Source organism: Gobius niger (assembly GCF_951799975.1).
Source record: "Gobius niger genome assembly, chromosome: 8".
NCBI classification, from domain to species: domain Eukaryota; kingdom Metazoa; phylum Chordata; class Actinopteri; order Gobiiformes; family Gobiidae; genus Gobius; species Gobius niger.
Window position 1 is genome coordinate 19869208 of NC_136859.1, and position 226071 is coordinate 20095278.

General features: G+C 40.8%; 13 protein-coding genes across 15 annotated transcripts; 6 read left to right on the top strand and 7 right to left on the bottom strand.

Moving 5' to 3' along the window:
- Positions 1-1045: 1045 nt before the first annotated feature.
- LOC306966477 (kelch-like protein 38) lies at positions 1046-3413 on the top strand (the record flags this gene model as incomplete). The annotated part of the gene is made up of 4 exons (XM_079561245.1): positions 1046-2259; positions 2328-2469; positions 2577-2682; positions 3050-3413. The coding sequence occupies 4 exons, from the start codon at positions 1046-1048 to the stop codon at positions 3325-3327; spliced, it is 1740 nt and encodes a 579-aa protein (XP_079417371.1). The 3' UTR covers positions 3328-3413.
- Positions 3414-8433: 5020 nt separating this feature from the next.
- Positions 8434-14019, top strand: fbxo32 (F-box protein 32). The gene is made up of 9 exons (XM_079561456.1): positions 8434-8678; positions 9214-9335; positions 9617-9666; positions 9789-9881; positions 11670-11763; positions 12243-12427; positions 12505-12687; positions 12862-13005; positions 13080-14019. Exons 1-9 carry the CDS (start codon positions 8566-8568, stop codon positions 13167-13169), a joined length of 1074 nt encoding a protein of 357 aa, XP_079417582.1. The 5' UTR covers positions 8434-8565; the 3' UTR covers positions 13170-14019.
- Positions 14020-14987: 968 nt separating this feature from the next.
- Positions 14988-17996, bottom strand: prelid3a (PRELI domain containing 3A). The gene is made up of 7 exons (XM_079561455.1): positions 17654-17996; positions 17367-17535; positions 15855-15944; positions 15707-15777; positions 15517-15619; positions 15268-15344; positions 14988-15116 (listed from the first exon to the last, which is right to left on the bottom strand). The coding sequence occupies exons 1-6, from the start codon at positions 17683-17685 to the stop codon at positions 15273-15275; spliced, it is 537 nt and encodes a 178-aa protein (XP_079417581.1). The 5' UTR covers positions 17686-17996; the 3' UTR covers positions 14988-15116; positions 15268-15272.
- Positions 17997-18780: 784 nt separating this feature from the next.
- On the top strand, positions 18781-24209 carry elovl4a (ELOVL fatty acid elongase 4a). Of its 2 annotated transcripts, XM_079562135.1 has the most exons (8): positions 18781-18889; positions 19708-19789; positions 20315-20502; positions 20595-20675; positions 21230-21401; positions 22486-22613; positions 22696-23024; positions 23102-24209. In XM_079562135.1, exons 2-7 carry the CDS (start codon positions 19723-19725, stop codon positions 23014-23016), a joined length of 957 nt encoding a protein of 318 aa, XP_079418261.1. In that variant the 5' UTR covers positions 18781-18889; positions 19708-19722; the 3' UTR covers positions 23017-23024; positions 23102-24209. The 2 variants fall into 2 exon arrangements, with proteins under 2 accessions (XP_079418261.1, XP_079418260.1); XM_079562134.1 differs by having other exon boundaries at positions 22696-24209.
- Positions 24210-27742: 3533 nt separating this feature from the next.
- LOC306966037 (uncharacterized protein) lies at positions 27743-47641 on the top strand. Its single transcript, XM_079560671.1, has 18 exons — positions 27743-28024; positions 28800-29396; positions 29867-30091; positions 30300-30458; positions 30916-30987; positions 31287-31606; positions 31904-32063; positions 32179-32245; positions 32370-32916; positions 33781-33910; positions 34008-34085; positions 35885-36313; positions 36441-36608; positions 40511-40810; positions 42248-42751; positions 42925-43004; positions 43093-44761; positions 46381-47641. Exons 2-18 carry the CDS (start codon positions 28845-28847, stop codon positions 46603-46605), a joined length of 5685 nt encoding a protein of 1894 aa, XP_079416797.1. The 5' UTR covers positions 27743-28024; positions 28800-28844; the 3' UTR covers positions 46606-47641.
- Positions 47642-51378: 3737 nt separating this feature from the next.
- On the top strand, positions 51379-54013 carry echdc1 (enoyl CoA hydratase domain containing 1). The gene is made up of 7 exons (XM_079560907.1): positions 51379-51470; positions 51638-51709; positions 51902-52077; positions 52131-52273; positions 52348-52400; positions 52470-52550; positions 53554-54013. Exons 2-7 carry the CDS (start codon positions 51645-51647, stop codon positions 53960-53962), a joined length of 927 nt encoding a protein of 308 aa, XP_079417033.1. The 5' UTR covers positions 51379-51470; positions 51638-51644; the 3' UTR covers positions 53963-54013.
- An 878-nt stretch (positions 54014-54891) lies between these two features.
- LOC306966157 (E3 ubiquitin-protein ligase rnf146-like) lies at positions 54892-57961 on the bottom strand. Its single transcript, XM_079560813.1, has 3 exons — positions 57824-57961; positions 57165-57224; positions 54892-57074 (listed from the first exon to the last, which is right to left on the bottom strand). The coding sequence occupies exon 3, from the start codon at positions 57060-57062 to the stop codon at positions 55968-55970; it is 1095 nt and encodes a 364-aa protein (XP_079416939.1). The 5' UTR covers positions 57063-57074; positions 57165-57224; positions 57824-57961; the 3' UTR covers positions 54892-55967.
- A 40-nt stretch (positions 57962-58001) lies between these two features.
- On the top strand, positions 58002-59490 carry mdh2 (malate dehydrogenase 2, NAD (mitochondrial)). Its single transcript, XM_079560814.1, has one exon. The coding sequence runs from the start codon at positions 58119-58121 to the stop codon at positions 59130-59132; it is 1014 nt and encodes a 337-aa protein (XP_079416940.1). The 5' UTR covers positions 58002-58118; the 3' UTR covers positions 59133-59490.
- Positions 59491-59815: 325 nt separating this feature from the next.
- rspo3 (R-spondin 3) lies at positions 59816-71220 on the bottom strand. The gene is made up of 6 exons (XM_079562157.1): positions 70437-71220; positions 65923-66117; positions 65130-65273; positions 64865-65011; positions 64223-64408; positions 59816-60592 (listed from the first exon to the last, which is right to left on the bottom strand). The coding sequence occupies exons 1-6, from the start codon at positions 70531-70533 to the stop codon at positions 60390-60392; spliced, it is 972 nt and encodes a 323-aa protein (XP_079418283.1). The 5' UTR covers positions 70534-71220; the 3' UTR covers positions 59816-60389.
- Positions 61254-155387, bottom strand: trmt11 (tRNA methyltransferase 11 homolog). The gene is made up of 14 exons (XM_079562158.1): positions 155304-155387; positions 155032-155097; positions 154879-154952; positions 154687-154768; positions 154522-154614; positions 154318-154452; positions 154058-154214; positions 153906-153986; positions 153155-153319; positions 153016-153085; positions 152786-152920; positions 150828-150948; positions 147877-148084; positions 61254-61263 (listed from the first exon to the last, which is right to left on the bottom strand). Exons 1-13 carry the CDS (start codon positions 155379-155381, stop codon positions 147944-147946), a joined length of 1398 nt encoding a protein of 465 aa, XP_079418284.1. The 5' UTR covers positions 155382-155387; the 3' UTR covers positions 61254-61263; positions 147877-147943.
- Positions 155388-156299: 912 nt separating this feature from the next.
- Positions 156300-158314, bottom strand: hint3 (histidine triad nucleotide binding protein 3). Its single transcript, XM_079561175.1, has 5 exons — positions 158146-158314; positions 157791-157908; positions 157634-157703; positions 157421-157547; positions 156300-156618 (listed from the first exon to the last, which is right to left on the bottom strand). The coding sequence occupies exons 1-5, from the start codon at positions 158272-158274 to the stop codon at positions 156571-156573; spliced, it is 492 nt and encodes a 163-aa protein (XP_079417301.1). The 5' UTR covers positions 158275-158314; the 3' UTR covers positions 156300-156570.
- A 1930-nt stretch (positions 158315-160244) lies between these two features.
- Positions 160245-164346, bottom strand: ncoa7a (nuclear receptor coactivator 7a). Of its 2 annotated transcripts, XM_079562098.1 has the most exons (7): positions 164250-164346; positions 163630-163804; positions 161793-161924; positions 161435-161587; positions 161262-161357; positions 161111-161184; positions 160245-160710 (listed from the first exon to the last, which is right to left on the bottom strand). In XM_079562098.1, the coding sequence occupies exons 1-7, from the start codon at positions 164273-164275 to the stop codon at positions 160572-160574; spliced, it is 795 nt and encodes a 264-aa protein (XP_079418224.1). In that variant the 5' UTR covers positions 164276-164346; the 3' UTR covers positions 160245-160571. The 2 variants fall into 2 exon arrangements, with proteins under 2 accessions (XP_079418224.1, XP_079418225.1); XM_079562099.1 differs by lacking the exons at positions 163630-163804; positions 164250-164346 and adding an exon at positions 162210-162338 and having other exon boundaries at positions 160247-160710.
- A 9980-nt stretch (positions 164347-174326) lies between these two features.
- Positions 174327-223861, bottom strand: cmtm8b (CKLF-like MARVEL transmembrane domain containing 8b). Its single transcript, XM_079561209.1, has 6 exons — positions 223804-223861; positions 175724-175930; positions 175110-175283; positions 174807-174926; positions 174625-174702; positions 174327-174483 (listed from the first exon to the last, which is right to left on the bottom strand). The coding sequence occupies exons 2-6, from the start codon at positions 175853-175855 to the stop codon at positions 174469-174471; spliced, it is 519 nt and encodes a 172-aa protein (XP_079417335.1). The 5' UTR covers positions 175856-175930; positions 223804-223861; the 3' UTR covers positions 174327-174468.
- Positions 223862-226071: the final 2210 nt, after the last annotated feature.

A 226071-nucleotide genomic window follows, 5' to 3' on the forward strand; every position in this document is an offset into this window, starting at 1 on the left:
ATCTATGAGGTAAAACGGTAAATAAAAAAATAGCTATGAATTGGTAAGAAATAAGGTGGACAGGTTGGGTACACTGTAATGGTCATGTGACGCTTTCGCAGAAGAAAGGAGATTTTATTAACAAATGCTTTCATAATTTCAACACATTATCACCCCAATGACATTTCTGTTTATGTTGCGCCTGCAGTAACTAAATCCTTCGTACCAACATGTCCGAGTCCGACCAGGCAATAAACAGCACAGTTGGTCAACTACTGAGTCAGTATTGCTGCAATCATGTGGCAGACTGAGACAGCAATGATGAGTCAAAGGTAATAGAAACATCAGACACAGTGTGATGAGGAAAATAAGGTGATGGAGTCGGATATCAAGTCACATGTGAGAGTCTAGAACACGGTTGCCAAAGAGCATGTCTATTTTTAGGGGAGGAATGTACGCAGGGCCTCGTGGTACGGGACCATAACAACAAACGTCAATAAATAGCTACAAAGAGACGGATCGTCCAAAACACACAGTGACCGCGCTTCTGCACGAGAGCAACAAGTATGAAAGGACGGAATATGTCAAGCCGACAGGTTTTCTGCTGAAGTCTTTCATCAAATCCAAAGAGGCAACAAAGATTAGACAGACAGACAGACAGGGCTGACAGGTAAGAGACAAGCCGCATGAATTGATCATTCATCAATTATTATTGAACATAGTCTATCATGCAGCCTTCACGTTTTTGAGAAAACACATTTGAAAATGTATATTCTAAATTGGAAGTAGTTAACCTTGAAGCTAAGAAGACTCTTTTTAATGGGACAGTGCACCTTTGGCATTCTCACATTATACAGTAAAATGAATTGATCATTTATCAATTATTATTTAATATAATCTATCATGCAACCTTCTTGTTACTGCTGTAATTTTAGTCAAAGCTTCAAGTGAAATATTAATAGTATTAATTAAATACTAATTGCATTAATCAAGCAATTAAAAAATGAAATATAAGGAACGCCCTAACTTGAATAATGTTTGCAGTGACCTGGTTTTCACCCTCAGCATGGCCCTCCAGCCTGTGGAGATGTACCATTACAAAGACGCAGAGCAGCCGTGCAGTCTGCTGCTGCAGCTGAACAGACTGAGACAAGAGCGCATCTTCACTGACGTGTGGCTGTGTTCAGACAACACTGAGATCCCCTGTCATAGAAATGTCCTTGTCTGTAGCAGCCCTTACTTCAGAGCCATGTTCTGCAACAGCTTCGTGGAGAGGCAGCAGTCTAAGATTGTGTTAAAGAACATCTCACCTTCCATTATAAGTGTTATCATAGACTATATCTACACTGGAACAGCTTGCATCCACATGGACAATGTGCTGCCCCTGATGCAAGCAGCAGCCATGCTTCAATATGGCCGACTTTTTGAGGGCTGTTCAAGTTTTCTTCAAATGCAGTTGAGCCCAGACAACTGTCTGAGCATGATACGCCTGTCTGAAATCATGAACTGTAGGAGTCTAAATGTCAAAGCGAAGGAGATGGCCATGAACAGTTTCTCAGACGTATCAGCCTCTGAGGAGCTGTGTGAACTGTCTCTCCCTGAGCTAATGGGATACCTAGAAGATGACAGCCTGTGTGCAGAGGAGGAGCAGGTCTTTGAGACCCTTGTGGCCTGGATCCACCATGACCCTCTTTCCCGGAGGGGCACCATAAGTGACTTGTTCAAAAAGGTGCGTCTGCGCTACATCCACCCCACATACCTCTTCCAGTTCATAGCCAACGATCCCCTGATCCAATCGTCCACCCTCTGCACTGAACTCATTGAGTCTGTGAGGCGGCTCATGTTCTCTGTAGGCATGAAATGCATCAACAACACAGAGTTCAGAAACCTGTGGGTTGTTCAGCGGCGGTACACCTGCCAGGACAGATTGGTGGTGATGGGGGGAAGGAAAAACAATGAACAGACCTCCAGAGAGGTCCTGGTCTTTGAGGAGAAGACACAGACATGGCAAAAACTAGCCAAGCTGCCAATCCGCCTCTACAAAGCCTCGTACGTGGCCCTTCACAGTGTGCTGTATGTGATTGGAGGTCTGAGCACTAATGCCAAGTACAGTCAGGTCACCTCCACCGTCTACACCCTCTCTCTCAAAAGCAACCAGTGGAGACTTACTGAGCCCATGTTAGAGCCACGCTTTGCCCACCGGAGCCTCTCTTACCTGCACTTTATCTTTGTCCTGGGAGGGCTTGGGCTGGACAGACGAGTAACAGCATCTGTGGAAAGGTAACAAAGCACAAATCACTAACAATACATGGCGTTTCAATTAATCATTAACACTGTCATACATATAGATTTAACAGTATGTTCAATCAATGGGAGTCCATGGCCCCAATGCCTGAGGCCGTGCTGCACCCGGCTGTAGCGGCTGCCAACCAGAGGATATACATGTTTGGAGGAGAGGACGCGATGCAGTGCCCAGTGCGGCTGATCCAGGTGAGTGCGTATGTGTGGAGACCATGTGGTTTCATCCATCTTTATTTCTGCTCCCATTTCCTCACTTCATCGATTACACTTCACCAAACCTCATCTCTATTCTGCAGGTCTATCACATCGCCAGGAACATGTGGTCAAAGATGGAGAATAGGACAGTGAAGAATGTGTCTGCTCCTGCTGCCGTTATAGACGACAAAATATACATCATTGGAGGTACATAGTTGCAATATAAATTCAGCACTTCATGAAATACAATACAATTTAAATGAAAAAGTATATACTTTATGTATTATTATCCAAATGTGATTTTTCTGACAAGTATCACAGTAAACATGTCTATGACTATTAACATTTGAGAAATAACTGACATATGAACTGTTCATAAAAGAAACACATTTTTGTAGAGGTCTGAACTAGCAGGTTTCATGCATGAGAGAGAATATTTCAGTCTTTACAAAAGGCTTCACTGCCTAAATAATTTGCCTTTGACATTAGCTAATTGAAACCATTCAAAATGCAATTAAGTATGTAGCTCAATTACAATTAGAGTAATAACAAAATTACTGGCAATCTTTTCCAGGTTACACCAGGAGAATGATCGCCTATGACACCAAATCCAACCATTTTCGAAAATGTGCCAACCTGAAGGAGAGGAGGATGCATCACTCTGCCACAGTCCTCAATAACCAACTGTATGTCACCGGGGGGCGCTATATCAATGGTCATGACGTCATTCGAGACTCAGACACATTTGAATCTTATGATCCAAAGACAGACTCCTGGACCTCTAAAGGCTCTCTGCCACACAACCTGTTTGACCACGGCTCAATTACTCTAACCAGCGTCCAACAAACCTGAGAAATATCCAAATAATGTGTTTTTTTGGGTCATATTTAGTTGATTTCTTATAAGAAAGCATTGTATCATGTGCACTACCTCGAGCTGGATCGCCATAACCTGTGTGCCAACCCTGGGGCTCTCTGACTGGACAATTTGCATCATATTAATATTGGATTTTCATATATTAACTTCATATCTAGGGACACAGAAGTCATGTTCATAAAAAAAAAATCTTTTCTATTCTGCCTTCAATTTGTATATTTTTAACAGTGTTGTAACTGTGATTACAAAGGGCATCCAAGGTAAAATACTGTATATACAAATTACTAACAAAATAGTGACTTTTTAATGTTGTTTCAATATATACCTCTTTGTTAACCTCATTTTTTTCTGAAGTATGCTTATTAACTTTTCTGTGTGTTTTTGTTGTCCCCAAACCATTCGAAAGCCCCTTCTTACCCTGTCTGACTTCACAATAGCAGTAGGTGCTATTTTTAATGCAGTGTAAACCCTTAGATTTCACTTGTCGCTTTCAAATCCTGGGCCCGAGCGTTGTTTTGGTGAAGTTCAAAGATCTTCACAGCTGTTTGGACAACTTGAAATTAGGTCAGAAGCTTATTATCCAAAATTCCAATGCAAAATGTGAACTTTTTTTTACATGAAATAACTTTGCACATGGACTTTTAATTATTTGAAATGTTTTTGTACTGTGATGATGTTTTGTACAATTCAGAGTGAGATTTTAACAATTTAAATATGTACACAATAAACTCACACGTGACTTTGAGTCTGCTTTGCTTGGTCAGTCGACACCAAGTGCAATTCGAGCACACGCATCTCTTCATCTGTCTACGCTGGAGCCAACAACATGTCCAGACAGGATCCTAGGGTGAAGAAACATATAAGCATCGTAAGTGCTGAATAGGTGAATTTTATGCATACAAATAAACAAACAAGCAAACTCACTCGAAATAAACCAAACCAAAACATTATCTTTAAAGGAATAGTTCACCGTTCTTCCATACTGAGATATGTTCTTACCTGAGCTTGGACGAGTTGATACGTACCTGTCTGGTCTGTGTGCGTGCCCGTGGAGGAGCGTGGTAGCTTCCAACTTCACCCCCGTTTGGAGCTATAGGAATACACTGGGAGAGGCCAAATGCTAACAACATCTTTGGTCGTTTTGCGTGACTGAGGGCACACACAATGACTAGACAGGTACGCAACAACTCGTCTAAGCTCAGGTAAGAACATATCTCAGTAAAAATGGTGGCCTGTTCCTTTAATAAACATGGATGTTATCTGACTTTTTGAAGCTAGTGGAAAGGGTATGGGCTGTAAGCTTTAGCTCACACAATTGTTTAAACAAATAATTATATGAAAAAATAATAATAATAAACAATATTGTGTGATTATATGATATAAGAAGACCTTAATTAGATTGTTGCAACAGCCAGTACAGCTTCAAGTAGGAAAAAAGACAAAGATAAATAAGTACAGTATAGCAAAAGTATAGGCTCATTAGATTAAAAAAAAAGGAATTTGCAATTAATCTTCAACTAATTAATACCTATATCATTAATCTTCAATTCATAAATAATTCATTAGTTGAACAGGATTTTTTGTAACCTTGAAGAAGCCTAAGTAACCACAAATGCTCTACATTTTCCATCAACTGTCATGCATTGCTATGGTGTCTATACGTTACAATAGACATTTCGTCAGAAGAGGGACAAAAGTCATTTAAAAAGGAAAAACTGGACATAGGGATGACACTTTTGGATTTGATCATTAGTGCACATCATGCAAATGTGAAGTGACATGAATGAGAATGAATATTCACATATTTACAAAACAGCCTTGATCAATGACTCTCAGAAACAGGTGTCCGTTTTGTAAACATAATGTGACCACATGGAATCCCAAGCAGTGTCTTTCTTTGAATTCAGAACTCACTGGGTCATGGTGAATGGCATAGAGGAGAGAGAGAGAGAGAGGGAGTAGTGAAAAACTATAGGTGGTGTTATTTTGAGATACAAACAAGAAGGCAAATGGTGCACCACGTGAGGCGAGGTCCGTTGCCGTGCAAGCTGGCAGATGTTCGAGTCACATCGAGAGGGAGAGAGAGTCGTGAAGAGAGAGCTAGAGACTGAGAATGTCAGCGAGTGATGAAATCGTAGCGGAGGAGCAGCAACAGGTGTGTGTTTGTACATATGTGTTTATGCTTTTGTAGGACACACCAAGCAGCTGTCTTTGCAAATCACAACATCACAACAAAACATGGTGGATGTGGTGAAAAGAGACTATTAGAGACTACTATACTATTATGTTTGAGATTCCATGGATGCTCTATCTATCAGTATATGCCATGGATAAGTTTGGGCAGGTTAAGTTACAGAAAACACCCTTTTTACTAAATTTACCTCAAAGCAGTGAGTCAGACATTCTTCCTCAGATACCTAACCGACTGACCCAGCACTTGTTGGGACTTTCCTAGTGTTAACATGATCCTAATTATCCAAGGAGGTATGCGTTCATGTCTACTTTTACTTTATATTCACACTTTGGGAAATATAACAAGGAGCTCTTCATTTGATGCTGCCAAGATATACATTTACAGTGAACTAAACCTATTTCCGCTCCATTCTGACGTCAACAAAACATTACATTGTAGATGTACTGCATCATATAAATAGAGATTGTGACCTTTTGCATACATTTTGGTGACGCATCAAAACACAGACCTGACCGATGCACCTGTTACAACAGCTTTTGCAATTGTAGATCTCAAAATAGCAGGAAGGGTGCTAGATTCATTCTACGTCACTATTTCCAACTGCTACAATGGACGAGAGAAAACACTGCTCAGATATATGAAATAACACATTGAGGAGCAAATAATGTAAGTGGAATGGTTGGGCCAGCTACAGTCTCAGATAAAGAAGGAGAAAAATGATGAGATTAAGTCTAAGAAGTCGTCTGTCCCTATTGTTGTTAGTTACTGGGCATAGCTTTTTTCTATGGCACATTTTTTTGGACACTCAAAGAAAATATTACACTGTCATTTATTCACTCCACACTCAGCAGTCCTCATTTACACACCATATTCACACAGGCAACTGAGGTGAAGTGTCTTGCCCAAGGACGCAATGATAGTCTGTACCTGTAGTAGCTGGGATTCGAGCCCCTATCAAGACGACCCGCTCAACCATTTGAGATACTGTCACCACAAATGCTATGAGTGGGATACATCTTCAGAGAAAAGGTTGAGCTCAGACTTAAATTGATCAGCTTCATTAGGAAAAAAAATACATTTGCATATAAGTACTCTACTGTCAAAATAGAAGATAAAAAAGTAACACTCATCACTGTCATGTCACAGTAGGTTCATGTAACTCTCAAATGTATTCTGATCCTTTTGTTAGATGCTTCAAGTGCATTATAAAGGGAAGCAAAAAGAAGAAATATTAATAATATCTATGCCCAAAAATATACAAACCTTTCCAATTCCCTTTTTCTTCACAGCAGTTTCTCTAAAACACTCCTGCTGACAATAACCTATTATTTCTGAAGAAACACTGTGAAACCGGGGGAGCATAAACTAATCAACAGACCCAAAAGCTGGGTTGCATTCAAAGCTGGATGCAACATGCCGAGAAGAGTCTGAAAACCATCAACACTTTATCAGTAAGCCAGACCACGCAGCACTAAACATCTCAGCAGCACAACCACGTGAAACTCAGTGTGAAAGTAATTTATCAAAAAGTTTCTGTAATTTATTGTAAGCAACTTAATCTGTAACTACTTTTGCCTGAACACTTTATCTAAAGGTTCTCCATGAAAACAATATGTTGTTGTCTTAGCCAGAGTATGAATCAGTTTCAACTTGCCATCATTTATTTTTGTATTAACAGCGCATGTAATTTGGTATTCTGCTCTAGTTATAGAATCCCTTTAACTTAAGTACACATTGATCACACTCTCTCTCACTTATGCTGACTTTCTTAGAAAAGTAGCAGCCATGTGCAGTGTTCACTATGGCCGGCATGTTTTGAAGTTTGTATGTGTCATAAATTCTGAGGCACGTGACCCACGAGACAGACAGCTTGAACATTGACACCTGAAGCAACATAGTACCATTTTACCAAGAAGCCATGACTGCTCCCCCTGATCGATTGCACAAGTTACTTCCTCTTCACATACTTTGTGCATAGGGCAGATCAATACACAAGCAATGTGACTTGAATGTGATTTCCTCATTTGACAAGCTTGTGTTCTTAAGCTGATAAGAGGTGACCCAGTGGCCTGCAAACACTCAGTCACACATTAATAGCACAGTGTAAACAATGAGATCTTAACAGGTTTGCAATTGCATGAATTCGTCAGTTTTGTTTGAGGTACATTAGAATACAAAGCATTTCGACCGAGAACTAATTAGGCAACTTGAAAGAGTTCAATGTATACAATGTCACATTGTTTTGACGATGATGTGTGAGTGTCTGTAGTGAGCTGAAACTACAGAACAGAAACAAGAGCACACAATGCAACAGAATATGTGTGGGGAATCCAAAGGACAACTATTTATAATCTGAGCGACTAAGGATTAAGAGAATTCACAGCTAGCATGTCTACTTTTCCCCAGATCCCTCAGTGCAACAATGCTTCAAACTGTAGGCTATAAAGGGTTAGCATTTCGGTTTGATAAACCCACCCACCTTACAATATTGTTGCCTGTGTTTTTTTCTGGCAGAGAAGCTCAAATAACTTGTGGTTTCTATCCCCTCACATGCTCCGAGAGAACGTATGTATACTGTACATGTGTGTATAATGAAACCCCTCCTCCTTCGCTGCACCGTGGGCTATTGCGTAATAAGTCTTAAATTCCAAACACGCATAGAAAGCCCTTTTTAAACGACATATGTGAACAACAACTATCAGAGAGGACTTTCACAGTGTGCTTAGAATATAGCCCGATGTTTTCTGACGTTATGTTCCCTCTACTCGCCTGTCCAAGTGGTTTTGCAATGCTCGGGCTTCATAAACAAAGACACGTGCTGCAGCGAAGTTTCCAAAGTGGGCGGAGTCTACGTATTTCCGGGTTCAGTTTCTGGGGATATAAGCAGCTGCGCAATGACAACACAACAGTACAAAGACAAGAGATACGCCCAATAAAACTACTTCTCTACATCGCCGGACTTTTTTAGAAAAATACCTTTAAAGTTTTGAGGACTTTTTGTTTAACCCTACAAAGTGAGGATGCCTTTTCTCGGACAGGACTGGAGGTCACCGGGCCAGAGCTGGGTGAAAACCGAAGAGGGATGGAAAAAGACCACTTCAGACGATAAAAACAACAATGTTTCTGTGCAGAGGTTGGTGGCGCGTTACATTCATGAACTGAGACTAAAACTCGACAGTAGATTATTATTACATTAACACACATGACACAAATCGGATGTTACAAGTACGTCGCTTTAGTTGATCACAGTTCCTGTTTTAAGTTATTGTTAAAAAGTGATCGTGAATTCAGGGATGGTTTCCAATTACAGGCGTTTCATGGCACTGCCTCTGTATTGTTTGTTGATGTTTTTCTTATCCAGGCTAATCAGTGAGTGAGCTATTAATACGCACACACAACTAGAGAGTGGATTAAGTTAAGTCGCAGTTGCACGGAAAGCCTTCCTTTGAGTTGCCCAAAAACACAACAGGAAACCCATGACTTACTAATGTATTTTTTTTAATGTTACGACATGAAAGCGTTCGACTTGGAAATAAAAGTGAAAACAAGGTTATGTTCATTGTGTTGTTCAGACATAGGAGAGATAAGGCGAGTTTCCTTGAAGTGAGACCCTTCTAGTCCTTGTAGCCAAAGACCTTCTAGTGAGGTGAATTATGTTTTTTTTCCAGCTTCTGCAAAGCACAGGAGGAGGAGTGTTTCAACAAGGAGAACCTGCTCATCTCTCTAAACTATGATGTCTCCGCCAAGAAGAGGAAAAAGGATCTGATGAACAACAACACCAAAGTCCCCTGTGAGTCACACTCAGAAGGCCACGCTGTCTGTGCTATTATATAATGATGCCCATAGACATCTTTCAAACTTAATAATCACACCCCCAATGATTATTCTGTAATAAAGCTCATAAGCTCATTCTTTCTATGTTATGCAACTTCTTAATCAAATTTGTATTATTGGCAATGAAGAAAGTGTATCAGCAAAATTCAGTGTACTGTCTTGTATTCTTGGGCTTTACCTATAGGCAGTATAACATGAAGACATTAGTGCTAACATGCATCAATGTGTTTTCTACAGATTTCCACATGGAGAAGTGGATTTACGTCCATAAGGGAAGCACCAAAGAGGTAAGAGAAAAAACAAAGCAATCCTTTAGCTTTAAATCATCTTTTTATTTCATTAATGCAAGTGTAAACACTGAGATAACTATTCTTCATTGACGATGGCAATCTAATACCACATTTTCCAGCGCCACGGATATTGCACACTGGGTGAAGCCTTCAACCGCCTGGATTTCTGCAGCGCTATCAAAGACACCCGGAGATTTAATTATATCGTGAGAGTAAGTCTTCATCTTCCACTTTTTACTCATCTATTTAGATACAGATGTTTGTTTTTTGCCAAAAACATGCGGGGCGTGTGATTGAAGCTTATCAACGCTATGCAGCCGAGGATGTCTCATTTGTCCTGATACTGCACCAGTGAGTGTGTGTGTTTCACTATGATCTCAGTCTCTCAAATGGTTTCCTTCCCCTAAGTTTTTTTTGTTTACTTTATTAACCTAAAATATGTACAAAAAAACAACAACAAAAACAACAACAATTAACTGAAATGATTGATAAAACAATATAACTCTGCCATTGTGCCTCTTGTCAGAATGTTCAAACCTGTAACATCAAAGGCTCTGTGTTGGGTGACTCCTCCACATGTGCTCCCATGTGAGTCTTCATGTGGTCGGGTTGTCCTGCGCCAGAGGGGGTGAGGTAGGGGGTACAGCGGGCGGAGGGGTTATAGCAGCTGTGCACCGAGGTGCAACGAGAAAGACAGAGGCTTATGAAACAGGACCCTGTGGTTGTCAAGTCAGGCCCTAAACAATGACTGTACCTCTTCAAAGGACAGTATATCAGCCTCTCAACAAATGATCTGGGTTTAGTGTTGACATAGTGCACTGTAAGATAAAGTGGTAAATGATACTTTTTAATTTGTTTTACTTTTATTTCTATTCAACCAGAGTGATTTGTTTATCTAGTATGAGCAACTTTAACAATCTGCTCTCTTTTCTGGAAACCTTTTACATATGGCTCACTTACAAGTGCAGTTTATTGTACAAAGTCTCCTGAACAAAAGGCCAGTGTAACCCTAGTGGACAGTCTGGACTCCGTGTCCTTGACCATTACTCCTCACTGGTTTGTGTCATGGCATTTAAGGTCTCATTGGACTGTACTCGATTTCACTGATTATGTAGCCATCAATTTGATCTTTTTCTTTACCTAACTTATTTACCAAAGTACTGTAGAACATGAATATTAATTGATGCTATGAATTGCAAACACTGTGGTTTTAGGTCAGAGGTGAGTGTAGGTGAATGTAGGAAAGAATGAACCACGCGCTAAACCCTGAAGTGCAGTTTAGCCACGGCAGGGGCTAAAAGTAGATACGGAAATGCAGATTGTTCTGCCTAGCTGCTCTACGAAGAGAGGAACACACGATGAGGTGCTTAAAGAAGGAGGCCACGGGATTAGGTCTTAGATCCCGATTGGAAAATATGAAGATTTAGGAGAGAGTGATTCTTTAAATGGCCAAAAGTAATATTATATATAGAAGATAGCAGACATACTTTACCTATGTGGTTTCTGTTTTGCCTTTACACGATAAACAGTTTATCCAATCATTGTTATTCAGTTACAGTGTTGTGACACAGGTCAAATACCAGGAGTTAAGCAAGGTGGAACATGAGTTTCTCCATGATGTCAAAGCAACTGCAACCAACCAGACATGCCACACAATCTATTCTGCTGGTTATCTGCAGTCCAGTGGCATCATCACTTTATGAGTGGTACACGTAATTATCTGCGCTTCTTAACAGGCTGAAGAGTCTAATGAGGGAAAGTGTGGTTGAGAAGGTGACGGCTGATGGAGCAGGCAGTTTTCTAGTAGCTTCTCTAAAACCTCATAACATGAGCCATTCTTGGTCTGAAGGAAGAGCTAGGCAAAACTCGACTCTTAATGTTAGGACTACAGTGGCTTCAGTGGAATGCAGCACACAATCAACATAAAGTAATGAGGAACAGAGTGTCTTTACAACAGACAGCTGAAATTTATGTGTCTTTCTTTTCTGTCTCCCCTCCAGCTTCTGGAGCTTATCGCCAAGTCCCAGCTCCCCTCGCTCAGTGGAGTTGCTCAGAAAAACTACATGAATATTTTGGAGAGAGTGGTGCAGAAAGGTGAGCTCTGCACCTCTTCAAAGTCTCAAGTAGTGGCCTCTCGGTTTCTTTGTCATGTGTCACTGGGTTTTATATTTCTGGCAACACCTTGGTGCATCCAACTGCACAAGCGCCAGTTTCTTTTGTGAAATGTCTAACAAATGCCACAGTGTTTTTGTCCTTCATGACTTCAAAAGAACATACTTTTATGCTTCAGTGGTAGATTGAAGAAAAAGCCTGACAGTCACCAGACCACTGCTCAAGCCAAAGTGTAAACTAAATGTTCCCTCAGTTAAACAAAGTTTTAGGTGTTGAGGTGCAGCTATGAAACCTGTAGTGGCAAATATTATGAGTCAGTTGACAAGAAAGTCATCCCTCCCAAACATTTGGTTTAATACTGAGTTTATCAACATAAATATTTAACTAAAGGCCTGTGCTTACTGCAGGCCATGATTACAATGGGTAATTTTGTCTATTAAAGATCTGATTTCTTTTTTCAGTGCTAGATGACCAGCAGAATGTGCGTCCCATTAAAGAGCTGCTGCAGACCCTGTACCTCTCCCTGTGCAGTCTGGTGCAGGGCACAGGGAAGTCTGTCCTGGTGGGTAACATCAACATCTGGGTGCACCGCATGGAAAACATTCTGCAGTGGCAGCAACAGCTGGACAACATCCAAATCAACAGAGTAAGCATCATCTCTATAAAGCAAAACAAAAAGTATCTAAACAGAAAACCATCTTAGCGCTGACTCTCTGCCTCCAGCCGTCATCCGGTGGTATGACCCTCACTGACCTGCCTGACAGCCTACAGCTCAGAATCATGGACAGTCTATCAGATGGCAGGGACCTAGTCTGTTTGGGACAGGTGTGTCCAGAGCTGGGAGAGCTCACTGAGGACCGGCTGCTCTGGAAGAAACTCTGCCAGTACCACTTCACAGACAGACAGGTATGCAGCAAATTCATATGCTTACGGTTCAAATGAGTCATGGTCTAAGATTTTTCTTAGCTCAGATATAATATTGATATTATCACTGAATACACGAGGGTATTACTACTTCAGTTGTTTTTAATGACATTTATCTGAACTTATAAATAGAAATAAAACCATCTTGTTTTTCAGATTCGTAAGCGTCTGATCCTCTCAGACAAAGGTCATTTGGAATGGAAGAAGATGTACTTCAAGCTGAGCCGCTGCTATCCGCGCAGAGAGCAGTACTGTGATACCTTGCACCTCTGCACACACTGCCACATCCTTTTCTGGAAGGTAAGATATTTGAAAACATTTCCTACAATTTTAAGTGTATTTAATCATAAACATGGGCTATTTCAATGTTTCAGGACACAAACCACCCCTGCACAGCCAATAACCCAGAGGGCTGCACTGTGTCACTCTTCCCACAGGACTTTATCAACTTTTTCAACTTCTGATGCCACAAATACTGATGTGTGTTGTTGTACATAATGTACATACCTGTACACTTTTTGTTACGCAGTGTTATCGAGTTTGTATATTTTGACAAAGTGAAGTTGTTGTGAAGTGGGACAAAAATTGCAATTTAGTTTCTTTTGAAACTTTGGATTTAGGTTGACTATGGGAAACATGAGTGTACAATTGTTTAAAGGTACATCCAATTCACTTTGATGTAATTCAGTTTTACATGTACCAACTTCATCCCCTAATATGGGGATGAACAAGGTTTTGGATTCTTCACACCAAAGAAAATATTATGTGGATTTGTTTCGGTCCTGATCAGGTAAAATGAGGTGACATATTTGATGCTATGCACAGTGTTATTCTTGTTGGCTCTGGGACGTTATGGTAGAGACGTTTAAAGTGAGACAGTGAATGTGAGAAGTTTGTAAAGCTATTATGTTAATACTGCAGTATTTTTTGTAATTATCTTTTTCACTTTTATATTTTTTTCTATGACCTGTCTGTTTATCTTTGTAATAGATTGTGAGTGCAGACTGTAGCCCGTAGTCCTGTTGTGTGCCTTGTCATGACACTTTAAGTCGGTGAAAATTACTTTTTGTTTGTGACGTATGCAGATCCTAATGCTGTTTGCATTACCCTGTGCATGCCAGATTTACAGTTAAGAACGGTACATACTGGGATTTAATACCAAAGTTTGTGTTTAACATCTTGCATGTTCAGTTTTACCCAGTTACTTGTGTTTACCTTTTTATTGGGATTCTGCCAAGTTGCTCCGCTGGCACTTTGTGTTTAAAATGATGAAAATCAATGTTGACTTTTTTGACCCAGACTCGGAGAAAAGAAAATTCCACAATACATTTTACTGTTTATGTTGTATTCAATAAACAGATAAAGAATATATATCACACTTTAACTTAATTTCATGGCACTCTAATTAGTTTTAGTCAGGTTTTGTGCCGTTATATGTAGTAAAGTCAATGGCATCATACAAAGCCAAATACTCCACCTAGTGGACCAATAATGAACTGTAGTGTTTTTAGAAAAGATGAGAAATGGTGCAATATTGTATTTTCAAAAAATGTTCGGCAAAGAAAGAAGTTATTTGTACAACGTGATCTACAATAGCTAATGCCATTTGCTGCTACTCATTATAAATTAATTCACTGGTATTTTTTCCATATACAAGATTTATTTAAATATATTTCATTAACTTAACAAAAACAAGAGTACAAATGGTTGTCTTAGTGCATCTTGCATGTAGTCATTGGACATACAGTACAGGTAGGTTTTATGTAGTAAGTAGTTGGAGCATGATGATAGGCATGAGTCACAGTCAAAACAAAATCTCACAGGCAGCATTTTAAGGCCATGTTTTAAATTATTATGCTATAAAATAAAACCGCGCATTTGCTGTTGCTGGTTTTAGTCCACTGATGTAAGACTTGCACTGTGCCAGATGCGAATGTGCTGTTTTAATAACAGAAGAAGGCAATGCTAATACATTCCCATCATATTTTCTGCCTGATACAAAATGACTTGCATTTCCATCGAAAGCAGCTGCAATTTACTAAAATAGTGCGCTTCCAAACTACATCATATCCCTATGTTCTACCATGCAAACATATCATCTACAGCTTGTGCCTCTCAAAACAAAAAATAACCACCAGGTGCAACGTAGTCATCTGAACTCCACTCCAGTGTCTGACAAATCGAGGCATTTTTCAAAGTAGAGGTTAAGGAAGTTTGTTTGCATATTTTACAGTAACTTTCTATGTTGTGCATATAGCAGGAAATGTGAAATTACGCATTTTCAGTAAATTGTTATGTTCAATATATGTTACAACCATTAAATAAAATGTTTCTCTGAACTTTGGCCAACAAGTGCACAAACTACATCTTTCCGACATCCTATGAAGTCTAGTCAGGTCAGGTAGTTTCCCCTGTTCACAAACAATAAAAAATATGTATAGTTATTATGCTGAAGGCAACACATATACACCAATATGCTGAAGGTAACAATAAGGAGTATCCAGTACATTTAAGGTTGAGAAATAATCATGTTAAGAGAGAGAGGCAGAAAGGAAAAGTTACCAGAGTTAATGAAAGTCACATAGAGGTACATTTTCTCTTTCAGAGTTTTGAATAATCCACTCAATAGCATCCCAACCCTACAAATATACAGAGAAACACAAGGTTTACAGAGAAGGAGAAGAGCAGCAATCAAAAAGTGTCAAGACATGCAAAGATTATGTAAAAAATGTGCTTCAGAGAATGAACTGTGGGAAATAGATTTAATGTAAAATAAGCACAAGAACGATGACACATAGAAATGTGCATTACCTTTCTTGCGTTGGCTGTCATTCTTCGGGCCATCATACTCTCCAAATAACTACTTAAGCTGACTCCCTTCACTGTGATGATGGCCTCTTGAGTCAGGACAGTACTGAGAAGAGAGGGTCAATGCAATCTCAACATTAGATTATTATTCAGTTCTTACACATCAGTGCATGCTTAAATGATCAGTACTTACACATCTGGGTTTTCAGGGTGTGGCTGGTAGACTAGTCTTTCATCAACTGAGATGAGGTTGGTAAGAGTAATCTGGGCAACAAAATGGCAAATGTTAAACTGGAGAGTTTGGTGAAGCAATGGCAGAGTGCTCGAGGATGTCCACTTACATTTGTTGAACAAAGCTCCATCTTTTTCTCCTCTGGATCAACTATGGAATGTTCTTTAACATATGTCTGGGTGTGATTGGTGCCAAGGATCTACATATCAAATAAGACAAATGATACAGGGAACTTCATTTCAATAATCTCAATAATCTCAATAATCTCAATAATCTCAATAATCTCAATAATAATTGTGGGCTTTTTAATTGTCGTGGCAGTAACAGCACCTGGTTTGGAGTTTAGAGGAGTCAGCTTTTTGTTTTGTTCTGTCCTATTTTTTCGTTTTGTGTCAAATGGTAATGGAGTGAAAATCTATTGATTTTAAGTCGAGGTTTAAGTATAACCTCTATCTTGGCTATGTTCATATTAGTAAAAGACAATATTTATTTATTTTTAAAATATATTAATATGAGGAAGAAAAAGTGTTGTCCTAATGGAACTCACTTGTTACGGTAGGACAGTAACGCCCCGTTAATCAGAAAAGGTTCATGTAATCAGATTCAATTAGGTAACACTTTATTTTACAGTACCTTGATACATTGTACCTAACTAAATTTAGTACAATGTAATATGCTCTGTAACAAACTGTAATAACTTGTACCTATGGGCTAGATACACAATGGAATAACTTGTATTAGTACTTTGTAGGTATATAATGTAATAGAGTACGACACCCTTAGGGTTAGGGCTTATGGTTAGGGTTAAGGTTTTGTCTTCTTACATTATGTACCTACAAACCACTACTACATATTATTCCATTGTGTATTCAACCCATATGTACAAGTTATTACACATTGTTACAGAGCACATTACATTGTACTAAATTTAGTTAGGTACAATGTATCAAGGTACTGTATAATAAAGTGTTACCCATAGATCCTAAATAGGTCTATCAAATATAAAGAGTGAAAGAACAAGCACAGAAATACAGTAGGACAGGGGCTCCGGTCGTGAGGAGCCACTGAGGAGGGGGGTTATTTAAAAAAAAAAAGTTAAGTTAAAACTAATGAATTTTTAATAACATATTTTGCCATTTACACCCAATATATCTTTGTGAAATACATTTTTAAAATGATATATTGCAAAAATGTCTTTACCTTTCAAATTGTTCAATTCCAGATTTTTGGGGGTCACAACGTGCTACGCTAAGGTACCCCGGCAGTCGGCCACCAACAACTGTGAAAGGGCTTTTAACCTCTTAACCCCCACCTGAACCAAGCCCCTTATCTCCAGTTTGGCTTTTTGAAGCTTCGTGAAAAGTGTTAAGTAGCGACAAAATTGTGGCAAAAACGAGACGAAAAAGTGACACAAACGAGACGAAAATGAGATGAAAACAAGGATGAAAACACAACAAAAAAGCGGCAAAGAAGGCCTTAGCTTTCAAATGAGGTGTTACATTGGTCTTGAGACTGTAAGCTCCAGTCGAGAAGCTTTTAGATTTGGGTAAAGCCGAACTGGAGATTTGTGCTCTGTTCAAGTGGGGGGCTTGAGAGGTTGGCCCTTAAGGAGATCACTCACCGCGCGCACTATACTGGGCAGTCCCCACTCAGTGCTGAGGAGTCTATGGCTGTGAAGGCGCCCCCTGCAGTCCAAACCGCGGTCCAGCACGTCCACTCCAGTCACATTCGGGTTCATGGGGTTGGGGTACTTCCTCATTGCCGCTTTGACCACAGCTTCCCAAGGGTAACTGCGTAAGGAAAGAAACGCATCATCTGATTGGTAGAATTTATTAAGTGTCTGTTTGTGTGAGAGGAACCAGGCCATCTCTTAGTAAAATCTCAAACCTTCCATAGTGAGGGACGGACCTGAAATTATGTTCCGTGCTCCAAATCTTCATAATTGAAACATTTGTCGGTCGGAGCTGTCTTCTTAAACGACGTTCTCACGCAAAATCTCCGACTCCTTCAACCTAAACTAGCTACATCCATTTATTGCACCCCTATGGTCTCTTGTAGCACATCACGACCAGCAACTTACGGCCAGAGAAAGCGCATCGCTGTTTCATTGTCCATACTAACTGGCCTACATAGGTCCGGTCCTGCAGTGGCTCTGTCAGTGAGGTGATGCAAATTCAAAGGAAGATCACGGACATTTTAGAAAGAAAAGAAGCCGGTGCACCAACGAAGCCAACATGGACAAGTGTGAACAAAGCACTGCAGACATATCCGTGCAATGTTTCACAATAAAGTCGCCATGGTAACCGAAATTGTATCATACAAGACCATAGACCAATATCTGAACAGTAAAGCTTTGCTTGTTTGATTGCATAGATTGCACTCATCTTAAATTAAAAATGAAATAAGCAATTGAAGGCTTATTCTGAAGGTTTTACTCAGTCATTCGGTTATTAACAAAACTGCCATCTGCGCCGCTCGCATCTGCCATTGCGCATGCGCGTAGCATCTTCCTCTCATCCAAGAAGCGGCACCGCGTAAAGTTGCAAGGCAGACAGAGGGAAGCAGGAAATGTGCAGAATGCAATGTAGGATTAATGTTCAATAATATAGCCAACATGGGGAAATTAATAAGATTAGGCCAAATAAAGTGTATGCCAAACAGATTGTAGCATAAACCTGATTTCAGAGGATTAGGAGGAATCCATTCAAACGGACAGTAGCAGATGATGACAACAATAAAACAAATGCTACGGTGTCAGTAGTAGGCAAAAATGGATTCGAGCAACTTCGGAATTAATGGACAGCAGCAATTTATCTCCCCACTGTGCGCTGGAGACGTCGGTTTAAACTTTTACTTTGAAAGGCCAAATGGGAAAGACAGAGCTGCGCTGTGTTCGCTTGTCGGCGCTTCGGAGGCGGATCCGAGCGCGCAGGCTGGAGCAGACGCGCAGTGAAGGCGATGCTCCCCTAAAGAGGAACTCGCCCATCACCGTTTATTCACGGGTTCCTCTACTCATACGCGCCGCAAGCTAAGCCGTCAATTTATATAGATAGTGTGCTTTGTGCGTTTTAAGGCTAGATAGTTCAGATTCGCACACCTTTCACTGAATGCCATCTTACACGGATTTCTCTCAACAGCGATAAGGTAAGTCTACGCACGCATCCTCAGGCATTGAAAAGGAAACATTTCACTTTCACCAATGCATCAGAGGATTTCTTATTTGATGTCGCACGATGTGGTTATGGCGTATTTATATTGTTTTGCGCATACTAATGCAATCATTTCCCATTAAAGGGCAAGTGTTAATTTGTTGAAGGAGGTGTTGAAGGCCTTGAGAGTACCGCAGAAACACGGGCCATAATGTTTATAGGCTACCGAAATGCTCTTTTTCTTTCTTTCTTTTTTGGTCGCAAAAAAATGAAAACGATGATCTTCAGAATATAGACATGTCGTTGTGGGCGATGTGTTGATGTTGTTAAAGAGAGGAGTTCTTGTGGGACCATGGCAGATGCTGCAGCAGCGCTTGATCTCCTCCAGGCTGGACCAGAGAAGGGAGGGAGGAGGGGGGCATGTTTTAGGATCATTAAGTAACACACCGTTGCCTAGCCGTTCATGCGTAAACCGTGCTTTCCGTATGGGATAACCCATTTTATTCAAGTGGGCCACCAGAAAATCCCAACAGTGTAATATCTACTGACTGGTGATCGTGCTACAGTCTGAAATCTGCTGACACATGCGCTCTGGCGGCCGGGTCTCCCTGCCTTTGTGCGCAATGAAGCCTTAAGCCCGTCCATCAGGCCTCGTGGGGCCGCAGACGCCTATACTCACACGCGCCTTCTGTTGACCTGACCTGTTTCCGGTCGGGCCTCATCAACAGTTTTTAAAGGTCAAAGGATAATGTTGATAATGTTATACACTCATATTGAAGCGTATTTTAATGTACATACTATATTTCTTTCCAGGTGTTTGCCACAAACATGGAGATTGTAACACATCTGATCAATGACACTATAGAGTTCTACAAATGGACACTGACCATTGCAGGTAAGTGTTACAGTGTTGCAGGTAAGTGTTAGAGAATTAACAATGGTGTTCGAGAGGATTGATGAAGAATAGGCAGCAGTCTGGATGTCTCATACAGGAGAAATTTATTTAGCATCAGTACAGGACCTGGAGACAAGACCTCAAGACATTGCGCTAGTCCTACCATTCAAGTCTGTCTATGCTTCCACAGAAAAGGGATAAATACCCTCTCGAGCGCCATGCTGATACGCAAGCAAGTCGTTCAGTGGCTGAGAGTGGGCGCTTGAGCACCACAGTCAAGGCTATGACAGAGACAGTACGACTTTACAGCTTGACCCAGTATGATAAATAGTGATTTAATGTTGTCCTCTAACAGCAAGCATTGTATGTCTTTTTGGATATGGCAACCAACTGCACGTATCTTTCTGATGAGAAAGTAATTCATCACTCACTGCAACTCATCCTATAAAAAAATCGGTTCAGTTGGTCATTTGACCGGCTGTAAAAGAACGATTTCTCTGACTCACATGAACATCTGCTCCACAGACAAGCGCGTGGAGAAATGGCCTTTGATGGACAACCCCCTGCCCACACTGGCCATCAGCACCTCCTACCTGCTGTTCCTGTGGCTTGGGCCCAAATACATGAAGAACAGAGAGCCTTTCCAGCTTCGCAAAACCCTCATTGTCTACAATTTCAGCATGGTCTTTCTCAACTTTTTCATATTTAAAGAGGTAATTTCGACACACTGCGATCACTTAATTAGTATTAAACATGAACGATCTAACATTCAACATGGTTTTTTTATGCCTGTTTTCATTTCTAGTTGTTCATGGCAGCACGGTCAGCAGGCTACAGTTACATCTGTCAGTCAGTCAATTACTCGGAGGACCCCAATGAAGTCAGGGTGGGTTTTCTTCTGTGCATTTGTTCAATATATGACTACATTTTAGCATTTGGTAGTAATGGTAATTTCATTGTTGACAGAAAGAAAGTATATTTCATAGTGGTTTTAGAATCATGCTCTCTTGCACATTCTTTGGATCCTTGCCCTGTTATCAGAAAACAGAGGGTGGAGGGTGTACCGTTTCATTCCTTCCCACTGCTCCATGACGTATGCTAATGTTAACTAACCTTACATGTAGAGCTATCAGATTTCACTGTTAAAAGACACAACACAAAATAAAGAGGTAATAGAGGTAAAATATTATAGATGTTATACAGATTCTACTTCTATTTAAATCTAAATAGAAGTGAAATTCCAAATGAAAGGACAAATCAAACAAGAACATAAGATGGAACGTCAAATTGAGGGACAAATCAAAGAATAGCACAAGAATAACATTGCAAATATAGCCACTCAATTTTCTTTTGCAATGTTATGACATCACACGGATAAGCTCTGCAGTCGTCTAATACATTTTTCTTATTTCTCCCCCATGTCCAACACCGTTAAAACAGGTGGCAGCAGCTCTGTGGTGGTACTTTGTCTCTAAAGGCGTCGAGTACCTAGACACAGTGTTTTTTATTCTCAGAAAAAAGTTCAACCAGGTGACCTTCCTGCATGTGTACCACCACTGCTCTATGTTTACTCTGTGGTGGATTGGCATCAAATGGGTGGCAGGCGGACAGTGTGAGTATTTTATTTTACGGTGGGATTTGGTTAGTGCCCAGTTATATTAAATGGTAAATGGTCTCAACTTAAAAAGCGCTTTTCCACCTACATTAGGCTCTCGTGCTCATTGGGTAGATCTGAATGCTTTATGCCCGAGTCTGACACTCCAGGGCACTTTTGGCCACTTTGGGGCAAAGGGGCGCAGAGAGTAGAGCAAGTTGTCTTGTGACTGGAGGGTTGGCGGTTCGAATGGTGTGTCCTTGGGCATGACAATTCACCCACTTTGCCTCCAGTGTCTGACACTGGTGTATGAATGAGAGTGTGACTGGGGGAGGGGTTCCTTGATGCTGCTTTGAGTGCCGAACGTACAGAGACATCTTCAATGAAGGTCCTTGAGTCATGTACTGAGGTGGGTAGACTAGCCAAAATATTTACCCAAGTAAGAGTTACGTTACTTTGAAATAAGTAAATTATTATAATTATAATTATAATAAGTAAATATTTACTCAAGTAAAAAAGTACTTGGAGATAATGTTACTCGAGTACTGAGTAACTGTTTGAGTGAAAAAGTCTGAAGGCCATAAATTGTGTGAAACAAAAAAAATTCAGTGGAAATCATAATATTTACAAAGAAAATTCCAGAAAATGGCATGAAAATACAGAAAAACAAAACAATTCTAAAGAACAAGGTGCACAAGATGATCTACATCTATTTTATATTTCAAAATTAAGCATTTGCCGCTTAAATATTTACTTACAATGGAAAAAGTACCAATTATTTTTACTCAAGTAAGAGTACAGATTCTTAGATAAGTAGAAGTAAAAAGCATCATATGATAAAACTACTCGAAGAAGTACAATTTATTCAAAAGGTTACTCAGAGACATGTACTTGAGTAAATGTAACTGAGTAGCTACTCCCCGCCTCTGCTAATGTAGGTAGAAAAGCGCTATATGCATATATATAAAAGGACAACATAAAAGATGGATATGGCCAAGGCCTGTCTTATTTGTGTTGTAAAAAATATAGTAACAGAGCATTTTCTTTTAATGAGTCGTAATTTTGCTACATTTTCCTAATTGTCACACGCTTGCATTTTCAGCATTTTTTGGTGCACACATGAATGCCGCTATCCATGTTCTTATGTATTTGTACTATGGACTGGCCTCTTGTGGACCTAAGATCCAGAAGTATCTCTGGTGGAAGAAGTACTTGACCATCATTCAAATGGTAAAAATTGCTTTTAACGTTTAGCATATTAAAACATTTACCACACGTTATGATTTACACCGCTTTGCTTTTCTCGCTACAGATCCAATTTCACGTAACAATCGGTCACACCGCCCTGTCCCTGTATGTCAACTGCGACTTCCCTCACTGGATGCACTACTCCTTGATTTGCTACGCCATCACTTTTATCATCCTGTTTGGTAACTTCTACTACCAGACCTACCGCCGGCAGCAACCAAAACGTGACGCAGTCTCCTCCAAATCCAGCAAGGCCCTCTCCAATGGGACTCTCAATGGACTCAGCAAGGCCTCAAACGGAGCCACCGCATCAGGCAACAAGGAGGAGAAGGTTCAGGAGAACTCAGGGAGAAGAAAGAGGAAAGGAAGGGCTAAGCGTGATTAGGGAGACAGGTTGGGTTTTGTAGGTTGAAAAACAAAATTATGAGGACTATCTCCGTTGATTTGACGCCTAACGGTTATGTTTTCAGGCCGTGATCATGATTTGATAAAAAGAAGAAGAATGAGTTATGAGATAAGTTCACACTGCAAGGTTGGTCAATACTGCAATCATTTATAGTGTGATTTCCGGTGCCAAGAAAATGTACATTCAAGTCAGCAAGTCACAAGTGCAAGGAGAGGTGATATCAGACCTGCTTTAAAACCTGTAAAGTACAGTTGTTACTTACCTACGATGCTGTATTGAGATAGGAATACATAAACCGCACAAATAGTTTAGTTTGATTTTTTTCCCCCTCCATTTGTTTACTGATATATAACTGATAAAGTGTACAGCTATATTCTAGCCATCTAACAAGATGTCATTCATGCTTAAATAAAGTTTACAATGTTTTTAAGATATTCTACTAGAGAAGCTGAACGTTATAAGATGGAGAAGAATACTTGCGTAGATGGAACGTCCTTTTCAGATCCGATGTATCTGAGACATTTTCTAAGCAGAAAGTTGAAGCAGGTTTTCTATATAGCCCTTGTATGTTTGTCAAATGTGTTTGTCATGAAGTCATTGTAATCCCTCATTCGTTCAACTACAGTAGACTTGTCAATAGTGTGTCTTTTCTATGCTGGTGTCACTGTCTTAAATGCTGGTAAAATACTGTACGCAGAACAAATAAGAGACTAATATCTTATCAGTTTTGTTTATTTTCATTATCCTGAGCTGGCTTGAATGTGAGTTTATGAAATGTGAGTTTATCAAAGGATGAACTGTACAAATATCATGATTAATTTAACATGTTGATCATTAAATTCCCAGAAATCCATTGTTAAACCCTTGCTTGTTGTGACTCAATATGAGCAAATGCAGCTTCATGCCATATGTTAGATTTATGTTTCTTGTAATTTTTAAGTGATTGTATTTATTACCATAGTGTAAATATATGTTCATACAGCCTACACTGCTCTTTGTCTGTTAAATTTGGGTTTGTACATAAATGTGCTATTTTGTATACTGTGCGTTTGGGAATGTCCCCATGTTGCCATGAGTTTGGGCCTTTAATTACTTACAATGCTTCTGTCTTTTTTCAGTAAGATATCTTTAATCTTTGATTTAATTAATAAAACTGAATGCCTGTAAATACATTTCTTTTTAGTTGTGGAAAAGTTACTCTGCAACAATTTAAATCTTCCAAGTAAAAGGATGGATGTCTTCCTTTAATATCTCCTTTAATATCAATGTTCCCACAGGTTTCTGCTGAGGCTAAGGTGATCTCAAAGACAATCCATGTTTGTAATCTAATATCTATTACAAATGTTGGGGCGGAAATGCCACTTATTGCCTCCTTTCAATTATTCTCTTCGAAAACATTTTGTTTGGCTCTTCAACAAGACACTTCAGGGTCAATAAGGTTTAAGAAAAGGGAGACATCCAGCTATTTTTTAGCCAGGACTTGACCGTACCTCTCTGGCGTCATATTATGTGAATCAGCCCTGACCATTAGACTGCTGGCTGCGCTGCCTCCTGCAAATTCTGGATCACTGGTCATTTTTACATAGTTACATTTATGTGCCTAAAAGAATTGAAGAAACTGAATTTTGTTCAGCTTGGTTTTTTGACTATGTTAGAGAGTTAGACTTTGGGAGGCCACCATAGTCTCTTCTAGTACTGTAATGGAAAGCATTCATATTTATGTAGTATGTAGATATTTCCTAGAGGTAGCAGTGGTTAACGTCCTTGTTTTTTTAATGACATTTGATGGTACAAATGCTGTTGTACTAACAGAAGATGTATTTTAATTGTTGCTGCACCTACAAAGTTGATTTCTTACACTAGATGGCGTTATTGTCACTTAAAGCACTAACCAAAGAGCACCAAATGATGACACAAAACAATCCAGATGATGCTGAATCAACATTACCATGGCTAAATATGAGCTGCACTTCTCTGTTTCACCATGACTTGGGTTACGCTGTATGAATCAACATTTCTTTGCATGTGAATACTTTACTATTCACCATTATCAGTTATTAATATAATCCTAATCCCATGTGAAATCCTGTAATTTTGGAGATTATGGACAAAGGTTTCTATGGAAACAATATACAGCAGCTCTGCCTCCCCCACCCTTGCAGGCCCCACCCACTTTCTCCCGGTCACCCCCACCTCCAGCATATTCCCCTACTATAAACTATTTAAGAGGCCTTCAGTGCATGTGGTGGGTGGTTGAATGCTTGTGTAATAGTACAGACATTGAGAACACTACACTATTATAATCTATGTGTGTGCAACTCCTGCAGAGTTTACGAGTGGGCAGCCTCCAAGAAGAGGAGTGGGCTGTCACATGGCGGAGGCTTGTGTTGTTTTTCTACCGGTGAATTTCACAACAGGGCAACTGAAAACCATAAACGCTGTGAACCTGGTTTTGATAAAAGTTACAGATATATAATAGTTATGAGGGCTTTGTTTCACATCTTGGGCTTCATAACCCATAAACAAGAATATATGGCATGAATCCAATAGAACTCAAGTACACAGGAACCTAATAAGCAAATAGGCATGTAGGCTCAACAAATAGGCCAACACTCTTTGTATCAATTCACTTTTTCACCATTTCAGAGCAACATATTTGGATCCTATTAGGCAACATTACTTTTGGTGGTGGGAGGAAGAAAGACTGCCAAGAACACCCACTGCAACACACAGAGGATTTGCAGACTTCACTCACGGGTCAACACTGACCAGCTGTGGGGCAAACTCCCAAAAATATTGCTAAGACACAGGAGAATTATGCTTATAATGAAGGAGAGACAGCTAAAGAACATTTCACACTACTGGTCTAATGCACTGTATCCCCATCTGAACAGCAAAGCTAAGTAGGCCTTGTCAGAAGTATGAAGCAAGAGTCTGGCATATATACTGTTTCCAGGAGACAGGAGGTTTCTCAATCCTGAACAAATTGCTCTTTAAACATAGAATATGAGATCACTCAGTATAGGCATACATTTGGTACTGAGCTGAGTTGACAATAATCAGACATCTGCCCAAATGCTATTAATGTTGTGAAAGACACGGAGCGTATAAACTAAAAGGAAATGACTCTTTGAAATGAACAAAGGGGCTATATTTAGGTGAATGTCAATCAAGGACACTTTCGTAGTCTCACCACTGCTAGTCTGTCCTTATCCATTGAGCTTCATTGCCAAAGCAAGGGGGGATTTAATTTGATTTTTAGTTTATTTGATTTACCAAGAATCCCTCATGATCAAATATTATAAACGAGTGCAAACCTATCAGTTTTGAAACACTTTCTTGTTCGGCCGGTTATGTTTTTTGCACGGTCCATAATGGCATGTCAATAAGGCCTACATCTGCCAGCTTAATGCATGTAAATGATTGAACGGTCCTCGGGGCATAAGGAGAAGGTTTGTTGGGGGGATGTGGAGAATCTATATTAAATGTATGCAGGCTCGCAGTGCACCTCCCCAAACATCTGCTATCTCATTCAAAGCAAATGGATCATGGTTCCTGGCCAAAGCTCCATGAATGGCCTCTCAACTCCTGCTGTGCAATCTAATAGTGATTACAATATGGAAGAGGATTGATCTGAATGTATCCAGATATTTCAATATAGACATTAGGTATAAGCCAGCTGTGGGAAAAATGAAAGAAGAAAGTAAAGACCCAGCTGATCAAAGTGACAAAAAAGACAGGACTGATCCAGGTCCTTAGAAATAAAGTATGACGTGAAAGAATTGCATTTAATTTTACATACAGTATATTGTTTTTTAGTCAAATGTATCACCATCAACCTACTTTCCTGTCGAGATTAGATTCAATTCTACTTAAATTTGATCTCAGTCTTGTGCTTGGTGCAGAATCTTTTGCAAACAAGCATGTGTTCGACAATAATATTCTGCCTGCAGGTTGTATGTGCTTATCAGTCTAAGGGAGCAACTGGAAGATGGCCAAGTATTAAAAGCCCTAAACGGCTGGTTAGATCTGATGCATCCAGCGCAATAGCCTGACCCTTTTGGAAAATATTTCAAAGTCAATCTGGGCCTGGTTCCAAGACAAAAAAATAATGACTGTGATAAAATCCCCATCAGAATATGATTTGAAAAGCCATTTTTGAATATTTTTTCTTGCAAAATGTTAGTTACTTTGCGACTACACGTTCTTTAGTACAGAAAAATGGCGAGATGAGAGTAGTATCATCAATCCTAAATGTCTACATGTCTCAATATGGTGAGTGACTGGGGCCCATTGGAGCAAATACAGTATGTGCTTTAAATGCAGAATGCCGTGTAACAGTTTGAGAGCCTTCGTACATACATCCATACAGAAAACCACCATTCTGAGCATTTATTCACTATTAAAGCAGCAGAATGTTGTGATATAATTGTGGTTGGATATGTTAAACTTTGTGTTGCTTCAGTGGACATTATATTACCTCAATAACTGCAGTATTTATGATTTGTAAGTTGCAACCATTAAACTGTTCGATTGCAATAAATTGAGGCACCTAATATGGGAATTTTTGTCTCTCAACTTCATTTACAGTATATTAACCCAAACGATAATACTGACCAAGCATGGACAGACAAAGCTTTTCATTTTCGCGTGCCAAAATAGTCTAAAAATAGTCTAAAGTAAGACAGATCGCGCAAACGTCAGTCCACAACTCAAGGTCAGCTGAAATAACTGTATGTGAGGAGTTGAGGAGGTTCTGTCCAGTCACAGCTGACTGAGGAGATCGAGGGGTGTCCGCCAATGAGCGCTGCGTGATGCCAGCTCCGCTCACAAGCCCCGCCCCGCGATGAGGTAATGTCATGAATATTAAACGACTCGTCTGGTGGTTTGTCGGGAGGTGCTCGACTCAGCATCTCTTCACCATCCTCCTCCTCCTCCCTATCACCGGCTACTGTCTTCCACATCCTCCCGACGAAATCATTAAAAGGTGAGATTTGAGTTACTTTTCTTTCAATTTCCTCCACATTGTTGTAACTCACGTGTGGCGTCTGGCGGAGACAATGTAGCAGCTGAAGCCATGTATAAGACGAAGGGCACGTCTGGCAGCAGGCTGTGGTCCACACACACTGAGTTCTGTGTTGGTTTAGGCCTCGAGGCACTTTGATTTACTGTTGCTGCTTCTAGTTTTAGGAGGACGCGCGGGCTGTAAAAGATGCGCTTCTTTTGTGCTCAGCTTGATGTGGTTTTGTGCGACAGATGGAAAGGCATGTCGACGGCCGGGACAATAGGGAGAAGACGCATCTTAAAAGAGCAAATGCCACTTCTGAGGCCGGTCTCCGTCTATTTTAGTCTCTGCCTTGGATCTTGGATACTAGATAGCTAATGATGACATCAACAGGAAACGGCAAAACATCCACTGTAACCTGATTCGCCCAATAAAACAACCAATCCTCACCTTAAACTGGTTACAACTATTGGCTAATATTTGTGTTTTAACCTTACAAAGAGCCTGTGCCAAACGAACGCACTTTGAAAACAATGTAAGATTATTGTTGTGCAAAGCAATTTAGTTGCACATAGTGACATCTGCAGTTGATCTCAATCGGATGAGCGAATACGTCACGGTGGCCGCGCGCTGTCTGTGCAATTAGCCTCGTTTATGAGCGCCCCTATGTTTTAACTGCCAAATGAAATTATCTCCAGAGGCAATCTCATTCACGAGTCCCTGAAGCTGAACAATAATGTAAGCCTGTTATTTGCAGAGAAAGGGATGGCTAAGTCGGAGGGAGCCCAAAGCCTCTGACACAATGATGAACCCATCTTCTGCCGACGCGTCGCGGCAGACAGACAATAGGAGCCGGAAGCAACAGCGCTCGTCCTCTCCGGCTGGGACTAAAGACAGCGGCACCAAAGCCGCGCAGAAACCCAAAGCAGCATCCTCCAAACAGGCAGCAGGTGGGGAGGCGGGCGGGCGGAGCAGCCGGGGCCATTCTCCGGTCTCGACCAGCGGCAGCGTCGTCTCGGACCAGCCTAGCGCGTCCAAGTCCCCCAAACTGAGAAGCAAAAACCCGCGAGGTTCCGAGGCCAACAACGGTAACAAGAAGAGCTCCAAAGGCACGGTGGGCTGTGGACCGGGCTTCTGGAAGGAGGGATGCTTACAGACGGAGCTCATACAGTTCCACCTGAACAAGAGCTTAGGGAAGAAAGGGACCAAGATGCAGGCAAAGTCTGCGTCTCCGCCGGCCTCAGAGCCAGAATTATCCCCCGAACCGGACAGTCCACCGCACTCAGACCCAAAGGGCGATCCGGTGCTGCTGGACGAGATAGACAGACTGCAGGACGAGAACGAGGATCTCAAGGTAAGAATGAAAATCACTGCTCAGTTTGGGTTCCCATCAAAAGTGGCCGCACCTGTTGTATTTAAAGGCGCAAGAGCAATGGGTTGCTATTTAGAATCTAACCATATGATAGTGGGTAGTAACAATGGGCAGACATGGAGTTTATAGCTTCCGTGGTGTGAATTAGATTAGATTATTATTGATTGTCTTCTCGTGAGAGTGAGAAATAGCCCACACACATACACACACACACACACACACACACACACATGATGACCTCAGACATCACATTACCAATATGACCAACTAGACCAGTTCAGTTCATGAAGGTATAAGGCACCAAACACCAGACCAATAATAAACAAAGCATGGATGTGAACTAATAACCATATTTTACGTTTTATTGTATCCTGTCAGTGTATTTAATTTGCATATAAAAATGTGTTTGTCTGCATATTGGCAAGATCACCTTCATTGTTCATTGTCCGCAGAGTGAGATTGAAGAGATGCGAGTGGAAATGGATGAGATGCGGGACACTTTCTACGAGGAGGACGCGTGCCAGCTGCAGGACATGCGACGGGAGCTGGAGAGAGCAAACAAAAACTGCAGGATCCTTCAGTACAGGCTGAGGAAGGCCGAGAGGAAGAGGATGCGCTTTGCTGAAAGCGGTCAAGTGGACGGAGAGCTGCTGAGGAGTCTGGAGCAAGATCTGAAGGTGAGCTTTAAAGATTAGATACAGCTCAGGGAAAAAGAAAATCACAAAGAAAAGACTTTTTAGTGTTTTCTTTTTCCACTGTGTTTTTGTTTGTTGTTTTCTGGTGTAATACATTGTTCTGTAGTTTGGTGAGCTTCTTAAATGTGCTTCATAAATACTGTACATTAGATTTTACACTTACAGCTGTTATTGTTTGTCTTTATCCCAGGTGGCGAAAGACGTGTCTGTTCGTTTGCACCATGAGCTCGAGAATGTGGAAGAGAAAAGGACGAGAACAGAAGATGAGAATGAAAAGCTGAGGCAGAAGCTGATTGAGGTGGAGGTCACCAAGCAAGCTTTCCAGAATGAGCTGGAGAAAGCCAAGGAGGTGAGACTGTGTGGATGATAAAAGCTTTAATGTTAAATGTTAGTCCTTAATGTTAGGCCATTGTGCCAGACTGACGGCTTTTCACCAACAAATTAGCTCTAAATGTTCAAAACCTTTATAAAATGTATATGTTTGTTTATTATCAAATGTGTGGAAGGTTTCAGACAATCACACACTATTTGTTAGCATTCTATTTATACAATGTCGCTATATTTTGTACAGTGAAAGCCCATCTGAAAGTTAATATAGTTTGGCAACTCTTTACTTTTTGGGTTATTGTGTAAATGGCAGGCGTAGGTTGGCGGGAAAAAAAACATTGTGTTTATTTCTAAGCATGACACAGCAGCATTATCTTACAATAAGGGTTTCATTCTATGGTGACTTTGCAAAATATCACTGCTTTGATAGAAATGAGAAAGCCATTGGAGATGGTAATGTAACCACTGTCTCTCTGCAGCTCTCACTGAAAAGAAAAGGAAGTAAAGATGTGCAGAAAGTGGACAGGAAGACTCCACAGACGCCCACAGAGGTGAGTCAGCATCTCTACCTTGTAAACTACCGTCCAGTAAAGCTGATTGATGATGGGATTGGTTTCAAGCGCATATAAAATTTAATAACATGCTGAATCATCCACCGTCGAAAGCCTAAAGAAAATGCGATTGGAACTTGAAAATAGGGCTCTGCTAAGTTTAATCGTATTGTCATTAGATCATAGAAAATTATTATCTTTGGCAAAGCGCTGACAGGTCTACACAAATTAATGTCGAAATGAAATTCAAGATTGATCAACATGAGGAAAAACATTTTGCTCTGTACTTTGTGTTTTAGGAGGAAAATGACGACCTAAAATGCCAGCTCGCGCTGATCAAGGAGGAAGCCATCTTGATGAGAAAGAAGATGGCAAAGATTGACAAGGAGAAGGACAGGCTGGAGCAGGAGTTACATAAGTACCGCTCCTTCTATGGAGATGTGGACAGCCCCCTGCCGAAAGGTGAGGCAGGAGGACCCCCCACCACCAGGGAGTCAGAGCTGAAGCTGCGCCTTCGTCTGGTGGAGGAGGAGGCAAATATCTTGGGCCGGAAGATCGTGGAGCTGGAGGTGGAGAACAGGGGGCTGAAGGCAGAGCTTGATGACATGAGAGAGGACAGGTATGTGTAGTCCAAACTCTGTGAGCTTGAAACGGGTAGTGATTCTGGTAATTGATAAAGTATAGTTATAGTAGTCAGTATTCTCACACTTAAACATTCTTACATTATGGTAGCGGTTGTGAAAGTTCTTTAGCAGAAGTCATTGATACATTTTTTGTAAGGTGTTAACTGCTTTATGAGTAAAAAAGTATAGACTATAGACAAAAAAAGTACGACCACATAATCTGTTGACCCAGTACCAGTTTGGAAAGGTAAGGACATAATACTGTACTTAAACATGCTTTTATTGTGTCCCAGTCTGGCAGCCGCAGGGGTGGATAGCTCTGGCTCTGGAGGGCAGCAGTGCAGGGAGCAGGGCGAGGCGCTGTCCGAGCTGAGACAGCAGCTGCAGCTGGTGGAAGACGAGGCCGAACTTCTCCGCAGGAATTTAGCTGATGTAGAAGAAGAGAACAAAAAGGTCACTTGTTTCACCAAATCATCACATTTCTAACATTTATTTTAGAAATCAACTTGCAGTTAAAGTCTTTCCACACCAGTTTGGTATGTGAAAACACAATGTTTCTCTGTTTTAGGTGACAAGTGAGCTGAACAAACTAAAATACAAAGCAGGCTCTCATGAGGCTGGGTCAAGACATGGAGGTTTGTTTAACTCCTGTACTTTTTTTTTAGTCCAGAGATGGCACAAGCTAATTTTCATCTGTAGACCCAGTAGTCTGTCTGTCTGACTTTCTATCACGTACACTTATCATTCACTATGCCCCAGGTGGAGCTGACCCTGCCAAGATGGAAGCCATCCAGGAGGAGCTGAAAGCGGCCCGTCTGCAGATCAATGAGTTGAGCGGCAAAGTCATGCAGCTTCAGTACGAGAACCGCGTCCTACTCTCCAACATGCAGCGCTACGACTTGGCCTCCCACCTGGGCATCCGAGCCAGCCCTCGGGACAGTGATGCTGAGAGCGATGGTGGGCGGGACGACGACACACCCTCCTGTTCTGCTTCCTCACCCCGCCTCCTCCCGCCCCACCGCAAACGAGAGGGTCCCATTGGGGGTGAGAGCGACCCGGATGAAGTCAGGAACATACGCTGCCTCACGCCCACACGCGCCCTATACTCACCTGTGGACAGTCGTTTTTTATCCCGAAGCCTCAAGGATCGACAGCACATGATAGATATTCGGATCGAGGCGGAGCGTCTGGGGCGGACCATAGACAGGCTCATAGCTGACACTAGCACTATTATCGCAGAGGCACGGGTGTATGTCACCAACGGAGAGATGTTTGCACGGCTAGACGAGGATGATGAGGGTGGAGGGTAAGTTAAGCTTAAAGCCACTATCAGCAAATCCATTTGCCGGCCCGGCACTTTCGCAATCCCACATTGCATCGCTAGATGCGTCACCTTCGAAACTGAGTGCTAACTTTGTGCTGCAGAAGCAGAGACGAGCTCTGCACTTCCCAGGCCTCACAAAGCTCCCGCACACACCTCTCTCCTACACCATCGCTACACCTTGTAAACACAGACATTAGCAGGGATCGCAAAACACTTGGAAAGGTTTAAAGCAGCCGAAGAAGTTTTAAACATGCCCAGCTTTTAATAGTTTGCGCGCTAACACAGCCATGGTTTAGCTTTATGAAAAAAGTTTAGAAAAGATTGTGAACTGATAAACCATCTGACTTCTGTTACAGATAGATCCTCATGAAATGTTCCAGTCTGTTTGTTTAGCAATCCAGTATCTCCAGGGAACCGTCATTGTTGCCTCTGTATCAGCTGCTTAAACGGAGGCTTTGAGGCGTTCACGGGGTGTGGGATAGAAAACCTCAGCACTATAAATGTAGTTCTAAATTGAACTTGTATGCTCTAAAAAAAAAAAAAACTTGCATGGAAGTTTTAGTATAGCAAACAAACAGAAGTATCAAAACGGGGAAGGGGTGCAGAAGAGCCTGATAAAAAAAAGTTCATATAAATTAGCTTATACAGTAGAGGCTTTAAGGTAATATTAGCACTTCAAATCTCAATAGCAATTTCAAGATTACACTTAGCAAATACTGAAATTATGAAATATCCCAAAAAATCTGTCACAATAAGGATTTGTGAAGTTGTTGCGCAAACATGTTTTTAAAATATTGAGATAATAGGTTGCTGTAAATTCAGCAGGTTTACTCTCTACCTCCACAGAATCAGAGAGCATGAGCTGCTGTATCGCATCAACGCTCAAATGAAGGCCTTCAGGAAAGAGCTACAGACCTTTATAGACCGCCTCGATGTTCCCAAACCAGAGGGTCAACAAGCCGAGGAGCCACTGTCTGTAAGCAAATGCCACCATTAATAGATAATATACATATAACCCAGTGTAACTCTTTTGTTACTAATTCTTTTCTCTCTGTTCATTTCACAACATGAAGATGTTTCAGCCAATCATTCTGTTGATACTCATTCTTGTTTTGTTTTCGTCGTTGTCCTATGCCACTATTTTTAAATTGGTATTCCTTTTCACCCTATTTTTTGTTCTTTAAAGTTTAAAGCATTTCCACTTCTTTTTTTTCATTTGATGTTATTTTTTCCATTTGTATATATTCATTGTTTATGTTCACCACATAACACAAGAGAAGACCTCAAGATATCATTTACTCCGCTTGACCCAAGAGATACTCATCAATTCATCATTTGCCAGAGACCAGACGTGGAACTTAAGTTAATGGGTGAGTTTTGCATTTAATAAAATCAGGATAGAAAAATGCATAGCTGAAATAATGTTAAGTTAAGATGAACATTCATTTATTGCATGACTTCTACAGGCCTGATAGAAACATGCGCTCCTTTTGGTTGGGTTTTGGGCAGGGCTCACAGGATGCATTGCCCACAGACGAAAGTTTGACCCCCATATATATGCCTGCGTAAACCTGTACTGACAACATTACACCAAGTTCACGGTGTAGTCGTTATTTGGTGATTCTGCGTCAGATGGTATGTGTCATGTTTGTCTTTGTGTGCGCGAGAGAGTGTAAAGACACTCAATGCAGGGTCTGTAAAACTAGGCAAATGTGCTGATGTTGGGTCTGTTATACAGCGGACTGACCGAGCAGGGGGCGGGGCCGGTCCACTTCTTTCATCCCACCATGACGTCACATATTAGAGCCAGCTGTGGGACAGAGGCAGAGAAGAGGGGAAAGCACAGTTTTATTTCTGCTAATGACTGTATGGTTTCAGTCCAGCGTCCTGCATTTAGCTCAAGTTAGACTCTATTTTGCAGATTCAAGCTGTTGGATATAATGTAGCCTTCTTACTATTTCTGAACGAGGAGGTGTCTTCCAAGACAAAAGTAAAGGTAGGTCTAAATGACACGTGGGACATAAGGTTTATTACAGTTGTGTTAAAGTCTGATGAATGGGAAAGGCAGGGTGATGAGCTACAGCTAAAGGCTAAAGCATGTTAAATGCATAGTTCAGTGTGAATATTGCCCTAGATCTGTTAAATGAATAATGCCCCACAATTCATTGCTTGCCTCGTGACAGTCATCCCGCAGCTATTCTTAAAATCAGATCAAATGCGTTTCGAGGCGAAGACTCTAATCCATCGGCTACACACAAACTGAAAAGTACTTATTAAACTAGTTTACACATGGTCAAACGTTACCTGGCATATAGAGCAGCTTGCAAGGTTATAGCTTGTTAGCAACATCTTCTTCGCCCGTGTTGTGCTCACCCTGGATGCGTAATGGATACTGTATGACAGGTAGCTGCTGATTGCGCGTCTTGATTGGCGCACAAATGTGTTGGGTAATTTGGCGCACGAGGCCACGTCTTCCTGACGCCGATGAGCTATGCTGCTTAGAAAAATAAACTCCTGGTTACAAGAGGTAAAAATACACCAGTGTGCTCCACGATATTTTGGGACCTTCACCGTCTCCCATTCGCGTTAAAGTCGTTGCTGGGTGTCTGTCTTTGCCAGCTCTGGGCTGTCGCAATCGCAAACAGTTCAAAGACGACGCGGCGCTGCGAGTCACTGGAGTCACTTCAGAATGAGCAAAGAAAGTCAAAGTGCGACGACGATGGACATATAAAGATCACCTTTTCACTCCAAAGACATGAAGGAAACCGTGGAGTTATTCCTCGTTGACTGCGAGACCGCAGCGAGGACAGCTGCTGTGGGACAGAGGGGGGACCTGGTCGGCTTTGGATAAATTGTGAAATGGAGCTTATGTGAAAGTTTGGCTTTTTGCTTATTTATTTTTTTAAGAAATCAAAATGTGAACTTATTGGCAAGAAATTTTAAGCTATAGAGATTTCGCCTTTTGCGAGAAATGTGGAGTGCTTTTATGAATGGCTCTGGACTGCACGCAGGGGGCGGTTCGGGCGGGGGCTATGTCCCGTCTCAAGGATGGGAGTTTGTGCCCTGCTCCAGGATGGAGAGGGCAGACAGAGGCAAAGGCAAAAACCGCAATCCTCTGAGAAGGATCTCCTCGCCGCCTACTGTCTTCAGTCAGATATACGAGCAGCAGTTTCAGGCTCCAGGGGAGCAGCACGGACCCGGCACAGCGTCTGAACTCATCAGGGGCCAAATGTGGTCGGGTCCCGAGCAGCAGCAGCAAGAACAACAGCACGTCCGGCTTAAGAAGAAATTTGAGGAACTTAAGAAGCGTCATATTGAAGACAAGGAAGAATGGATGAAGGAGAAAGAGTCATTGTTGAGAGAAGTTGCAAATATACAAGTAAAGCAACTTTTTTTTCATGAATGCAAAAAAACGTCTGTCTGATCTCTAAGATGTTGGTTATGGGAAAAAAAACATTTGAGTCAAGTGATTTACACTGCTAAACCAAGGGTCTTTTTTTCTGCAGGGAGGTGAGAACAGAAGAATTTTGTTGGATCTGAAGACCGTTTTGGAGGAGGTGCAGGTGGAGGTGAAGCGAGAGGAGGAGAAGAGGAGTGAGTTACAGCTGCAGTATACCAGAGACCGGTGCAGCTGGGAGCTGGAGAAGGCTGAGCTCAAACGCAGGATTGCACAGGTAACAGACCAACTGATGTAGCCTAGTGTGTAGAGTATGGTTAGAGATGTGAGCGATGACACAGTAAGCTTACCAGAACAAGACCATCTTTTTTGGTATGAATAGTTTGTGCTTGACACTCACATCATTACGTTTAGCTTGTAATGCTCTGTGATTGTGAATGTAAAACAAAGCAACGGGCTTGAAAACATGTAGTGTTACGTACACTAAAAGGAAATAAGCAGAAATGTTTGATATTGGCTTGCATACAGTGCTAAGAGCTGACACAATTGCTTGATGTAAATCTATGCTATAACTAATCTGGTCACGCAAGTCCTTGTTTGTTTGAAGTCTGAAACAAAAGTATGCTTGTTCATTGTGGACAGAGTATGTTTACGCATGACTTAAATCAACATCTTTCTTTCTATGATGTGATGATTAGATGTTCTATGACTTTTAATCCCATAGATTTGATTTTTATCACAAGCTTTAAACCCGGCAAGAAATGGCATGCATTCAGCCCTTGCACCGTTTGTATTGCTATTCAGGATACAATTTGAAAAAGGCAGATCTCTTAGCTTCCTGTGAAATTGGCTGGGAAATGTCACAAATGACACTGTATGCCAGAGCATCGTGTCTTCCTGACTACTCATCCTTCCTTTCATAGTTTATTAAAAAGGCATTACTGCCTTGTGTTCATCACAGACAGTGAATCTGACAGTTATTACAGACAATGATCAGAACTCAAAAGCCTACATAAACAGTGCATGACCGTTGAGATACTAATGTAAACAAACCTGTTTTAATTAGCACTGGCTTTGGCGTGTAAATCAATGCTGTAGTATATATTTATAAATGACTAATTATAGAATTTGGGTCTACATGAAGTGTAAACACTACTCAAGCTGCTACATTCCTATGATAGGAAAGGAAACCTCATTGCACATATGCAGAAGTTACATGCCTGAATTGATTGCTGAAACAGACCAGGAAAATGTGAGCTGAAGTGCAGCCACAGAGGCGTGGTTTAATCCATTGTAAAGTTGTTTTGTTCTGATGCTGCGTCCGCGTGCAGTTTGTGTTTACTACAGGCTAATTTTGGGATTCTAGTTTGATTCAAAACACAGTCATGTGTCACCATTTGTAATCTTAAACTTTTCGACAGGGTTTAAATCTCTGGGGCTCACATGATCAGCAGACATGCTGTATGTAGGTGCTATTTTAATTTTAGAGGTCAAAGGTGAACAATTTTAGTGTTGGTGAGAAGCCTCACCATCATTTTCAAAATGGTTCAAACAGAAAAGACACACTCAGAGCTTAGGTCTCATAGCTAATAACTTTAGCCGTTGTCCTGAAATAATGCAACCTTTATGAACAATAGCAACTTATTATACATCTATACAGTGCCTGCTTTTTGCCAGGTTTCTTTTCTGTCATTGTAAATCACATTTCCTAAATACAAACTGATCCAACCACTGACACATTTATTTTGTTTTTCTTGAGCAATCTTTTCTCACAACCACACACTCAAATTATTACACCACTTGGACATTTCTCATGCTGTGTTTACCACCCAAATAAACTTCTTGGCTGGGTTATTTCAGTCATATTTTTATGAGTGTCAGTCATTTCCCAAAGCTGCCAGAAGCTGAGAGACGTCTCACTCTGGTCAGCTGCGACTGCCCCGTTGCCTTTACCTCGTCTCCCACCTTCCAGAGGAATGTGACTTTGTATAGGGCTGTGTGCCCACTATTTATAGCAGGTCACTGACACAGTTACCCTCATATACAGTGTGCCATATGAGGGTGGTCAGAGTGTCAGCCATTATTTTAAGTTAAAAAAAAAAGTTGCATTGTGCCCCTGCTCCTCTGATAACAACACAAAACAAAAGCCGTCTTCTTTAAACCCCATTCCTTCCAGGGCTCAACACAACAAAGCACCTGCAGGAAATTGCATGATAATAAGCTGTAAATAAATAATTCTTGACCTCCCTCTCCCCACTGTCAGTTAAATAAATAGAATATCTTACATTTTGTCTTGTGACTGGATAAGATAATGTTACATTAAGTTTCCTCCCTGGGCCATTTCATCCACAGCAGTATAGTCTTGCGGTGTCAATCAATAAAAAATTCCAACTCTTGTATTGAATTTTCCAGCCGTCTTGTTTTGTGTACTTTCTGCACTTGTTTACTTTTGGATGTTTAAATAGATTGTGGACAGCGCCCATCATCGTGCATCTGTAATTGTGGATAGTTTTAAGCGAGGCCCTGCACAGACAGAAAAGCCATGAGTTGTTTTTCTACACCATAGTTTTTTGACCCCAGGCCACAAGCAGAAATAGCACTGTGACTGAGGCTTGTAAGAAGGCTTTGGTCAATGTCTGTGTGGACTGCACACTCAAATAACACACTCGGGCATGTCCACTATGTACATGCAACTCAGACAATAGATCTTTCCAGAATTACAAGCCAATTCAACAGCACCAAAAATGCACGCTTCATTCCAGCAAATGCACTTAGAAAAACTCTTACCGTAGATGTTAAGTTTGAATGACAGTGTAATTGAGAGAAATTCCCTCTCTGCAAATCCAAGGCTTGGCTCTTTTACATCCAGAGTATTGTGTAACTGTTTGCATATATTCTCTAATTTGAAAACAGTCAGGAAAAAAAAAGTAGCCATGTGGATTTTGTACGTACGTGCATATTTTGACATGCCTGAAATCGGTTGTATCCTGAAATGTATCCGGTCTTAGTATGAGACCTTTGAGAGTCTGCAGCCCTGGACCAGTGATCTTTGCACTAAAGCTCAGGATATGGTTATGTCTATTCCTACAGTGAACCCACTCACACTCGTCCCTCTGGCACTTTATTCCCACACATCCTGCCACTCCTTCATACTCAATTCCACTTTGAACGAAACATCTTCAACTAAATGAAGTTGTGTTCCTAGACATTGACAATGGTTTCCATCTGGCAATACAGGTGAATTGGGGAAAAATACACACATGCTATTCATTCATTCATACAAACATTTAGAGATTCTTTCTCACATTTATTTTTTATCTTCATAACACCCAGCCCTTTGTGGGAATTAGACATTTTATATCTAAAAGTAAAACAAAAATAAGCATAGCATACATCTCTGGGGACAACGTTGAGGTTAAAACATGTAGGTTTAGTTTCATTTTGTTGACGTATTCGATGCAGAGATTTATTCCGACGGAATAAAAGTCCTTCAGTAAATTATCTAGGTATTACTGAAAATGTTCAATGAAAGCTCAATGAATCTAGCCAGGAATTGGCATCCGTAGGTTGAATTTAAAGCAGTACTAAGGTACATGTTTACCTTTAATAAATCCTTTCCGTAGTCCCTCTGGGGGTAATGTGGTACAAGTGTTAATGGGATGATTGGGGGGGGTCTTTCATCTCTCCCTGGTGTCTCTTATCTTATCTATCCAGAAAACCACAATTGCAACTTTGCACCAATACACACTAATGGAATCACAAAGAAGAGGCTAGCAGGCTAACGTGCAGTTAGTTTGAGTGAAAAAAAAAAATCTCCATTGTGTAATTGGATGTACAATATCCCTCTCTCCCTTTGTCTTTTCTGTCAGTGTAGTATTTACTCATTTACATTTACAATTAATGAGTAAAAAACATCTGCAGTGGCGCTTATGGCCTCGAGGGGCATGAGTTACTTAGTACTACTTTAAGTGAAGATGTGTGATAAAAATGCATTTTCAGGAAAGGACCGTTGAAAGTTGATTTAGTAAAGTAATAACACATCTTACTCTGTTTATTTAACTATCTCTTAGTGTCTGGGTGAAAAGGTGCTTGTTCATGAAGCTAACTGGCCCAAAACCTGTAAATTGAATAGAAATTGAGTGTGCCATCCCTCAATTTACACATTGTCTAATTCTGCAGTTGGAGGCTAGAGAGGGCGCTCGGCTGGTGACCGGAGGGGCCCAGACAGCAGCAGGTCTTGGTGCAGGAGGAGTGCCGCGAAGTCATCAAAAACATCCAGACGACACGCTCCGCAGGGAACGAGAGGAGCAGAGGAGGCTTTTGGTGGAATCGCACACCACAGCGATGGACCTGCGCTGCCGTTTGGAGCACAGTGAGAGGGACTGGCTGCGAGAGAAAGCGGAACTGTTGGAGAGGTTTGACGTGGAGAGAAGGGAATGGGAATGTCAGCTGAAGGATATGCAGAGGAAAATAGAAGAGGTACATTTTTAAATACAGCTGAATTGTAAAACTTTTAAGTCATAACCCTATAATACAATGTAGCTTCTGAGCTTGACCCAGATACGTTCATCATATTCATCACATACCCCTCACATCCTCGCAAACAATGTCAGTCATTGTTGCAGCTGCATGTTATGAATGGGAAGTGGGTGGGAATTGTCTCTATTGTGTTACATTAGGATGTTTTAGAGAGAGGTCTAGGGAAGCTGAACCCTGTGAAAAGTAGGTTTAAGCTGGAGTGCTTGATTTTAGGAGGTAGGAGTTTAGGAGGTAGTTGAATATACACTGTTCCCCCAGCTCATTTGTAGCTTTCAGAATACCTCCCATGCATCCTGATTGTTCTCCTTCGACATATTAACGATAGAGCACTACACGTTACTCCTCCCCATTTACATTAATAACAGAAAGTTGGAGAGAATCCATGATGGAAGAGCTGACTCCTCCTATAGAGCGGTGGTTCTCAGCTGGGACACTGTAAGGATCCACTGTAATCCTAGGGTTCCAAGCTCTGACCCAAATACAATTGATATATATCATTTAAGAAATATATATTTTCCCCACAAATTAACTTTCAATTAACATTAAATTAACCTACAAAGCTGAAATTATGAACAAAACAGGAGTATTTTTTAAAGGATTTCTTCACTTTTATAGAGGACAAATATTCATCTCTTGACCCCCACCTGAACCGAGCACATTTTCTCTAGTTTGGCTTTACCCAAATCTAAAAGCTTCTTGAAAAAAGCGTCAATACAGCAATGAAAACGAGGATGAAAGCTACAAAAACACAACACAAAAACTATCTAACTAACGCCGATTTAGACTCCGTTTCATTTAGACTAGTCCGTGTTAGCGATCAATGAAAATGTTCTATATTGAGATGCCAACAGTGAAAGCAAGCTATTTAAGGACACCATTTTCTACATTCACAGACAGTTAAGACCTATGTCTGTGTAAGCTCTCAGGCGTACATGAGTTTTCCATCTTAGGCAAAAATTCCTAAACCATCATCTGCACTTGGTAGTTTAAGTGTTGCGGACATTTAGCCTCTCGCCTAAGTTTCTAAAGTTGCTAAAATCAAGTTTCATGTTCTGGAGGTTTTTAACATGTCCAGGAACATCAACATTTGAGGGAAGATTGAAATATAAGATGCTAATCCAGTTTACAAGAATCACATACATTTGAGAACATGTTTATTAAGGTCTGGGTCCAAGGATACAGGATTTTGTTCTTGTTGCAGAGGATGTTTTACTACATAAGTGCAGTCTTTGCGATTTAGTAATTGCTACTGTTCAAATGGAAATTTTGATTTAATTGCAATTATTTGTTGTAGCCTTATATTCTGCTCATTCTTTTATTTAAAGCTCTTGTCCCTCATGAAACTAAAAACAATTTCCTTTTTGTCTTTTGTTGTAGTTGTACTGTGAGGTAAGGGCCAAAAGAGAAGGGACCAGCGTGGACATGAGAAAGCACTATGAGGGCAGCGCTGCAGACAGGCTCAGTACTGGCTCCAGCCTCCTCAGCGACAACTCGCGCTCAGAGCCCCTGAGCAGCAGCAGCCAGTCAGAGCAAAGATCAGCGCTATTTACTGGGTTTGGCAGTGACGACAAAATCAACCTGGACAGTGAAAGTCACCACTCTGCTGCTTTCCACTTAGGCACACATGATCATGTACAAACTGTTTATGAGGAGGACCTGAGATCCAGTGGGACTTGGCGGCCAGATGCAGCCTCTCAGAGGGGAGAAGTTATAGATACAGCGGAGCTGGATAGTATTTTACAGCTTCGTGGATGTGCAGAGTCCATTAAAACCACTGCCAAAGAGAATGAAAGTGTCCACCAGAATCCCAGAGAAAATCCTTCCTGGACTGAGCTGAATTATGGCAGTGAGAAAAAGAGAAACACCACCGCTCTCAATGCTGTGAGTATTCAGGAATGCTTTTCTCTTATCTCAGATTAAATCACAGAAATTCATAATCACATCACCATTTTTTATTGAATTTGAATTTTAACACAAAGATTTCATTCATCCATTTGTGATCACATGATGCCTCCTAGCGTGCAATGATTTGGATCCTGATTTTGTTCTTTCAGGCTCTTAAAGAGATTGCGCGTGTCAGTGAAGAGCTGTGTAGCTACCAGGAGGAGATCAGACAAAAGAGCGGAGACAAGAGGTAACATTATCTATTTAAACCTAAATCTGGAAAGGATTTTCATATGCATGTGGTTTATAAAAATATGTATATAATTAATATTTTTCAGAAATCCATCGGAGGATGGAGACATACTTGAACCATGCGACCTTAGCCAAATTTATGATGAATTGAGAGCTTTGGAAAGGGAGCACTGGATCACCTTGTCCCCCGAAAACACATGGAGGTCCATCTCTGGACCAGGACCACAGCTCAGTCCTGGGGCACAGTCTGAAATAGACGCCACAGCCCCACCCATCCCGCCGCGCTCCTCGTCCTGGAATCTGAGCTCTCAACAAGACACTGACCTGTACATCCCAGAGTCTCCACTGACCTCAGCCAGGAAGTGTCACAGTCCCTGTGTGGTAGTGGACAGGAAGTGCACAAGCCCCTCAATTGTGAGAAAGTTTGAAGCCATGCTCCAGGAAAATGAAGGGAAAGTTTTGATTGATGGAGTACGATCTTCATGTGCTGTACCTGCCAATCCAAACTGTAATGTCAGCTGCTGCCACAGCCGCTGGTCCTGTGATGCTAGTAAGTTAGCGAACAAAGTGTCTTCGTATGGGACCGTCCAGAAAAGCTTCTCAGAAGTCAACATTGTGACTGCTGCTAAAAACATTGGCATAGACTACAGTCCTGCTGGTGCTATTTTGAAAAACCAAGAGGTGCATCAAAAGCCTCAGACTTTGAAAGAGGCTCCTGTGCACCTCTCTGCTCCAGAGCTACCTCCTGCCAGCCCTGTCCTGCTGGGCTCCAGGAGAAACCTAACACTGGAACAGAAAACAGCAGAGTTCAACCGGTGTCTGTTTCAGGCCGAGATGGGCCGCGGGGTAGAGGAGCAGGACAATTTCTCACCTATAAACCCCTCCCCTGGACTCTGCCAACAAGGGCTTTTAACAAGTGCTGGCTCAGGTGAAGAGCTGCTTCCCAGGGAAATCCAATTCAAGCATCACTCCGAAGTCCCAACTCGCTGTTTTGGTGTTGAACCCAAAATCACACAGTCTCTCTCCATCTCAGATATCACAAAGCAAAGCCCAGAGGTTCCAGCACAAACTAGGTGTGGTTCAAGAGGTCAACCAGTGAAGAAAGAGCGAGAAACCCATCATTCACCATTAAAAGAGAAACATGCAGCAGAACAAGAGCTTGCCACAAAAGCCGCTCAAAGGTCTGAGAGCCACTCTGAGGTCAAGCTCAGTCCTTCCAGAAAAACACCAATCAAAGTGACCACAGATTTTCTCTGCTTTGAGCGCTTCCCGTCTGAAAATATGAGTCTGACCCTGGACTCCTCCAGCTCCGAGAGTGACTGTGATGAAAAACCTCAGTGCAGAGCAAGAGTGTCCCAGCCGCTCTCTGTTGAGAACAAACAGAAACCAACAAGAGGGCAACAAGTGCAGGCGAAACAAGTGCAGCCGTCTGACTCCTGCAGGCCCGGGCTCCGGATAATGAGCGAGCATCCTTGGAAACAGCTCACACTGGCAGCCTACCCACGACCCGAGGGCTCCCGCTCCAACTACGGAGCAGTGGAGAGAATACTCAAGAACTATGAGACAGCAACCAAAAACAGGAACCAACAGAGAGAGACAGCCTCAAGTCCCAACCTAAGTGTGAGGGAGACGAGTGACAGAGAGCTGAACATGCTGGACATGGACTCTACTCCTCTGTTCATAAGAGAAACACTGCCACACTCGCCAAGCACTCACAAGATCCTCGAGCTGAAAGAGATCCAACTAAGTGGGCAGGTGGGTAGTGTATGCCTTTGTATGTCCACATCGCCTTTATTCACTAATCCAATCATACACTTAATTAATGAGTGATCAGATGCCTAATATGAACGGCAAATACCTTTCATGTTTTTATTTTGGCCACATTCTTAAAAGGGGCGATATGAAAACAATGCGCCTTGAAACAGCACTTTTAACGTTAGAACCCACACTTTGTTCTCTAACTCTAGCAAACAAATGCCCATGACTGAGGACACTTCTGATTGGACTGTTGTTTATTTCTGGTGTGCAGACAAAAACAGGCCCAAACCGCCATTATAATCTGGGCATCTGGGGCATTCCACTGCTGTAAGGCTCATAATTAAAGTAATGAGTGGCTTTGGCATATTATGGTAACTGTTGCCCTTTCACAGTTTCTCCATGAACTGTGTATACAATACGGTTTTTCAGTTTATTGCATTAAATCACTGCGAAAAGCCAATTCACTAATCTGCTATGGAAGACTCAGAAAATGACCTGTGGCGATGGAGTCGTAAAAAGATTGGGTGGCCGTTTACTTTGCTTAAAGTTATTTGGGTCCAGAACTTATTTTTTAGCAAAGAACGCTGATACACTTATTAACAATATATCAACAAATATTATGATGTATGATATACAGTACAATAGATTAAGATATTTTCCAAACCAGCACCTTCAAAATCACAAGTACTTCTGACGGCTGGCCAACATTTGAAAAACAAGTGACGTGTGGTAATTATGTTTACTACCAAAAGCATTTTAGACTCATTTTTTTTTTTGTCTGGTTGCCTTCCTTTTAACCCTAAAAAACTGAAATAGGATTAAAACAATTCTTGACAATGTCTGGTCTATAATCCTGTCAAAACATAAATACTTGGCATCTCCAGCCGTGGCCAATGTTATTTTAGTACTTTTAGGTGATTCAGTCTTAGTTTCTGTCCCAGCTTTGATTAGTTGCCGGTAGCATTAGCATGCTGCCGTTAGCATTAGCATGCTGTTGCTAGTTGCAGAATTTTGCGCAGCGAGCAAACATCTTAGCTTCAAAATGACATACAACAAGTCCATATTGACTGAGATATAACCTGTATTTAACAAACTTGTAGCTAAACAATTTCATTGCAATGTTTCTCAGTTACCCTGAGGTCTAGGACTCATTTTAAAGCCCTGACTTTGCTCTTTCCAATGCAAAAAAACTGGAAGGCTCTGTCACTTTCGTTCCTGGAGATATCAGCCTTTATTGTTGCGAGATCAGCCGATAGCCGATATTGTAAAATCTCCAAATATCAGCCCAGCCGGCCGATATATTGGGTGACCTCTAGTCAAAATATGACATCAAAGACAAGACATCAGTTCAACATATTTGTTTTTTTAGTTATGAACATTTTCCATTTGTAGTCCAAGCACTGATACAAAGTTGCGCGAGTTTTAAAGAGACAATGCTGCAACTTTTTCCCAAATTGGTCCTTTAACAGTATATTGTTGAACTAAGCCTGTTGTTTCCCATAGGATCAAGATGACTACATTTGGGACACATGAAACAAAATGTAACGTATCTGTGTGGCGGGATTTTACCGAATCATGTGAAAACCCTAAGTGGTAATGAATTTGTCTCGCGACAGGCAAACCAAGAGTCTTCCACCACACCTTCTGTCGCGAAGCAGAAGAACTTTTCCAGACCTGCACGTCCAGCCAACCGCCGCTTACCGTCTCGATGGGCAGGCCGCTCTCCTTTCTCCAGGTCATCTCCATCCTCCTCCACTGTTGCACCGCCATCTTTCAGCCTCCAAAAACACTCTTCATTTACATATTCACGCGCCTTTCGTATGGAGTCTGTCATCCACTGAACCCACCCAGAAGCCTTGAGTGAACCTACAAACTGTGAACTTTGCTTTTCGTAACGTTGTACATACCAAAATACGCAAAAACTGAAGTGCATTAGTGAGGATTTTACCGACAAACAACTATAGTATGTGTTTGAGGAGCAGAGTTGACCAAAAGCAGCTTATGACAACTTTGCATCAAGAGAATGAAATAGATCTACCAGGCTTATTTCTATGGAGCAAACATATCCACCGCGCCTCAAGTTCAACCATGAAACTGTCTTTCTGAGCTCAGGTGTGGACTTAAGACTATTGTAGCCTTGCTGATACAGGACTGTACACATTCTCCTCTCCACTACACCTGTCAGATACCACAGTTTTATACACGTGGCCAAAACAAAGTCCAATATATTATGAAGTAAAGGTATTCAGTACTGTATGCATCATTACAGCTGTACTATGTGTCACTATACAACACATCATTGGCACAAGATGGCCAGCAATCAACAAATGTGTTTTTCTAGAACTATTTCATTTTTAAAGTCCTGTATTGCTTCTTTCTCTGCCTTCACACTGTTACACGCACTGCAGACTGTATTCTCCCATGACTGTAATGAATGGACATTTTTGTTAACAAATGAACACTTCAGTTTGATTTTGTTACAAAGGCTGGTTTCTTCATGTGATTTTACATAGTGTTAATAATTGCGATACAGTGACATTGCACATAATGCTGGCGTTTTCTGAATTTTGTCTTCAGCGCAGCCACAAAGGCCCCTGCGTTGGTGCGTCGCAAATGATGGAAGGCTTTTCAGAGTAGTGTTTAAAGGTCACTTACATTTTCAGGTAAAAGTTGTCAATACAATGCAGGTGTGGCCTTCGATGTTCTTTGTGTAATAAACATTCTGATGTACGGTGGTTTTTCACACTTTTGTAAAGGCTTTTAAACAGTTTGCAGCACATTCCTTCCTCAGAATATCACCACGATGTCGCAACACCCCATTCAATCAGTATCTTCATCTGGGCCTGGCATCTTGGTGACATTGTGATCTATTACTTGGATCCATGACCGGAGTTTAACTTTGCAACAGTAAATCAGTGTGTCCCGAGTTATTTATCGTACATTGACTCAACATAATATAATAATAATGTTAATAATGTCATTTTTAAAAGTTTAGCTGCAGCTATTTTATTTTATTCATTTATTTAGTATGATGCACTTGCAATTTACATCTCATCAGATTTTGGTGACTCTTAAAGACGAGCTGCTGTTTACAAACTTATCGTTGACTGTGATGGATACCTAACCCTCACAATGAAACCTGGCACCTACAGTCTGACAGATGCAACAGGTGTAATGAGGTCCTGGTGCCAGAAATCCTACCCTAGTGATGATATAAATATTATTATCCGGTAGTGATGCCGTGCGCTACACCAAGTTGGCATGTCTCACTCCATTTTCCTGTTTCAACAGTCTGGGGGGGGGGTTGTGTATTCACTGCTCCAGCTTATAGGCCTGTCGCAATAACATTTTAAGTTTGATTGCTGAGGCAGGAAAATATCGCGATAAACAATATTATTGAGGACAGTTTCACGCCACAATAATTCATTTAGAAAGAAAAAGGAAATCACAGTATGCTCTTGCACTTCATATTTCACATATAATAACACAATGACACAACACAGGAAACACAATTTACTTGGGTAATATTGAGCTAAATTTAGTGACAAAAAATATTGAGCCCAATTTGTTGTTTTTGAAGTATGTAAGATATAGTAATGATTGTGACAGGCCTAATCCATCCTGCTCGCGTGTCTGAAGACTACTGACATCCGGATACTCTTAACATTCAATCAGTATTGTGAACATTAGAAATATTTTTTGAGATGAAAGAGGCTCATTTGTGGTGTGTACTTTATGTAACATCTGTAATTTGCACCGGAGGTTAAAGGTGGTGCATTTTTGTCAGAGCCCAAATCCAGATGAACATAAAGCCAGGAAGGGTTTGTGGACTTTTTGAAGCCTGAAGATTTATGGTAAAAACAAAATGAGCTCATATTTCTACTACTAAGAGGCAGACATACAAAACCCCTTAAAGGGACTATAAGGAGTTTAAAAATGTTAAAATTAAGTATTTTCCTCCCCCTACATGTTCCGGCCATGTCCTAATGTGTAGAATGAGCTCAGACCTGTTCACCACAACTGCCTCTAAAATCCTGTACGGTCACTCAAAAATGTCTCACTTCGGCCCGAATTGCCGTCATGCACGAGCTTAATATAGAAGGTGCAGTGACACATATGGCCTGAGGTGGCAGTAGTGAGTATAAAATGGCGAACTTGCTTCCAGCCCCTTTAAACCCTCTGTGAATTCCTGGCACCTGCACTCCTCCACTTTGAACTTTCCCTCTTCTTGTTTTATCCGAGAGCAGCACTGGAGCCATGCTGACTGCGGAGCATTCCCTCACTTCCCAGACAGCTGTCTATCGATTGGCGTGTGCACTGGAGCATCAGTGCAGCGCAGCACCCTGACAATCACACCATCTCTGTTCATAGGCCGTTGGTGCACGGTCCCATTAGGAGGACTGGACGTAGTTTCAGACAATCAATGAAAGACATCCCCTCATCACCACCCACCTCTCCCTCCACATATCCAAACACATGATCACGCTCACCCCAGGCCCCCTCCATACTGTCCAGATGATCCAGGTAAGAAAACACCATCAGAGGTGCCGTCTGCACCGGGGGCAGCACATCGGGGCCCCAGGGCTCTGACAGGAGGTGAGGCCTTTCCTTCAGGCTGTTTCAGAACCAGAGCCAGAGGACTGCACCATGAATGTGTGCCCTGACCTTTGGAATGGCTAGAGGGTTTGTTTTGTAAAAGCAATTCTGAAAGAAAAGAATATAAGACCATTAAGACGTTTAAAAACTAAACCAAGCCTCAACGCAGACTCCATCAAATATCTTCAAGCCATTCACAAATGCCATTAAGGTGTAAAACGTAAATTAGTAAATGAGCCATTGCACAGATAACATTTTGTCCAGTTTTGTAGACACCAAACCTGAACTCCTGTTCTCGTTACACAACTGTAGGGTGTACAGTTTCAAAGTGGTGCAAGGAAGAAATGCTAAAGTGACTTTATGATACCTCTAAAATCAAGGGGGGGGCAAATATTTGAAATTGCAATGCATCTGTTGTGCCCCTACAGCCCTGCCTCATTACTTGTTCTACCCACTAAAGTATCATTATAGTTATTATAATGAACTAATCAAATCTGTTACAACAAATATAAACCTTTTTAGTGTCGTCAGGTGGAGTGATGGTCAGAGACAGGTTGCAGGCCACAGCTCATAAGTCGCCTGTACTGTACAGAGGGGTCTGTCATTCTGAAATAACTGCAGTCCCACTGACCTCTCTGGGTTCCTCACTTTTAAATAGACACCGGAGGCTCAGCTCGTATACGCCTGTCATCCACGGCATTGTTCCTGACACATAGCTGAAGGAACACTTCACAAAGGAATTCATAAAGGGAAGAAAGCGATCAACAAAATGCTGTTGTAGAGCAGTGGATCTCACATTTCAATTAGAGATCATTTAATTGATGCCTCAGTAATGCATTTGAATTAAGAGTTTTCTGGGGTATATATAGTTTACACTAAGTTTAGGCTATTGATTTTTATTTTATTTTACTTGACCCTTTATAGACCTGGGTTTGTCCTGAACTGCTATTGATTGAGGCCTGGTGATACTTGGAAGGTCAAACATTTTAAGAGGTGAGAAAAAGTTTGAGAACCACTTTTATATAGAACAGTGCAAAATCCTAATCTGTGAAGCAATGAAATCTAGGAACTCTGTAATTCCTGGATTGTAACATAGGTAACATAAAGATCTACCATTTATCACATGGTCCCTTCATAAATCTACTTTTTCTTTTTTAAATCCGTCTCTTCTCACCTGTCAGCTTCAAAAGAAAAGGGTTGGCTATATTGGTCTACCCATATAGGCAGTAAAGCAGTAAAATATTTTTGGTTGCTCAGTTTGTTTTCTCACAGATGTACAAGGCTGTGAATAGAGGATGTGTGGAGAGCACTGAGGGATTTATGCTCCTGCAGCCACAGTGCAGCCCACAGCACAGGAAGTGTCTCAGCCGCTCAGCTTATGGCACATTCCCATTTTATTTAGTCTAGCACTTTGCAGCCTCTGTTCTTCATTCAATGCTTTGCTGATAATGATGGATATGAAACGTAATCTCGTTTTGTGCTGTGATCTCAAGGGGCCCGTGTTATGATGATCACCTGATGATGTCACGAGGGGCACCCCCGTTGTGCTTTTAGCTTTATTTCAACTGCTTTATCATTAAGAAGACTTGGGAACTTTCCATAAAAGGCCCTCGCATCAATTTGAGTTATAAAACGTGTTATATGCATGCAGTATTTTAAGACGCCTGAATAAAGATATTGGATTCATGCTGGAATAAAATGCCAACTGTAGATTGTAGGAGAAGTGCTTAACCCCGAATATAAAGATATGAATTATAGTTGTTCTGAAAATAGTGTGGGTTGACCGTGAGCACAGAACACACATCAGGGATATAAGACAGCAAATAACAGGTGCAGATGCGGTGCTCTTGTTGTGTTCGGAGGCAAGAAGTTTCTACAGTTTTGTCAAACATCGTTATTGTGGATAAAGGTAGAAGCACAAATAATACTTCAAGTCACGCCTGTTTCTTATTTCACCTTAATAGACGACGTGAGGCATGATTAGAGGTTATGGCGCCCTCTTGTGGAGGATTCTCATACTTCACCAGCACTGCCACCACGCTCAGCTCTTCCTCTCGGTCATGTTTCTGGTGGGAACAATTTCAGAGTAACACCAACGGATTCTTCCAAGGTGAGTACTACAATTATACTTTTTTTCCCCCCAAGTTTAAGAAGATGTATCTAATATTGCAACACAGTGGCTTATAGTCACTTTACGCTCTCAAGATACAAAGTAACGCAAACCATTCCTCATTTCCGTCTTATTGCTATCTTGACTGCCCCTTGTTGTCTTTGCAGTAGCACGATGGTGCTCTGTGCAGTGAGTAGACAGTTGCTAAGGAACTGCAGTGCCCCTGGAGCCTGGAGCAGGTACAGCCTTAATCTGTATAAATGTGACAACACAGTGTGTTCTAGAGTGATTCACTTGATTAACTTCGTGCGGTCACTTTCGTTTTATGCATGCATCTGAATAAACTCATTATCAGCCGTAACTAATGGGCTACAATGAGACTTAATACATTGTTTAAGTAACTTGAAGCCTGTTCACTTGGTGTCCTGCAGAGTACTTCAAAGACAGAGCAGTGGCTGGGTGTATTCAAGCTCCCATGGCTTCAACCCAGATGAGATCAGAGAGAAGCTTCTGGCCTTTCCCGGGGGCTCCATAGATCTGAACAAACAAGACTCTGGGATCGCTTTATTAACTGTCAACAACCCTTCAAGGATGAATGCTTTCTCAGGTATGATTTGAAATGTTACCTTTTTGCAGGGTGTAAAGTAACTTTTGTCTCAGGCAGCATGATGGTGGATCTGGAGGCAAGAGTGACTGAGCTGGAGAACTGGTCAGACGGCAAGGGCCTTATAGTCCACGGAGTTGCTGACACATTTTGTTCTGGATCAGATCTAAATGCAGTCAGAGCAATTGCAAATCCGCAGGTTGAAAAGTACAGTATGTACAGTTGTTTGTTCTCGCTTTACTTTTTAATTTCTCTCAAATCTTTGTTTCTTAGGATGGGATGAAGATGTGCATGTTTATGCAGAATGCACTTACAAGGCTACACAGGTAACTTGGGGTCTCCATTGTGAAAATATTTTATTCTTTTCTTAATTCTTACATTTTCTCTCAGTGCAGATTGCCGCTGATCTCAGTTGCTCTTGTGGAGGGAAAGGCTCTGGGAGGAGGAGCAGAGCTCGTGACTGCTTGTGATTTTGTGTAAGCAATATGCACTGATCAGCGATTACATTATTATAACCTGATATTTGATAGATATATAGAGATTCTATTGAAGGAAAAGTGTTTAATTTGTCAATATAAGTTTGTTCTGAGCTGCTCCGACTCACTCAGTTGTTTCAGACATAAAAATGTTGTTATAGAGGACAGTGTAGTTTTCTAGTATCCCCTTGATAATTCTTTCAAGTTAAAGGGGAAGAGGACATTTCTTGTTCACTCTACCAGCCATTAACCCTTGTGTTCTGTTGGGGCATTTCATGCCATTTTTTGCTGTTGATTTGGCCATAAATTTGTCCATATCTGAGATATTTGAGATAGTGTCTGTTACAAAGGGTATTATGGCCAACATTTTCAAAATATGATGTACAAATTTACTACCCTTATGTTATGTTAGTGGCTTTTGGTGCCACTTTTTGAAGGCTGTAAAAACGTTTTCACATTATTATGTTATGAGGCTCATGGGGAGATGCTTATATGGGGCGTTGGGGGAGCTCTGTAGTGAGGCACTGGGGGGTGTTGGAGGGTTTGTGACTTGGGGGTCGTTGTCCATGGTAGGGGGAGTTGTTTTTATACAAACTTCTTTACAAATATGGCTCTATTCAAACAGCACCTGCCAAACACACCTACACCCCACTCCAGACGAGCATATCCCCCCACACATCTTTGAAATACCCGTGGGTGTTTTAAAATGTTAATCCAATTTCTGCCCAAACTCACTTTTCATATGGAAAATTAACAATTGAGTGTGTTGATTTTTTTTATTTTTTTTATTGGCGATACAATAGTTAAATATTTCGATATTTTTTCAAACTTTAGTTTTGTGCAGAACATAATTATGTCAAAAAAGTTTCAATCGACATAATCATCTCCAATATTTTTAAAGCAGTCAAAAAAGTGGCGCGAAATGCCACTAATGGAACATAAGGGTAGAGTTTCTTAAGGGAAGGGTTAAACACATAACTTATATGCATTTGCTCTTTTACAGCCTAATGGTCCAAGGCAGCGTTGTTCAATTTGTCCAGAAACACATGGGCCTTGTCCCAGGATGGGGCGGGGCTGCTCGACTTGTGCGCGTTGTTGGAAGTCAGAATGCTCTAAAGCTCCTCGGTGGGGCCATCAAAGTGGACCCTGAACTAGGACTACAGATTGGTCTGGCAGATGATGTACTAGAGGATGCTCCAGAACACAGGACTGTGTTACAACAGGCTGAAAACTGGCTAAATTCCTACACGAAAGGCCCTGCACCAGTGATTCGAGCTGTGAAGAAGGTAATAATATCAGGGCGCGAGCTTCCTTTAGCAGACGCGCTGAGGACTGAGAAAGACGTGTTTGGGACTGTGTGGGGAGGTCCAGCAAATCTACAGGCCTTGGCCAGCAAAATGAAACACAAATAAGATCACAAGCCATTTTAGTGTTATGAGGAGTGGTTGTGTGGACATGTAATATGCAGTGAAAAAAATTTGTGATTGCAATACCATTAGTGTTTTCATCAAATCAAATTACTCAAAGAGCTAAACACAGCAAATGCTGTTTTTGCAGTGGGTAATCAAAGCATGGATCTGGATGAGGACATAAACTTTAAAATCTCATATGTGGGTGGGTTTAGTCAACATCTCCCTGGAGATGAGCAAGAGACGTCCCGCTCCCTGTAGAGTTCCAGCCAGGTCTGATGAGAGGTGAGCCGCTCTCAGCAAAGACACATGTTTGTTGATTTTTTTTTTTAATGTATTTTCAATAATAAAAATATCTAATAAAATAAATGCTTCTTTTCTATTCTTCCTTTCCTAAAGTGTTTGGAATTGGAATTATAATAAAGCTTTCTTGGCTTATCTGCCAACCCAAAGTGCATCTTCATATATTGAGCAATAACTTTGGAGTTTCATTCACAAGAAGTTGAACAACTTTTAAATGTATTGCCTGTCATGGTCACTGATAAAGTCTGATTAAACCTAAAAAATGTCTCCTTTTATTTCTGTGTCCCGTCAGAGGAATTGAAGTAGTGTCTTGTCTTTAAATGCCATTGTGGTAAGTAATATTGTGCCATAAATAAACTGAATCAGAGAATATCAGTATACGGATATGCAGTGGTAAGATTTAACGTTACGCTGCTGTGTCACCCATTTAGTTAAGATCAAACTAAATGCCTCCAAGTGTGTGCCATTTGTGATGTTCGTCTGTACAATAAGACACCATGTTATTTACACAAGGTTGTGTGGAGGACAAATGACAAAATGTGTCCACTCTTCATTAGCCTTGAAGCAGCACAAGCAGCATAAAAACGGTCAGCATTTGAGTGGGAACAAAAACTACAACAGAACCAAGCAACGATAACGCAATTTATTAGTTTCCATTCAAAGCATGTTAAAACAAAATTACAAACATGTTTGAAGTGTCTACATGATCACAAAAACATTTGCACTGTTCTAAAAGGATCTACGTACAGGAAACAAAAAAGCATAAAAATGTTTACTTTAAAAAAAAAAAGAAAAAAAAAAATATACATTTTCCACTATCAGCCAAGCAGAAGTGTTAAACTCTCTTCAAATGGGCACATTCAAAAGTGAGAAACACAATTTAAATCAATTTCACAAAGAACAATAGGAACTTCATGAGGCCACAGATTCCCCTGTAGTGTCAATGATAAACACTGATGTTAAAAGGCAAGAGTAAAAACTTTCACAATCTGTTAGTAATTTTCTTTTTACGTTCTTAGCATTTCTGAAACTGGGGTTATTCTAATTCTTAAAACGTTGAGGCAACATTTGTGAACTTGAAATTGTAACGAGTTATCTCTAAACAACATTAGCAGTAAAACAACCACTTCTGACGGTGTTCAACCAAAAAGTACCAAACTGTTGCAGAGATGATTCCATTCGTCTGAGGTCACTGGGGACAAATTGATCAACTGTCAGATTTCTGTGCTGTGATAGCGGAAAGAGTGTGCTCCATTATAATGCTGCGGTTACAGTTATGAGAATGATACTGTTTCATTTCTAGAAGGAACATCCTCATTTATGCTGTTTCTTATGCCACCGTTCTGATCAGCAATAATCAAACTCAAGTTCAAACTGTAAAGAGGTGACAAATCTGTGTGTCTCACCTAAATAAGCCTGATACGCCTCGGAACAAATAGCTTTGCAGAATGATTGTGACTTTGCCATAATTCTGGTACAACCACTTTGTGTGATTGATAGAAATGTATAAGGTGACATCTCATTACTCCTGTATTCAGAATGTATCGACTTGTCCTAGTGTTCTGAGTACAGCAGCATCACTGATGACACAAGCTTGCGATGTCACTTTACATTTTCAAGCAATCCACTCACATGAGCTCAGTGGCAAAGTATCCACAATAAATGAAGAATAAATTAATGAACTGGAACATTTGACAATCAGTTGCTACACTTCAGTCACTGTACACTGGCCATCAGGCATCCTGGACCTGCGACTTGAGGAGGGAGAAGTGGATTCTGCTCCAGGAGGGACTCTGTCCTCTGGCTTCAGTCTTTGCCTTCTTGGCCTCTCTTCCAAGGACTCCTCTTGATCCCCACCCTCTTCCTCATCGTCTTCGTCGTCGCTCCAGTCTCCAGAGCCGGATTCTTCCACAGATGTGTGCGGCTCTGATGATCTGGAGGGTGAGGTCTCATCCTCCTCTTCTTCTTCCCCTTCTCCAGGCTCTGAGCGCTCCTGTGAGGGCATGGGTCTGGGACTGAGCTGAAGCTGTGACAGAACATCTTCCAGAGAGGGGCTTGTGTTTCCTGGCTGAGCGCCAAGTGAAGTGGGAGGTCTCACTATGAGGGGTGGAGCTGTGAGCTGCTGCTGTGCGCCTGATGATGTGTCTGCCCCATCAGCTGAACTTTCTCTCCCCACTGCTGCAGTTCCCCCAGAAACACTCTCAGTGTCCAAGCGCAGTCCAGCTACCCCCTTCTTTGGGATGTCTAAAACGTCCCTTTTCATCTTGCGTCTACGACCATGCTCGTTGCGTCGATATTGCACCATATTCTCCAAGTCAGCAACATACAAGAAGCCAGCTATGAGCATTTCAGCGGTTTTCTTGCCTTTAGAAAAAGCGTCCTCCAGCTCACGGCTGGTTCGTTCATCATACTGCCACCATCCATTCCGTCCCTCGTAGTACCAGGCATGGTCATTAGCTGCTCCACTCCTGCCTCCTGCAGAAGCTTTTAATTCTTCTGGAGAGAGCAATGTCGGCCTTTCGAGAAAGTCCTCAGGTACTTCCTGACGGCAGAGAGCACAGCGCTTGCTCTGCCATGATGCTCCCTTCACACACAGGAAGCAGAAGACATGGAGGCACGGAAGCTGGACCGGGTGTATGCAGGTCTGCAGACAAATGGCACACTCCGGTACGGGCAGAGAGGCAGATGGATTATTGGAGGCAGAGCATGGAGACTCTGCATTGTTTCCACTTCCTCCACTACTTTTTTTACTGGATGGCAGTGAACTTAAAGAGTGGTCTACCTCACTGCAACTAGCCATCCTCAAGAAGTACTGTAGAGACAAACAGTAGAGTTGGTGAATATATAATATGAAAATAAAACAGGTTATTATACCAGATGGACAAATGCAATCGGTACTTACAGGAGATGCTCTTAAAGCTGTTGTATCATTGGTGTTGCTACTGGAACAACGAACTTGACACTGTTGAGACAAAAAACAAAAACACTGTAGGGCTAAACTATAGACAGATGTGAGAAAATTGGTGGCAAATTTGCAGTATGTCTGAATTAAAACATTGGTAAAATTAGGGTTAATTTGTTAAGCTCTTCTTAGGTATTATGAGGGGGTCACTTGACTATACTGAACAAAGGGCTGCTCTGTTGAATGGGAATAATCAGTAGGAGAGGACGGATTCCGGCAGTTACATGTAACTAAAGCTGACTAGCTTTACTTTTGTAGTCTAAATATTACGTACATTATTAGCCAACGTAAACCTGCTCAAGCTGGATTCTATGGAGCACCGATTACTTAAGTAATAAATAGACAGAAATAATGGAAGTAACAAAAGTAAACAAACTAGACGTTTTCTGTAATCGAAATAAGCGCACACGGTTTGAGACTAACAAAAGCACACGTCTAAACTTAACACTAACAATACTAAAAACACTGCACCGGGTTCAGGAAATGGACGGATGAGTTTGAAACGACGCTAACATTAGCTTATTTTAGCACGATACAAACAGACAAGGGAAGCGTTTTCTCACGACACAGACAATGTAAAGTAAGAGAACATGGTGTACCTTAAGATTTCAGCGAGCTGAGGCCGTGTATTTATATAACAACGATGCGAATTGATGTGTAATAATAATCTTCTGCTGATTTTGTCTGTCTTTGTTTTCCTCCGAAAAAAGAACCAAAGGATAAAGACAGCTACGTATTTGTACGTATTGACGTAATTGTACGGGTGACGTAAATACGCCTGCGTGTTAGCGGAACTTCCTGTTCGCTCGTGGCTAAAGGACGTTGGTGTCACAGAGGAGAGCGGCTCTGCAGGTATTTCACTTCACTGAACCAAGAAACTAAGTTAGAGCCAAAATGTTTTCCCGAGCCGTAAGACCTACCGTGAGCCTCGTCCGCGGTCTGTCCACCTCCTCACAAAACAACTCCAAAGTGGCGGTGCTCGGAGCGTCAGGCGGGATAGGCCAGCCCCTGTCTTTGCTGCTGAAGAACAGCCCTCTGGTGAGCGAGCTGTCCCTGTATGATATTGCCCACACACCCGGAGTGGCTGCGGACCTCAGCCACATCGAGACCCGAGCTCATGTCACCGGGTTCATGGGTCCAGACCAGCTCGCCGCTGCGCTGCAAGGGTGCGAGGTGGTGGTGATTCCCGCAGGTGTGCCCCGTAAACCCGGTATGACTCGTGACGACCTGTTTAACACAAACGCTACCATTGTAGCCACATTGGCCGACGCTTGTGCCCGCAATTGTCCTGAAGCAATGATCTGCATTATTGCTAACCCTGTGAACTCCACCATCCCGATCACATCAGAGGTCCTGAAGAAACATGGAGTGTATAATCCTAACAGAGTGTTTGGTGTCACAACCTTGGACATTGTTAGAGCAAATACATTTGTGGCAGAGCTCAAGGGCCTGGATCCAGCCCGTGTCAACGTGCCAGTGATTGGAGGTCACGCTGGAAAGACCATCATCCCCCTCATCTCCCAGTGCACACCAAAGGTCGAGTTCCCAGCTGACCAGCTTAGCGCCCTCACCGGCAGGATCCAGGAGGCAGGTACTGAGGTGGTGAAGGCTAAGGCTGGAGCTGGATCAGCTACACTCTCCATGGCCTACGCTGGTGCCCGTTTCACCTTCTCCCTCTTGGACGCCATGAATGGAAAGGAAGGTGTGGTGGAGTGTGCCTTTGTCCGGTCTGAGGAAACTGAGTGCAAGTACTTCTCCACTCCTCTTCTCCTGAGCAAGAATGGTATTGAGAAGAACCTGGGCCTGGGCAAGCTCACTGCTTTTGAAGAGAAGCTGGTGGCTGATGCTATCGGGGAGCTCAAAGGTTCCATCAAGAAAGGCGAGGACTTTGTGGCTAACATGAAGTGAACAGCATTTAATTTGTAGAGGGTCATCTGTAGTTGATGTTTGTCTTATCTACGGCATCTGGAGACATCCCAAGCAACATCTGTTTTTCCTCTCTTTTATTAGCAGTAACCTTGATTCAACAATCCTGACCTAAAAGGATAATTCACTGTTCCTCCCTCTATGAAATGTGACTTTGCTTTGCACTTGTAATTTATTTTCGTCATCTGTATCAGCATTTGTCCATTTTGAAAGTGTAAATTTCAAAACAAAGTATATATTTTCATGTAAGCTTAATACAGGGTTTTCTCTGCTCTAATTTTGAGGAAACGCACTGAACCAGATGCATATAGATGTTACTGATGAAACAACTCACTCCAACAATAAACGGTTTAGACAAAAAAGTAATTTCTCCAAGTCATTCACATCATTACTAAGTTAGTACTCTGACATTCATGCATCATAAAATGGTAGCTGTGTGTAATAAAGTAATCGATTTAATGATGGCTAAGATGTAGATAATGCTGGTTAAAGGTGACTGTTGCATAAGGTTGCCTTAGATGACCTTTGGATTAGTCAGTGTTTACCTTAAACAAAGTGCACATGATGGTGGACAACTATTTTTTTTATATTTTATTTGACATACAGGTGCTTTTGGATTCTGGTCAGGGAGATGCACTGGTAGCAGTTTAATTTACATGAACAAAACCAAAGGCAGACATCGAAATGTCACGAATCTGAATGTCATAAAACTAGATTTGCGCAACATGTACAAAGAATATCAGATTTGATCTCTAGCTTAGATTTGTTTATGGTGCGTTCATAAAAGGTGTCAAAATGGCAAAGAGCGAGCACAATGTATTTTCTTTACAAAAAAAACAAAGTAAATAGATCTAGTGAACAGGAGCAACAACAAACAAATCTACATTCAAAAACCAGCCTGGTACTAGGGACCCATTAAATAATCATTATCAACAAGCATTATAGTACTGTATAACTTCTTAGTCCATTTGTCCGTGCACACAGATCCAGCTAGTTCTTCTTTCTCTGCAGTCCCAACAGCAGCCTCAGTAGCATCTCTTGTTTTATTTAGCAGAGACACAGTAATGGAAATGGGAGAAGTCATACTGTTCGTGGCCCAATACTTCTGGCCGTACGTTCCTCATTCTGCCTGTGCATAAAGTTAATCCAAAAACAGAAAGGTAGCAGCAACACCCCTACACAGAGGGGCTCATAGAGACAGTGCGGAGAATGGGGCTTCAATCTTTGTGTCCCGGAGCACTACTGCTGCGTTGTGTCCGCAGGTGGGACAGGTTCAGAGCGCTGGTCTCTCCGCCTCCTTTGCTCTGTTTTGTTCCTGTTGTCAGAGTTGTCCCGATCAGCAGGGTCCCTGTCCCGCTCCTTCTTCCTGTCACGCAGCACCTCCTGGCTGGTTTTGTCCCTCCTGTTGTTGCGGTTTCTTCTGTCTTTATTTTTCCCTCGACCTGGAGAGAAAAGAGATGTTGAAAGCTTTGTGTTATAACTATATCCTATGACTTCATTTTGGATTAAATTATTGAAGGCATTACACATCTGTGTTGACATGGCTGCAAGGTAAGCATGTTTACTCCACTTCAAAATTTTTGTTGCTAATATTGATTATATAAAGCCTTAAATAAACATAGGCAATATATTACATGACAATTCCGTTTATATTTAAGTTGTAATAAAACTGTTTGGCCTTTTGCTGATGCGATGGGGGGAACTTTCATTGCAATTCCTAATTAAAACCACCAGATGTCGGTGTTGCCTAACAGAGAACCACTGTTGTGCCAGCTGCTGTTTCTCCCATTGTCCAAAATAGAAAGCCTTTAAATAAATCCCTAATTTATCTGTTCTTGCAACACCATGTCATAAACAAAACCAGGAGTGCTGGTATGCTCCAGGTTTATCTCTTGTTTCAGATAGAGTTATTAATGATAATAGCAAGCTCCGCCTCCAGGGAGGTTGGAGACAGGACTGAGAGTGCACGCACAGGCCCTTCCTGTTGTGGTAGAGCGGCTGTCGGTGCGTGAGGGAGCGGAGAGGCACAGGGGGCTGATGGTTGACTGGCTACTGGGGATTGTGAAACTGCTGAAGTCGGCAGTAGGCACCAGTGCAGACAGATCTCTGTACTTTCGGCCTCCTATTCCCCCACACTGTACCCTCTCACTGCCTGTTAATCAAAGTCAGGATTTCTAGGAACGACTCCATCGAGTCTACAAGGCAAGTGTCTTTGGCAAGTTACTGTCTAATAAGGCCTGCAAACAAATAAAGCATTTATACTTTTTGTTTTGTTTTATAGACAACTACTTAGTCCAGTTTGCCAAATGTAAAAAATATTAGAATAAACTTCTCATTGGACTAATTAGTCATAGATTTGTATGATCTATAAATATAGTAATCTCTGACCATAGTCTGCACTTAGTTTTATCATCTAACACGTGTTTGATTTGAACATACCAGTGGTACAATTTTCATTAATAAATGTACCTACAGTATCGCCTCAACCTGATCTCACTGGCCTGATGGATGCAGTGATTGGTGCCTTAACTCATTCAGTTCTGCCTCGGTCCTTTATAAACACAGGAAGTCTCATTGTTTTCACTGTCCTGACTAGTTGGACCATTTTCTAAGGATTTATAAACCCATTATCCACTTTGACAAGTGATTAAAGAGGCCCATTGAGACAACTTGGTTTGGACAACTGTTCTCTGATAATAGCATAGCTATTGTTTCAATGGGAATGTAATGAATCTTCAATTTACTGAATAAGGATTTTGAGAACACTTTTCAGCTAAACTATTTGTTGCTATGAGGGATCTTTATGAGGAAAACGATTACAATTACCAATATAATTACTTGGTATAGGAACCTGTAATTTCTTTGAAGAAATATCAGTTGTGCTTAGTGTAACATACGATATTGACAACAATGTGTTACGAAGTTGTTATCTTGCAGACATGCTTCCTGGGTGTGTGTCAGGGCCACATTTATTTGTCATCATTTCTTGTATGGGACATCCCATATCCCCTAATCTCTGAATAATGAGATGGGAATGTGGTGTCTCTTCCTGTGAAAACAGTGAATATGTTTCCAGATGCCTGTATCTATAAAATAATCCAGCAGCGGGCACAGGAAATGATTGCAGCCCAGTGCATTGTCCTCTAAAGTGATGGATATTGTGTGTATGGGTGAAGGAGCACTGTGTGTTTTAATGATGCCATATCCTCTCTGGCAGGCGCTGTGTCGTCCGGGGAGCTTTTGGCGGGAGCCAGGCACGGATTAAAGGCTAAAAACTGCCCCAAGAGAGGAATGCCTGCCACATGACCACCAGGATGTGTGTGATGGACTGACACCCTTTGTGTGACTCCTCTATGATTCAATTATCTGTCTGTCGGTAGGTCGAATATATGAAGCAGTGTTGTTGTGCTGTAGGTGAACAGGTTGAGTGAAGGGCAGAGTGAGCAGCATGCACATCATTTGTTTGGCTCGACAGAAGAACTGAGCCGCTTTTGCTGGTTTGATATAAATGATTTTCAACATTAAAGTTTAGCGTATTTCAGCAAAAATGGCATTGTTATGTTGCATTGTGGTTCAAATTATCTGAGTGAAAGGGACATCACATTAGGCTTGATATTACATTGAAACAATAGACCTCTCACATGAATAAGAATGTGGTTTCTTATAAAGGGACAATTTCAAAATTACATATATAAATTACACAAATATTTTATCTTTTGACCAAAATAACTTGTATTATCTTGTATTATGTACTTGTATTATCATTATTCAACGTTTAACTGTTATTTAACTGTCCCTGACAGTTTTTGTCTGTTTTTTAAAATGATTACAGAAAAAAATAAAGATTATTAGGGACTATTCAAATTCTAGTGTCAAGTGAATTATGAGAGTGCATTGCAAGGACAGGAGTGGGATTGTAATGAAAGGAGGAAATGGTCTAATATGAAGATGTGTGTAACTGTTGTGTGGGAGTCTGTTGGGATGTGGCAGAGAGCGGAGGAGGATGTATCGGTGTCTACGGGCTGCTGTGGATTACACAGGGTTGTGAAGGTCAGACCATCGACCCTGTAGCGTGTGTGCAGATGTAAACAGCACAAAGAGGACGCCCCAAAGATACGATAATTAGCTCTTATTCAGTAGGGACTAGGGAGGTTCCAGTTCCGGGCCAACTGACATTCTGCAGCAATAGAAATAAAACTTCCATCCATCCTAGATTTATGAGAAATGGGTTGAATGCAACAAGGTGTGTACAATATTTGTCCGGTGCAGTGGCCTGTCTGGATCATTGAGCAATGAGCATGTTTCTAATGTGTGTGTTGGCAGCTGTGGAGATAAACCATCACTGATCCCCTGGTCGCCACATGCCTCCCAAGGGGAGGATGTTGATGTTGAGCTGGCTGTTCCTGCTCTTTTCTGCTGCATCACACACAGACACAGAGAGCAGAAACACACACAGTTTGTTCTGTAAGTGTGAGGCCCCAGGGGGCTGGATCTCTCTCAGCTTGTCTGCGATCTGTCATTTAACACCACAGAGCCCAGGCTCAAAAACAAGCAGCCCCGGCCCGACTGCCTCAGTAACCACACACACAGTGTACACAGAGCACCAGGGACTTTATGAAGACAGCCCGTCAGAAAACGGTTTGCACCCTATTCATTAGATATGATCACAGTATTCCCTGTTTACTAGGAGCGCAGAGAGTGACCAGTTATACTGTTTGAGATTCTCATGGGAAAACATACAACATAGACATTCCAACATCACACGTGTGTCCCCCTCAGTCCTCAGCCTGACCACAATGACAATCCTCTGAGTAAACAGACATGGTCCTGAGCGGAAGAATACCAGCTCTGATTGTACAAGCGCAAACATCTGGATTTCATACTGAGCTGAAACTGTGCCACATGTCACAAACACAATATTGGCAGGAGTGTCATTGGTCAGCGGCTGCTATAATAAACAATACAGCGTATAAGCCTTACTACAGCATTTAGACATTTGACAATTACACTTTATTGCAAGAGGTGCTGATGTCTGACATTTACTCAACCAGTACTTTCAGAATTTTACTGACCTGGACACCTTCTCCTCTTGACCAAGCACTCCTTGATCTCTGAGATGTCGGGGCAGGGGCGGCCAAACGGTGATGGATACTGCAGGACCAGCCTGGTACGTGTCTCCTGACCCCGTCTAAAGCCACAGGTTCTCCCAGAGCGAGAGCAGGGGCTCCACTCACTCCATTGGCCGACCTCACAGTGCACTGTCGGGAGGCAGCCAGAGGTCAGTGAAGTCGTACATATAAGGTTAGACACTTGATCATTAGATTATCACAATGTTTTATGTTATTAAACATGTTTGTCAGTAAATCATCATCATCATCATCAACCTTTATTGCAGACTCGAGGTCCAGTTAAAAAACAAAAACAAACACACAACAACATATAGAGCAGACCAGTATACCAGTGTCGCCACAGTTCAGACTGGTAGCGCGTGGCACTGACTTTGATGTTTGTCAAGCTCATAATAATCATATTGGCACAGTTGTTGAGCCGACAAATAAATCTGTACATTAAATTTCTCAAAACAGCATGACAAGTTCTGATGCCAGCAGAAATTATGGTCTGGTTTGACAAATGTGCCATAGGCCCCTCTCCATAGCACAGTGTCTCAAATCACCCAGCTTGATGTTGAATGAGAGTTATCTCCTGCCTCTGACCTTGGGGGGTGCACTCCATGAGCTTGTCATTGGGCTCGTAGTCCTCAGGACAGACATGGTGGCACCTCCCATGGAGCTGGTACAGCCCAGGTCTGCAGCGAGTGCACAGCTCACTGTTCACGCATGCCTCGCACTCTACAGGGCACCCTGTGGAAACAACAGACAGGATCACAAAATCATATGGAATACTTTTACTGCTGTACTACAACTGCTTTTACTATTGAATGATATTACTATCAATGTTGTTAATCAATAGTGCACTCACTGGACACACACTCCCGCTGGATGTCGCTCGGCACCAGCCCATCGGGGCAGCTCTCTAGACATTTGCCGAGGTGGAGGTAGTAGCCCGGCCGGCAACGTGTGCAGAAGTTCTTGTTAAAGCAGGAATCGCACTCAGACCTGCACTCTGACAAGGAAACACAGACCCACCACCTCCGTTTATTTATAACAGACAAGTTATGGTGTGTGTCGTGCCTGTTAAATATACAGCGTGTCTCGAGTGTCCATGTGTGCATGGGGATACAGTGGAGAGGCCACTGTGGGCAGATTGATGTCCTAGTGATGGATGAGTCGGAGTTAGACAAACATTTGATTTAATTTAAAGTCACCAGAAACATCATTCACAGATGAGCAAGCAGACATGTGTGTTTATAGAAAGCCTTGTTCTCTTTGAAATTGGCCTTGTAAAATAATTGTAAAATAATGGAAGTGCCTTATCGAAATGCTTGTGCTATGTGGTGCACGCTCAGTTTTTTTTTTCCTTTTTTAAATGTATTGTTCTTAGATGTACAGTGGGCTTATAATTTATCTGTGTAGACAGTGTGGACTACATGTCTCTAATGGCTGTCCTTTCAGAATAACTATAAAATTATGTTCACTGCATCTGGAATTTGGCTGATGTCATTTCTAATCATTATAAATGTGGGCAGATGAAAGTATGTCCAAAGCATACATGTATGCGTTTAAGTTAATGAAGAGAATACACTTCCATGGTTGGAGTGACTAATTGTAAACTGGTTTGCAATTTTTAAAGTTAAATATGCATAATTTCTTACTTGTGCAGGTGTTTCTCTCTGGCGAGCGAATATCGTAAAACCCCGGGGGACACGATGTCATGCACACCCCAATCTGTTTCATCCCAATCCTCTCCAAGTGCATGAAGAAGCGTGGCTTACACGAGAGGCAGCCATTGTAGTCGGAGCAGGTCAAACAGCCACCTTGCTGGCACCCTGAGCCCCCACTAGAAATCTCTGTTGAAAATAAGACAATAATAAATATATGCTGCATGTGTTGTGCAAGGATTTCGGTTAAGGATAAGGATTTAGGATAAGGTTTTCCATAGCAAATGATATCGCCTTTGCAGGGTTGTTGCAGCCATCATACTATTTTAACCACAAAGGCAAAAGTAGTCTGGCTGTTTGGCTTAGAAAATGGTAAAATATGTTTTACAACTGTCCAAACAAACCCAAAGTGCATAATGATGCCTGGCTTCCATGTATTTACAGTATAGAGTATGCAGCCATCGCTTTAAAACCATTTTCAGTTGGTTAGTTTTACAGGAGGTTTTCAAACATTTATTGCTTGAGGTTAAGGAAATGAGGTTAGAAAAACCATAATGCGTGACTATGGAACTGGTCTGTTTGCCTGCTTTAAGTGAGGGATGATAGCGTTAGGCATTGGTACTCTGTTGACAGTCTATATTTCAGTTTGATGAACAGTTTACTCAAATATTAAAGGTTTCATCATCCTTACGCTTCCTTAATATGTCGAACTGTCCACTCTTACAGATAAAACCTGAAGCATGGTTGCATGTTGACATCTGTTGCATATGTTCAATGCATTTACAGTCAGACCGTGATTATAAAAGTGAGGAGTGGAGCGGGGATTAAGGCAGTGGCTAATAGCTTATACATTGTTTATTGATGCTTAATATGTTTGCGGTATTACCCTTCCTTCAATTAACTAATTGACACTCTCTGCGCTCTCTGTAAAGTGACAGGTTAATATTCTGTAGCCCAGTCATTCTCAAAGTCTGTGACATTACAGCCCCTGATCCAAAAATCCCCCCCAAGGATAATAATTTCATCTATTCAAAAGGTTTTGTTATGATTTTACAGCTAAAATTGCATAACAAACAACATCTAGCAATAACTGTATAGACTAAATACTGGTTTAACTGGTACATTTGTCCAAAAAAGTTCATTTTTCCTTTTAAAAAGATTTTTTTTTTGTAGACAAGCTTTGGGCCCCCCCTAGTAGTTCCTCTGAGCCCCCCACCCCTACTTCTGTAGCCTATCTCAAGTCAACTATACACCATACATTACATTAATCAGAAAAAACATAAATCTGCATGGCATTTGTATTAATTTACAGACACACTAGAATCTAATGCTGTGTAATTAGCAACATCATTTTTAAAGACTAGATTCCAGTGTGTCTGTTATATATAACCTTTTTGCATTTTCCAAGCACCTCTAGTAAATGATTTCTGTCTTGTACTGAGAAAGCCACTATAGACCCAGGTCTAGCAACTTGCTAACGTCTCCCTGCTCTTTACCCCCTCTCACCCTGTTCTATCCTTGCCAATAAAGCCTACTGGCAAAACAAAAGAAAACCCTCCCTCACAGTTATCCATTCATGACAAACGTTTTCCAAAAGTAGTCAACTCAACTAGGTTTTTGAGTTCATTCAAGAGAAGCTTTGCACTTTGGAGCATCAGCGCAACCCTCGGCCTTCTTGCCCTGCCAGTTCACCATAGATCACAGATACTTTAGAAATTTCAGCAATCTGTACAATTGCTGTCCATTTGGCCGCATGCTTCTGCCAAGCCTCTGATTCACAGAAGACTTAAGGCACTGGAATTTGGCCTTGCCTTTGCCTCTCACTGACAAAACCTCAGTCAGGCAATGGTATCTGCAAAACATACCAACAAAGTCACCTACGAGTAAACACACTCACAGGCTCACACATCGAAACAGATGGTGGACGGGAGTTGTGCAAGATTTAAAGAGATCAAGAGCTTCTAGGTCTGTCTCAAATAGGCCAACAGTTATCTTATTGTAGTTTTCAACACATTTTGGTCTCACAATCAGAACTGTCAAGCTATTGACACTTTTTTGCAGCATCGCTGAATTCATTCATCTTTCCTTTCTCTCTTTATTAATAATGATGATAATAATGGCTTACACTTGTATTGCACTTTTCAGCCCCGTGTTACCAAGTTTCCCGCGCCACACTTTAGTCATTCATTCACACCATACTCGGTGGTGGTAAGCTACTGATGTAGCCACAGCCGCCCATTGAGATTGACTGACGGAAGTGAGGCTCCCAATCTGCGCCATCGCCCCTCCGACCACCACCAACCTCTCACACTCTCATTCATTCTGGCCTATTGTACATGTTTTCCTTGGTAGGGGAAACCTTAGTACCGGAGTACTTCCAGCTCACTTCATCAGAGATCTAATTTGCTATGTCTTGTTTCTTTGTGGGCTCTTTGTTAGGGAAATACTAAAGGAGTCCGGAGGAGATGTGGATGGAGAGACGGGACACGGTCTGGATGTCTTACATGGTAGAAGTTTATTACCGTATTACAGGCCTGGAGACTCTGAATGATCAATGCTCTGAACATTGTGTTGACTGTTCAAATGTCTCCAGGCCTGTAATACGGTAATAAACTTCTACCATGTAAGACATCCAGACCGTGTCCCGTCTCTCCATCCACATCTCCTCCGGACTCCTTTAGTATTTCCCTAACACTCTTATATGTCCAGGTATTGTCCATTATTCTATAGACTTGTAAAGTTTGCATTCACAGAGCCCTGCTTCTTCTCTGATCTGAGGAGTCCATTGTAGTGGAGACAAATTATGAAGCGGTCCCTCACTTCTGTGAAGGAGGTTTGAGGTTTTTGACAAAAAAAGCTGATATAGTCTTTTGTGCAGAGGCTGTTTTGTTTCCCTTTTATGCTGCTAACTCGCTCTTCCTTACACTGAATTGAATGCACTACATTGCTCATTATGTGACTGGTCTTGTTTTTCAGCACTATATAAGACTAATGCATTATTATTATTATTATTATTATTATTATTATTATTATTATTATTATTATTATTATTATTATTATTATCATTATTATTATTATTATTATTATCATTTCAAATATATGATTTTTGTTGTATCTCGTTATATCATTTCATGGTTTCTATAATTGTCTGCCTCATCTCTTGTGAAGCTTGCCTCTGTGACGTTGTCATGTTGACCAAGCGGCTATTGACTCTCATCTCTACCCACTCAGTCCCTCAGAAGTCTGGACTCATTCACCCCTCCTATCAGGGGAAGCCTTTTTCTGTATCGCATTGTTATATCTCTATAATGAAAGGTCTAGTGTAAAACTGTTGTGGGTCATTGTGGAGTTCACATTTTCACCAAAGAAGTTATTACACACTCATGGGGTAGCGTGCTAAGTCCTATTTTTGAGAAATGAACAAAGCAAGGGGCTTTAATTGGGTGTCTCTGCCAAGAGAGACTGCATTTTTGAAGAAGTACTGCCCAGACTTGAATTAAAGGGTATTCTTCGGTTAATCACAATCTCAAAAAACATGAGAGCATTTAGCAAGAGAGCAGGAAAAAAAATATCTGAAACTTTTTAACGATCTGCCCTTCATAGACTTTGATTATTTTGAGGTCAGATTTACATAGATTGAAAATGCTCTCAAATGTCCTTATTTTGGAAGATGCCCAGTAGAGTGTTCGCCCCAAGACCAAGACCACCAGCCACTGCACGTTTCAAGGCACAGGAGCTTGGAAGAGAAAAAATATCTCCTGAACGTCTATTATCTTAGTTCACAAACAGTTTTTGGAAAGTGGTACATGGAATATCTTGTGTCAAGACTTTGTCACAGGCTGCATTTTGGATGCACTCACAGAAATGGTGCAAATAAACAGACAAACTTGAAACTTGGTTTTAGTAATGGAAATCAGGTGGAATATATGATCGTATTTCATTATTTACTAACTATTGTGATTTACAAATAAATGGAGTAACCAGTGGTAAAAAAAAAATCACCAAATAAGGGACTACCTATAAGAAGGCTAACACATACAAGCTTGAATCTGTAAAAGTACAATACTGAGTATTTTGAATTTAAATTTGGTCACAATTATTCAATTGGCTCCAGTAAAAAGGACAAGTCCAAGCTTGTCGATCCCTCCCATATGAGTGTTGTCACTGCTCACACCACTAGAGAGCGACGGGGACCACTGACTTGAGTGAAACTGTTTGGCAGTATATCATTATGTAATTATGCCACCAGTAACATGACAATTCTGCGTTACAGGCAGGTGTAAACATATCATGGTATTTATAGCTTATAATTATAACATACCCGAAAATGTTATCATGATAGAAGATAAATAGCAAAATACATTTAGCTTTGTGGCTGTTCAACTATTTCACTATAATACAAAAGATACAATGGTAATTGCATCCTACCAATGCATTAAATTGGTTGGCTACTACGCCACAGCATTAGCGTCTATATTTGTGTGGGTGTCCATGCGTTTTATACTCACGTTTATGATGCCGGTGCCTGGAGCTACTGTGCTGACCTCTAGTGTAATCCATACAGTACAATATGATCAAAACAATGGAGATCAGTTGTAAGTGCATAGTAGCCCACAGAGATGATAGTCGTAAGCCAATGTCAATATAGAGCACAGAACTTATACGTTCTTATAAGATCCTGTTTAGTTTATCCAAACGCGCCGAAAACACTAAACACCACAGGAGCCCCTATATGATATGAGGTGTTGGTGATAGTGCACGCGGGCCCATTGATAACTGGCCCGCTCGGACTCTATCATCCTGGATGGGAATTTCATTCGTAGTAGCGCTGACTCAAGGGACCAATCTCCGTGCCGTCATGAAGAGCATCCCACTGGACAAAACCAACTCGCCAAGAAATGTCATCCGTCTTGCACAGTGGGAGCGCGAGATCAATCATTTGTGGGTAGGAAAGTGGTAAAAATAGAAAAAGAAGAAAACAAAGCCTCGTTTATTCCTCGTAAAATGTTACATCCATTTGTTTGGCTCCGAATGGATTGTGCGTCGTGCGTCCCGCGTGCGTAAAAGAGCGCTTATGTTGGCAATCTTCACTGGGATATTAAAACCTGATCATATAAACTTTTCTGCCATAAATGCTGAAAGAAGTTTGCCTGTTTAGCTTTCCAAAAGTCGTCGTGTAGTTATTAAAATTCTGATCCCGCATCTATGTCTATCAGAAGCAGCGCGCAACTGAACCCCAGTGCTTCTCCACAGCTTCAGCGCTTTCTGCTTTGCGTGCAGGACCCATTCACTCCCTCCTATCGTCCTGCTGATGACTTCAGCCCTCTGCTGTCTCTATGTCTCTCCCGCTCCCCCCACGAGCTGCAAAGTTTATTTAGAGGGCAAGCCCCCCGCGTCAGGCACCGAAACAGAAAGGGGGAACACACAGGAGTTATTTTAACGAGGCTAATGTGTTCTGTTGCCGTATACCTGACTTCATCACGTATGCTTATTTCAACACAGATTAGGGGGAGAAAGCACAATAGTAAAACAGATTCAACTTCACTGGACCGTCAGACCTCTACTTGGTTTGCTGCTGTAACTTTAACACAAGAAACTGCTGGTCAAATTTGACATATCCGCCTTTGTATTCTCAGGAAAAGTAAATAATTAATATCACTAAACTTCCACCATTCATTTTACTGTATCGAATGTGATGTGTGTCTGTACTCTAATTGTCCCAAGGCCGGACGTGGGGACTTGTCCGGCTTAGGGAGCTCAGTCCAGGCCATGTTGTAACATCCAGTGCTCCACGTGTGTTTTTGACTTACAGTTTCTATTGGCTCGTGCAGGACCCAACCCAAACTATGCTACAATGTGTTATTCCTGTCACAAAAAGCAGGATTAGCAATTGATAGGCATTCCTATCAAATAATTGCTCTTGACAGTGGAGGACAATGATGCTTATTTTTTTGTCCTCTAGAGGGAGTTAGCACCATGAAAGCTTTCGACATTATTGCACTGGTCGACTCATATGACAGTGCGTAATGCCTGTGTGGTTCATTGTGGCTGTCCAGGTCAGGTGACTGATATAAAATACGTTCAATGCCGATGTGTGAAATGCTTTCCTTGAAGAATGTATGATTTCAAAAAAAAGAAAAAAGTATTTGGTCTTCTTGAGCACAATATTGCCTTGTTTAACATCAGTCAGGAGACTATTTTTCAGCAGAACCACAGTCATTATGTCCTGGTTTGAAGGAGTCTGGTAATAAATGGTGAATGCAGATGGAGAAGTGGCTTGTATGGCCTCATTTGTCTGACTGCTGTGTTGATGTTTCAGGGTAACATGTCCACTGCTTCTCCTCGCTGCGGCTTCTGCTCCTTCATCAGTCATTGGGCTGAAGAGTGCTATGCAAACACAAGGCACACATCTTCTTTATGGCTGTACTGCCCTATTGTCCAGCACTTACTCATGACCGGAAACCGTCCATATAGTTTGAGCCATTACTCTTTCAGCTTGGCAAAAGATGTTTAGGCACATACAAACTTAAAACTGCTTTAGACACACTGATGGAAACAGTAGAATCAAAGAAGGTGTATAAGATCATGGAGAGAGGGGTTGTTTGGTTATCTACCCTATATTTAAAATTGCAGATCACATTTGTTTTTAGTTTATAGCCTTGTTTGAAAAGATGGAGCCGGTTGTTAAAATGAAATATTATTGGGCAAACTCCTGAAATCCCCTGTCTGTCTGTCCCCTCAGATAGATGTGTTTAGGAGAATAAAGGTGGCCTTTGTGCTCTAGCACTCTCCTCTAGGCGCACTATCCCATGGGGGCAGGAGAGGGGTGTGTGTTTGAATGTGTGTACGTAGGATCGGGGTGCCGAAGGTTAAGGTCACCTGGTCAGTCCCCGGGACCGTGCAGTGAGAGAATCAGTCGACACCTGTAAATGAAGTCAGGCAGGTGCATAACCCTCCCAAGGATGGACGCACACTGCTTTTTTTCTAATATGACATTTAGTTCTATTTTTGTCCCTGTTGATGTCCTAAAGTTTCTTCTCTTTGGGAAAAATGTAAAACACACATTTTTTGGCATGTTTTTGCTGATAGTCTTTGTGTAGAAACAAATACAGGAGTTGGAGTTTCACCTGTTTGAGTTTGAAACAATAAGCCTCAATAAGAGTAGTGCAATCCACTTCCCGTGACTATTGAGCATAATTGCCCTGGACTACCATTTTTAATTGATTTTACTCTGCTTTAAATACTGTGTTTCATCCTCTTTAATCATTCAATCGCTGCTGAAGTTTCAAACACACTGTCTTTCATCTAATTTACAACTGATTCAGCACCGTTCAAACCCTATAAACCAATAAAGTGATGACCCTGTCCCCTCTCGTGCCCCACACACCGCCTGTCTGTCATCTTTAAAGTACTCATTACTGGGACTACAGTATAACTCATAAAGTTCCCACATGACTTTGACAGTTTTTATCCCCTGTCCTGTCATCGGTTTATGAATTAGGCTGCCCTCGGAGTGGACACCAATTGATAGCGCGTGCCTGTCTGCACCCAAAAAAAAAAAATACAGTGGCTTATAGTGTCCCTCTAAGCAGGTTTTCTGACATGGCATGTGTTAACACTGAGAAAATCCCGGTGGCAATCCTGCACATTCCCGCAGCATGAAGCAAGCATACTGATACGTGATCACAGGCCTGGCAATTGAATCCAATAAGCCGTCCACATGTATGAAAATAGAGGAGTTCTAATATATACACTTGCACTTCCTGAAATCCTATTGAACACAGATGACCAGGATTACTCTCGTGTAAATATGGATAAAGGCTGGGGCCAGTGTGTATATATATGTAGATTTATATGTGTATTTGTTAGTAATTGACTGGATCATTTCATAGTAATTGGGATCGTGATGGAAGACAAGGACAGATCAGAGTGAACCCGAGCTGTCAGCTGTGCACACAGACATTGAGCGTCTGAAGGGAAGGTCAAAAGAGACTGAGGTTGTGACAGTATGGACTCTCTGTTGGAGCAGACTATTGGGTCATAGAGTTTATACGTGAACTGCAGAGCGCTTGTTCAAACTGTTAATCAGTGCAAGATAGATCTGCACAAGGAATTGCAACTCAATCAGCGTCGCAGTTTCAATGGCTGCAGTTAGCATACCGTATTTTGTATAAGTCGCATCAACCAAAAAAAAATGCAAAATGAAGAAGAAAAAAACAAATATGTGTTGCTCTGGAGTATAAGTTGCACCAGCCTTGGCAACTACCTGGGCACGGAGGCGCAACTGCACCATTTACAAGCCTCTCCCGGCAGCACGCTGTTCAAGCTCCCATTTTTGTTTCCTTCATTGCATTAAGAGTAACCTCCGCTTTTTTTCGCCAGTCCCTCACAAGTTTCTCGCTCACTCCAAACTTCCTTTCTTCTGCTATATTATTATCATTTTTTGAATCTCCAGTGGTACATGAGTAGCAGATACTGTTACACAAGCCTAGAGCGCCCTCTTGAGGCTGTCAATGTGAAAATAACAAACATGTGAAATGATATATTTTGATATATAAGTCGCACCTCCAGCCAAACTATGAAAAAAGTGCAACATAGTCCGGAAAATACGGTACTTTAAAAAGTTCCGTTGTTTCGGCAATACAAGATCTTCTGCCAACATCAAAATATCTATCTCTATTGGGTCTTGAGTATAAAATGTGCAAATCCTGTTGTTTAGTCCATTAAACATGAAATTTTATTTTTTTCCAGCCTTCTCTCAAATACGTATTCATGCTCCTGGACATGTTTACAAAGTTTACCATGAACTGAATCATGAATTTAAATCACAAACCAAGTCTCAATGTTTTTCAGACAAACCTCAGTTTCCAAAATTATAACATTTGAATACAAAATTATAATATTAACAGTGTTTTACTGTTCCACATGCTGATTTTTTCAAATGTCTTTTCAACAAACGTATACGTGACTAAAGAAAAAAAAAGAACAAATATTGCCAAAGATTATTTTAGTCAGTCTAATATGTTCGAAACTACTCAGACCCTTTACAATTCCATATTCATTCCTTCCTAAGCCAAGGCAGCCATGGGACTGACTGGCTGAACATGGCTACCAATCTATGACTATCTCCACTCTCAAAGCTGCGCACTCATTTTGATACATAGGCATCTTATATACAGCACATCAGATAGGGCAAAGTATAGGACTCAGTATCCCTTTAATGATGTCCTATAGGAGTCAACCATCCGCCCCCTGCAACATCCACAGAAACACAGCCCAAGTCTGCCATGTAAGTGACCCTGAGATGCATCCCCATCACAGGCCTGACTAATCTGACCATGAGCGTGGCATTAACTCCACATTCTTTCCAAAAGCAGCGCCTCCACTTCCCTTGCCTCCTCCTTTTACAAGACTGAGGAGGGTTCTACAGGCAGGCACTCGGTCTGCAGAGACAATGGCTACCCAGGAAATTTTAATCATCTTCTCTCCAGCTTTTTCCCATCAGCTGTTGCCTGGGGTAACAGGTGGGGCGGACCCAGATATGTGTGTGGTGCAGGGAATCTCCAACATCAGTCTGCGCCGGGGAACCTGTGGGTTACTTTATTAATGCAAAGTCCTTTCTTTAGCCTTAAGCCCCCTTTGGCTCTTCGCTCATGACAGGCGCCCACTTTTGTCCTGTGATCACTGAGCTCTGCAGGGACCTGTGTTGGTACGGTCCGCCAGAGGAATGTCCTGTGTAAAAGAAGAGTTGATTTATACACACATTTCAATTATGATTTTACTTTATCTTTGGTTTTAGTTTCGTTTTTACTTTTAATAAATGCTTTGGTGTATTACAAAAACTTTAAAACAGTGAAAGACGAAGTACACACAACTAGTATTTACTTATACATTTAACTTGTCCTCAAAGTTCACCTTTTTTCTGGTGATTGATTTATTCTGTTTTACCAAACACATTCAGCAGGAAAAGCCCTGAGAGAAACTCCCAAACTTCTCACTAAACTCCAAAAGTTGAAAGAAGGCAGATGGCCAGAGCTTTATTTTTCTAGCGAACAATTTCCTCTCGATCTGAGCTCTGCTAATGGAAAGAGGCTGAATTAAAACATGTGTGAAAGCGCAATTTAGCCCTTCGATTCTCACTTGGGCCGAACAACCTCGGCCAACCACACTCCAAAGAGAATTTGTCCTTTACTGAGCAAATTAATGTGGACATTTTTCCACCCAGTAAAAACAGGCTTTCCTCCCGCAGCAGCTCAGGACACATCTGGACTCTTTACAGCAGTGGCTAGTGTTTAGCAAATCCATCCAAGGATTGCTAAATAAGCCACAGTTGTTGCAGTCGTATTGATGTTGATTTCAGTTTATAATTGGCTTCTATTTCATATTTCATTTTTATGATATGATTCTTGTATCGCATTAGCCTGCATATTGAGTTGCACTTCCATCATATTCGTTCGAAACCAAGATCTCAACATTCCCGACAGAGTGTCAAAACAAATAACACATTTCATAACTCAGGTTTCATTTGCTTCTGTTGCCCTGCTGTGACATAATCTGCATTCTCTACTGGGGTGTTGTATGAATCACTTTAAAGCTGCTTTCTGGCATAGCACCAAAGTACATCTCTGGCATGTTCGTACCATATGAACCTGCTGATGCTCAGAGTCAGGACTAAACATGGTGAGTCTGTATTTCAGTTTTATAGTACATCTATAATCTGCAACAGTCTTTCTGAATCTAGTCTCAAAAGCATTCTATTGTGCAATCGACACATTGACATTGAAAGTGAAGTATTTTGTCTGCTGTCTTCGCTTTGAATTAAATTTTACACTGATTCTCAATTACATTTTCACTTGTGATTTAAGCATTATTAATTAGTCTGTAAAGCCCTGCAATCGTGCCTTACTTGCTACTCCCTGGAAAGTGCTCTATCCGGGATGAAGCTAAGGGGAGAAGTTGGTCATTTTGTACGCACAATTTTTGTTGGTACAGTTTGTCTCGACATCTGTGCTGCCTGGTTGATTCTGGGCAAAATTTCTATGACTGTGTTTGTATGATTGTGCCGTCTGCAACACAATGTCACAGTGCTTTGGTCTTAAAAATTCAATACGTCTGGTTACTCTCACACAAGCAGTCCATTTTGTGTTTGAACACCAGTCAAATAAAAATAACTTTGACCTACAAAACTGCGGGAGTTAAGCGCTGCTGTTTATAATTAAAGACAAATGCTATTGTTAAAAAAGGTCAAATAGAATAAGAAAGGCATGCCTAAATATCATTTTCACCTAAAGTAGAACATACATAAGAAATAAATGCCTTGTCTTCTGTCTGTCTTTTATAGCCACTACCTTCAATTGGAGTTCTGAATGTGCATTGTGAAAATCTTTGGTTCTTTTTTGTGTGTGCTCTCTGAAAGAGCACACATGTGGAGCACGTGGGACCACTAAAACCTGAGCCAAGCTGCAGAGAGGGGCAACCCTCTACAGTGGCTGTTTATGGCCAGTGATAATGGCCTCACAGTAAAAGCAACAGTGGCCCAATTAGACTTCACAGTTTGTGACACTCAGCAGTTAGTTAGAAATATCCCACTCTGTGTTGTTAGGTGTAGTCAGGCATATTACAACATGGTTTAGTTAGCTTTCTTTGTGTTAAAAGCTGGTTCTATTTTTTTTCTGTTAAAGATTCCTTATTAGCAACTCTATACTACACTGTAATAAAAATGTGTTTTGTGATACAGCAGAAACACTTGTTGCAATTGAACCATTGTTTCGAAGTTTTCATGTGCACAATAGGTGATGTCATCCGACCATTGTGATTCTACCAGTGTCCAAATGAAAATGCTCGTTTCCCCCGAGGTGGACAACTACTTACTGAGATTGCTGATTGCACTTTTCTCCCAAGGTCGGACTGGCTTTGAATATGTCCTTAAACTTGATAGTCCTGTCCCTCCAGAGATGAGCACTTGTGTATTTTAATCAAACAAGGAGCCAAGAGCAGCTTAAGTCCCTGATTGCACGTATATTTTTAAAAATCCTGGTGTAACAAGTAGTATTATGTTTTAGGCATGTGTGGATGTAGTGATGCTGTCCTCAGAAAACCTCTCCTCCAAAACATCTCGATAAGGACAGTTATTAGCTTTATAGTGAGCAGCACTGATGTGGTATTTTCAGACACAAGGCTTGCACGTTTAGTAATGTGTACATAGTATAATGATAATTTGTTTGTTTTAGATTAGTATTTTCTATTTTGCGTAAGGAGAATTTGCACTTTATGGATGATAAGGCCGTCTCTTTGTTAATACAGTGAGGTATTCATGCCATTTATTCCTATGTGTGTGTACTATTATTATATATTTGTATCATTGAAAAAATACTCAATAGAGTTATATATTTGTGTATCATGGGCAATGTATAGAAGTTACTACAAACCTTAACTTTTTTGAATGTTCAAAAGCACCACAACTAATTGAGACAATGGCATGGAAGTGTAGTGATTGTATAGAGAGGGACATTTTAGTAAAACTAGAATAGTCTAGTTTCTCCTTTTGTATATATACAATATGTTACTTTTTTCCTTTTTAATGTACTTAGCGTAGGATATTTACCAATAGAAAATACATGTTGATGGATTTAATGCTCTGTAATAAAAATGATATTACATTTCTAAAAACTTGACAAAACCACTGTCTCCACTACATTTGAAAGTTTCTTATTTTTCTGTATGCGCGTGCGTGTGTGTGTGTGTGTGTGTGTGTGTGTGAATGCTTGGTGCGTTACGCAATGTGTGTTTTATATAGAAAACACATTCATCATGCGCGTTCATAGCATTATCTTTTTCCCTTGTTACAGTCACAGGGAGCATCCATTTACTCCCATCATGACTCAGTCTTTCAGCTCCCCCTGCATAATCACTTCTCATCGACATCTTCCCCCTGACTATAACTACTCATGTTTTACAGCACTAGACTGTATCATTTCACCCAAACAAACTGCTGAACAAATGGCCACCAGCGGCTGCAGCTCAGGGCGGATTAGCGGATTTATATGTTTGTTATAAAGTGTTAAATCAAAGTTATTAGGCTATAATCGTTTTTTACAAGAAGTCTCCACTCAGCTCTCTGCTGCTGCTGCTGCCGTGTGAGGATGTTTGGTTTTGTGAGATAGAAACATGTTCTCCATCTGTGCGTCTGCTCAGGATTTATTGACGCATGTTGGAGTGATTCTCACAGGCGTCCACACCTGCAGTGATTGAATAATAGGGCTTGTATTTATTACACTCTCCACTGAGTGAAGAAGGATATTCATCATGATATGCTACATCTACACCATATTGTTTTATCTTAAAATGTTTTTCACTACACAGTATTGTATTATATTACACAGCATCATGACAGTACAATAAATCATGATCAAATTGAAATTGCTCTTTGGTTGTAATTAGCAAATCAAAAGCATAATATTGTGTCAACATGGTGTCTTGTGTTTAAAATATGCTAAAACTGTAGCTTAAACCTCTACCAAGACTGAAATGCATGTGTGTCTTGTTTAAGGATCTCATAAATGACTTAAAAATGTACTGGCTGCTGCACATATCAGTGTCTCTTCTTTACTCCTTTTCATCTTTTCATTTTTATCCTGTTTATTGAAGCCAACAGGCCAAACAACACTTATAAAAGTGTACATAATGACCTGAATCTTGACTTAAAACATAAATCGCAAATCATAATTGCAGACACTTAGTGGAAAATATATATTAGATGTTATTCTAATATTGTGCAGCCCTAAACCTGATTGGCAGATACAGTGAAAACCATATGTTGACATACACTTCATAATTAATTTGAATTTGTCAAATTCCAGAAGAATGAAAGATAGAATTTTCTAAGTTTACATACAGAAAGACTACTATACCTTTGCCCAGATGACGATGTCATGACCTTGGAAGCACAAGTCTGGTTCATTCTTTAGTGCAATTTCATGACACTTGAAGGTTCAGGTTCATTGGTTAAAACATGATGGAAATATCCACCCATCATACAGATCAGAAAAAAGGCGGGTTCTGTGTCCCAGTGATGAACGTGCTGTGTCTGAAATGTGAATATCAACCAAAGAACATATGCAAAAGACCTGGTGAAGATGATGAACCTGGTAAGAGTTTGTCATTATCCAGAGTGAAACAAGTCCTGTACCGACATGGGCTGAGAGAGTTGTCTGCTAGGAAGAAGCCCTTACTCCAAAAGAAGCATCAAAAAGCCAGTTTGGGTTTGCAAATAAAACATTTTGGAAACATATTCTGTGGTCTGATGAAAAACATAAAAATAAATGTTGGTCATAATGACCATCATCACATTTGGAGGAAAAAGGGGGAATCTCGCAAACCTGAGAACACCAGCCCAACTTTGAAATATGGGGGTGGCAGCATCATGCTGTGGGGTTGTTTTGCTGCGGGGGGGACTGGTGCACTTCACAAAATAGATGACATCAAGAAGAAACACTATGTGGAAATATTGGCGCAACATCTCAAGACATCAGCCAGGGATGATGTCTTGACGTGTTGTAACTTACATGGGACTCATGCATGTAAAGAAGAAGAAGAAGAAGAAGAAGAAGAAGATCTTTATTTATATAGCGCCTTTCACAGACATATAGTCACAAAGCGCTTTACATGAGACAATTGTACATTCACTCCACACTCGGTGGTGGTAAACTACGTTTGTAGCTTCAGTTTCCCCTGGGGGAGACTGTCAGAGGCGCTTTCGCGACTACACACGTCTGCGCCAACGGACCCTCTGACCACCACCATACATTCACTCACACACATTCATCCTGGCCTATTGTGCATGTTTTTAGTGGTAGGGGACACCGGAGTACCCGGAGGAAACCTACGCAGACACGGGGAGAACATGTAAACTCCACACAGAAATCTGTTGTGCAGCGCAAACTCTAACCACTGCCAAGTCATTTGTAGTGATTGTAGTGGCAAACACATAGAGCAGTAATCCGAAACAAAGGAATGCATTAATAAAGTCTACAAAATACTTAAAGTGGTATCCTTCTGCAAAATTCTGTTAATATAATAGTTTGGACCTGTTTTCTCAAAAGCTCTCGGGACCTGTAGGTTAGAAATCAGTGCTTTAAGACCTCCCCCAAGGCATTAACCATATGTAGCAATGACATAAATGATGCCTTTCAGCTCACAGCCCCTCTCCATTATGTTCTTGTACTGGGTAAGTGTTCCATCCATGTTAGGATAACTATAGAAAAGATTTAATAAACAAGAAGAAGTTATTCAAGTGTTTTAGACATCATGAAAACCCTTTAGACAACACAATAGATTAGCCAGAGCAGCTTCAGTTGTGTAATATCTACAGTATGATCAGAAAGGTCCTGGAATTTTTAACATAAACCATTTAGATCATTTAGACGTCATAAAAAGTCATTCCTCTGAGCTGATACCCCTCTGTTTACATTACTGGGCTGGGAGAAGTTCGGAGGCGCTGCAGGAATGTTCAAAACGAGTTGGCATTTCTCTAATATGCACACACTGCACGCTAGCGGAGGTTGTATTTGCTGTGCAAGTGATGACAACAGGGCACGTCACATGCAGATAACTTCCAGCGAGATTGGGAGATCCGTAAGGAACCATTATCATATTAGGACACAAATCAGGATAAAAATCTCTAGGACCAGCCAAGAACAGCTCCATCCAGAGTCCCTCTGCGGCCCGCAGAGTTGTCCTCCAGCTATTTAATCACAGTTGTTTTAGTGCTGGTAGTTAAGTGGTGCGATTTATGGCTGTGTGGAGAGGTGTTGCCAGAGAACGGAAAAACACAGCCTTGTTGAACCCAAGGTATGGCAGCAGAGCAGCGAGAGGATAGGGACAAGTTTGGATTAAGCTTTACCTTGATTTGAATACCATCATCCTTTTGCTATATTTAGACCACATGTCCTTTATCTTTTACAGTAAGTCACAGAGGAGAGGCATTAGTACTTCATAAATCTCATGGATGACACTGGTGTATGGACACCCACAGGAACACACACGGAGAATGGACACACTCCTGGAAGATAAGCCGTAAGCTGTAAATATGTCAAGCACTGGATCCCATTGGTGTTTTCATCAGTGAAAAGACTGGGCCCTGTGATGCCTGCGAGAAGAGAGAGTCCCCAATAACGACACGCCGATGACGTGGAACATATCAACACATTCATTTTAGATTAAAAACCCTGGCATAGGTTTGTAAGTCGTTTTAAAGGTGGTCCTGGGTAAGTTCCATCTTGATTCCTCCCTTCAGCTTTGGAGAAGCAGACGATGGAAAACAACATTTGTTGCCAGAAATTAAACAGGTGTTTATGTTGGACTGTAAACCAATGAGACCAAATTCACATAACACAGCATCAGAACCAATGGTCAACTGCCGTGCCCTGCCCCGGGGTCAGTTTCTACCAAGCTGAGAATAAACCCATCATGCATATTTTGGGGTGATGCAGCATTTAGCGCTTGTGCTTCACAGAACGAAGGTCCCGGGTTCGATCCCCAGGCCGGAAGGGGCCTTAATGTGTGGAGTTTGCGTGTTCTCCTTGTGCCTGCGTAGGTTTCCTCCAGGTACTTTGGTTTCCCCTACGACTAAAAACATGTACAATAGGCCAGGATGAATGACGTGTAAGTGAATGGATGGTGGTGGTCAGATGGTCTTTTGGCACAGATATGACGCTTCTGTCGGTCCGTCCCAGAGGGCAGCCGCGTATGTGCTGTGACCATGTCTGTGAAAGGTATACAAATAAAGTCCTTTTCCTTTATTTTGATATTGATGAGTAAAAGCACCTGGAACATACAAACCCATGTGTCATGATTTACACAAAGACTGTGACACAGAGGATTGAACTGAGCAAGAGAAACCTATTGGTGTGTCTGCGGTCATAGGTCAAGCTCCTATTGTTGAGTAGTTTATTGGAAAAAAGGGATACACGACATGTACAGTATAGACTCATTGATATCAGAAAAATGGATCTAAGGAAAGAACAAATATAGGACTGAAATAAAATTCAACCAGAGCACTAAACCAATGACTAATCCCAGCCCAAACTCTTGAGTGACTTGGCCCTGGCTGAACTATCCCAGCTTCGAGAGTGTTTACAATCCTAAAGGGACACACTCCCCTCGCCCTGAACGTGCCCTCAGAAAAACACACTGCACCTACTCTCTCAGCCACAAGCTTCATCAACCATCAAGAAAAACAAATAAACACATCCATAGTCCCACCAGTCAATGGCATGCCAAATATGGACCCAATTTACTATAGACTACCCTTTAACTGGAGTTGACATCCACATCACACACACGAAAGTTTATTCCATTGTCTTTTTTCTGCAATGTGGAATAAGCATTTACAACCGCTGGAATTTTGTTGCTTCTGAGACAAAGTGTCAGAATGGGACCATCTCTCTTTGTCTCCAGTGAATGATTGGTCACAAATTTCTCCTCTGTTCTACACGTCTTTCTTTTCTTCAAATGAAACCCAGATGAGATCTCGAAACCTCCTTTTTATCCGCCATGTTAATAATGTTTTTGAACAAATGCAAGGTGTGGGAATCTAGTTTGCAGTAGGTGTACAATTTAACAATGTAAAAAATGAGTTAAATATAAGTATTTAGCTCCCCCTTAAGTGTGCAGGACAGATGCAGTGGAGTTAATCTCATCTTTTGCCACTCTTCCCTCCTCTTTCTCTCAGAGTCACGGCTCATTGGAAAACAAACATCCTGAGCTCCTCTCCTCCCCTCTGCCCATCTATAAACCATCCCTCCCTCTCTATTCCCTCATCCCTAGCCCAGCCTCCGCTCTGAAGCTCTCAGCTTTGGCCTGTAACCGTATCCTACCTGCAGATCCCTTTCATGCATTCATCAACGTCAGCCAGCGGGACCGTCTCTCACAGGGCAAGAAAAAACAAAACACAACATTAAATTAGAGAGAAGGCAAGAAGCGAGGGAGCGCTGGTGTGAAGGGGTGCCCCGCAGAGAAGGCATGTGTGGAATCAGGACTATGGGCCCCTTGCTGAGCCTGGGAGCCGTGGCTTGAGGACAGAGTCAGCACTGGATTTGGAGCCTGTTCTCAATGAGACACTGACAATTGTTTCAAGATGACTGCAGCTGTTGCTCAGCAGTTACATCTATATTGTTCTGGGTGTTCTATTAAGAGGCAGTCTGGCATTTCCATTATAATAACAAATATATACATATACAGTTGTGTTCAAAGGGTTACATACCCTGGTAGAACATTGGCCTTGTTGACAACAAAAAAGTGCAACATACCTGCTGTGAGATATAGAGGTGGTTTGCTGATGCCACTGCCTCCAGCAGAATAAAAGTGAAGGTCCCATTAATGCCATCTCAGTCTCCTGACCTCAATATCGTTGATCCACTGTGGGGAGACCTCAAACGCGCAGTTCATGCAAGACAGCCCAGGAACTTACAGGAACTCGAGGCTTTTCGCCAAGAAGAATGGACCACAGAAGACTCCAAGCTGTCATTGATGTTAAAGGATCTGTATCATGCTATTTTTGCCATTTCAAAGTAAAGTATAGGCATTTATATGATATATTGTACCACTACCACTATGGAACAGCAATTTTTGTGATAAATTTAAGTATTTTATGGAGGTATTTTTCAAACCCGGAAGACACAACGCTTCGATTCAGTTAACTCCACCCCCTCTCTTCGCGCATACAACTTTACTGTAGTAGTATAAATACTACACAGCATAAAGTGTTACTTCACGATGCAGTTATAAGGAGTTGACATCTGCAACACAGCTTCATAAATGGCTAACACACACACACTAACATGCATTTGGATTGACTCACCGCTCTGGTCCATCTCTGTTTACGTTATGGGACTCGCGTTGGTTATAAAAGTGAATCCACTTTGATTCTGGCCAAGGTTTACCAAGCATCCATCAAGAGACAGTCACAGAAAAAGCCTATTTTGGCTGATAGTCGCTGAATCCAGGAAAGAAATTCCAACTTCTGGCGAGTGGCTTCTTCTTTAGGAAGGTTGAATAAACTCCCGTCCACGTAGCCAAACGCGCTTTTCTCTGACATTATCCTTAGGTAAGAAAAAAGAACAGGTGCGTTTGTTTTGTCTGCAGTGACTTCCTCTTTTTTTCCCCCTCTCTTTTATTTCTTTCTTATAACAGAAATAATGAAAAAGCTGTTTTACAAATTAAAATCAGGCCGTATGCATAGAATTAAGACATTACATTACAGACGTCGAGCACTTCCGTTCCGCTCTGACGACACAACTGTGTTTACCAGGAGAGGGTGGATGATTGCTGACAACTGCATGAATGAAGTCAAAAAACACTCTGGGGGTGTTTTTGATCAGGAAATAGCATAACAACATGGTTGTTTAAAGGGGGCAATACACCGTATTAAAACTAGAGTGTGTAAAATTTTGATCAGGGTCATTTTGGTACTTCCGTTTTTCATTATGATTTAAAAATTGCAGACTCAGTTGTTTCACCATAAATGGCTTCACACAACCACTGGGCGAAAAATTACATTTTTGTGTTTTCTTTAATATTCTTCGAAAATAAAAAATAAAAAAATTCTGCCAGTGTACGTAAAACTTTTGAGCAGAACTGTATATGAAAATAATCTAAGAGCCTTTTTACATGCAGAGTGCAATACCAGTATCAAACCTTGACATAATAACATAGGTATAATGCGTCCTGAACCTGCATTATGTGCTGTGATTGTGAATGTTTTAGCCCAAAACAAATATATATACATTATTATACATATATACATATTTTTTCATCCTTTCAGATGTGATTTTGATCAATGGCGAAGGATGTGGTGTCGAGCTATGACGCCACCAAAAAGTCCATCTATCTTTATTTTTAAAAACATTATGATATACATCTACTTCATATTACTGCGGGAATGTAGGAACCACCTGCAGGAGAGACCAGCATGTCCTCGCACTTCCTGAATCAGTCCCCGCTGATTCCCCATGACGCTGTGGGGCTACTGCTCGCCTTATGAAGACATGACAATCACACGAGGTAGATAAGGAAGGAAATACTTGACTTTGACAGACTGCGGCCAGTCTGATGCCTTAATACCCCGGATGAAATGTGGAAAATATGGAGTATAAGCCACTGCCAGAGGGTGGTACGAAAATGTAATGCAGCCCTTCAATGATTAAACACAGCTCTCTCCTTATAGTGTAATAACCCCCAAATGAATTTAAACATTTCCATTCCTTCATGCTTGATGGTGGCTAAATACAAATTGATTTTAATCGGCAGGAATAAGGTTTACCAAAACAACCTCACAGAAAAAAAGCCATCTCTAAAACAGCAATTTGGTAGAAGTTCCTTTGTCTGAATAAACTAGTCTAAACTCTACTTTGTTTGATTGCGTGTTTCCCCATATGAACACGGAGTGTTTGATGTCAAAGACCATCATTGGGGAGCATAGTGCGTGGCAGAGGAACAAGGATCTGTCTTTGATCTGGTGAACTCTTTCTATCATACAGGCATAGGCTCCTCGTGGCAGGAGCGATGGAGTGACCCACTGAAGGAAGTGAATTAGGACCTTTGGGAATGTCTTTGAGGCTGAAGGCACAATGAGAGTGACAAGAGAAAAGACAGACAAAAGAGTGACATAACACTAAACATGTGACTGGGTTTAAGAGAGGAAGGAATATATAATCTATATAAGGGAGTGTATTATTATCTTTAACATAGCTATAATGCTACTTACCTGTTCTTGAAAGTTGCAACAATTTTGTAATCATTATATCCTTGAAACCTTTGTACCTTATCATCATAAAGCGTGGCATAACAATGATCTGCAAACAGGAGAAATATAGCCATGGATGTAACTCTAGCTGATTGAAACGAAGCCCTGCAGTCGCGGCTAACGTGTCTGTATGAAGCTTGTTCATGGTTGACTGCTGAAGTGGAGGACTCCCCTATGAGTGATGGAAAGAGAGCCTGCTGCTTCGTCCACAGGCCCTGCAGAGGGGAGGGGTCTGTTTCCGTTCACTGCTGAAAGACAATCCTTTCATCTGCGCTCGTATACTGGCAAGTGTTGTCACGAAGAGAAGCTCGTGCCATTTATCTGAGTGAGATTTAACCTGAATCGTGACTGGCGTTCAGTGAGGGCCTAAGTGCTTTAAGTGTTGGGAGAGATAAAAACCCATTGAAATCGCACGGGCTCGGGGTGAGATATGTGCACACGTGTAAGTGGCAGCTAATCTCAAGGAAGACGGTGCAGAGATCATCACTTGCCGATTTGTGACTCACGAAACACAAATAAATACAGTTTATTGCAGAACAAAATGGACTGTGAGGCAGATAATATAATACCCCACTTAATATTGTATAATTAGTGCTTCGCTGTCCAAGGTGCTGAATTATGTGTTAATAGGACGACACTCAGTAAAACAGCAATTTGTAAAAACATAGAAATGTGAATGTTGTTTACTCATTGAGTTCAGGAAGTTGGATGTTTTGCACAAGTGGCCAACAATGCAGCATGTGGGCTGTGTAGACCTTTGTATGAACAGTCTGTAATGAAACACTTTTTAAAACCTTGGCTTACTCTGATCCTCTGGCTTTTTCTCAACTATGTTCCACAGTTAATAAAACCCTTATCTGTAATGAATTCATTTGCATATTGTATTAATCAACGGGGACACCGTGTGGTTTAGCCTTGGGAAGACTGTGGCTGCTTTGACAACCTGTTAAGACACGTTTTGTAATGATCATGTAAACAATACAGAAAATGATCAAATGTTTATTTCATTGTGTAATAAAAGCAGTTCTTGTAACAATGTGCTGCATTTTGTGAACAACTCTGATTGCAAAAACACATTTTGTAATAAGGTTATTAAGCAGTGCTTGCCTTAAAGGGGCTAGATGCAAGTTTGCCATTTTATACTCACTATTGCCATCTCAGGTCAACAGTGCACCTTCTATATTAAGCTCGTGCATGACGGCGCTTCGGACCCGAATAAACACCTTTTTGAGTGACAGTTCATGATTGTAGATGTTATTTGTGGTGAACATGGCTGGAACATGTAGGGGGAGGAAAATACATTATTTTAACATTTTTAAACTCTCTATAGTCCCTTTAAGGTCTAAACATAAGCATGGTCTGAGCAGTTAAGTAAATCAAATCATGATCAAAAAGATTAGAAAAGCTTTGTAAAAGTTTCAGGGTCAACTAAATCAAAATTTGTATTATTTTTTTTGTGTGGCTTTATTGCAAAATGTGGTTTAAGTAAGTAAGTGATTGTATTACACTTTGAACTTTATATGATGTCATCCCATAAAGCTGTTATTTTATTCCAGCTTTAACAATGTGTATGTTTTCACCAATTTAATTGTAACGTCGAACTTTTCAAAATGTCTCCCATGGCATAATTAGGCACTGCTCCTCTGACCCCGAGGCGTCACATCTATTGCATTTTGTAATCTGATTTAAACACATTTCTTCTTTGGGGCGTGATGTTCCTTTACTCACCAGGGGTTCTGCATTTCCTAATGACCTAAGGAGGAGCTGGAAATCACTCTCTCTTTCTCTCTCTCTCTCTCTCTCTCTCTCTCTCTCTCTCTCTCTCTCTCTCTCTCTTTTCTTCCTTTCTCTTTCTTTCTTTCTTTCTTTCTTTCTTTCTTGTAAAACGTAGGTGTATTTTGACGTAGGTAGAGCGTTTTCTTTTCTCAAACCTCCAGGTATAGCCTTGTAAACAAGTGATAAAGCCTCTCAAGCCAAATGTGTTTTGTTTTGCTGCACTTATCTGTGAATGAGGAACACAACACACCCCTGTGCTCCAGCTCCACAGAAATGTACACTAAGTTCAGACAGCGTGAAGGATTTTGCACATTCACGACGTGGAGAATCAAACATGCAAGTGCACCTCCTCACGTACGTAGGTCTAGGTGAGAGCATTATGAAACCGACACTAACAATATGTTCAGTTTGCCCACAAATTCAAGTATATTTCCCTCCCTGGCGATTGTTGTTTGCTGTGTATCAATAATGCTTTTCCACCCCTATTGACAGTAATTTGTTGGTCTGTGATTTTGTCCATTTAAACTATGCCTTTTGACATTCATTTTTGACATTGAAATTACATTTTGTTTTATGAAAGGTACAGAAATCAAAATAAATAACCAGGTCGTGGATCAGGCAAACATATACGGTTCTGTTAAACTATAAAGGGGAACAGGTTTTATCCACAGTTGCAGCGCGTGTATCTCACTGTTGCTTTGATACCATAAAATGCTATATTCTAAGCCTGTTGGCTGTCACGCCAGAGCAATATTACTTCCTACAAAGCTGTTCAGGGAATTCCTAGAGCCCCCTTTTCCATGGCTGTCTCTGCTCTATACGGAAAGACAGAGGAAGAAAAACAGACTGAGACAAATGTAGAAAGTGTAGTGAGAAGCAGATGAGTCTTTGAAATGTTCTCCCCTGATGCAGGTTGACACTCAGACGGCAGCCAGAACAAAACGCTGTGACCTCGGAGGAGGAGATATTCAAGTGCACAGATGGTAGAAGAGAGAGCACAGGGATGCACCTTAAAGAGGGAGTATTATGCTTTTTTCAATCACACAGCACCGGTCTATATCACACTACAATGATGACGAAACCTTCTGTTGGTCTGTAAATGCAGTAAATTAGAATAACTGCCTTGTAGAAAAAATTGTTCTCTCAAAATGGCTGTAGCAAATGTCTTGAAATAGGCCTCTGTCTCTTTAAGAACCTCTGACTCTTTCCGACACGCCCCCTCCACACGCTGTCTGTGGCATCAGTGGGGAGGGGGTTCTGCTGAGGAGCAGTGATTGGTTACTCGGCTGGTGACGAAAGCTCGGAGGTGTCTCCAGGAGGTGGGGGCGTTCCTAGGAGGACTCAGGCAAACCTATCCCTAAAATGGCCGCCATCAGAGTTTTTACAGATTACTCAAAAATACGTGAATGTGCCAAGGCAACACTTCAGGCATGTTTTTACTGAGGGAACGACATAATAACATGATGTAAAGCTTGAAAAAGTCGATTTTGCATAATACCCCCCTTTAATAAAAAGTACCACAGTTGTACATACCATAGATGTTGTAGACCATATTAGTATGTGGAGTTAAAAAAAAAACATTTTGTTGTCTGTATTTATTACACAAATAATAATTGAATTACACTTAGCAAGATAGTAAATACAGTTCAATTGAAGCTATGAGATACCACATGGCCTGTTATAAAAAGCATGTTAAGCTAATGAACTGGTTTCATGGTTGTTAAACACTGCTGTGGTCCCACAGGTTTAGTTTGTCAAAATGTTTAAATGTATTTGATGTGTTGAGACCGCGAGAGCAAAAGTTTTGTATTAAATACTAAACACTGGCTCACGCTTCTTACCAAACATGACAGGGAGCCTAATGTGGAATGTGTGCATGCAGGATCTCTAAAAGCATGAAAGTTTAAAAAGAAATGTATCACTTCTTTTCACATACAGCCCTGCCTATTCCAGCTCCTGGACATGTTTCAAAAATGTCAGCGCTTGGCCTTTTTACTTCAAGAGGTTGAAGTCTATGTGGACTTACTATCGGACTGATCTGAAAAATGATGCAGTGTTCCTATGCCAGCCGGCCAGTTCTTTCCCTTTTTCTGCAAAATTGCAAGCAGGTGTTTAACGTTGCTCTTTCTGCCCCCTGCACCTTCACGCATGTACACGAGTAATAGATCACGTCCAAAATACATTTTTCAAACTTAAAATTCCTAGAGTGACACTGACCTTCAAATTCATGTAAAGAGTTCAAGTGCCAGCCACGTTTTATCACAAATTATGCTTCATCGATTAGGCAAGCATTTCCTAAGAAAGCATTTGATGACTATTGCAGAGAAGGTGTGCAATATTGGGTAACACATAACTGAATGAACCTTTATTATGTATTTCTCAAACTGTGGTAGAGAATTTCATTTTCAAATACATTAAATGTCATTTGATCCGATGGACATGTTCAAGGAAAACAATAACTCAAATCATTATTGTAACTTTTATGTTTATTACGAACACATTTGGTGATTCAAGATACTTATACTAACCCAAGTTGTATCATAGCTATAGTAATTGTTGGCAATATAAAGTGTCGTGTGGTTTTCAAACTGATCGTCAAAGATGTTCATGTCTCGTCATTATCGCCCTCCTCTGATCAAAGCTGCAGCAGTGAATCAGCCTGTTCTCAGAGTTCAGTCTCTGTCTCGCCTCTACAAACTACCACCTTCTAAAGTTCACTCTAAGCTCTTTCCCAGCTTCAGCCTGCAACACTTCCTCCTGCGCGTCTATGGTTCATCTCCCCCTGAACCCACTCAATACGTCTTGATGCAGAAAGCTCTGTTGAAGTTGCGGCCAAATCCCTGGATATAAGAAGGGTTCTTGCTTTTTTTCTCCTCCACCTTGTGTTGTTGGAGATTGATAGCCGGCATAAGTGGTCTTGTTCTCTGTAGCTATTAAACGCATCCATCAAGCTTGTACTCAATTATTAACGTGGAACAAGAGGAGGCGAGTGCGTGATTGCCCTGTTGCTGCGGCTGCTCAGGTGATTAAATAGCATTTAAAAGCTCTGGTCTCATCTCACTGAGAGTTGAAGGAGCCAGCAGGATGTTTGTGTGTAGTCACAGTCCTCCTGCTTGTGACGCCTTTTATCCTTTGTTAAAACACTGATGCTCATCTGGGATAAAACGCGTAATGATGAGCGCAGCAGAAGATTGCGACTGTAGGTTCAGTGATGTAGAGCTGCTCAGTGCGGCCCATTACCTCAAGTTAAATCGTCCAGGAAAAGTTTTCCCCAGGATCCAGAAACAGTTCCAGGAGTCACACGTTGCACTGCAAAAGAGGAGATGAATGCATTAAAGCCGCTTTGATTTTTCCAAATGAATGAAAGGAAGAAAATGATTATGTAGCACCTTGAAACTTCTCCTGTAGATTACTGTCATACATGTGAACATATTTATCTAATATTTGAATGAAATAATGCATACAGCCAGGTTTAAATGTATTGACATATTAATTGCAGACTTTTGGAGGAGATTTTGAATACAATTTTTAGCCTCTGAGTAAAAAATCTATACAAATTTATATTTTACCGTGTTTTTGGTGTTCACACTTCAATATATGAGGCTAAGAATGATGTATCAAAAATGTTTCTGTCAAAGACCTACTTAAACATAGATAAAGACGGCATCGCATCATAGAAACGGAGTGTGGCCTCGCCGAGGGGGAAAACAGAATCTTTTGGGAAACACAATTTTTCACTCTTTTTAGCCATTTTCGGTGGAAAAAGAACTTATTTATCACATACAAATATAGTCAAGTCTAAATCGGATTCATATGGATGTTTATTCACAGCAGATTGTCTAGTAAAAGCCAATAAACGGCAGTCGTAGCTTACGCTAGTTAACATGAAGCATCATGTTAGCATTCTCCGCTATTTATGCATTTATGGGCCGTTGAAACACTTTGCTCCTCTCCATGTCTTTGTATCTTTATTTAGTAGAAAACTATATTCATACTGCAGCATTTATTAAAACCATTTTTGATTAGAGAAGATTTTTCTCCAAATTGTTTTCCCCTTTTTTTCAGACATATGGGCGATTCCAGAGATGCCGTCTGTATCTCTATCCACATTATTGACTTTCTACCATAGCTCATTTTACTTGACACAATCAAACAATGTTGCGAAGATCACTCCTTCATATCGGCTGCTTTCGATGTGAAGAACTAACTTGTAACTAGATGATTTGTGCATGTCATTAGATTTCTCCGCATGTTTGTTGGAAATGTGTGGTATTTTCCCCCACTCAGATAAACCGTATCAGTTCCATGTGGCCTGAAAACCAGAGCTCTATCTAATTTGAGTTCAGTCCTGTTAGTTTTCAGTTGGGTAACCATATCTACAGCGTCTCGTATCAGAGAGGAAATTCACTGGGACAGGCCGCTTCCAAACTGAGCCACTGAAATGTCTGCCACTCACTAAAACTAAAACTTACTCAGAAACACATTTTCTTTTGTTCTAGTTTATGGGATGCTAACACTGTGTCGTTACATAAAGGTGACTGCGTTATAATAATAATAATACAATTACGACAGAACTAAATTATGTAAACATCGTCTTAAACAGAAAAAACACCTGTTAAAGCACATTACTAAAGGATAAATTAAGCTACATGCACCACAGTTTGAGAACCCCTGTAATAAAGGCAAACAGTCAGTAAATGGAAGAGAGAAGTACTTTGTGTTAAAACAGTATATGTTTTCTTTACTACTGTAAATATTTGGCTCTATCTGAATCAGTGTGAGATAGTATTCATACCTTGGCCATGGTCTGTGATTCTGCAATCTCCCCCTTGTGATGCCTTGTGTATGAAATGTGTGGTGTAAATAAACATGCCTTGCCTTGCCCTTGTTTCTTGACAAGATTGTTCACTGTACTTTACCAGGATTAGGCAAGTGTGAGTTTGACTTAACCCCCGTCTTAACCGAGTGCATTTTCTCCTCTTCAGCTTTACTCAAATCCATAAGTTTACAGCATGGGCCAGTGTAACACCTCTTTTTTTTTGCCACGTTTTTGTTTGCTTTTTCATCCTCGTTTTAGGCCAATTTTTGTTGCTATTTTGACACTTTTTTCAAGAAGCTTTTAGATTTGGGTAAAGCCAAAATAGAGAATGTGCTTAGTTCAGGTGGGGTTAAGAGGTTAAACCAGTTCCTGCTAATATAAGCCTCACATCACATAGACCTAAAATGGGGGTCTGGAGGTCCTCGCTTATCTGAATTCAAAAGAATCGACATTATGTTATTACTTCTTTGTTCTTCCTCTTAGGGTCAGAGCATTTTAGCTCCCGGGCCTGATGCTGCCTAAACCTGCCTACACTGTAACTGTGAAATTAGCACCTGTTGCATAGTGTCATATCAAACACAGTGTGCAGCTTGAGGTGCATGGCTCACACATGTGTTACCTTTTACCTGTCGGATATGGAGGGGCTGTATTTCTCTCCAGTGTAAATCTTTGGCCCATCTTGTTAAAGGTTGTGCCCTTAAGAGAGTGACCTAGCTGAAGATGTCCTTCGGAGACAAAGTGAAAGACCTGGTGTTACCCTACAAAATGATTCCTCCATGTTTCATGAAGCTCTGATGTGCTCTGTCCATTTCCCCCAGTGTCATGTCAAACCCTGTTCACCCTTTAAGCAACAATCACTGACACATGTAGTGATTTAAAAGCATTAATGTCGGCGTGTTGGCCGGGAAATACTTCCTCCAACAGAGATTGGTACTCGTGTATCGGCCTTTACAATCTGGAATGTCTTAAAGTTGTTACTCACAGGCCATTTTCTGCAAATTTTTAGCAGAAACATGCCATGATAGCATCTAACGATTGCCAGGCAGCACTGGTTTGCCGATCAGTCGAACTGCGTGGGTTCTTAGAATTTACAGGCATCAGCCAAGATGTGGTTTAGGGAATTTAACGTACAAAGATTTATCTATTTTTTTTCCTGCAAAAAATAAGCGTAAAAGTATTTTATTTCTGCCATATGATGTTTAAAATGGGTCAAATTATTATTTAAGGTGTTGGTTCTCAAACCTTTCACACCAAGTAAAGCATATAATTCATAAAACTGGGCTATCTATGTCATATAAGAGCTTTGTGTCTCCGTGGATAGACCTTTTATCCTTTTCTTTGAGTTCTTTTACCCATCTCAGAGGCATCAGCTGATCTGAGCACAAATCACCAAAAGGAAAACCAACATGCCTTTTCTGTCGGCCTAAATATCCACAATTGCTCTACCACAAAATGGATCACTGGGGATACCGGATTCCTGTAGAGAACGAAAGCACATAATTGATTGTGACAAGACAAAGATACAAAACAACCAAGAACCACGAAATATTAACCATAATTTCAGTCCACACACATACCAGCCCCATTTATAACAAACTCATGCACATCCCGGGGATTTACTGCGCTCAAATATCAGTTGCTTTCATTGATCAAAGTGGCATTTATTGAAGGCGACACTCACGGTTTTACTAAGCACTTGAGTTCTGCTATTACCCCATCAAAAATGCTTGGTGTAATGTGTAGTGTACGTATGTCTTTTGTTTCTTTGGTCAGTGACCTCACATGATCTTGCCAGACTCACTTTTTTGATGCTGATGTTGTGTTGCTATATCTTTGCAGTTGTTGGTTTGTGTGATATTTTGCTTTACTGTTTCAGAGTTTAGAGTTGACACAAAAAACTCAATTGGAGCAAAGGCCGTTAAGCAACTTGACAACTAGAGTGGGTTTGAGTGAAATTTCTTCATGGTTGAAACGTTACAGCTTTTCTACAATGGGAAAACTCCTGGATGAATGATGGCTCATGCAAACACCTAAATATAGTCCCTCTTTTATCTCTGGCTCAGATATTACCAGTCCGTGAGTCAGTGCTTCCTTGTCTGTTATGTGTCTCCAACTCCACTGCATTCTGTGCCTGTATAGTGAAATACAATTATATGCTGAAATGTTGGAACAATGGCACAGAAACCCTGGCCATATTTGAAATCAGCTCTGTTTATTGTGATTGGCTGTGCCCTGGCCTAATGAGGCTGTAGTGCTCTGTGAAGTGTCCATCTGAAGTTATTCTTATGCACAACAGCGCTAAACTTTCCACATTGAACTGACAGCTTGGACAGTTTCGTATTATTTCAGTTGAAAAAATCTCATTGATCAAATGCAGCTTAGTCTTGTTCACACCTCTGCAAAAAATTTCCTGGCTACGTAAACAAAAATGTTGAGTTTTACTTCACACTGAATAAAAATGATCTAGTTTTGTAAATTGCGGTTTTACAAAGGGCAATTTCAACTATTTATATTGTTCGGTATGATAAACACAGCCTGTCAAACTTAATCAATCCATCAAGTAACTCCCCTCGCAGAGTGATTATACAGCGGTAACAACATATGATACACTTTTTGAGAGCCATGACACTGCAATGTGGAAGTTTTAGACTCTGTGAGAGGTGAAACCCAGAATGTAGCGTATACTGTGTTTGAAATGCGGATTCGGAAAGACAGGCGTCAGAATGCATTAAGGCCTGATCACATAATTAGACACACCATTATATCAATGGGCAACATCCGCACTTAAATAAATCTTTTGCTCATCTTTGCTGTGGCTCTAAATAGGAATAATGAAACGTGCTTTCTTTTAAAGTGATTTGTTATTTAAACAGATTTGATCTGCACACAGGGAAAGAACACCAAACTACTCAACCTAATGTGTCACTTTACATCAAACGAGAGGCACTTTTCTTGCATCTCATTAGGAGCATATCTGGTTTGGATCAGGGATAATTTGAGCCAACTCAAAGGTTTTTGTTTCCGAACATTTGAGATAAACTGCTCTTTGGTCGTGGAGGTCAGCCAAAGCTGCTGTGTAGCCGACTCCTTCACTGACTTCACTGTGGTTTCTCCTGCTGTTTGGGGATATATTTTGGTGTGTAATCAGCATCATTTAGTCTTAGACTGAACAGAGTCAGTGTCCGACACATTCCTGTGCTGATCTGCAGGATTTGAAACCTCCCTGTCACTTTGTGTTACACATAGTGATCAAAACGACTACTGTATGTATCCACATGCAGTTTATGAATGGAGACTGCCTTGAGCTGGTTATTGTACAATCAATTTGAATATGACTACTTTAACTATGAATGCTCATTACTGCACTCACTTTTACTACTTATATGCAACTGTCCATCATACTGTATTGCTAGAAATTGTATACCTAAAATCCACTAAAAGTTGTAATTGGTTTATTTAGTGAATAATACAGTATGGTTTAGCTCAAAACTGTTTTTCCGTCCAATTGTGCTCATTTCTAACTTTGCAAACTGAGAAAGTGCTGTGTTTTGACCCATGGCATACCTTGAATTCCTGTTAAAGTTTATTGTACTAATGACGACAGAGAAGCTGCGCAGAAAGAGGTGAAGTGTTATCTCTGACGAATAAACAGAGAGAAAGCTCAAATCTATCCTTCGGTTCCAAGTGATAAGACGAGAAGGAGGAGAGCAGCAGCGATCATCAGTCACTCGCAACGCAACCCATTCAGTCCACAGCCAACTAACAATACAGCGCTATCGTGTTCACATTTGTTGTACATGTTACTATTCAGCTTAAAAGTGTCAATATGTTGTTTTTTTAATGCAGACCAGAATATCAGCTATACTGTTGTAACATAACATCCCCCTTGAAGACTATAAGCAAAGCAGTGGGCGAATACAATTTAAAAGCAAAAATAAATGGAGCATGAAGCCCTAACACCTTTCCCACCGTCTCTCACTCTCCTCCATACGTCGTGCATCAATCAGAGTGGCTCCATCCGTCTGTCCGTCTGAGCTCTGGAAAAACACTCTGAAGGGCTGAAGTTACTCGTGTTTAACCACAACACAATGCTGCAGGAACCAGCGCATGCCACAGATTCTTACAAACGCCACGCGCGAAAGTTTGTGCGAGGACAGAGGTAAAGGTCCAAAAGATCAGAGGACGGGTGCGCTGTTCGAAAGGCAGTGTACTCAAAATGTACAATATGCTACGCTGTGAAACAGACTTTACTTTTGGCACTTTTTCATCACCAGTTAGATTAGGCAGGACTTTTGTTTTTAGAACCGGCTATGTTTTAGAGATGTGCACGGTTACAGCAGCAAAAACACAAACACACTTTACTTTATAGCACAATGATAGAAAGTAAGTGCTTTATTTGTCATTGTACAAGCGTACAGCGGAATTGTGTTCAGGTGTTAGTCCTGTGCCACTGCGACCGAGCCGCCATTGTGCCATTGTGGGCCAACCTGACCCCTATGTTTTTGAAGATAGAGGAAGCCGTAGCACCCGGAGGAAACCTGGCTGCCTTTAGTGCTCCTCTGAAACGGTGCAGCGCCTCCTGGGTTTGTCTCAGAGCGTGGTGTCCTGCACTGGTCAGGTCCTCCTCCTTCCTCTTTCTCCGGCGCAGCTCCCTCCGCTCCACAACAGTCTTTCACCGTCTTCTGGGAAGAACTTAGCACTTCATCTATTTTATTCTCCAGTGAATGTCCATTAGCAAGAATAATAGAAGGCATGTGTGGCTTAGCCGTGAGTCTCGCCCGGATGCCTCCTCATTTGTCCTTTTTTGTTTCCTGTAGCTCCTCACGTGATGCCTCCACTGTGCTGCAGGTGTAGGTCAGGTGTAAACTTGTAGGTCTCAAATGGGTTTAGCTGATAAACTAGCTTTTTGTTTAAATTCAAAAAGATGCTTCAGGACCATTATGGACTCTCAAAGTAAAAACGTCCACCGTACCCCACAAAACACGGCAAAGACGTACAAAAGGATCCAGTAAAACAATGTGTAGCACAGAAACCACAAATGCAGTTTGCGGGAAAAAGGCCAAAAAAATTCAGCTGTACCGAGAAAGAGGGAGGTTGCTGTTTGTTTACACGTCGCCATAACCTTTTGTTTCTGTCCATCTCTGATTGTGTGACAGGGCCAATGAAAATCGACAGGTGTGGATATTTACGGTGCGAATACTAAGCTGAACCCTTTCCTGACCTTGTATTACCCGCTGTTCTGTAATTGAAGTATTTGACTCAGTTTTGTATTGTTTTGTGTTGTTGACACACACTGGCTCAAGTCGCCTGAGTCACTGACCAAAGAAATATAATCATTTACAAAAGTGTTGCCACTGCAGCCCACTGTTTACTTACAGAGCAATAAGGACTGACAGCAAATCAACCATGAAACTGTGGGACGTTTTGTGAAACAACTAAATCTGTTTTTTATGGACTCAAAATACAGTTGGAGCTTATGAAGTATTTGTATAGTATAGCCCAGGATCAAACCTAGAACGGAATACTCAAGGGGCGGCAGCGGCAGCTACTAGGCCTGATTTTCTTGAGCAGTAACCATTAATGCCTTGATTTCTTTTCTTTTTTTTTGTCGCAGTTTGTGAATTTATGTTTCCATACTCATCACTGACAAATCCATGCTCATCTTTTCAATGTAGAAGTCGATTTATAACCTCTTGTGTGACACGGTGTTTCAAAGTCAAGAGGACATCTGCTGCATCGTGTAAAGCTTTGCTAACAATAAACTCACTGTTAGATCTCACTTTCAATGACCCTTGTGAGACGCTGTTTTTTCTCTCGCTCCCACAATATGTGTCCAAATACACTGCGCTCTGTCATCACCTCCTCTACTACTGCATAAACGGAGCTTAATTAGGGCAAAATCTCCTCTATGGGCAGGGACTTTCACTGAACAAACACAATGAAACACGGAAAACTCGCCACACTTAACATAACAGAAGGGCCTCTCATTGTCTTTGTGGTTTTTGAAGGCAGTTTGTTGTTGGTCTTGAAAATATCTGTTATTTGTTCTGGAATTCCGCAATGTCTGGTTGTAAGAGTTACGTTGTGTGTGTATGTTCATTGCATTGGGCAGTGTCTTGCCCAGAGACACAATGACAGTCTGCACCTGCGAGAAACAACTACAATCTGAGCTACTGTCGCCCTAATGCTCAGAGTAGAGCGGTTGTTCCCCTCGTCAAGAGTGATAATACATCATCACACGAAGAGTCCCATTTACCACATCATCACTTCCTGGTCTATTGGGCGGCCATTTTGCTTGCATTTTATTTCTTGTGCGTCTGTCTGACTCACTTTTCCCTCTGTCTGCCGGGGAAGGCCTCAGCACCTTGTTCAGAGCTAATCTGTCTGTCTGTCAGTGCCTGGTAATCGGAGCTGTTTAGGGGGTCATCGGTCCCAGGTGGGCGGGCTGAGGAGTGTGTCTGAGCGGGAAAGTGATGTGTGTGTGTGTGTTCCCATGTGGGACAGGAATGTGTGTCCCAGGAACCACTGCTTCCCACGGCCGTGCCACCCAGGACAGGCGCATAGTGAAGGGCAAACGTCATACCGGCCCATACAGGTGCACTGGAAACATGAGCACAATACATAATGTGTTTAACTGGGAATTATCACGTTATGGTAAAATTACGCATTCATACATTTAACTGAGACACATTGCATCGTATTACCGTGTATTATTTCTACCCAAAATGAGGTAGGGCAATGCATTAATAATATTTCAAACTTTATTTTAACCTCGACAGTCCAGATCTCTTTTCCAGTAGAGTCCATAGGGGACCCCATTGTACTTTCTCAGTGGTGGGGCCAGAGGAAATCCTGCACAGACTTGAGGAGAAGATGCAAACTCCACAGCGAAAGGCTCCACCTGACCCGGTAATGAATCCCTGGACCGTCAGCTTGTGAGGTGAGAGTGTCATGACCGCGTTGCCACAGTGCCGGTGCCAACCAATGCGCACTATGGTCAATGTCAATTATTGGCATGAGGCTTTTAAATTGACAACCTCTATCAGCAAACATTGTGGCATCTGGTTTGGAGTAGAATTTGTTTAAAAGGTCAATCTAGTTCTTGGGGGATTCTTTTTCGGTTGCCAAATCACTCTACTCTAAAATGAAAACTATAAAAACAGGAGTTTATGAGCTTAAGTTTTGTATCAAATCCAGACGTGAAAACCATCCATGTAACTTTCAAATGACAAATCTGACTTTCATCTTCAAGTTCAAGTGCGTTTACCTTTACAGCAGATAAATTGAGTTTTGAGAGCATATTTCAATTACACAGAAAACATGGAGGAGAGCATAAACGTAGAGTGTTTCGGTGTCTGTCTGAGGGAGTGAAGTGGAGCAACGAGGTCACACGAAGCCACCCATAGTCTGCTGGAAAGAAATGATCATTTATCACCTGCTGATTCACAGGGGTAGGGTTACCAGAGCCAGCGGTTCAAAGGTCCGAGGCAGGAGCAGGAAAATGGCTCGGCAAATGAAAAATGAAGATGTATGCTTGTATATGAAGGCATTAAAACAAACTGAAATCCAAAATCAATCTGTTTGATGTATCTAAAAAGAGATAGAGCTGCTTATTTTGTTTCTATACTAATGCAGAATGCATTGCTAACGCTGTGTCAATCAGGTGGGTTTCAGCATTGGCCTTTAATCTTGATCTTGAGATGTTTATGTACGCTCTCAGTCGTCCAGAAATAGAGGGAAATCTTGGTTAAATTGGCTTCCAGCTTGTGTCTTTTATGTGTTATTTGACAGTGTCTTCAATTTGATGTGACTAATCGATTCTTATGGTGGCATGTGGCGGGGTGTAGGTGGCAGCTTGGTGGTGTTATGGATCTCTGGAACGTAAACTCTTGGCCAGTGTTACCAGAAGTGGGCGAACATGTCATTGTGAGTTAAACGGGTCGGTATGTGTTGCAGGTAACATCTGTTCAAGGGGAAAAACCACAGAGCTGCTTACTCATGCCCCACAAACACCTCGCTATGTTTGAGCGAGACTGTTGACCAGGCAATTTAGAAAGAGCACTGTTTTTATTTGTGTCAGCACAGGGGCAGACCTCAGCGTGTGTTTGTCCGAGTGAGAACACAGAAGGGGGAAAAAACAACTTCTGAACGCCTTGTCTTTGCGAGCGAGTGTGTGTGTGTAACTAAAAACCCTTTCGATGTGTCGGCTGGACAGGCAGATCAGTGAATGCTGCCAGTCAGGAGCAGTGACCCCGGCCTCTGGGGCTCTTTAGCAGTGCACCCACCATGAAGACTGGAGGTCACTGACAGAGGGGGCATTCACTGAGAGTGGGAATACAGACTGGGCAGAGGGTATGAGTAGGTGCATGGAGTTTTAAAAAAGGATATAAGTGACATTGGAAGCAAACTGAACAACCCCTCGCCCTCACTATTTCATTTGTCCCGTTCATTCTTACCTTACTTATTTACTGAATATATGTTAGTGGATTTAGTACCGGATGTGGTTTAGTATATAAATTAGCTTTCAGTGCAAGTTTCCCTGCAGCAGACTTTACGGCTTACGGTATTTTGACATCTCGTAATCGGGACGGTGCTCTGCCCGTTCAGATCACGTTTCCTCGTCTTTGTTTAAATCCTTTTCTTTGATTGTTTCCCGGCTCCTGGCTTCCTTTCTTACCCAGTTTCTCAATCCATCTGTTTTGTAATGGGATCTCTGCATCGTTTTGAGTTATAGAAAACAGTCGTAGTGGCTTCTCAGTTATGCGCCTGTTTACTTCCCCGCTGCACCGCACGGGACGCATGTTGTTGGGACGTGACAATAGACTTGAACGCTGCTCTTTCAAATATCCGTCATACTTATATCCGCTGTCTGGCAGGTTCAGCGCTCGAGTGAAAACCTCATACGGAAATGTGACTTTGATAAAAAAAAAAAAAAATATGATTTATATTTTGGCTCCAAATATGAAATGTACACCAGCTGAAATGTTCCTGCGGCTTGGCCATTTTGTTTAGACGATTAATCACGTTGTGTAGCCACTGAGAGTAAAAGGTTGTGTAAGCTGAACTAATGCATTATAGTTACAAGTGTATACTCAGAGAGATCGACATAAGGAACATTAATATTTACATTTTACTTCTGGGTATATTGGTCTGCTCCCCATTTCTGCAGCAACATTATCCCTAAAATGATCTCAGTATTTGTCATCAACATCAGAAAGCAAGACCACCATAAAATAAACAGAACGCAACTGAATTAAGACTATATTTTCAAAGACAGTTAAATAAATCAAATCAGTGAAAGTTTAAGTCTATTTCAGGTTGAAGTCCAAAATTGGTATTTTCACAATCATGCAGGATAGAATATAATATTATCAATGGCAAATTATTATCTCACAGGAGAGTTTGGCAGGAACTTATTAAAGGAATAGGAGATATGTTCTTACCTGAGCTTAGATGAGTTGATGCGTAACTGTCTGGTCTGTACGTGTGCGCTCAGCCCTGCAAAAAGACTGAACATGTTGTTAGCATTTAGCCTCTCCTCATGGACCCAAACGGGGGTGAAGTTAGAAGGTTACGTGAGTGTTTACACCAGGGGTGTCCAAACTATGGCCTGCGGGCCAGCAGCGGCCCGTGGCCCACTTTTAATTGGCCCGCTGCAAATTCTAAAAATATAATATACTTTTTTTTTTTTTGCTTTTATTGAAAAGATATTTAATAAATGAAAATCCATTAATACTTTAAGCATATTCAATATACAGCATATACGGCACTTGATCAACTTATCTTTTATGTATGTCTATGTCTGTTTTTCGTCTGAGTGCGGCCCAGTTATTTGTATATTTTTCTGCATGTGTCCCTCAGTGATAGCCCTCAGTGAAAAAAGACACCCCTGGTTTACACATTCCAAGTATAGTCACACAAAATTAAACTAACTTCACCCCCGTTTGGGTCTATGAGGAGAGGCTAAATGCTATCAAAAGGCCTATTCCTGTAAATGAAAGATGTATTATATGAAGCATTCATGGAGGTACTTCAGTATACCTAAAAAACTTTTTGTTCAGTACTTCTTTAACATAAATCTCCAAAGCAGAACATTCTTCAAACTGCAAACTCTCCAATACAACATGATCATGATAAAGGCTCCCCATTGTGTTCCATAAACCACAAAACAACCACTTGGAATAGCAAGGTCCATGCCCATATAGCTAATCTGTATGATTGCTGACAGATTTTCAACAAAGTATTGTCTGCGAGTAAAGTGACTCTTCCTACAGTGATGTTTAATGCCTGTGTTTGGCTCTACACGTAAACATTTATCTCTCTGACCACATTTATTCAGAAGGAATAGAATCCCACATGAAGATTAAACCAAGAGTCTGTCAAATGTTTCCCAAAATCTGCCCAATAGTGGAAGGTTGTTTTCTTGTGTTGGGGGATTCAGTGGCTTAAGTTTCATCAAAGCTGGAGGACATTGCCACTGTCATTTTCTAGATACGGTCTGTCTGGTGTTGGGAGTTGTGAGGGCTATGCATCACAGGTAGTTACTTTATTATAACTCACAAACGCACTGAACAATGTCTTTTTCAGACCCGACTCTCTGTCTTCCCCGTCCACTGGAAGTGTTTAAGATAGGGAGAATGATTGGCTTCGAGAGAGATCAACAGTAAAGCTGACCAATCAGGGTAAAAGACTCTTTGACATTTAATGGTTCAGCAACACGTGGTGGTTGCCTCATGTCTCATCCAAAAACTCAAGTTTATAATGAAGATACATATAATTTATGGCACGCCTGATTTTGTTGGGATTTAAAGTTGGCAATGCAAGTGGGAAAGGAGAATTGGCCTGTGGTTTAAAAAGCCTTGAGGCATCAGCAGTGATCATCATTAAAGGTGCGTGTTTTTTTAATAACTACATTGCATGTGGGTTCATCTAGCCTACACATGTGTTCAGATATTTGCGTACATTTGGTAAATGTGTTCGTTCTCATGCAGCTAAAAACCTTCTTATTTGTTCGACTACAGTGCATTATGTGCTGTGTTGGTTCTGACGAGCTCTAATGAGAATAGTTTGAAAGTAACGCACTTCTTGTCTTAATTTGGTGAGTGTTTTTATGCTGATCTGTTTATAACACAATTCATTTGTCCCGTAATGCTTTACTTTCACCATACAGTAGACCAATTACTCAGTTACTTTTGGTGAGAAGTACTAAATAGTAGTGAAAATGAATGCCATAGATGTGAGTTATTTTGAATAGAAAGAGCCAAGGACCTCCAAATCATCTCAATTATTCGTCGTATTGAACAATACACTCAAAAATTTTCTCACGAAGGGGTAGAATCAAAAAGGGGTATGACAATTTAGACTGAAGTAAGGCTATTGTCAACGCTGATCTCCTAGAGAAATTAGCCCTTCAAATTTGAGCTTATACAGTATTAAAGGAAAAGGCCACCGTTTTTAAATACTGAGATATGTTCTTACCTGAGCTTAGATGAGTTGATGCGTACCTGTCTGGTCTTTACGCGTGCGCTCAGTCACGCAAAAAGACTGCAGATATTGTTAGCATGTAGCCTCTCCTCCTCTCCTCATGGACCCAAACGGGGGTGAAGTTAGAAGCGACCAAGCTCTTCCTACTTAAATACGGTTACGTGATTCGTTACACGATCCAAGTATAGTCACACAAAATTAAACATGTCGATGTTCTAAGCGGATAAAAAGGGGAACATCCGCACAGTAAAGTCGAAGTACTCCTAAGGTGTTTTTACGCCTTGCAATATAGTTCCAGTTTTTATTCGCTCAGAAAATCGAAATGTTTCATATTATGTAACTAGACTTGGATCGTGTAACTTTTCATGTAACCATATTTAAATAGGGAAAACGTGGAAGAGCTTGGTCGCTTCAAACTTCACCCATGTTTCGCCCAATAGAGGAGAGGAGGAGAGGCTAAATGCTAACAACATCTTTGCTCTTTTTGTGTGACTGAGCGCACGCGTAAAGACCAGACAGGTACGCATCAACTCATCTAAGCTCAGGTAAGAACGCATCAGTATTTTAAAACGGTGACCTGTTCCTTTAACATTATAATACTGAATTTACTACTACTATTTCAAGTACTGGTAAAGCATTGCTAACGACCTGCTTTCTTCCTGTAGTGGAATGAAATTTGTTTTGCTCTCCTTTTGTATAGTGTGAGGTGAGTCCCACAATATCTCATGCATAACTTTGCAATAAATGGGCACAATAAGCAAATATCTTTTCACAACCTCTGACTTATAGCTTTAGGAAATTGTTTGAAGTTGTCTGAAATACCGTCTTTAATTCCACACAGGAAATGAATTTGAGTCTCATTTATTTGAGAGTCAACATGGGGTCACAAGGAACTTTGTTTGAAATGACATGAAATGAGGAGAATTTCATGTCTTGGGCCAAGTGCAGAAGAATTATTCCTCAAATCTAAAATTGTGGTTTTGCTGCAATCTTTCCAACGGTGGATTATATTACACAGAAACAAACATTTCCACATGCTTATGCCAGTCTGAGACGCAGTGACATATCGATGTGTGTATCAAGAATTCATAACTTTAGACACATGTTTCCTGGTACAGCTGCCCTGGTTCGATAATTTATTTTGTTTATTTTAGTGCAATTGACACATGCATTATTCAGAATGGTTCCATGTGAGCCCAATCTTCAACACAGATTAGTAACATCTCTCACTAAAGGCAAAACAAGTATGAGAAGATTATTTTCAGGAGGTTTTAAGGTCGATTTTTTTTATGGAGAGTGCTCTGCATGATATACATTTTTAGTTACTGTACTCGATAGCTTTTTGTTCACAATTCTTAAATTCTGATTGCACAATACAGTATTGTGTTCTTACAGCACACTTTAATGGCTGTGTAAACTATATGAAACAAGAAATCAAAGTTATAAAAAATGAATAGATCCGGCTCCTTCCACATGCACAAGGGTGGTGACCCCGATATATCAATGTTGTAATTAAAGCTACATTTCATGTCTCAGTGGCATTCCCCATAATATTTACACTCCTGGAGCAGCAGTTCAAGAGAATTCCCCCCAGTACATGATACATTCAGGAGGAGAATTCAAATAAACACGCACTCGGAGGTAACAGGTTTAAGATGTCACAGTCCGACACTCATCCATCTTGTAGCTTTTCTTTGTCACCTGCACAGCAAGAGGGCAGCAGAAAAACGCGTGTGTTAGCTCGTTCCAAGTGCACTCAGGGCTTGGCATGTGCGACTTGATTCATAAGAGAAAACGGCTGCCCCGGCTTCCCTCAAATGATCAAATGTGGAAATAATTAAGCCGACAGTAAATAAAGTGAAGATGAAGCAATAAACACTGGGCAGCTCTGACACAGATGCTGCAGAGGAACTTTGGGGCTGTTTGAAGTGGGGCTGTCGACAGAAGAACAAGTACAATACAGCACTGCAGCTACTGAACCATCTCAATCTCACATACCCTCGTATAGTGGCAGTGTACGACACACTTCAGATGGAGCTTTATTATGTTAAAAAAAAGAGCTGCGGGAGTACAGTGTGTACGTCTGAGAGTTGTGTTTGAGGCTCTAGTTTCTGTGAATGGTTCAAAGACACGCAACCCCAGGTCACAGTGTGTTGTCAAGCTGTGGGTATTTTTATTTATTCATGTAGTTAGTATCATTGTTATTATTATAATCATTATTGATCTTGATTCCTGAACTGTGTGAGACCTCTTGTGTGGAGAATGTCCATTCGTGAGTCTGTGTGGGTTTCCTTTAGGTGCGCCCGTTTCCCCAGTCTACAATAGGCTAATCCTTCTGTCATGTACTCCAGTGGTTCTCAACCTTTATTGTCTTGTGTACCTCTTGGGCCTTTCAATGGGCGCCCATGTACCCCCTACCTTAGGGGTGTTGCAGTTTATTTAGAAAGTAATTACATAAAAATGGTATTTGTAAGAAAAAGGACAATGTTGCGGTCAAAATAAACCTAAAATTCTCCCAAGGCAACACATTTTACTGAAAAATATAGCTTTTCCTATAAAACAATATTTTAAATTTCCCCCTTTTTTCAATCTGAAATAGTTTCAGTACCCCCTGCTAGGTCCTAGAGTACCCCCAGGGGTCCCCGTACCCCTGGTTGGGAAACACTGATGTACTCCATGAACTTAAATCCTGGAAATGGGTCCTCTCTGCAGTTGCTCAATGCCTGGACATGCTCAAATGTTTAGCTTTTTAAATAAATATTTTTGATACATCATGACAATTTTTCTTTGTGGCTGGGTCCAAATATCCTCCACTAATCCTCACCCCTCAGTGACTCAGTTGGCGTTTCGGACATACATCGCACTATTGTCTCCTCGTCATGCAAGCACAATAGACACATTGTGGCTTCAAATATCATGACGTATGAATGCACATAAAAAAGGGTTTCAGATCTAAAGACAGTGAGTTGGGGTTACCATGATTATTTCTTTTAATCATTTTGCGTTTTGAAATATTATGATTACTTACCTCAACAATGTAACCAGCAGCAGAGAATGAATCATCAGTGCTACTATAAACATGATGACTAGTGCCACAACTTCAATTAAAGGAAGAAAAATACTAAAATGCACTGTCTCGGAATGAAGAATATAAAATGTTTTTTCAACATTATTCACTGATGATGTATGAGATATTAACATCCTGGAAGGGTCCGTGCACAATGTGAACTTCAAAAGCCACTCTCTCACAGCTTAGATGGCCTTACACAAACACACACATTTGGTACAAAGGTGGTGGGTTCTCTGCACTGACCGTGATGTGGTGATAATGGCAGCCACATGTTGCAGACCTGCCCCACTGTACAGTAAATACACATGCAGCAGGAGGACACACCACATGCCACAGGCTTTGTTTCATAATCCCAAGCAAAACTGCAACACGACCAGCGTCTTTATGCCATCTTCATAATATGTATCATAAATTGTCGAATCCCTATTAGTTCAACTGCCACAGCATATGAGGAAATTGGAACTAAATGATGGATTTTAATTGAATCCCGGTCCCAGATAAAACAAGCTGATCAATAACAAGCCTGTTTTTTTACAGTCTGTTGGCAGGGCAGCACACACTGACTGACAGTGTCTCTGAAGTGAATTGTGCGGATTCTTTGGATTCCTTGGATAGACCACATGTTTTTAGAAAGCGATGGAACTACTAAATATGAATCATAGGAAATCATATGTTCAGCAGGGGAAGGAACATAGAATGCATCTGGCAGTTTCAACTCGGTGGCTACAGACTGATTACGATCATTATGTATGAAGAAGAAAACAGGGGATAAGCTTGATCCTTGTGGCATGCCTTTCATGAATGATTTGTAATACAGTTAAGTTGCTGAGTGTTAAATGGCAGGGGGAAATAAATAGCTGTTAAATCATTCAGCCAAAAAGTTTGCAATGTGGCTAATTCATGCATTGAAGTAGCTGTAACGTTATTCAAATATTTTAAGCTAAAGCAGTCTCATAAGAGCACATGGGTTCTTGAGCGTATTGGTATTCTTTCAGCTGTGACTGATGAGCCGTAGAAAGAGTTACAAAACAAAGAAGCGTATCAAGAAATCAGACGACCTATGCTGTCTATACATGTGTGTTTGAAGCGAAAGGTATCAATAATTCCCATCAATCATCCACTTCCTGCCTCAGTCAGCAGCTGGTGTGTATGAGAGCAGGGAGAATTATTCATTACACACACTACATCATTACTGTCAACAGCTGCCAGCCAAGCCAGCCCGGTATCCAAATAACATCATTATCACAAGTATTCTTCAACAACCTGCCCCCCTCCTTAGCCCCCCAGCCCTTTGCTCCTCCAGGAAAATGACTGGACACCTCTCCCCAGCCATGGGACAGGCCCCCAGCAACCCCCCCCCCCCGCTCTTCACACTGCTGCCGCGACCTCTGACCTCAGGGGTGGTGTCGGGGAGAAGTCGGGCTGAGCGCCTGTCAGTGTGTGGTGGCTCAAGGGGCAAGAGTAATGAGCAAGAAGAGTGTGTCCAAGTCTGTTCAAGGCTTTAGGGCACATCTCTGTCTCTAAAGCACACGTTTATGTAATGCTGAATTTCAGGGCAACAAGGCGGTACAAAACACTATACTAGATTCCTATTAGATGATCTGAACAAGTGTTATTGTCAGTAAGAGCTGAAATTTGCTCTCAGCTCATAAATTACATCTGGACGACCCATTAAAAGCATACACGCAGTCAAGTTGATGGGCCTACTTACAAAGAGTGGCTCGTAAAGAAGTGTGTTGTTACCAGATATGGCAATAATTGAGAACTAGTAAAATTCTATAGGGCTGACTAAAATACAAAGTTAGTTTAGTAATTTGGACCTTCTATTTAGATACATTTGCTCTCAGGCTTCTTTTGTATATAAGTAAGTAAGTAAGTAAGTAAGTAAGTAAGTAAGTAAGTAAGTAAGTAAGTAAGTAAGTGATTTATCTGTCATTGCACATTAGCACAACGGAATTGCGTTCAGGTGTTAGTCCTGAGCCTCTGCGACTGAGCGCACCGCCATTGTGGGCCAACCAGACCAGCATGTTTTTGGAGGTCGGGGAAACTGGAGTACCTGGAGGAAAACTGTCTGGCTGAGTTCAGTGCTCCTCTGAAACGGTGCACCACCTCCTGGGATTGTCCCCGTTTCAGAGCGTGGTGTCTTGCACTGGTCAGCTCCTCCACCTCCTCCTTCCTCCTACGCAGCTCCCTCCGCTCCACAGCAGCCTTTCACCATCTTCTCCTCGTTCTGTCTCTTTTTAGTTTCCTGTAGCTCTTGTTGTGAGGCCTCCACTGTGCTGCAGGTGTGGGAGGCTCTTAGTGCCTCTTCAGTGTTTCAGAAGAAGATGTGTGTAGGTTTCAAATGTCTTCAGCTCATATGCTAGCTGTTTGTTTACTTATAACAAGCTGGGTCGTTCGCGACTAATACAGACTCTCTGCCCTAAAAAAAAATCCACCGAACCTCACAAAAACACAGCAAAGATGTAGAAAAGTATCCAGTAAAACAATGTGGAACACAGAAACTACAAATGCAGTTCACAGAAAAAGGCAAAAACACAGCTGTTTCAAGACAGAGGGAAGTTGCTGCTTGTTTAAGCGTCGCCAAAATACTATAGGCCATATCTTTTGTTTAAAAAAAAGAAAAGAAAAATACATTATCATTGATAAATATTTGAGTTTTCATAGTAATGATTAGACAAAGACATTGTGGTCAGGATCTGTGAGACCGGTGTACCTTTTTCACTTAAAAAATTTCTTCTTTTTTCAACTTTTTTTAAAGGTGAAGTTGACCATTAATACGGTTTCATACTGTTTTTGAACTTTACTAATTGAAAATATGTATTGCCTATACTTAGACCTGCTAGCACATCACTATCATTTCCCCTTCTACAAATCAAACTTTGTCTCATTGAAGAACACAGGCCTGGAAATGCTTATATGTATGCTGGTGTCCTTGGTTGCCCCGTCCCCACAGAGTCAAGAGTGTGATGGTGCGGGGGAGATAAGTTATTTGTGACAATGAGCTCAGCTCTCCTCAACAATGTGGTGCTCAGACAGAGAGGCTGTTGTTAGTCTCTGGTCAAATTTATTGTAGATTTAAACCTTCAGATCATTTCACTCAAAATCATCACAGATCTATAGACACTTCTGTGGAAAATAGCTTCCCAATGCATTGAATGGAAACTGGCTTTGATTTCTTTGTATTTTTAAGTTCACCAACCTGTTATTTTGATGGTAAGAGACATGCTTAATCCTAGCAGTCCGAGCTGTCTTGCTAAAATATACCCAGATGTTATTGTTACCCAGCCTCACACTCGAACATTGCGCACATCATGAACCAGCAGGGCAATTCCAAAAGGAGAGAGATCTGGTGTGTGGTAGTAAGAATTGATGTAATTAGGAGACAGTGTATTGTTCATTACTACTCAGCAAACAATAAGGTTGATGGCTTGGTTTCAGGATGTTAGTAGGCACTGTTTATTCCTAAAGCCACATGACACAAAATGTATCTCCAGTTACTGGCAAATGTCCAAGAAAATGTGGGTAATCTACATTGGGTGAGGTCATTTGATGTCTGTTTGTGCAGTCTCTATTTTCTATCAAATAAAGATGAAGCAAGAAATTGACAACACCCGAGAGGACACGAAGGAAAATGGTGCATATTGATCATATCTCCATTACACAATAACTTATTACCAGTGAACAAGGCCCAATCCGTTTTCCGTTTTTAAATTCTTATTTAACAACACACCAAGCTTTCTATTTCAGCGCTTACATCATAGTGTTTCTATTCTTACGGCATGTGCAGTGTCTTTGGATAATTAGTTTACGATCCACTGATGTCATCTTCCATCTCCACTAATCTCCCATTCATGTCCAAATGCTGAGTCAAAGCCATAAATCACTGTCAAATGTTCGCAATGACAAGCAGATGCTTTTAAAGGTCCCACGACCAGAGAGAGCTTCCAGTAAGATGCTAATATGCAAAGTGTGGTGCTTATTGACCTTTTTGAAATTTGCCGACTCTGTCTGAACTAAACAAACATGAAGATAGTTTCATTAATGATGTGTAAGACAAATGGCTGTGGTATGCCCCGCTGTGGTGTTATTGCTCTGTGACCAGCTGAGGAAGTCACGCAGGTCAAAGGTCAAAGCGATGGGAGAAGAAACCAGGTCATCATTGAAGTCAGGGCTCTCCCCAGAGATACACAAGAAGCAAACATCACTTTATGGTTATACCTTTGTATTAATCAATCCAAAGTCTTTTGAAGTTACCGGCTGCTGTTGTACTTGCAGTTGAAGTGTATTTTATGTATTGTGTCTTTTTAGTGTATTCTCCTTCATTTGGTTTTACAGTTTTCTTTTATCATTTTAATAGCAGCACATTTTAGTTTATGTACAGTCACTACAATATCGTGAAAGTGGATTGGATTGTGGTATGAATAATAGCAATAAAAGAATTGGGTGTGTTGTGGCAGGACTGACTGTAGAGATAACAGATTTATGACACATTAAAGCTAAGTTGCTATTACTATAAGTCCAATCGTTTCTGCTGTTCTTCTTCTATCTTTGTTTTCATTTCTTTCCACCTCTCACTGTTTCTTCCAAACCCCTATTCCTGGCAGTTGTTAGGTCTAAAGAGCCATTAAAAAAAAGGGAAACGCAGAGCTCTCAGCCACAACAGCAGAGCATCCCTCTGAAATCCTAGACCTCCATTAAGGTAATGGGGCACTCTGGCCTGGCTGGTGGTGTTAGTCAGTTTGACCATGTCCCTGTGTGTTAGTGTAAACATAGCACCATGACTCATACTGACTAAGCACTGAGTAGTTCTGTTTAAGAAAACGCAATAAACCTCAATTAATCAATGAAGTTTCAGTACAATACAATGATGAGTTTATGTTAGCTGTATTAGCTGTAGCTCTTGTTTTGCAATAGGGCTGCACAATGTGTAGTTATTTAAAGCAATATCAATGCAAGCTGAATTTAAGCAGTATTTGTGAGTTCACAAACACACGTGAATCCAACTCCCAGTGCATTGCCGATGTATTTCCTTTTCGAAGCACAAGTGGTTTGAGCCAATCACGTGGCACTATTGCAGCGAGTGGGCGGGTGTCAACAATGACAAGCAGTTTTATCGATTCTAATTAACATGACGATGCACAAATAACATTTCAAAAATAATTTTTTAATGGATTCGCAATTTGTTGTTTTGAGACTTGGCTGTGATTTGTTAAAAACAGGTGGACTTAAAGCAGTACTAAGTAACTCATGCCCCAGAGGCCATAAGCGCCACTGCAAGTGTCGTAGCATGTTGTGTTTTTTACACATTAATTGTTCGTGAGAGTAAATACGACGCTGACAGAAAAGACAAAGGGAGAGAGGGATATTGTACAAACAATTATACAATAGAGATCTTTTTTTTTTCACTCAAACTTGGCTTCTGATTCCATTCACATGTATATTGGTGCCTCCGACCCGGAGGAGGCAGCGAATTTGCAATTGTGGTTTTCTGGCCAGAGACACCAGGGGGGGATGAAAGACCCCCCACTTGTCCCATTAACACTTGTATTACCCCCAGAGGGACTACGGAAAGGATTTATTAAGGTAAACAAGTTACTTAGTCAACCAGAAGAAAATGCTGTGGCAAAAATTCATCCTCTTCCCGAACAATTTAAACCGGAGCTATCCCCAGATGAAGTATCAGAGCTAGTGGGGGCACGGTGGCGTACTTTGTGCCTCACTGCATGAAGGTCCCAGGTTCAATTCCTCCCCTGGATGGGGCCTTACTATGTGGAGTTTGCATGTTCTCTCCATGTCTGCGCAGGTTTCCAACGGGTACTTCGGTTTTCATTCCTACTAAAAATATAGGTTCCTCTCTGGGGCCAGAAATCCACGGGAAATGAGATTCTTAATCTCAGCAGGACTTTCCTAGTTAAATAAAGATTAAATAAAAATTTAAAAAGTCATCGCTAATGGTTCTGCCACTGTACGTAATGGCTCTTGCCAGGTTATCAATAAGTAATAATATCATCAGGTTATTTGAGACAGTTATTGAATATAACCTTTTTTCTCATATTGTGCTCCCCATTTTGCAATAAAAACATAACACTGCAAAGACATACTATAACTTACTCATTGTATGAATGCAGAAAGTAAGAAAGAATCAAGAAATCAAGACAGACGATAGTTTTGGGACAAACCTAGAGACCCCCGAGAGAGACCTCTAAACCACATGGGTTAATTCTGCTTCTTAACACAGGACTGCCCCTTCTTTCTCCACAATAGCAACAATGGGGGAGAAGAGAAGTGTGATTCCTGTCTGCTCCCAGGATTTAGGTGTAAATTCCCATGCAACCCCAGGACTCCGGATAGAAGGAGTAGCTCAGTCTGCTCCCTCCCTTCTCTGTGGTCCTCAGGGGGTCTGGGGTAATGAAGATCGGACAGCGGGACGTCCCATGCAGAGATGTGTGTATACGAGTGTAGTGGTGGGATTTGTGCTCAAACACGAGGGAGAGAATTCCAGTGCGGCTCTCCTCGTAACCTCTGGAGACTCCGAGCTAATTACACTCAAAGTCTGACATGATACACCCACATAGTAACCACACGCACACTACTGCAGGTCTCATGTAAAATCATCTATCGTATTTTCTGCTTTTTAGTTGGGACATAGCAAACTACATTATCTTCCTTTTAGAGTGCAGTGATCAATAGATGAAATGATCTAATTTATCAGAATTATGCAAATTGTGTGTCTGAAGTACATCGGAAGAAAATGTTGATATTTACATCCATTCTTTGTACGGTAAACTTGAGCGTCTCCACTCACAGATCTGACTTTCTAAACAGACAAAAACACTTAACTTGAGGGTATGCAGCAAAATGAGTAATTCCGTGCATGGGAATCAGGATGGTAGGAATGCGTTAGGAACGTTAGGAATACGTCTGGAACGCAACTATTTTGCGATTTCATAATTGGGAAAAATTACAGGGAGTTCTATTTGTTTTCTGCATTTGGCCCATCCTCAAATAACTAGGAAGGTCTGTCTGGCCCAGAACACAGTGCAGCGTTTGAGACCCTGCTCTGAACTTGCAGGTACCACGCTGGTAAGGAGTACAAACTCAGCCAAATCCAATGCATTAATATTGTAATAACTTCCCTCTGTCCTGACACGAGTTTTCCTCAGAACCAGCATCTCCAGGGTGGGCTGCTAAGTGTATTTAATGACAATATCCACAAGTGTTTACTAGACCAATCAACCCAGGGCTTCATCGTGCTCTCTCAGTGGTAGTCGGACATATTGTCTGTCTCCCCACGACGCTACTGTCTGTGATAGTTGCACAGTAGCTCGGACACGTCCTCAGACAGTACCTCATGCAGGAGCCCTCCAGCTACAGCTAACAGGGCAGCCACACAGGAAGAACAGCTTTAACAGCAATCTGAGCTAATTGTAGTCTGGGAACTCCCACTGACAAGATACTATTTCAGGTAAAACACATTTAATGACCTGATTTTTTTTGTGGGTTTTTATACATGCAGAATAATTATGCCTATTTAGTAAGTAAAGCTTATTTGTTCTATGTTTTCTACATATAGGCCTATTGGTCACAAAGTGTTAAAAACTGAAAGCAATATTTTGGCTTCATAGAAAATGAGGACAGTTCTGTATCTGTGTGTGAGATTTACTCTTTGTGGGGGAGGCCAGGATCCTACGAGTGGTGTACGTGCAAAAAACGCAAGAAACGCACGGAGAGCGCGTGTGTGACGTGCTTAATGTTGAGCCGTAGACTGGCCGCAGACCCGTAGAGGTTCTTTGTCATGTCAAACAAACTCTACAGGCATTTACGTTTTTACACACGTTGTACGTCTTTGTGCGTCGTCTGTGCAGCCAGCGTATGTCTTTTCATATGTTTTGTATCAAACATTTTTGTATGTTGCACTTGTGGAAAAGTTCATCTTTAAAATCGTATATCTTGTGTTATATCTTGTGTTTGTGCCTGAAGGCTGGGTGTTTCATAGTGGGTCTTGCAGAACTATCTAAGAAAGGTCCATCTGTTTTGGCTCATAAATCTAATACACAAGCATTAGTGCAGAAAAAGTACTGAAAAAAAGAGTTGGAGAGTGAAGGAATTTGAGGTGCTGTCTGTAAAAGTCAGCCTTTGAAAGGGGAAGCCCTGAGTCCCTCCTCTGTGACCGATGACAAGGTGAGATGGAATCTACTGATAGGAGCTGATCATCAGCACCTCAGTCTGGGCAAGAGGGACAGACGGCTCTTTTTAACACATCAACATCCTCATTAATCTATTTTTAACATATAACTTTCATCAACAGCTCACATTTGGAGTGACTATGGTTATCCCTTTATGTTACAGACAAACACGGATGATTTTTTTTTCTTTTCTTTGAAAAACAGAGCGTCACCTCCAGCCCATCGCCTTTCTCACCTCATTAATACTTTTCCCAAAGGTACACCGTCTCACAGCAGGCAAATAAACCATAGGTTTAGCCAGGGTCATAAATAACCTCTGGATGACAGGTAAGACAGGGGGTCCCCATGGTCTGCTGGGGGAAAATGGGAGGTGATTTTAATGCCAATAAATGGCAAAGACCTTCTTCAATCTGATCTCTTCCAAAGTCCAAAATTAATGTTCAAAAGATTTAACTCTTGACTTGTACAAAGGCATCCATAACAGTGTAGATGTGTAGATGTCAGTTGTAAAAAATATAAAAACTGCATCAAGAACTCAAAGAACCAACATTCTTCTCAACTGAGAGCGAATAGGTCTGGTCTGTAGAGGCGCTAACAACAAACAAATAACAGTCAAAGAAAAGATGTCACAAGTTGACTCACAACTAAATCTTCTGGGAAGAAATGAGCAACAGCTCTTTGTTTGAATTGGCTCCAATTGTGACCTTTGCTCTGAGCCAAACATGTTCTGTGCTGCACCAAACCACTCTGAAAAAAGCAACTTAGACGTATTTTACATAAACACAACTGCAGCTGGTTCATCTGTCTCTTTATGCTACAAAAGAAAGAAAGGGGGAAAATGCATTGATATTACTAAAATACTTGGATAAAGTAAAATAAAGGTTTCTTTTTAACTCAATTTCTTTATATATTTATATTATATGAAACCCTTGTATGGTGTCTTCAGCATGCTGATCTCGCCCAAATCATGGTTTTGGAGCGAGGAGCTGCTCCGCCGGGGTCTCCCCACATCACTGCAGTTTGACACAACATGGCAGCTCTGGCTAAAGCTGTGCCAACACAGCCTCGGCCCATTGCCTTCAGTGTGTTTTCCCCTGAGTCATCATTACACAGGTGCACCTCCTCTACTGGCCCTGATCTTCATCTGTTCTCATTCTTCACAGAGCTTCCTTCTCAAAAGACTATTCACTTTTTTGTCACATGTTTAGCTCTTTCTCATCTTAACTGAGAACTGTATATTTTTTTTAAATTACTGTATTATTTATGTTTTGTTGTAGTTTTTACGGAGATTCAACATGTGCCAATAATAACGTTCTCAGGGAGATCCAGGGTCAGTGCTGTGGTGGATAGCCCCTTGTTCATGATTGAGATGTGTGTTTTCTTTGTGATAAAATACTTAGGAGCGACTTGTACTCAGAGCAAAACAAAGACCGAACCCTTCATGCATGTTCACTCTATAGATGTACAACAACAGAAACCCCAATACACTCACTTTCTTCTCAACCACTGTCCTCCCACTCCAAGGATTTCTCTCTCTATTTTCTCTTTTCCCTTAAATAGTTTTCTTTTCTTTTCTTTTCTTAAACAAGTGGTCCTCTCACAGGGCCAACATCAACATCTAATAAAGCCTAAAGATAAACAGGGACTCGGGTCTACGGCAGAGTGGATTTCATCCCCAGGGAGCACAGCCAACTCCTGTCCATCTGCTCAAACACAAACCTGCTGTTTTCAGCATAAAAAAGCTGAAATATATCAAAACGATGCTGTGGATACAATCTGGGTTTACCACAGCCAACAAAAACAGTTGCTTTATTTTATGTTATACATATTACTGATTCCAACACACTAATGAAGCTAAGCAACTTTATTCTGACTGACAGACAGGCTGTCAATCAAAGCCAATTCTTCTTTGACGACCAACAACCATCGTCTTCTTCAAAAATACAAATTTTCTTTTATTTTAAAAAATAATAATCAGTGTTTAGGTCCTGACTGAGGATTTTAGGATGTGAGTCAACACATCAGATGAGAAACAAGAGCTTAAATGATAGAGAGGGTCGTTCAATAACAGAGAGGTTGGTGCTGATTGTTGTTGTGTCTATGGGCAAGACACCGACTCTGTGAATGTGTTTATTGTGGACTTTACGCGTTCTCGCCGCGTGTTTCTTCTGGGCACTCTGGTTTCCCTCATCTACCCAAAACAGTCAAAGTAACCAAATAAGTCCTGATAGATCATCCCAATATCCTGGCTCAGTATCTGGACTTGACCGTTGCTGCTCCTGACAGGTTGCTTTCAGGCACTGGAGGAAAAATGGCTAAATTGACAATTTCCCAAAGAAGACAATGACGTTTTTCCGGTTCATCTTTTGTGTCCATAGCTTTGCACACGGGGGATCCACAGAAACTAGTTGAGTAACATTCATTCCCGTCATGTGCCTTTCAATGTTCCTGACATTTAACAAGTCTTTATATTGGACAAGAATTTAGCACGGCCCATAAGCAGCAGGCAGAGCATGCCACTGTGAATGGTGGAAAATGGTTTGTAGACATACAAAGTGCGTAAAAGAAAATCTTAGTTTTAAAAGAAAAACACCAGTGGGAGTAACTCAAACTTGCCAACTGGAACAGCATCACTGCTACAGTAAAACAGTCACATCTGTTCACTCTGCGCTGATAACCGTTTCCCTCTATTTGCGGTTTCTGTAACCTGAGTGCAATAGGTAACAGCACTGAGCAGGTTGGGAGTCTTTAAACGAAGAAAGGGGTATTACGGTAATGTAGAAAAGGAAAAGTTTAAACTAGCAAATGCCCTTGGAGAACATAGACCTCTGCCAAGGCATCTCACACTAGAAAATACAGTGTGCAATCCATACAGAGCTGGATTCAAAAGATCTTTCATGCACTAAGAACTAACTATGAAAGGGTTTCAATCACTTCTTTTTTGTGGCACACAGATATCAACCAGATAGACTTTATATTCCCATCTTGTTGTCATTATCTGCCAATCACTGCCTGCTTCTTCTTGCCTTTAAACCAGACCAACCTCAGAGTGATTTACTGTAGTATCTCAGTAGTTGCCTGTGTTGCCCATGGCCATGACAAAATGTGTTAAACTGTTGGCATTTCTGTCGCTCGTGTAAAGCACCTGTTAATTCCAGCTCCTCACAGTGCTGTTACGATGACTGTACAAAGTCTTTTGAGCGCACATTACCCGATCTGCCTCAAACCTGTGGCTGCATGGTGCCAGCTGCAGATGTTTGGCCACTGTCCCTTCAGAGAGTCTGGAGTCTGTAAAGATAAACACACGCAGTTCACACAGGACAGCGGCCCAGTGATGTCTGACGGAGGAAAAGTGATACCCCTGTTATACTTGGAAAATGTCAGAAATGTACAAACACACTTTGATCATTAAGACATTTCCGGATTTATTCCAACATATGTGGAGGACATTCAGTTGTTTTACAAGAGTAACAAAGGGACAACATATGGCATCATCAGTTTGGGACGGAATTTAAAGACATTGAAAGTAATCCAGCCAAAAGAAGTCACAGGGTTGTCAGACATCGCAATATTTCTTTTTCTCATATTAATGTCAATAATCAGTCTAAACTCTAATCATGAATCCTGAGCTTTACATTTTTGGCAGTATTATTAAATATGGTGAATTTGAGGGGTTTGGACAAAAGACGATACCAACACAAACAGTAATTGTCAGTGGAGGAGTCAATAGTGGAGCTCGTGCTTTGTAATCGAAGCCAGCTGATAATGGTTTTACTGTGGCGCAGACGTCCAGCAGCTGCACTTGCCCAGCACCAGACAGGAGGCAGGAGTGTAGCCCTGGGTCACAGCAGCCTCTAAACACTTGTTCAACTCTTTTCAGTCAGACGCCATCAAAGAGTCTTCTCCTTCTGCACATCTGATAAGCCTTTGTCTTTCCTGGAATAAAGTGGTGCTGAAGGGAAGAGCAGGTTGTCTACAAATTGCAATGTTGGTGGCCGAGTTTTAATTAGTATAATGTTTTCCCAAAATCTGCTGGGCATGCTTATGCTTTGAGTCAAAAACATGTTGTTTGGTTAATATGAAATCTTACCAAATTTATAATTAGTTTACTCTTTACCCTAATACAACCTCTCTCTCTCTCTCTCTCTCTCTCTCTCTCTCTCTCTCTCTCTCTCTCTCTCTCTCTCTCTCTCTCTCTCTCTCTCTCTCTCTCTCTCTCTCTTGTTTGAGTACACTTATTATGTAGTCCGAAACTCAGGAACCACCTTCGAGACTCGATAAAAAAGTTTCTCCACATTCACATCTCATTACTTTGCTCTTTGTCATTGCCCTTCTCTGTGTGAAGCGTATTGTTGTCTGAAAAACATGCAGGGCCAGTGTCTGTAAAAACCCCATGCCCAATTCAAATCCTGCTGCACCTTCCACTGTTCCCCTGATCTAATTAAACCTGCACTGAGAGGGTCCGGGCCCTGGAAACTGCGCTGTGGGGTCCTGGGACAGCCCATGGTGGGCAGATTAGAAGCAGAGCTCCATGTGGCTTTTGTGCATGAGCAGCCTGTGCACGCTCACATACGCTGGAGGTAGGAGTGGGTTTAAGGATGTGGGCATAGCTGAAAAGGGGAATGTCAAGGACAACAAGATAAACTGGGGATCAAATATAGTGGAAGGAGTAACAAACCGTCTTAAATGGGCGAGTCAAGCAGAGAATATTCACTGCAGCTACAAGAATGTTTTCTAATAATGCTGCAGTACAATTTGTTTCACTTGAAATTCTGACTGACACACGCTCAAACTTCTCCTTTACAAAAATTCAAACAGACAATAAACCACAAGGGTCTTCCTATCAATACAGCTGTGTAAACAATGATGTTAAATAAACCACATGCTGCGTGCCCTATAGGGGCATGTGCTACACAAACAAACAAACAGGTCTATGACCTAATAACCTGTTGTTATGATATGGTGAGATTACGCACATGCACACAGCTCCATCTCACTCAGGTGTATTCAGATCAGGCATAACAGTGGTTTCTGTGGTCGTGTTTCCTCAGCCCATTACCTGTCCAAACTACAGCTCTGTGTCCAACTCAGAGCACTCATTCAAGTGTCACTCAGAAAATCCACAGGCAACAGTTTGATTCGGATTATGCAGTATCAAAAGTGTTGAGTAAAAGGTTTGTATGTTGTTCATTTTTTAGAAGCAAACACTCCTTTATGCTTTATAATAACCATTTAACCATTAACTCTGTTCACGCACACATTCATACACAAGAGTATGAAAACACTTGTATTATTTGTCTGCAACAGCTTTTTTTGGTTTGTCTAAATGTTCATTTTGTTCTGAGCTGTCTACATGTAGTTTACTGTGACTGAAGTGTCTGCGTCATGGCCAAATTGTGAAATATAAAAACGTCCAAATGGTCCCAAAGGAAGGGGAATGATAATAAAAACATATTTTTGTTTGTTGTGCCAAGTCTGGTTAGTTTCACCCTGCAACCATTTCCCTTTTAGCATTTAGCCTTCCTTTATCTGTGTGCTCCCTCAAAAAGGCATAATTCAGGTTTTCCAAAGTAAAACAGAGAGATTATATCCATTCATAGATATCTTTGTGTGACTAATGCTTAGTGCGACCTCCCCTGTGTCTTTGATATCATCAGACTTGGAATAAAAGTGCAATTTGGTTTGTTTTTGGACTTTGTTCCACCGTACATCTTCTCTAAAACCAGTATTTTGAAGGACCAATATCATGCAAAATCGACTTTTTGGTGCTTTTTGCCCTGTTGTTATGCTACTTCCTTATCAGAAACACCCCCAGAGTGTTTTTTGGCTTCATTTACGCAGTTCTAAGTAATCCTCCTGAATCCTGCACTCTGAGCAGCTGCTCCGCCCCTCTCCTGGAAAATGACTGAGTTGTGACACTCTGACGTTTTTTACGTCATAGTGTCAAACAGGAAGACCACAACGTCTGTAATTTAATGCCTTGCGGCCTGATTTTAATTTATAAAACTGCTTTTTCCTTATTTCTGTTGTAAGAAATAAAATAAAAATGTTTAAAAAAGGAAGTGCCCGAGGCACTTCCAGGTCAACGCTGCCCCTCCGGACAAAACAAACACATCCCCTGAGCGTCTGAACAGATGTCATGTTTGCACAGAGCTGTGAAGATGGAGCTCTTTCTAACCTACACCTGTTCTTTTTTCTTACCTAACGATAATGTCACGGAGAAAAAAAAGCGCGTTTGGCTACGAGGACAGGACTTCATTCAGCCTTCCTAAAGAAGAGGCCACTCACCAGAAGTTGGAATTTCTTTCCAGGATTCGCCGACTATCAGCCAAAATAGGGTTTTTCTGTGACTGTCTCTTGATGGATGTTTGTGAACCTTCACCAGAATCAAAGTGGAATAACTTTTATAACCAACGCGAGTCCCATAACGTAAACAGCGATGCAGCGACCAGGACAGAGCGGTGAGTCAATCCAAACGTGTGTTAGCATATTAGCGTGTGTGTTACCCATTTATGAAGCTATGTTGCAGATGTCAACTCCTTATAACTGTATTGTGAAGTAACTTCACTTATTGCTGTGATATTTAAATTTCTTACTGCTAATAATCCATGGGCAGATTGGGGTTTGCAAAATACCCCCAGAAAACAGTTGTGCCAATAAGTTTAAACATCCTGGTGGATTTGCTTTGAGCCATTTCTCAAAGAATATGAATGAAAACACAAAAGCTTTTTTTTTCACTCATGGTTAGTGATGATGGCCTCATAAGCCTTTCATAATGAAAAGTGCACCATACCAACTGTGAAATGTGGAGCTGGTTCGCTGATGTCACTGGCTCCAGTAGAATGAAGTGAAGATCCTATTAGTGAGTGTTATGGAAATTATGGAAATCCAACTGTATATTATATATTATTATATGTTTATTATATGCTTTATTGTAATCACATTACGTATGTGTTATGAGCGACTGACAAGTACGCACTGTACCCTGTTTACAGCTAAGAGACAGTGTTTACAGCTAAGGGACACCTGCTCGGACACCTGCGTGGCCGGGGTAGTACATCTTATCTCGAATTGGAGACAGGGTGTCTGTGTCCTTGCTGTGGCGACGTTTGTCTAATACATCTTCGTCAGCGTTTTTGAATGTCTTAGGTCAACCTGAACCATTACACCATTGGGGGCATTCCACAATCGTATGATCATTGTTTGTCTTTGTGTATAAATACTGTGAGCTCTGAACTGCGCTTCAGAGCATCTTGTATCCAGGTCCTTGATGTGTCTCCATGTGCACATGTCCAATAAATCGGCACGCTTGACTCACGACAACTTCTCTCCGGATTTTATTTACTATGGTCTCGATATTTACCATAACATGAGTGACCATCTCAGTCTCCTGACCTCAATATCATTGAACCACTGTGGGGAGAGCTCAAACGTGCAGTTCATGTAAAACAGCCCAGGAATTCATAGGAACTGGAGGCTTTTTGCCAAGAAGAATAGGCTGCTTTGCCGTTAGATTATATCTAGAACCTTCTCCACAACTACCACAAAAGACAAAAGGTGTCACTGATGCTGAAAGGGGCAATACACGGCATTAAGAACTGGGGTGTGTATGTCACAAGTTTGACTTTCTGGATTCCGGATTCTGGATTTCTGATTCCCGTTCCCGTTCTCGTTGAGTGGTGCTTGTGCTTCACGTCCTTAACGCGAACCTCGGCCATAGCGTCCCCGCAGCCCGTCCGGTTTGTGCCTGCTCCTCGTCCACAGCGTCCCTGTGTCCGTGCCTCTCCTCTGTCACTCTTCCGTCGGCCCGGGGCGGCTTGCGCCGTTCGGCGCCCCCACAGTCCGCCGCGTCCCTGCTGTCTGTCCTTTGTGCCAACCCGGTTCCGCTTTTATGCCCCCTGCACAATCAAGGTGCAGGTGTGTCGGTAAAACAGGGGCGGGGCTACCAGGGCAACGAGCTTGCTTAGTATAAAATCAACTTTAAAAACATGCACCATAAAACACAAAAAAAAACTTAAAACCAGTCGGTTCGTGCCCGTGTCATGTAAACTTTTCGACAGGGTCATTTTGGTATTTTATTTTGTTATTTTAATCTGAAATGAGTTCACACATTTTTTTCCCCACAATAAATGGCTTCACAACATCACTGACCATGAGTGGATAAAGGTGTTGTGTTTTCACTCATATTCTTTGAGAAATGGCCAAAAAAAAGTCCAAAAATCCACCGGGGTGTGTGAACTAATCGGCACAATTGTGTTTTAGTCCCCATTTCCCTTGTTAATCTACGAATTCAAAACACATTTATTTCGATTGTTGTTATTAAATGTTTCTATGTTGTATTATTTCCCCTATTATTTCTCATGTCTGTTTACTGTATTCTATAGAGCCCATCCAGGACAGCACAGACACACGGAGGGGCCACGGCAGATCAACCCCGTGCTGCCCAATTAGTCCTGACAGTGGGATTAAGAGCGCTGCCTCCTGTGTGCGATACAGTGTCCCCCCTGAGCCTTGCGCCGATAGCACTGAGGTCTGATCGGCCTGAGCGTGCAGAACAGAAGCGTGAAGAGGCATTTGTTTACGCTCTGAATGTGCCTCTGGCTGCATGTGATATCTGTTGGATATCTGAGGGCCTGCTAGTTCATTGGTCTAAGACACGCTGCAGTAAATACTTTCAGGGGGTTTATTGTGGTAAATACATGCACTGAGATTTGTTTTAAAGATGTTTATGTTGTTATGAGCAGGGTACATTTGTATTTACATTTTGATTGTGTCGCAATAATGGGAAAGTAAAGCTCCTGTGACAGATGCTCCAGCAGCATTCAGGGAGAGGTCACGCGCTGAGAACTGACCCCGCGGAAATCCCTAATATATTTTCAACCTGTGATTTTCATATTAATTTGTTCTTCGTGTCAAACGCTCATAACTAATCCAAATAATCAAGCAAAGGCTTTGACCCTTTATTGTTATTTTAACTCCTTCTACCTGGGATTTAGCCTGAGCCCCTGATATATAGTATTTCAAAGCTGTCCCTATATGAGTTAACGGGAAGTATGGTCCTCGATGTTGTGTTTAAAAGAGTGACAATTTGATTTGGGTAAGAGCTGGTTACTTACCTCAGCAAATCGTGTATTACCCCAAGAATCACAAGCTGATTATGACTAACAATCATTAATATCATGCCATGTTTCGTTTTGCACTTCCAAAATCCCAGCTTTGGTGAAGTCCTGATGAGTTCTGGTGCAGGCCAACAGCAGCTTGTGTCCTCATCTGCAGCAACCCCAAATTCACTTACAGTTTGGCAATTTTTTCAACCATTTACCGTGTTGTTAGAATACACTATATCAAACTTGCTTTTGTTTCTAAGAAATAACACAATACTTAACATCATTTCATGTCCAGACTCTTTCCTGCTGCTATACTTAATGCATCACTTAATACATGTTTAAATGGTTATTCTATATATCTTTATGTCAATCTTTATACATCGTTTACTATTTCAGTACCAAGTTTTATGTTTCACTGACAATGAGCGGCACGGTAGCACAACGGTTAGCGCTCGTGCTTCACTGCTAAAAGGTCCCGGGTACGATTCCCACCTGGACGGGGCTTTTCTGTCTGGAGTTTGCATGTTCTCCCTGCGTTGGCTTCCTCCGGGTACTCCAGTTTCCCTACCACTAAAAGCATGTACAATAGGTGACTCCTCCAACCAGGTGTCTCTGACCAGCCTGGCTCCACATCATGGAGATGGGTCCCCGAGCGCCCCACTGCCACTGCCGCCTGCTACCTACGGGTCGTCCAGTGGCTTTGAGGGATGGGTTAAATGCAGAGGACACATTTTGTTGTGCAGTTCATGTATAATAACAAAATAAAGCAACAAACAATGTTAACAAATCTGCTCTAAATCTGATTCTGAAAACAACGGTGCAAAAATAGGGTTATTTATGTCTAGGATGTTTCACCTCTCATTCAAGAAGCTTCATCATCTGTTCCACCTCTGGTACTCGAGGTGGTTAGGCCATAGCCCTAACCTGCTCTTGTTTACTGTTTCATTCATAAACCTTCCTCAGCTAGTGCAAAACCAAGGGTTGTTGGGGCACTTGCACGTTTTCAAGGTGCTTCACATAAAAATTGTTCATTAAACAATCAAGAAAAAGCTGTGCTCTAACATGGCTACCTATTTTACGCAGCATTTGCGGGAGAATCAGGTCATTGTCTTGTGGGAGTATGTGTGTAAAATTCATTCATGACCCAGGAGACTTTATTACAATCAGCCCCAGAATGAGAGGAATGTGGTTCACATTCAGACAAAAGAAAAAGTGAGAGCTGAGATAGGACAGCCGCTCGGGGGCCTGTGCTAAAATCCAACAAGAAAAAAACACCACTCTCCATCAGAGCTGTGCTGCCTCTGACATACAGTATGTGGCTAATGAGGCTATTGATTGCACTAACACATGCACATGAAGGATCAATGGCCAGGCCGCTATACAGTGACATCTGCTAACAATGCAGCGTGATTAAAATAATGTGTGGTTTGGAAATGGAAGCTCTCACAAATCACCGAGGAGGCAGCTTCCACCAGAAAACAGTCACAGACAGCGCGACATGTTCACACAGTTGGGGGGTATTTACTCTCTGTTCAAAGTGTTACAGACAAAAGGTTAATTGTGAGCAAAAGGTAGCTTGAGACTGGAAATAAAGGCCATTTGGAAGTAATTATATAATCTTTAAACTATATATATATATAGGTTTTTTGTTTCAGTATCAACTCCCACAACAACTTTGACATCAGAACTCTGAACTTCATCCAGCTACATTTTAAATTCTGCTAATGATTTTAATGAACAGAGGAAAAACAAACAGGATTTTCTGAGCGTGTCCTTATTCGTTTTTGGCTGCAATTTGAAGCTATTAATGCTTCATTTTCATAATTGTGGGGTCATCTCAGGGGTGTCTGGATATTTCCGCAGCAGCTGCAGCAGGAGTTCAGTCTGGTTCGGTCCGTAATCAAAGCTGTGAGTCTGGTTGGAGCTTCTCGCTCAAATCAATCATGACGCTTGCAGATCACGGTGAAGACGCGGGGCAGAAATAGCTGCAATACTTTCTCAATACAGTAATATTATAACATTACTTACCAGATATTAATTTGACCTCTACAAAAGCTTCACTCTGTTGTTTTAGAGTTGATGGTTGGAGTCCTGGGTGGTTTTCCTGTGTAGTTATAGTACTTGAGAGCGGTTTTCTGATCGATTCACACATTCTTGAGGAATCCAGCTCTGCCCTGCTTTTGTGTGTTCTGTGCTCTGGAAAACTCTGTGCACCGATCTAGACATATCCCCGCCCCCCTCAATTTTAATAAAATTGAGAAAAAAAACTCACAATTGGTTCCATTTGGGTAATGTAATGTGTTTTGAGAGGCAAGACTTCCCATAACTTGAATGTTAGCCTGACTGTGCCTAACGTTAAATGTCTCATAAACAACACGATAGGACCCCCTCCTCATGTCGTTTTGTCAAGAACAGGGCAGTGCAGGCTTTTTTCATCATTATGTACTTTCTTCATGTTTTACATTTATGGCGACTCAATGTGTGACAGTTTTCCGATGGTTTGGTTTGTGAGACTTTTTTGCCTTGGGTTTTTTGGTGAGTGACGTTTGCTTAGGACAGGACTGAGTCCATTCCGCGGGCTTTGGACTGGAAATGGACTTGTTTCTATTTTCAAGTTGTTTCATGTCAATGTTGCCTCTTGCAATGTATAAAGTGTTGAATAATGTTGTATGTGTGTAACAGATGATCACAAAATGCCGTAACATGTCTTCTGTTGTCACGTCACATGAACGTAACTATGTCCATTGATCTTTGGGGATCAAATATCAGGACTTTTGTGATTGCAATCAACAAGTCAGAGCAACATGTTCTGTCTTTTGAGTGGCAAAAAGAGCTAAAACGGCTCTTACGCTTTATCGTATAGCACAAAAACAACATGGTTATGGGATGTCAAGGTAACAAGGACAATGCATTTTTTGATATGCATTTGGTCATTTACAGGGTTAAGTTAGGATTAGATTTTCATCTAATATTCTATTCTATTTTATTTTCAGCTAACCCTTTGGCTACCATAATATTTCAATCCTATTACCATGCTATTACTCTGCTGTAAAGTTTCCAAAGCAATAAAGTCATGTGACTGAAACTCATGAATGCAGACAGATCAATCCCTCTCACTTTCGTCTATGAGCTAAAACGTAGATTACATCGATGTAATACATGATAAAGCAAGTCAGAGAGCACCTATGGTAAATCATTTAGAATCTGGACAATTGGTGGTTCAACCCTAAAACTTACTGAAGAGTGACAGTGACACTAACCACTCTGCCACTGTGCGCTCCTTTCACACAAATACTGGAAGACAATGCTCATAAAAAGGGGCAAAGGAACAGACAAAGAAAGTTTCTGAAACCGGTCAATATATCACTCAGCACACTCCTCCATCCTGCCAGAAAGGGATTGTTCATCCTGAAGAGTTTTGGTTTGGTTGATCATCTATTTGTCCTGTGCTGTCCGACCTCATTGAGCTCACACCCAGCAGGCAGCGTGAGGGGAGAGTTTGGCCTTTTCTCTTTTATTTTTACACTTTGCTGGCTTGGTGTTTTTATGTTCATTCAACCATCAAACAGGGTTTGCCAATGCACAGGCAAAACATCCAAAATGCATGAAGCCATTGCTGCCTTCCTCAGCACCACCACTAACATAAGGGTTTGGTCAGAGCCCATAGCCCATACAACTTCTCACTGAGCCTGCCAGTGCAGTCACTTTCCTTTTGAGTTTGCTGGTTAAAAATCAGAACTGAGTGAAATACTTAAAATATCTCCATGATTTACTGGAATAAAGGCAGACAATGGTAAATCCATTGAATTCCTGGCCGATGATTGAATGCACCCAATGCAGCATTTGGGTACTTGTCCTGTGCAAATATCAATTCCAAAAATGTTCTATTTCATGTATCTTTCTTTTCTGTATAGTTTATAGTTTAACTTTGTCCCCATAGGAAAATGTGTCCACGGCATTTCACCCATCCTTCAATCAGTGCCTCAGACCTGTCAGGTGCAGTGGACGGCTGCAGTGCAGCGTCCAGGGACCCATCTCCAGATCTTGACCACGATCTTTGTCAGGATTACCTGTAGCTGGAGGATTTTTGTTTACTGTGCATGTTTTGCATTGATGGGGGAATCCACCTCCGTAAACCTGGCTGGCCAAACTCAATCAATTGTGTACATTTATAGGGGGGCTGACTTAACTCAGGCTGGGAACCCACCTCACTGGTTTTACTGCTTTTACTGCTAAAGCAACAATCCTAATTTTGCATCATTTTAAACCCATGTTATAATTTGCAAATATGGCCTAGAGTCAAAGTTTTCTCACACACAAAAGCTCACCTGAAAAAAGAAAAAGGCCATTTTAAAGCTTTGAAATCATGTCCAGTGAAACAGTTTTCTGTATTTGTTGTTTGATCTGTTTTACGTCTTTATTACATGGATTACATCCCAGTACAGCACTGCACTTTACAGGCCGATGCTGCTTTTACATATACCAGGGTCTCAACCTCATGCCGTATAAAAACAGCAGGCCTTCAAACACATTTGAAGCCATTAACAGAAAATGCAGTGAAAAAAAAAAAGTCAGGGATCTTGATTCTAGTGGATATTTTGTCCAAATCAAGATGAATTAACTGATCCCCTGTCAGCTGCAGCAAAAGTAACATATATACTACATAGTGTTTTTTGATTATTTCCCGGTGCACCTGTTTATAACTGTCATTAAGGAGCTATATCTGAACATGAGGCATCTGGCAAAACTTAGTACAAGCACACCAACTACTGCTATGGCAAGTGACCATAAAACCACACATGTAGTAGTTAATACTGAGCTCACGCTTCTCCATCAAAGGCTGATTAAGGGCTTCAATGGAATCCATCACAGAAAAACGTCGATATCTATAAACAGTTAGCTCTGCTCTGTTGTGGTTGCACAAGTGTTGAACTGTGTAATGTGGTCGATTTTACTGAGGAGGATTGTGTTACTGTGGAATAAAGGGGCCCAAATGCTCAATTGACTTTTTTAACTTAATGACGCTTTTCTGCATTAAAACCATACATGGACTTGTGTTGTTTTTTTGCTTCATGCATGTTTCAGTAATCCTGCATATTAACGGCAAAAGGTTTATCCAGCCCTAAAAAGCATATCCTGTGTGCCTCTTTCTCTAGAGCTCAGGAAACTGGGCCTTCATGATATCACTAGTGGTGCAGTATTTCTGATCATTTACACACTTTTTACTATCACTACATCTACATCCTGTCTCACCAACAGGTACTTAGTTGAATGTATTAGTCACCAGACAATGCCGTTGTTTTGCTCATTAGTGAGATGGATTCTCAAACTGGCCCTATTATTTTCCTTGCTGTTTTGACTAGACAAGTGAATCATGAATAATAGCAAATAATACTTCCAATAATAAATAGCAATAAGTTATGAGAGTCAGTGTAGCTTCCTCTGCCCCCACAAGGTCTGTACTCCAACTGATCCTAGACGGCTGCAACAAGTCCAGGTATTCAGAAGGATTTGAAACAGAACTGTCATTATATTCTATTAATCCTTTTGTGTCATAAAAGTTGGATCCAAGCATTTTGCATTCAGAGAAAAGTGATGTATTAAGATTTTCATTTGAATAAATAATGAAAGTAATAATAAACAAAGATAATGGGTCTCTTTAGAATACAACAGATGGCTTTAACTTACGTAACTAACCTTAGTAAAAGAACAAAACAGATTTATTATTCTCCACATCTGTGAGAGAAAAAGGTTTGTTTCTAAGCATATATATACAGCTCAAAAATACAACACATCTGCTACACATTTGGAGAATTAAATAGAAATTAATCGACAATAATGGGTGTCTGGTGCTGTGCCAAGTTTTCCGTTCAGTTTAAAGGCACACTGCTTTATGGTTCATTTTAATTTACCCCAGGCTTTGGCAGTGGGCTCGCAGAATCAAAGAGCATAGCTCTGGGCAAAATATTTACTAATAAAAATACACAGTGATTTTTTTTTTCTCTTTCTGCAGTTTTTCTTCCCTTATATTACTCGGCTTGAAGTGCAAATGTGTTCGTGCCTGGTAAGAGGTCCATTTAAGTGTGAATATACTGTTGCATACCAGCGCTGTATGATAAGAAACCTGATAATACATAATGCCCTTGTGGAAATACAACTCAAGCATGAAAACACACGCTGCTGGCAAGATTTACTGATACCCCACTATTTATGCTAACTGACTGCTTCTAACTCCGATAATAGAAGCCAAAGCACTTGCACATCTGGGCCGCAAGTGCTTTGAGTTACCTGCTGTTTTATCCCCACATTAAAAAATGCATCTTTGGCTTGAGTTTATGACAGTTATGTAAAGTGTTTTGACTCAATATATAAAATAATACTTTATTTTAAAATAATACTTGATTTTACATATTGAGTAACTTGGAGAATGTTTGGTCAAGTTCGCGAAACAGTCCGCACACTGCCAGGCCTCACCACTGTGAGTCACTTCTGACAATTTGCCGAATGCACTTCCGCCTCCATCAAACAAACTGAACTGATGATGCTTGATTTGAGGCTTTTCAGCAATTGCTGGATTTTAATTCACATGGCTACGGAGGAAATAATTTTCATGATTGTTTCATAGACTAGAAAAAATGTGGAATTTTGTGATAATGAAGCTATTCTGCGCAGCACATTCTTACAGTGGAGGTGGAGGCTTAAACACAGTGCAGTGATCAAAGGCAGTTCATACACCATTACCCAGAAAGTGCTGCCACAACCACCGCGGCTCGTGCCAAGTTTGACACCATTCCTGGATTTTTGCACTCATCCAGAAATAATGCTTTCAGTTCAAATACACAAAGCCCATATTTCAAAGATGTGATAATAACGAGCAGGATCTCATTTATTAGCACGGCTTTAAATAAATACAAGTCATTTTTCAAACATGGATAAAAGAAAAAAATCTGTCCAGCCTCTGGTTCCCTAATGAACATCACTGTAAAGCATTAAAACACACGAAAACACACTGTCTGACTAAACTCTGTTCAATACAATATGTAAGTTTGTACAATCATTTTAATTACAAACTTACGTACAATAGTTGTACAACAATTTTAATTGTACAGCTTTAAGCCACACCTCAATGAGTGGACCTCAGGTTGGCTCACCTGACTCTAAATGTCTGCATAAACTTGTCTTATTGGCTCTTGGAGCCTCCTTAGCCAGGGTGTACTCACTTATTCCACACTGTCCTGTGAATGTTCACATGTTATGGCCAATAAAAATATGATACAATTTAATTATTGGGTTGTAGTTGTTTAAGCAGACACTGTTTATTCATTCTTGTGATTTTAATAGAGATTCAAATAGATCAGACCGCATTTTATGACCAGTTTAGGCAGAAATGTACTCACTTCTTCCTCCCACGGATGTTCCTCTGTGTTTTGCTGCTCTCTTCATATCATTTCACAACTTCAGTGCCTGCGGACGTGGTAGTGTCAGCTAAGTCCACGTGGCTGCAAACATTTTGTTTAGTTTTTACAATTTTAGCCTACATCATTCACATTTGATTTGTTTTTAAATGTTTTTAAATTCATTATGTTGAATACAAAGTAAGACAAACAAACTTTAATTTGGAAAGAGTTTGTATTTAGTCTTTAGGAAAGTAAATGTATCTAAATTGAATTCAAATTGTGAAATTCTACGATGACTAATCTGTATTATTGCATCCGTATGTATGTAAAAGTGAAATGTTTCAGGACTATTTGCCGACTAGAATTAATAGCATAATAGTATATTCCACTGCTATTCACAGCATCTGATGTTGACCTAGCTGTCCATTGACAGGCCTGCACAGTGTGCTCTTGCAGACCTCCAGGCCAGATAAGTCAAGAACATAGAGCAGGTGCACATAAACAAGAGGGAGGAGGTCCTGGTCTTGTCAGCCCTGAGAGTCCTGCTGAATATCCCACTGTGGACACAGAGGCACATGTGCAGAGGTGTGGGCATCACTGCATCACCTCAGTGTGCAGCTAAACCAATGTTGATGGAAGAAATGGGTGTGAGTGAACCTCCCTAGTGGTTTTTCACTCAAAGTATTTGTCTGGGATTAAGGCATAGAATGAAAATGTGATCGAATATAACTTTTTGTATTTTCTTTCTTCCAATAAAGATCATCTTTATTGGAGGAAAGAAAGGCTGTGTATCCTGGCCAAGATACACAGCCGTAGTGTGGAGGGCACAGTCATTCTGTAAAATGAATGCTTATATTTATACATCTCTTTGTAAAATAAAATAAAAATCAGGTTATAAAGGGGTAATATTGAACTCATACCTGAAAGTCATCAAAAACGTCAGCCTTTTACCATCAAAAAACATTGCCAAGATCAAAACCATTGTGTCTAAACCAGACTTTACCTTTTAGGCATTGATGAGGTTAGATTGCTGTAACGGCTGGTTCACCGCCCTCTCTTGATCAAGCTGTTCAAAACATTTTATCTGCACTAATTTTATGAGTCATTTTATACTCGCTACTGCCACCTCAGGTCTTATGCGTAATTGCAGTCTCTAAAGAAACAGGCCACTGTTTTCCATACAGAAATATGTTCTTACCTGAGCTTAGACGGGTTGATACGAACCTGTCTGGTCTTTGTGCGTGCCCTCAGTCATGCAAAACGACCAAAGATGCTGTTAGCATTTGGCCTCTCCCAATGTATTCCTATAGCTCCAAACAGGGGTGAAGTTAGAAGCGACCACGCTCTTTCATGGGCACGCACAAAGACCAGACAGGTACGTAACAACTCGTCTACATTCAGGTAAAAACACATCACAGTATGGAAAAACGGTGGACTGTTCCTTTAAGCTTGTGCATGACTTTTTGCGTGACTTTAGAGGCAGTTGTGGTGAATAGGTCTGGGCTCATTAGGACATGGCTGGCACATGAACGGGGAGGAAAATACTTAGTTTTAACATTTTTAAACCCCGTATTTTCTCTTTAAGAAAAATGGGACTATACGGGGTTTGCTAAAAATGCACCTTTTTACCAAAGCATCTAATTTCTGTTTGAACTGGAGAATCTCATGTTCCATTAATTGGTGAGAGCCCGCTCATAATCCTGGCTAAATTAGATACGTACATCTGTGATGCAGTAAAGGATATCATTCATTCTCACTCAGCCTGGCCCTGAGGTGCTGTTACACCAAAGAAATCTTTTGCATTTGCTATTTCCAGAAACAACACAGCCTTGTTTTGATACAGAATTGATTGAGCCGCTCCCTGAAAATACAGTGGAAGATCAATTACATTATCAATACACAAATCAGGGCATTGTGTATTTAGATAAATGTTGTATGTAAAGCAGCAGTGGTTGTTGTTAAGTCTGTGGTCTATGAAACCGTAAATTTAAGGAAATGAGTCTGTCCTCCTGACACGAGGTGTGCTGAAGACCGAGAGGCTGCTTTAAGTTTGTTAGCATTCCCCCATTCTGTTTATACCCACAGCTTTACTGCTCTCTAGGACTGTATGGACAAGCACAAATGGTAAAGGGATTCAATATTAAAAACTATATTTAAGTCTACAATCTTGATGGGAATAATGTTCGATAACAGATGGGTTACCAACTGTTTGTCTGATCAAAGAGGGCGTGGTGAGATCTAATCTCATGATTGTACTTGATGTTTTAATGTTTACATGGTCATTGTCACGCGTGTGAGAGGAATTGACCTGAGCACCAACGAAGCTGCTTCCATCAGGCAACAATACTGTGACCCTTTACTGTCTGCATTTTGAATCAGCACAAGCAAAACGGTGGTGGGGGACAACACTTCCTAACCAATCAAACTGGACATTGTAAAAGTCTTTTTCAAACTATTTCTTTTCCTCAGGTGACCTATGTTTGCACAAAAATAAACTTTCTTTTACTGCCAGCCTACAACAACACAGCTGCAATAGCAAAAGCAAAAGCCAGTCCATTCCTTGCCATGTCAGGGTCTGGGGGTGTCAAGAGAGCTGACCCCCAACACACAGCAAATAAAAGTGATTTACGGCAACCTCGCTGGCTGCACTGCACTTTATGAAACTGTCCTGAGCAAAGTTACGACCTCAGCCAGCACACACATGCACACACCTCCAGTACTGGAGAGGGCATACAGCAACACAGGGAGCAATGCACGCAAACCATTACAGGGAAAGATGACTACATGACGACTTACTGCAGTGAAGGAAGAAATAGTAGTGTAAGCTTTGTTGTTAATTGTTCTTCCGGTTTAGGCAAGGCAAGGAAGGGCAAGTTTATTTGGAGAGCACAATTCGTAAACAAGGCAATTGAAACATGACATGAAATTACAAGAAAACAGATAAATGAATAGAACATCAACATAAAAAATTATCAATAACAGTAAAAGGCAAGAGTGCAGATAAAATACTTTCCGTTGTCATACGCTTGGGCAAAAAGAACTGTTTTCAGCCTGGATTTGAACATTATCAGAGGCCTGTCTCACATCCTCATGATTTACCAGCCCAATCGGAACAAGAGGGACACGTCAGTATTAGTTTAGGTTAACTCTGATATAGTAGACTATTAGCAATGGTGATAATAATGATATGCTGATGTATTTACTTTTTCTACACCCTTTTGTGCACCCTCCAGCCTCCACCTCTAAAAGGTGAACAGACAAATTATTTAAGTGCCTGACTAAAACAAATACTGGGCCTATAAACATGAAAACCTGTGACTAAAACATTGTAGATGGATTGCAGAAAGGGTATTTACTTGCAGTATGATGATAAAACTGTTGGGTGTTTACACGCCAGCTTGATCTCTCTGCTCACCAGTACCATGCTCCAGGGAGGTTGTGCAAGAAAGTGGTCCACCTTGTCAAGGGGGAGATGGAGGGCATGATCATTTTTATAGGAAGGAAACACCGGCTTTGTAATGTGGAGGGTGTTTTCTTTGGCAGCAGAAGTTTGCGGTTTATCATGTTCTCATATAGAGAAATTCCCTCTTTTTATTTTTACAGAACATCACACTCTTCAAAAGGTCCTGATTAGCCCAATAGCATCAGTGTGGTAAAATAACTGAATGTTTTCTGTGTGGAGGAACTAGGCCATAATGTGAAGAGATTTTACCATTTCTTAAAGGAATAGGCCACCGTTTTTACATACTAAGATATGTTCTTACCTCACTTTAGACGTGTTAATATATCCCCGTCTGGTCTTTGTCCGTGGAGTTACTGCGCGGACGTTTTGCTCCTCGTATCATTACGCCTCACAATATAGTCCCCCTTTTTATTTGCTTATAAAATCGACATGTTACATTTCTTTGTAAATATACTTCGCATGAAAACACTTCACGTAACTTTATTTAAATAGGGAACACGTGGAAGAGCTTGGTAGCTTCTATCGTGAGCTTTTTCGGAGCTATGTGACATGTGGGAGAGGCTGCGTATGTGCTCCGTTTGCCTGGCAGAGCGCACGGACAAAGACCAGACGGGGATATATTAACACGACTAAAGTGAGGTAAGAACATATTTTAGTATGTAAAAACGGTGGCCTATTCCTTTAATGCTTTTACTTTACCTGTACATCTGCAAAAGAAAATGTACGAAAATATTTGCCGCTTTGCAAGAGTATTGATTAATTACTTCTTCCACCATGAACTGTGTGAAGGCAATGAATATGCAAATATGATTCTGCAATGTCCACCCGCATCAACATCTGGCAATGACATGAATTGAGATATAGAAAAACTCCACCGTTAGAGAAGCTTCACTCTTTATCTCCGGCTGTTTTCGAAGGCCTTTTCTCCATAAGAGGAAAAGCAGAGCTGTGGCCTTATGAGTAAAAATCACCTCGCAGCCACGCACACCCTCTAACTAGTCCACAACTGAGCGCCAGAGCCTCGAAGGAGCTGACACTGACCAGATGTGCGCTGGTTTATCTTGTCAGGACAATGAGCTACTGAAGGAAGCCCCCAGAACTCAGAGGTCCAGCCTGGAGTTTGATTTTCAATACAACGGATCGCTCACTAACTAAAGCCCGTGTGTGTAATGGAAATGTAGGTAATAACATGATGACAAAACGTCTGAGAGGCTGATCTTGAGCAGATGCATACGAGAGTTTTATCACAGAGTGGCTTTGCAAAAATCACTGGGATTCAGGGAAAAGTCAAAACACATACTGCATCATAGTATTAATGATGTGATTATTGTTTTGACTTAGAAGGTTTAGTTTAGTTTATTACTTTATTTAAACAAAGATGATGCAGAATATATATATCTCAAACAGAGGAGATGTACAGAAGAGATGTATACTTGGTTGTTGTCCAAGTGCAAATTTAAACACATTACCAAACATGAAGTGCCGGCTATATGTCTTTTGGCTCACTTTACCCCTGGGTTAGGGTTAGGGTAAGTTGATTGGGGTCTAATGTGAGCTGAACCACCAGATTTACTCTTAAAATCCCCAAATCTTATTCTTTACATCTAAATGCTTCCCAATAGCTATTGTATGCTCCAAAAATTTACTTTGAGAAATGAAAAAAACTGTGGTTCTACTTACCCCACTCTCCCCTAGTATAATTTCTTGGTGGAGTCTATGTAAAACAGCTCTCTTTCAGCAGCAGTTTGTTCATTGGTTCCCTCTCAAATGTTAATAATTAATAATGTTAATTCTCGCCAATGCGTTGAAGTGCACAGTGAACTGAATCTTGATTTTGTTTGCATTGGCAATACTTGATAGAAAAGTGTCACTCCAATTTTAGTTGTATGGCTGCATGGTCTGTTTTTGTGAAGAAAGAAACCCCATCACTGAATGGCAAGGCAAGGCAACTTTATTTATACCGCGCATTTCATACACAAAGCAACTCAATGCGCTTTAGATTCAACTGTTTTTACAGAAATCACCGCAGCAAATCACTTCACAAGAAGAAGAATCAGAAGAAGAAGAATCAGAAGAAGAAGAATCAAAAGAAGAAGAATCAGAAGAAGAAGAATCAGAAGAAGAAGAATCAGAAGAAGATTCAGAAGAAGAATCAGAAGAAGAATCAGAAGAAGAATCAGAAGAAGAAGAGAATCAGAAGAAGAAGAATCAGAAGAAGAAGAATCAAAAGAAGAAGAATCAGAAGAAGAAGAATCAGAAGAAGAATCAGAAGAAGAATCAGAAGAAGAATCAGAAGAAGAATCAGAAGAAGAATCAGAAGAAGAATCAGAAGAAGAAGAAGAATCAGTAGAATCAAAAGAAGAAGACATGATGGGTACATATTCAATCTGCTGCTGACGAAGTCTCTTGAGGCGAAAAGTCTTCGACACGCGCGGTGGCGCAGCGGTTAGCGCTCACGCCTCACAGGTCCCGGGTTCGATTCCCACCTGGACAGGGCCTTTCTGTGTGGAGTTTGCATGTTCTCCCCGTGCCTGCGTAGGTTTCCTCCGGGTACTCCGGTTTCCCCTACCACTAAAAACATGTACAATAGATTGCCCTCTGGGGCCAGGACTCCCCTGAAAAAGAGATTCTTAATCTCAGTGGGACAATCCTGATTAAATAAAGGTCAATAAAAATAAAACCAGTAGAAAGGACGTAAAAATTTCTGTACGACTGAGAGTTTACAAAAACATAAGGTCAAAATACTCAATGACGTGAAGATGTAGCTATGTGCTATTATTGGTTATATGGTACTTGTACAGTCTACTCACCTGAAAATATGACACTACTGTCTCAATCTAAACTGAAGTGTCCTGCAGTGGAGCCCTTCATCCACAGGTGCAGCCCCGGTTGAGTTTCAGGCCGAGGTCATTGTCCCGGGACAGGTGAAGAGACGGATGAAGTGAGCGAACGACAGGACCATTCAGCGCCTGTTTGCTCCCACAATGAGCTCCCTCTGCCTGGCTAAACGCTGCCTATGTGAGGGGGAGACGAGTAGTAACCACATAGATAAACATACCTGTATCTTTGACCCCACTGACCTTGTAGCGACCGGTGTCTAGTTCGCCTGTCTACTTCTCACCTTTCTGTTGCTCTGGTCAGATATCGATATAGTTTCTAAGGCCTTTGTTCAGTTGTTTTGCTCTGAGTGTACAAATAGATGAAGTTTAGAGAATATTCTGTCCCAATAAAGAGGAGGGGGTTGTGGTCTTTTATGAAACTTAGCCCTTTTGCTCCCTCCGGTGGACAGAGAAAACAAGACTACAAGTTATTGGATGGCCAAGTAGTTCCTATACTACTGTCTGTCATCATGTTTTAACGCAGTAAGTACAGTATTTCTCATTTTAGTGACATATACAGTAAACAAAAAGCACATTATCCTACTTTTTAATCACTAATACACAATACACACGATGGTTCAGCCCGTTTCTACTGAATTGAGTTGTTTTCAGACATGTTTGAATCCCGCAGATGTTTCGACTGATGCAGAGAGGGCAGTAAGGCCTCACCCCGACATGACACCCATCCATCCACAGTAACAGGAGCACACCATGGAGCGGTCCCACAAAAGCCTGCACCGGTCAGAGCCAGCACTCACCACAAGAAAAGGTCAGTGTGTGTGTGTGTGTGTGTGTGTGTGTTTGATGATGCGCTGGTACACTTAGCCTCTGTCCGATCATCAAAGCACACAGGTGAGGGCAGCATTGTGAGCACGGGGCTCTCGAGTTACCCTTTCAACTCACACGGGGCACATCAAAGACCGGCCATTGCGCTGCACAAAATACATGCACAAAATCATGAAAAATGCACGAACACTAAGGACTTGCATGAGAAAAACAGAGGCCGCAGAGCTTCCTGTACAAGTGTATAGCATACACGCCTGCAGCATTAGACATATCAAAGCCCATGAACAATTTGATGAGTTTAGGAGCTTAGTCATAAATAGTAGCTATGTGGTTTTATCCAAAAGTATTCTTCTTAGGTGCTATAATTGTTAAGGTCTCATCACCCACCCAGTACATCTTACACACGCAGAGGCCATCATTATGTGGGTTCCTGTTGCTTTTGTAACACAGAAACCCAGAGCTCTCACCTGTTGGGGATTATCTCTTGCATGACCTGCACATAAAATCAGACTCAATGTCACACCTACTTAGAAAGATCAGTGTAAGCTTACTATACTGTACTGTAAAGTAAATAGAGATGAAGCAGCACGTCCTAGATTGACTAAATAGGTTTCACTGCAGAAATTCAGCGTTTCCTTGCACATGTAGCTTGTCTCCCAAATGATTTTCCAAAGACACGTGTCTGCTCCTGGACATACATTTGTTTGGTGACATCTTAACAGCGGAAAAACGGACCTCACTTCTGGGAACATGGCAGTTTGAGGTGATGCCCTTGTGCAAAGGCATTCAGCTGTTACAGGCCAAACCAACCATTGGGTGCATTTGCCTTTTCAGCCCTATTAAACCAAAGAGCAGCTAAGCCACTTCTATAGGTCCAAAGCTAATTTCCCTGCCAGCACCGTGAACCCGCACCTGCACATCAGGCGAGTGTCGGCAGAGAATAAGACGTCACCTCCTCGGCCACATGAGTCTGCTTTTTATTACAGGTTTTAACTTTTCCTATTTAGCCTTTCTTTAGCATAGGATAAATGAATGTTAGAGTCACAGCTCTTAAAATAAAGAGTGATGCTGAAAAGGTATAAAAGAGAGAGTGAACTTCAGAAGAAAGTCAAATTGAATGCTTTTAATGCCAGTTTGAATGCCCAAATACTACATTTTACAAATACAACATATTAAATTTGTTAAGATTTGCAAGCATTTCATCAAACAGAGGAAAGGAAATTTGTGTGGTCAAGCCAAAATATGTTTTAACCTCTTAACCACCACTTCAATAAAGTGTATTTTCTCCTGTTCGGCTTTACCCAAATTCAAAAGCTTCTTGATTGAGCTCTTACAGCCAATATACCAGTCTAACACCTCATTTGAAAGCTAAGATCTATAAAAGTGACCTAAATGGATCTTTTTCCTCGCCGTGTTGTCATAACTTTTTTGTCGACTTTTCGTACATTTTTAATTACTTTTTTATCACTTTTTCATCACGTCATGTTTTTGCTCCTCTTTTGTTGCTCTTTTGTCACTTTTTTGTAGCGTTTTAATCCTCATTTTCGTCGCTATTTTTTTCAAGAAGCTTTTGGATTTGGGTAAAGCAAAACTGGAGAAAATAAGCTCGGTTCAGGTGGGGGTTAAGAGGTCAAACCATAATTCTGGTATTTTTGATGAACTTGAAAATAGCTGAGCACTGTCATAATTTTCCAGTTAGAATCAAATTTAATGCGTTTTAAAGACATTTAGGGCCTCGATTTTGGCAGAATTCATTTAATGACATTTAATGCCTTTTAAGGCCCCGCAGAAACCCTGACACGCTTATATTCACTATTACTTTCATAGTCCCATTATAAACTAGATTGTCTTAACAAATAAAAAGTTAAAGTGTTCTTTGGTGAACTAGGTCCTTCTTGGTTCTGGCTAATAAAGGTCAGTCTAAAGTCAGAATTACAAGGCTTCAAAAGATATTTCGCATTTAGGTTTATCACATCTTGAACACAGTCATTTTTAGGGCTTTTGTCGCAATACAACACCTATCACAATACCGAAGGCTTGATACGATGCGGACAATGTACTCTTTTGCACAAATTATTATGATTCATCGACATAACGAACTTTACCATGAAATAATCGAATGAGAAAGTCAACAAGTACAAGTATTCCGATACAATATTCTGATATGGTTTCCGATACGATAAGTGTATCACAACAGACGTATTGCGATATATTACGAAACGATATTCTGTCCCAGCCGTGGTCATTATCCTGTATATGTAGCCATAGGAGAAGTTCTGTGCACTTTAGTTTGAATATGAGGAGCAGTGAGTGTAGCCACAGACACACTAACACCTGCAGTGAGCTCCGGTGGCTGGCTGCTGCTTGGCAGATCTCCAAAACTGTCTGGAGCTTGAATTAGGTGCTAAGAGTGTAATAAAGCCTCACACCAAACTTCAGAAATCAGGACATGACACCTTCAGCAAAGCTTTTATAATCATTTGCCAAAAACAAAGTGGCCAGTCAATGGTAGGCATAATAGCACCTGACAATGCAGCTTTCATGTGGCTTATCTAGAAGACTTTGTTGTTCTGCACTAGTGCGTATTTTAGACCTCAGTGCCAAGAATAGTTGATGAAAGGGTTCAGAACAAATTTAAGTTTTCACCAAAACTTGAAGGGGATGCATGTTACACGGTCTTTTGTATTTGAAGTTAAGCTATAGAGGCAATTCTTTCTTAAACTGTTCTTTTAGGGCAGTTATCGAGGATATGCAGGTGATGTCACAGCATGGATACCGATACATTAGGTATTAAAAAAAAAACAAGACTTAATTACATTTATCTTGCAGGTGTAAGTGCTTTTTTGGGGGGTGGTCTTGGTTCCATCAACAGAGGGAGAAATGTCCTGGAAAGCCCCTATGTCCCAAACCATAGAGATATCAGCTTAACAAACACAAGGCCTGCACACACGCAGAAGCTTACACAAACACACATTTTATTTATTTACATCCAAAAACCCCAAAATGTTCAACAAAAGCCGTGCCGGGACGAAATAAAGAACTACGACAACAAACTTTTCATCATGCTACAGAATATCCAAACAGCAAACAAGTGGGACCAATTTCCTACTGGCTTCTCATTACACTACTCTATAGATTATAACATGCACCACATGTTGGCACGAGGTGGGAGTTAACTTGTCCCCCCCCCCCCCATAATGGCAGTATCAGGAAGTTAGGAAAATAACACTCTCATATATTTGGGTTTTAAGCTGCGTATCACGGCAACCGACACAAGCAAGATCTTTAGTGGTCAGCAGATTGTTTATGGTTTTTGCAGCGAGAGGAGGTAGCCTAGCAACATTGTTTTAAAAAAGGAGCAGGAGAGTAAAAGAAGAAAAATAAACAACATCTTTTGTGGTTTGTTTGAGAATGCAGTGTTTTTGTGTTAATCTGCCCATAACACGGAGTTTATATTACCCATTTACAACGCTTCCAAGAGCCCGCATCCTGCTCAACGAGATTCAAGTAGTATCCAAGTCGAGCTCCTTATGATATGTTAAACAAACTGCCGAGTGAGTTTGGATGAAGAAAAGAACAAAATGTTTAATGGCCTATATTGCCTTATATCTTTTCAGTTTGCGGGGTTGTTTTAAGCCACGGTTAGAGGCTTTCTTCTTTTTAAAAAAATTAAGAAAATATTGGAAATGAGATTGATCCACAGTTTGAGATAAGATTAACCATAAAGAATACATCTTCCTTGTGCAACATGAGAGGAAAGATAAAGGAGAAGCACATGAGGGCACACACAGGCATAGAAAGAGATGCAGGTGGATCAAGTAAGCACTAAGCACCCTCACCTGTGCAGAGGAGCAGGTGTGATGGGGGTGACTCGAGCATTGGTCTTTCTTCAAGCAGAAAACTTGATCATGATGCGTGTATCCTGGCCCTGATAAGGCCCCAGCAACAGGGCCTTCCAAGAAAGAACAATATTATAATCTACAACAATAATAACGGCTTAAAGTGAAACATGTAGTAGACATGGAATACAAGGCGATTGGTAGTTCTCATCTGTTTGAAACTGTCATATTTTTCATCTTCCACTCCATGGCACGGTGGTGCAGTTTGCATGTTCTCCCCGTGTTTGTGTAGGTTTCCTCTGGGTACTCCCCCTAACACTCAAAACATGTACAATAGGTGAATGCTCCAGCCAGATGTTTCTGACCATTAGCCTGGCTTCACATCTGGAGATGGGTTCCCAAGCGCCGGCCCACGCTGGCTGCTCACTGCTGGATGAGGATGGGTCCAAATGCAGAGAGGAATTTCTCTACAGAGATAAATCAAACTTAACTCCCAATAACTCAGTAATAAGATGGACACAACGTGACAGAATCACATTGTTTTCAAATGTGTTCTTTTCTTGCAGACTGGAGGAAGCTTACTGTAGAATAGTAACATGAGAAGGCAATGCCTACTCAAACACAACGAGCAGGCCCAGCACTAAATACACCATAAAACCAGGACTAAACCAGGTCTAAAATTGGACTAAAATACAGTGGTATGTATCAGTATGGGCCCCCTTTAACTTGTCGACATTATGCCATACTATGGACCATAAACATAAATCTATTTAATTGAAATGTTATGTGAAAGACACACTCTCCACAAATATGACCTTTATGGAGTGGAATTTTTAAAAGAAAACCATAAGAAGTCCCATTTTCTGCCACCATGTGACCTCCATGTGGCTTCTGGCAAACAGAAAACGGGAGTTCTTATGATTTTCTTTCAAAAATGGCTTGTTCTAGCCACTCTGCCATAAAGGCCAGATTTGTGCAGTGTACATCTAATAGTTGTCCCGTGTACAGTTTCCCCCACCTGAGCTGCAGCTCTCTGCAGTTCATTCAGGGTCATCATAGGCTTCTTGGTAACAGCTCTGGCCAGTGCTGTCCTTGTTCGGTCAGTAAGTTTAGGAGGACAGCCGTGTCTTTGCAGTGATACCATACTCTTTCCATTCCTGGATGGTGTATTTAACTATACTTTATGTTTATGGTCCATAGTATGGCAAAATGTCGAAAAGTTAAAGGCTGGCCCATACTTATGCAAACCACTGTATGTACAAACTGGGTGTAAACCATAAAATTATCTCTACTTAAAATGAATAAAGTCTAAAAATGCAGATGGCCCTTATTACCACCAGGCAGGTGTACACTCAAGTCCATAAGAGTGATTTAAACCAATATTCTTCCTGTGTTATTAGAGATTTCCTTTGGCAGCTGCTGTTTCCTTCCATATTAAAAATACTGAATACTGAACTTATTAACATGACCTGAGGAGTTGGGCATGTGTCTATATTTATCCAAGAGGACTTGTTTTATTATTCAAGTTGCTTCCAGGCTGGTATTAGACTGAGGCCACAGAGGAAAACACTTCAATAAACAAATGGCCTCTTAAATATCATGTATAGTGCCCTTTTTAGGGAGACTTTATAACCTTCGGAAAGGGGGAAATGTGTCACTGCCGCCCCGTCTGCCATCTTGGCTCTGAGTGTGTCTGTGCAGCAGTGGGTCCGTGTCTGCTGCACCCACTTGGCAGTTAGGAGTCATTAAAATGGGTGTGAGGGAGCCATCCAGCGGTTTGTGTCATTAATGAGGAACAGCCGTGACAGCCGCAGGACGCCACACAAACACAATTAGTATAAAGTGGGACGCAAATACACCCAGCGCCTGTTGACTCCGGGCGCTAGGCAAATGTGCTTATTTTTTAAAAATGAAGCAAAATTACATATATACCATCTCGTAAAAGCGTATGATTTTACAAAAATAATAGTTCTGTGCAGGAGGAAAAGAACAAATGGAGTGATCGTCAGTGGTTCATCGATATACAACTTCTAGACCATCAAAATTTGCTGAATGGTGGATTAAGTTGGTCCCTGTTGAGAAAGTGTTAAATCGACTTCAGATAGGTCATACTCTTAGGAGAATGCTCTGTGTTTGCTCTACCACAACTTAATGACATAACACCCAAAAACTGTTTGTTTACAAGCTGCATCTGAGTTGTGTGAGTTGTGTTGCAATTGCTCTGATGCTGAGGACTACACTGCAGTTAAGAGCAGACTTGCCTTTGCTCAAGGCTGTCACCTAGTGGCATATGTATTTGTAGATTGCACTTTTGGATACATAGCCTACCGTGTATAATCTAAGGTATTGCAACCATTCTTCTTCTCCAACTCTCACTTATCGCTACTTCATAAATATTCTTGACGGTTTTCCCGAAGATGGCTTGAAATTCACACAGCTGAGGGATACAGACTCCAGTGATTTGTTGCTCTATAATGGCTCTTCTCCACTGGGCTTCTCCTCCCAGACACTAGATAAGAGCTCTCACTTTACATGATCAAGCTGCAGGGCGGGGGCGTCCCGGGTGGATGAGAGTGCAGGGGTGACCTGAGGGCGGACAGGGCGAGAAAGTCTGCAGGACCCACATGTGTCGAACAACGCACAGGTGCACAGCACCTGCTCCACATGTGGCCACTTTCTCCCTTTGGTGTGAAGCTGCAGACCAGCTGTGCACATTTCTCTCTCACCCTTAACATGACACAGCTTTATAAAACAAGCCCTGACCTCAAGACATCACACTGTGTATTCTTTCAGGTTCATCCCAACTAAACGACTACATTCTGTTCATGTGTGCAGCAGAGCAAGAAGCTGCTTGATAATCCTTATTAGTCCTACAGCGTGTGCATATTAAGGGTCAGAAGTTAGGCGCAGCCCAAACTGTGTTAAGGTGAACTTTATTTCCCCCATACCAAAATGTGTCCTCTGCATTTGACCCATCCTGCGATGTCACCGGGGTGACCTGTAAGGAGCAGTGAGCGACCACAGTGCAGCGCCCTGGGAGCCATCTCCAAATGCTGGGCCAGGCTGATAATCAGAAACACCAGGCTGGAGGATTAACCAATTGTGTATGTTTTTTGGTTGAATAGGAGTTTCCTTAGGAGGTTGCAGATTTCTTCCACACTGAAAACACACTTTCCTATTAGACTGACAGTGCTCATTACCATGAATGCCACATTGAATGTTGGGCTTGAGTAGACAAATTATTTGGCCTGAGAGAGAAAGACTAAATCTTTCTAGTTCTGTAGATTCTGGTTGGTTTTCAAAACAAATTACAATTCTGCTATTTCCATTTTTGTTCAAATGTTTTTTTACCTGGGTTAAAAAAAAGTTAATGGATAAATACAAAAAAATATGTAATAGCTTTATGTTGTTTTAATGTCTGAAAATGGGAGGGATGTGTAAGCAATGGTAAACTTGAATCAGCAGTGCAGAGGTCAGTCTCAGACAAAACTAGGGGAGTTTAATCTGAGCCCACTGTTCCAAAAGAGCGAGCGGCGCCTCCTACAGGGAGTTCCCAAAGGCTGCGGGAGAGGTCAGAGGTATAGAGGGAGAGTAGATGGTGAGTTCTCCTCTTCTAATTACACTTCGCATCATTGGAGAGTCTTGAAAACATATTTCATCCCTTCAGCAGCACACGCACTTTTACAAGCCATCCACAGCCCTGAGTTAGACATTAGAAGTGCTGCGATCTAACGACATGGCCTTGTGTTGTGGTAAACACGCGTGATTTACATGTGACAAGAAGAAACGGTGAGGCGGACTGCTGCGATAAGTCAAGGCAAAAGGTTGTGTGGAGTTATTCGAGTTTCTGATGATGAGAGGCAACAAAGGGCTCTTTGGGAACTATAAACAACGCTAGCCACAAACGTTGGCGAGTTGGGTATCGAGTGATGGTGCCTGGAAGCTCTGTGCCTGAGAAGGAAGGCGAAACAGGGAAGTGTGATGGAAAGGCAGAGGCCCAAGTGATAAACACAGTAAACGAGTATAGCTGTAGACATACAGTGCGTAGAGGCCTGGTGCAGATGAATAATGAGTCCAGCTGCACGTAAACTGTGGTCAAAGACAACAAAAGCTGCTGACTAACTGCAGTGGAGCGTGGGGAGGTGGGGATGCCCTGTCATCGGGTTCAACTCGGCACCGCTTTGACAAACCTCATCCTACTGTATACATTGAGGATAAGACTTTTTTTTTGTATATTAGTTATTTTTAAACAAAAACAAATTAGTATTAAAGACCTTTTTGTTTGGTTATAATGAAAGATGCACTTAAGTTTATTTGCAATACAAGATAAAAAAAAGTTTCAGTTTTATGGTTTTCAGTTCGACCAACAAAGGTTCATTGACCTCTAGTGTCACATGGGTTCCTCACTGTCCATTGACCTCAGATGTCCCGTCCTCTTTGGTGTCTCGTTTCTTTAGTCCACTGAAATACTTCTGCCTGAAGGCATTGTGTCCCTCATATGGGCTGAAACGGGGGTCCAGTAAGTGCGCCTGGTTGTCCATGTCCTGCATACAGAAGTCCACTGGTAAAATACAGTTAAAGTACAGTTTGTTCAATAAACCATTAAAGCAAAACACTGTGAGTTTCTCTTTTCCCAGGCCTTTCAACAGCTTTAAGAAGAAATATGAGCTCCAAAATTGAGGTTAATGTTTAATGTTTGTATTGGCATTCGGTAGCTGCTGGTCAGTACAAGGATAAAGGGGGAGAAAAGGCCCAGAAAGTAAGAATAATGAGGTGATATGAGCTTTGGTGATGACTGTATTGAAGACACTCCTCGACCACCAAACGTGATCATTAATATAATAGACATTCGCTTCCTATAAGCAAAAATACTGCCAACATACAAAATATTTACACAGTGATCAAAGTGATAGAAATACAAATCCATTGAAGTTTGAAACTATTACAACAGTGTATAAAATTTGTCAAATAAGTGAAGAATTAAGAGAAAGAGATCACATTTTTTTGCCGCGTTTGCTACTGCATGACGCATTAAGATCCTAACTCCTGCCACAAGCGGTCAGTAAAGGGATCCAAAGTTTACATTTCAGCTGATTCTCCATCTGACATGGCTTTGTGACTTCATTGGTCGGGCATTTCATCTTGTGGTTTGGGGAATAAGCACTTTCCAAACCATATTTTAGATCAAACCAATGCATTGTCTTTAAGTGCTTATAACTGTGAAAAGAAAAAGGTACAAACCATCCATACCAGCTGAAACTGCCGTGCATTTGCGTTAGTGAGAGTTTGTCAGTTCATGGGAGCAATTTGAGGTTTGGAAGTTGAAAGGACGTCAGATTCAAAGATGGATTGTTTTCTGTATGTTGCAAGTAAACTGTTCAGGCCGCTTCTATGAAAGAAATGAGCCAACGAGACAGACACCAATGGCTCAGTGTCGATGGCACATAAAACACATTAAAGCAAAAGATGAGGCAGGCTGACATGTGCTCATATGTGTGTGATGCTTTTAAACATTAATCACCTCAAATAGTTAACAGAAAGTTCCAGACATTGCTTAAATTATTAAATTATTATTATGTAGCAGCCCTTTAAAGCAGTACTAAGTAACTAATGCTTCTAGAAGCCATAAGCGCCACTGCAGGTGCTGTAGCATATTGCGTTTTTTTACTCATTAATTGTCAGTGAGAGTAAATACTAGGCTGACAGAAAAGACAAAGGGAGAGGGTAATATTGTAAATAATAAGTGATGCTAGCCAACAGTTAGCTTTGCCCGTTAGCCGGTTAGCTTCTTCTTTGTGATTCTATTTGTGTGTATTGCGCCTCTGATCCAGAGCAGGGAAAGTTGCAATTGTGGTTTTCTGGCCAGAGACACCAGGGAGGAATGAAAGACCCCCCAATCATCCCATTAACACTTGTATTGCTCGCAGAGGGACTACGGAAAGGAAGTAAACAAGTTACTTAGTACTGCTTCAAAGGACCTATATCATGCAAAATCGACTTTTTGGAGCTTTTAGCCATGTTGTTATGCTCTTTCCTTATCCATAACACCCCCAGAGTAGTTTTTGGCTTAATTCACGCAGATCTCAGCAATCCTCCTGAATCCTGCAGCTGCTCCGCCCTCTCCTGGAAAACGACTGTTGTGACACGTTTTTTACATCATAGTGTCAAACAGGAAGAGCTCGACATTTTAATTTGTAAAACAGCTTTTTCATTATGTCTGTCGTAAGGAAGATAAAAACAACAAAAAAAAAAAAACATGTGCCCCTCCGGACAACACCAGCACACCCATTGAGAGTCTGAACAGATGTCATGTTTGCACAGAGCTGTGAAGATGGAGCTCTTTCTAACCTACTCTGGACATCTGTTCTTTTTTCTTACCTAACGATAATGTCATGGAGAAAAAAAAGTGCGTTTGGCAACGAGGACAGGACTTCATTCAACCTGCCAAAGTAGAGCCCACTCGTCAGAAGTTGTTTTTTCTCTCCGGGATTCGGCGACTATCACTGATATTGTGTTTTTCTGTGGCTGTCACTTGATGGATGCTTGGTGAATCTTGGCCAGAACCAAAGTGGATTAACTTTTATAACCATCGCGAGTCCCATAGTGTGATGGAGCAGCCAGGACAGAGCAGTGAGTCAATCAAAACATGTGTTAGCCATTTATGAAGCTGCGTTGCAGATGTCAACTCCTTATAACTGCATTGTGAAGTAACTTCACTTATTGCTGTGTTTTTTAAAATGTATACTATAGTAAACTATTTTATGAGTGGGGGAGGAGTTAACTGAATCGAAGCACTGGGTCTTCCGAGTTTGAAAAATACCTCCAGAAAATACTTATATTAATCACAAAAATGAGTACTCCATAGTGGTAGTGGTACAATATCTCATATATATGCCTATACTTTACTTTGGAATTGCAAAAATAGCATGATACAGATCCTCTAAATTATTCATTTCATTATTTTCCATTCGTGAAGCGCCTACAGTGATGATCACCCTAAACATTTTTATTAAAAGAGAACATCTTTAGGTCTATACGGTAAATTAGCGAATTGCCCATGATATAATAATCATATAATATATAATAAACAATTAACAATAAACACATCCTGTGATGCTTGTTGTAATAGTGTAGCTTTACAAGGTTAATGCTTCTGAACTTGTTTAAAATGTGCACAGAGAGGCTTTATTTCAAAACAGATCTCGATTTTTTCTTCTTTTTTTTTATCGTGCAGCCCTGGCAGCGACTGTTATCTTGGTGCATAAAGATGTAAACTCTTGCACTCACCTCTGGCTCTTTGACCTTCTCCATAGTGATCAGGCGCCGAGACGTGTGACTGGACAGCACCTGCTCACAGTTACTGATGAGCTGCAGACATGGATGAAGGGGAACGATCTCCTCAGAGTAGCTGAAAAAGACAAACATTTAGTCCCCGTTTTAAAACAGCTGGAGAGAAGCTGTAATTTCTTCTGCAGTTTCGTTTGCTTGTTTGTTTGCCATGCCAACGTTTTGGGGAAAGAGATTTTTATATTGTTTTCCGAAACAAATATATTTATTTCAAAAAGAGATCTTGTAGTCTGAAAACATCACCACACTTTTAAAATGACTAAGGAGGAAGAGTGTGCACTAAAGGTGGAAAAAGTGACCCTCGAGCCTGAGCGCAGAGTCTGTCATCACTAGGCCGGTCAGGGTTAGGGCCTATTAACACTCAGTGATGTATGTGTTTGCATATTTGCGTCAGGAGCACTTTCTCCTGACCGCTGCCGCCTCAGAGACAGATTTGTGCATCACTGTTTGTCTGTGCAGTTGCTATGGCAGCGACGGGGCCTCTGATGTTTGGCCGTCCCTGTGACTGCAGCCGAGATTTAGCCAAAAGATAATTCTCTGAACCAATCAGGGGCAGGGACTAGGGCTGCTCAAATGTGGATTGCTACGTTAAAAGATGAAAGAGGTTTCTAACTTGGAATTACTCAGGGGAAAAAAAAACATTGCATTGTCGAAGACGCCTCTAAACAGTAATGGATTCAGTCCGAAACAAAAGACACCAATTAAGCCCCTCCCTCTCCCACTCACCCTATTCATAGCAACCTATAGACGAAGTGCTTGTGAGATTTCTGATGTCTAACAATTGTTATTTGATCAGATCTTACAGTCAAACCTTTGGTGTCAATGGGGATATTCACATATTTTTTTGCAGAACTGTTCCAAAGGCAAAAAGGTGAATTTACTGTCCAACATATGCCTTCGAAAACGCAGATGTTGTTGAATGTACATGTTTTCATTGTATTATTTTGTAGAAGTCTCTGCCACCTGCAGTTGCCCTCGATCACCTGCCCATTAACAACATTGTACTCTCTCTCCACCATCGGATTTACCCCAGAGCCTGAAATAACCCAGCTCTGTTGCGATTCACTGGAAAACACTGACAAATCTTCCAAACAGCTGGATGCCACTTTTATCATTCTTGCAGATGTTACACAGTATTGCATGCTCACTGCAGTATTTAAACAATATGTACGTGAACCTTCCATAATTTACTGTACATGCCTGCCCCCTAGTGGATTGTCATTTGTAAAGAACATAATACAACACTCAACATAAAATTAGCTAACCACGAACCTCTTTACCACCGCCTGAATCGAGCAAGTTTTCTCCAGTTTCCCAAATCTAAAAGCTTCATTAACAAAGTGTCAAAACAGCGACAAAAACAAGGATGAAAATGCAACAAAAAAAAGACAAAGGAAGCGACAAAAACACGAATAAAAAGAGCCACAGAAACATGCCAGAAAACAACAATAACACAGTAAAAAACATGACTAAAAAGTGACAAAAATGTGGCAAATAAACTACACAAGATAAAAAAAAGGAATGAAAACACGACAAAAATGTGACAAAAACGCAGCACAAAAAAAAGTCACGATCTTTCAAGCTTTCCAATGAGGCGTCACGCTGGCCTATAGGCTGCACGCTCCAGTGGAGAAGCTTTTAGATTAGGTTAAAGCCGAACTGGAGAATATACGCTTGATTACGGCGGGAACTAAAGGGGCATTAAAAACACTATCTTCTTTTTACTAATTCAGCTCTTTTTTTTTTTAAATACTGAACTGAAGGATAGAAAAATGAATTGAATATTTAGAAAGGCAAAATCTTCAGAATTATGAACTCATTGTGGTTGAGCTAAATAAACTCTTTAAAGATTATCAGCCACACCAATCATTTTCCATTAAAACGGTCTTTGTTCTTACTCCGGTCTGTAGACAGGCAGCCAGTAGACGAGCCTTCCCCCCAGGACCAGGTGATGTGCAGAGAAGCTCAACAAGTCTTTAAAGATGTCACTGAGATGATACGCCTGAGATACAGGGACGTGCGACTCAGCGTATCTGCGGGAGAAAGTTACAACATCAGCTGCACTGAAGACGCTTCACGATGAGATGATGAGAGACTTATGTTATATCCCTGCATCTGGTGAACTTACACGGCATCGCCAGGCTTCATGTCTTTATGTGAGCCCGTTCTCCTCGTCGATTCGCGGATACCGTACGGCGCTACCAGAGACAACATTATTTAAATACTTTAGCACAACCTTGGGCTGTTGTATTTGTAGAGAGACCTACGATCAGTAATGATGGCGTCAAACAGAGCAGTCTTTCGCCACACTGGCTTAGACGCATCCGACAGCATCACATCTAAATACAGCTTCTCCGTGCCGTACTGCCGCAGGTTAGCTCTTATGTTTTCATCCGGTCCTCTCCACTTCTGGTTTTTACGACATGACCGACCTTAAAGAGACAAACAGCATAACCAACTTCCAAACTGAATGCAAATTAAAAGGATTTATTATACGGCTCTTCACAATGCAAGAAGAACGCTCCATTGATTTGAATGGAATTTTCCAACATTCTACCGGTCATTATTTTCTGATAGAGGACCTCGGGGAAAAATAATGACCGCTGCCAATGGCAATGGAGTTGGCGCTTGTAAGACAGGCCTTTCATATCACTCCGCACGTCGTAGTAGAGGACACTATCTCTGTCCTCGTGCCTGCGAGAGAAGTTGGGGGAATCGCTCGTAAAGTTCACGGGAGTCCGACTTTCAGATTCACCACCATTCCTCCTCTGAAACTGCACCTTCAACTAAGTACTAAATAAACCTTTCGGACTTCATAAAAGTGTATTAAGTTTATTTTGTGTGTGTTCAGTTGGCAAATAGGCGTATAATAAACGGGATAATGTATAAAACGCTGGTCATTATCGGGAAAACAAGTACCTTCAGGGCGGAACAAGACCGGTTTGCCCCGTCTGTACCTATTTTCCCGATAATGACCAGCGTTCTATACATTATCCCTTACATAAAATGGAAGCTTACCCTTTCCGTGAATGATATTGTAATCAATGTCTGTTCCAAAAACATAGGCACCAAACTGTGAGCAAGCAACCAGGAGACTCCCTACGACGCACAAACACATACTTTACCATCAAATATTTACTTCTTCACATCAAGCCATAGATATGCCTTACCTGTACCCACAAAAGGATCAAAAACAACATCGTTTTGTTTTACTTTCGCATGGTTAGCCATGATGAAAGAAAGCCCTGCGTCCATGCTAGTATTTCCGATGAAGTGCCTGTTCTTTACACTGTGCGATTGAATCAGTTCTCGTTGTCCGTCTGCAATCTGTAGAGAAGAAAAATTATCTAGATATGTTGCCGTTCACAATAACTGTCGCTTATATCTCTATACAACTGATAACTATGTGGTTATTAATGTGTTTTCTCACCCAACGACCAAAATAAACATATTCAGGGTCCTCTGGGATGTTGTTGGGATCTGTGCCATAATCCTCAAGTAGACAGAAGACATGTTGTGGACTCTTGAGGCTGACTGTTCCTTCAAAGGGAAGATACTCCATTGCCTAAAGAGAAACATGTGAGGTGTATTAAAAATGATTGTGCAAATATGGGAGTTTGTAAAACAGGCTTACATCTATCCTTTTTATCCTGTCTGCGAATTCCAGAGTCTTGTTGAAAGTGTAAACATTGATCCTGTAAGTGGAGTGTTGGTGCATGAACGGTCTCTGTATCAGACAAAAACATCATCAATTTTGCGTTTTTATGTAAAGATATCCATATGGTTCAGCATCGCGGACCATGTTTTCTGTTGGGAACTTTAAGAGGGAGGTTTTGAGTTCACTGTGCGTTCGTCCGTGGCCCCAAAGTTCATATGCGGATCTGAAAGAAACGACAGACGGAAAGACTGAACAGTAATTAAACGCACAACATCAAACTGGCACAACTTAGTACATAAAAATTATAATAAATAACTGCATGAATCTACTGACTTGGCACAGACAGATCTGGCCATGACAGCTTTAACATCTTCTTCACACAAGCCATCCAAACACCAGAAAGGAGCCTGCAAGATAAACCAAAAAAAATATATGTATCCAAAGTGGAGATCTGTGAAAATATGAATAAAAAGAAAATTTGCGCACCGTTTCTTTGAAGTTTACATTTGTGTTGAACGATTTTCTTCCTAGAGCGAGCAGGCTTTCAATCTCCTGATGAAACAAAATGTCAAATATGAGCAAAAACCAAGATATCCACATAGATCTTCGAGGCTTCTCCCCATTTTCTCTAACGGCTATACAGTAAATGACACAGGGTTTGTTAATGTTACAGACTCGCACGCGCTAGCACAGCGATCAGTTCGTCATCACTATTATACATCACATCGTACAATAAAATTATTACTTATGTTCATTACCGGTAACCTGAAATCTAAGTTATCTTGAGCAAGATGCAATAAATACTGACGGCACGAGCGGCTCATGTTGGCCGCCATGTTTGGTGTCACCTCAAAATAAGTCCGACTTGAAACAACCGTTTTGATTTTAATTTTTCCACAATGTAAATGTGTCTGAAAGCTGCATTATGCAACTTTTTATGCGGAAATAACTTCATACCTTCGCCTTTGCGTCCCATCCTGATGGCTTCTAGAAGCTATAGGATCATTTTTGAAAGTTTTTTTTCTGGTAGGTTTTCTGAATGGAATTCCATCAACAGTGGAAAACTACTAGAAACCTTAAAAAAAAAAAAAAGGAAAAATCTACAGGCCACCGGCATGGAAAGTAAAGGCTACCACCGATGCAGCCACTGTGTCACTGAGGTAAAAATACACACTGATGTTTTTTTTGCATAAAGTTCCATAATGCATCTTTAAGTTAAAACTATGTGGAAAAGTTAGCTCCACATATATAAAGACGAATGCCATCTTATTGTTTTCATTGTAATGATCTATTGTTATTTATTTTCCTGGATTTGTTTTGCCTTTTTATTATCATTGACTTCAAGGAAACACTGGAATTTGTTAACATTTTTAAGAAAACCCCAAAGGCCCCACCGATGTGATAGAGATAAAAGTAAATAAATGGTACAAGTAAAACCTAAACACATTCATACAGCATTTATTTTGCATCATTCCACAAAGTGCATAAAACAACTGTTATATATATATTACATTATTATAATCTGATTGTATCATATAGTGCAGACCTTTGGCAATAAATATTTAGTCCATGCATCATAAAACAATGGAATCAAAACATGTTTAATATTTTAAAAGTCAATAAGTCAGTGATCTTTTGGTTCAGATATATTTAAAAAAAAAAATCAATACTAAAATATAACAATTAATTGAATAAGCTTTCAACTGAGCACAAAGTAGTTCTAAATGTGTTTCTTATATCCTCATTTCAGAGAGTAATTCACAAACATTAAACCCTGTAATTGATCCATGACCTTGATCGCATTTAGTGATAAAACAATTTGTTATTGTATAAAATCAATATATATATATTAAGAAAATTTAAAAAACAGTTAATGCTTTTTAAAACAAAAAGCTGAGAGGCTAAATAAAATCCTCTACTTATAATAGATACTTCAGGCAATCACTAAATTTGTACAATCAAATGCCTATCACGAGGTAAGAGGTGTCATCCATTAGTCCGTGCACTGATGTCCTGACGGTGGAATCATTTTGTCTCTGCCTTTGTGTTTAGAAGCTCGATCAGCTGATCTGCCTGAAAAAAGAACAAAGAACTCATGTAAAAACAAAAAACACACCCTGTTATTATGTGATACCTTTCAGGATCAGCTTTAGTAACTTGGGATACATTGTCTAATGTAGTTCACAAGAATAATATATGTTTATACAATTATAGCCTACACCAGTGGTTCTCAAACTGTGGTATGTGCACCACTGGTGGTACTTGGGCTTCTTCAGGTGGTTTTCAGAATCATCTTCAACTTTACCCTTTATTAATTAGGATTATGGATTCTGTGTGTTTCTGGTTAAAACATGGTTTTCATCCTGTGCAGCAGATACTCTCATGATCCAGGCTTATGGCAGAACAAAGTCAGCGCCATGAATTTAAGTTCAAGCTCTGACAATTTGCTGGATGTCTCTCCCCGCTCTTCACCCCCTTCTCATCCAGATCATGTTGAATAGTGAATACAGCCTAGTACGAACCCAGAAAAAGTCAAATTCAGGTAGCTTTTTGTACCCTTTTGAGAAGAAGCTCAATGAAGAGGTGGTACTGGGTTTGAAAAGTTTGAAAAGTGATGAGTGAGTACAGCATATTGCAAACACCAGCATTTATTTGTTATGTGTTTCTCAGTTACTTGGGACCAAGACACTGACCATGATAGAATGGGAACCACACAAACGCTGCGGGTTTGGAGAAGCTTGAACTCAGGGGTCAGACCCTTTCACTTTGCTATATTTTTTACTTCTTGTGAACAAATGTGTATCCATTATACTCTATATACACTGAAAAATATACAAGTATTGCTATTACTATCACAATAGTTGCAAGGACTCACTGTTATAAACCAGTAGGAGTTGAGTCGGTACACGAGACGAGACATGAAGCCCATTTGACTGACAGGGGCCAGGACGTGCAGGTGCAGGTGAGTGACTGAGCAGAATGGAGGCCAATGGAAACCAAACCTGCAACATACACGGCCATTTGAAATGTCCAGACTTTGTTTCAGTATTTCTTTGCACTGTGTTCAAACTGTTTAGGTGAGACTCACCTTACGTCACTGAGGTCTGTTACATTGTTTTTCTCCAACATTTCCTTTCCTAAGTCAACCAATCGCTTTACTGCAAAATATAAAGACACACAGTATGACTTCTCTCATGTAGCCTGTATAGGTTTGGAAGAAAGATTATTATCTAAAGTAGACTCACTTAAAGGCACGTGCTCTTTGCTGAGAGACTTGCAGTTGCCAACATGTTTCGTTGGCACCACTAGATAATGATGTGAAGCTGCTGGTCTGATGTCTTTAAAACAACTTATTTCTTCATCCTGGGATAAAGATAAAACAAAGGCTATCATTTACACATGCTTTGCTTTAAAGTGAAAACAAAATTTTAAAAAACAACTGTGCTCCATTGCATGCATTACACCATGAAACAAATAACCCCCAACCGGATTCAAAATAAAAACCAAAATAGGCAGAAGTAGAAAATCACATTATTGGTTGACATGCTAAAGCTAAGCTAACCCCCTCATTAACATGTAGGGTATATGTCTCTGTCTTACACAGTGAAGAAGCTCCGTTCCCATCTCCTTATTTACAATTTTGCAGAAAATACATTTCTTGTCATAATCTCCGGGTCCAGCGGGATTAGATTTAGGAATATCCACCTGAGGAGCCTCTGATTCTGCCATCGTCCTGCAAAAATGATCAACTAAATAGGCAGGAAACGTAATCGACAGCAGAGACCATCGAGCGCTCACAATGAAGGAAAAACAAGTGAATGTCGAGCACTAAAAGAAAGTACCGCTAGAGGGCGACATGTCTCATTAATAATGAACAGAACATGGATAAAAGATAGAAACCTATATAATTCAATGATAGAAACAGACTGTAAACGGAATATGAGAGAAAACCCCCACCCCATGGAAATATACACCCCCAGAGTGTTTTGTTTTCTGAACATGGCACGACATCAATATGCGCTGACGCGGATGTGACGGTGAAAACAATCACTAGATAGTGGTTTTGCCTGTGAATGCCAGATCGTGTTCGATAAATTGAGTTTTTCTCAGTAAATCATGCCTAAAAGCTGTTGTGCGGTTTATAATAATGTTAGTAATACATTGCGTTATTCATTCACTTGGTGGTGGTAAACTACTATTGTAGCCACAGCTGCCCTGGGGTAGTCTGACAGAAGCGAGGCAATCAGTATGTGCCATCGGGCCCCTCCGCGTTTATTTATCGTCATATAGACATTTATTAATGAAAAAGAAAGCGACTGTGAGACTTTATGCGATTTTATTGGGAGAGGGAAAGTTCTCACTTGTGAGTTTGAAGAAGCTAAATTATATAATGTAAATCCGACATATTTGAATCTGAATTACTTTGTTAACTCATAAGGGAACATTCAGTCGGTGAGGGTGAGGGCGAGTGTCTGAGTCACAGTTCGAATTTCTCTGATGAGTGAACCTCTGATGGTGCCCTCACTGAGGCCTGAGTGAGGCCTCCCTCACTCCCTCACTCACTCACTCACTCACTCATTCACTCATTTACTCACTCACTCCCTCACTCACTCACTCACTCACTCACTCACTCACTCACTCACTCACTCACTCACTCACTCACTCACTCACTCACTCACTCCCTCACTCACTCACTCACTCACTCACTCATTCACTCATTTACTCACTCACTCCCTCACTCACTCACTCACTCACTCACTCACTCACTCACTCACTCACTCACTCACTCACTCACTCACTCACTCACTCACTCACTCACTCATTCACTCATTTACTCACTCACTCCCTCACTCACTCACTCACTCACTCACTCACTCACTCACTCACTCACTCACTCACTCACTCACTCACTCACTCCCTCACTCACTCACTCACTCACTCACTCACTCACGCAGGCTTCCTGGTGTTACCTAACGGTCTTCAATGCCAGTCAGGCCCCTCCCTGCAGCTGCCGAGATGTGGCGGGACTGGGCAGAGCAAAGGCGGAACTAAGAGTCTTGTAAACTGAGTAAGTTAATGATTAGAATCGACATCTGCAGCTCTAAACTACTGTGTGGATTATGTTTTAAAGTTTAACCGTGTCAGACACATCAGGCTCCAAATTCTATGATTGACTTTGCTTTAAACATAAAATAAATTGTTCATCAAATGGGTAAAACAAAGGCAGAAAACAGACAAGTAAGTAACTAGTTAGCATAAAAATGTCCAAACAATTTCCTTTTTTTTGCCTCTGTTGGTAAAGCATCTATTGCATTGCAGGATGTGCAGTTTGGGTCAAATAATGAATAAATACTAGATAGCACAGCATTTAAAAAAGCAAATATTTTATTTATTTTTTTTGTCAAGAAAACCTGGCAGCGCCAGCACTGCTTTTCACAAAAAGACAGAAAACTGGAATGGAATAAATAGACTTTTCATGTTTTTTATCTTTGACTATTCACCATAAAGAAGGAGTTGAACTCAACTTATAAACATCAAGCTAGAAACATGTCAATTTGCAGTTCAATGACAGTTTTCAGTAGATAAGATATCCCTTTTTATCCAAAAAGTGTTCATCAAATGCTGTATTAAACATTGTAGTGCAAAAATACCACCGTTTACATAAGGTTGACAGACATGTCTTCAAAATAAATAAATACAAATCAGAAAATCAACCGAGCATTTGCATTTTGCACATTATACAAGCACTCAGAAATAACTTGCTATTGAAACAAATCTGGCCAGTTAATGCGCTTATACAAGACTTATCCAACAGTTTCACTCTGAACTTTGTAATTTTAACTCCAAAGCTAGAGGCAGGATTACGTCCCAGGAGCTGCGACCGCTGAGTAAAGGCACTGGTCAGCCCAGTATCTCCCACACTCACTCCACAGTGGGGCCTCCGTGAGGACATAAAGACTCGGGCCCGGGATTCGGTACTTCCGGAGCATCAGTGTTCTGTCTATCTCTGACAGAGAGGTTTAGGATCAATTCTGAACAGTCCAAACCTCCAGCTGCTGTACAAGAAAGTCTTTGTGTGTGGAGAGTGGCGCGTTGTGGAAAGTAGGGCAAGAGAAGCTTGAACCGTGATACAGATCAGCATCCAACCACAAACCAAAACAGCCCCTGGAGGAAAATAATACGACATTCAATAACATGATCTCAGCAACGGAAAGAAACAATGTCTCAATTTCAATTATCTTACATTAATACAGGTAAAACTTGGAAAATTAGAATATCGTTCAAAAGCTTTATTTTATATGATTTTGGCTTACAGTCCATTTTCAAAATATTAAAATTTTATGAGATTTTTAGTTTGACGTTTTTACAATTTGAATAATCAAAATTATAACAAATAAAGGCTATACATGTCTCACTTTGCATGTAATGAGTCTATCATATTAGTTTCTCAGTTTAAGTTGAATAACAGAAATGAATGCACTTTTTAACGATTTATTAAAAATATTTATTTATTCTAATTCTCCGAGTTTCCCCTGTACTTATACACTTGTTCTTATACACTTACCCTCCTCCGCCAATCTGCAAGGACTCTAAGTTTCCACTGACAAAGTAGGAGTTTTCTCCACTCCACTTGTACAACTGCAAATGAGAGCAGATCATTTAGACCTTTGAACCATTAGTTGTGCATCTGTGTTTCAAATAGAACATATATTTACCTGGAAGTCAGGATTGAAGCAGAACAGAAAAGTCTCTCCTGTGCCATAGCAGCCGCGACTGATTCTAAAAGGACTTGAGCAGAAAGCGCCAAACACCTGCCGAGATAAGACATAAAACATTAACAGAGCGCAACCACAGTTTAACACACATTTCTTTTGATTAGGACGCAAACCTTTTGGTGCATGTCTCTGATGACCAGGAGCACGGGGCTGTCCAGACCGGCCATGTTCCTGTACAGAGTCTTGAGGCTGCTCCCGTGTGACTCGATGCTGTAGGCCAACTTCCACGGGTATCCCTGGGTCCTGGCTGGCAGATGAGCCGCAAGCTGTTCAAAAAAAGTCACTCTTAGTTCAGGCAGATGTGCATCACCTCTGATTTTAGAGCCACATGCAGCTCTTTACCCTTCCCTCCCTAAAAGGCTCGTTTGACTATTTTCTTGTTACACCTAATATGCATTTTTAACAGGAAGAGCTAAAATGATACGTTAAATATTGCTAGACCCTATGTAGGATCATGACTGAGTTTATTACCTTTTCCAGGTGGAGGTCGTCCAGTAGCAGACTCTGGTCACTCAAAACTGGAAGTGTCTCCTCCACATCCTCCTCCGAGTCCTCGAAGCTGCACAGGCTCAGACGCCGCTTGGAGTCCTTCACTGTGATGATCTGAAAGAGAGAGTAACAAGTGGTTTAGCATTAGTCATTTCCTCTACCGCTATTTTCAATTTTGCTGCAGTGAAATCTGGAGATTGCAGCTAACCATAATATTGTTGGTCTGCATACATTACACAGACCATTTGTTTTCACTATAGTCACTAATTGATGACTAATAGACAGATTAGTGTATATAAAGTAACAGTGTGAAATTGGCAAAAATGAATATATAAATGCTTTAAAAAATTAAAATTAAAATCTCAGTAGATCTACAAGATACTGTCGTATAACCCCTACCTCCACATACGGCTCTACTTTGTCCTTCGCAAAATAGAAAACCTTGATATGATCTAGCTGCAGCTTCATTCTGTCGCGTCTGACTTCACCTGAATCTCAGAAGCACATGTGTCCTTAGCTGCCCCTGTTATAACCGCCTTCTAACTTTCACTTTTATGCCTCTGAAATGTCATTGGTTGGAAATTCCTATATGGGACACTGTAGCACCCAATTGGCTGGCTCTAGCTAAGGTTTCATTTCAGTAGAAAACAGGAAGTTGAGCGGTGGGAGTGAACCCGCAGGAAGGATGCCCATATGTGGAGGCAGGACTTTCCCATAAGACATGTGGGTTTACGTGGGGGTCATGGTCGACTAAACCTAACAGCTCACTTGGTTACAATTACTGTATTTGGCACCAATGAAAAATGCAGCATTATCTAAATCAGTGGGACAGGGTGACCTTATCCTACATGGCTGTGAAGGACAACCAGAAGAGGGACATGCATGACTTTTAACCATTTCATTGACACCCTGAGTGTGAAAGAACTATATAGATAAACATTGATTGATTGCAATTAATAAGTTATAAGCATAGGTGGAGAGAGAAGCCAAAATATTTAAGTAAAAATAAAATAACTTTAGTAAGAGTAAAAATATACTTGGAGAAAATTGTACTTGAACACTAGGAGCACTATTTACTCACAGTGGCATGGGTTACTTAATTTACTTAAAAGAGTACAGATAATTAATTTTAATATTAATAGTAAAAAAGTACAGTGTGCAGTGATGGAAAGCAACAAAGTAAAAAGTACAAGTACAAGTAAAGAGTACAAATTATAAGTACTTGTTACTCCTTTACACCTTCTTTAGGCCCGGTTCAGTTCCTGTTTTTGACCTGAGTTTTACTCGTTTAGACCTGGTTTGTAAATGCATTAGGAAAGTTTGAGATGAGTTTGGACCAGAAAATAGCAATTTGAAATTTGAGTGACCCTGTTTCTTTGTACAATCAGGCAGAGCTCCTTTAAAGGGGCTGGATGCAAGTTGGCCATTCTACTCACTACTGCCACCTCAGGTCATACGTGTAACTGCAGCTTCTATATTAAACTCGTGCATGACGGCAATTCGGACCCGAAGTGACACCTTTTTGAGTGACAGTGCAGGATTTTTAACATTTTTAAACTCCGTATAGTAGACCTTTAAGTACATTTTTGGTCCTGTATCTGCACTTTTACTTTAGAAAGAATTTTGAGTACTTCTTCCACCACTGACTGTATGAGAAAACGCAAAAGTACAATTACTTGAAAAAGTTACTTAAGAACATGTACTTGAGTAAATGTAGGTGTTACGCCGTACTCTATAACCAGAGGTGGGTAACCTCGGTGTAACAAATACAAACATGCTGTCACTTGCAATTGAACACTTTGATATGTCTTGCTCGTACCTCCCAGTTTTTGTCAGTTGGAGAGCTGCTCCGCAACTTGTTGTCCTTCTCCACCACCACATAGCCGTTGTGATTCTTCTCTCGGATTAGGTACCGGCGCTGTTTGTGTGTCTTGTTGCATTTAGTGTGTAAGTCTGGAGACCACTTGGAGAAGAACGTGTAGAGGTGGTCCACTCTGCAGAGAGATGACACGTGGATTAGGTGAAGGCCATGGGCATCGTGCCAAAAGACACAGCAACTAATGCTGACATGGGAAAAAAACTGTCACAAAAGCCAAATTCCTCCAGTGCACACGGTTTAGTCAGCAAGTAAGAGACAAGTAGGTCAACATTTTATCTAAATTATGAAATGACTTAATCAGCAGCACTGCAAGAAGTCTCCGCAAAATAATTGTTTAAATGGATGTATTTTAATAATTGAATACAGTAGCATTGTCATATCCTTTCACGGCAAACAATTTTATATGGAGGAAAAGCTTGACTTTAACTTTAATGTTTTCTAAAGGCTTGAGGAAGTAACTGTCTAAATGATCAAGAACGTATAAACTACACGTTAGATGCACTACAACTGAGAGCAACATTTCATGTACAATATTATACTTTGAGAATGCATGTACTTACTCTCCAACGCTGTAGGCGACTCCCATAGTTGATACAGACGCTTCAATGAAAAGTTGCTATGAAAGATAATTTTAGTAGTTTGTCTGCTAAGTTTATGGAAGCAGCTTGTCCACTGTGGAGAGCTGCCATTGCAACCCTTTATACCCCACTCCAAATGCTGAGACAAGCCCTTCTCCTTAAACCCTCCCTCTCCTGCCCCAGTGCTCAGCATGGTCAGTGCATGGCCTGCACGTATTCTTCCACCGTTTCACAATGGTAACACAAAGCCAAAGCTGGTGACATATTAACTTGACCTGCTGTTCCTGTCCTGAGTTAGTGGGCTCTTGTCCAGTTTGTGTCACTGCTGTAGGAGAGGAGATGGCTCAGCATTTAGATAAGGACGCTGTCTCCTGGTCTTATACCGTTTTAAAAGCTTTTCTTTCAGGCCACACAAGCGACATCTCTAATAGCCATTAGCAGTTGATATCAGTCTGAATGAAGGCCCTATGTATCAGTGTTTGGCTTGGGACTGATTATTCCCCCCCCCCTCCCATCCCACCCCCCTCTGAGTCCTTGTAAAACATTATCAGCTATCGTAAATAATTACTTTGAAATCATGCATTGAACTAAAACTTGCTACTGTTAAATGGTTCCAGTATGGTACTGGAAAAGTACCACTGGAACTTAAAAAAAATGTTTTTCCAAAAACACTTTCTTCAGTTGTAGTCTGGTGGAGACAGCTCGACAGAAAGCTATGAGTTGCCACAGATATATAATAAAGCAACTGGTTTTCCTCAACATAAATGTCTAAGATCATTATCTTAATGATTAATGATTAATAAAATATGTGTCTTTAATATAACGGGGTCTTTAAAGTAGTTAAAAAAAAATACTAGTGCAGAAAATAATTGAAAGGTCCTAATGTAGCGTACCATGGCCCTTTACATTAATCTTCTCTGCTTTCACTAATGATTTTAGTGTTTTTCACCCAACAAATACATGATGATAATACTGTGTTAAGCATTAAGTATTCAAAGATTATTGACTTTTTTGTTTTCACCATAGCCTTTAAACTGAATGCTAATTAATTTGAATCCTTCTGTAACAATAGGCTGTGATTAACAGACGACTCAGGCATTAAGATTCAATCAAACCCACAGGCCTTGATGCTTTTGTTGACCATTCTTAAGTGATCAATCGTCAATGCTGCCAATTGGCCCCATCAGTTTCTAGTGTTGGCACTACCAATGTTCAAATGGAATCACAGGCTTATCCTATCGGTCTCCATTGTCTCTACCAACACCTCGTTTCTCAGACAAACCTCTCAGTCTTAACACAGACCTAATCCCATTTGTGAGGGCTACCCGAAGAGCGTTGTCAATAAACCTCTGCAGTTCAGTTGTTTTCAACTTTTTGTTACCAGGTTAAGCTTTATTTATTTTTTACCAAAAACATGTTAATTTTTGATGCATGCACATGTAACATTATCAGCACAAGTTTGAGTCACAAATGTTCATATTGAGTCAAGAAAGATTAAATAAACTACCCACTTATAGTAAATAACAAAATGACTGGAGCAGATAGTGTGCCCAGTGCAAACTGGATTTGTTCCTGTTCACTTATCAGGCCAGGAGATACAAGAAGGACACATGTGGGGTCATGGCTTTCTTGCAAAAGGATAGAATTGATTTAAGTGGTCAGCTTGACTCAGACTGGATCAATGTATGCTAGAGACAAAGAGATGTACATGTCAAGTCACGTATAAATGTAATGATTCTGGAAAAGGCTACAGCTATTGTAACTGAACCTTTTAGTTGAGACAAATCACAATCTCCCAAATGGTTCAGTGCTATAGTTGTTATGACAAAATGCACGCTTTCTCAGCGTCCTTAAATGCCATGTCAATACATTCCAAAAGTAGTTTTCCACTGTAGACTGTTCCAGCCTGTGCAGCCAGAGGATTGTAAGTTACCAGTACAGTGCATCTATGACAGAAGGGGGCAAACTAAGGCCCAGGACCACATACAGCCCATTTAGATTTTTAATCCGGCCCGCAAAGCATTTAGGCCTGACCAAGACCTTAGTTCTGAGAGTAATTGCTCTTTCAGGGAATAGTTGAGTTTGTAAATTTGCTCGATAACTCCGTAGTTGCCCCCCTTAACAGGTGTAAAAATCCAATGTCTCCTGTCTAAAAGTCATTTGGGCTATAATATAAAATATGCAATACACAGTAATTAAGTGAGTTACTGTGTCTCCTACACCTTTTAGTTAAAGCTACAGAGGCTACAGAACTTTGTCATTTCGGCCAACAATATTTTTTCAGACATTGTGCATAATATATAATGAAGTTTGTGCATCTTACAGGCAAACACATGTTTTTCTCATGATGTTCTATCTCTGCTTTTCTCCACCAGACTTAGAGCTAATACAAGAGGCTCCACAAGTTGCTACAAGCTTTGACAGATTACAGCATTCTGGAAATGTTCATCCCTCATTTTTGAAGATGATGCCGTTTAGGATTGCTCAATGGCCTTTGTTATAAATGCGTGGGTGTAGCTCAATTTGAAGATGCATAACTTAACTTTAGGACTGATTTTGTGTATTACCATTGTGCATGATGTGAGAGTCTAAATCTGAACCGAAGTGTAAATCGGTTTGTTATACTACTCCATGTCAGTCAAGATCCGTTCAAAGATAATGCCATTTAGGATTTCAAACAGCTATGACTCAAGTGTTTCCTATTGACAGGGTAATAAGAACCTGCATTTGCATTGGGGTTATATCAGGTGAAAACTACGACTGGGTGGATTCTTTCATCAGGACAACCTGCCAGGATCAGTAGGCAGTTCAGGTCTAAAGGAGTACTGAGATTTGACTTTAGGACAGCGGTAGGCGAGTTTGAGTTGTACCATCATCCCGGAAAACGTTAGGGGCCAAATGTCCAGCCATCATACAGATCAGAAAGAAGGCGCGTTCTGTGTCCCAGAGATGCTTTGTCTGAAATGTGAATATCAACCCAAGAACAAATGCAAAAGACTTGGTGAAGATGCTACACCTGTTAAGAGTTTGTCATTATCCAGAGTGAAAAAAGTACTGTACCGGCCGAGAGGGAACTCTGCCAAGAAGAAGCTCTTACTCCAAAAGAAACACCGAAAAAAAAGCCAGGTTGGAAAAAAACGATGAAGACTTTAATTTTTGGAGACTGTGGTCTGACAGAAAAACATAATCATTTTTGGCCCTAATGAACATCGTCATGTCATGGAAGAAAAAGGGGAAATCTTGCAAACCTGAGAACACCATCACAACTGTGAAATACAGGGGGGGCAGCATCATGCTGTGGGGCTGTTTTGCTGCAGGAGAGACTGGTGCACTTCACGTTATTAAGAAAGAACATCATGTGGAAATATCGGAGCAACATCTCAAGACATCAGCCAGAAAGTTAAAGCTTGGGCGCAGATGGGTCTTTCAAATGGCCAATTCCCAAAGCATACGGCCAAACTGGTTACAAAGTGGCTTAAGGAAAACAAAGACAATGTTTTGAAGTGGTCATCACTAAGTCCTGATCTCAATCCAGTTGAAAATGTATGAGCAGAGCTGAAAAGGCATGTGCACCAAGGTGACCTACAAATTTAGCTCTCTTACACCAGTTCTGTTTGGAGGAATAGACCAAACTATTGTGAGAAGCTTGTGGAAATCCAAAACGTTTGACCCAAAATATACAGTTTATAGGCAATGCTACCAAATATTAATGAAATGTATGTAAACTTTTGGTTTTGTAAAAAGTAATAAAAAATTGTGTGGAAAATTCTGTCTCTTATTCTTCTGAAATTTGACAAATAGAAATAATTTTTACGTTTTCAGCTAAGAACTAAGTTTTGTGAATGCCAAAAATCTTCCTAAGAAGTCCTTAAGAACAAATTTGTGCGTAAGAACATGTTGTGAACGTTCATGAATGAGGCCCAATGACTGTACTTTCATCAATCCCACCAGCATCTTGTGCGAGCGCTAACCACTGTGCCACTGTCTCTTTTTTTGTGTAGTTTGCTGGTAGTGATAGCGCAGCGGTTAGCGCTTGTGCTTCACAGCTAGAATGTCCTACGATTCCCACCTGGACGGGGCCTTTCTGAGTGGAGTTTGGATGTTCTCCCAGTGTCTGCTTAGGTTTTCTCCAGATACTCCGGTTTCCCTGACCACTAAAAACATGTACAATAGGTTAATTCTCCAGCCAGGTGATTGTGAACACCAGCCTGGCTCCACATCTGTTGATAGGTCCCTGGGCGCGACACCTTACAGGTCAAATGCAGAAGACACATTTTGTTGTATAATGACAAATAAAGCACCTTAACCTAGTGCTGCAGCCCAACTACCACCACACAAACTAAAATATTAAAATGTATAGTACTAAACACACCTAAACCTGTGTTGGCTGAAGCTTCAGAAACACATTTACAGATTTGTGGATGAACCATCCACTGTATCTCATGGAGCTTCAACCTCTTTATTGGAGACCTGGACTATCATTTCTGCCTAAATTGGTCACTAAATGTGGTCTGATTTTCATCTAAATCATAAGAATGAATAAACAGTGCTTAAACTAATACCACCCAAACATTTACATTTGATCATCTGTGTTCCTCCCCAACTCTTCATCTTTGGGTCCAACAGTCCGCTGAATATTGGTCCAGTAGAGCTGTGGAGCATCCAAGTGCTCTTTCGCAAACCAAAGTTGAATAGTTGGGGAGGAACACACAATGTCATGTGAGGAGTAAAAATGGAACAGCAGACTAACATCAAAACCCTCCTCACTGTAAAGTACGGTGCAGGGAAAATAGATGATTTTTTTCACAACAACATGGCATCCCTTGTATTAAATATCTGGCTTCTTTTGCAGCAATAACTGCTTTTCTGTAGTTGCAGATTAGACGCTAACAACGATCAGGATGAATCTTGGACCATTCCTCTTTACAAAACTGCTGCAGTTCAGTGAGATTTCTGGGCGTTCACTTACTTTTTCCACGCTGAATTGTGAATGTTTATATGTTATGGCCAATAAAAAATATGATGAAATGCAAATGTTTGGGTGGTATTAGTTTAAGCAGACACTGTTTATTCATTATTATGATTTTGATGTGATGATCAGACCATATTTTATGACCAATTTAGGCAGAAATGTGAGAAATTCCAAAGCGTTCACATACTTTTTCCTCCCACTGTACAGTATTAGGATTGGGAACAGGTGCTCAGACTATGGTAGAGAGAGAGAGAGATTTTTGATTAGAGAGAAGGAGAGAAAGAAGAGAGAGAGAAGTAGAGAGAGAGAGAGAGAGAGAGAGAGACGGAGAGAAATAGAGAGAAAGAAGGAGAGAGATTTTTGATTTTTGATTTTTAACCTAACCTTTATTAACAGCTTTATTATTAACAGCAACAGAAGGAGAGAGAGAGAGAGGGAGAGAGAGAAGTAGAGAGAGAAGTAGAAAGAGAGAGGGAGAGAGAGAAGTAGAGAGAGAAGTAGAGAGAGAAGGAGAGAGAGAGAAGGAGAGAGAGAAGGAGAGAGAGAAGGAGAGAGAGAGAAGGAGAGAGAGAAGTAGAGAGAGAGAAGGAGAGAGAGAGAAGGAGAGAGAGGGGGAGAGAGAGAAGGAGAGAGAGAAGGAGAGAGAAAGAGACAGAGAGAAAGAAAGAGAAGGAGAGAGAGAAGGAGAGCGAGAGAGAGGGAGAGAGAGAAGTAGAGAGAGAAGTAGAGAGAGAGAAGGAGAGAGCGGGAGAGGGAAGGAGAGAGAGAGAGAGGAGAGAGCGAGAGAGACAGAGAGAAAGAGAGAAAGGGAAGGAGAGAGAGAGAGAAGGAGAGAGAAGGAGAGAAAGAGAGTCAGAGAGAAAGAGAGAAAGGGAAGGAGAAAGAGAGAGGAGAGAGAGAGAGAAGGAGAGAGAGAGAGAGAGAAGGAGAGAGAGAGAGTCAGAGAGAAAGAGAGAAAGGGAAGGAGAGAGAGAGAGAGAAGGAGAGAAAGAGAGTCAGAGAGTCCTTATTCCAAACTGGTTTTGGCCAGTGTGGGGCTCAATCTGCTCTTCTTGTTGGATAAGCATTTTGTTACTATGAATAAATCCATTCCGTAGTTGCAATCAGAAATATCAGTATTTGATTTTAAAAACGTTTGCCACATATCTTGAGACTCACATACGTAATGTCATTCCCCCGTTTTAAATATAATAATTTACTGCTACTGTTTTTACTTCCTGCTTTTAGTTCTAATACTGCTCCTTCTAACACTCCTATTGCCAACAGAACTACTATCAAACTGAGAAGGGGGAGTAAAGTGGCCTCAGCAAATTCCACGGGCAAAAGTTTTAGTTACTTCGCAGTACTGCAGTATTGATTCAGATAGCAGTAAATGCACTGCTATAAAGAGCTTAACATTTTGAATCAGAGTGGTATGATAGACAGTGTCTGGAGATAGCGGATGTGTGGTTTTCGTGGTGGGAAGGGGTTTTTTTCTGTTCTCTCACGTCAATGTTTCGCTCCTCTGAATGTGTTTATGCGGTGACTGCATCCCGTCAGTGTTTTACCTACGTGTCTAAACCAAGATAAAGACATTAGTGAGTTAATTTGCACTGACCAATCAATCAATGCATCTTCCGAGCACGCAGGGATCACGGAAAAGTCCAGGCGAAAGTTTATCTGGACAGCCATCCCTCAGTTTCCAATGTGGGGCTAAACCAGTAATCTTCCATGCTTTGATTTTAGTGTGTACTTACACAAATAAAAGGTGACTGCAGCTTTCATTTTGTTTACTTAATGTGGCTCTCAGTTTGGTTGTTTTGTTGCACTTCCTCTTATTTAGTTCTGCACGTGGGCAGAATCTCAACGTTCAACTGTCATGACAATAATCAATAGTAATCTCCTGTTTCTGCTATTTTACATTATGCTCCTGTACACTCACATTCATTCGGCGTGGATTATGTTTTCCTCTCTCCTTTTATACTTATTACTGAATAAGTCTACTGAATAAAAAAGTATTAGCCCATGAAAAAGGGTTAATTGGGCTGCCCCTTGTTTCTGCTGCATAGAGGCAAATCTGGAACTGGATTAGACTGGAGAGATTTGAGTGTGTCTTTGTGCAAGAGAGAGAGAGTGTGTGTGTGTGTGTGTGTGTGTGTGTGTGTGTGTGTGTGTGTGTGCGTGTGTGTGTGTACGTGTGTGTGTGTGTGGGTGCGTGTGTGTGTGCGTGCGTGTGTGCGTGTGTGTGTGTGTGTGTGTGTGTGTTGTCAACCCTGTTCATTATAAGTGTATTGTTTCTCTTAAGTAGTAATGTCTGATTAAATATTTTTTAAATCATCAATGTTATTTGAAGCTGGATTGGCAACATTATTCATTTATTCACTCATTATTTGTATATTTTTCTTTTTACATGCACAATTGGATTCTGAAACAGAGGGACTAACAAAACCCAATGAATGAAATATCAGATATGGCCTAGTTGCCTCGACTGTTCCACTGCCCTGTATCTTGTTTCTGACCCTACATTGAGATTCCATTGAGTTTAATAGATTTCACTGATTTGGCAGTATGTCGCAACCAAAGGCTCCGCTGTGTGACCCATATCCAGAGATGAGCATGCTGTGTCAGTCAGGGTTAATCAGTCATGGTCTTGCACATTTAAAAGGCTTCATAAAGACTCTATAATCATGTACATTAACAGTAGATGGGATGGGAAACCTGTACCAGTTGTTAACACAGACCACTTTTGAGGAAACTGGCACTTTCAGTGGCACTCTTCTACGGAACTTCACAAGCACAAAACATGCAATACATTTAAGAAGGTTTGAACTTATTCTTTCAGGGTCTCAGGAGTCTATCCAACTCTATTTTACACAACATTAGAGAATGACATATTGTTCTTTACTTTACTTCAGTATTTTTATTTTGACACTGTACATTGGGTTTTTTACATTACATGGAGTTGTTATTCATCTTTGAATAAGGACATGTATCCATTTGGTACAATTAAAGTTATGTCCTGCCAGATACATTTCATCTATTAATTTATTCTGAATAACTTTGCACTGACTTTATTGTAGTCTCTAGTGATCCTGTGCCAAACGGCTGACATCACCTCAGCAAACTTCACTCTCACTGCTGCACTTCAGACTTACCCAAAGCAACCTCGTGCTGTGGCGCACAGTCATCAAAGAAAAAGCTATATACTAATGTTGCGACTTTATAGGGTACTGTAAACTTACAAAAGTGACTGCTATCGTGGGACAGGTGCGTCACTCAGCATTGGACAATCTCTATAATATGTAGTCAGCCTCTCTATAACATAGTATATGATGGAACAAAATTATATCTCCTTGGCAAAAGTGTCCCTAAAGAAACCAAAGATGATAAGAATGAATTTAACCAAAGCTAAGGCACACCATTTAAAATGTGGGATATCAATATTTGATTTGATAAACTATGATATAAAAGTAGTTGTGCTACCCATTTAAAAACATAACTGTTACCACTACCGATAAAGCCTTAATTAGAAAATTGGAGACTATTTCAATAACAAAAAAAATTATGTTTGGTTATTTGAGCAGTCAACACTCTGCTCAAAAGGAGTGGACCGAAGCAAGAGCTTATAGGCGCCCACACCAAAATAAATACAAGAAAATAATACAAAGGAACATAGTGCAAAAGAAAAAAACAACAAGGAAACAACAGCAAAGAATTATATAAAGAAATATTATAAAGAATTATATACATTATATAAGGAACCAGAAAAAAAAAAACTTTTACTGGTGTAATCTTAGTCGGTACATGAGAGTTCACCAAGAGAAGTACATATTTTACATCGTATCACAGTTTTTCACAGTCTAAGTGCAGAAGCGCAGAGCTCAGAGTTCCTGCCAACTTTCTGGACACACTCTTCCCTTGTATGTAACATTTGAGCACACTGGCACGAAAGTGGGCCACAAAACAAAAAAGTAACACCACAGTTTACTTTGGTGTTACTTGTGTGCTCAAATGTGACATACAGGGGAAGAGTGTGTCCAGAAAGTACGCAGTGGAGGCACGTACACGTAATCTCTTGCTAGAATTATTCAAGATTAAGGCTTATACCTGCTAATACCTGCTTGTTTTCTAGTAGTGGAACAAAATTTGTTCTGCTTTAGTTTATTGTAAACACTATGGCCAAGTACTCGTGCCACAAGATATTTCAGTCCCAAGTAGATTAATATTGGGGATTTTTTTCTTTATTTTACTGCAGTGCATCCAATATACTCATTGAAAAAGTGCTTAAAGGAATATTTAGTTAATAGTTACCCACCAATATTCCAATCCCATCCAACTTTATTTATATAGCACATTTCAACAACTAAGAAAGTTTCCAAAGTGCTGCACAAACAACGTACAATCTAAAAAAAAAAAGGTAAAAAAACGTTAACAATAAAACCAGGTAACCCAATATATTGGTTTTGAATAGATTTTAATTTTGTTAAACTGTTCTGTAAAAGGAAATATTTCATCTTTATATCTCCTCTCGCCGAACACTGTGCATCCAATTAGCATTTGTATCATTTTCATGAATTTACAGGCTAGTTTCCTATTCTCTGATAGTGACCCTGCAAGTTGAAAATGTGCTTATACACTGGTCCCTGTGAAGAATTAGGAGGCTACAAATGCAGTATTTTAGGGAAGTTAGGAACGAGTTTGGACCACAACTAGCAATTTCATTTACTGGCTTCCGCTCAATCAAAATTGCAGAAATAATCAAGAAAAATACAGAAGTCACAGTCCAGCTTTGATAAGTACATAACTTTATTACATTAGTGTTGTCCATCCCTAGACGTTTTGCTTAAATAATATTCTGTCTTTGTAATAAGTGCAGATGTGGTCCTGGACTCCGAGCTCCAAAGACGCTGGAGCGCGAGGAGGCGTCTTCTTTGCCTCTAGGGCGACAGAAGGACCAATCACTGGGGCAGAGTCTGATGACAGCAACTACAGGGCCACCACTACAGGGTTAGTCAGTCTCTGTGCATTCAGCATTTCACTCCAAAGAGGATATAAGAGTTTGCTACCATATTCAAGCAAAAAAAAAAACTACATTTAATTGCTGATTTTATTGAGACATCTTTTTCTACTGTATTTAAATGAGTCTTGCACATTAGTCCTCTTGGTGGCGCTGTTGTGTTTCAACACTTGGCACAGATATGCGGATGCTGAGTGGACGATATAGAATTGACATTTCTCCTCAGTGGCTGGTCATTGGGGATTGACCTATTAGGAAAACAAGAAAGAATATGTTACCACTATCACAACAATTGTACACAAATGTGAAACAGTTGCTAGATGTATTCATTTGTATGTATAAAACATTGGATTTTTATTTTAAGTTCTAGAATTCTTAAAAAGATGTACCCCTGGCGTGTTCTTCCAGTCTTGGAGGCTCAGGAAGCTGCTGCAGGTGTAGCACAGAGTGGTGAGAAATGCAAAGCACTGAAGTGCAAAGAAAACGAACATAGATTAAAAGTATTACAACGAGCTTGATAGTAATGACAAGACAAAGAAGACTTTCCCCCCAGCATTTACATAAGTCTTACAGTGGATGCAGCCCAACATTTGTAGTTGTGGCGCCCTCTGGTGGCATCATTCACGGTAAAGGCATTGACCACCGCCGCTATCAGATACAGGGCTGAGGCAGAGGCGTTCACACAGAGGGACTGAGGAGAGAAACACAATGCAAGCGCTTCAATGCTTTCAATATTTATTTAGTAACCTATTTGTGACCTCCAGATGATGCTCTTTGTCACATTTCTTAGATGGGTTGGGGGGTGGCTTTAAAAATGAAACTACCCTTAACACACTACCATTAAAAGCAGTCACAAACATCCCCTGCCCCTCACCAGTGTGCTCCAAGGGATCTGCGGGGCTCGGCTGTGGGCTCCAGTCAGGTAAATAATAAACAGACAGAGAGTCAGAATCCAACAAAGGACGGAGACAAACATCACCCAGCAGAGAGCAGGCAGAAGGAGGTAGTCAGTACCTCCCACCAGGATCCACACCAGAAAGCCAAACACCTGCATGAGACATAGTTACAATAGTTTTATGATACGGTACAAAATGTCAACTATGTAAAAGTGACGTATCGTCCTGAAGCTGACATCACCGTATATTTGTGGATTTTTCTTGTATACTTTATATAAAATGTCTAGCTTTTGGTTTTTGGCCTCTCTCACTTTGTTGGACAGTAGTGAGTTGGCTGTGGCCGTCAGCCAGACTATATTTACAGAAAGCTCTTTCCTTTTGCTGCTTTAGAGAGGAAGAGAAACAATAACACAGTCAGTCACATTGTAGAAATTCAACTCATTTCGAAATGTCTGTCCCATTGAAACTACCCAAGCATCTCTCTGTGAAAAGATATTTTTTTGTTTAAATCAGTTCTCCATGTTTTCCACAGCTAGGCAAACATCAGTTCATATTTTTCTACAAAGCACGGACATGCCATTGTCGTACTTACAATTTCGGCCACCAGAAGCAGTCCTTTGGGGGATGTGATGAAGGGCTGATTAAAAGTTAAAGAAGAGGTGGAGATGTCATTCTGGTGGAATGCTGGAACCCTCCAGGTTGTCCCCTCAGCTGTCCCATCCATGGCTCTCCGCTTTGTCTGGGCCACTGTGTGAGAATATGAATGCAGTGGGACATTGTTGCTGTTACAGAGGAAGTCCTGTCCCGGAATCGCACAAGGACAAACTGATTTGTATGTAGATTTGTCTAATTAAAGGAAATGGGAGCCGTGAGTGCTTCTGTTTCTCTAGAGCAAAAGATAGAGAAAAAGACTTGTCAGATTGAGCTAAGATCCTACTTTTATTAATGAATAGTTGTAATGAATCATGTGCATGTTCTCACAACCTGAGTAAGATTCAGAGAAAACTGCTTGCTAAACTTGAGCATCTTCCACCAGGGGGCAGTAGCTACACACATTACAAATAACACTGTCATTTAAAGGAACAGGATTTGTTTGTGTTGGTGTTTGTCTTGGAATACTATATATATTGAGTTATTCTTTGTGACTTATGATGCACAGCAAATGTACGTTTTTTTATACAATTTTCTTAACCCATGACTGTTTTGTTGTTGTTTGTTTTTGCCTTGGTGGATTAATTTGTCTAGCATCAAAACCTGGTGTGTGTTGTATACATGCCAATAGACTTTACAGCATTACGCCAGATGCTATAAGTACTATAGATATATACATACATGCATCCACGGCAGCAATCTTCATCTTTGTCTTTTGAAAGCAATTGTCAATACAGAAAATCTGTTATAGACAATATTGGCAGTTTGGTCCTTGGAGAAATTAGTCATTCTTTGAGAGTAATGGATTTTCTATACTAAGTGTCCACCGGCTCATTACCGCTTGACCAGGACATTTTCAGACTGGTAATTAGAGTAGATCATGCGACATATGAAGAGAATTTACAATTATAGGGTTAGCGACTGCCGCTCATCCATGAAAGCAATTTTTTGTTTTTGTTTTTTTGGCTTTTTTGTTTTTCCTGTGGTGCACTGTGCTCGTTGCCCAGGTTTAAACCACCTTCAGATTATAACTGCGAAGCAAAGAGAGGACTCTGGCTTTTGAGTTCCTACCTTGAATTTTTCCATTCATTATTGGAATCACAATCTCTCACATAAACTGACTTCACTCTCTCTACTGTGATGCATTTCCTCTTTTGAAAATGTGTGGCGCGTCACGCGAGGAAGCCATGGACTGTTGAGCAGCTGAAGTCTTGGTCCATGGATGAATGAACGTCCCTTGATACGTAATAGCAGAAAAATAGGCTTTTATGGAAAAAAAAAAAATTAATCTGCATTCACAAACCACACGATTTTAATACTTGTGATTGCACACGCTTGTAATGTTTATCACATATCACAAAAACAACAATGAGAATCTTATTTATATCTGTGCTCTAAATTGAATAAAGAAAAAAAAAATGAAAGAAAACTCAAATTCCTGATTGTAGGCTCTTGTCTTTGGCAAGTTCTTCACATCTGTGTTTTCAGATAATAATGCTGCTGGGACATAAAGCATCACTCATCGTCACCCACTGTGCACCTATTACCTGAGCCGTGCTACATGCTCAGATGTAAATAACCTGAACTCCGCTTGAACCTCGCCTTCTCGCACATACACATGTTTCAGATTCATGTGTCTTGCGGGGACGTTACATCAATTTACATACATTTTCTAAAGCCTAACCCTAACCTGAATGAACCCATATCTACCTCTATGGTCGATGGCATGGACCTCACAAACCCTGCAGTGACTTTCTGAACCAGTCCCCACACGACATGGTAAACATGCACGCACACACACTATACAACATGTGTGCCGGCCCAGATGCTGCACTGTAATTGGCCACTGTGGCTTCCTGCTGTGGCAAAGATATTTTTAATGCCTAAAGACACACACACGCTAATGCCTGCCTCCGCTACATCTGTTTCACCCCCACCCGAAGGCCTGTTTAACCACCAACCAGGAGATCGAAATAAAATGATGGGTTTGTTCACTCAAACTTCGCTGCAAGTAGTTCTTAATGTCCTCCTGTGTTTTGCTTGGACACTAGTAGCAGCGTTGAGGGAAACGACCCAAAATAGAGTTCTGGCCACATGTACACTCAGATTTTAACCAGAAACTTTGTTTTATTTACTGGAAAGGGAACTGATTTATCCATAGCACCTAAGAACAGGGAAAAGGTACTGGGAGAAGCTGGGGAAATCATGTTGACCATGTAAAGGCTGCGCTTATTCTGTCAAATGTAACAACTTGTAAAAAAGTGCATGAAAAAGAGCGTCCAGATAATGTTTCAGGCAAAACTTGAACTGGGTTGATACAAAAGAATCAGGACCTCTTAATGGGAATAAGGGTTGGATTAAAGTAATGCAAAAACAGACTTTGTTAGCTGCTGGTGGTGATGGTTTGTGATACTGCTGCTTTAAGAATATTTTTTTAGATCTTCTGTGGATAACACAAAAGTCTTAGATTTGCCACAGCTTTTCTTCTCTAAAAACACAAATAATTTCTGTTTTCTTGTCTGTCATTGTCTATGGTCTTCACACAAATGTCAAAATATTTAGATGTACTGGGGTCGATAAACACTGGTGATATTTAACATTTCACTTGAGATCGAAGAAATATGTGCGCCGCGGTAATGTATTCAGACAAATTAGGGATCTACAAAAGGAGGTGTTGTTCAGGGGTTCCCAAACTTATCAGGCCGTGACCTTCAAAATCACTCAACCAACAACTCAGGACCCCCTTCTGTAAAATGTAATGAGCATTTATAATAGGTGCAAAACATTTCAAATCTGGTTTAATGATGTTATAGTTTGAACACTTTATTTTGATATTTGGCTGTTTTCAATCAACACTACATCAAATTCAATGTCAGAAATGTAAAAAATATTGTCTCAAAATCATCTTGCAACCCCATTTTAGTGTCCCGACCCGCACTTTGGGAACCATTGATCACCTGAGGCATATAATATATACTGTAAGGCGGCGTTTAGAAGCTGACATTCAAGCCTATGGTTGAAACAGTGTTACATAAGCCGTATGATAGACTCTCAATGATTTACTATCAATCTGCGTCAATTGTTTCTACGGTTAAAACAATTCCAAGTCCAAAAATAAATGAATAAATAATAAATCTACTGTGAACCAAACAAACACAAATGCTCAGACATCCAGGTCGATAAACAACAAGAGTACAATCAAGTTGGTGCCTGGATTTCCACTGTGTGTGGCACATTCACGGCTGCTTCGACTTGTCCATATCAGTCCTCTAAATATGTGATGCATTTGGCCATGTGATTAGAATAGTCAAATGTCTTAATGAATATAGTTTTCTTTCTCTCGCTCTCTCGGGTGTTTTGTTTTGCGAAAATAAACCCCATCCTCCTAAAAAAAAGTCCTTCAGTGTTTTGTGTCTTGACTTGGAGACTTGGACAACCATTTACTTTGGCCTCCCCTCTGGTTAGTAGAGACGGAGCGTTTGGAGGCAGCAGAGAGAGAAGAGAGAAAGAGGGGATAGAGGGGGCGATGGATGTATCAAACAGTAGCCCCCTGCTGAGTGGGGAATGGAAAGCTGCTGGCACCCACATGAATATTTCAGGAGCAGATATAACGTGTTCTCTCTCTCTCTCTGCCTCAGTCTGTCACTCGCCCGCTACGTCTCTCACCTTTCTCTCCCTCCGTCACCCCCGCCCCTCTCCACCTCTCTGTTCTCCCTGCCATAGTGGACGGTCATAATGAAGAAGAGTGAACGGAATTCTGGGTAAATTTAATATCATCAGCCTCCAAGCATAATTGCCGCAAAAGTCCTTTTTTTGTGAGTGCAAAATTTCTATTTTTGCTTCATTCGACTCTCCAAACACTGCGTCAACTTCAGGTATTAATCAAAAGGTTTGTTACAACATATATGACTTATGCTCAGAGACTAGAGAATGTTTTTGTTTTAGATGCATATCAGGGCTGCCGAAGTTAAAGCTTTAATCCAAAAATAATGATTGCATTAATCGCAAATTAACAGCATCATATAGTGCATGTTTTGACCAAACATATCCTGTATCTGAGCACACACCTGACTGACAAAGCACTTGTATTAACTTTGTAAGAAAGGGGTCTCCAACTTACTACTAGCTACTAAAGCATCAAAGAGACTAGTATGCTATTTCAACGAAAATGACTTGAATTTTGTCTTTAAACTCTACTTTATGTACCTAGAAGTTTGCAGATTCTTTCAAAGTGTTCAAAATAAGTATGTCTAAATTGTGACTTCTCAAGCACGTGTAGAAATGTTCAAAAGCCATGTTCGAGTGACCGAGAAAGGGCTGGAAAGCTACTGGCAGCTACCAAGCTACTGTTGGCGATCCCCGTAATAAGCTGTTGGGCTGTTCCTATAGATTTATGAAACAGTTCATTATTTGTTAAAAACATAGGCCAGCGTTTTTAAATACTGAGATATGTTCTTACCTTAGCTTAGACGAGTTGACATGTAGCTGTAGCTGTCTGGTCTTTACGCGTGCGCTCAGTCACGTAAACAGAGCATACACGGCGTTGGCATATAGGCTCATGTAACCATAGGGAAAACGCGGAAGAGCTTGGCCGCTTCTAACTTCACCTCCGTTTGGATCCATAGATGAGCAGAGGAGAGGCTAAATGCTAATCCTGTCTGTGCTCTGTTTACGTGACTGAGGGCGTGCGTGAAGACCAGACAGGTACATATCAACTCGTCTAAGCTAAGGTAAGAACATATCTCAGTATTTCAAAACGGTGGCCTTGTCCTTTAATGAAATGTGAGCAACTACTTTAAATTTGAGTGTTTTAGGTCGTCCTAGAAATAAGAATGCGACAAATTTTAGCAAAAAATTCAACGAGATTAATCTTGATTAATCAAATATCAAAAGTGTGATTAAATAAATGTATCGATTGACAGACTAATGCAGACATTTTATACAACTGAGATACAGATAAAGATAAAGATCACCATGGAACTATTTCATCTGCTATTTACCTCCTCCAAACATATATGGTTATCAAAAGGTACAGAAAGTAAAAGGTTATTGACTAAATCTAACTTTATACATTCAGTTCACTGACAACATTGGAAAAGTGGGACATCGTTGTTTAAAAGGTGGGACAGGGCGGGACAAAGACCTAAACGTCTGTGCTGTAAAACCAAAAGATGGACAAGTGGTCACCATATGACTGAGCATCCCGTGAAATATTGGATGAATCAGCTTGCAGTTTTTAAACAATGACAAACCCAGAAGAAAATAAATACACGGAGGCGGTGAGCTCCTCTAGAGACTGTAATAGATTTTTTAACAGTGCTTTTTTTTTTTTTTTTTTCAATAATTTATCAGGTCCTTTGTTGAACTGCTGTTTATTTTTAGAAACAACATGGTCTATTCAAAGCTGTGTGCACAATACGATCATTTGTATGCTCAACCGAAATGAAACTGCTTTGTGGAGACGCAAAATGGAACATTCACATATTAATAGTGCCGAAATAGCTAGTAGTGGCTCTATATTTTGGCATCAACAGCTACAAACAAACGGTGCCAGAATTCTGCTAAAATAAACAGCACTGTAGCCTACACAAAGCAGCCGACTGAAATGCACAAAAATGGCACTTACTGAAACCAAATGTGAGAAATATAAAACAAACAAAAAAACAAATAATGTTATGCCTCAGTTGCTTTATATATTATTATAAGACATTTCCTGGAAAGCCCTTCTTTTGCGGTTTTAGACCAAACTTATTTCAGTGTTGATCATACAGAAATTAATGTACATTCACATAGCAATTAGAGGATTACTTAATTCTTCATGTAAAGGACATAGCCTCTGTACTCCCCCTAGTGACTGATGGGGTCCAGTGCATCTGCAGCTTGCTTATTCCAGGGAACGGCATTTACCATGTTTCATTTGCAGCTCTATATGCCCTTGGTGTTGACCTTCCAGTCAAAATGTACTTGAAGTAACTCTTCATTATCCGTGGTGTGTTCAAGTGCCCGGTCTGGTGCAGTGGTCTGGCATGAGCTGGGGAGTTTTTCCATCTGGAGATATGGCTGTCATCACACTGGCCTGAGAGCTCGCCCCGGGACAAAGATATGAACCCAACTCCGATAAATCTGCTGTTAAATATGTGGAAAAGTGTGTGTGGTAGCACAGATAAGAGCTACTATGTCTGGGTCATATGATTCTAACTTCATTTAGGCTCAAGGGTTAATTAGAAATGTGGGACTTTTCTATTGATCGAGCAGTTCTTGTTTCTCAGTGGCAGGACGGGCACATGAAGATATAATGATAGCAATATTATGACCTTCAATGTGCATGCCATGGCGTGCTAACCAATCCACTATCATATACACACACATATACACACACACGGTATGTTTACCCTGTACCATAGACTAGTGGTTAACAACCATTTTCCCCTGAAGCCCCCCGTGCATGCTGGAGTCAGTCTGTGGCCGTCCCAGTCCAAAACCATGGCCCCTAAATGTATCAAAACATAGAAATAATTGCCAATAAGCATACAAATAAACTGGAATTTGAGTATTTTCTGCATCTGTAGCCCCTTTTTAGTAATACTTGATTATTTTTAACCATTTAATTTGCTCAAATTATATCTGTTATGACTAGCCAAAGCTCTGCACCACCCCTGCAATCCCAAGTGTCACCCATAGGGAGGCCCGCCCCCCAGGTTGGGAACCACAGCCATAGACAACCTGTTTGGTCAAATATGAACAGTTAGTCCATAAACTCAACAGCTTTTTCAGGAGTTCTTTCACACTGTGTTTGATCAGGCTATCAAAGTCTTTGAATTTAATTTAATTTAAGCTCCCTCTTTTGTCAGGGGTTGCCACAGCAACAGTTGCATACTGGGCAGATGCCTACACCAGATGCCCTTCCTGTTGAAATCTTCCACAGAGACTGGAGTGGGCAATGTGTGTTAACCCAGGGACAATATGTGGGGTCGACCTGACCTTCCCTGACAAATGAACACTACACTAAAGTCTGCCCCAAAGTCCGGTCAGTATCTGTACAATAAAGAAAGGTTTTCATATTGTTGATATGATTAAAATACTTTTTCAAATGTTGATTCAGGTTGTAGCCTTATGCTGATTCATCTTTCTCACATCGGTAAATGGTTGGTGTTTCTGCTCTTCACACACGTTGGTCTGCAGCAGCCCGATAACGCATGAACATGAATCTAGTCTCCACTGTAGTGAACTCGACTGTAACGGGTGGAGCATTATGAGCCTCTCTGTTGGTCCATGAGCCCAGTGCGCTCTAAGTAAATCCTGCTGCCAAGGTCACAAACTCCTGCAGCTGCCAGACAGAGCTCTGCTCTGTGGAGGGGAAAAGTATAACCAGTCAGGTTTAAAGAAGCTTTAATTTCATAATCTCTCTGACTTGTATGTTTTGGTTGCTATAACTGCAATTTTTTTTGGCTATTTTTTTTTAAAGCCAGTTGCAAATGTATTATGGCTAATTTGATTCTGCATAATGACACATAATCTATTTAACATAACGGTTTGATAGAAATTGTATCTATCCATAGTCAAAGTATAGTGTGTTTAATTTGCAGGAGAAGTGGGTTAAGACAAAAGAACATAGTTCTGAAATCTGTACATTTTAACTTCATGGAGCATCATGTTATAGGTCATTTTGATTGATTACATATTGTAATAAGGCAGATCACTACAATGACGTATCCAGAACTCCCCTGGAAATGAGATTCCTAATCTCACTGGGACTTTCCTGGTTAAATAAAGGTCAAATAATTAAAGACTTTCTGCAATACCACATAAATGTCCAAAGTGTAGAAAAATCATGCTTCTTACCTGAACAAACAGAAACACAAAACACATCATGAAGACAAATATTGTTTAAATGGTTGGTTATGCAAGCCTGAAGGTTGTACCAAACAAAAAAGTCAGCTGAAGCTAAAGCTAGAGAAGCCAATGAAATCGTTGCTCCTCTTACAGATCTGCAGAACCCTGAAGGAGCAGTAATGATCCATGTATAATGCAGGGCTAATGCCGGGGTCTTTCACAGTGATTTCGGCCTGTGTCTGCTTAAAGGCCATCACTGTGGGCCATCAGCTCCGCTCTGGCGCTCTGTAAATGTCACAGCAGCCTCACATGGAGACAGTGTACATCCTCATATACGTGTGCTTCTCCGACTCATAGACACTGTTCAGGGCGCCTCTGTGTTGACTGTAAATATTTATATTGACTTAAACCGCTGACATTGATCCCTCTCCTTCTCTGACTTCCACTGACGCCGATCACTTACAAGCTATGCCCCTTTTAGCACCAACTATCAATTATTCATATCGTAAGATTTAAGATTTAACTGTTTTTAAATATTTATATGAAGTGCTATTGCAAGAGCAGAGCAATAAAGAGAACGATGTACCATAAGCAAATACTAGATTGTATTCTTTTTATATCAGGTATTTCAAATCCTGTGTATTTTTGTTTTAAAGGCTGGTAGATACACAGCAAAATGTTCATGTTGATAACTATTTTTTAATATGTTTTTTGTGATTGATATCAAGCACATTGTGGAAACCTCTCTTTTCTTCGGGAACCCCATATTTTAGTTGATATTTCCAGCATATACTGCAGCCATCCATCATTCATCACAGAGCGCTGGCACGTGTCATGAACCTTGAACGAACAAATCAAATATTTACAAGTGCGTATGGCTCCAGATTTGATTTTACTACAAGGTCCTCTTACAAAACCTCTCACTGGCCTCGTCTCTTGAGCCTGTATATTTTATTTAAAAATGTATTCAACAGTGTTCTCACATATTGACTGCCGTATTTTCTGTCTCGCCCAATGTTTGTCATGATGCATATGCAAAATGAAGTAAAATGTAAGAAATACACTTTGTACAAATAAAGTGGAGCAGCTGTAACTTTATTTGTAAGTGGAGCTAGGGCTGCTCGATTATAGGAAAAATTACAATCACAATTCTATGTTGCTTTTCAAAAAAAATCTGTATTTTTTATTCATTTTTTTAATAAAAAATGCAAAACATTTTCTTTGGACAATAAAAAAATATATATTAAAGGGACTATACAGAGTTTAAAAATGTTAAAATAAAGTATTTTCCTCCTCATGTTCCAGCAATGTCCTAATATGTAGAATGAGCCCAAATCTATTCACCACAACTGCCTCTAAAATCCTGCACTGTCACTTAGAAAGGTGTCAATCCGGTTCCGAAGTGCCGTCATGCACAAGCTTAATATAGAACCTGCAGTTACGCGTAAGACCTGAGGTGGCAGTAGTGATTATAAAAATGGCCAACTTGAATCTAGTCCCTTTAAATATGCTCACGTTTCTAAACTAATCCTCTATTGAGAGATACCTGCCCCCTGCTGGCCAGCCCTCACACCTGTCCAAGCAAACAGAGCTGCGCGGCCTGATGACATCGTCACACAGCGCTAATGTTTTTATTTCGGACCAAAGCATGAGCCTTTAGCACGTGAAATGCGAAGGGAACAGAAACAATCATCACCGTGGCATGAAATAATAAGAGTTTGCTTTGAGCTCTATTGAAATCTGCTCCTGAAAAAGTGTTTCAGATCCTTCTACTACACAAAACCAGTGCCTGGGCAAAGGATATTGAGGCTCTATTGAGGCAGTGGCGTTATCTCAAGAGCTAGGTATAAAAAATATTTATAACGTATGATATTATGAACTGTTCTATCACGCTGCATTGGTATTTCAGCTGACCAGACACGCTCACGCAAACCGTTTTTTCTCGATTGTGATCGTAAGTGAATTTCAATTAATTGCACAGCCCTCAGTGGAGCATTCATTATCAGCTGCTATATTGCTATATTGAAAGTAAAGTACCAACTTTTTAAACGTTAAATCACTTTGAGTGCCCCCATGGCTTTCATGTTAGTGTAGGGATGCTATAAAATGAACAATACTGATACAAGATGACAAGAAAATTACAAACCTATGCATAAAACCTGAGCATCTCCAAAAATGGTTTCAGGAGCTCATTGAGGTTTCTTTCATTATGGAGTTAGAACATTATTATATCAATGTGTTTTTGTGCTTGGAGTTAGCATGTACCACATCCTGTCTGTTGCATGTATTGCACACTATGCAGGACATGAATAAAATGGACGAATATGGGTACAAAACACTTCAAATATATGGCCTTTTCTGTAATGGTGAACTAGCCTGTTTGCATAGTTTATGGGGCTAATGTGAACACAGCAAAGGAATCTGTGTTTGTAATCTATGTAGCATTTTTCCCGCTATAGCCGCGCTGAGGTGTGAAAGGGTTTGAACACTGCCTCTGATATGGGGAGTGCACAGTGGAAATGGGGCCTGATGCAGTGTGTGGCATGCTGGGTAATTCTTCCTGACAATGACTCTCTCTGGGCCTATAGAGAGTGAATGGGAATTAGAGTCTATTCAGCACCACGCCCAAAGGTCTGACCCCTGAGAGTGTCACGTTTCTCTGAGACGGTTTTGTCCCGACATCAATGACATTCTCCACTTTGAGGCTCACATTATCTGTCTGTGACCGACTGGAGGAACGCTGCGGCTCGGCCATTCTCCCCTCAAGACGTTTTGGGCTTTGTACAGGGTTCTCCGTAGCTTTGTCTTTGGGTTTATTTACAATAAAAAGACCAACAGCTCTATAGGAAATCTGATTATGAAATTCCTTGTTTATTTTGGTAGAAATATACTGAAATATCAAAGTATTACCCAATAGCCAGGACTCATAGTTTCTTTTGTACAGCACTCTTTCAAATCACAACACAGCAACAACAGCACATCTTTGTGACCCCAAATAGGATCTGGATGTATACCATTTATAAATCTATACTTGTGGGAAAACTCTGAAGTCTTGTTGCATTTTGGCACAGTGTTGGTAATTGATTAGGAAAGCTACTGACATTTGTGCCAAGAGATGAAGACGGATGGTTATGACCCTGCTTCAAAAACACGTTTTCACTCAGTGCCCCAAGCAGCTCCCAGCCCTTCTACTGCGAACTAAACTTAAGCACGCTCCTCATTACAAAGTGTTACCAGACATTCAGGGAAAACATGTGTGTTACAGGTCATAGAAAAAAAAATAAACACAAAACAAATGGTTATATACGTAAATATATATATATACTGTATACTTTTTTATTTACAATTTTTTGTACTTGCGAAAAGCCAAGAGAAAGAGCACTGAATAGGATATAGTGCTGCTTTGAGTCACCGGATTTAGAGAAACACACAGAGTGCCCCTACACAGTGCACAGTAACTGTACAAGTCCTATCCCACACATGAACACTCTCTACACAGGTGGGATGGTGCCAATTTGCTGCACCACGGTCCCCTCTCAGGAGATGCTGCAGAGGCGAGCAGCCGCGCCAACTCTGGCAACCGTCCCATAAACATACACTCACGGCGCAGTGGCTGTAGGCACTGGACCATCGCACTAATGTGGGTCTGAGCTGAACTTTACAAATCATTGGAGGCAGGCAAAAGTCACTACCTCCATCAACTCTATCTGCAAAGCACACATTTTAGTTTTCATACTTGATGATACTGAGTCTAAGAAACATTTAACAGAAAAATAAGCAAAGTCCTTTAAAACGAGACAGCGTTTGTTCTTACAGTCAGCAATGTATAATTATTAACCATTAACCGTTAATCATGTCTCAGGGCCTAAGTAGGAAACTGACTTTCCACAAGGAGCTTCCACAAGACCTGTTAGTATCAAGAAAATTCCAGCTATCTTGATTTATTGGAATACATCATTTTTTTATTAGTAGATTTCATGAACTTGCAATTTCTGAATTTTAATTACAGATGTTTGTCATCATGTCCACCTGCTCTAGTTCTAATGTACAGATTTCCTAAGTCACCAAATGAACTGTGTTGTTTAGGTTCAGGACGTTTTCCCTCTTCATAAGAAGCTAAGACGTGGGGAGATGACTCTGGGAGTTAAGGCGAAATGTCCTCAACCTAAACGATCTAGTCCAGTTGGACAATTGAGAGCTTACATAAGCATGCTCCAGTTCTATTTACGGAAACACTTCAGCTTGTGATTCCAAAACCAAAGTCTATAAACACAAAACATCTCTGACAGATAAGTTTAAGAGCCTTTAGCTTTAGCATCATTCCCTGTACATCACTTTCTTCTTCTTTTGACACGTACCACTGCACTATGAGTCACAATAGGATCGATTTTCTCGGACTTTCCCCATTTATTTACCCCATTCTTCACCTGCCAGTGCTATATTGTTGTGTAACATGTACTCCATTAAAAAATAAAACTGACCTGGCTCTCTTGACATTGACTGATTTTCACAAAACTCAGAACTTGGGGACCATTGGTGCAATAACAGCTTGTAGATGGATACAAATTCAGCTTGGTACTCTGGAATAAAAATCACCTTGGAGAATAAAGTTTGCTGATCCAACAATGTCCTTCCACAATTCAAATTTTACAACAAAAATGTGGGTATTTTCTCGTCAAGAATGTGCCGATGCTGTTCTTTCTATACTGTCATTGTGGCTGTCTCTGGTCCAATTATTCTGTTGTATTGTCTGATTGGGCGCCATATTGTTTCAGCACGGTGCATCTGAATGTGTAAGGCATTGTGTAAGTTATTATCTGGCGTGATGAGCATCGGTGTAGTGGATGGGAGCACAGATTAGATGATACAGAGAGGGACTCCTGCCTTTGTGGCTTTCAGGGGCCCAGTGCAGCTCTAATCAGCTCCACACAAGGCTGACTGCACTCATTTATTCTCTCATTACTCAGCAGCAGTCAAGGCCACGAGAGCTGTGTTACCATTTAAATCCCGATCTTTGTCTCTGCATCAGTCTGTCCCCTGCTAGACGAGGCAGTAAACCCTCTGATTGTACAGACTTGCATATACGCGGGATGCCCTTTCAGTTCATTTGTCCGGGTTTGGGACGGAAGCTGTCAGAGTGAGGTGGGTGCGGTCTGTGTGAACTTTACTTTTTAAAGCTATACAAAAGAAAACATGTTCAAATCAAATGTTGGCTTTATTTTATGATGTAAAAATAATATTCCCAACAGAAAGCAGAATGAATCACTTTCGGTTGCCAGATCCTTTGGCTATAACAAATTTCGACTTTCGCCTATCCAGTCAAGTCCTCAATAGTGCTAGTGCAGCAGTTACTGACTGAAATCTGGAGGTTCTTGGCTTTCAAATAAAAAAGGGTACGGCATCTTTGCACATTTCATTCATAACATTTGGCTGACATGGAAGAAAATCTGGGTAAACATATTTTAATCCCATAATTTATCATAATTTCATATCTAAATCAATGTTAACCTTTATAGTTCACAATGGACCGATATTATTGAACAGCATCACATAATCCATTCCATTATTTCCAGACATTGCTTAAAGCAAAATGAAGAGCTCAGACAAAATCAATGCTGACGGCTGTGAGAGAACTGGTATCTTACAAACCTGCAGTGTACTCATATATTGATGCACAAATGACTACAAGGGAAGGTCTACCTCTGCAGGTGGGTAACTTTAGGGATGATCAATGCAGTGGATACATTGTGGTTGTCCCGGTTTAGTTCCTGCTTAACTTTGCACTATAGCAGGGGTGTCGAACTCGTTTGGGTCGAGGGCCGAAATTCAGCCCCCACGGCGGGTCACGGGCCATATATTGTGAAGGACTGTGGCCTCATCAATAATAGCAGCTTACATACACTTATTGTGCTTTATCAGCCTGTGTCACATGTTTCTCAAAGAGCTACATAAAGTCATTATTCATTCACTCTACGCTCAATGGCAATAAGTTACTATTGTAGCCACAGCCGCCCTGGGGCAGACTGACCATTTACCACGTAGCTATAATATGCTGTTTATATCCTGATCTCTTATTATTTCAGCCTCCTCTGCTGGACACGTGTGGAATTCTTTCCTTTTTTTAAACTTAAGCTGCCCCCTAGTGGCTGGACTGAGCAAACTGGTTATTTTGTTAAAAATCCATTACTCTGCACAGGAATGGGCTTGAGACTTACTTTTTTTTACATGCTCAGGAATTTATGCTCCTCAAAGGGCCACATTAAATTATCTAGCTGGCCGCATGTGGCCCACAGGCCTTGACCTTGACACATGTGCACTATAGGTTGCGTTCATGTTCTACAGTAGAGCGTCAGTCTCAGATGGAGGGCAGGAACCAACATCACGTTTTCAATACTGTCTCCACTTTTGGACACCTTTATGAGAAAATACTTCAACATTAGTTTACTGCTGACAGAGAAGTCATTGAACGTTGTTTAATGTAATCTGCATTGTTAATGTTTGTTACCGTGTAGTTACCACAATAGAATTCTAAGCTGCCTGCACTAACTCTATTTCACACTATAGGCTGATTACAATTCTGTGACGTCATGTGAACAGATAATATTCACTTCTTCAAGCAGTAAACTAATTGCATCTGCTATAAATGAGTTTTGTTGAGAGCCCTGTCCGACCGAATTGAAACACCAGAGCTGAAAACATCTAATGATTTACTCTCGGCAGGTCTGTTTTTGGTTTTCTCTCTGTGCGCCTCTCCCTGCACTTCTCCCTCTCGTGACTTTTACCTGCGCAGTTTCAGCACTCAGCTGTCAGATCGGTGCTCCCCAGCCTCTGCGTGTGTGTGTGTGTGTGTGTGTGTGTGTGTGTGTTAATGAAACTGACAAATCCTCGCTCACTGCTCCTCCCACTCACCACCAACCGGTCCCGAAAAACAAATCAAATATGCATGCTCAGCAATTTGTTTCTCTCCACCAATGGCCTTGTGCAAAACAGCTTTTTTTTTATCAGAGGAGTGGATTTTAGGCGAATATCTCCATCTTGTTTTTTTCATTGTATTCCTAAATGTATTTTCACACATTTATGAATATAACAGACTATATTGTAATGTAATGTGGGGTAATTGTTCTAAGTTTAATCGAATAGTGATTGGCGATCTCAATGCTGTCAGATAAGATGCTGAACAAGTGCCAAAGGGAGGAGACACAAAAACATTGTGTACATCTTTCCAGGCATTTGATTCTACACTATACTACATTTCTCCAAACAAATGATAAATAATGATGGTAATAGTAATACTGCTATTTAGGTCGCATACAACCTGTATTCATTTGTCTTACAAAGCCAATAGAAACATCCCAAATGCAGTATATTCTTAACCTTTTGTTGCATTTTTTGTCATGTTTTTGTTAAGTTATGTTTAACTGTTCGAATGTGTTTTTGTCTTTTCTTTTCATCTCGTTTTTGTTGCGTTTTCATCCTTGTTTACGTCTCGTTTTCGATGTTATTTTGGCACTTATTTTCAAGAAGCCTTTAGAAGAAGCCAAACTGGGAGTTAAGAGGTTAAGAAAAAGATGGTTTCTAATGCACCTATAGAACCACTTCAAAAGCCCCCCCCCCCCGTAACTCCCCGGACACAAGTGTCAAATACCTCTGTGTCTGTTTGCCTGTATGAGACTGCTGGGGGTCGTGGGCAGCCCCTGGGCGCTTCATTAAAATTAAAATGCATGTGTTTTGGGGCAAGAATGTGCGTGTGTGTTTGTTCCCACTGTTCACATAACTGTTTACATAATTGATGAATATGATAATGATGCAAGCTGGCACCGTGCTCATATGGCGGCCTGTTTGAGGGCCGGGGAATGCAAGCTTTATGTTAAGGGCATTTTTAACTCCTCGTCCTGTGACCACTCACTTTGTTGTGACAGACAGAGAGACAGGCACGCTGACAGCATATGGTGCAGGACTGAAGACCTGTGGACCCATGTGTTAGTTAGAAAAACAACCCCCACCCCTCCCCAGCTCTGTGTCTCTTGCTGTTGGCATATGCTGCGTATGGTTGGCAGTGCGCCACTTGCCGATCGGACGCCCTGGGCAGTGCTGGGGCACAGTGCCACCTGTGCCACTGTCCCAGCAGCAGCCAGAGGCTCCCTCAACACACTGTGCACCTGTGTCCACGAGAGGCATTCAAGTACTCAAACATATTATTATATTAGTGGTGTGCTCGACAAGAGTCGACAAACGCATGTTGTGTAAGGTTTTTTACTTGATCAGGAATTTTAGCATTCAGCAAACAAGACGTGTGAGGAAACAGATTGTTATCGTTTGAATGCAACGCTTATGGTGTTATAATATAAAAACTTCAATGTCTCTGAACATAATTATGCACACCATATACACAGATATTTCTAATACTGTACAGCAGCCGTTCCCAAAGTCCGGAGCATCACAGTCCGCTCCAGTTTGAAGGACCTACGACGGCCCCTCTATAAAAAGAAATTCACTCTATTCTAAAGAAGATGCCATTTTTACAGCTTAAAATTGCACATAAAATAACAAATAGATTAAAGGAATGATTTAAAATCGTACATATTAAAAGAACAGGCCACCGTTTTTCCATTCTGAGATATGTTCTTACCTGAGCTTAGACGAGTTGATACGTACCTGTGTCGTCTTTCTGTGTGTCCGTGGAAGAGCGTGGTAGATTCCAACTTCACCCCCGTTTGGAGCTATAGGAATACACTGGGAGAGGCCAAATGCTAACAACATCTTTGGTCGTTGTGCATGACTGAGGGCACGCACAAACACCAGACAGATACGCATCAACTCGTCTAAGCTCAGACACACATTTTGGGGGCTCCCTTGCAGTGTCTCCGACCACACTTTGGGAACCACTACTGCACAGTGCATAGTGCTTTATCTCTCAAAAGTCTGTTGTAGTCCAGATGTGCTGAGGATAGTGGGATTATAAAGGATTAGGTACTTTTTACGCACATACTGTAAATACTCTGCAGCGTCACTTACAAAATGAATCAACTCAGCAAAGGTTTTATCAACAAACTTTTTAACTTCTGATCATGTACAATGTGATACAGAATATAGCTATTGTTTTTTCATTTGACAAAGATGAATAGTGAGAAAAACACAGAGTGCATTTGTTGCGTGCGAAGTGGGCAGACACAGAGAGGTACAAACAGTGTTATCTCTATGTCTGTGGTCTGTCATATTCTCATGCACTGAGTGTCTGCAGGCTACAGCTTTGTTCACTGTATGAACAGAGTATGCAGGGCCCTCATGTGGAGTTACGCAGCTGAAACACTCTCTGCACAATAGATACACCACAGATACTGCACATGGACAAAGTATAGCTGACTCGCTCAAAAAGAGTAATATTTGTGGTTGCACAGGAACTATAGTGAAGTATGATAGAGTTTTGAGGCGTTTTATTTAATTTCAGCCAATCTAAGGTTGTCAAGATTCAAACTTATAGTTAGTTCAGGTGGTGCCTGTGAGGCGTAAACAAAGATGTTCCACCTATGAATTAATCTTTAATCCCACATTTGTCGAGCACAGCTGACCCACAAAGAAACAGAGACGTCATGTGACACACCTGACTCCAGACCCTGCAGCTCCAAAGCGTCGATCATTATGTTCACCTGACCACTCTCAAACACAACATATTCACAGCAGCGGAGTCAATGCCAAACCTTGAACTCAAAAAGTCCCTTTACATTACACACATCTGCTCCTCCCATCACAGGGGTGTCTCCAGCATTAACACAGAGTAACACAAATGGATGACTGAGAGTTTCACTGCAGACAAATCAATACATTATAATAGTACAATAATAGCTGGGTGCTTTTCCTTTTCCACTGTGTTTATCCTGGCATGGCAATCATTTTAAATTACCACCATTTCCCATGACAGTACAGGAATTTACTGAACCCCAGACTCACGAAAACAAAGGTTAGTCCAGGGCACACCTGACACGGTGGACTCAGTTGTCTGCAGTCGTCTGTGGAGGCTTAGGATCAGCTGCAAGAAAAACTTAATATGGGATGTTGCCAGGATACAAATGTGCTATTCACCTTTCTGCCACGGATGGGCACTTCCGTTGTATTGACACTTTCGGTAAAGCGCAAAGTGCATTCACTAAGTGGAGAAAGAGGGAACATGTTCGCGCCACGCGGGACAACAATCTCTGTTGTTTGGGGATGATGTTGTTTTGTTGGCCTCATCAAATCAGGACCTTCAGCACTGAGGTTTGCAGCCGAGTGTGGCTTGCCCTCTCCGGGTCCATGGAGAGTGCTTGCCTCAAGTGGGGAGTTCAAGTATCTCATGATCTTGTTCACGAGTGAAGAACGGATGGAGCATAAGATTGACAGATGTTGTTTTGATGAAGAACGAGTAAGGAGGAGTTGAAAGGCAAAGTGTTGATCTTACGTTCTTATTTTCAAATTTTCAGCTATTGACCTAAAAGAAAGGACAAGATCACAGATACAAGCCGTCAAAATGAGTTTCCTCCACAGGGTCGCTTGGTCGCTTGCACCTTTACTGTGAGGAGCTCAGAGGAGAGACTCTGCTCCTTCATGTCGCAAGGAGCCTGCTGAGGTGGCCCTGGATCTGTTCCAGACGCCTCTTGGTCGCCTCCCTGGGAAAATGTTCCAGGCATATCCCATAGGGAGAAGGTCCTGAGGAAGACTTGCTTCAAAATCCAGTTTGAAATGTTACAACCATGACGACGCTATTCTGTACAAATTTACCGTAACTATGACCTAAAGGCAGACCCCTGACCTCTTTGCACCTTGTTCTAAGTTCCTCCGCTGTATCGACCTCTTTCCTGTCCACTGGTCTAAACTCAAATAAAGGTGTCCACGCATGAGCAAACACACGGATAAAAGCCACTGTTCGAATCCAGCGAACTGGCAGCCAATTAAACCCCCCGGCTGTGATTTATCAGTCAATTATAAAAGTGGACAGGGAAAACATTACGGTCATAAATAAGCAGTGCTCCACTATTACACTTGGTCAATATTAAAAAATGAAAGTGTGACGTCCATACACTGTAAAAGAAATTTATGGGAGAGACTGAGAGGCTGCGGCGGTCCTGCAATGGACTAGTAATACAGAATGGTGTGCGAGAAAGAAGTACTCAGAAAGGTATAGATAAGATGAATTATTCGTTAAACAAGCATTATAAGTGCATGCTTTGCTTTGTAAGTACAATATGTAATTCATCACAGTAGCAATGTATTGTTACGCCCTAAATACTATCACAAATACTTAATTTACAACTACAATAAATGAGGAATATGTGCTCAAACATCTGAAAGTAATTGTCCCGCTCCTGCATGCATTTAGACCAAATGTGCATATGATGAATTAACAACAAACCACTATGTTAGATTCAAGAATTATTGATGAATGTTATAGCTGAAAATGCTTCACTGGGTAAATGTGTGGACCCCTAACTTCAAACATTGAGATACAAGCCAGTGGCCACATGCAGCCACGCATATAGAGAGCATTTACTTAGAGATGGCATTATTTGTTCAGGTACACAGTAAAGAAGCAGCGGGAGAGCCTCGGAGGAGTGCGGAGATTGATGACCCAGAGAAACAACCACGAGCAAAAGGCCAGAGACGAAATGTTTTTATGTGGCACAGACATCAAAAAAGCAAGCTCGCGTCTGTTTGGTAGATGTGCTGAATCATTAGAAACACATGCATCAGAGCACGTTGTCAATCACCTCAGGAAGTGAGTGTGAAGACAAAAGAATATAAATAACTGCGGGTCCCAGAAGGATTTGAAACATTACCTTAAAAACATCCACAAGTATTTTGGTCTCCCATTAAAAAGCAGAGTCTATTTAAGTACATTTGGAGTATTCCTTGACATAACCACATAGACTACACCTACAGTATATAATTTATTTGTTTTGAGGAAATACCTTTTGATTCTATTGGTTGTGACTGTCAGTTGTACTTTGTGTCAAATAACAGGGGACTTTAAAGGGTCTGTACTTGATTTTTTTTCTAGTAGTGGAATTTTTATGTCTTTTGGTATATTGTAGAAGCAGACATATGTGAAAAAAGCCCATTTACTGTATTTGCAAGAAGCACTCTTCAAACTAACACGGTGCACAGTATAAGGCGAATATACTCGACTAGGTTTCTACTGTGTCCATTACAAATAGCGAGTGGGCGGTGCTAATGAGGAAACAGGAAACACAGGCCTCTGTATTACAAACATTGAAGACGACTTAACACATTATTCTGAAGTGCCAAACCCAAAAAATATGAAAGAGAAAAAATATGAGCATTGGTAAGCTAACGTAGCTATTGGTATGCTAACAGCGGCTAGTCCAATCATTCGACAAACCCTTTCTATCACGGTATGATGTGAATATTAAATGATGTACACACTTGGTCCAGTGGTCTGTGAGCTGTCTCTCCTCTCAGAGTCCAGCAGACGTTCACATCACGCTTTGGCCCGAGGCGGAAGACTGTCCCAAACTAGGCCCATCATTGTTTACATCACCGTGATCATATTGCTTCCTGAACGTTGTGAAATGTGCTCAGGAAAGTTAGGAATGAGTTTGGACCACAAATAACTATTACGTCCTTCTTTCATTATTTGTAAGCAAAGATATCTGGTACAGGGCCTATAATTGGGCAATAAAATTATTATTGGACACTGGAAACATTTTCTACATACAGAGTGGAGCAATAATTTAAGCTATGACGATGATCTTTTGCGCTGTGAGGGAGGGGGGCATGATGGAGGTCTTTGAAATGTAACACTAGGCAAATGGTTCTTATTTTAAAAGGTGCAAAGGCGTGTGTCAAGCGAAATTAAAACGTCATTAATGGCTTTTTTTAACAACTCTGGCCTATGTTAGTGCTGTGTTGGGAATCTGTTGTATTAAAGGTTGCTTTTAAAGATGACCCATTGTATATTCGGTCAAGCTTACTCTAGCGCTTAAACCTGATGAAGCGATAGTGACCTTCAATAAAGAGCGTTATATTTACATTACTGAAAGATAATATTATGTCTCCCAGTGGTCTTCAAATTCAAAGCCTCAAAGGCAGTGTCTCCATGGCCCCTATGGCCCTCACAATCGAGGCTTCACTACAGCCTTGAAATCTTAAAATATCATCAATCACATTAAGTCCTTGGCAGTGGATAAACCCTCACTGCTCCTTATGCACTGCATTACTTTATCACCTCATCAATATTATAAATTCATATTTTATATATTTTTCTATCTTGTAAATATGTACAAACAAATCTGCACATTGGTACCTATTTTAAGATTTACATTTGAATTTATTCATAAAATAAGAATAGAGAACATCTTTCAGTTTTTATTCTACCTCTCTAAATTGAAAATTGTCCATGTAATTTCCTTCGTGGATCAGTTTGTCTAAGCTTAAATCTAATTAAAATCATTATTCTCTCACCAATATTATTTTAGTCAAATAAAAAAAGAACAAATGTTTGACAGTCAGAGTAATTTAGTTGTAGTGTTGTTTTGTGCCATCATGCTTTATAATCCCAAATTATATGGCTTCTGGTTGGTGCAGAATTTTGACTCAACCAAGAAAAACATGGCAGGCTTGCTTAGGGGGAAGTAAAATGGCATGGCGCTAACAACTTGATGCTATGGGACGGCACTGGACCAAACAGTGCTAATGTGGTGTGAAAATGACTCTGTATTTGTCAGACACTTATATGAACTCAGTCTGAAGAAAATTCCAACAGATGATTTCTATTTAACCTTGGTCTCAATGTCACTCAGCCCCTCGCTCGGCCCGGGCCCCTCCCTTGCGGGGCGTTTGAGTGCCGCACCAGGGGGCCTGCTGCCGTCGGGGGGGTGGTGTCTCTGAGTATGTTTCTAATATGTGCAGTGCACTAATGTGATAATTGAGTGTCCAACTGTGCCGCAAACACACAGCACTGCCATTCTCACTTCCCGATGACACTATTATTATCATCGACAACACACGGACAGTGTTGACGGGCTGGTGCCTGTGCAATGCAACTATTTATATTGTTACCTGCTATATATGAAGTTAAATAATGTAACTATACAGTGGGGAAAAAAAGTATTTGGTCAGTTTCACATAGACATTCTATTGGATTTTGGCCAAATACTTTTTTTCCCCACTGTATTTTGCAATGCATTGTTTTCCCCTATTGTGCACATAACATATTGTGTGCATGTTTGATTTTATATTTGTGCTTTATACTAACTCTCTACACCGAGGGATTGAGAGTAACATAATTTAAATTCTCTCTTTTCATGTGGTGGAATTGACAATAAAGGCAAACGTTGACTGACTCTTTGTTAATTACTGTACAGTGCTTTTTATCCCCGTCTGTATGTTACGCCAATCCTTCAGGAAAGACAGGCCTTGATGCAGACAGTTGTGTTTCAAAGCTCAGACACAATGATTCCGTCAGAGTCACGGGTTTGAGTCCCAGCTCCACCTTTCTGAATGCCAAGTTAAATGTCCTCATCACTAAAGCCAGTGAGGTGATAAAAACTTGATTCATGCTCGTATTTGCTCGTAGACAGTCATATGATAAGTATCTGAGACTCACCGGTCCTGTCTGCAGGGTTAGCATTAACACAAGCTAAAATATGGTAGATTTTTGTTGTAGCTATGAACACTTTTACACTGATTAGCCGCGTTGGCCTATCTGTTTAGCACATCTATTTCATCTGAGTTTATGCTCCCATGGTTTTGTATTTTTTTCTTTATGAACCTCGACATGATTAGAGGAGGAAAAAAATGCCACAAAATCAGCCCGCTTTTTACCCTTCTTGTGCAAAAGTAATTGTGCGCTCTTTATTGATTTCACATTACTAACACAATTGTTTGGAAGAGCAGTCAGAAGTTTTCTAGTCTGCAAATAGAGGAGGCCAGGCCGCGGCAGCGAGCTTACTCATAACCTTTCACAGAGCCACCAGTGCATCATGGGACTTCTGAGCAGCGTCCTGGGACTCTTCTTTCTCTCAGAAGCTCCACACTGAAGGATCCAGCGGGTCATAGCTGTCTGCAGGCGCGCTCTTCACACATACGTCTCTGGCTTTTTCAATATTGATCAGTCTTCGCACATTCACAAAGACACGCATCAGATGGAGGAAAATCAATGCCAGCCAAGTCAGCGGTTTGTATATTTCTGAGAGTTGAAAAGTTGAACCCAAAGTTTTTTTACCAAACAACAATGGCGGGTGTGGCGAGGGCGTTGACGGAGGAAGGATGGAGGCGAGATTAGGGCCGTCCGAATAACACTGATACAACAGCAGCATTTGCCTAATCCTTTGGTAATGGGCGCTTAGACACCGCGAGCCCCCTCCCACTCACCCACCCACCAGCGCCCCCTCGGTCCCTCTGCCTCTTCTCTTCGGGCCGGGTCATTTACATAACATTAGAAACATTAAGGCGGATCCAACAAGGCCCTATTATGTGGCGTGTTGGTTTTGAGTCCCAGTGCGCAGGACCTCTTAGCTTTGGAGGACATCAGTGAGACTTGTCCACTGTTTTGTCCACGAGAGACGTGTAAAGAGCTGCGTGAATAGATGCAGAGTGAATGGAGGAGCGACTGATCTGAAGCAGGTTTATAAAGTGACTGTTTGTTTTTCAGTTAGTGACGAAGTCCACGGCATCACAGACAGGATGGCAGCATACTTTTATACACGCTCCTCGCAGATAATATTGTTCTCCTACACTTCAAACATCAAGGTGAAAGATATCGATTTTTGTGCGTCAAACAGCTCCCTCACAGGATTTTCAAAGATTCCTGTTACACAAGCTTCAAGCAAAAGAAGTTCCTAAAGTACAATTAATGCATGGAATTTCATCACAATGTTTTTTTCTCCACATATTTCAGACATTGTTTTATATTTAATATGTAATATGTGTTATCTAGAAATGTCATGCATTGTGTGAAATCATCATGGTAAATAAATAAAAGATTTGACCAATTTATGCAATTTAATGTAGCATAGGATGTCCTTATGTGAGATTTTTATAATGTGAGTGCAGCAGCAGTAATTTGATTCAGATCCTTTTTCATATGTGATCTATCAAATTAGAAATGAGCAAATTTTCCTCAACAGTAAAACTCCAATTCACTTTATGTTTGATGAGTGGCGGTCCCAAACTACAAAACAATGTGTACAATATGTTAAAGATATATTGCCTGTACAGTAATGAGGACAGAATTAAGGATTTTTTCTGTAAAAGACCAAACCCGGAGAAACCTATGAAGCAGCAGAAAATGTGCGTGTATTCAAATGCTTCTCTTCTCTTTTCATAACTTTCTTCTCCCCTTTCATTTATCCGAGAGTAAATCCGAGTTTTCAGGCGTGTTCAAAGCGCGGAGCCGGTCTCGGTTGGGGGCCTCAAAGCCTCAGTCTGTCGGCAGGTTTAGGCTCATACACAAAGATCCTTGTTCTTTAAGGATTTGGCACAGCCCGGGCCAGGGCAGCACCGCACTCTGGGACACGAGCAGGTTCATGCATTTGGGGCATATTTTTGAAGGACACTTCACCATCATGAGCGTCTAGGTGAGTATCTTCTCACTATGTTGCTGATATGGCTAGTTTTCGGTTTTGCCGCTGCCCGTGGTCCTCAGATACTCGCTGTAAAATCATTGGAGGTGTTCAAAACTGCTGCCCCAAATTTGAAACAGGGTTAAAAGTGAGATTACGTTCTTGATGTGGTGTTTATTTGTTTTTATCAGAGCTGTATAGACTGAGTGGAATCAGTGCCTCGGTAAAGGCCAAATGTTTTATTTCAGACTAAGCTCCTGGTTTTAATTTGTTACAGATCTCACTTAAATTTCAGTATTTACGGGTCTTTATTTAGACTGGAGCTCCGGACATGACAATGGCTTCAGTTAAATATAAGAAATATAACTTGGTTCAGATGAAAGTGTGTAAGTAAGACACAGGGAGGAGACAGAACATCTGACCAATGATGTCGCTAAAACAGAGTCATATTTGGTCAAACTGTTGTTCTTCCTTATGACAAATTTACATTTATTTCTTAACAGGGGCCATTGTTTTAAAATCTTACAATTACCCTCCATTAAATTGTGATTTTTAATTGATTGACCCTCATTATAAGACTCACTCTTGCATCTTATAAGGTCATTAAGGTCTATTGAATTTTTAACTGCATACAAATATATGAAAGCTAATCATTTTTAAATATAGTTAACAAGTGCACAATTAATAGCATTTTGTGAAAATGGTTTGTGTTTTTGCAGTTTTGTAAAACAGGAATGATTTAGCCTTTTTAGCATGTTATAACTTAGAAAGCTATATGCCAATGCTATATTAAAATGAAGATGCATTCTGTTGTTGATTTATTTTTTCATTGGCTACATGCTATAAGTCACATATACAAATATTTTCTAACGTTTTATCCAAATGAAACCCTATATTAAAAGTTATTAGCTGCAGTAAAACTGGCTCTGACACTTTTTTCCAACACACAAAATGCCTCTCGTCTTTTCTCCACTCCATTCTTCATTGTTGTATACCGTTATTGTCCAGATCAAGGTATTTTCACGACTCTAAAGATCATAGGATTTTAACACTGGACATTTCTGCCTCCGCTCTCATTGTTGCTCTCGGAGAGTCAGCTAAACGCCCAGATTGTGATAGTAAATTGTCGGGCCGGCCCACGTGTTAGCTCAGTAGTCAGGGCTTTCTTAAGAAACTGCAGCGTGGATGAGATTCAGACCGGCAGCCATTATAATCACTCATTCAGGCCTTTTTCAGCGCTCCGGGTTTGTTCTAAATTTAAAAGGACCCTCTGTGACCTGCCGCCTTTCAGATCGAGGCTCAAAAACCACTGGGATGGCCCCTCTTCCCTCCCCCTATGTCCCGGGACCTCTGTCTTTTACTGCTACAGTGTCTGCGCCCGTTCCTATCACGTCTGCGCTTGTAGAAATAGCAGTGTTCGAAGTTAAAAGTTACATGTATCTGGTAGAATGACAACTCTGACATTGGGAGCTCAAACGTTGTTTTATAAAAGCAATGTATTTTGGATGTTGTTTAGAATTAGGACGTGATAATCTTATCCGAACCAGATGTGAGGCCCTTTCCTCTGTGCCTTTAACAGCATTCCTTCTCACTAGTGCATCCCACTCAGGGACATCTTAGCTCCCCCGTCCCCTATAACCTGTGTGCTGTGGTGCTGTTTATTGTAAAACCATGGGAGCGCTAACACGGCTAACGACAGATGCTAACCGCGGGGCTGCTCTGCTCACCCGCCTTATTACCGCCTTTCCTGTTTCGATGGAAGCGCGGTCGGGAATAACGGTGTCCGCGTGACTTCCCTTGGTAACCGTCGCCGCGTGCTATCTGCTAATCATATTTCCCATGGCAGCTGCAACCGAGAACAGGGAAGTGCGTGGATGCGGAGCCGGAGAGGATCATGGGAAGTAATTAGCGGTGTTATGAACGGTGTGTTTGCAGATGGAATACCTGGGCGTCTCTGCGCCTTTAAATAATGCAGGGAGCTGGGATGATTCGCGCACGGAGACAGGAGTCAGAGGATTGTCAGCAGCGCCTCTTGTCATCTCCAGGCCGACAAACTGGAGGAGATAATTAGCGGGTTTAAAACCGTTAACGTATGGCGTTAAGAACTGGACACATCAAAACTGGGCCTGGATTTACACAAAAACACAGCTGCTGCCAAACAACGACTGACACAAAACAATATTACAGCATAGACACAAACGGCTGCTTTTATCGCTGATGATAGCCGGCTATTACTGTGGATTATGAACATTATTTTATTATTCACAATGGAAAGATACAAATTGCTTCACTTATTTAAACAAAATAAGCATCTATATATATGAGTGGTGCTTTTCTGTTGATGTGTCATCTACTATATTGTGCAGTGAAAATTGGTCCTATAGCGTTGGGCAGGAATTGTCCACTGGTTTGTGACTAAATTTAAAAATAAAATTATCTAGATATAGTTATAGTGAGGTTCTTCTGGTGCCATGTATCTTTTCTTATGCCTACAGTAATTCCTCATGATCTAAATATGAAAACAGAGATCGGGTTTGTGTTTATGTATTTCCACTTAGTCTAATGATGGAGTCGTTCTGCCGCACATGTCTCTCCTCTTTGACCTCATTACCTGTTACAACAGAAACGAGTGGATCGTGTCCATGACGTCCCATTGGTAACATTGAACCTCTTATCCCCCATTTTCTCCAGTTCAGCTTTACCCAAATCGAAAAGCTTCAACCTATAGGCCAGTGTAACGTCATTTGAAAGCTAAGACCTACCAAGCAGATCCTAACTTTTTTGTCGCGTTGTCACTGCGTTTTTGTCAAATTATTTATGAGTTTTTGCCATGTGTTTTCGTCTCTTTTTTTGTCATGATGTCGGTTTTTGTTGCTTTTTCTTTGCCTTTTTTGTCGTTTTTTTCTGACACGTTTTTGTCTCGTTTTTTGTCGTGTTTTCGTCACTTTTTTGTTTCTTTATTTATCATGTTGTCAGTTTTTGTTGCTTTTTCTCTGCTTTTTGCCTTTTTATCATGTTTTGAACTAATGAATGCTTTTATTTTGGAACACTTTGTCTTGTTATTATCATGTTTATGTCATGTTTTTGTCTTGTTATTATCATGTTATTATCATGTTTATGTCATGTTTTTGTCTAGTTATTATCATGTTATTATCATGTTTATGTCATGTTTTTGTCTAGTTATTATCATGTTATTATCATGTTTATGTCATGTTTTTGTCTAGTTATTATCATGTTATTATCATGTTTATGTCATGTTTTTGTCTAGTTATTATCATGTTTTTGTCTAGTTATTATCATGTTATTATCATGTTTATGTCATGTTTTTGTCTAGTTATTATCATGTTTTTGTCTAGTTATTATTATGTTATTAGCATGTTTATGTCATGTTTATGTCATGTTTTTGTCATGTTTTTGTCATGTTTTTGTCATGTTTTTGTCTAGTTATTATCATGTTTATGTCATGTTTTTGTCTTGTTATTATCATGTTTTTGTCATGTTTTTGTCTTGTTATTATCATGTTTGTGTCTTGTTATTATCATGTTATTATCATGTTTTTGTCTTGTTATTATCATGTTTTTGTCTAGTTATTATCATGTTATTATCATGTTTATGTCATGTATTTCCTGGACGTTTTTGTGACTTTTTTGTGATGTTTTCGTCTCGCTTTTTCACATTTTTGTCCCTTTTATAGTTGCATTTTCATCCTCATTTTCCTCACCATTTTGAAAGGCTTTTTTTCTTCTTCAGCTTTCAGATTTGGGTAAAGCCAAACTGGAGAAAATGTGCTCAGCTCCGGTGGGGGCTAACAGGTTAATTCTGAGCTTGTTTACATGACCCATTCGTTGTTTCCATGGCTGTAAATGTATCTAAAATATACACATCACAGTATGTTATTTTGAATGAAGAACCTCATGCATTCACAGCAGGCCATGTCCCCTCACTATCTCTGAGCCTGTCTGGGCCTTCCTGCGTTACTTCTTATTCCATGAAGCTGCTTTTGTCTCACCATATATTTCCTGTCTGTCAAACACCCGCTCTGTGCTCCTTGTGTAATCTCGATGTTAGCATTCAAGAAATAGCTAATAATAGATCGACCGTCGAAGGGTGGCACGGAGCTATTGTTACACTACAGTGACGGCTTTGACAGTCTCATAATCTTTTAATTCAAACAATGTATATGTTGACCTTAGCGCATAATTGGAAACATAAAGTCAGCAAAATTGTAATTATTTCCATTGTTGCAGTTGCACACTTCTTGTTAAGGCTTGCACGCTCTCATTACGGTTGTGAATATAGCGTTTCATCATTTATGCTAATTCCAATACTGCACACACAATACACAATTATGCCCTTAATTAAATTTGTCAATAGTGTGATTTTGCGGCCATTGAGCGCAGTGCACACCTAGCCAATCTCCATTTTGCGCGAGACAATACGCCGCACAATGAGGATGATTACGTTTAAAACTAAAGCCATATTCGCCTATAATTTGAAGGGAGAGTATAGCCCTCGATTCTTTGTAGCACATCGAGGCGAGGCTGAGCCCATGCATAATTCATATTTCCATATCATCTCGGTGATCGCGTGTTTGCTCTCTCAGCGGGGAGCGGGCTGGTGGTGTGGTACAGGGTGGGCCTTAGAAAGTGTCAGAAGAGAGAGAGAGAGGGGGAGAGAGAGCAGAAAGAGAGAGCGAGGGAGTGACAGGTAGAACACTGGCGTTAATTATCATCCGTCTGAAAGCGGCCCATTTGCAGATTTCTCCAACTGCAGTTATTTTTACACAGTCGACACACAGCGGGACGGGGACAGGCGTCTGCCGAAATAGACCAGCATTTCTTTTTCTTTTTTATATATCCTTACGATGACAATTACTTATGAGATGCAATAAATAAATCAGCTTTTCAGGCATCTTACTGTAAAGGAGCAGTGATTCTCAACCCTCGGAGGCCACAAGGCATATTTTCGATGTAGTTTGACGGGAAATGTGCTGAGGGGGGTCACGAAGAATAGCGTTTTTTATGTCGGTGGTTGCGATGAAAATGGTTGAGAATCACTGATGTGCGAAGAAAATAGGCCACGGCTTCTGTGAGATTAACTGCAAGAGTGGGAAGACATTAGGGCAGGACAATATGGCCTAAAATCTATATCATGATACAAAAAAGAAAGGTAACGCTTTATGTGAAGGCGTGCTCGTTAAGTATTAATAAGGTACTAATAAGCATCAATAATATGCTTGTAAAGTATTAACACACGGCTTATTATACTTTTATCTGTCAACATACTAATAGGCCATTAATAATCGGCTTATTCATAGCCAACCCTAAACCTAACCCTAAAATGATTACTAATGCTTATTTATACTTAATGATCACACCTTAATCTAAAGCGATACCAAAAGAAATATCACGATAACAATATATTTGACGATATAAATGACGATGGACAAATCACTTCAAAATCCCAGCTTAACGCCTATTGGGAAGAATAATTCATTCATATTTTATTCTTTTTTTACGCCATACTAGTTTCCTCGAAAATATGATCTACTCATTAACATCCTTCCCTGTCCCTGTGTTCAACGATATAAAAAAATTATATCGCGATAATGATATGCGATACAATATGGCCACCCCTAGATGACATTAGCCTTATCTGTAAATTAGCACCATCACCACAGGATTCTGAACAAAACATTCTGTCAACTAAATGCCCAAAAGTCTTAGAAATGGTGTCCACGACAGGAACACGTCATGTGACTGAAGCCCATGAATAAAATGCTGTTGTGATTCTTAGGCCTTGGCTTAATCCCATTCACCAGTTTTACATGAAAAGCAATAAAACCTCAGAGAAGCAGGAGCTCTAACCACTAAGCCACCAGGCAAATGTGAAAACAAAACAGCCTCCATGTAAACAGTGAATATTGGACGCTTCTTCTCCTCATTGTCTTCACCTCTTCGCCCCTCTCCAGCGCTGTCCCGTGTGAACTTTAATCGATTCAGTTGAGTTGACTTGAGAGAGCGTCAGCAACACCGACACACACATCTAAACAGAGGTATCCACCGTCCCCCACAGACACACACACACACACACACACACACACACACACACACACACACACACACACACACACACACACACACACACACACACACACACACACACACACACGAGCGAGCAATACTTTCAATCTTGATATACCCTTTTCTCCTCCCAGTGGACGAGATGGACTAGAATTAATTAGCCCCGCCCGCCCATGGACACAACATAAAGCAAACAGCGAAAACAGACACCCACCATATGTGTGAGTGCGCCTGGTTAGTATTCCCTGGTCGTCTAAAGCAGAGATAGCGAGGTGTTTGTGGAGATTGGGCGCAGTATTGATTAAACCCAGCAGGGGGCCGGGCTGTGAGCGCGGCAGATAGCTCTCACCTGCCACACACCAGCGCCGCAGCCCCCAACATCAAACCGACCACTGGAGTCATTAGAAAAGACCGGGCCTGGCTCCCGATGATGGAGGGAAAACCAATCAGCGAATTTTAATTTGACTTTGAAGAGCTGCATAATGAGTTTTTATTTTTCAAATGACTTCGCGGTGGCAGGCGTTCTTGCAAAACTATTACGTTTTTTTTTTTTTTTTGCAATTAGCTGTGGAACATGTTAACTATGGGAAACCAAATTCACTGAGAGGCTATTGTACCACGAGAGGTTAAAAGTAACGCACTACATGCACATTACATTTAAAGTTCACTTCATTTGGTAGAGCAAGCATCAAGATCGAGCACTATACATAGAAAATGCACTGCCATGGAAAATATTTGTTATATCATGGTAATAGGATGGAACGAGCAAGCGTTATAATGTGCTAATAATGTTAATGGCAGAAACAGGACAAACAGCTAATCATGGAAACATGATTCATTATGAAAAACTGGGTAGTATTTTCTTGGTAATCATAATAATGAAGTAATAAACTTTCAAAATGAATGTATTCCCTAGTATCCTTATATTTCGTATTATTACTAGAGGCTGACCGAAATGGGTTTTTCTGAGGCCGATGCTGATATTTTGGGATGTTAATTGGCCGATGCCGATATGCTCGACTGATATTTTTGACCGATATTTTTGGCCGATTTTTCCAAATGTCTGGTCTATAATCCTGTAATGGCCGCTCCAGCACTGGACGATCTTATTTCATTACTTTAGGTGATCCAATCATAGTTTCTGTCCCAGCTAGTTGTCGTTAGCATTAGCATCCTGTTGTTGCGCGGCAATAAAAAATACAATAGTGGAGGTTAAAGCTAACTCAGCGATTGAATCCTCCAGAAATGACATGCAGCATGTCCATACTGACGGAGGTTTAGTCAAACTTGTGTTATACAAAGATGAAGCTAAACAATTTTCATTGCGGTCCCGGAAATAGCGGCTTTTTTCGGTGCTAGATCGTCCGATAGCCGATATTGTAAATTCCCCAAATATCGGGTCGGCCTCTAACTATTACTGTGCACTAGATTGAAGTGCCCAGATATCTACCAACATGAATATATCACTCTTAATCAGAACTCAAGTCGATATATTTCCTCAGACAGCCTTTTGTCGTGTTCACTGTCAGTCACCTCCTCATCACAGGGGACAGGGCTGTTCTCAGTGGGACGCCTGTCAACACCTTAAATCCACTGTGACACTCTATGACACAGATCTTTGAGTCATAAGGGGAGGGGGGGGGGGCATGTCTGAGCACCTGAACATGTTCCACCTCGCCCTGTCGATGCAGACGTGTGAAGGAGAAAAAAGTTTTGGTATTCATCCATTCATCATTCAGGCCTTTTTACGTGGCTGAAACCTATTCCAACTACTTTAGTGAAGGTAACCTGGTTCTAGCTGTACTTCTGCAAAAAACTTTTTTTAAGCAAGAAGAAACTAGCATACAGTAACAAGACAGGTGGCTGCACAAAATCATTGTGCTTCAGTTGAGTCATTTGTGAAAGGGAAGGGGTTTTCAAAAGAATATTTGGAGACAACAGCCCAAGTAACGTGGCCAAACAACAAGCTCCGATAGTAACACAATGTAAGAAAACAGTTGGATTTGTATGTTAGGATGGAAAGTTTTGGACTGAACATCTTCTGAATTCAATGCGCTGCTTGGGAACATAACAGTCATACATTGGGCTGTAGTGAAACTCAAACGGAGAGGTTGAAATGGAAAATTTGTGAAATCATAAGAAAAGAAAACTCATGGAAGTGAAGCACCACAGACTCTTCCAGCTCTTGTTTACCACCTATCTCCAGCAAAACGTCGCCATTTAAGATGTGTTACAGTGATGATATAATGATGGATAACCACAGAAAGCCAGGCCTTTCCGACAGCATCAGTTTCCTGCAGAAGTCTGTCCCTCACAGTCTTAGATGAAATGGTCTTGAATGCAGCTAATGGTGAGAAAATGCACTGCGCTGTGGCCATTATCATAATCTTGCATATTATGTATACTTACCATAATGATGATGGTATTTTTGAAACTCATTCTCCCATGCCAGTGCTTTGAAACCCTGGCCTTGCATACCCACAATTACAACAGTGCGGTGGTGCCGGATGAGCGTGCCCTTGTCCGTCTGTCCGTCCATCCATCCACCCACAGTCTCCCTCTATCCTCCTCTATCTCCGTCTCCTCTCCCAACTAGGTTTTAATCACTGCGGTAATTGGCAACACCCCGCTGTGAGCTGGTGTGCGCGCATACACAGTGATACGTGCTCAAGCAAATCCCCCTGGCTATGTATAAATATATGTGTGAGTGGAGACTGGAGTGGGGGCAGGAAAGAGGAGAGGGAGAGAGAGAGATATGGACAGATAAGAATAATGAAAAGAAGCAAGAGTTTCAGAACTGCAGGCCAACTCCACAGCCTGTGAAGCACTCGGAGCAAGTGGAGCGCTGCAGCCAAATTGTAATTATGAGAGAGAAAAAAGGACTCAAGATTGATTACACAAGCCAATATTGGGATGGAGTAAACACTGACAGCCTGTACTCAAGAATATTAATAATTAGCCTCAAAACATGAAAGTAGATCCCATTTCAGATACAGTGATTACCGTAAGCATCTGACAAGATATAATCAATTGTGCAAGAAGGTGTCCCGGGAGACCATATAGTTAGTGATTTCCAAAGATTTAGTCAATAAGCGCTTTGGTCAAGGTGAGGACAAGGACTGATGATTGGAAGAGGCCAATCTGGGATGTTTTTGCAAATAGTTTGACAACTCCAAAGTTTCAGCAATTAAAATACTGTACAATTATTGCCTTGGGTGGAGTTTAGAAGCTGTTTGTGTGTATGGAAATTCTGTAGAGGCGAGCGTTTTATTCCAGAGACGTGCATGTACCGTGTTATGTAAAGTACAGCACTGGCTTTAGCCCAGCTCCCAGGAGGCATCTCATTTTGGGAAGTACGACATTAGAGAAAACATGCAACATTTCAGAACTGTCTTGAATATTGCAAAATAGGCCAGGGCGATATGGCCTAAAATCTACATGACGATAAAAAAAAAGAAATATCACGATAATGATATATTTGACGATATAATTGACAATGGACAAATTACTTCAAAATCCCAGAGTTACGCCGATTGGGAAGATTAATTCAGTGATATATTATTCCGTTTTTTTTATGCAATACTAATATCCTCGCTATCTACTCAAGCAGTTTACATCCTTCGTTTCATTTTACTTAACGATATAAAAAATTACAACGATATATAAAAGCTATATCACGATAATGATATGAGATACGATATGACCCACCCCTATTACAAAAACAATTGATTGATTATAGTGATGTCACTGGACCACTTTGATACAGTGAAAGAGGAAAAAAAAATTAAGCTATTTCTTTCAGAGTCAAACTGTAAAGAACAAAACAAAACAATGAGGAAATCAACACAAACCCACATACAATATAATGTATAATGTGTTTAGAGCAGGGCCCGACCGATATGGACTTTTGGGGTCCGATACCGATACCGATATGGAGGGGGGTGGCATGGCCGACAGCCCATTATGTAATTGTTTTTTATTTGTCAAATAGCCTATATAAACATTTATTATTATAGTTTAAATCATAGAAATATATAGAAATATATCTCATAGAGGTCGGCTGATGTGGGTTTTTCTAAGGTCGATATGCACCGCTGATATTTTTGGCCAAATTTTAAAAAACATCTCGTCCATAATCCTGAGTATGATGCTTCTAAACGTGTCAATGTTGATCTGTTACTGCAGGGGGGACTGTATGAAGGGCATAGGCCGGCCAATATTTCAGCCAGGCCTGATTAAAGGCTAGGAAGATCATTTTCTTATTTGACCTTTTTAACCAGGAAAGTCCCACTGAGATTCAGGGGAGACCTGGCCCCAAAAGGGAAATCTATTGTACATGTTTTTAGGGGTAGGGGAAACCGGAGTACCTGAAGGAAACCTACGCATAATGACTAAAACCAGACTTTATCAAAAGCTTGGACTTATAATTTAAAGCCACACTGCGTAACATTTCACCCAATAAATATGATAAAACGCAAGCATTTCTTTTATTAAGATATTTTTATCGTTGAAAAATGAACAAACAAGCGGTCCTGTCTTTCCTGTGAGACCTGACTGTAACTTTCTCCAGCTCGTTTCTATGGAGACATTGACTGAAGGCAGCCAAATATGAGATTTATGAGGTTAGGTCCTCATCCACATCCATGCTTTGATTACCCACTGCAAAAATCCCATTTCCTGTGTCGAGCTGGTCATTAGCGGCATGTTTTGTATTGCTGGCAACAGTGTAATCAAAAATGTTACACTGTGTGCCTTTAAGTTGTGATACATTGTTTTTGCCTCAAACGGAAAAGAGGTCACTCTGAGTTAAAGGAAAACCACAGCGCCATAATCTGATTCTTCTAGTTTCATAAAAGGTCATTCAACAATAACGTATTAAATTCAACTATACAATATTTGACACCAGAATGTTTCCTATAAATGTCAGGATTTTGTTTGTGATCGAGACAAAATGCACTTTATAGGTGTGAAGAATTTGCTGGATTTGTGCTGCATTTACTGGGGCTTATGGGAGCAGCTCAGGCCTAAACCCAGCCTTACTCCAGTGTGAGAACCCTGTGACAATGACCGTGCCGAACCAAACGCTCAACAATCCGGGCTCTATGGTTATCATGGCACATTGGCTGCAAAAGCACACGTCCATGCTTGTGTGTGTCTTTTATGTGGGTCATCCTACCATGGCTAATGGCCCCTCACTGCGCGCGGCGTCCCGGGCTGAGCTGCTCCCCGCTGTCCCCCCAACACACACACTGACACCCCTACACTCACAGCGGGGGACATTCTGGGGTGTCCCGCGCCCTAATACCCACCACAATACAGGACCCTGGCATCTGTTGCTCCTCAAAGTTGAAAGTTGTGAACTAGTAGTAGCATGTTGTCCTGCTCAGACTGACATCCCACATTAGCTCAAAGATGGATTGTCGTTTTGGGGTTTGTTCTTTAGAAATATTTGTATTTATTTTTCCTCTGTATGGATGGATTCTAATTTGTGGAGTTGGTTTTGGATGATTGAAAGAAGGTGCTGCTTGGCCTTCTTAAGGCCTCGACAAAGACCTGACCTCACATCTGCCACTAACAGGTGAGTAATGCATTTACTGTGGTTATAAATAGACTCACAACACTATCATTATTTTCACAACATTATCATTATTATTGTCATTTAACATTTTCCTTGGAGACACAGCCGCCATTTTTGTAGGAAACAATCTCTAAGCGTCAACATGTTGCATTGGTGTATTTTCTTGCCAATACATGTTCATGAAACCGAATTAGGAGCTATAACCAACAGATAAAAAGGCTAATTTAGCACAATCACAACAGCAGTATGTAAAACAAAACACTACATAATTAGCAAATAACAAAAAATGAGGATAATATCATCAAAGCAGTCACTCAGCAAGGTTAAAATAACTGCAGAAAAACCTACAAGCCGAGCTCAGATGTGGATTACTTAATAGACAAGTTATGGTACGGTATCGATAGTCAAGTTTGAAACCATTTAGGAGCCGTTTCTATTGTTAAAAGGTGCGGATTGGGATGATTGTAAGCAGCGTGCCTTTAAACCACGTGATTTCGGATCTCCAACATGTCTGACAGCGTCTCGGAGGTGCTACTTATGCATGCTACTGTACCATGCATGTTTCATTGTCTCCATCATCCCTAATATTAGTCAAAACACATGGGGTCGTCCCTCTTAAAAAAAAAATACCCTCAGTGCTCCTAGACAGTAACCAGACAGACAGTGGGGGGAAGAGAGAAAGGAGAGAGAGAGGGAAAAAAGTCTATCATTAAAATTCTGGAGCTGAAATTTTTTATTTACAACCTGCAACTGTGGAATAATCTGTAGAAGAGAGAGGAGAAGCGAGTATGGAGCTGTATAGAGGGGGATGGGTATGTACCAGTGAGGCAAGAGGGGGGTGAACGCGGAGATGCTGAGAATTTCGATTAGCACCGCAAAGACCAACCTATATGCACTCTTGTATAGAATATATAGTCCAAAGGGGTGCATAAAGGTCATTAAAATAGCATCAAAGCAATGCAAAATGTTATAAAAAGAAGAGAAAAGTATGGGACATGCACGGGCAAACTTAACTCTCACATCATCTGCTCAAATACTCAAAACTATCCCATCTTGTTTAAGGATTGCATTTAGTTAATATACGCCTGCAAATGACCATAAACTATGCTAGCGGTTGTAAGCTAAGGCAAAGTGTGGCTACGTCAGATTTTCTTCTTCTTTTTTTTTGCACACTGCACTAGGGCTGGTGTCTCTTTGTCTGCCTGTCGAGCTGCAGCTGTAAAAAGATGGAGGCGAGAAATATGCTTTTACCGAACGCACCGCGAGAAAACCCAGGTGTCACTTTGTCTATTTCGAAATGCCATTGTTAAAATATTGATTTCTGCCATTCACTTTTTTTTGGAGTGGGTATCCGTCTGTGCCCGTGTGTGTAATAAAAAAGAGGAAAAAAAGATGTGCGAGGGTGCGGCGAATGAGCTCGAAAGTTATTTGGGTTGAATTCGAGGACAGTAACCTTTCTCGGCACCTGCCTTTCAATCTGAGGTGTTTGTTTGTCTGTGCTGAAAAGCAAGCAGTGATTATTTTATCTTTTGAGACTCAAGGCTAAGTTGTTGCATTTTTTTTTTTTTAAAGGAGGCATCACAAAATTGTTATTCGGCTCTTCAGCAACCGAGAAGCAGATTTAAGATTCAGGTTAAATGTTTTTCTTGCTGTCATGTGCAGTGCTTTGTATTGTATCTTTGGACTGAAATGTATGTTCATATCGAGAGGCTGAGGAACTAAGCTCGATAATATTGGTTGCAAAAGTCTAGTTGTTGTTATATTCATTCATATATTCACTAAAATAAATAATATGAACTGCAATGGGAGACGTTAGATGAAATGTCAGGAAACAACAGACAAAACACAAGTTAATTACGATGAGCTCAAGTCGAACCAAACAGACTGAGCTTCACCAATGTTTCAAATCACAGACCCAAAGTCACACTAACTGTGAAAACCTCCGTCCAATTGCACAAAATGCTGTCTTTACTTTGCACATTTTTGCTGCACGTCTCTCTGATACTGTGCCTAAACGGACAGCCATTTCAGCAGCGAAAGCCTCGATGCATAACACACATGGAGAGACAGAGAAAGAACTAAGGCCGAGCTCGCAGGAAAAAGCAGATGATTTGCATGTATAGTCGACGGACCGAGCCGGTTAGCCATTGTACGATAAACAGAAACACAGATGCTTTGATTCCAGGTTGCTTTAGAGCGTTCGCAGCGGGAGTACCCCTCACACGCACACATTACGGGCTGGACTGATAGGATTACTGCTGCTATAGTCTCCTCACTTTTTCTCTCACCCCCCCCCCCCCTTCTTTCTATCTATCTCTGGCTCCGACTCTTGATTATTCACAAGGTTAGCTTCTGATTGCCGTTAGCGCTTAGCATCAGACATTCATTATCTTGGTAGTGCTCGTCTTTCCTGTGGTTTCTCGTGTCTTGGTTTACAAGCTTGTGTTGACAATTTTACAAACAAAAGATACACTGAAATGCACAACGGAAATGTTGAATTGAATTTGTTTTGCAATGTAGATTGAAAGTTTGAAGGCTGTTCTGTATTGCCTTTGTTATGTTATGCTAAATCTTACTGCTGATGAGCTGGGCGATATTGTTTTCCTCATGTTGATCAATCTCGATTTTTGAATTAAATCATATTTTATTTTATTGAAAGAAAGAGATGTAGCTTTTACTAATATGGTTTATGAATATAGGTAAGAAAGGCCTTTAACTTTTGTGTCCTGAAACATTAATATTTGCCTTTGTTCTCCTCAAAACTCCAATCAAGGTGCCAAAGAAATAGATAACTGAGATTGACCAATGCTGAGAGTGCGATAACGATTCATCTTATTTATTTATTTTTTACCACAAATTGATAAATGTCAAGCGAAGCCATCCCAAAAGTGCACACATTCCTCATACACAATGACAGGGCGATGGCAGCTGTCAATTCTGTAGGAACAAATGGGGCCAAATTGGAGACGTATAGGCGGCCTTAGCAGAATACTGATGATGTGTGTGTTACTGCGGCACGGCTTCAAACGCACGGACAGGGCAGCTCCCAGTGTCACAGTATAGAAATCCTGCCTCCAGCTAAATATATACGGTACCGCCGAGGCTTTAGCTCGGTGTGAAATATGGCGTTGCAAAATCGAGGCACAACAGTGTATGCAGAATATTGTGAAGATTTGGTCATGAGAATGATGTTGTAGATTGAGGTTGTTATTATTTCTTAAATAAGGACAGTTACAATTGTCTCAAAAGGTAAATTACTTTAGTTTGCAAGAGCATGAAGAAAGAAAATTTGCCAAAGATTCTGATGGATCTGATGGAGTGTGAGCTCCTTGGCAGAGGACTCTCCAGCTTTAATATGTGTGTTGATTTTTTGCACTTTGGATCATCTTGTATCCGTCCTAACAATCTATAGCTTTTGCTCGATGAGGTAGCTGAGAATTTAGACTATGCAAATTTGAAAAGGCAAAGTAAATATTCTGCTTTCTGAATGTAAGAGACGTCAGGTGATGGAGAGACTGTTAGTTTTACCATTTAGTCCTTTGCACAATGTGGGCCATTTGTAGCCGAGTGTTGACACATGTTAGTTCGGCCTGATTAGTCCCAACATAAAGACGAAGCACACAGCCCCTCCGTCACCATTCAGCCATTTTGTCTGTGTCTGTCACGCCGGCGGATGGGATGCGTGTGTGTGAGAGGCCTTTGTTAAGGTAATGCAAAAAAAAAAAAAAAAGCCCCAAAACAACAGAGGCGAGCCAGGGACGACACCGTGCAAAATTAACCCCTCTGTCCCATTCGCTGACCCCTAGATGGTGGGTTATCTACAAGCACGGGACGGCCCCGCTCCTGTCACCTGCAGCGAGACGGTGGCAGAGAAACCAGGTGAAACGTTTGGTAATAAAATAGCGAGTGTGAGATGTGGGGTTCTGCCGGCTTTTGTGTCTTTAAGTGGATTAACATAGCGGTCAGTGGGACGCGCACCCGAAGTGGCAGCCATGGCCGTTGTTTACAAGCCGCCCTCGCCTCCGTCGCAATCACTTTTTCTTTTCTTTTTTTTCCTTCACAAAAGCGTTAAAAGGGTGGGGCTTGAGTCGGAGCAGGAGTTGTGTAATCTGGATTTTTTTTTATTTTTTATGAAGCTCTTAGGTGCGAGAAGTCAAGGATTTGAAGGTTTTTTTTTTAAAAATGCTGTGTATGTGTGTTTTGGACTAATAGGCTCGTAGCTACAAAACAAGGAGTAGGTGTTAATTCATGACCTTTTGGTTTTCATTCCAAATTTAGAAATAATTACAGGATATATAGGATAATACATGTATTTTGCTCAGTTGTGTTGAGATTGAATCATGTCATTTTTTTGATTTGAATTGATAAATGGTGCACAGGGAAAATCGATGGTTAAAAAGGAAACAAAGCTAGTTGTTAAATTGCAGATATTTATTTTATGTTAATGATCATTATGTGTATTTTCATGAATTGCCCTGTATGGACGTTTCCTAAAAGCAAATCCTCGCATTTTATTTATTTGTGAGTCTTTTTGTTTTTTTGTTTACTATCAAGAGCAATAAACAGCTGAAACATTATGCTAGATTTGCACACGACATGAGGCCTTATACACGACACTGTATTGACTAACCTGAACATTTCAATACGAGTCGGCTGCAAAGATAATAATTTAACTGCTTTTAGTGAGAGGTAACTGTTCAGAGAAAAAGAGAAATAAAACAAAGAATAGTCTGCTGTTAAAACACAACAGAAAAAGTTTTTAAAAAAAGTTGGATTTCTGAGTGAGTTACATATCTGCTATAAAAAGGTACAAAGCATCTTGAAACATAATTCATGCAAATAGGTTAATGCAATCTGTGTCTATACATGATTCCCCTTTGCTTTATTAGGAACATATTTCCAAAAAGACAAAATGCTTTATTTTCTCTCATACAGCAAAAAAAGAAACGCAGAAAAAAGATCATTATCGGCTTTTGTGCACAATGCCTTTAAAAACAGATTCTATTTTTTGCAGATCACTGAGAACTATATTTCGTTTGTAGAAGCTCTTTCAACATCTCTCACACCTTTGAATTATAACTAATTTCTCTTTGTCCGTTTCCGATCGGCGTGTTCCTTATCAGAACAGGTTACTGTATGCGTCTATACGGGAACACTTGACCTTAAGTCTGATTGTTAGATTTCATTAGTGTCAGATACATATTAACAGTGATGAATGTCTCGATAGGCCTTGAGTCCAGGAGGTCCGTGTCCTTTATGAAGGGATGCATTATAGACATGATGAGAGCTATTTGTCTGTCCAGGCTTTGAGGTTGTATGGAGTTTTATTTGATGTTGCATTTATATTTTTGTAAATGCAATGTTGTTGTGGCCAGATGGAAAGATTTGAGCATGCCTTTTTATTGACATTTGAAATTAGGTTTTTTACTGGGGATTTCCTATTTTGATTCAACAGATATAAAGTATAAAGAATGAAAACAAAAAACACCCCTTCAAAATAATTTACAAAATGTCATGTGGCCTCATTTGTTTTCTTAAGTGAATGACATTTTCAAATTTGTTATTAAAGGGATCTTTTTTGTTTAGTTTTTCTCATCACTCAGTCAATTGTATTTAGAAGCTTGTCCATTTAACTGGATACGTTTTGGGTGCGATATTATTATTCCTTTAAATTTCACACAAGCATCTCGAAGTGGGTGCAAACATGTGGGCAACTCTTCCAGCATCTGCAAAGCTGTGCGTCCGCGTAGAAGTCCAGCCTTTCTTTAAACTAAAATGCACAGAGGATCAGTCATGCTTGGGGCCGCCCCTACATTGTTGCTCCATAAGCAGCTTTTAGTCTAACTTTAAAAGACTTTTCCTTGGAAAACTGGGCCCGCTCTTGCATTGTCGTATATGGCTTTGTGTTTGAAAAAGGGGGGGCAGGGTTCGGCAATGCTCCTCGGTTCAACAAGCTACAATTGATTTGCTAATGATAGACTGTCGGCCCTTAATACGACGTCGGTAACAAGCTTGTCTGTGACAGAGTTGGGGATTTTTCAAGAAAAATTGGCTCAAGAAATTGATTAAACTACAGGTTGAACCGGAGCTAGCTGTGTGCAATGAGTTTTATTCACTGTAAAAGATGATTATTGATAAGAATAATACAGCTGGTATTGAATGGAGGCTATAAACAAAGATGAACTACTGTGAAAATGTAAATGTTTACAAAGTGAGTTTGGAGATTATTGGAGGCACAGAAAAGGCTGGATTGTCTCTGCTCGGTGCTTATTGCTACTAACATAATTCTGTTAGTATAATTGTGTTTAAGCAGATGCTTGGTTATTCCAGATATTTACTCTTAATGCTGATCTACTACAATATTGGTTTATCAGACAAAATTCCCACATTGTGCAATAGTTAATTCGATCCAAGAACTGGTCAAATTTGGCAATGAGGAATAACACGTGTGAACTGGTTGAAAGAAGCAAATTAGATTCTTATAGTCGTTTAGATTTTAAAGCCTTTGTCTGTTTCTAACTCAAACAACAGAGAGGGACATTTCACAAAACCAAAACTGAACAGAAAAATTCATCTCATGTGTCTTTTGAATAAAGTTGAACCATTCCAGAAGAGTTTTGTAAAGAAATTCTCTGTGACCTAGATCTTGATCGTAATATATTTGCATCGGAAAAGAAAAAAAACAACATTTTGTTTTGTCAGTCTGTACACACTATACCACAGGCCTCGTAATACACAACAGCTGTGTTTTATTATAAATATGTGGATGTAAAGACTAGGGCTGTCATGATCATTCTTATATCGACTTATCATTCAATAAATCATAGAAAATAGATATTTATTGTCTACACATTTATAAGCATTTCCCCCTTTTTTCCTTTGTAAAACTTAGATTTTTACCTGAAGCAAATTGAGTTGAATTATATTTCATGTTTATCGCAGATTGTGTGGTATTTTCGGATGTGATTATGCACTTTTAGAACAAAGGTTTCTACTGTTTACTTTTATGCCTGTGAGTTGACAGTATCTAGTATCGTTAGAGTCAATATTATTGTTTATCGCGATACTTTCCTGCCTCAATATATCGAACTTCAAATTTGTTATCCTGAAAGGCCTAGCATTGCCCTATTTTAAGTGTATTGGCTCAGATTGGCAAAAATACACTTGAATAGCAACCATTTCATCTGCTGATTAAAAAACCCATGCATTGTGTTTAACATTACTTCACTAAAATCTCTCACATTTGTGCCACGAGCTCGATATAATTCCCACACCCCTGTAGCGATAACGACACTGCACGTCCGCACGTCCCTGTGAGCGGCAGTGATTTGAGCCTGCTGCGCGTGTGACACAAATGGCCCATAAATCCAGATGTGTGTGTCTTTAATGAGCAGCTGTTGACCATAATCCCGACGATAAATGACTTTTAGCGGCTTTTCCGCGCGGCGCCCCCAATGTGCAGTTTAATTTGAATGAAATGACGACGCCGCGTATGGGAGTTGACTCTGGCTTAAACATGACCTCGAGATCATCACGTCTGCCTGTTTCTGAGAGAGAGAGTGAAAAAGGGTGAGGGACTGTGACCTAAACGCGGGGAAAAGGGTCTTCGACAGATGTTGTTTTGTTATTGTTTTGACTGACACATTACAGGTGATGACAACATTAATGGGACAGTTATTGCCTTGTATAGAAATCATGTTTGCTCACACTGGACCCTTAAAACATCCCATAAATGTCAATCCCCCTAATTTTCTTAATGCAACATACCAGTACTTAAACCATTGATTGATGACATTTCATTTATACTCGTTTTCCAGTATGTTCCAGTATGCAAGCATGTACTAAAATGCGGTGTGATTCTTGTATCAGTTTAGCAGTTCACATTTCATGACTTTAAAAGACACATCACAATCTCAAAGCTCATCGGAAGAAAAAATTGCAATGAAGTATTTCCTCTACAATCTGCAGCTTTTGAGCACTTTCATATCAAGATTTTGAGTTGAAAAACCTGTCGCTCACATGAAGAGGTCTCAGAGTCCATTGTGTTTAAGCCCAAGAAGAGAAAGTGCTCGGAGTGGTTATTTATATTTCCCCCCCAACTCCACCCTGAGTGCGGAGGGTTGTTGCTCTCAGCTGCCCCGCCATGAAACCGTCGGTATCATTTTATTATTGAATGCACTCTTGTTGATATCGTGTCTCCCCGTGTCATCTATCACAGTCGGACCTCCATCTCCTCGCTTCCTGCCTCTCTCCGGCTGCTGTCGAACTACTTTTACCATGGCAACCCCTAATGCAGTATAAATGCGGGCGCGGCGACTCCTGCTGCAGCGACACGCGATTTATAAAAGCAAAGGTGAAATGTCACTCGAGTAGTGGCGTAAAAAAAAAAAAGAGAGAGAGAAAAAAAAAACAAGTGGGGCTTTTGATGTGCACCTCGGTCAACATTAAAATACTACAACGCCAAATTAGGTTACTGCTTCATGTATCGCCGCATGGTTTCTGGCTCTGCAGTTTGTATCTGACAGGCTGACTGCACCTCAACACGGATCCCTGTGTTGCATTAGTGTACCACTCCAGTTTTTTTTTGTTTTTTTTTCTTTACTGCGAGCTTGCCAATATTGTTTCGCCTATATGTCAGCTCGTACACCGCCCGACTCACATTGTTTCCTATATCGGCTTATGACGGACAATCCTGATAATCCCACTGTAGTGGGGCGTATCTGGAGCCGGCAGTGTCCTCTCTCCTCCAAGTCAACATGGATTACAAGATGGCACCTATGTTAGGACTTGAAATACTTCGGTTTTACACTAATGTTTCACTTTGATTCACAAGCAATGCATAGGTTTTTGGAAGGTTTTTGTTTGGCAGACACATACATTTACACGGCACTTAGTTACATTGTGCTTCAAGACAGTTTTCACTCCTTAAAGGCGTAATGATTATTTAAGGCTATAGCTGAAACAAAGTGTAAGGGCAGGACATATTGTTATTATTTTTGGTTAAAGTTGCTACCCAGCCATACTTGCCTTTATTTGTTAACTGTAATATATTTGACTATTTAATTTGATCATGTCTAATACTACAAAACTACGAAAAATAAAAATAAAAACACAGTAAAGAAAAATAATGAATGAATAGCTGCATGGCAGGACTTTAAAACAATCCCTGTTTCTGTCATTGAAAACATTGTACATTTGATAAGGTTTTGCAGTGATGCAATGCTCCACCGTGCTCCAAACAGAAAACCGCAGGTCTCGTGCAACGCGAGGCAACACGACGTTGTTGTATAAAATATTAGGTGAACGGTGTATAATTTATAGCGTACGTGTCGAGCAGCAAACACCAAAACACAGGTTGCTGAGCTGAGGGCCACAAGTCGCAGCCCCTCCACACGACTGTGTCAGCGCTGCGCAAACACTAGCACACTTTGGTGACCTGTTTTAGTGTTTCAGGGGGCTGTTTGTTTTGTCTGCCCCGTCTACAGCTCCGTCCTGCCCCTCTCTTTCACGCCGAGAGAATGAAACCACACCCCTTTAGGCCTAGGCCCATAGTGAAGGGGGATTTGAGTCTTTGTGACAAGCGGCAGGTTTGATTTTGACATTGGCTGCGCATAAAAAAATCGTCCTCAAGGCCAAACGGATTTTTGGTGATTCCCTGGACTCCTTCACTTCTCTGAAATCTCTCTTTCATTTATTTTCAGTAAAAGAGTTGTTCCTTAACTTTTTAAAAGGTACAGACCATTATCTTGCTCCAGTCAAGTTTATGACGGCCTATAATTGCTTTGTACATGTTTTAGTTTTGTTCCCAAGTCTCTGCGACCTAGCTATTGTTATAACAATGATAGTTTTAAGCATGTTTCAATCTCAATCATTTATATCACAGCAGTCAATAATGTTACAACCTCTTTAAGGAAATTCCGTCCATTTTTCATCATTATTCTAATGACACAATATGAGGACTGTAGCCAGATCAATTAAGAATAACATTATATATTTAGGACTTAGATTTAGTCCATAAAATGGCACCCGTAACAGGAAAAAGTATATGTGACTGAAACCCATCCATAGGTTCTTTACAGATCAAGCACTCTCATATCGGGGGCCAGTTTATCCTATTGATTGCATTGCATATTGCATGAGAGATATCCATCAAAAAATAGAAATAAATTAAGATAAAGATCTTTTATTTATGACCATCATCTCTTCATCTCTTTTTAACACTTTAGGGTTTGGGATCTAATTTGAACATAGGAAGCAAAATCCATCGTTTTAATTAACAATGCCCAGTAACATTAGCCAAAATAATAATGTCAAAAAGTAAAAAAAAAAAAAAAACTGTTGCCGGGTCAATGTTTGTACATACATGTAATATGTCAGAAGTGTGAACTGCACTCAAAATTTAGTATTTCACATTTTTAAATCTCCATTGGTTTAACATTTAACGCTGAAAATGCATGTAAAACTAGGGTTGGCCGATATATCGATATTTAAGATACATCGATATATTTTTAGATGAGATATAGAATTAGACCATATTGCATAAATCAATATAGCTGATGTTGAAACAGTTTATCTTAAAGTGAGCCCTTTATTTTGTTATCTCTTTATATATAATGCTGCCCTCAGAAAAAGATTGACCTCTATCTTATGGGCTATTTTTATTTAAGATATTTTTTATTTAAATGTGCACCTGACGGAGCTTTGTTATACAGTGTTTATGTTTACATTTTATAATGAGCTATTTGGCTTTGATTTTGACTTAACATTTCATTCCACAGCTCTGACTCTGATAAAATATCGGGATGTATATTGTATATCGATATTCAACATAAATACATCGGGATATGGCTTTTGGTCCATATCGCCCAGCCCTAGTAAAAACCCAAAACACAAACGTTCAAACTCATGGAGTGTATTTTAATCTTGAGCTAAAGTCGTTTGTTCACCTATAGAGAAATGTACGCTGCGCTACAAGAATAAAATAAAAACATGAACAAAACTTGATGATGTAACAAGTTGGAGATTGAGCATCGTGATCAGAACCAATGCTGAATCCAAAACGTGACACGTGACCAGCAGAGGGTAATATATCTATGATGTAAGTGTGGATGTATTTTCAGCCGTTTCTATGTTGTTAAACCCACTATTCTGTACAACGCCATACACTACCTTAGTATACAACAGAAAAGTACCTCAAAAGCCAAATCCACAGGGGACGAGGAAGTGCACATAATTTAAAGGATCCACGCCTCGCCATGCGTACATACACATACCTCTCTGAACCTATCGAGCCGCTTGCAGCCAATCAGGATCGAGCTCGGGCCTGACCTGCGCTTCCCTTATGAATTTCCACCCCCAGGGAAAGTAAAAGCCTCCTGTTTTCATGTGCATTGTGTGGCTGGTGTTATCACACGCCCCTCCCAAGCGTACACACACACACACACACACACACACACACACGCACACACAGCGTCCTCATAGCTGTGCAAAATGTGACACGAGTGCAACAGTCCCCCTACATGTTTGTTTTGACAAATGTGTACGGTGCAAGGTACAGCGCGGCGGGTGCAGCAAGCTCGTGTGAGAGTTTTGGAGCTTTAAAATGTTGTGATTCGGCTTTACATTATTTCACGTGCAGAATTTGGCTTTTGTCGGGCCCCCAATGTGGTGATAGATGACACTCCATAAAGCAATGCTACTGTCTTTGAATCATCTATGATTAAAGAGTTGTTCAAACAAAAGTGCAAAACCTACCAGTCTGTAATGGACCGAGAAAAGCGATAATCTTCTACTCTCCAAACCCTGGCTTTGTTCTCCAATCAGAGGGCTTGTTACATCCAAATAAACATTTTCAAGTAATTTCTGTGAGCATTTCCAACAGTTTTCCCCATTCTCCACTGGAAAAGCCCATGACCCATTGAAACTGGTCCCCACAAGCTGAGAGACACTTTTTCTTTTCTTTCTTTTTTACCTTTAATTGACATCTCTATCGATGACTTATATGGAGATGATGTCACAAGTGAGGGACGGCTCTTATTGTTCCGGTCTGGGTCACTCCTGCCAGGTCATGTGTATGTTGTGAAGATGAAGGGCTTCCTAAACAGACCAAAGCAGATTTCTGAGATTCATTTCAATTACGTAAATTCATTCATTTATTAAAGCTTTATTCGGTGTGGTCTATATTCTGATGGTATAATCTTAGACCGGAGGCTCTCAAACTTATCATGCCATGACACTCACCCCCAAAATATGAATGTAAGCAACTGGAGACCCAGCAGTAAAATGCAATTTATCAAATGTACTAATTTCAAAGGTTACAGACATTTAAAATCAACTTAATGTTTATGTTGTCATATTATGTAATTCATATATATACAGTTTTATCTCACGACCCCTTGCTTAGTGTCCCGACTCTGAGTTTAGGAGCCCCACTATAAAACAATAATCTGTATCCTTGTATGAAGTGGAGGAGATTGTACTGTGATTTACAAATGCACAAAAACTTCCAATTATGAGAAATATTGTAAAATGTAAAAAGTAATTTGGTCATTGATTCTGAATGTGCTTCTAAAACGCGTCACTCCAATAAGAAACCCTCTTTTATCCCTAAATTACAGGTGCGTGTCCTGAGACGGGGGCAGATGAAAGGCCTCTCCAGCTGCAGGAACAAGAGCTGTGTGGGCTCCACTTGGGGTCATCACTCCACTCTGTGCTATTTCCAACCAGCCTGCTGCATCATGGGTAATTTCAGAGACATGGATCGATTCTATGTAAAATCTATTTCAAATCAACATAAACTCATGTGAACAAAAACATTAAAGTTGGTCAAATGACGCAAAAACAACCATATGTTAAACACTGAGACTATTTTGTATTTTCAGTGAGTAAATATTTGACTACTATTTGATTACTATTTGGGAGTGTAATACAGTATTGTGATCTCTAATCTTTATCCTTTGGCTTTTTATTGGTTAAGTTTATTTGTGAAATACAAATTTTAAACATAAATATGACTGATATAACTTTATTATCGCTGTATTGCAATATTGTTGATCAGTGAACTACATGTAATATTGTATTAAGTGTTTGTGTATAAAGTCAAAATGATTAAAAAGAAACTGATCATGATTGTTTTCTCTCAGCACTTATACCTCTTCATGGATTCCCTGGCACATGGTTGTTTTCTAAAAATAAACATAAAGAAATGTGACATTACATTACACTGTACGAGACAATATGACTGCAGATGACAGCACATTCTCAAACCTTGCTGAGAACAGAAACGCCCACAAAACACATGCCGTAATTACTATTAAGTACTGTAAGTACTGTCACTTTCTTCGACACTATGACGCAGGGCACAGGCTTCACTCATAGCTAGGGAATGCAAAGTGCACACACTCATTATGTAGTACTTTCTTTCTGAGAATGATGCTTTTCTGTTTTCAATTAGGAAAAACATTGGAAAATAATCCCTCCACATACTTTAAATGAAGTGAAATTACTTGGCACAACTTTGATGCATCATCAAGGGTCTGATACCTATGGAGCCAGGTAACTAATGCTAAAGCAGTGACATTTAAATATAATTTTAGGCTTTTGTAGGAACTAAAGCTGTGCTTTCTAAAACATAGCCTATAATGTTGCTTTTTTATATGGTTCTTTGAGCGTTGACTTATTACAGAGCCAAATATTTCATTTGAAAATTAACAGCCAGCACTGTGTGATCTGAGAATAAAGGCCAGCTAGATCACACTATTCACTTAAAGGACCTTGCTTTGCCCATGGATCAGTGTAATTTTAATGACTGATTCTGGCTCATAATTGGGTAAGAAAGAATTATTAATCCTAAAGTGAAATATTTAGCATGATCTAGTAAAACAAAAAGCCAGTCATCCTCTAATTGAAGACTGTTAAGAAATGGCACCCTATCAAAATGGCAATGATAAAGCCTATCAACACAACATAGAGTATGGCAAATTAAGCCTGCTTGTTAAGTTTAAGTAACTCTTACAGGTTATACATACATGCACGCTCTTACCTGGTGTTGTGCGGGAACTAGCATGTAGTCTTGTTTATGACTATTGATAAATGCTTCAGGGTGCGCTATCTGGTAGTGATGAAGAGCAAAGAAATGTATTTTGGTTCAAAATTATCTCAAAAACTTGTTACCTAAATTTTTGGATAAACGCGTTGGATTTCTCCTTTATAGTTCGTCGGAACTAGTTTAATTTATGTA

What these genes read in the sequence shown, in the direction of transcription:
- fbxo32 (XM_079561456.1), top strand. Translation starts at nt 8,566, where the DNA reads ATGCCTTTTCTCGGACAGGACTGGAGGTCACCGGGCCAGAGCTGGGTG. An exon ending in AACAATGTTTCTGTGCAGAG is followed by an intron (nt 8,679 to 9,213) that starts GTTGGTGGCGCG and finishes TTTTTTTTCCAG; the next exon opens with CTTCTGCAAAGCACAGGAGG. An exon ending in GCCACATCCTTTTCTGGAAG is followed by an intron (nt 13,006 to 13,079) that starts GTAAGATATTTG and finishes TCAATGTTTCAG; the next exon opens with GACACAAACCACCCCTGCAC.
- prelid3a (XM_079561455.1), bottom strand. Translation starts at nt 17,685, where the DNA reads ATGAAGATTTGGAGCACGGAACATAATTTCAG. An exon ending in TGCCCAGTATAGTGCGCGCG is followed by an intron (nt 15,945 to 17,366) that starts GTGAGTGATCTC and finishes TTTGATATGTAG; the next exon opens with ATCCTTGGCACCAATCACAC. An exon ending in TGGAGCTTTGTTCAACAAAT is followed by an intron (nt 15,778 to 15,854) that starts GTAAGTGGACAT and finishes TTTGTTGCCCAG; the next exon opens with ATTACTCTTACCAACCTCAT.
- elovl4a (XM_079562134.1), top strand. Translation starts at nt 19,723, where the DNA reads ATGGAGATTGTAACACATCTGATCAATGACACTATAGAGTTCTACAAA. An exon ending in AGGACCCCAATGAAGTCAGG is followed by an intron (nt 20,676 to 21,229) that starts GTGGGTTTTCTT and finishes CCGTTAAAACAG; the next exon opens with GTGGCAGCAGCTCTGTGGTG. An exon ending in ATGGGTGGCAGGCGGACAGT is followed by an intron (nt 21,402 to 22,485) that starts GTGAGTATTTTA and finishes TTGCATTTTCAG; the next exon opens with CATTTTTTGGTGCACACATG.
- LOC306966037 (XM_079560671.1), top strand. Translation starts at nt 28,845, where the DNA reads ATGATGAACCCATCTTCTGCCGACGCGTCGCGGCAGACAGACAATAGG. An exon ending in ACGAGAACGAGGATCTCAAG is followed by an intron (nt 29,397 to 29,866) that starts GTAAGAATGAAA and finishes CATTGTCCGCAG; the next exon opens with AGTGAGATTGAAGAGATGCG. An exon ending in CTCCACAGACGCCCACAGAG is followed by an intron (nt 30,988 to 31,286) that starts GTGAGTCAGCAT and finishes TTTGTGTTTTAG; the next exon opens with GAGGAAAATGACGACCTAAA.
- echdc1 (XM_079560907.1), top strand. Translation starts at nt 51,645, where the DNA reads ATGGTGCTCTGTGCAGTGAGTAGACAGTTGCTAAGGAACTGCAGTGCC. An exon ending in GCCCCTGGAGCCTGGAGCAG is followed by an intron (nt 51,710 to 51,901) that starts GTACAGCCTTAA and finishes GGTGTCCTGCAG; the next exon opens with AGTACTTCAAAGACAGAGCA. An exon ending in GCACTTACAAGGCTACACAG is followed by an intron (nt 52,401 to 52,469) that starts GTAACTTGGGGT and finishes CTCTCAGTGCAG; the next exon opens with ATTGCCGCTGATCTCAGTTG.
- LOC306966157 (XM_079560813.1), bottom strand. Translation starts at nt 57,062, where the DNA reads ATGGCTAGTTGCAGTGAGGTAGACCACTCTTTAAGTTCACTGCCATCC.
- mdh2 (XM_079560814.1), top strand. Translation starts at nt 58,119, where the DNA reads ATGTTTTCCCGAGCCGTAAGACCTACCGTGAGCCTCGTCCGCGGTCTG.
- rspo3 (XM_079562157.1), bottom strand. Translation starts at nt 70,533, where the DNA reads ATGCACTTACAACTGATCTCCATTGTTTTGATCATATTGTACTGTATG. An exon ending in CAGGCACCGGCATCATAAAC is followed by an intron (nt 66,118 to 70,436) that starts GTGAGTATAAAA and finishes TATTTTCAACAG; the next exon opens with AGATTTCTAGTGGGGGCTCA. An exon ending in CCAGCGGGAGTGTGTGTCCA is followed by an intron (nt 65,012 to 65,129) that starts GTGAGTGCACTA and finishes TTGTTTCCACAG; the next exon opens with GGTGCCCTGTAGAGTGCGAG.
- trmt11 (XM_079562158.1), bottom strand. Translation starts at nt 155,381, where the DNA reads ATGGCGGCCAACATGAGCCGCTCGTGCCGTCAGTATTTATTGCATCTT. An exon ending in ACTTAGATTTCAGGTTACCG is followed by an intron (nt 155,098 to 155,303) that starts GTAATGAACATA and finishes TTGTTTCATCAG; the next exon opens with GAGATTGAAAGCCTGCTCGC. An exon ending in TGACGCCATCATTACTGATC is followed by an intron (nt 153,086 to 153,154) that starts GTAGGTCTCTCT and finishes TGTCTCTGGTAG; the next exon opens with CGCCGTACGGTATCCGCGAA.
- hint3 (XM_079561175.1), bottom strand. Translation starts at nt 158,274, where the DNA reads ATGGCAGAATCAGAGGCTCCTCAGGTGGATATTCCTAAATCTAATCCC. An exon ending in CAAAGAGCACGTGCCTTTAA is followed by an intron (nt 157,704 to 157,790) that starts GTGAGTCTACTT and finishes TATATTTTGCAG; the next exon opens with TAAAGCGATTGGTTGACTTA. An exon ending in ACTCCTACTGGTTTATAACA is followed by an intron (nt 156,619 to 157,420) that starts GTGAGTCCTTGC and finishes TTCTTTTTTCAG; the next exon opens with GCAGATCAGCTGATCGAGCT.
- ncoa7a (XM_079562098.1), bottom strand. Translation starts at nt 164,275, where the DNA reads ATGGGAGTCGCCTACAGCGTTGGAGA. An exon ending in ACGACCTCCACCTGGAAAAG is followed by an intron (nt 161,588 to 161,792) that starts GTAATAAACTCA and finishes TTTTTTGAACAG; the next exon opens with CTTGCGGCTCATCTGCCAGC. An exon ending in GCTTCAATCCTGACTTCCAG is followed by an intron (nt 161,185 to 161,261) that starts GTAAATATATGT and finishes TCTCATTTGCAG; the next exon opens with TTGTACAAGTGGAGTGGAGA.
- cmtm8b (XM_079561209.1), bottom strand. Translation starts at nt 175,855, where the DNA reads ATGGATGGGACAGCTGAGGGGACAACCTGGAGGGTTCCAGCATTCCAC. An exon ending in AGATCCCTTGGAGCACACTG is followed by an intron (nt 174,927 to 175,109) that starts GTGAGGGGCAGG and finishes TTCTCTCCTCAG; the next exon opens with TCCCTCTGTGTGAACGCCTC. An exon ending in AATGTTGGGCTGCATCCACT is followed by an intron (nt 174,703 to 174,806) that starts GTAAGACTTATG and finishes TTTGCACTTCAG; the next exon opens with TGCTTTGCATTTCTCACCAC.